The sequence below is a fragment of the Camponotus vicinus genome, unplaced genomic scaffold (genome assembly GCF_025532165.1).
Source record: "Camponotus vicinus isolate PSW18456_S1 unplaced genomic scaffold, iyCamVici1.0 SCAF_1, whole genome shotgun sequence".
Taxonomy (NCBI): domain Eukaryota; kingdom Metazoa; phylum Arthropoda; class Insecta; order Hymenoptera; family Formicidae; genus Camponotus; species Camponotus vicinus.
The window spans coordinates 34,011,532-34,299,889 of record NW_028141945.1 but is presented as its reverse complement, the minus strand read 5'-3'; the positions used below and the strand labels follow the sequence as shown (position 1 = coordinate 34,299,889).

General features: G+C 32.3%; 18 protein-coding genes across 45 annotated transcripts in view; 8 read left to right on the top strand and 10 right to left on the bottom strand.

Annotated features, from left to right (window-relative positions):
• The window catches only part of Syt4 (Synaptotagmin 4), a 9,242-nt gene extending 7,328 nt beyond the window's left edge, over positions 1-1,914 (bottom strand). Inside the window, exons 1-2 of one of the 2 annotated variants that reach the window (XM_083084526.1) lie at positions 1,649-1,914; positions 515-844 (exon numbers count right to left, since the gene is read on the bottom strand). In XM_083084526.1, the coding sequence (XP_082940652.1) occupies positions 515-844; positions 1,649-1,700 (382 nt within the window). In that variant the 5' untranslated portion in view covers positions 1,701-1,914. The remainder of the gene's footprint in view (positions 1-514; positions 845-1,648) is intronic. The other variant, XM_083084537.1, reaches the window with a different exon arrangement.
• Positions 1,915-4,375: 2,461 nt separating this feature from the next.
• Positions 4,376-8,498, top strand: LOC145962990 (arrestin domain-containing protein 17). Its single transcript, XM_083084549.1, has 7 exons — positions 4,376-4,675; positions 5,841-5,996; positions 6,119-6,330; positions 6,637-6,819; positions 6,935-7,146; positions 7,440-7,636; positions 7,817-8,498. The coding sequence occupies exons 1-7, from the start codon at positions 4,561-4,563 to the stop codon at positions 7,948-7,950; spliced, it is 1,209 nt and encodes a 402-aa protein (XP_082940675.1). The 5' UTR covers positions 4,376-4,560; the 3' UTR covers positions 7,951-8,498.
• A 4,864-nt stretch (positions 8,499-13,362) lies between these two features.
• On the top strand, positions 13,363-27,123 carry LOC145962976 (uncharacterized). Its single transcript, XM_083084516.1, has 4 exons — positions 13,363-14,133; positions 21,254-21,604; positions 25,389-25,568; positions 26,954-27,123. The coding sequence occupies exons 2-4, from the start codon at positions 21,511-21,513 to the stop codon at positions 27,121-27,123; spliced, it is 444 nt and encodes a 147-aa protein (XP_082940642.1). The 5' UTR covers positions 13,363-14,133; positions 21,254-21,510.
• A 16,995-nt stretch (positions 27,124-44,118) lies between these two features.
• On the top strand, positions 44,119-84,813 carry Kcnq (KCNQ potassium channel). Of its 6 annotated transcripts, XM_083084467.1 has the most exons (15): positions 44,119-45,120; positions 46,756-47,975; positions 51,678-52,245; positions 60,956-61,046; positions 63,759-63,885; positions 65,156-65,331; positions 65,530-65,670; positions 66,302-66,412; positions 66,986-67,192; positions 71,142-71,162; positions 73,327-73,571; positions 76,139-76,249; positions 80,124-80,280; positions 81,918-82,040; positions 82,690-84,813. In XM_083084467.1, the coding sequence occupies exons 2-15, from the start codon at positions 47,573-47,575 to the stop codon at positions 82,789-82,791; spliced, it is 2,583 nt and encodes an 860-aa protein (XP_082940593.1). In that variant the 5' UTR covers positions 44,119-45,120; positions 46,756-47,572; the 3' UTR covers positions 82,792-84,813. The 6 variants fall into 6 exon arrangements, with proteins under 6 accessions (XP_082940593.1, XP_082940600.1, XP_082940607.1 ...); XM_083084474.1 differs by having other exon boundaries at positions 44,119-47,975; positions 73,342-73,571; XM_083084481.1 differs by having other exon boundaries at positions 44,137-47,975; positions 76,157-76,249.
• Positions 84,814-101,855: 17,042 nt separating this feature from the next.
• On the bottom strand, positions 101,856-126,946 carry LOC145962918 (uncharacterized). Of its 7 annotated transcripts, none has more exons than XR_014436033.1 (5): positions 110,657-111,274; positions 106,830-107,031; positions 106,413-106,535; positions 103,453-105,494; positions 101,856-102,976 (listed from the first exon to the last, which is right to left on the bottom strand). XR_014436033.1 is itself a non-coding variant. In XM_083084414.1 (5 exons), the coding sequence occupies exons 1-4, from the start codon at positions 110,685-110,687 to the stop codon at positions 103,508-103,510; spliced, it is 2,343 nt and encodes a 780-aa protein (XP_082940540.1). In that variant the 5' UTR covers positions 110,688-111,274; the 3' UTR covers positions 101,856-102,976; positions 103,460-103,507. The 7 variants fall into 7 exon arrangements, 6 of the variants coding, with proteins under 6 accessions (XP_082940540.1, XP_082940552.1, XP_082940531.1 ...); XM_083084414.1 differs by having other exon boundaries at positions 103,460-105,494; XM_083084426.1 differs by lacking the exon at positions 110,657-111,274 and adding an exon at positions 126,368-126,946 and having other exon boundaries at positions 101,856-105,494.
• Positions 126,947-129,897: 2,951 nt separating this feature from the next.
• Positions 129,898-140,119, bottom strand: Sip1 (septin interacting protein 1). 2 transcript variants are annotated; one of them, XR_014436026.1, is made up of 11 exons: positions 139,806-140,119; positions 139,431-139,626; positions 139,168-139,342; positions 138,143-139,095; positions 137,760-137,956; positions 137,255-137,683; positions 136,784-136,941; positions 136,439-136,707; positions 133,088-133,278; positions 132,213-132,392; positions 129,898-131,545 (listed from the first exon to the last, which is right to left on the bottom strand). XR_014436026.1 is itself a non-coding variant. In XM_083084367.1 (8 exons), exons 1-8 carry the CDS (start codon positions 139,912-139,914, stop codon positions 136,459-136,461), a joined length of 2,466 nt encoding a protein of 821 aa, XP_082940493.1. In that variant the 5' UTR covers positions 139,915-140,119; the 3' UTR covers positions 136,370-136,458. The 2 variants fall into 2 exon arrangements, 1 of the variants encoding a protein (XP_082940493.1); XM_083084367.1 differs by lacking the exons at positions 129,898-131,545; positions 132,213-132,392; positions 133,088-133,278 and having other exon boundaries at positions 136,370-136,707.
• A 22,490-nt stretch (positions 140,120-162,609) lies between these two features.
• On the bottom strand, positions 162,610-166,817 carry LOC145962909 (glucose dehydrogenase [FAD, quinone]-like). Its single transcript, XM_083084396.1, has 6 exons — positions 166,619-166,817; positions 165,674-166,096; positions 164,569-165,004; positions 163,934-164,333; positions 163,472-163,748; positions 162,610-163,120 (listed from the first exon to the last, which is right to left on the bottom strand). Exons 2-6 carry the CDS (start codon positions 166,073-166,075, stop codon positions 162,758-162,760), a joined length of 1,878 nt encoding a protein of 625 aa, XP_082940522.1. The 5' UTR covers positions 166,076-166,096; positions 166,619-166,817; the 3' UTR covers positions 162,610-162,757.
• A 2,086-nt stretch (positions 166,818-168,903) lies between these two features.
• LOC145969765 (glucose dehydrogenase [FAD, quinone]-like) lies at positions 168,904-179,894 on the bottom strand. Its single transcript, XM_083096030.1, has 11 exons — positions 179,696-179,894; positions 178,751-179,173; positions 177,688-178,123; positions 177,051-177,453; positions 176,563-176,839; positions 174,936-174,957; positions 173,956-174,305; positions 170,666-171,101; positions 170,035-170,437; positions 169,549-169,825; positions 168,904-169,266 (listed from the first exon to the last, which is right to left on the bottom strand). The coding sequence occupies exons 2-11, from the start codon at positions 179,150-179,152 to the stop codon at positions 168,904-168,906; spliced, it is 3,369 nt and encodes a 1,122-aa protein (XP_082952156.1). The 5' UTR covers positions 179,153-179,173; positions 179,696-179,894.
• Positions 179,895-181,903: 2,009 nt separating this feature from the next.
• On the bottom strand, positions 181,904-187,133 carry LOC145962901 (glucose dehydrogenase [FAD, quinone]-like). Its single transcript, XM_083084382.1, has 5 exons — positions 186,729-187,133; positions 183,668-184,103; positions 183,037-183,439; positions 182,549-182,825; positions 181,904-182,266 (listed from the first exon to the last, which is right to left on the bottom strand). Exons 1-5 carry the CDS (start codon positions 187,131-187,133, stop codon positions 181,904-181,906), a joined length of 1,884 nt encoding a protein of 627 aa, XP_082940508.1.
• Positions 187,134-189,141: 2,008 nt separating this feature from the next.
• LOC145976220 (glucose dehydrogenase [FAD, quinone]-like) lies at positions 189,142-191,913 on the bottom strand. The gene is made up of 4 exons (XM_083107267.1): positions 191,493-191,913; positions 190,458-190,893; positions 189,821-190,223; positions 189,142-189,609 (listed from the first exon to the last, which is right to left on the bottom strand). Exons 1-4 carry the CDS (start codon positions 191,895-191,897, stop codon positions 189,327-189,329), a joined length of 1,527 nt encoding a protein of 508 aa, XP_082963393.1. The 5' UTR covers positions 191,898-191,913; the 3' UTR covers positions 189,142-189,326.
• A 2,793-nt stretch (positions 191,914-194,706) lies between these two features.
• Positions 194,707-204,637, bottom strand: LOC145962870 (tetratricopeptide repeat protein 39B). Of its 5 annotated transcripts, none has more exons than XM_083084320.1 (11): positions 204,188-204,637; positions 198,476-198,528; positions 198,345-198,373; positions 198,064-198,244; positions 197,816-197,948; positions 197,187-197,319; positions 197,017-197,116; positions 196,867-196,932; positions 196,071-196,792; positions 195,635-195,868; positions 194,707-195,530 (listed from the first exon to the last, which is right to left on the bottom strand). In XM_083084320.1, exons 2-11 carry the CDS (start codon positions 198,500-198,502, stop codon positions 195,326-195,328), a joined length of 1,830 nt encoding a protein of 609 aa, XP_082940446.1. In that variant the 5' UTR covers positions 198,503-198,528; positions 204,188-204,637; the 3' UTR covers positions 194,707-195,325. The 5 variants fall into 5 exon arrangements, with proteins under 5 accessions (XP_082940446.1, XP_082940403.1, XP_082940436.1 ...); XM_083084277.1 differs by lacking the exon at positions 204,188-204,637 and adding an exon at positions 201,110-201,303; XM_083084310.1 differs by lacking the exon at positions 204,188-204,637 and adding an exon at positions 201,031-201,104.
• On the top strand, positions 204,239-207,910 carry Tbc1d22 (TBC1 domain family member 22). 4 transcript variants are annotated; one of them, XM_083084353.1, is made up of 8 exons: positions 204,239-204,557; positions 205,200-205,378; positions 205,466-206,010; positions 206,088-206,218; positions 206,308-206,562; positions 206,640-206,889; positions 206,972-207,195; positions 207,282-207,910. In XM_083084353.1, exons 2-8 carry the CDS (start codon positions 205,296-205,298, stop codon positions 207,426-207,428), a joined length of 1,635 nt encoding a protein of 544 aa, XP_082940479.1. In that variant the 5' UTR covers positions 204,239-204,557; positions 205,200-205,295; the 3' UTR covers positions 207,429-207,910. The 4 variants fall into 4 exon arrangements, with proteins under 4 accessions (XP_082940479.1, XP_082940473.1, XP_082940467.1 ...); XM_083084347.1 differs by having other exon boundaries at positions 204,239-204,794; XM_083084341.1 differs by having other exon boundaries at positions 204,239-204,851.
• Apoltp (Apolipoprotein lipid transfer particle) lies at positions 207,816-229,749 on the bottom strand. The gene is made up of 27 exons (XM_083084264.1): positions 229,597-229,749; positions 228,188-228,995; positions 227,580-227,624; positions 225,515-226,604; positions 225,031-225,391; positions 224,446-224,755; positions 223,723-224,222; positions 223,142-223,437; positions 222,179-222,689; positions 221,699-221,840; positions 221,445-221,618; positions 220,701-221,246; positions 219,685-220,591; positions 218,380-219,484; positions 217,384-217,671; positions 217,044-217,247; positions 216,684-216,839; positions 215,400-216,536; positions 214,637-214,998; positions 213,071-214,452; positions 212,562-212,746; positions 212,315-212,469; positions 210,969-212,143; positions 210,345-210,556; positions 209,033-210,046; positions 208,495-208,944; positions 207,816-208,320 (listed from the first exon to the last, which is right to left on the bottom strand). The coding sequence occupies exons 2-27, from the start codon at positions 228,243-228,245 to the stop codon at positions 208,234-208,236; spliced, it is 12,852 nt and encodes a 4,283-aa protein (XP_082940390.1). The 5' UTR covers positions 228,246-228,995; positions 229,597-229,749; the 3' UTR covers positions 207,816-208,233.
• A 438-nt stretch (positions 229,750-230,187) lies between these two features.
• Sak (polo like kinase SAK) lies at positions 230,188-234,859 on the top strand. 2 transcript variants are annotated; one of them, XM_083084164.1, is made up of 12 exons: positions 230,188-230,409; positions 230,489-230,584; positions 231,451-231,664; positions 231,747-231,859; positions 231,941-232,033; positions 232,107-232,388; positions 232,487-232,733; positions 232,806-233,023; positions 233,127-233,429; positions 233,684-233,962; positions 234,046-234,225; positions 234,467-234,857. In XM_083084164.1, the coding sequence occupies exons 1-12, from the start codon at positions 230,317-230,319 to the stop codon at positions 234,635-234,637; spliced, it is 2,289 nt and encodes a 762-aa protein (XP_082940290.1). In that variant the 5' UTR covers positions 230,188-230,316; the 3' UTR covers positions 234,638-234,857. The 2 variants fall into 2 exon arrangements, with proteins under 2 accessions (XP_082940290.1, XP_082940282.1); XM_083084156.1 differs by having other exon boundaries at positions 232,487-233,023; positions 234,467-234,859.
• A 751-nt stretch (positions 234,860-235,610) lies between these two features.
• M6 (neuronal membrane glycoprotein M6) lies at positions 235,611-240,037 on the top strand. 2 transcript variants are annotated; one of them, XM_083084224.1, is made up of 6 exons: positions 235,611-235,845; positions 236,117-236,200; positions 237,251-237,387; positions 237,467-237,649; positions 237,731-237,881; positions 238,083-240,037. In XM_083084224.1, exons 2-6 carry the CDS (start codon positions 236,197-236,199, stop codon positions 238,394-238,396), a joined length of 789 nt encoding a protein of 262 aa, XP_082940350.1. In that variant the 5' UTR covers positions 235,611-235,845; positions 236,117-236,196; the 3' UTR covers positions 238,397-240,037. The 2 variants fall into 2 exon arrangements, with proteins under 2 accessions (XP_082940350.1, XP_082940342.1); XM_083084216.1 differs by lacking the exons at positions 235,611-235,845; positions 236,117-236,200 and adding an exon at positions 236,709-236,935.
• Pig-l (phosphatidylinositol glycan anchor biosynthesis class L) lies at positions 239,600-242,089 on the bottom strand. The gene is made up of 5 exons (XM_083084238.1): positions 241,501-242,089; positions 241,311-241,392; positions 240,884-241,080; positions 240,680-240,810; positions 239,600-240,590 (listed from the first exon to the last, which is right to left on the bottom strand). Exons 1-5 carry the CDS (start codon positions 241,814-241,816, stop codon positions 240,450-240,452), a joined length of 867 nt encoding a protein of 288 aa, XP_082940364.1. The 5' UTR covers positions 241,817-242,089; the 3' UTR covers positions 239,600-240,449.
• On the top strand, positions 241,498-243,753 carry LOC145962856 (mitochondrial fission process protein 1). Its single transcript, XM_083084252.1, has 3 exons — positions 241,498-242,360; positions 242,571-242,698; positions 242,776-243,753. The coding sequence occupies exons 1-3, from the start codon at positions 242,306-242,308 to the stop codon at positions 243,088-243,090; spliced, it is 498 nt and encodes a 165-aa protein (XP_082940378.1). The 5' UTR covers positions 241,498-242,305; the 3' UTR covers positions 243,091-243,753.
• On the top strand, positions 243,030-286,307 carry Lim1 (LIM homeobox 1). 6 transcript variants are annotated; one of them, XM_083084194.1, is made up of 8 exons: positions 243,030-243,111; positions 259,366-259,555; positions 273,895-274,127; positions 278,050-278,277; positions 280,765-281,006; positions 282,198-282,483; positions 283,104-283,292; positions 285,122-286,307. In XM_083084194.1, exons 2-8 carry the CDS (start codon positions 259,383-259,385, stop codon positions 285,259-285,261), a joined length of 1,491 nt encoding a protein of 496 aa, XP_082940320.1. In that variant the 5' UTR covers positions 243,030-243,111; positions 259,366-259,382; the 3' UTR covers positions 285,262-286,307. The 6 variants fall into 6 exon arrangements, with proteins under 6 accessions (XP_082940320.1, XP_082940313.1, XP_082940337.1 ...); XM_083084187.1 differs by lacking the exon at positions 243,030-243,111 and adding an exon at positions 245,168-245,867; XM_083084211.1 differs by lacking the exon at positions 243,030-243,111 and adding an exon at positions 250,270-251,636 and having other exon boundaries at positions 278,071-278,277.
• Positions 286,308-288,358: the final 2,051 nt, after the last annotated feature.

Here is a 288,358-nt window from a genome sequence, read left to right as displayed (position 1 = left end):
TAATGATAAGAATGGTCCCATTTTAAGAGCTTTAAAAAGCTTTAAATTAGGGGGTTTTGTATATATTTAAAGAGTCTTCGAGTAGTTAATCTATTATTTCGTCATGATCTTTGTAAGTATGATTTATAATCTAAATATTTATATTACTTGATAGAAAGAGAAAGAGTTGAAAAAAAATCAAAGTAAAAAATAATCTATTATAATACAAAAAAAGATGAAGGTACGATATATTACGTCCAAAAGGATAATCTATTTTTATCATATACAAGAAGATTAAAATAGTACCAGTCATTTTCATAAAACGATCAAGTTTTCCTAGGAAGAGCTCTTATTTTGATTATTAAAGAGAAAAATATTAATATGATTATTAAAGAAAAGAATATTAGTGAAAGATAATTTAGAAAAAAAGGAATAAGAAAACTGTGACACTGGTGTCTACAGAAGCAGATATTCATTTTACAAACGATACTGATTAATTAATTATTTTATTATTATCTTATATTACGGATATTACCTGCGCTCTGCGGTGTTCTGGGTTGAGATGCGGGGTTCGAGGATTGAGAACCGGTCGGACTCGGTGTTTGTCCACCAGAACCGGGCGGACTCTTGGCCGGTCCCGTTGGCGATGGGCTCTTTTTCAAATAGTGGCTCGTGCTACCGGGACTCTTAACCGCCGTCGGCTTCCGGTGCGGCGGTCTGAACGCCAGGGACTTGTCGGAGCTTAGCTTGGTGTGTTCGCGACGTCGTCGGCAGAGCCACCAGGTCATCGCGACGGCGCATAATAAGAAAGCGGCGCCGAGACATAGCGTCACCAGCGTCGCCGTTGAGACTGCAATCACACGCTCTTCGATTTCACCATCGTAATTGCATGAGAGATTTATCACTACAACGCAGCATCACGTGATGTCGCACGAGGACGAGAGAAAGAGAGAGAGAGAGAGAGAGAGAGAGAGAGAGAGAGAGAGAGAGAGAGAGAGAGAGAGAATTACATCAACCATTAATGCGATTATCCTAGAAAAATGAAACCTCGCGACATGATAGAAATATGAAACATTAAAAATTGGAATTCTTTTACATTTTTTAATATCTTTTTCCATGCTACGAGTTTCTTATTAATTTTGCGACATATTATGTAAACGTGTAAAGTATAAAAATGACTAATTATAAATTGCCTGAATGAATCGCGTGACATAACGTGTTAATTACTCCGATTTGTCTCTCCGAATTATATCGGTAATATTATCTCGCGGATTTGTATAGTCGGGTTAGTCGATATTGATAGATATGCGTGCTCCATTAAACATTCTAGCATTTTCCAAACGGAATCATGCATCGAAATCGTCATAATGGATTGGCGAGTATCATAGTCGAAATGCGTCACATTAGATTGCATTGATGTTGGAAAATTATGATTATCGCATGATTCTTCATGAGAAATTACGCAGTTGTAATTAAGGGACAAGAACTAACAGCTGTTGGTGTCCTCCATTCTGAACGATGTCGTTAAATATTGTGTCGCGAATGATGGATGAACAAATTTTAATCAACATTATAGTGATCATGCACGATGAAGAAATGGATGAAACTATCGGATACGATATCGACGAGCGATTCCAGAAGGGATGAAAAACGTTCCGGCGATACTTACCGGACTCGACAGGTCGAATGAGAGGTCCACCCTCCGTCACTCCACTGACCATCTTCGGCCACTACCTGAGCGCTAAAGGGATGCCTTTTCCGCCTTTAGATCTGGTCACAGTGCACCGAACGAATATTTACGGGCGGCGTGCGGCCCGTCGTCCGCGGCACTCTACCTTCCGATCGTCGGCCGAAATGCGCGCGGATCAATAGCCCTTCGGTGGAGCGGAGTTTGCGCGGAGAGGATGACGTGCCGCCACCGACGATGAGGAAACCACCGACAGCGTCACTGGAAGAATGCAACGGTTCGCGAGATGAAATAGAGTGGTCCTGCGGGGGTGATCCGCAGATGCAATCCGAGATTTGACTGATCAATTTACAGATCAATACAAGTAAATACGATTGACCTCTCTCGATCTTCGCTAAATCCCAGTCTCAATTTTGGAAAATTTTTTTCTTTCCTTTATGTTTTATATAGAATATAATCGATCTCGATTTATTATTTCCTCACATACATAATATATATGAGAGTTTTCGTAAAAATACATAGCATATAGGCTGAGTCAATAAGAATTATTACATTTTTCTAAAATATATATTTTATAAAAAATGTTTCAGATAAAGATTAATTCCTAGAAACATTTTTTTATAAAACTTACATTTTAGAATTTATTAATTAAAGTGAAGAATTTATTAATTAAGACTATAATTTTTAATGACTTTGTATATTTTGACACTCTTCAGATATAGAACAAGTTTCAATTTTAAATAAAATATTTGAAAGAAATGATCTTAAAATAGAAAAATTCACTGGAATATTCCTATACTAAAATAAAATATTAGATAAAATATTTCTCTAACAGTTATTAATATCTATGGTTCAATTGCATCAATGTATATTTTGGCTATAGCCAAAAAGTTTAAAAGCGAGACTTAAATATGTGTCTGTCTTTATTTATTTAGAAAGAAAGATAAAGATATATATATATATATATATATATATATATATATATATATATATATACATATTTAAGTCTCGCTTAAATCTAAAATAATGTTGGTGCAACCTAGCCTAGATATGAAATAATATTTTCTTATTAAAAACAAGATTAAAATAATACGTGTTGTGTTAATGTAATATAGATCACAATACAGATAATTTAAAACTGTATTAATAAACCAATATGAAAAAGGAGTTTATTGCTATGTATGAATCTCAAGTAGAACTGCGGAAATATTGACAAATAATATCTAGTGCACTTATAGAGCATAAACTAGTACATTTAGTCATGCTACAGTTTTCTTTTGAATTATCGATTAATAAATATTAAGTCAGAATTTAAAGCAGGAAAAATAAAAAAGGCATTTGTCTACAACGAGAGCATTAAGAATTAATAAGAATCTACATATTTAAATTTTACATTTATAAATCTATATTTAAATGAATAATCATGTGGTTTAAAGAAAAAGATGTAAGAATAAAACAAGAGAATAATACCAATCCTATAGCGAATAAACAAAAAAAATCGTTAAATTATTCTCCAACGAGGCTCTTGTTATTTGTACCATGACATTTTTAGTCTCAGGAGTTCTACATTTTCGATTAGACTCAAAATGATGACATTATAGATGGCATGTATAAATTGTATGTCGATGTGCGACTTAACTTTAAATTTCAACGCGAGCGTATGAACTTTACGACCGACCGAATTGCCATTCTATGATGTTCAATGGTTGGCATGGACGTGACATCGTGTTTTTATCGTGCCACGTTCGCATTTTAGATCCAATTTTGAAAACATGCCGAACGACATATGTGTAATGCTACAATAAATTTCGATGAAATACAATATGAATGTGCCATTTCATGTATCAATATTTCCACGACATTTATGAAATTATGATAATGATCATCTATGACAAATTATCAAGCAATTGCTAACGAATTCGAAATTTAATGGTGAAGTAAATATCCCATTATTATTGTCGATTTATTGGTTTGTCAATAAATTGCGCCGTTTCTGGTAAGAACTAAAAGTGTTTCTCAACAGGCTAATTTCATGCAAATTATAGCAATACATCAATACAAATGAACTAAGAATTTATGAGTAGAAACACCAAGTAAATATATAAATAAAGTACATTTAAATAAAAACTGCGATGCACTAATTAATTTATGTATTGCTAATTAATTTATCTTTTGACATGTAAATTGCGTTGCGTCTAGGTCAATGGCTATCCAATGTTGGCATTGCGCAATATGATCGAAGGAAAATGACGCTTTAAATTTGATTTATAATCAATTTTAATTTAAATTTAAATTAAACGAGACATTATTTTTTGAATCAAATAAAATTTAAAGTTGTTTTTTATTTAACTTTAATTATATTACAGTGAGAGAGCCAATTTGTTCTTCATTGATTAATCTTAGAAATATTTAATGTTAAAAATTGAAATCTTGCGACAAATATTTAGAGAATTCATAGGAAAACATAATCCATTAGATCTGGAATATGCACATAATATGTGAATTAAAATAAATAATAAATTACATTGTATAAACTTACAAATAATTGAAAAATCAAAGCCCAATCAAGGCCTAGTATTCAAGCTTTTAGAGTAGGAAATTAAATTTTGCATTGTCGTCTGGTACCCTGTTAGTTGCCTGCGCGGTTTAGAATAAAGACGGTCCTGTCGACCGCAAAGTTGATGCCGACACGTCACCAATCGCCTGCGCAAAGATGGTATACTAACGTTTCTGACTCCCACGAGTAGCTCAATATAGCGTGAGGGACGCAAGCGGCGTAACAAGGCTGTAGCATCAGTATAATATGTTGAATCATCGGTAAATACGCAACGCAAATGGAGTAATCGGAGGCTTGAAAACAGGAAAGACCGGAAAAGTAAGACAAATCGATCAATATGGGTCTCAAAGACTTTCGGATAATATTTGACAATCAATGGAGTACGTATTATCCTGGACAAACTGTGACAGGTAACATTATCATCGTCCTGGACAAAACAAAGAAAATTCGCGGTGAGTCTGATTTTTATATTATACAGAATGATTATACATTATATAATTCAAAGTAAATTATTAACTTTTAGGATGTAATATTATTATTAATATTGTATTTAGGTAATATTGATTATACAGGAATTGTTTGTTATAAATTTTATTTTTTTTAAACATTTCTGCTAAATCTATTAATTCAGCTTCCGTCGCACTTCTTTTATTTCAATATAATTTATTGCATTTTAAATTGGATTAGATTTTTTTATTTGGTTATTGAAAGGAATAATAAAGAATATTTATAGTTATGTTATTCAAAATATGTGTGTTAAAATATATTATTATTTAATTTATATGATGTGTAATAGGTGCGACTTATGAATTACGAACAGGTGTTTATTGTTGATTAGTTTGTGACTTTCATTTGCCTTTGGAGTTTAGTAGTAAATTCTTTAATATTTTTAATATTTTTAATATCACTAATTTATTAACAAAAATTACATGAATATATGCAATTATGTATAATTATTATATTATAGATCTTATTCTGATATATTATTTATTATTTATGATTTCTATATTATATTAATCGTTAACATTCTAGGGTAATGCAAAAATAATACAAATAGTCGAAAACACAATATAAACATTTCGATTATAATAACTATCATAAACAATCAAATCATGTATTTGTAAAAATTGAAGATTTTTGTTTTATTTTACTAAGATTAACTAAGATTTTTGTTTTTATTAACTTTCACCTTTTAGCATTAAAAAAAGTAATGATTTGAAATATATTATATTACAACATAATACATCTCCTATGTCTATTACATTCCTCGCGCGATCTTTTCTATTCTTGCACATGTGAGAGAATTAATTATAGAACAATCACATATGCACGTACTTTCGCGTTGGTCCGATTCTTTGTCGCCTTCTAGATTGTTTTGTATTGCTAAAATATATTACATCAAATATATGAAGAGATTGAATACTTAAGGACAAGAATTTATGTTTGCATCTTGATTTTTTTATATTAAAAAGGATAAAGCAGAAATTAATAAAATAATTTCATAAAAATTATGTTTTTGGAGCAAACTAATGAAAAAATTAAGAAAAGAAGAAATTAATATGATATGAAGAAATATTCTTTTCTATATTTATAACATTTGTCATCTCTTCCACACAGGTATAAGTGTGAAAATAAAAGGGGAAGCGAATACTCATTGGACGACTGACAATCAAGAGATGGATGAGAAGGGACAATATCGAGATGAAACTCAAACTGTTACGGCGCATGAAGAATATTTTGAAACGAAATATTATTTAATTGGATCGGCCTCGGGTAAGGTTAGATTATTTATCATATACAATCAAAACTTTTTATTCTTAATAAAAATCAAGCAAATAATTTCTCTAATATTCTCCCTTAATTTTTATTCTATTGCCTTTATGTTCTTTTGTTAGGTAGAGAAATTGAAATACAATCAGGAGAACACAAATTTCCATTTACATGTTCTTTACCAACAAACTTACCAACCAGCTTCGAATCTGACTTTGGATACATTCGATATATCGTCAAAGCTACTTTGGATCGGCCTTGGAAATTCGATCAAGACGTTAAGAGTCCTTTTACAGTAATTGAGCCCTTGGATTTAAATCAAGAACCAAGAGCGGCTGTTTGTATCAAATTTTTTTATATTAGATATGTTTAAATTAAATACATAACTATTTCATATTATTTAATATCATGTAATCTATAAGAAATCTCATTCCTTAAAAAAATTTATTGAACTTAGAAAATTTAGGAGAAAAATAATTGTAATCATACGTTATACTTTTATACCTGTATAAGGCTTGTACTATTATAATTACATTTATTTTTAAGAAGAATCTAACTCTCTATCGCACTTGTAAAAAATTAGAATAAATCTCCACTAATATGAATATAGCAACGATCACAGCAAATGTAATCGCATTTTCAGGAATCTGTAAGACAAGAAATGACCAAGACATTTTGTTGCTTATGCTGTGGCACGCCACCTTTAACCGTAAACTTTTCATTACCAGTTCGAGGATATGTGCCTGGCCAATCGATGCCGATAAAAATAAATGTAGAAAATCATTCAAACATTGTTGTAAACAGCATTAAGCTCGTCCTCTGTAAGGTATGTAACAATAATTAAGATTTTGACACACTGGAACTGAACAATATACTTCAATAATGTCTTAAAGTTTAGTGCGTTTTTTTGTTAAGAAGTAATAACATATCATGAAGTTCAGATTGTGACTTTTCGCGCTACTACACCACATACAGACACCAAAAAGGAGGAAATTGTAGTAACAGAAGTCAGCAAAGGACCAGTTGAGGGGGGTGGAATCGCCGATTACGAGCAATATTTGGACATTCCGCCTCTTCCACCATCGAATCTTGCTAATTGCAACATTATCGATCTTGAATATAATTTAAAAGTTACAGCATGTGTCGAAGGATGGTTAGTTTTTTTATCTTTTTCATAAATTTAATTAATTTTTTTTACATTTGCTTTTTACACTCAACAAATTATATAAATGTCATGTCAACATTTTGCATAACTTTAAATAAGGATAACTCTATCAAGAACTGGAAAATTATTTGTGCGAAATTTGGATATGAAATTATCTTGTTGACGAGTGTATATGTGTGAATTATATAATTTATAAAATAATTTTTTATAAAATAATTTTAATTCCTTGTATCTTTTTGTTTTAGATATCTCATACTTTCCGACATTTTTATGCTTTGCAGGTACCATCGAAATTTATCCGCCAATACGCTTATTTTCGTGGGAACAATTCCGCTCGCTACTTACCATACTCCAAGTGCTCCGCCTGTTGAAACGGATGGCGATTATTCAACGAAACCACCTGAAGCTGGTTTCGTAGTACCTTCGGCAAATACTACGCTACCTCCATTGCCAGAATCCAATTTGTATCCAAATTTACGTAAGATCGGCACAATAATTTATATTTTCCGATATAAAAGAAACATTGAATAGTATACAGTGGAATAATAAGATTTAAAGACTGCACGTTTATAAAATACGTTTTTATCATAAAGTTTTGTTTTCTAAGAAATCGCAATTTAATATTCATAAAAATAATTTCTGTTAATTTGTTTTCCAGCTCCACCATCCTATGAGGAGTCATTAATCGGGGCTAAAAATCTTCGCGAACGCGGGGAATCAGAATATGTTTATGGCCTGTCTAATCGTTTCGCACCAAAATATCCAGTATATAATTTTGCTCCCATGCAATAAAGGGAGAAAGAAAGATACTGCTATATTGAGATTAGCTTTTTGCAAAATTCTTGAAATACGTACTTTGCTGCTTTGGTAATAAGTTTTTAAGAACGCACATAAATTACTAAATATTCGTATAGCTTTAAATACTTCTAATCAACGTTTATAAAATATATGAATTATACATATATGTTATTATAAAGTGCGCAACTTTTTGCATCCAATGAACAAACGCACAATGCTTCTCTATAGTCGGCATTTATATTTTTTTACATGTATTGAGAAGAGGATAAACTGTCTAACGGTATATTTATTAATATTAATATATTTATATAAATATACAAATATAAACACGGATGATAAAATACGTACGATTTTATATATAAAAGTATCGATTCTCTCTCATGAAACTAGAATTAATTCGATGATTTCGATAATTATTGCACTAGCAATTTGTAATTGCAACACTTAAAAAGCAATGCTGTATATAAGTACGTTGTGTGTGATTATTCATTATAGTCACATATAGTGACGTAAAGTAAAATAAAAGATCGACTTCACCATGAGTATTGCATTTTATATAATTATAAATGAAAAATATATTTTAAAAATTTTATATCTATATTTTATTTTGATACATATTTACAAGATCGTAAAATAGGAATCTAATGAAACGACTACGTGAAGGCAAGATTTCAAGATCATCGGGATTAGAACATTAATAAATTTTAAAATTTTCAAAATCTTGAAAAAAATTTTTTATCAATCGTGAATTATATATATATATATATATATATATATATATATATATATATATCTGTGTGTGTGAATGTGTTATGTGCTTAAAACAATAATTTTTTACTTGAATATATTTTTAAATTATTATAAATAACAGGAAATAGCCCGTATTGTTCAAGATTAATCATAGTAAGTACGTGATTATATATTATAATGATATGCCATGCCATAATACAATTTTAATATATATTTTTAAATTTTGTATTAACGAATTTAACACTATATGTTCGAATTATGCAATGATTTTGATATAATTTGTTTAATCAATAGCACATCAATCTTTATATGTGATAGCGATTGCATCTAGAAAATTAACGAGGCTCGCTATTTTTTCTCTGTGAAATTAATATTGTTTCCATGTTTCGTAAAGATAACAGTTGCAGCCTTATCGAGGTGAGATCGAATGTATATAGTACATTGTATTTATCTTTTATATCTTAACAACATATCTCGATTTTGTGCTTTATTTTTCTAATTTTACACTGTCACGCGTGGCATTATTTTAATCAAAACACAAATCTCTAGGCATCGTTTGTAGATGTTGTGTAATAAAATTTCCAAAAATTTATTAAATAAGTGAACTTATATTACTGTAAATTCTCTTACATAAAAAAGATTTTTGCAATTTTTCATCAAGATAATACCATTTTATCAATATGTAATATATATATATATATATATATATATATATATATATATATATATGTATATATACTACATTTGATATTTCCTTTTTATTATTTAATTAGATATTTATGATATATAATAATATATGAATAATTATGTAAACGTATTAATAAGAATGCTAATTAAAAAGATACTAAGTAATATAATATCTATTTTTAAAAAAATTTAAATACAATAAGTAATATCTATTACAATTTATAAAATCATCGTAAAAAAATTTATTATTAAAATTTATATTGTTTAAATAATATAAATTGAAGAAAAGAATTTATTAATTATTAAATAAATACTAATAATTATTAAATTACAGCATATCATAATAAGTTTTGTAAAAAAATAATCGTAAATATTACACATTTTTACATTATTTTATTTATATTCAGCCTTATTAGCTTATATGCATATACAGGGTGTTTGAATAAAGATTTGACCAACGTTCGTGAGCGGGTACAGATAAATTGAACAGAAAAGTTCTTTACCATTTTACAATTTTTACAATAATTATTAAAATATTAATTAAAAAGGATTTAAAAGGGCAAATAGCTAGACGTGGTATGTGTGGTCTAGTCGTCTCAATAGCAAATGTCGCGATAACGAAAAGACAAGAGTCGGATAAGACCATAGACGTATATTATACGACTATGGATAAGACATGGCCAAACTTTTCGTTTACATGTGACATTCACCACTAACATACTCTTGATCTATGCGAAACAAGCGTTCATTTGCCAGTCCTTTTTAATTAACATTTCAATAATTATTGTAAAAATTGCAAAATGATAAAGGACTTTTCTATTTCAATTTACTGTGCTTTATCCGTTCACGAACATTCAATTTTTATCAAACACCCTGTATACATAAATACGCATATAAACGAGTGATGATTTCAATGTACATAATTTATATGTGCATAATTCATATGTACATAATATATGTTAATTATATATGAGATTTGCAAATATTATTTGTTTTTCAATTAATGATGCACATGATTCAATGTAGCACAAATATTATCATTTATTGCAAAGTTTCTGCATAATCAAGCATACATTGATATACATTATATTAACAAATATACATTATATAATAAATGAGCACATTTGAAAATTTTAAGTAAAAATATTATAATAAACATATACGTCCAGAAATGTTCTTTATATAGTTATAACTGTTTCACTTTTTTCAAGTCATGTTTTCTTTATTATGATGCATATAATTATTAATAAAAGTTCTGAATTTTGTCGCGAATTTATAAATCGTTTACAATAGACTTGATAAATAATATCTTTTCGGCATATTTTATATTTGATCAACAATAGAACTTATGAAATAATTATGCTTAATTGAAAAATCGCGAAAAAGATATGTAAAGTTTCTTTTAGACAACACCGTAGATCTTGGTTGACAAATATGCTCGGCAAGAAATGTACGACAAAAGTGCATGTTCTTGGTCGATGTAATATCACTGGGCAACCTTTTCGCGGCCTTGAAAGCGCGAAATGAAATATTCGTGAACCTCATGATCTGATTTTTTAGCGGGTGTTCAATCAGCGAAACAAACATGGGACGGAATTTCGCCGATATATTCTTATATCATAATCGAACAAATCGTCGCATGTTATTATTATACGATATTGCATTGTAACGATCCTCCTGCATTTACGATGTTACTACAACGTCATATGCTCATACGTAACGATTTTCTACATTGTTGATGACCTAGCTGATGTTTTGCTCAACGAATTGATTGCAATCGTGTGATTGATCGTAATATTATTACATATAGCGCATTATTGGCAGCATATTTAGATGATTCAGATGAATCATCATCTAAAGCGCACGGTTAATGACAACATTCTACGCATTCACTATACTTTGTAAGCGTATACTTATGTTGTCAATTACGTAAGCAGAGCGACAGTAAACGTAGACCTTTCTGATAAGTAAATTGTAACTTTACTACGAAGTAACTATTGGAGTTTCGACTCTCCAATGTACAATGTTCTTTGCAATAAAATAACGCGGAAAAGTCGCGAGAATTTTAAGTAAAACTTGTAGAACTTTGTTAAAGTTTTAAATAGAATTTTTCCACAAGCTAATTTTCAAATCATCTTTAAAAAAATGTATGTTTTCAAAAATATTGATTCAAGATTTTGATAAGCTTTGAACCAACTCTTTATAACAATTTCTATTTTGTAAAAGTAAGACTTAAGATAATTTTATAATATTATTTTATAATATATTAATTATATAAACTGTACAATTATATGGCGCTACTTAATCTATATTTATTACGTATATATGTATATATCGAATTGATAAAATCGATAAAATTGCTTTGAACATATCGAACGAATGTCTTTACGTCAACTTTCCATCTGATCGAAATTGAGACTGAATCTTGATGGATTAATATATGACCTCACACAACGCCATCATCTATTATTATTCAGTGTTTTTGTGACCCAATTTCGCTCTTATTCAATATTTCAATATAAATTTTCATAGATTCAACGGATTTTATGTTTAAAGTTGAAATTTTTTTATATTAGCAAACAAACTAGACAAAATTAATAAAATTTTATATCTGGAATATCCTTAAAAATACATTTTTTCGTGATATATCGTTCCTCTCTAAAATAATGCTAAAGTATTGTTAATAACAAGATTTTTTTAAATATTTTAATAATTTATAAATAATTTAAATCGACGTATCGATATACAATATTGATATACGCACATATACATATATAATAGATAATAATACTAAAGAAATAAAGTGAATTAACTTGATTATTTTTGAATCTACATTATTGTTTCATTAAAGAAATAAAAATTAAATTCGCGATATCTCTAAAATATCTCATTATATATTATTGATATCTAAAATAATTGGGAATTACAATAACAGTACGATATATGTAAACGAGAGAAGGAGCAGAGATAAATTTATATGCGCAGCTTATATTGTAAATTCATCATCATTACGGCATCAGTACGACATATTTCTCAGTGAATTTTACTTTGAAGCGCCGAGAAATATATAAAGCAACAATTGTATAAGACGGGCGACATTCTCTTGCATAGTCAATCAAGGCTGCGACATAGAATAAACTTTAGTTCGAAACTGTCGAGGTCTCTAGATGGGCTCTATGTCTGCGTTTCGACCTCGTTGACGATCGATAATTCAAACCATATCGATAAGCGGAAGTGTTGCGCGGAATGTAATGGCGGGGTGACGTCACATATTTGCTGTGTACTCTCGTGTTCAAGTAATAAAGTAAAACGGCGTCACACAAAAGCGATCTATAATCAGTGTAACCCGCACATCGGTCAGTTTATTGTCAGACAGGTTGAGCGGTTGCAACCACCTTGCGAGGGTTGGTATTATACCGAATGATTCTGCCATCGTGGAATCATCAAGAAGTTGGCAAGCCTGTCTACATAGATTTAGCATATAACCTCGTACCGTGACCCTCGTTAGGGGTTGAAAGTGCCGTATACATCCCGGGTGTTTGCACGATCGCTATTTTCTCTTCAAAAGAGCAGATTGTTTGCATTTATTGCAAGGCGAGAAGAATAGAAAAAGAATTATGTCGACAATTCGCTTCTGCTCTCCTAATTCTGCAAATGAAATCAATTTTATAATAATCATGTTTTTTATTTTATAATTTTCTCTTTTTTCTTTCTTTTATTTCTCAAGAATTTTCTTCACTTTTTTAAAACATATTATTTCACTTCTTCACAAGGATTCACTTATATAATCTATTACTTGATTACAATATAATTTTACAAGTGTCTGTTTCATTGTTATCCTCCTCTCATTTTACCTCACATTATGATCATTACTATTAATTAAGCCATGTAGTTATAAATGTAATTATACAAATAAATCGTCGATAAAAATGGCATATTTAATAACAAGTTAACGTTGACAGTTGCAGAATCGAGTAGTCGAGTCCCAGTTTGCGCCACCCTTGGTCGTGCTGGGCTGCGTGCCGGTACGTGCGCGGTGCGCCGAGGCGCGCGTGTTACACCTCCTGTCACAGACACGTCCGTCGCGCCGCAGGACAACTTCCCTCCGTGGCCGTGGAAGAAAAGACAGAGCCGATCGGAGCCGCCGCATTTGCCCGGTTCTCCGGTCATCAACGGCCGTCAACATACGACAATCAACGACAATCACCTCTCCACAAATCCCACAATCCCCTTCTCCGACGTACGGCTCCGGAAGACTGTCATCGCGCGAGAATTGCCAGCGGACGGACACACGTGTACGCACGTGTGGAAGGAAGAGGCTCGCCGTCACGAGACGCGTCTTGCCACACACGTGTTGATTTTGCACGCGTGCGAATACGCAACGTGCAAATTATCGCTTCGTCGTTATCGCTCGAGACGACGAGCGAGTCAGGCAGGAAGCGCGGTCTCGGACCGTCGTTCGCACGCGTGCTGTTTTCCGCGCCGATTGTGACGGAGCTGACGTGGAGCCGATCGCCTGTTCGCTAAAACACAACGAGCGAATCGATGCCGCGTTGTGAGTCGGAATCGCGAGCGTCGAGCAGCTAGCACGCGATCTTATCATCGTCCGGAGTTCCCTGCGCCGTCGTGTCCGAGGGACGAGGAGAAACAACGAGGATTAGTCAGCCTCGACAATCTTGAGGACGGATTCTAGGAGCATCGCGCTTGCTGGGACCACCTTGTGGGTTCCTTTTGCAACAGGTACGCCTCGAATATGTACTATTTATCTATATCTCGTAAAGGGGATGATCTTGATTGGCCGTCGTTGATTATCTCGATTAGCGATTAGTAGGGTCGACTGATATATACGAGTTGAGTAATTTGTACTATAATATCCATGAAATATTCGCGACAATCCTGTAAATACTTTGGTCCCTTTAACAGGTCACTTTAAGTCGCGTTTCAAGATCGATTCCGAGTTAATTTATAATATAGTATGTATCACGACTATGATACTAACCGTTTATGTAATGATCGAGCGTAAAAAGATTGAAATATTGTTGTTTCGATCCATTATTCATGGGATTAGCATCGGTTTAGATAAACATAAAGTTGTTCTCCAAATTACTTTTTACGCTTAACGCAAAGATAAGAGAAAGTGCTAAGCATTTTTGCTCATGCGAGAAATATGACTCTTTTAGAAGCTCGGCAATTTTTTGCCGCTTTTATCTTCTTCCGAGACAGAAAAGATTATGAGGAACTCATATGAGAAAACACACGACACGCTGCAGGTGCATAAGTAAAGTGTGAAGATGCCAGGGCTTAGATACTTGGATAAGATAAATTATTCGCGCTTCTATAATATCGACCATCCTAATCTCTAGTGTATGCACATGTATCTCCATATGATTATTAGATTGTGCCGAAACAGCATGATGAAACGTTTTTCCTCGTGACTCACGCCAAGCTGAATCGTTTATAAAAAGAAACAACGTGCGAAGACTGACAATATCTCGCTTCTCTTATTACATTTGCATTGAAGAAGACAATTAATGCTGAATAACTTGTCGAGAGAAAACAATAGCTTTTTGATCGCATCATAGTGTGCATTTTTTGTTTGTGTATTGAAGTAATTCACGTTCTAGCAATATTACTTATTGTTTCTGCATTTCAATCACAGTTATTATCAACCATGATTAATTTTATTAAGCATTAATTATTTAATATTGTTATTATTTAGTTATTGATAGTCCAGCAATCTTTTATAACAAATTAAATAAAAACGTTTTTTAAATTTAAAATTTTGGGTTTTTAATTAACTGGTGATTGTTTTACTAAAGATTGGATGGTACAGTTTATTTTTTATAAATTTGTGGTAAAATTTTATAATTTAAAATTTAATAATCAGCAAATTTTATAAGAATACTTTTTATGGATACTTTTATTTCATATTCGTGTTTACATATTGATATGTCTATCAATTTTATGTGACGAGTGAGTTTACGCAAAGTGAAAAAAATACGAAAGTGACATTAACACTTGGAAAATATTTGGTTGTGCTCGCATGAATAACTTCTCTTTTCAACTTAGTATATTTTCACGCGTTCTCGTTATTTGCCTTCATATATCTGTCACACCCATTTTCGCTTTATGCATCTTAGTAATATTTGCTAATTACGTATCGATTTTTCACCGGATATTTACATTGTTTTCGCTTATAATGAAATAACGAACACTTCATTTTGAACTAATTCTTCATCGGATATCTCTATTTCACGCCGCTGTTTACCAAGTCTTAGTGTTAAAAAAAAGGAAAGAGTGCATCTTCTTTGCATTCACTCGAAATAACGAAGTGATTGCTCTTGTCCTTTTTGTTCTCCGCCTGTTTCATTTTCTTGCCGATTACATTCGCTGTAGTCTAAAATATCAAGCCACGGATTAGCCTACTTTCCGCATTAATTTGGAGCTTTGGTGCTTCACACAAAGAATACGCGAAGTACATAATTGCATGTACGTAATTATTCTCCCCACCGTATAATATGCTCTTGGAAAATATGGTAACGAGCATTGTGCAAACGAATTTTTGCGAAGATAGCTTTAGCTTATAGTAATTTTGCGTCGTTGTTGGAAATTGGAAATCTTTGATTATTTTTATGTTAAAAAAATTTGGCTATCGAATGTGCAATAATAATATATGCAATATATCAATTTTTTATGCAGGTTAATTTAACTCCTAATGCGAAATCTCTTAAAATTTGAATTTTGTTCTTTTATTTTTTTGAACGAAAATTGAATACAAAAATTAAATATATTAATTTTTTTCCTATATTTTTTTGTATAAAAATTCACACAGCCTACATTTAAAAAAAGATTTAAAAAATCTTAAAGAGAAATAATAATTGAGAGATTTGATCTATTGTGTTGATTCTTTTTTAAAAATAAAAATTTTTTCAATTTTATTCAATTAAAAATTAAGTAATTTTCTTGTAAAATCTCCATAAAATCATTGAAAGCATGTTATTTCACGTGAAATAAGAACTAAAACATTAGCAAAATTGCTAATCAAATATCGACATAATTAAATTGATATGAATAACCGTAAAATACTACATGCACGCGATAAAGAGTGTAAAAAAGAGCAGATATCACGCGACAACACGAAAATATGTACATGTATGTATGAGTATGTATATTCGTCTCAGTGGTTCTTGAATATCTATTTTTTTTAATGAATTCATTTCATTTTTAATTATCATAAAATTGAGTAAAAAGAAAATATATCAATATTCTCTTATATCAGTTCAAACTATTATTACAGTAAAGTTCGAAAAATTAGCTGTTAAAATGCCTGATGGAATTATTTATAAACATAGTTATATAGCGATGATTTGAAAAATTTTAGATTACAATGATACAATGATACAATATTAAATGCAATTATACAATATTAAAACAACAGATGTTTAGAGTTAACATCGTTTTCTCCGCTTGTGTAATAGTGATTAAAAATTTTTTTAAACTAACGTTATATGTTCAAATTGATTTTGATACGCTATTTTGATTTTACATTCACTTTTAAGGGCCTTAAAATTAAAATAATCACGATATAACAATTACAAATTAACATTTGTAGAAAAAAATGTATATTCAGCAATAAGAAATAAATATAATAAATTGATTAAAATAAAAACTAATGAATTAAAGAATGATTAAACATAAAAAAAATTTAATATAAATAAAATTAGTTATATTTTCATGTTTATGTTATCTAAAAATTTGCTTTCCGTCTTTTTGAATTTGTATTAATTTTATTTGTATTACACACATATGCATTGATAAATTTTAATGCTTATTTTCCTTAAATGTCGGCCTATCTATTCTCTTTTATTGATGTTGCTTCTTCCTTTTTTATTTATTTGACGTATAATACTCGAACTTTAACATTATTATGTCCGACAAGTTCTCATATTGTATTTCTTAACATCTTATCCACCTTTCGTCAAATTATAAAAAAAAAGAAAACTAAGTGACGCTCCAAGTGAAGGAGAGAGAGAGAGAGAGAGAGAGAGAGAGAGAGAGAGAGGATTAAATTATATATTATTATATTATTCTATATATATTACAATAAATAATAAAAGAATTAAAGTAGAAAAAATTATCTATGTATTTTAAATGATTATTTGATAAATTTATTACGCGTAAGAAGTGTCTCACATCAAATGAAAGTGAGACAAATGTCATTGGAACCTTTTGCTATTGACTAAATTAGTCAAACACAAAACATCATGAATACTGAAAGATAATTTGTAAGTAAATTTTTATCTCGCAAGCTTGGAATTTTCCAGTGACCTAATAAAATAGGTCGAACTTCGAGTTCGAATTTTAAATAGTTTGAATATTTTTAGACGTGGAAGATAATAGTTTAAATTTAAATTTATAGTAAAATAATATAGATAAATTAGGCAATATGTATTATAAAAAGAAAACAAACAAAAATTGATTATTTCCTGATATTATTTTTGCTTAAATTTTTTGAAATCTGAACAGTCGCAGCTTTGGGTATTGTAAAAGTAACAAATAGTTGATTTTATAAATAAATTTATTTATATTTACAAAATCAACGATAAATCGTATAGAATTTAATGCATATTGATTGTATAAAGAACTTAAAAGTTCTTTAAACGAAAAATCGAAAAAATCATTTGTAAAATTGAAAATATCATTATTCTATTATTTTTGTCTCAATCAATTAATTAAGAAACTTAATGTTCAATTTCATTAATGTACACATTTTTCTCAAATAAATAATGGTGCATTTTAAATTGATTTTAAATCCTTTTAATGCTGGATCTTTAGTAAGAAAAGTTCTTTTTTCGCGTTAAATACAATCGATTTTTCTTGAATTAAAACACAGAATCAACGGCTTATGATAAGATTAAAAATATTCGAATAGTCAAAGCTATTGAGTAACGAGTACTATAGGCGACAACTTTTATGCAGTTTGTATTATAATACAACAGCGGATCAATTCATATATTAAAAATTAAATTCTTTCGAAGCACTTGTCAGAAGCAGTTTCTTTATCCATAAAAAGCAATAGAAGTTGCTGACATGTTGCTAACTCAATAAGTCTCTTACATTTAATTTTTCTACAATTATGACAAAATATTTTTTTATCTCTTTAAGTATCTTTTAACACGCAAGTGTTTTTAACACGATGCCCTTTAAAGATATCATCATGTGTCAGACAAATTTTAATTAACGATTTCAATGCTATATATTTCGCATGATGGTTAATTTGCATGTCTATTTCGTTTAATTTTTTATAAAACTATATTATATTTTCTAACATTTTTCTTGCTACGAAATTACATTAGATCCGTGATATGATTAAAAATAGTAGTAAAGATAAAAGAATTTAATAATATTAAAGTCAATAAATCAATTTATTCAAAGTTTTCTTATAGATTAAACTTGATACAAAAAGAGATTCTACTTTGCATTTTGCACCTATAAACATACATGAAGAAATTTATTAGGAATTTTTAAAGAAGGTTAATAAATATAAATTGAAAAAATATATATATATATTTTTTATTATCGCCATTGCGAAGATATGTCTGATAGTATATTTATCGTAACCTTATCGTGTAATTTTACCTACACTTTCATCTAAATTAATGTATATGAGTGGATGATAAATTATTTCTCTCTCTTCCAGAAAACTTTTTTTATGATAGGTATGGATATAGAAGAGGGATATGACTGAGATTAGGGGTTGCAAACGCCACTGTTTCGTTTCCAGAAATTTTCCGAAGGCACTTTGATAAATAGTCTCCGTTGAACAGACAAAGAAAGACCACGCTAAACTACGTTCGCCAAAAGTGATTTATGTAAGCAATGAGTTTCGCATCAATCTACCGTAATTTTTTGATTAATCAGATAATAGAGAGCTACTGTGTGAAGTTCCAATTATTTTCATAATAATTACCATTATAGAAAATATTTTTATATTATTCTATTCAAATATTGCCATTTAGAAATTGGGTAATTATATTATTTCTAAATATTATAAGAAATTTTTATAATAATATGTGTTTTATAATAATAATGTCATAAAAATTTATAATTTTTAATTTAATTAATATTTTAATCTAATTAATATTTTTTATATATCTTTAATATATTCAACACTATAATAATATTCCATAAAATGCAATTTTTTTATAGAATTAAAAAAGTACATCATTTTAAAATAGTGTTTTGATTGCAAAATACAATTCTTAAAAGCCTCCTCCCAGAATTTACATATGAATGATGATAAAAATTAATAGTAACTTTTACATATTTATATCATATAAATGAACTATGTAATTAATTTAGAATTTCAAGTTATTAAAAATTAAAAAGGCTATTAAAAATCCAACTTATTAGAGATTAATAAATGAGAGAGAAAACCGTAATTTGCTTTGAAACGATGATTACTATGACATTGTTCGAATATTTCTCTACTGCATGCTGAACTATTTATATTTTCCACAGTAATCAGTGACTCGTTCACGACGACAGTATAGGAAGAGAAAGTTGCGCAAAAAAGAGGAAAAAAAATAAGTATCACGTATATATGACGTGATAACGTCGCGATTAGAAAACATGAGTCGCGAATCGCATGTCTATATGACAACTATATAATTCTTGCGAACTAGACCCACTAACCGAGACACGTTGGTTATCGATCTATGATAACACACGCACGTATGTGTGCCATAAGCAAATACGGGGTACGCGCGAACTTTAATGCTTACATATGTGTACGTAACGCAGGCAGAGAGCATAAAATATGAAGCTTCTATAACACAGATTTGAGAAACTGCATAATTAATTAGTAAAAGAGAGAGAGAGAGAGAAGAAAGGAGAGAGAGGGATAGAGGGAGAGAGAGAAATTAAAATAATTAAAATAAATTAAAATAGAGGATTTAAATAGCACTAAATCGAAAGATAAACTTTAAACAAAAATTTATACGCTTATTGAGGAGTTTGTTTCTCTTCACACTTTAAATTTAATATTTAATATTTTTTATAAATCAGAAATTGTATTAAAAAGTGAAAAGGTAATATATAATAAAACTATGTAATCACAGTATAGTCTTTTCATCGAAGAGAGATAAGAAAAATTCTAAGTTTATTGTTCTTAATATTCTCTACTATTCGTTACTTTGGCAACAATCCTCGTATACACTACACTGTATTCCGTTATGAACAGGCGGAGTACATCGACCACGAAACTTAAGTACATGTATAAAGCCAGATAAATGACAAACCAGACAATTTAAGCCGAAAGGAGGTTTCTTTGTTCTCTCGCGTTTCATTGTAATGCAGACATGGAAAACTAATTATGATATTTCATTGTTCAGCAACTATTGTTTGAAATTAATTTCTCGATTTTTAAAGCGTGGATACATCGACAATGTCGATCGATTACTACAATATTTCCAACTTAATCGTGGCTATATAAAATGAGATATGAAAAGTTATTATGAATCATTGAATCTTCTTTCTCGTTAAAATTTTAATAGGGACCAAAAATCAAATTTTTACAATCATATAACCTAATAATTATATAAACTATATTAAATTATAAAAAGTGATTTTTATTGTTATTCTTCTTCTTAATAGTGCTGATCGTAATAAAAGTATTATAATTACTGAATGTATTACTTGAAAATTTTACACAATTTTTATTCTAAAGATTCTAAAAAGTCTTAACTTTTCTAAAATTAATATTTTGCAAAATATCAATGTATCATAATTTAAATTTTATTCTATATATTCGTATATTAAGTATATTCCCTTTAATATAACAGATGTTTGTTTGTGACAGGGCAAGAGTAGACGGTAATCGACGAGGCCCTAATGCAAGTTGGCGATTTGTCCGATCTTGGTGATCTGGGCATGGTCTTAATTGCGACGGCGGGGCGATGACGCTCAATCACCGTCCCCCATCATTAGTAGGGGTCCTTCAGGACTCGCTCCTCCTGCATCCGGTTTCGGTCCCGAATTTAATCTCTGATAACGATTGTCGCTATTCAGCGAGGAACGTCGTGAAAACGCGCGCGACTGTTGCAGTCGGGAGGAGGTATGAGAGACCGTTCTCATCATTACCGGGATCATCACGGACACGCCATGCCCCTCGAGGAGGTTCAAGGACTGTTACTTCCACCTTCCAGAACAGGTGAGTCACACTCTTATTCTCGCGATAAAAGCATACAAACAATATTCTCCCTTTTATTTATTAATATGGAAGTAAGAAATAATTATATTTTCAATTGTATTTTCAATTGAAACATAGACTGAGATTTTCATGAAACAATGACCTCCATGTTTGAGTTGAACGTATTTATATTTCGTGTGCAGAATCAAACTTATATTAATGTAAAAAGAAAGAACTAAAACGCTATATTATATAATTATCAACGCACGAATTTCTTACTGCGATAATTTCCCTAATATCATTGGCGTAAAATAATTAGAATATTTCTTGTTTATTTCGCGAAAAATGATTGAAATGTTTTGTTTACATTTATATTCTTGAAAAAATACAAGGTTTACAAAAAAGAGGAAATTCGTGTTAAATGATCGAAACGTCTTCTTTATTTATTTTCATATCCAATAGACATTGTGTGTAAAAAACAATGTAAAAAACAAAACATACATACAGGAATAGTAGGAAGGGTTAGATTAATATAAGATGTGTATAGAAATAATACAAGATTAGTCGTCGATGAGCGAGAGATAGTCATAAGTAAATTTAAAAACTTTTAAGAGAGAGATTAACAAGTCATTATTTTTGTAATATATATTGTTGTAATATTCTAATTAATATTCTTAAATATCTTACTCGCTGATATCATGTTTTTTTTTTAATATTAGTTATAAGACTATTCTCTACTAACTATCGGAAAGATTCATCCATTTTTTCCGAAAATTTATATGAATTTTCTCAACATAATCTAGAAACATTATTCCTTAATATTTATCGCGATGCTATGTTCTATGTGTCGATGTCGTAAAAATCAAGTCGAATACGTTACGTCCATATTTATTTCGCTTGCGTGTCCGATCATTGTTTGTTGATGTGGGTGCGTGTTTTCTGTATCAGAAGAAAATCAAAAAGAGATGGTTCTTTTCATTATTGGACTTATAGTACTACTGGGCATGTCGACTGTTTCTTTTAACAACTGTGGAAATTTTCTTTTGATGGAATTTAGGAATGTAAAGAATTCTACTTCTTTTTTTTCACTGAAATATTTGCTAATTTACTAATATTAGATTTTCTAATTATTTTTATTTTTTACAAACAATGATTTTTACACCTAAGCGCGTAAATATTATATACATATAGAAAAAGAGAGAGAGAAAGATAGTAAGCAAAAATTAAGTATATATATATATATATATATATATATATATATATATATATTAAAAAATACCATTTTTTATATATATCGTAATTCCTGCTTTTATTACTTCAAACTTAAATATATTACGCAAAAGTGTAATCTCAATTCTTTCACCCTAAACTTTATCCTACTTATATTCTCTCCCCTTTTATATTTTTTCTGCCTCCACATTAAAATTCAGATGGCGAATTGTATGATGCTTTACGTAATATTTTGCACTTTACGTAATATCTATTAAAATTGTGTTGGTAAAAAAATCTCAGAATCAAGTAAAATATTAATATGAGTCAAGTAATATATTAATAATACATTTTTTTTCATTCAAAAACAAAATTCGTAACTCAAGTGCACATCGATGCTGATATTACTTATTTTTTCATTTGATGGAAGCTATTTTTTCATTTAGAGACACTGTTTTGCAATTTAAATGGAATTCGATTTCGCATCTATAGCGTTTACTTCTTACGTGTACCATTAAAATGCTATATACGCTTTATTCAGGGAGGACACAAAGGTCAATCTTGTGATCGGTGGAGGATTCTGGACAGATTATGCCAGCCATACATACTCTACATACGTAAACTCCAGTGTACGTTCAATGTTTTGGAATAACTTTCTCTCTCTTTCTTTCTTTCTTTCTCGATTCACCTCTTTTTAAATTTTCATGAAAATTCCGAACGACGAAATCTCGAATTCCGGCGACGGAAAATGCGCATATATATAATTCGTGTGAAAACTCTAGCTTTACGAGCATTGGCCTGTAAATCGTAAAACTTCAACGTTTCTCTTTATTACTGTAACCATACATGCGTAAAGATCGCGGCAGTTTACGATACCCCAGGTGTATGTTCGTCTGAAAGAAGGATACTGAACTTAGTTTTTATGAAGACCCGTTTTAGAGACACAGCGAACAACTTCGCGAAGGTCGCATTCTAAATATTCAAATTTCTTACGCCCCCGGTTTGTTTTCGACTAGATAGAATCGTTTTCTAGGAAAAAATAAAATTTAAAACTTAAAATATTTAAATATCAAGTATAATACATATACAACATGTATACATACACGCACACACATATAATGCAAAATTGCCTTCAAATTAATGAAAACCTGTTATGAAAATTACATCATGATTTTGTAACATTTTTTTTTATATATATGATTTTATATATGTACAGTCTTTCACGCATGCGATAAGAAGCAAAAATGTATCTCGAAAAGATCATACAAAAATCAATTTTGTTTGTCAGAAATTTGACATATTTTTTTGTATAAATTACTTCGATAATAGATTACTACTTTTATAATAATATTATTTTTCCAAGTTTGAGATACATTTAACCTTTAAAATGATAGATGCTACGGTAAATTCAGTGGAATCGTTTATTATCAAATCGATTAATTATACAATAAGGTTCTCGCGATTTAGTTTGACGACATGCTAATATCTTCTTTAAACCGTAAACGAGACACACTGGCCGCAAATTGCGCGAATAAATTTTCTTCAGGATTAAAGCTTGTGCTATGCTTACGTGCCGTAGGGCGAACCGTTATAAATCAATAAACATCGCATCGGCCGATCGTACATCGAATTATCGCACGAACGAATCGCGGCCGACCGAGGAGACGAGTACTTCGTCCGGTTAAATGGATTCAATTTTAACTTGACTCATTTGAGGATGAGGCAAATGACACGGGGGTTAATTACCACTTAGCGACATCCCTGCGAAGTGTTGATCCCTATCCTTCTCCATCACCTTCCCCGGAGACTTCTCAGCTCGGTTATCATTTCTTAATGATAATTTTGTATACCAAGCTGCTGAGGTAGCACGCGATATAATTAATAGAAAATGTAATTAACATAACTAAAGAGTATTGTGTATTCTGGTTAGGCTTTTTATTTTTTATAGATTGTAAATTTTTAATTAAGGATGACAGAATTTAGTCTTTTATAGAAATGCTAATATTGGCATATATATCTAAATGATTATTAACTTCTTTGCTATTGGTCTTACTTTCGAGTTAAAGATAAATCTTCTTATATTCAATTGCAATTAAAGTTATTAATAAAAAATTTCGTAAATTATTTAATTAATTTTAACGCTTCAGTGTATTCACTGCATTTATACCAATATATTGCAATTATTTATTATATAAAACTTGTAAAATACTTGTAAAATAAGTGAGAAAAATTCAATTATAAAATAATGTTTGTCTTTTTATGACTTTAGATTTACGGTTAATGGCTTATTTCGTGATTTTTATTAAATACATTGACAAAAAGCAATCTCTTAATTAAGAGATGCTTTGTGAGCGATTACGAATCGGCGTTTCTATAAAGCTGTGTGGGCGAATTAAGAGAGCGCTTTTATATGATTTTCATTTTCTCGCTAACGAACTCACTGATCCCCTCTCGCCCAATTAGAGTCCGCCCTTCAATTTCGTCATGAAGAAACGACAGAGACTTAATTACATTTTCCCGCGTTCGGTCATTTATTTTTAACGAGCTGGTTCACCATAGTCTCTCTCTCTCTCTTTCTTTTTTTGTTTTACAGCAGGTAACCGGGGACCTCTGAATGTGACGATTGTACAGGTCGGCAGAGGAAATGGAGGCGGTGGAGATGGCGGAAGTGATTTACTGAGATTGGAGCCGCCGTCGGATTTAAGACCGGTTCCGTCACCCCTATCTGACACCAGTACTACCTTGCAGTCTGACAACAATGACACCTTGGCCGGAGGTGAGAAAAGTATATCCCGATACATTCATTTCAAAGATCATTGATACTTGTTTTAACTATATTTAGTTTTAAACTCAGCAAATTTAAGGTACTTATCTCAATGATATTAGATTAGAATGTCAAAAATAAAAATTCGTGCGAATTTTTCTCTTACACAATACGTTGAGATAAATTTATTTTATAAATAGACATCGAATATAAACATACATTTTGATTAGATAACAATATTTTCTTATTGTCTTAAGATTATTTTGTTTAAAAAGATTAATATTTAAAGGAATTTTTGAGAATAAGAAAAGTTTGTATTGATTACTATAATATGAAAAAAGTTAATTTTGCTGCTATACAATAATGAAATTAATTGTAATTGGTATTAATCGCCTATATAAGATAATGAGATTGTCTAAAATTAAACATTATAATTACATAAAATATTTTTGTCGTTCTATAAATTGGATATCTAATTCTAATTACGCATTATATAATGGTACATTAATTGCAATTTCTGAAACTATCAGATATATTTCTTATTGATGATTGAGTTTCGCTCACTTTTAGTGCGCAGTAGCTTGTATGATATCATATCCTGCAACCGGAAGCGTTTTAGCAAGAAGCTTTTTGGTTTCAGTCAGTTTGCCAAGAACTGATGAAAGAAAAAGCCAAAGTGCATCAAAAATAGACATGAGAAAGATGATATTATACGTTAATGTCTTATATTATACATGTTTTGTAATCAATATATATATAAAATTATATTTATTCTATTTTTTTATTTACTTAAATTTATATAAATTTATCAGCGTAACAAATTTTTATTTTTTAGTATTCAAAAGTTTTAATTTAAAGTTTAAGAAATTATAATTTGCACGATTATTCGAAAGAAATATATATTTTTTTTAAATATAAGTTCAAGAGGAAAATGAACTAATGAAAGCAAGAAGCAAAGATGCAGAAAATAAGACGCAAACTATCTTCAAAAAATTCCTTTAATTATTTAGAAAAACGTTTTAGTCTCTTCTCAGATCATCTAGTTACGATTAACATATGCCACACAGAGAAACGTATATTTGGGTAATTAAAGGAATTTTTTTGAATTATTCATGCCCTGTTTTCTGCGCTTGGCTCTCTTTAGCTCGTTTCTTTCTTATTATATAATTAATTGGAGAGTCTCACATTTTATTTTATTTCTATTTTTCTAGTCGCTATTGAATATACACGTAATATTAATTATTTATAAATTTTATCCTATATTTCGTGACGAATAATATAACAAAGTTGATGATAATTAATGTACGTGTGTGTGTATGTATGTACGCGCGTGTACGTTTATGTATTTGTTATTTCATTATGAATTAAATACAATTGCAAAATTAATAAATTTCCAGGTGTCGATCCAAGATTATTGCTAGGAACCGGTGGTGATCGTACCTGGGAAGGTCGCTACCACGTGAAGGAACATCGGCGTGCTGGAAAGGCTACTTTCCAAGGTCAAGTTTACAACTTCCTGGAACGTCCCACCGGCTGGAAGTGCTTCCTGTACCACTTCTCTGTGTAAGTAATGACGATATTCAATATATGCATGCGATTTTGGCACGGTTTTCTAATAGAGCACATAATAATACATTATTCACGTCCTTGAAATATTATGTATCAAGGAACGAAATATTTATAATGAATTCATATCGGCATTCATATCTAGCATTAATATTCTTTATTTTTGGCTTAATAATGAATACGTTATTCGTTTATCGGGTGTCTACAGTTATAACAGGAGATTCAATATAAAAAATAAAGTAAAGAGTTTACGGCATCAAGGCACAAGTTCGTATACCTTATTGATTCGCTTTATCAATCGCTCGCAACGCTCAATACATCAAAACAGAATTAACGCACTTGATGGTTTTCTATAGTATCAATCTTTGTCATTTAAAAACATTATTAATGCTTCAAAAAAGATTGATGGGAGTTCCAAAATTTCTCTTTATCTCGGATCTGATGTACGAGTAGCGATTAATATGTATATGTAACAGATTTTTAAAAAAAGTGGGTACTTAACTAGTCTTTGCTATAATTATTAATAAAAGAATTTCCTCTTTGAACAATAATTTAAATTAAATGAATAAAAGATTACGAGAGATTATTTTTAAAATCGAAAAACTCAATAAAGAAAGAGTATTTGGATAAATATACAATTATTTACGTATTTTCGTGTTCTTATTGCGTAATTTAAGCTCATGAGAAGAAGAAACTGAAAAAAATTATGAAATCGTAACTCAAAATTTGCTGTGATAAGAAATCTATTTCTTTCCGAGTATATTTAATAGTAATATTTTTTTAAATCGCAATTCGTTAACATTATAATGAACGTTATAGAAAACGCAATTGTTTATTAGAAATTTATATGATGGACGGAATATCTGTCTATATACGAAGCGTTTTATGCTTTCCCTGGAGTATATTTTTTTTCAACATTATTGATACAATAAAGATTTATCACGTTATGCATAGACACAATACGATCAGAGTTTATTGTGAAAAATTGAGAAAAGGAATAACGATGCGTGTTTCGTAATAGGATATAAATAATGTAATATGCAGAAATATTTTTTAAATTCTTGAATTCAAAACATTTATAGAATGTGCCTTTCTATTACAATATTATTTTTTATAGTAATATCAGATTTAATACATACGTTTGACATGATAATAGAGATATCTTTCTCTACAAGACATTCATAATTAGAAGAAATGTATATTTTTGAACAATTGACTGCATTACATTTGTTATTGCCCATGGAGAATTAATTAAATGATTAATCAATTATTTTTCAAAATTTCGCAGTTGTTCGCGTCCGAGATATTTTCTAACAATTTTGTGATATAACGAATGTAATTATTTAAAATACTTTTATTATTAATCGATATATTCTTACAAAATATATACATATATGCAAAGAGATAAAGAAATATAATAATCTTTTTTTTATTTTCGAAATATATCCATCAATCGTTGCGCATTTATACAAAATATTCTTATAGCTCACGTAGCTTAAGTTTAAAGCGCATAGATGGCAGACCCCATATTGGTATTAACTACTCGAGGTCTGATCAATATTCTACCATTTATCCTGGGTGAATTTATATCTATATCACTCTAAGTGCAGCTTTTATTATAAATTATTAACATTCTATATTTGACAACACAAAAATCTCTGTGATGTCGAAGTATGCAATTATTATTAGAAATCGCATGCAGAGAATGTTAGAGAATGCTTTTTGAATTATGAAAATTGGGAATGCTTTTTGAATTATAAATACTTTGGCCAATTTAAAATCGATTTTCTTCTCAGTAAATTTAGGTAACTTTTCAATTTTCAACATTATACATTTTTTAATTCCAATTAAAATTCTAAAGTTAAAGTTATCTGAAATTATCTAAATATTGTTTTGTAGCACTTGCTTTTACTTACTTGAAGTTTAATCTCTGGAAAAAATGTTTTATTGTTAATGAATAATTATTCGAGAATTATATTTAGATATCTTTATGTTTTTATTTGAAAAATATTGATTCTAAATTAGTTAAAGTATTTGTAAAAATCGAATTAATTTACTCTGATGGTTTTGGAATATCTTATATTTTCTACTTAATAGAATTTTTGCAACTATATTAGTATAATATACATATAAAGAGTAAACATATTATATTATATTTTATCTGAACTATGACCTATGTGATAGTGAATGTCATGCAGAAAAACGTGCGGAAACGTTGATCAAGACATATTGATGGTTTATGCAATATTCACGCGATATCGCGATGTTTGATTTCATCGCTTAGAGTATTCAAATATAGTGACAAAATGTAGATAGAAGATTTCCGTTATCGCAGAGATACTCGATGTTTTCCTTTTTACATTAGATCTGTAACGATATATCGATAAGGGAAGAGAGGGGAGAAGGGAATGAAAGGTGGTCACTGATATCGGGGGTCCTTTAGAGGGTCGCATTTCCGTTGGCTAAAGGAAATATATGAGGGTTACTATGCCAGGTGATATTCTACCACCAACCCTCAGCATTAAATAACATCTGTAGAATATGCGTGGGACAGGAATAAATTTGACATTACGCATTGGTATCCAGATACTTTGTCAGATCAGCAGATTAACATATGGATTATATCTAAACTTGTCGCTTTATACACCAGAGATATTATTCTTCAGAATTTATTATTATTCTTCAGAATATCATTAATACGAGATTCAAGAGAGATTAGTGCATCTATTCTTTGAGTATTATTATGATTAAACAAATACCGCAGCCAATATATCCTTAGAAATATAATAAATCGATATATATTAATAAATATATTATCATTATAAACTCTGAAATAAATTGGAAATATATAAGGAATCTTAATAAGATATATCATATGTTGTCTTTATTTTAATAAATTACAAGATCAAAGCACGAAAGATTAAAATTTTTATGCTATGATAAGTTTATCAAACAAGATATTTGCAAATATATATGATTATTTATTTCACTTACATTTTTAAATATGTCTCTTGAGAGTCTCTCATATTTTATTAAATTTGTTACAATAGCATTAATGCAAATGTATCGTGTGATTCTTAAGATATTAAATTTTTTAGATTCCTTTCTTTTAAAGATGTGTTCGTGAAATCACTGATATATAACATCAAAATAAACATACATAAATTTGATGAAATTTTATTATTATTAGGAATAAATAAAATTTCTACAATATATATTTGACACGATTATTTAATCGATAATTATATTCAAGAAATATATTTCAAAAATATGTATAAATATTGTGAGAAATAAATAATTTTGTTATACGAGAGATTTTAAGTATTTTTTTTAAAGATTATTTAATGTTAAGTTTGCAGGTTTTTATTACAATATTAGTAAAATTTTGATTTTTTATAATATTATATAAATATAATTTAAAATATATTTTCATTTTCTTAGGTGATATATCTTGTACTAAAATAACTTTTACAAAAGTTGTCAAAACTTTTTAACTCGTTATAAAACACTTTGTATATCAACTATTGACAAAGATAAATTCCCTATGTACAAGTTATCATTGTTAGAACGCACTTTGAAAAATAAAGCTTCGCGTTTGTGAACTCCATAGCAACTGAATTATTGATGTAACGTAGCCTACGTTACACTTGCAGCACGTGCTGCAAATTGAGTGCAAGGAAGGGGGATAACTTCGTGAGAAAAGTGGAATTATTCCTTGCATATGTACACAATAACTATAACGAACTCGAAGCTCGACGTTATTGCTATAATTTCTATGAATAGAATTAAAATAGATACACCGGAGAATTCCGACACAATTCTTTCACGCGCATCCATGTAACTTTCTCTTGAATAGTAAAAGAATAGCTCAAACTTTCACGATCTGAAATCAAGTTAAGAATTTAAAAACTCGATAGTAATTTATGACACAAGTATTCTGTCCTTTATAATAATTTCGCAAGAAAAATAATTAAAACGATAATTCGGCTAGAAAAATATTTAGAAATAATAAGTTCTTGAATTGAGGTAAAAAATGCAATAAGGGAAAAGTAAACTTTACTAAGCAATGCTGAGCTATAGGATTTTAAAATCTTATCTCTGCAAAATGTATGATGAATAAAAATTTAGTTGTTGAAGAAATCGCTTTGAGTCCACAAAAATATGTGAACACAAGTTCTATAAATAATGTTACGTAAATAATGTATATAAATAATATTTTTATCTTTCTAGAAATTGGACTGAAATTTCATGCTTTGTGTTTGTGTGTGCAATAATTACCTCAAAAAATAAAAAATTTTCTTTATCGTATTATTGAATATAAACGGCGTTAAAACGAAAGATGGGAATTGCACAGATTTCTCACGCCATTCTATCACAGCACGCACTTTCTGTGACTTGTAGAATATATCGTTGACCGAAATGTGTCTCACGCGAACACGAAATGTACATGTAGCAATTTCAATAATTCCACCTAATTGTCCCAATCACGAATTTATTCCTTTCCTTTCCTCCTTTATAGCTTTATATCTTGGAAACAAGAACGGAAGAGCTCCTCCGTGGTATATCTTCATATGACTCGCTTATGGCGAATTATGCCACTTGTATTCGGAATCCGAAGCTGGACAAATTTATCGTTATTCTCCGGCAAGAAAAGCTTTCACGTGACATTGAATACGCAGTTAGTAAATAACATAGATTTATGAAGGCAGAAACCGTTCTCACTTCGACACTAAAGATGAGAAAGAAACAAGATCGCTGATGAGTTAGCTACCCCGAGGGACACGCGAGGTGGTAGGCGAGCCTAATATCGATTTTCTCGCTTTTATAATGCCGCACACAGCTATGCATGGAACCTCTATACGAGAATGAGTCCCGTATTATTCGAACGAATCCTTGTACGCTCGCACCCTATACGTCGCAGTACTCGTCCGAATCCAGCCAATGTCTCTTTTTTTGTATGGTAGCGTGACCGTAAAAATAAAAATCTTGCACGGAAAGAACAAGTTTCCATTAGAGACGGTGAAAATGTCCTTTTTTTTTATATAATTCGAGGAAAATGAAACGCCACTTTTATCGATTAATGGTCGTATAGTCGAAATTTAAGAGATGGCAGTTCATTGCGATATATTTCATCTCTCGCTGCAAATTCAAATTTCTCTAATGTTCATAACATACAATGGACCAGATGATAAAGATAAGCAATGTAAACTTAACTAAATGTAGAAATAGCAACTTGTTGGAACGGAATGTGAATGGCGCTAGTAGATGGAGTCTTTCTGCTTTGTGATCGTTCACTGTAACGAATAATTTTAACTACAATCTTTCGTGCACGAAACCCAACGAATTCCGCATTGCAGTGGACGTGGAGTACTATTATATCTCGATGCACAAGTGTCATTAATTGCCACGACCTTTAACATGCAATCATTGTCCTGCTCCTCGATAACTGCGAGAATATATCTAATGATGAAACGACTGGATCCATTTCGGGACGCTGCTTATCATTATTAAACCGATGAAACATAACTATATTCAATTAAACCTTATTAGGATCGAAAATGATTCGTTACTTAAAACGAGATCAGTAATGAATTGTAAAATCAAATAAGGAATTCTCCTTTGTGATTATGTAAGAAAAATTGACTTTTTCTTCCCACTTTCCTATTAATTCTTTTTTTCTTTCAAATAATCTTACCAAATATATCTTTATTTCGCTTTTGTTTTTTTCTTAAATTGCTTTTTTTTAATATAAAGTGGAAATATTAATATTCCGAGATATAAATATTCCGAGATATAAATATTCCGAGAAAAGTAATTTTTATTAATCAAAGTAGTGTGTGTGTTATTAACTTTATTACATTTTTTCTATCTAAAAAAAATTCTTTAATCTCTAATTGAATTTTTAAGAAAAATAATTTACTTTATTTAAAAGAGAACTTAATGGAAAGAGAATTAATATTCTGCGTCACAATTTAGTAAAAAATAAATTTCAAAAATTTTAATAAAATCTCGTTACGGATGTTTAACGCGTCGCTATTTGTTGGCACGATGCGCTCAACCGCCACTTAAGTGTCATTGTCTATCGTCCTGTATACACGACATGTTTGTCGCTGTAAATGCAATAAAGAGGCGAAGGGGCTGTATCGATTAACGTGTTGAATTGCCATGACTGTGCCGATTGGAGAGACGCGACTCGATAAACCAGCAAAATTCCAATATCGTACGTAAAGAATTTGTTCCCCACGCGCCACTTTGGTGGTCCATAAAAAGAAATGTGCTTTCTGCCGAAACCTACCTATCTCTCAAATGTTGCTTGTGTGGCTTTGAAATTCCGCGATCTTTTATTGCATACCTCATTTTATCGGTCAAATATACCACAAGCTTTTAGAGCGCTTCAAGCTGCAGGATAAATAAATTTTTGAAATTTCCACATTTTTATATTTTCGTTATTTCATCGAATGTTTGAGACAATAATTTTTTTTGATGTCGAGCTTTGCATACATTGAAAAATAAATTATAAATTTAATATTTAAAAAAAAATGTAATATGAAATGTAGAAACTCTGAAAAATTCTGTGAAATTGTTTCGAATATTAATGGAACCGTATGTGTATTTGAAACTTTTTTTTTGATCGCCAGAAAAATTATAAAAAATGCGGAAAGTTCAAACTAAATCTAAATATACAAGAGTGTAGTTGACAAGATTAAATGGCATTGAAGGAAGACGAATTTATCTGGCATATCGCTCGATGAAGAAATACAAAATTAATTTTACCAGCTTTGCGCGATGTGTCTTTCGGCGATGAAAAATGGTCAGCTTATCTCGCGATCGAGTGCATCCATTACTCGCAAAGAGGCACGTGTCGATGTATCTACAAGAGAGATAGAACAAGGAAGAAAAAAGAGAGAGAGGGAGAAAGAAGGAGGAGGAAGCATGCAACGGGAAAATTGTCGTGACACCGTCGACACGCCAAGGCTTGGTGACCCGCAAACAGTGGGACGCACTCCATTCTACAAAAGCCGTCCATCAAGCATCAATAATGTAGAAGGGTCGTAGTGTGGCCTTGCCATGAACATATCGACCACTCGCAAATATCGATTACTTCATGCGACGGTGACCCGTAAGATGCTGACTATATGCTATAATTTTTTACCATCGTACGCACGTAGTAAGAGCTATATCGATGGTATGAAAGAACTCATCGAACGAGCAATTCATTCTATAGTCGCCTTATTATGATCACACAAGAAATCCTCTCGAGAAGAGATTTTTTTATCTTATTTTATAAATTTATTTAGCAAGAGAGCTTGTAATGCAAACAATTCTTGATACATTATTCGATTTTATAATTTGAAAACTTCTTAGGATCTGTTCAATAAATTTCAGTGTGTACGCTTTTAAACACATTTGTTTTAAGATTATTATAAATTTATTGATTGAATAAAAAATAATCTTAAAACAAGTGAAAATAGATAATATTATATAATCATATAGTTTATATAAAATAGATATTTTTCTAGGCACTGAGCAATTTTCATATTGTCATTTTTCGATTAGAGATTGCAAAATTTTTACGAGATAATAGGCAGGAATTTTTCAAATTCAACGATATCATTTTTTTTCATAGTGCCGATGTAAAAATATTCTCGAACACACCGAAATATGCAAACAACTTGCTAATGGGCTCTTCTGCGTATATCGACGTATTTGTCACGCCATTGCTTTATTCGATAACAGTTGACGTTTCTGCATAATTTATAAGAATATCGAAGTGGCGTATAATTCTTTATTTATGAAAGAAACAACATATTGATTATGTATCATAATATAAGAGTGTTCCTTTTTTCTTTTTTATTTAAAAGAAACAAATAAATTCATGTAAAATTTAAATCATTCTAGAAAATCAGGTTTCTGTTGGTTTTTATGACATTTAAAATTATTGTAGACTTGAATATAGCTTTCAAATTCTGTCAAAAGCGTTTTGATATATCACAAATCAGAATATAATATCAAGAGAGCACCATTTCATATATGATGACATTTTCTTTTTTATAAATTACTATAAATTATAAAATTTTATAAATTACTATAGAGATTCGAACGTATTAGGGCGTACATATAGATCGTACGAAAAATCGGAAAGCTGCTTACGTCGCCATGCCAGTTCAATTTATATCGCTACTGAAGCGTAAACATTGTTAATTTCGAATGGACCTCCAATCGATTTTTGCGGATACCATATCTGCCGCTCGCTTCGTTGTTTGATATATAGAATATTTTAGAACCATTGAACATGTCCTCACCATCACAGATATGATAAGATAGTGTAAGTAAAGTCTCTTTGTAAATATGACCTTTAAGATAAAAGTCTTTAAGAAAAAAACAAGCTACATGAGGCAAAACTTATATTAAAAATAGAATTTTAAAGAGCCAATATTTTTTTAAAATGCCGATTTTATTAAAAACAATATAACAAGTGCAACATATAAATATAACAAAGTGTAATATATAAAAGGGAACAACTACATATTTCTATTTTTATTATGAATAGAAAATATTATTAAGAATAAAGATGTATTGTTCAAGGAATAATTATGAAAAATAGAAAAATATTCTAATTATATAGTTTTATCAAAAACGGCACAGATATTTATTATTATTTACATTTTATTGGTCTCATTTAGAATATTTAAAACATAATAGATTTAATTTAATGACAGCATTATTTGAAACAGTTTTGTAGAACAATAGATGCAATGTATATGCAATGTACTTATGTGTATAGTTTGTGTGACAGAAAAAAATAGACAGAAAAAATTAAAATAAATGACAAATATCAAGATAATATATAAAATTATAAAAAATGTAAAAAGTAAGATATATATATATATATATATATATATATATATATATATATTTTATAATTGTTACTTTAATTTCAATGATAGATTTTCTGTTGAGAAACGATTCTGTTCCAGTCAATTTTTTTTCTCTTGACGAAAATATAGAAATAATATTGATAGAATTTCTCAATTATGAACGAATTATATAAACTGAAACAAAAGAGCTCTTCGCGCAAATAAATAAATAGGAAAATTATAATTGTTAATTAATATATGTATTTTTAAATATACATAAATTTTTAATTATATATATATATATCATCAATAAAAAATTAGTTAAAAGGCTATAGTAGGCTATAATATATATATATATAAAAGGATATATATATATATATCAATTTGTAATACAAAAATATTGAAAAAAATGATCATTGAATTAATTTATAATGGCCGAATTATTTTTAAGATTTATTAAGATATATATATATATATATATATATATATATATATTCTTTTTACTTTAAGAAAATTTTAGTCAAAAAGGTTTTAATTATAAAAATATATAATCTTAAAAATAATTCGGACATTATAAATTAATTCAATGATCATTTTTTTCAATATTTTTGTATTACAAATTGATCACAGACTCTGTCATTAAAGAGATAAGATCGCATATTATAAAATATTCTTCGTATCTTACTGTCGCTCACGCATAGAAAGGTACTGTGTCAGAAATAAAAAAACGCACTCGTCAGTCTCTGACAGTAATAGTCGGACAAGAAAAAGATCGCCGATTTCAAATCTCAGGAATCAAGTTGTCGAGTAAGCTTGCCAGAAAGATGGTGAATCGAAATTGCCAAGAGCACCAAAGTATAAGAGCAGAACATCTCTCCACTTCCATTTTCTCTCTCGTTTGTCAGTACTTTACTCTTATTCGTTTCTTTCCTTTTATCCTTTTTATACCCTTTCCTCTCTTTTCCTCTCCCTCTTTATTTGTTATTTCTTTTTTTACAGTTCATTCTTTTTCTCAATTTTTCTCTTTTTCCTTATGTTCTCTCTCTCTCTCTCTCTCTTTCTCCCCACTTTTATTCGGTCGCTCGCTCCATTCTATAGCGGGTGTCTATCGATCGTGTCGGCTCTATAAATAGACGCGCGGGACATCGGCGGTATTTAGCATTTCGCAATGAACTACTTGCACCGACTGTGTGTAGCCTGCATATATATGACAAGTGGATGACACGATGTCTCTCATGCTCTTCTGCAGGGAAAAGGTGATGGCCGCGTGGGATATCGTGTAAACGCGATTGATGCCCTCTTATGTGACGTTTGTCGTCCTACGCCGAGAATTTCGTCCCGACAATGCATTTCTTTATGATTGGCATGTTGACGAATGGCAAATGATAACGATGTTATGTTTCAATGCGAAATGTAGATTACGGTTTATCCTACAGTAGACTTCAAACTACAATTCGATGACTATTAGTAACTATAACAACGATAAAATATAAAATTAATGCGTAATGTTGCTTACACTTTCATTCAAGTTTAATGAATAAATCATTAATTAAATTTCTTTTCTTTATTATTTTTGCTCCTAAATAATAATTAAGATTGAATTACAAACAAAAATAATTTCATCTAATTGTATTGATCAAAAATTTTGTTAAAAGTAAAATATTGATTTTTAATTCTATAAATTATTGTTTTCAATTCTATAAATTATTCTTTAGTATCTTGTCGTGTATAGGAATTATATCACAAAAAGATTTCTCAGAAACTTTCAAAAATTGTTAATAAAAAAGTTCTGTTTATAATTTACATGACTTATCTAGTTTAGAAAATAATTGATTAATTTTAGATTGTCAAAAACTTTTCGCTTTTGAATTATGGATTATATTTTGAGAAGACTTTAATATTCATAGAGATGCATAATATTCAAAGAATGATTTTCTTGCATAATTCAACCATCAAATCTTTGCTCGACTATCTTCGCTGTTTGCATCTTGTTTGCGTCCTTCTGTCGTTTCCGTAATTTTCTCCGTAATGGCCGATTTTTTCCAGTTCTTAAAGAGATAGCTACTATGCATCTCTGCTTTCATTTGCCGCGCTACAGATTTCTCTGGATTACTACCTCATTACACCGAGAAATTTAAGTTGTCGCCTTAAGTAAACGATACATTACGATCGTACTAGGGAAAAAACTGCGAATAATCACCGTGTAATTTTTTTATTACACGATTTAATTAAAAATTATCGCGAAATACAACGTTATAAAATATCAACTTAATTGATAATCAAATCAAATAAAAAAAAATTAAAAATAAAAACTGCGTCAATATCGCGCTCATTTTTATCCTGCTGCTGTCATATCCGAGATCTTTCATTCTTTCGTATTCTGACATTCTTATAGTGTGTATCGATTTGTATATTAACATATATTTTTAAGAAGATATAGTAGCAGAATTCAACGGATTTGCGAAAGATGAATCGTTGTAGATATGGATGTCACACGGGTGAAAGTTCGCGCAAACGGAAGTGGAAACAAGACGTGGAAACTTCATAGAGATGCATATGAAGCGTAGGCGACACGATCGAATCGCCGTCGGAATCTTTTTTCGGAAGCACGAGACTGGAAACTTGGCGTTGATACGGTTCGCTCGCGTTCTCCAAAGGACATATTTGATAATGTCAGGCTCGGTTGGCTCTTCGAAATTTGCGGCATTAATTAACGACGACGCAAGTTTCATAGTCCCGTAAGAAAGTTATTTCGCGCGAACTTAGTTGAGATTTATTTTCCACATAACTCGCTTCTTAAACCTAAGATAATTCAGAAATGAAAGGATATAGAATAACATAATATATGTACATCTCGTATATGTATGTTAATATATGTATATCTCGTATATGTATGTACGCTATGTATGTTAAAACAAATGTTTTTTAGATTACAAGATCATTTTGTATTTATAATGCGCAATGTGATATTAGCTTGAGAGATCTAGAAGGATAAAAATATCTAATTTTTTAAATTTTGAATAAAAATAAGATTAATTTTAATTAAATAAATTATTCTGAAATTCCAGATTTAAAAGATTTCAGAAACATAAATATACTGCTACAAAAATTAAAATTCTGTTTTAAAATATATATTCGCGGTTTTGAAATATATTCAACAGACGTAGTTATTTCTTGTATGAGCATTTGCATGTTAAAAGCGATCTTAAATGAATCAGATGTGAAAAAATATTAAATGAATAAATAAATTTTAGGATTCTTTATAGTAATTAATTCAGGTGCATGTCATTAAAAATAAGTATTTAATGATATTTCTTCAAGGATTTGAAAAATTGCGTATATATATACACACACACACACACACACACACAATTAAATAAAATATTTATATTTGCATGCAAGCACGTAAAAACATTTTTCTGAAAATGGACAACTTTTATATTATGCAATATCTGGATGTATCTTTCTAAAAGGTAGAATTTGTTTTACATTCTGTCTCCGATACAATATAATCTCCAGTTGAGCACTTGCGTCCGGCACGTTCGCGCGTATATATTTCTATCCCTCGAGCAAATCGTGACTTGAATATCCGCATTGATATTGGTTTCAAGAGATTCTGCCACTTCACCTTTCATATAAATAATAGACGAATTGATCGCGTGTCATTAATATAGGATGATTCAAATATATAAAATGTAATACAAAAATTAAACATTAAATTGCTTAAAGTGGTGGAACTCCACAAAATATAAAAGAACAATCTAAGAAAACGATCATATCAAGCTTTCATGCACTTTACTGTAATACAATATACTTTACCGTATCATAAGGTGTCGTATAGTAAACTTTCAGTAACATAATATATAATGTTTTGCAAACATGATACATGCATAAACTTTTCTTTTACTTTACATTAGTTAACCCAGTTGTATTTTATTAATCTCTTTATGATTAATAGTCTTAATAATCTTTTTCTATTTATAAATTATATATTTGCTATTTTATATATAATAGTATTCTATATGTAATATTTTTATTCTAAGTTCTACAAGAAAAATCTCGGGTTGCGGATAATTACTTTTGACTAAATCTGACGTCTGCCAGATCTTTTGAAGCTCGATACTCATCAAGAAACTATCTGAGCTAGAAGACACGCGTAATCCTCTTTTCCTATTGATTGGCATACAGCTCGTTGCCGTGGTTACCAAAAGGTTACTACAATCCTTTCATCAGGAACCATTTATTGGATGAACATTACCTTCCTTGAGCTCATAAGCTAGCGATATTAAAAGAATCTGAAAACAGTGCTCTTGTAGTCGCAGACAGCGAGTCGCGATACGAAATGAGTTGCTTGAATAGAAAGAACGAATTTAAAACCTACATTCCACCGAATCCAACATAAGGTTTCACAGTCAATGTATTTTAAACGTGTTTGAACAAATTGCACGTGAACATGCACAGCAATTGAACGAATACGGCATTTGCCGTCAAAATGCATTTATTTACACGCAATTTTGTTACATTTGTTGCATCGACATCACATCACATAATGCATCGTGTTGAATTTAATAGAATGCAAGTTTCATTCTGCCAAACGAAAGCGAGCAATGAAATTCATTCACTTTAGGAAGTTACCCTGTTGTATAGCGGTACAACGGTACGGATACGCGTGCTGGATTTGAAAGTTCAATTATTCCCTAGAGTGTTAGTTATAGTTCGTCAAGAACACAAAGTTGAATACAAAAGTTTTGATCTGTAAATAATGTCGAAAAATTTAATCTTTAATCTCTTATATGTAATAATGAACAGGAACATTTGTTTCCAGTTATCAAGAGCGTTTCAACGAATAATAAAAGTTACTTTCTCTTGACTTCTAAAGAATTTAAATTACATCTTAATCTTTTTTATCTGAACGACTGCAAATATTTACGACATTACGATGAGATTATTACAAATTCCACTCGACAAATGTATGTCTTCTTCGAGTATTTTTGGCAATTTACATTATGTAAGTGTTTTTCTAGAGAACAAGAGATCTGAAAAGCTTCTCAGAATCAGACAAAAGTTTTTATGAAAAGACTATAATTTAGGATGCAATATAAAAAATGAAATCAAGTAATAAAAATTTTAATAAATATATTAAAAAATATTTCCTCTCAAGAAATCATTACTAAAAAATGCTTTTTACGCATAAATTTTTATTCATTTATAATGTGTTTCTTAGTATCATATGTTAAAACAAATTTAATCGCATATAAGAAAAATAACATAACATTTCAATATATAACATAATAATAATATAACATAATATAATATTTCAAAAATATAAAGATGACATCTTATATAATATAATATATGATAGGATATTCATATAATATGATCGAACTTATTATTAGAACAATCCGTCAAAAAATGCATATAATTTATAATAAAAAACAGCACAACAATTCAAAATATACACTCTCTCTGTACAGATCCAATATATTTCTTTTTCTCAATTTTTACAAAAGCATCTCTCTTATCCGGAGAGTCTTATAAATTTCCCATCTTCTTTCCCTAGATATTAATAAATCATACAACTTACAAATTGATGCTTTTTCGTATTGTTGCATTTTATATAAAATTTCAAACGCAGACAATATTTTCTATCAAATATTAATGCCAAGGAAGTGGCTAACACGTTATTGTTGATCGGGTTATGTGCGGTTGAAATGTTTGTGCAGCTCGCTGCAAGTTTGCGCGCAAACATATCCCGCATTGGACGTGGGTACACATAGTAGCGACGTCATGCGTCGGACGAAGTGGGACGTCGAAATCAATCGAACAAGCGAATTATTGTCCGGACAATATGCGTGCATTTACAAACATTACGTTCCGCAAACAATATTATCGTGCAGAAAATCCATTCTTATCTAGATATAAAGAGATTTCTATACTTCACTTTGATACATGTATTCTAATTATAATTTTATTATATTATCATTTTTAACGTAATTTTTTATACATCTTCAATATTATAATTATATTATAATTATATTTCCTCGTACTTCTCGCGTATTTTTTTTCTTTTTTTTATTATAGAACAAATCTATTTGCTAAAGCATGTAAGCTATATTTACATATGCGTAATATATATAGAAAAAAAAAAATGATTACGTTCTCTTTCGCGCGAAAATAAATTTAAGCGGAAATAAATTTATTTATATAAATAAAATATTTTATACTTTCTACGGGTATAAACAGGAAACGCAAATAAATAGAATGTTGAAATCGATATAAGCAATTAAATTGCCTTTTAAATTATTATTTTATAACGCAATTATGTTATGTATATTATTTTATTGAATGTAATATATAATTTAGAAATAAGTATACGTTTAATTATTTTCTATTTTAAATTTTGAAAGGCGATTTGAAAAAATTGATAGAGGCTAGAATATTTTTTGATTAAAAGAGATGATATTAGTAACGCCGTCGAATTAATATTCTCGCAAATCGTAGTATTCTCGTGATAATTAAATAAGTTAAATATAATCGTGTTAGTTTCTGGTATATAGACTAAATTATTCATGGTAACGCGGGGAGCCGCGGATTGCTTCCGAAATTACCTTCAAAGCTGATTTCAAGTTTCAAGCATCTTTTTTATTACGGCTACGAAGATTTCCTTTGAGGAGACAGCCACTGTGGGATCGATATTTGTTTCAAATGTGAAAAACATTCCTGGGGATTTGCATGAGAACTTGAAACTTTCAGTTCAGTTTCAAATGCTTGAGTTATCGCGCATTTTTCAACTAGCTTCTTGTTAGTTTTCCTCAATATTGCCTGAAATTAAAGTGTCTTTTCTCGTTTTATAAGGTAGTATTTTCTCTTAAAAAGTTCATTCGATCAGATTTCAAATAAGCCAACGCAAAAATCATTCATGCCGGCGCGCGCTATTCACATTCTCTCTGTGTTCAACAATTGAGTATTTACGAGGCAATGTGTTAAGCAAGAAAGAATGAAGAAGGAAAGGTAAACGCAAATGCGGGTGGAAATTCAAATAAGGGCGGAATAAATGTGCCGCATGCGGACACGAATAATGGAAATAGCTAGCCAGATTGCGAGTTATTCGTACCGAGTCGTTAAATTTGTATGGAGTTATGTTGCTTCAATAATTAAGCGTTTTGAATTTGCGTTAAACGTCCTCGCGTAATTCATTACGGTGTATGTTATTTTATTCTTAGGAGTTAAACTGTTCAGCAAACTACAGCAGTACTTGCATTACATAATTTATATATGAATCAAGATTATGTATAATTTTAATCCACCTATAAATTACGTAATAATAAGTCAAAATTAAAAAGATAATTTATTTATTGGAAGCCTGTAAAGCTCGTACATTTATTTGCTTACAAAAAAAGTTTCAAACGATAATATTAAAACTGATATAATTTATTAGGAAGCAATATATAAATATTTGTCATAATAAATAATAAATTTTTAAACTTTTTTCATATAGGAAAAGTAAAAATTTTATATATATGTATATATCAATTCTATAATAGTAGATATAATGATACATAGAAAATATACAACATGTGTAGAAAGGACAAAAAGAATTTGTTTTACATGTTCTCCTACGCAATATCTGTTTTGTACCCTTTTTAAAAGAAAAAAAATAATTTACTACTAGACTATACATATATATAATACTAGATATAATGTATTTTACAGTGTATTTATTTCCATTTCTTTTTTCTTTTAAATTTCTCTTTTTAATTTAAAATAATATCGCGCAACACAAAATGTAACAATTTTTTCTACATCGCTTTACATTATTTTATATTCCGCTAATACATTCATAGCATAAAAAAGTAAATAATAAAAAACATCATGTTAGATTCAGAGACAAGAATTTTTGTTAAAAAATAAACTTAACAGAAGAGAATCAACAAACTTGTGACAGCATAACAGATTTAATTATTTCTAAGTAAACTTTGCAAAAATTTTTTATCTACACTGACATTGCTGCGCGTCCATGGAAGAGGTTATTAATTTCTTCAAGCGAGATTATATTCCGACGAGCAGAAGAGGGGAAAAAATTACAGCGGGATTAAAATGGTCCGCCCTTTTGATTTAGGTCTCGCGAGCAGGTGCGGGCACCTGCGAGTATCTCGGAGAAAGAGAGAGAAAGAAATACATTCGCGAAAATAAGAAACAGAGAGAGAGTGAAATACATTTCTGGAGGGAATCCCGTAATCCGTGCAGCCTAAGCGTGTGCAAAAGCGCCAGGCCACCCCTGCTCGGGGTTGCGGTGGGTGGCGGAACTACGAGGTGGTGGCCAAGGAGCCACAGTTGGTTGCGGGCTGTCGCCCTGAGAACAGCGCGCGTGCTTCTGCCTCCCTCACGGCACGCGACCTCGTGATCGCGTGATCGTGGAACAAATCTCGCCAATCGCATCAAACAAATCGTGCTGGTCGAGTTGCTGATCGAGTCGCAATCCATCGGTCACCTCGCCAAGGTCGGCACGCGGACGATGCAACAATGACAAAATGTGCGACGTTGATGTATCCGTCAGCACATCATTTCTAATCTTCAATCAGATTCTAAGTAGCCTCTAGTGTGGGACGCAACAAAAGGGTTTTCATACTTGCGTTTTATGCGCGCGCGGTGTTCGGCGGTGAATCGCCGAGACGATATTGGTGAAATGAATCGTGAGAAACGCGAATTATCGCTACATGTGTGATAATTGATTGTTCTAGATGGGTGTAAATTGAATCGTGCGATTTTGTGCCTCTACTGTACTTTAGTTTGATAATTCATTATCCCGGCGAGAGATTCGGAGCAAGCTCGTCTGCGAAAAGCTTTCGCGGATGACCTCGTATCCGTGGTGGAGTGAATGTACGGGTTCTGATAAATCGTTTGCAAACTTTGATATATTAAGTAATAACTAATTCATATATAGAACCGACACAGACGCGAGAAGGGAGCTAGAAAAACACGAAGCGATGGCGCTTTAGCCATGGTGGAGGATAAGCGAGGTCAAAGGGGTCACTATATCGCGAACGAGACGCGAGGAAAAAAGAATCGCCCCGCGAAACGATCCCTTTGAAATTGAGGAAGAACAAAATTCCCCTTTTTCCAGCTCGTCAGCAAGTTCAGTTAGTATATGTGTATAACAGTTTCTAGATAATCTTGTTGAGCGGATAGAAATAAATCATTCCAGAGTTAATCACTCCTCGACGCCTCGAGTAGCGCGATGCGAGGTGAAGAAAAACGACGGGTCGACATAATTTCGTTATTAATACTCACGCTACAAACGCATGTTAAGCTTTTGCGCGCGTTAAGTTGATCAATTTGGCATAGATACTGAAATAGGAGAGAGGTGAAAAAATTGAAAGCTGAACGCGCGATTAATCCTCGTCGCGAAAGGTCAGAGGGCACTACGACTTTCCTGTTGTTAGGCGAATACGATAATGCATTCCGGCCTACGATTCGACCGACTCATTGTCACTTGTTCGAAACTTTCTAATCGAGGGTACGGTACACACGTGTGCAAAACGTGTTCGCGCGATAGTGTCACGCGACATGTTGGAGTTCGCGTCGAAGTTGTCGGATCTTGTTCGGCAATCTACTTGTCGCCTTCCATTATAACTCACTCTTACGTTAGAGAGGCATAGAAGAAGCGTCGTTGAGCTAAACATTGTTAACACCGTGGCTGTGTAAGTCATGTCAAGTGTTTTATCAAAGGCTTTGGCGGTGTTCAAGAGGGATCAAGGTTCATTTATAGCGCGCAAATCCCTGTGCATACACATTGGTGATTCTCTGTGATTTCAACGTTAACCTCAAGAGCAATAACGAAGCAATCATAAATGTGCATTAAGGAAAACGACATCGTTCCGTAGCAACCGCGAATTATTTCTCTTAGAAAAGATCGATAAGGACCATAAAATTAACATTTTCAAAAATTAATTAATCGTCGAAGGCTTTCTGTTAAGAAAGAAATCGTGAAGATTTTTGACGCGAACAATTACACATAGATTGAGAAAAAGAAAAAAATGAAGATATCGCACACTTACACTCTTTATACTCTTTTCGAATAATTATGAGAGTAGTGCTTGTGTAAGCTTTTCTTAAATGAGAACTTCACAACTACACGGTTCATGAGCGTTTAGCAGAAACGCCAGGAATCGTTACATATACATGATTATTCTAGGAACAATTTAGGAAGACGAGGGACAAAGTCTCTTTGCAACGACGCGAAGTGAGATTAAGAGAGTGACAACGTTGTGTCTCAAGAAATGAGTGACAGGAAGATGAAAGGAAAAGAGCTTTCGTGCAACTACGATATAACGAACCACGAGAAAGATTACCGTCGTGTCGTCGTGAAAATGGCGATAGGCTGAATACATTTTGCGATATCACTTGACATGCGTTTATCTGCATTCAAGCGAAGATAGGAGAGACACTTGCCGAAAGAGAAAAGAGACTCGAGGGAATCGCGCGCGAGCCAGAAATCCATTATCATATTAGTCTGAATAAATACTCGGAGGATTTCCTTGTAGGTAAGATCGATCGCGAGGTCCCAGCAGTCTACTCGACATCCATTTTCCGAAGGACCGAAACTGTGGATATTTCAATTCTCTCACCCTCTGCTGTCTATCTCTTTTCTCTTTCTCTTGCTCTTTTATCGATATTGTCCGCCCCTTTCCCTTCGTCTCTATCGAATATCCATGTTCTCTGGGTCGTCTGAGAAGTTATAGTGGCTAATATCGCAGACATTATACATAACCCAGCTGCTGTCGAATGTCCGCATCTGACATCCGCGATTGTTTCATCTCGCTCGAAGGCAACAGTTCCAATAAACGCGACGAGCAATTCCATCGACCCACGAAATTAAGCGAAATCGGCGGAGAGAAGCGCAGCGAGCAGTGAGATTTGCGAAGAGAGAGAATCAGGCCAGAGAGATGTGAATTCATACGTATTTGTCAGTTGACAGATCGCATGGAATAAGTCAAAATAACGAGATAAGAGCAAACGCGACCCTGAGGACAATCCAATATTCGCTCGAATCTAATGATCGAAAGCTCGAAATACTAAGAAATTTAACTGAAGTATTCAGCAACGACGATTGACAATGTTTAAGGATATAGAAGGATATGTCGCTCTGCATCTTAGACGCGATCAATGGTTTCGGCGACGACGGCCAGGTCGGATAATCTTATCGATAATACCCGTCCCGTGAAAGATTTAACAAGAAAAAATACAAGATCAAACTACACGAATTGATCACTCTCTTTTTCTCGTTGGCAACGAAAATTCTGATATAATCGCGGATTAATTCGATGGAAGAATAATCCTGCTATTGTCACAATCAAGATGAACCTTAACGATCCACAAGGGAGCGACGTAACGGACTATTAATCGTCAAATAGCGTAGCGCAACTTGGTGTTTACTCGCTCGAGTTCGCATCCAGAACAAAGAACATTGTCGTTGTGTGAACGCGGATTTCGGTGATTCGTGATCAGGACCATGGACAAGCCGCGTAATCGGGCGATTGTCCGGCAGACAAGGAGCCGTTCACCGACCGTTATCGAGAAGATAGAGTCGGAATGCTGCACGCTGTTATGCTAGGTAGCGGTCCAGGACGGGGGAGACGCGAGTGGTATCCAGGATTTTACCTTCAACGTCGTCGTATTGGCTGTAGAATGAACCGTGGTGAGCAGGAAACGCTCTTCCGGCAGAGTCGACAGATCACGCGGATTGTACCCTCCCGCGAGGATCTTGTCCTGAGCGTTCTCAAGTCGCCGATTAATCAACAGCAGCAGCAGCAGCAGCAACATCAACAACAGCAGCAGCAACATCAACAACAGCAGCAGCAACATCAACAGCAACAGCAGCAGCAGCAGCAGCAGCAACAACAACGGCAGCAGTATCGACACCCGCATCAATCACAAAGCCAGAGTCACTTTAATTGCCCAAGTCATCCAAATAATAAGAAGTGCAATCCTTCAGGTATACGAGATTAAAATCCTTAATTTGTGCTCATTCACACATTACGAATCCCGAGTGATTTCGCGACCAAACGTGATGACGTGAAGCGCGCGCGTACTTTTAATCGAAAAGAAATGTAGCGTGGAGAATTGTTACACTAGGTCACGTTGCATTTGTTGCATGTATCACGGAATATTTATACCGTGATCCGTCGTTTTACTGATATAGATTAGCCATCGATGTTGTGATTAACCGATGATTTCTCTCTCTCTCTCTCTATATATATATATATATATTTTTTTTTTTTTCTTTGTTTAGACTCCAGTTTCTTAATTTTATATTTCGAAAAGAAGATCAATTTAGAGAAAATCAGTTATATTTAAAGTTCGACATTGTTGAAATTGGCAAGTTATACAATATCGAATTGCGAAGTTATACAATAAAATATATAAATATTGGAGCTCTGACATATATATATATATATATATATATATATATTTTTTTTTTCTTTTTTAATTCTTTAAAAGAAACTAAAAATATAAGTTTATCATGTATTCAATAATTTTGTTTGATGCATATTTTTATGTACGAAACAATACTATATATACACACACATATATATATAATATTATTATATGATTAAAAACATTTTTTTCCTAGTATAATGTTCGTTCATATTTCGTGTCTTTTGTAATTTAAAAGCATATTTAAAAATATTTCTTATCAAAGGGAATTCATATGCATTCTCTGCAATGTACGTTTATGCATTCTCTTCATTTAGAGTTAGAACGTAGCGATACGACATTTCTTGCATTTTTTACACATTGCCTTTCGTGCAATATGGAAAAGAAAGGCGGCTACTAACACGGCATTGCATATCTTTTTGCGCGCGACGGACGAATATTAAATATACATATATTTCTTCCAGTCGGAAGCGAGGCGATTTGCATAGTTCGCGAATTTGCGCAACCAGCTTAATGAGGAGGCAGATTTGAAGAAGCCTAATTTCTGCAGAGAAAGAGAGAGAAAGAGAGAGAGAGAGGGAGGGAGGGAGAGAGAGAGAGAGAGAAATATTACTGCGCTCGATACTCGAGGCTCGATTCGCGATGCGGTTGGATCCGTTATGAGTTTTATAATGTCCCATCGCCTGAAAGATAGAGACAGAGAAAGAGAGAGGAAGAGAAGTGGTTGCTTTTATAAATAGAACTCCGTCGACAATTCATTCGCGTTAATGCACAAACGCGCAAATCAGATTTGTGGTTTCCATTGTTCCGGTATTCTCGATAATTCCATGTTTATGTTCTGTGTGTGTTGTGTGTGTAGGATAAATATTATAACACTACATTAACAATATTTTACATGTAATTATCATTAATTGCTTATTAACGCGCTGAAAATTTTAGCGATTTTTACGAAGACCTTAAAAATAGCAAAAGATATTTTAAATTAAATCTGGCGCGAACAAACTCGTGATTGATCTTTTTTTTTACGGAAGCTAAAATTAGCATTTTACTCGAGACTAAAAATAAATTGAAATTACGAACCTTTTTTGAATCGAGGCAAGTTAATATTTGTCACATTGATTACAATACGCTTATGACCTTTGCATAAGAGGTACTTATAAAATCTTTGATATTTCAATCGTAAATAAAAGACATGAGAAAAGCGTATGTGTGCAACATGAACGTTTCATTACTCTTTTATAGCTAATAACATTAATCTCGGCTTTTCCTTAATACTAAATGCAGTTCTTCTATTTTTTTTATAAGAAGCGCATAAACCACATATTCACAAATAACATTCGCGTCTTCATCAATTCAAGACAATCTATTCGGTTTTCTGACGATTTTTTCGATTTTTCTCCGTTGCTCTTGGAGATTAAATGTACTTCCACGTCGAATCATCCGTTTTAAAAAAGCTGAAGGAAGAACTTGTAGGTGCGGTAATCGCATCTGTCGTTATGGCGCCTCATTTCTTTAGAGCGCATCTTTTTCCGATTACTGCACGTTAAAGCTTACAAATAGTTACAGATTTGATAGGATTATTATTACTCTGAAGAACGGTATAAAATTTGTTCAATAAAAGAGAAAGAAATATTTTTCTAGTTACGCATAAACGTAAGCATAATGTTTAATTTTATACATATATTTTATATATATATTTTATATATAAAGTTCGCACAAAAAAGATTAATTACTTTCTGGAAAAAATATAAATAAGAATAAAAATATAATTATTTTGTATGTAAATTACCTTAAAATATTCATCTGAAACAATCTAACATACTTTTTATGTAATAATAAATGTTTGCATTAATTTAAACATTATGAATTGCTATAATTTTTAGATATATTAGAGAGAATAATTCTGAGTAATCTTTACTTTAAATCACGTGAAAGTCGAATTTTAATTTCCTAAATATATGTTATTTTCGTAGCTTTTTAATAGATTGATTAAATTTTATACATGACAGAAAGAAAATACCATTCTTGTGTAAAATGTCATATTGAAATATGATAATATTTATTAAATTTTATAAAAGTAATCATGTATTTGCTTTTAACTACAATTATTTATTTAAAATTTTATCCATTGCACACACACATTTCACGTTATATATAAAATTCAAGAAGATCATCTAATAGTATATTAGAAATAAATGTTAATTATTTAATACTGTTTATTGAATCAATTTATTATGCTGGCAATTTCTTTCACATTTTGTTCCTTTGAGTATCACGTCAAATAATTTGAGAAGCGAAAATATGCACTTTCCCGATAAAAAAATATTATTGAAACATCGATAATGTTCTATAAGTGCCAAATCGATCGACAAACAACAATGTAATGAGAGACAAGTTGATTTTCTAACATTCTTTAAAGTCGGTAAATATTCCACTAAATTCGTTTACGGGTATGTGCAAACTTTTTTGTAAATGTCACGTACGCGCTTACGTCAACTTTTTCACTTTTTATTATAATGTTACAGATTTAATCCTACATTTTTAATTTACTTTTAATGGAACAAAATACATTTTTCGTAAGCATGTCAGGACGCAAAATTGCATATAATTATTCAAAAAGAAAGCTTCAATCACAATTAATTAATTAATGCAAATGCATAATTAAAGAATTTTTAAATCCTGTTTAATTTTTCTTATCGTTAATTTCCATGTTATTCTTTAAACTTTTTAATTCATAAAAGTATTATATTATATTTAACAGTAGTTATTATCGATTTTATTTCGTATAAATAAGCTTCTATTTCATAAATAAATTTCTCGATCGCATGAGAGTATTCACGCGCGCATTATGCGGTGAGATATTATTCCGCGGTTCTCCACTGGTTAGAATTGCAAATGCTTCACTCTGACCACATCAAATATTTGAATAATCTTCGCTCGACAATTGATCTATCTATTTACTGTCGACGATCATCCGGGATTCATCAATTGAATTCTATCATTAATAATCATTTCAAAAATGTAAAATTAAATTCCTCGCTATTGCGATACATGATACGATTACCATCATCAGATCGTAATTAAAGAAGGACGTGAGAATATTTAACGAGCAATCTATTACAATATCTAAAGGACTTGCTGATGTTTCTTGTCTCATTCTATCGCGAGCCTCGAGGATCAAGCGTGTCGAGCAAGCGCGACAAAGCATAGCCATCCTGGCGCGATCTCCGGTCCGAATGTAAATCCTGGAAATGCCCAGGTGACGCGTACAACAACGAGAGTCTTCCACGAAGCAAGGACCAATGCTCTAGGCACGTGGAAAAGCGGTGCAGCGTCACGACCGCCTACGCTGCCCTCCAAGGCAGCGAGGACGAACTCGTGGCCGAGCAAGGCCTCGATACGGAGGACACTGCGTTGAAGACGCCTGGCAGTGAGACCGAAGACACCGAGGATAACGGCGCGAACGCGGAGGACGCGCCGTCGCCGGCGCGCCGTTTCACCTTCCTACGTCGCTTCCGTTCGCCACGCTTTGGCGAAGCACACCACAAGCGGGTGCCGACGCCCATGAAGCGGAAGTATCGGCGGAAAAAGAGTAAGGAGGACATCATCGAGAATGACGTGGCCGGCGCCGAGGAGGGGGAACCGCTCCCGAGTCCCGATCAGACCGGCGTGCCCGATCCGTATTATCCGATTTACCTGCCGATCGATCAGGCCTTCAAGGCCAAGTACGTGTTCCATCATAAGAGGGGCAAGACTTTTCAGGAGCGGCTTTACGTGTTTCTCGAGCATCCCGGCGGCTGGCTGTGTTTCATCTACCATTTCGCTGTGTGAGTATCCGTTTTGCGCGCTATGTCGAGAATGAGCTCTGTTATCCCTTTGTGAATATTTCCACTGGTATTCGTTATAAACGATCGGGAAACGTATTTGAATGCACCAAAATGGGAATTGCGTTTATTTCAGGATGTTGTAGTGCATGTGCGCGTTGATGTAACGCGTTAACAGTTAACCGTTAATTGTTAAGAGACGTGAATTTGAAGTACCGCGTCACAGAAGTACCTCTTGTTTCCGTTCTGCGCAGACATCGATTTCGGCATTTGGCCTTTGACACCTAGCCGTGCCCTAAATCCTCGACATCGTCGAGGATTCCTCCCGTCTCTGCAATCAAACACTCGCTCGAATCACTCTGTCTTTACCCGTGCGCGCATCAAGTTCTCGATTTGATTGGAGAACATATAACTCACACAGGATTTTATTGCTCATCATCGGTCTGATTTGATAAACGATAATGAAGCGTCGGCAATCGAATGTCTGAAAATATCTGTCAGGAACGTCGATAAAAGAGTCTCCTTGCGAGATAGTGAGATTCTTTTCATCATTTTATTCGGTACAAAGAATTCGCAAATGCATGATATACAATTTGATGTATCAAATTTGCATGTGTGTAGAATATTTTCATTTATTATCCACATCCTCCATTTATTACATATATCGATATAAAAAAAATAAATGTACTATAATGTTTCTTATTTTATAATATCTCTAAAATAAATTATATATATATATATATATATATATATATATATATATATATATATATATATAAGAAACAGAGGGAAATCTGAATATTAGTACTCTTTATTTTCTTTACAAAGAAATCTTTAATTTCTTGCATACTAATTTAGCGAAGAACAACAAGAAATATAAAAATCACGTTTAAAAATAATAAAGAAATAAAATATATTTTATATAAAAAAATGAAAAATCTCAAATTATTTCATAAAATATTTCATATAGAAGAATTTCATATAAAATTGAGTGAGTTTATTGGAACATTTTTTCAAAATAATATTTATTAAAAGTTATGACAAGATGAAATATCATATATATTTGGAAAACATATTCTCAGTGCTTAAGAGAAAAAGCTACCATAAGTACTTAAATTTTGAGACCGTAGAAGACATTTATCTCTTATTACTTCAGAATTAATGCTTATATAGCATTTTTAAATTTATATATATATTTTATGCTATTATATAAACTATTTCTAATTGAATTTAATTATATCACAAAAGTGCTAATTTTATTCTGTACGGTTAGATACTGCGACAACTTTTATATAGATCATAATACTTGATAAATTAGTTTGCTTTTATCAAATTTCTTCAGTCCTATCTTTTATTATGATTTGGATAAAATAGGTTTATCAAGGTACACATATCTATATACTTTTATAAATTTAGCTTCACATACGACACTTGTATTAAAAAAAGATGGACACATAAGAATTTGCTTCGCATTTTAACGCGGAACAAGCAGACAGAATAATTCTTCTGTCTGCTATTTTTGCGGTTGAATGTTAGAAAAGAAAACGTCTATATGTGAGTAATTTCATAACGGGAATAAACATTCGTAGCCGTACGCGAAAATGTGTTTTCGTTATAGCGCTGCGATCGCGACGATAAAACCGATTAAACTTGTTAGGAAATGTGCTCTGAAAGATTAATATTTGCGCTTTAACTTCTACGAGTTAAGAATATTTGCGACACTCTGTGATAACATCTTTATTAATTATCGTTGTAAAAGTTTTTTTCCTGTCATCATCATCTGAAAAGCATGACTTTAATTATTGAGTTCATATTATTGTTATATTTTAGAGAAATTGAAAAAGTTCTTCGATATAAAATCTGGAATACAAGAAAAGCTAATAAAGAAGAAGGCTAATCTATTATGATTCATACATCCATAGTCATTTTTATTGGTGTTATTTTTAAAATATTAATAATAAACAGCATTACATATATACGTCCATTATGTTTGTGACCTGTATACGTTGATCGGCGAAGTATATTTATCTTTATATGCCCTGGCGAACACAATCCATTGAAAAACTTCATGGATTCGTGAATTATTCAACACGGGCTGTTTTTCATTTCTTCCAAACTGTCGTCAAGCACCGCAGCCTTTTAAATAATTCATTATTAAGACAAAACGTGGCGAAGTATCCGCGAAACAGATCGATTCTCGTAAATATAGGTAAGGTTTTTACGTTTTTCTCATCTCGTCGACTTACGTCGTTTTGCTCGGTTCGATTCTAATGTGCGGTCGTTAAGTAAGAAGTTGAAGCCATTAAGTTTTTCTTATTTTGTTTCTCATATAGGGATATTTCACTTCTTGTGCATTATTTTCTGAAATAGAATATTTGACGTTAAATTCTTTGATAAAGTTAGGAGAAAAGATTTTTTTTATGAGCAAAAATATCAAAGCACTTGAAGAAATAACGTACAAGAAATGGAACATGTTATATGCTTGTAATTAAACTAGAAAATTGTTTATCAAACCTACCATATTTCTTATGTATCTGAAATTAAATCCGAAATATCTCCACATTGCAGACAAATCGCACGAGTAATAAATAAGGAGATAAATCTATTTAAAGTAGGTTAATATTGCAAACTTGCACACACAGTTTTCTTGAAATTAATCGAGTTATCTGAAATTTTAATGTAGAGAAAAAACCGTTATAAAATAATCCGTAATATTATTTCATTTCCCCATTTTATCTAAAAGTTCAAAATAAAAATTTATATCCATAGATGTTTACTGAATATTTATTATAAAGTAGAAAAATGAAAGGAATAAATCTTGTAGAAAACAAAAGGTATGTGTGTTCTTGTGTGTAGAAAGATCTCGATGATCTCATAATATAAAAAATTAATTGCAATAACGGGTATGCAGTTAAAATAATTTTTCTCGCATAATACGAATTTGGATCCTATCAGGTGTCATAAGTGAAACTAACGTCGCTATTAAATTTATTATTTGAAATAAAAGGAATAATATGAATATTATCGTTATTTATCGAGTATCTCTGTATATTTATCTCTGTATATTTAAAATGTTTGAGATTTTCTACGATAGTTAAAAAATATTTGACAACTATTTGTCACAGAACATGCGCATACGTACTCTTATCTTACATGTTACCGTACTACGTGGGATACTTGATAATAAATCGCGCTATCGAACTTTAGACGAAACGAAAGTCGAAACGTTACAGTCGGAAATTGCTACGGAAGTGTCTTTCATTTTGTGCGCCCGATGGTACTGTCGTCATGTCGCGCACGCCATTCATTTCCGGAAACATATATCTATTTTTCCTGCATACTGAAAATATATAGGCTATATCCACATAATCCGTTTCTGTAATTATTTCTCGAAACAATGTCTATTTTGCTAATGTTCTATTTTTTGCGCTTGCTTCGCATTTTTAAATCTTAATTTTAAGAACAAAAATGTCTCATGTAAAGAAATATTAGAATTGTTAATTAATTATTATTACAATATTTACAAAGATTTAATCTTTTCGCGCGCACTCAGATGATTTAATTCTTTTATATCTAATATTTTTTTGCTACAGTAAAAAGCGTGCACATCTATTATAAGTACGTATAAATTCTATTTACATTTAAAACAGGAGCATGTAAGATTTTTTAATGCATTTTTACATTTCCGTACAAAATATTAAATTTATAACATTTGTTATAATTGGAAAAATTGGTCAGTATACAAATAAATTTTTCATAAATTCTTTAATTACACATGATCATAATCTTGGCGACTAAATATGTGGCCTCCGTGTGGCTTTAATACTGCGTCGTTTACAATAGTTAGACAGCCGACTAATGAAGTCGCGCTGCACGAAACGCTACTGTAAATATTTAATTGTCCGAGTGATCGTATTGATCGGCGCTATAGTACCCGTTATCATCTATTATTGTACTATTACTATCCCGCCAAAGTGATCGAGGAGTGGGAGGAGTAAGTGGAATAAGAGTCATTTAATCCGGATTTCACAGAGAATGGTATTGCCTCCGTTTGTATTATTGTTTGTAATTGCACACTCAACTGGAATATATGGCGAATGTAATTCTTAATCATTGACAACAATTTATTTTTTTATTTCAATTTTCTCTCTATTTATTTCAATCATTAAGAATAAAATATCAAAATTCCAGAAATTAATTCAAGACAAGAAATAAATCCTCTCATTAAAATTAAATCATACTTGAAAGAAGTTAGAAAAAAGACAGAGATTTAAATTTCACATTAATCACAAAAATGTCAGACTAACAAGTGATTTTTTTCGAAAAACTCGAATCATAAATAACTCAATTTATCCATCACTTTGAAAATGCCAGTTAAGTTTAAAGCATATCGTCTCACATGCATTGTTATTGCATTAGATAAAAGAAATTTCCTTAACAGAAGTAATTTTAATTCGACCGGCCTACTTTCAAGCGGACATAAATAGCAGCGTGTTATTAGGCCCAATGCATATGCAAGCTATTTGCGTGCGGCCTATTATTTTTAGATGAAAATCGCGCGCGCTGATGTACTGATATCGTGATACATAATGACACCCGTGGAGATTACATATCACGCCGTAAAAAATCGTTACTAAATTTTTAAGTAATTTAAACGCGATCGGACAAGCGCGAGTCCGAAGACAATTAATCGATTGAAAATCACGATCGAATTCTATATATCTAATTCTATATCTTACATACGTATAGAATAATAAAAAATATTCAAGTAATGCTTGGAATTTGTTACTTGGAAATAATATGGAATAATGCGATTTCACAAAATTGCATACATTTCTATCGCACATTAATATTACTTTTTAATTAATTGAATTTATTCAGTTGATTTTACTTCAGCAGAATATGCCTCACTGACCTTTTAATTTTTCCAATTTGTTTGAAGCAATAGGGATTATATTCACATCGATCGCATCGATATAATATTATATGCATTAATTACTCCCTTTGTCAATTAATTCGTTTTATTTAAGGGTGTAACAACCCCACATGCACATATTCAAATGCAATTTTCGAGGAAATGATTATAAAATGTAGACATGTTTATTTATATATATCGAATCAGATCGCGATCGGAGAAGTTTATGTTATTCCAAACTCTCGAATCCATTTGTAATTAAACTGTGATGAGTATGAATAAACGACGCGATATGGGGTATGACATTATTGCCGTAGGAACCGCACACGCACGCTCTATCTCTCCCCGTATCGCATGTAGGTTAATTGATATGCAGGAGATGCACAATATACGGGTGTACACGTTCAATCATTTTATACATCTTTAGCCGTAAGCAACATATCGCGTCGCTCCACGATGCGCGCAAACGCTAATATCGTTAATTAAATTTCGGTCTATCAAACAGCTCGATTATAATTCATCCTTTCTGTGTAAAGACAAAGAAAAACATTTTTATAGAATTTATATCGAAATTTATGTCGAAATATTATCTTCTCTTTAAATAAATAAATAAAATGCTCAAAATCATCGAATTCTGTTTCAACTTTCACATTCAACAGCAAAATTTGAAAGACAAGTCTTAGAATAAATTGACTCGGCGATGCTCGAATTATTATATTTGCATTTTATTATATATTATGCTGACATTTTCACAACCAAATAAAAAGCGTATTATTCACGAATAGCAAGATATCTGTCCGACACCCGGCAGAAGATGGATGAGTTCCGAGCGATGCTCGAGGAAAAAAGGAGGAGTATGTTAGACAATTATCATAGTAGGTCGATGAAGGTGACTCGTGCAGCCGTGGAGCACTGTACATACATAACATCGGAATGATAGGCCCTCGGCACGCTATCTTAAAGAGTACTACGCGGCAATCGTCTGCTCACCTTCGTTAATGCCGCGCGCTCGTCCCGTTGCTTAACGAGGCAACACGCTCAATAATAAATTACAACGAATATAAACAGCAAGAGCGTGCTGGATCGATCGCTAGATCGTAGCAATTACCGGTCCCGTTCAGACCACAGATACGCAAAGTTTGTCTTGCTGTCTCGCCTTGTTTTTTCTTTTTTTTTTACGTCCTCGGTTCGCACACAATGTGTCGATTAGGTGACGATTAGGATTCGCGATAAAAAGCGAGGCATTTTTAAAAATTAGTTGAATCCTAGGGAAAAGAATTTATGCGCACGAAATACTAGAGTGCAAATAAATCTGTATATATCGAGATTCCTCTTACATTTGTTAAGCTGCTTTGGAACCTACATTAGGATCGATTGCAATCCTACATTATGCATGACTATAAATTCAGTTGTATAGGAATTATATTGGATTGGAATTTTGTATAGGAATTATCTCTTTTTTAACACATTAAAAACATGTACATTTCAAAAATTAGATTTGTGCATATTCAGGAAAATATATTGTTAGGGAACTAAAATTAGTATTTATGTACGGCTCTATCTACTTTTATATAATTAATCTTCACGAACTCTATCAAATTTATTACATTTATGGAAAACATCCATCTAGATATTTTATATTTTAACACCAATACATGCATAAGAAATAAAATATTTTTTTGATATAGATACTTTATGTTTAATAAAAGCTTTTTTTCATATACATAATATATCCCGTAGAATATACCATAATAAACATAATTATTTAATTTTGTGTAATATGAAAGAATTACATTTTTTATAAGCATAGTATTTATACTTGTCGTTATTCGCAGTTATTAAATATTTTTAAATGCAAAATAATCTATCTACTTTTATATAATTAATCTTCACGAACTCTATCAAATTTATTACATTTATGGAAAACATCCATCTAGATATTTTATATTTTAACACCAATACATGCATAAGAAATAAAATATTTTTTTGATATAGATACTTTATGTTTAATAAAAGCTACTTTACTTACTAATACTTTATGTTTAATAAAAATAATATGAAAGAATTACATTTTTTATAAGCATAGTATTTATACTTGTCGTTATTCGCAGTTATTAAATATTTTTAAATGCAAAATAGTTTAAAACAAATATTTTAATATCTCTATACCTTAAATATGCATAATAATGATTTTCAATACAAATAGTTCATAAAATGAATATTTTGTCAAGTTAAAATTTAACTCTTATAATTGAGATAATTATTATGCCTTTCTTCTGTGTATAGTTGATATAACATATTTTAATTTAAACATTTTATTTTATATTAATTAATCTGTCATAATAAAATGTTATAAATAAATAACAAGTAAAATAAATAAATAAAAAAGTTAATTTATGTACAAAGATCGATTTTGCTAAATGTGTGATAAATTCAACATCATTTCTCTAAATGATTAATATTTAATATATAATTAATTTATATTAAATTTCTCTATTGAAAACTGGAAATATAATGTAAAGAAAATATCAGAAAATCTCGGACGTAGTTTGCAGAAAATTAAATATTAAATTTCTTATCGATTTCATCATATTTTTCTGAAAATGGTGTCTCGTGAATTTTTTATGAAATGTAAAGTAACAAAATAGTTATCACAAATGTCCTCTATGAATATTTTTATACTAAATCGATGCGAGACATATGTAATCTTGATCGATAAATATCACGAACGCTTAGACATATATATTTTGATAATATTCTTGTACAAGTTTGTTTAAGTATAAAGTTACGCTTCGCAACGTTGGCAATCAGTAACATAGCTGTCTAGTGTATCACGCCTCCGTAGTTTGTCGAGTAATTTATCAGTTTGACTAAACTCAAATGACATATAGTAGTACGACGAATAACTTGCCACTTCGTGGCGAGAAAAACAGGTAAGCTTAAGAGTTCCTTCTATTATTCCGAGAATAAAGACAAAGTTCTAGATGACGTACAAGCTGGCACGCAATACAATGCATAGTCATAATTTATATCACATTTCATTTATGAGGCATTTTTTGACGAATAATATTTATTGTTTATGTCGTATAAATTATTCAAGTATTACATTTGTGTATATCACATATATGTATTATATCAAATTTGATATGCGATCTAGATTATCGTTAATGTAGACTTATATCAAATTTTACCACATGATGCGTTTCAAAACTATGATGCTTCCTTTCTTGTTTATTTCGACATTATCTTCAATCTTATATATCAACTGTAATTACATTTCTCATTATCTATTCGCGCAAGAAAACAGATTCCATTATCTTGTAAGAATCTCTAGCTAAAGGAAAGTATAATAGTTCCAAGACATTCTATACTAAGTTTGTTCTTCGGCGATTACCATAAGCGCATCACGAAATGTCCGAAAGTTCGGTATATTCTTTTTAGTGGTGCAAGAATGGTTAAGTTTGAAGCTCTTTAAAAGGAGAGAATAACGGGCGAGCATTTGATGAAGAATCTAAAGTCGCTTTAAATATAAATCTGACTTTAATGTATGACGTTCTACTCTTTCAATTAATCAAGTTGTTCATCTAGATGAAATTTTGTAATAGAATAAAGTTTCGTTCAGTTCGCCATTTAATGCGGAGTGCGATGAAGAATCTAAAGTTGCTTTAGATATTAATCTGATTTTATGACGTCCTATGCTTCTAATTACTCAAGCTGCTCGTCTGGACGCAAGTTTACGATAGAACTAAACTGCGATCAATTTATCTTGTATACATTGCAAAATGTTTTTCTTTGCAGGTTCATGTTGGTATTGGTGTGCCTCATATTTAGCGTTTTGTCAACGATAGACCAATACAGTAATTTCGCAAACGAAACTCTGTTTTGGATGGTGAGTAATCCATGTTTGTTATTAAATATAATATAGGATATAGAATGTGTAATTAAGACTAAACACAAGGTATTAAAAGTACTACTACTCGTATAATGTACATCATATTGTTAAAAGACTGGAATTATAAAATTAAGAATACATTCTATCACATTCGCATCGATATATATATATATAAACGAAAAAAACATACATTCGATCTGAGACCCTTTTATTTATAACTTTTTTTGATTAATTTTAAATCGATCATTTTTAGTATGGAAAGAGAGGATCATTATTCTGTTAAAATGTTTCAATATTATATGTACTTGTATTTTAATATTACATTACATCCTTGTAATTAATATATCTCTTTCTTTGAATTGAAAAAAATCTATTTCAAAGTCTATTTAAAATTAAACTAAGAAAATATAAAAAAAAATTTTATTATTTATATTTATAGAGATATGAATAATGATTATATAAAATATAAAATAGTATAATACATACATGTAATAAATTGTATAAAGAGAGTTAAATTCCGAGATTTGGTTCCAAAATAGTCCTTTAACTTCAATAATTTTTATTTTAAAATTGGAAAATCATATTTCAATATTTTCCTTTAGATAAGATTGTCTGAGTGAATTCAAAGTGATCAAAGTGATTTTTTTTATATATACAAAATCCAAACTCATTGTTTTATCTCGAGGAAAAGTTAATATAAATATTGTAGGTTATATACAAAGAAATGATTTGCAAAGTGCAAGCAATAAATAATGATTAGAGTTTCATAGACAAGGATTTCGAAATAAAGAGATATAAGACAAACTTTATTTAATTAATCCTTGAAAAGAAAAGTTTACATTTGTTAGCCCACCCGAGAATAGACTTTATAGCAGAGTTCCTAACGGAACTTCTTTTCCTTCTGTCGTTGTTCGAGGCTGCACAAATAAAATTAATTCTTCCTCTTTTATATTAGAAAAGGAAAAAGTCAAACCTTTTTTGTAAAAGTTTTATACAATCTATTCTATAAAAATTAAACAAATCAGTTTTAATGGCAATGCGAGTCAAGTGTCGATCTTATAACACAGTTATTTATTATACAAAACAAATAAGTATGAAACAATAAATACAAATGCGAAAAGTTTGCGAACGTTTCAACCCTATTTTTGAGCCATTTTGACAATCAGATTGACCAGATTGATAATCATCACACTTGCACTGAATGGCCCAAAAATAGGATCGAAACGTTCGCAAACTTTTCACATTTGTATTTATTGTTTCATACTTATTTGTTTTATATAATAAATAACTGTGTTATAAGATCGACACTTGACTCACATTGCCATTAAAACTGATTTGTTTAATTTTAATATTTTCGAGTCTAATATTTTTAATAATTCTATTCTATAAAGTTATACAAATTGTATAAAATTATTGATACGAAAAATTGCATTGTTCGCAAATCAATATTTCGCGTTATAAAAAATTAGGCGATATTTTCAACTTTCTGTAACGCAAGTAAATACACATAAAACACAAAGCTCGGTTGAGTTCTGAGTTATAAAAGAGAGATATACATATAGTAAGGCAGTTCTCAAGGATCTCTTCCGCTTCGTTGCGATTCTAACGTCGATGTCCTCGTCTTTCTAGGGCGTCCTGTTAATACAACAGCACTAGTACAATCGATACAATAATCACCTGAATTCATATGCCAACCGTGTTCATAACATATTCATTTTAACGATATGATTAACCAACATTTATATTAATCGCAATTTTTTTCCTATTAATATTGGATGATTAAACTAAATTGTCTATCACATTATCGAATGTTTGATCATTTTCACTTGAATGTCACATGTTGATAGCTAATAATATTTCTTTGATCACTATAGTTATATACGTATATCAGTTAATTGAATCGCGTATACTTGCGTATATTAAACTTGTATAGAATCAATATATTTTTTAATAATTTTGTTTTCATCAATAACAATAGTAATAAAATAATAGTGATAAATGATAAGCTACTTATATCTTACATAATTTTAAAAAGAGAAAAGGAAAAAGAAATATATATATATATATGTTATAGAAAGATACAATAGAAAAAAAACTTCTTTAAACTACATTTCTTTCCTTGCTCTTGTTGCTTCTACAAAGCGTAAAGAGATAGACATCTTATCTTAAATATAATCTTATTTTAAGTATAATTTAACTTGTATTTTTTGTAAGCCTTGAGAACGCTAAGTTTGTTACATTTTTTATAATAATGCATCTTTTAGAGATAAATCTAAGAAAGAAGAAAAAGGAAGCATGAGAAGTAAATTATACAACTTTTATTACATAAATATTATATATAAATTATAATTTTAAAACACTTGGAAAATCTGACTATGAAATTTTATATATATGCAAGAAATATAAGTAGCGAGAGATATAATGGTAACATAAATATAACTAAAATAGATAGGTATGATTCGCTTTTCGATAATATATTGAAGTACAAAAATTCTCTCTTTTCTTACATTTATCTCTTTTATTCGGTAGACAATATTTTTGCGTCTCGGTAACAGTGCGTGTATCGGGCAATTGATTTAATCAGGCCGCGCAAATATATTTAGCCGGAATCAAAATATATAACAAAGATGTGCGCTAATGTGAGATATCTGATGATTATGATGTCCGAATGAACATGACATCTGAGTTTAATACTTCATTACTGTTCAGGAAATATGTCTCGTGGTATTCTTCGGAGTCGAGTACATGGTTCGATTATGGAGCGCGGGTTGCAGATCGAAGTACATGGGTTGCTGCGGGCGGCTACGATTCATACGGAAACCGATTTGTATCATAGGTGAGTTGTGCGGGTGTCCTCGTCCCATAATGGCAAGCCACGTTGCGGCTCGAAACGCGATATGGCCGAAATTAATTCGATATTCGCATTGTCGGATCGACGGTAAAATTGGATCGTGAGAATCATCCCTTTGTATTCGTATCGCTTGTAGAACCGTTTGCGCAACCAACTTTGCGAGATTAGGCCCTGGCCCTAATATCGAATCCATTTCGCTAAAATCAAGATTGCGAGCGCTTTGTGTATCGCGGCTGTTCGTTTTGCCGGACGCGTTTCACGAATGAAACACGCGAACAAAATTCCTCTCTTAATTGCAAACCCAGTTAAAAATTCATTATTTGTCCTCTGTTTTGAATTTTACTTTGCAATTACGTTGATGATGAAAATATATTGTCGAAATCGTAAATACAAGCAAAAATATGCACGTTTATCAAATATTGTGAAAAATAAAAGGAAAAAATTTCTTTATATTAAATATATCAATTAATTTAGATTATTAATTGCTTCAATTTACTTGATTTATAAATTTATAATCCATGCATTATTATAACTTGCCAAAGGCAAAACCGAGAAATGATATGCTCGAGCAAAATTCTCCAATCATGCGTACTCACAATTGATGAAAATCAGTGTGTATCCGAATTAATCATATTTTTTTATTTTCGTACATCACGTTTACTGCACAGTAACAAACAGTTCTATGCACGTGTAATAAAAGTTACTGTTACAGACATTTTTATTCGATTATATATCTATTATATAGAAATTTTAATTCCACTATATATGGTAAATTAATCGCGTTCCTCGATTAATGTGCATATATTTCTCAAATAATTAAAAGTATGCACTTTTATCTTGTTTCATTTCACCTATAAGCACCAAAGTATGGAATGGTAATCGTAGAAAATAGATTATTATTATTAATATGCCGGTTGCAAAAAGGTGATCGGAATCCCACGTGTTTTACCGCAATTTCATAGCGCGAATGTGTGGCAAGAGAATTATTATTTTCAATCGGCAAATGAATTTTGCAGATAAATGATAACGTCAGATTAAACATTAATAATCGGATTAGATGCGTGGTGAAATTATCGATTATACAGCCGATTATACATCAATATTCTATACATGATCGAAAATATTTATCGTATTCTAATGGATGTGTGCATCAATATTGTGCACGGTCTATAATTATATAAATGTATTACGTATACGAATTTATTCGATTATTTCTTTATATTGTACCTCACATATATTTCTTGTCTGTTTTTAGATTTAATCGTTGTGGTAGCGTCCATGGTGGTTCTATCAGTGGGAAGCAACGGTCAAGTATTCGCCACTTCCGCCATCAGGGGTATTCGATTTTTGCAAATTCTTCGAATGCTTCATGTCGATCGTCAGGGCGGCACGTGGCGGCTTTTAGGTTCCGTGGTTTTCATACATCGTCAGGTATACATCGCCACGAAAAGTTTCTAATTTTAATACATCAACATCCGAAATTTTAATTATTTTAATTATCTATAGAAAATTAAGAACGTGTGTGTATGTGTAAATATGCGCAAAATATATATATTTCATATATTTTTATAAAATACAAAATATTTATATTATTACTTGAAAAATAATTGTATTTTCTTTATATTACAGGAATTAATCACAACGCTGTACATTGGGTTCCTAGGCCTCATTTTCAGCAGCTATTTCGTGTATCTCGCCGAAAAAGATGCACTCGGACCCGACGGCAAAACAGACTTCTCCAGTTACGCCGATGCGCTTTGGTGGGGAGTGGTGAGTATATCTCTCATTACGAATTTTTCTATCAGACATCTCTTATATCAGCATGTAATTTTGCGACAATCTATTGTTGGAACAAAAAAAATCTTTTAATTACTGAAATACATTCAAAGAGAATAGAGAGTTCAATTGAAAAGAAAAGAAAACTGTCTCTTCAGTGGAAATAAAATACAATAAAGAATTAAATCAATAAAATTTTATAAATTCTATAAATCATTAAATCGATGAAATTTTATGAAGGATATATGCTTGAAGAAAAACAATGACATATGAATAGTTAATTAGTGACGAAAAATTGCGAAGAGATCGACGAATGATAGTAATCGCGGAAACAATCGAATCGCAATTGCATCAATGATCATATGCAGATAATTGAAATCAACACTTATATAGAGTGCATGCGATATATGTAGAGTACTTATCAGAGTGCTAATATGCGCTAATTAATAGGATTAACTGACTGGATTTCATGGGTTAACAAACATGTTGACAAACTAAACGTCAACTGTTTGCGTAACGAAAACCCCTCAGGCTTAAACCTGCAGAGATATTGTATCACACATGATAATTTTACCTGTGTTAACAATGAGACATAATGAGAATTTAATACTTTTCGGTATTGCAGATCACAGTAACGACAATAGGTTACGGTGATACGGTTCCGCAAACATGGATGGGAAAAATTGTGGCTTCATGTTTCAGCGTGTTTGCTATATCCTTTTTCGCACTTCCAGCTGTGAGTACATATTTGTTTTATTTCAAAAATTTCGTTTATTATTTATAGATTTTTCATTCCGACCAAAATTAAAATCGATCTTTTTTCTGAAATAATTACAAAGATAATTCATAATTTTTTGTTGCTATTTTAATTTGTAGTATATATATTATAATATTATAAATTAAAATATTTTAATTTATAATATTATATAATACATAATTTTAATTACGTCTGAAATTCAACTCTACTTTTTTAATTAGATTAATTCAATTCAATTCAAAGAAATTCTATCAAAAAATTCTATTTTTTAAATTAAACAATTATTATTCTATTATTCATTTCTCTAGAGCTTTCTCAATTTCCAAAAAATCTTTATTCTGGATTGTTTATAATTTAAAAACTATAAATATCTCGATATTATCATACAGAAGTAATCAATTTGAAATTAATCGAGAAAAAAAGTTTAAATATATATATTTACAAGTATTTCTGTCCATCTGATCATTCTGACCATTTGTTTCCACGCTAGTCCACGCAATAAAGCGCAAGTAGATCATTATCGCGAATGGGTGTTTTTCGCATTTCTTTTAGGGTATCCTAGGTTCCGGCTTCGCGTTGAAGGTACAGCAGAAGCAACGGCAGAAGCATTTTAATCGACAAATACCGGCTGCCGCGATGTTGATACAATGCCTATGGAGGTGTTACGCTTCCGACAAGGCCATCAACAGCGTCGCCACGTGGAACATCTACATCAAGGACCCGGCGCCAACTGGGCAGCCTTCGACACCCCTTGGCAAGGTAACGTTTCTTCGTTTGCGAATATAGCGAAGAGCGGGAGAGGTAGCCGTATTAGTTGTTGACTGTTGATGTTCTTAGCTGCTTATATAATGTTCCTTGACGTGTTCTAACTGATCGTGCCGCGAACGATTACCGTGTCACAAGCGAGACGGATCTAATCCGAATCTCGTAATCACCCCGTTGAGGCTCGCGGAAAACCGCAGCTCCTTTTCCCCTTTGTCGAGCACGCTAATGGATTTGAAATTACCCCCATTGTACTTCGCCCAATCCGCATATCGTATATCTCCGAGCTAATTGCTAAGGTCTCCCGACTTTTATCACGATTATATACGTCCCACCGCGCGATCGGATTATCGACTAATACCGGGTCGTGGAGTAGCCCGCCGTTTGTACTCGCTTCGTATATTCCCTTAAGCGGATTTCGAGAAATCAAATTTGTTCTATGTCGTCGATCTGTGCCGCGCGAGTAAGCAGCTTGAAAGAATGATATACACGAAATATAGAACAATAATCGTACATTTTTCGGAAGCAATAGCTAAATAATTAGATTTTTAATTAAAACGAATAGATTTTTCGCTTTTTGAAATAAAATTTATATTCAAAATTTAGTTCAAGCGAATCTCGATGTAACAGACACCTTTTATACATCCTCGGCCAAAAATACGAAATATTTTTAATTGGCGATCAATAAATCAAACTAATCAAGCATTCAATTACCATGTCATGCTAAATATATCGAAATAAGGTTCATACAAAAGGTGTTCGTCATGTTTATTAAATAAAATTGAGAAACGAAAAAATAGACTAGTGAAATTTGTCACTGACTTTAATACACTTTTTTATTTTTTATTTAGTGAAAAGGTTTTTAACTTTTTCAAAAAACATTCTGGATTTTTAATACATTTCTTAATATAAAACTTAATAGAGAAACAAATATTTTACACATATCAAATTATTGTACAAAGTATAAAAAATGTGTCGTAATCCTAAATTCGAACATTGATTATTGATTTAATTTATCACTAATAGATTTATTCTTAATCTAATAGATTTACTCTTTATATTTATAACGATAAAACTATAAATGTCATTAGATTTCGCGCCTCTCATTTTACAAATTTTGCAAATGTATTTGAAATGTAGTAACGATGTAATATCGAAGCTGTACAATTTTATCGAATATTCAGCATATGCATATATGAGACTGCTGTTAAAAATTTCTATAACAAAATTTTCCACGCGACCGTGTTCTACGCATAATGATGAGAGGGAATTCGCGAGGGAATCCGTCGTCTAATATTATTCGTCGCTATAATCGTATAACAACAATGACGGTCGTGTATTTTTATTTGTCCGACGATAATTTGGCAGTGGATGGATGCAAGCGGAGAATGCGAATTTTGCTCGATGTTCTCAATGTGCCGTTATCAGGGTTGGGAAGTAACGCGTTACTTGTAACGCCGTTACCGTTATAGTTACTTTTTTTTGGTAACGGATTGGTAACGGCGTTACATTTTTTTTCTGTAACTGTAACGATAACGTAGTTACATTTTTTTAGTAACGATAACGAACTTAACAGTTACTTTTACCGTTACTTTTCATATTTTGAAAATAACTTATGACATCGTATTTCTGTCATATTCAATTTTTAGTCATCGATCGACATTCATATAAAATTCGATAATATTTCGGATGAAATTTATTGCTCTGAGAGGTGTCTGTGAAGCTAACACGACAATCTACGAATTTCAAAAAAATACTAAGAGTTCTGATAGCACTTTTCATAGTTCTACAGTTTCTGATAAAAATTAAAGAGTTCCTTCTATTAAAAAGTCGAAATCGAAAAAATGTCGTGCTAACTTTGCGAATCTAGCACGACACTCTTCCCTCTAAAGAACCAAAACGCGTTGAATATTATTATTTTTAGCAAGAGTTCCCAATAATTCTGCTATAGTTCAGCCTATATATGCAATTTCAGACCGATATTTCAATAATTAATAATTTTTTATGAATTTTTAATGTCCTCGACCAGCACGACACTTAGTAAAAATGTGTCATGCTGATGATTTTCCGTAGTTTTAACGGCAGTTCTGGACAGTTCTATAAAAGTTCTATTCTTTAGAAACATTTTTCAAGCAGAGAGATTTTTTTAAATAATTATTTATAAAATAGTAAACGGTCGGAATGATCTAAATGTCATGCTGGTCTAAATGTCATACTGGTCAAGAACATTAAAATTCGTAGATTGTCGTGCCAGCTTCACAGCCACCTCTGGAGCGATTAATGACATCATTGGTCAATCACAGTTATTTCATTCGTCTGAGGAATGGATGTGATTGGCCAGCTTTTAAGTTTGACGTAATATCGGACGAGAGCACAAAAAGAATGCAAATTTAGCTGTATTTATAAATTTAATGAAAATTAAAATTTTTTTATTTACATGTGAAGTTACATGTTAAGTGCTTTAAAATCTATATCTCTTTAAATTTTTTATGGTTTTGTAAATTTAAAATAAAGAATTTGTTGCTTTTATATTAATATTTTAATAAAAAATATTACCAAAGTAAATTTTTTATTTAATTCTATCTTGTTTTAATATTAAAAGTAACGGGAAAAGTAACGAATCGTTACTTTTGAAGTAACGGTAACGGTAACGAGTTACATTTTTTACTCGATAACGAGTAACGGTAACGAGTTACTTTTAAAAAGTAACTTTCCCATCCCTGGCCGTTATTTATCGCCGAAATTCGAGACAATTTTGTTTTTCCTTCATGTTGTGCTAGTCACATACGTGTGTTTATGCAGTTAAAGATGCGCTTAGAAGCTTTTGTACATTATCTCCCCTTTACGTATCAAGTAACGAGCATTGCGCTTTGGTTTTTATATTCGTTCGTTTTGTTTTCGTTTACAGAGTGCATAATGCGGACGATTTGCCCCCTTTTTTAATGGACTAATTTTTATCTTTTCAATATATGTCCTTATGGTTTTAAATTTAACATATTATTTATTAGTTGAAATACTGAGCACATGAGATATATGTGTATATCGGAATATTTTCTAAAATATTATATAACAAATATTATAGATTTGTTTTTTTTACGTGAAAATGGTTTAAATTGTACAACCTTGTGAAACTCCAATCAGCAAAATTTATTGCTTACGCATGAATAGTTTTATTTTTTTATATGTAAATTTATACCTGTAATCTAATATAAGTAAAATTGCAAAGGTATTTTTATACGGTTCTTTAACTGTGATTCTGTCATATTGCGTAAATATAATGTCCATAAGAAATTAATTTGTTAACCTATCATCATCTATGGGTTCCTTTTCTTTTATGGGTATGTTTTTTTATGGGTAGAGTATTGTCTTTTTTTAAATGAATTTGTACTTCACATTATCGATTGAAGAATAGCTTCAATAGTTGTCATCCTCAAATAAATTGCTTTTTGAATATACGAGTCAAATAACGAACGCGATATTTTTAGAACGACACTTGGTTTTTCAATACGGCTGCGTTTGATTTCCATTTTCGATTATTATCGTCGAAATAACTATTATATTTTTGTATTTGTATTCCGCAACGTGTCCAAACATCGTAAAATTACTCGAACAATGGAAAATGCAGATGCGAGCGATGTGTCCAAAATCAACGGCATTTAAGGCTATTACAGCATTATACAATAAATTTATGACGGGAAAATTTGAAAAACTACCAGACTTCAATTAGCCTATCGGCACATTTTGCATACGCTCGATTATGGAGCGATTGTACTAATAATATTGTCTCCATTTTGCATCTGCTGCCAAAGTTCTCGAACCCCGTGTCAAAAACGCGCATATATATCGAGAGAAAGTGCCGTGTTTCTGCGATACATTATTTAAAATAGTAAACAATGCTCAGTGATGATTTAACGATGATAAAATATACCTAATATATATATTTCAGTTGATTTGTGTAAAGAAGATGGTATGTAAATGGTTTATATTTATTTCTATTCTTATCTATCTTTTGCATGTTTATTTTTTCCCAACTTTTTATCACATTTCTTTACACATTTCTGTTACACCATGAAACGTCTATCTTTTATATTCTGTAAGAGGGGTCACTGTATTCTCACTGTGTCAGCTGAATGTAGAGAATATATGCATATTGAAAGATTTATAATGACAAAATACTATACTTTCGCCGCATACTTATTTTTAACGAAGGTACTCTACCTGAACTTTTACGTAAATACGTCATTATATGTAGTCACATTTAATATTATTTTAGAAGGTAATATTGATATGTTTGTAAACCATCATTCAAATAACAAATATGCATTTCTTTAAACTTAAATTTTTTATCTTAATTTTTTGAATTTTTTCTCTTATTCTATTTTTATTTAAAAATATATTTTTCTTTTTAATTTTATCTTATTTTTTATTCAATACATATTTTCGGATAGTTTAAGAAAAAAATAAAAATATTGACCAATTTTTTGCTATAATAAAAGCTGGAAAGATTAATATAGCTGCAATTTATTAAATTGTTATTCTTTTAGACTATGAAAGAAATCACATTACGTTCAAAGAATTAAAAGTGCGACGAAAGTATAGATCGAAATATTTATCATCACAGAGAGAATAAAACCGTAAAAATCTTTCCTACGAAAGATAAAGCAATGGCAATTACATCGCTTTTTAGCTTTAGTGTAGATAATTTTTAGATAATTCTTTTTATCTATTTATATCGAGAGACGTTTCTTCTGCTTGATTGGAATTTTTTTATTTATTCTCGAAGCTACAAATGTCAACGAAAACAGACCAGATACACACAGCCATTAACTTTCTTCTTTTTTTTTCGACAAAACAAAATGATTCGCTAGCGATTGAACAAGCTACTTCTTCTTGGACGAGTGAGGCTTTGCATAAGCTCCTTAAAGCTTGCCGACGAAGGAACAATAATCATTTGTTTGATCGTATTTGTGCTTCTATATACTTCTGGCTTACGTATTTTTCTTGGCGCACCATTACGCTGCTTTCTTGGATAACCATCGGTATCATGTAATATATAAAAGTGACTTTATCTTATATTTAGCGATATTTTAACATGCACGAGCTTGAATAATACATAACATTTGTAGCTATATATGTATGTTTGTGTGTAATGTATGTGTGTGCGCGCGCTTACTTCTTGCCTCTGCAATCTGTAAAGCGAAAAGACTGGAATCTCGCTCAAACGCAGAAATGTGTGGGATTTTACGCCGGTCTTGCGGCTTGACAAGTCTCTGCATGAAAAATACGAGTATTAAGAAAATAGAAAATGTCGGAAAATCGGAAGACGTTTTATATACGAAAGATTTAAATGTCGATGACGAGCAGAATGTTTTTAAGATTTTTTTTGCTTTGTCAAATTTTGCCAGCCTATTTTATGACAAAGTTTTGCTGTATAAATAAAATTAAATTTAAAAAGAGGGAAAATATAAATGACAAATCTGAAAATAAACTTTTTTTATAGTTATTATTATCACATATTATTTATTCGATTTCCCATTATAATATTTTACATTTTTGTAATCATAATGATCCCTCCGATGAAATATGATTAACAAATTTTTGATATAATATGATCGCGTTTCTCATATAAAATGTATTACTTTTCTAAAACACGTCTATGTTTGTATAAAATTTCCTCATCAGGACGGTTAATAGAATACGCTGGTACAAACGAAACATTTTAGCAACATTTTGCGCTTACAATGTAAAATTTCGAGAATAATGGAAGAAGAGAGCACGCGCTTTAATGCGTGTACAATGCACTCGATATCGATAGTACGCCCCGGGGACTGTTCCGGTTCCGGAGTGCGGTTACATCGAGCCGTTTCGTGCTGAAAGGACATAAACGACATCGGTTCGCGACCGGCGTAATTTCCCGCAAACGTTCCGGACGTCCCGCGGGAGAGATCGTCGCTTTTGCACGATATACTCCAGATGATGATAATGATGATAATGATAATAATGATGATGACGATGACGACGACGATTACCTCGTCGTGCTAGGAGAGAGAGTGGTCAAACACATTCGGCCAGTAGGGATAGTGCATGTTGTGTTTGATGTGTGTTGTAATGGGAGGGCACCGGGGGTTCAGTCTCTGATGATCCAGGTGGCAAAGAAGGCGAGCGTGCTGAAGAGGCGGAAGTCGCGGAATCGGATGGATGGCCAGCAGCAGCAACAGCAATCGTCCCTGCCGCCCGTCACGATATCCGGCGGCATATCAGCCGGCGCCGGAACCGGCCAGAACGACAATCAACGCCTCGAGAACGAGGGGGACGTGGTTTTTTACATGGAGGAACCTAAAGCGGGCACGCCGAATCGCGCCAGACGCGACAATCGGTGAGTGATTGAATTCCTATAGAATCAAGAGAGAAATTTCCGTTGGGTTTGTTTCATAACTGATTCTATGCGTGTGTACAAATAACCGGATATACGTATTTGGATCCATTATACATTAATAATACAATCAAAAGATGTAAATAATTTGTTTATGTAAAAAATAATTTACGTACACACGAAAGATTTCTTTCTCAATTTCGTTTTAAATATTGTCGGGGAAAGAAATTAGAATATATGTATATTAAAATAATAGAGAAAATTATTTTGACTTTCTAATCAATATTATTCGTTAGTATCATATACTGCAATTCGAGTTTAAATTTGGTAACAGTGCGATAAATTTCACGTCGTCATCTTTAATGGACGGATTTCTGTCCATTTCTTCGAGCGGAAGAGTCGCTCGGAAGCTTCGTTTACAGCTCAGTAAAGCAACGGAGATGAAGGTGATACCATGAAATTGGCGAGCTTCTTTCTGAATGTTCGTTGCCTTCATCGTCGAGTAGGTTCGAATGAAAAGTGTATTTCGAGTGAGGTGTTTCGATAACTCCCAGGTAATTGCTCGTTGATTCTCAAGGGCGAAGATTCGTTTGCAGGAACACGTATAAGCGCGTTTATCGTCAAGAATCTTTTACAATTAATCTCGAGCGAAATTTCTTGAGTAACACTTCACTTTAATAAAACAGCATATTAATCAATTTGCTTGCTTGCCTTTTTATTTTAAAAAATATTTAAAAAAATAATGGATTTTTCGCTGAAGCTGAAATTTCCTTTGAATACTAATTTGACAAATGTGTCAAAAATTTAATAATATAGTTATATCTGGCAAAATTAATTTTTTCTCAATAACGAAGTGCCGTATGAAAAAATTTCATTCTATATTTTTAGCTTATTTCATTCTATATTTTTAGCTTATTTATGAAGAATCATCTCCTTTTCAGTTGTATTATGTTTTCTCCAATTCACTTTATATTATCATATCACGTTTGCACATTAATTCGATGTGTTCAAGAAATTGATTAAAGATATTAAATAATACTTATGCGTAATTCAATAAAAAATTGCAAGGTTTCTATTTACAAATAATAATAACAATAATAGGAAGAATAATTTAATTGAAACACATTTATCGATATATTATACATAAATGTCATTTGATATCTTCCATCAGCTTTCAAACATATTAGTTAACGATGTTTTTGAAAGTTGATGACGGATATGATATGATATTTATACGTAATTTGTCTCTAAAGAATCGTGAATTTTCAATGAGTAGTAAATTTGCCGCATTATTAAATGGATTATTTGGATTATGATATTAATATCAAATAAATATTATAATTAATAAGATACATAAAGATTTATTATTATAATTAATAAGACTTATAAAGATAATATCTTTCCTAACGTATTAAGTTTTATCATAAAGATAACTAGAAAGAATCTCTGAGCGCGTATAAAAATTCTGACAAATCGTAGCATTACATTGCAATATTTTGTTTTTGATTGATGCGAGTTTAGAATTCACATCTGCGATATCATCACAGTACAATATTTCAAAACAAAGTGTAAACTCTCGTTTAATTATCTGTTATTTGTACCGGCATAGTATCTGTTAAAGTATCTCCCAACGGTATTTCTCTCCATTGTCAAGGGATGCAATCCAACAAATTGCTCTGGAGAAAGACTCTCGGAAGTTGTGTGATGAAAGTGGAATAACGATGCAGTATCAGGTGCATTAGGCGACCAAAAGATATCTTAACATTTACTAAATACGTGTTTAATGACACTTTCAGAAAGAAATCTTCACGTAAAATATTGTGACAAAAGAAATTAGAGAAAGATTCGCTAAGAAACATATCAATTTTAAATTAATTCTAAGAATCTGTGATTAATAAGACAGCAATCAATATGAAAATATATTGATAGCAATATGAAAATTTATCGATCCATAGTAAATGTCAAAATATTATCAGATAAATACTGACGATTATAATGTATAATAGAATTATTAATGTTTTCTATTTCTAGAAGACATTTTCGAATTGATGAATGTAACATGTTTTTGAAAAGTTATACTTTTATGAATGAATTTAATTATAACATAATATTCTAATTTGTGAGATTTATTTTTTAATTATACATATACTTAATTTCTCATATTTTTCAAATATTTAAAGATATCAAATTCTTAGATTAACTTTAAGCATTTTATGATACATAAAGATTTAAACCCCATGTGATTTAAAAATGTTTAATTCAGAGATGAGAGACATTGATAACGTTCACTGTTTGACGTATCTGTCCAAGATACTAATTTCGGAAAATTGAAATATTACAAACGCGGCGAACGCTACTAATTGAGATAATGGGACTTTGCCAAAGTTCACGATTTATAAAATATGCGACCAATGTCGTCGGAATAATTCTTGCTGAATTGTACGACGGCAAGCAGCGGTTTGCGAAACTTTTCGCGACAGGTACACGTCGACCCCGTCCAAAGAGCGCTTTCTCTAGAGCAATTCCGTGACGTCAAAAGAACTGACTCGCAAGCCCGTTAGTTTGAGTAGCGTGTTTCCGATTGGCAGGGGAAGCCTCTTCACTTCGCAGACGAGCTCGGTGACGGAGGCAACTAGCGATGAAATTGACATCGACATCGAGGAACCGCAAAGAGTCACCACGTGAGTACACATTCGTCTTTGATCTTTTAGTAAAGATAAATCTGTGTCGCAATATTATGCGCTTTTATGACAAAAAATAATATATACAGAATATATGTAAAAAGAGAAAATTACTGTGAGAAATTTTAGAAAAAAATATGCAATATTCATCAAAACAAATCTAAAAGGATTAATAAACATGAGTTTGAAAACAGTTTGTTTATAAATTATGTTTATTATAATTTATAAATTAGGAGAAAGAGTGTTTCTAACTAAATTAATTTATTAAATTTGTTAAACCAATTGTATTTGCCATGTATCTGCCATTTGTTTCAATATACATTTGAATATGCTTCGTATATTTCCTCAGAGAAAATGTCATACATATTTAAAGGTCTCATAGAGGCGTTTAGAGACCTATTTAGAGAGCGTGTATATACGATGTTGGAAGAGCAAATTTAAAATTGAATCTCAAACTGCTGCTAAAAGAAAACAACGAATTCGGAAACGAATAATTTTGGGATGCATGTTTATTAAATTTTCATCATTTAAATCATTAAATACCATTTATTTCTGACGTTTGATAGCAACTTTTTTCCGCATCTTTTTTGCACGAGTACGTATTGCTTAACCGGAGAGAACGTAGAAGTTTACGATCCGTTCGATAACTTCTAAAGCGAACTTTCAAGCCATTGCCATCGTGGTCGATCGTCGAGTTATTAAACGCCCATTTCGCGTGTGTATACCGAGTTAGATCGCGCCGACCGAAATCAGAGTATAGGAAGCCGAGAAACGTACATATATCTCCATGCAAATTACTTCCACTTTGTATGCGAAATCGATAGCGCCGCGAAATTTTCATGTACTTCTACCTACCTCGTGCACATCATAATATTCCAACAAATATCGCGCAGATCGTTATGTGCGAATTCTACAAGATGAAGGGAACTTCTTTACACAAGAATAGAGCTTTTCTCTACTTTGGCGAAATTTAATTTTGCGAAAATCATGTAGCTTCCTTCGTGCATCTGAGCTACTCGAGCTACTAAGCTTTGAATTCTAGCCCTTTGAAAGTAGAACCGAATAGCTCAGAGAATTCGATCTCTAATATTACACCGGAGAAATGTCTCGCAGCTTGGTAATCGTGTAATCTACCAGACGTCGTTTTCGTCGTCATGCTTTGCATTTGCATTTTTCAATTTTCCATCATCTATCTCTTTTTCACCAAGTACTTCCAGTCAAAAAGTTTTAATTTCATTTCCAATTAAATCTAGTCGAGAGAGATGAAAGAATGAGTTATGTATATTAAATTGTTATTGTACATGTGAAACATAAATATCTTTTTTTACGTTTTATACGATGAGATATTATCGAACATAAATATTCACTCGAATTTAAATTACAATTTATTTTAAAATCGATTGCATTTATTATATCGATTACATTTTATTTTATTTTCGTACAAGTCTTTACAAGAGGATTGTAACTAACGCCTCAAATAGATTTCCTTTGAAACTCTTGTTAAGCAAATATCCTTCTATCTTAAATTCTTATATATATGGTTCTTCTATTAATATTATTTCAAGCGTTTCAAACAGCAGCTTGTATATTTAACATACCCTTGGACTTTTAATTTAGCATTCACCTGGCTATTATATCTTATTCAAATCTGTCAGTTTCGGTGCCACGAGGCATCATTTTTCGGGATAAAAATCCGTGTCCCCGGCTTCCGCTCATTAAGAATTAACCACGTTCGCGAGACGATTAGACGCGACGATTATCGACACTTGTCCCGCCGAAAATACACATATCTCGCCGAGAATGATATTCATAGAGAAGGCGGGCAGAAGGGCGGACAACCTTTTCGTGGCTTTCCGCGCCATTGACATTTCGAAAAAAGTCGATTCTGCGGACGCGAATGGAACGCACGGTATTTCGCACAAAAGGCTTTTTTCAAACCCTCCCACAGATACGTAAGTGCTTTTTTTCACCGCACCATTACTTTACGCCGGTGCAAATGACCTAGTTTTCGCGACGTCGAGCCCGTTCGTGCACACTCGAACTTGTATTATACGTAAAGATACTCGCCAGATTTTCCCCCTTCTACCCCTTTTTCGCTCTCACAGTTCACCTACTTCCGCCTGAAGCTTTCTTATAAAGCTTGCCAACCAGGGAGAACCTTGTTCAGGTATCTTTCAATGTTTTATCGTGCCTCGTCCGGCTGTATCCACGCGCGTCGATCTCATTTTAAAACATCATTCTACGTAAAAGCAGCCCATTTACTCGCCTTCAAACACATATACATACATATACACTATCTTACCCTTTTTACCTGGTCTGTTGTATTTTTTTCCATTTTATCAATCTTTTTTATCAATCATCTTATTCTGAGTTACATGCTTTTCTGTAACATTCGATAATTTTAACGATTTTTTTTCTACAAAACTCTTCTATTCATAATTTAATGCAATAATAAAGGAATATTTATGTCCGAGGAGAAAGTAATTGTCGAATAGTTTTTTTATTCTCAGCAGACACTATATCCTTCTTAGACTCTACCTTATTAAAAACTATAATTATATTTGCGGTATAAAATTATAATAATAAAATGCGAAAAGTAAAAACTTTATATTCTTGAAGTAGTACGATTAAAATTTTTCAAGTTTAATGAAGTTTTCTAAATGGGATTATTCGTATCTCATAATAATGAAAATTTAACAAAATTTATAATACACGCTAATTTATAATTTTCCTAGATATTTTTATATTAATTCTATTTGTTGTTTGTGTACATCGTTATTTATTTTTATATTATATACTCTCATATGTTTCTGCAGATTTTATATTAAATTTATAGTAATTATCTCATGCGTGCATTTTTATTTCATAAAAATCCATCTATCCGTCTATCATTACTAAATTTCCTGGATAGTAACGATCGACATTTTCCATTATGACATTTCATAGAAATTTCTTACAACGTGTTGTCATTATATAAAGTATTTTATCTCGCACATTTACACCCACGACAGAAGCATCTGCCGACGAGCTAAGCATTCTCGAGAACGCAAACACCCGAGGAATGGGCGCTCTTCTCGAACATATTCCCCACTCTTCGGATAAGCGTCAAGAAGTCGAGAAGCAGCGGATGATGATTAATATAAAGTTGAGAGAGAAAAGAAGCTCAATATTTTTGACGGCTATATATGACAGTAATCCAAGATGAATATTGACATGTACAACATTGCATTTAGCACAAATCAATTTTCTCGTATAACAATTATCTCGTGAAATTACAAGAAACGGGTAGCATTTTTGACATTTTTATCGTTATTCTATCTCGAAATAATATTATAAATTTTATTTATATTTATTGTAATTATATTCTATTAAGATTCGTAATTATATTCTATTATAGCGTATTAATGGTTTGGTTTGGAAATACCTTTAAACGTGGGATACTTTATGCAATTTACATTATCGAGATTTAATATTACACTTTATCAGTTATTTCTTGGCCATAGCACGCGATGAAAGGGAAACGAGCTGTATCTAGTTGCATCTTACCGCCATCGTCTAGGAAAATTAAGTTAGCGAAGATCGCAGTTCTCTCCCTCTCTCGAAGAGGTGTCAATTTCTCTTTTAAACTGAATCAAAAGCGAATCTGAAACTACCATCGTAATAAAGTGATTCGCGATCGAATATCGTTTCGATAATGCGATATTTCAATTAAATGACTAACATTTTTGCGCGATAGCATATATTTTTATTCTCTTTTACATTCTTAATGATTTCGTGTTCTCTTCATTTTGATGTAACAAAAATAAAAAAGAAGAGATAAGTAACGCTTCTTTTCGTAATGTTGATTTAAACTTGGATTTTCACCATTTTCTAGGCTGACAGAAGCACACCGAAATGCTATCCGAGCAATCAGGAAGATCAAGTACTTCGTGGCTCGCAGAAAGTTTCAACAGGCTCGGAAACCATACGATGTGCGTGACGTCATTGAACAATATAGCCAAGGTCATTTGAACATGATGGTGCGGATTAAGGTGAGTTCCTCGATAATGATTCTTTTCCTTTGCTATTATCTTCCACTTTCGAATGGTCGCTATTCAGAATAGAGATAACAATCAATTATTTTAAAAACGCCCGTCTCTCGATAAATTGCTCCAAATCATTCATCGCGTTAATGATGTGTATTAATGATGGATGAACTCGTAATAAGCTATAATTGCGTTTATTTGACGGATTACTGAACGATCGCCAATTACTCGCCTCGTTCAATCAATCGTGCGCGATCCCTGTGTACGATTAGCTCGATAAGATCGAAGCGTACAACGCGAGCTACATGTCGATTTACAGAAGACAATGGAGTCGTGGATACGCGGCGTGAAACAGCTGACAGTTAATCAAAGAATCGTTACGGTTTGTATCTCTACGCTGGACACCAAAGATCGATCACATTGAATGTCAGAAATACCGCAGCATTCACCAGTTGTATTTTCGCGAGACATTTTTGGCACATGTCTACACAGAAAAAAAATCATAGTAAAATTATTGCTGTTCGATGCGGGAGCGATCAAATTTTGTTACAGTTTATTTTGATATCGTAATCGATATTATAATCTAATTATTTAATTTATAGCAAAATTTGTTTTGTTGATAAAATAGGAAAATTTTGCTCAAGTAAATTTGCTCGTAGAAACGCTTAAAATTTACTGCTGAAAAGGAAATCCAATTTACTGCTAAGACAACATAGTCTTACAATTAGCGAATGTATTGTTGCAGTGAAATCATCGTTGGTTTAATGATATAACAAGACTCAGTTTATCGAATGGAAATAATTTATTTAAATACAATAAAATTATTTTTAATATAACAAGAATCTTTTTTTTGTCAATATAATGATTAAGATTTTCTGTAATATTTTTTTTTTGGATTATTTGAAATTATATAATAAATTATCTTTTATATAATAAATTAATGTAAAATTTCAAATTAAATACATTCATAATTTTAAACAGCAATATATTGTAATAAAACTATAATTTTACCCGTTTATAATGAGATTTGCCTATCATTGATACTAAATTAATCGTGCTATATCATATTCATCGATAATACTAATCTGGATTCGAAGGATAAAGTCATTATTATTCAATTGCCGCAGGGCGGATGACAATTAAAAAGAGGAATGATGAGAGACAAAGCATCAATCACGAATAACTCCACTTTTGCGAGCACATTGCCTTTTGTTCTTCGTCAAAGAAGTTTCAGTATTTCACAATAGCGAAAAGGGCTTTATTTTGTATTGAGAAATTGAATCGACAGTTCTCGAAGTGTCACAGCATGCAAACGAAATTTCTGCCTTAAGCGCCTACATTAATTTTAATTCCAGATCGAAAATTTGATTTTTTATCGTTTTTCTGTTTTTCGAGAGTCGCGATAGAGTTACGATACATCTGCGAATTTACTTTGCTATTTCAACGACGTTTCGCAAAAATTGCATTAGACCGCAAAAAGACCGAAAAAGAAGCAAAAAGAAATAAAGCGATATTAATTACAATATAATTAATAGCGGATAACGATTTTTGTATTCGTCGCCCTGCATTTTTTGGTATAATCTGTATGATATACATAGATTCACGGAATTCATATTAAATGCATTTGTGCCATTTGTCCGCAGGAGTTACAGAGGAGATTGGATCAGACCCTGGGTAAACCGGGGAGCTACCTGGCGGGAATCGACCGAGCAGGCAATGTAAAACCCATGACGATTGGTGCGCGCTTATACAGAGTGGAGCAGCAAGTGCGTTTTCCTTCTTCTCTTTTACTTTAACATTACTATAATTTTATCATAATTATCTAATTTTTAAGCAAAATTTTAACATGAGGTTTACCTCCATCTTTGATATTGATATATATAATTGAAGAGATCATTTCTAAGCCGTTTTATATTCACATGTAACGATATCATCTTTATTTTTTTATTAAATATGAATTCAGGAAAGATTGCTAATGAGTTTTCTCAATTTGCGAGAGAATTATGATAGAATTATACTGATATTTGCGAGATCTCTCGAACAATTTTTCCAGTGGTTTTTATCATTAGGGAAAATTTTGGATATAATATCGATTCTCCTCCATCAATTATTCTTTCGACTCACGGATTTCCGCGATTCGAAACACGCGGAATAGCGAAACATACGATGGTATTACATTTGACGCTGTTAATTATTCCGCGAGAGAAACTGATAATAGAATTAATTACGTAGAACTCGTCCTATTTAAAGTCGACCTTAGGAATAATATGCGACACTTTCGACTATCGTTAAAAATTCTCACACATATAATTTATCAAGCAAAATCTTTAATATCGAAGTGTATATTCTGTTTCTCGAGAGGAAAGATTTACAATTGCAGACTCGAATGCATCGAGACGATCTTTCTACTTTCAGCTGTCGGTGATGGACAAGAAGTTGGACCAGTTGATGTATGTACTAAACGCGGTAGCTCAGAAACAACAGATACCTCTGCGTAGTATAGAGGACGATGTGTAACAGAGAGCCCCCGGCGAACTCGTGCAATCCGTTTTGCTATCACCCGCAGTTCCACGAGCCCTGCCACGCGTTACTATAACTACGGTGACGCCGAATATGCTCAGTGAGAGCTTTTAACGTGAGAGATAGCACGCGTACGATAGTATTGTTATAGCTACTTGGCTCTATTCGCATCGAGAGAATCCACGATGTGAGGAGATCGCAGGGATAATCTCGACTTTTGTAAATTCCACTGAGATCATACAGGTCCATGCTTGCATATCTTTGTAATTTAATGGAATGGACTTAGTAATCGATCGTAAAAGCGCCGTTATATGACTATACTTGTATATCTCGGCAGGAGATATAATAAGAGCAATTGTGACAGAGGCATGTGTCGATTGCGAGAGGAGTCTTTGAGCGTAAACGTTTTGACGACAAAGTCAAACGCACAGGATGATGCATAATCAATGAGGCGCGGAATCGGGAGACAGAAGTTGCGGCGCAATTCTCCCCGCAATTGCGTCACGTGAACGACGCTTTGTAGAATTGAAGACGGAGGCATGCGAGATACCGTACGCGTAGCTATCAAAGGAAGGGCGCGAAAGAAATACATTATTCATCGAGGGGTGATCTCGGCCTTATCATGGAGAAGAAAAAAAAGGGGCTATACAACGCTGTTCCATATTTTCAGTTCGCCGAAAGAATGGGTAAACGCCAACAAGGGAACATCATATATTTCGGGCCAACTAGAAATAATAAAGAGGAACAATAACCGAACTTCCTAGATTTTCAAACTTGTCGATTAAAATCATAGACTGCTGATCTCGGTTGAACGTTTCATCGTGAACCGTCATCAGGTATTAAAGGAGATTTCAAAGCGGTTCTCGATATATAGCATTTTACGGTTTCGAATCCATGGTCCGGTTGTGCTTCAACATGGGCCTTGACATATATATGGGTTCCATAAAACCATGATGGAATTAATTCGAGATCGTTGCCCGCGAATTCAGCTTCGATTTTGGGCTTGATCTCTCGCGGTTTATCCCAAATTTACTTTACCTTCGGCCTAGCACAAATGTAGATACTTCGAAGTATAACCCGCTTCATAAAGCTGCGCATACGATTCTTTTCCATCTTCTTTTTTTATGGCTACGATCACACTTGCCTACAGCGCTGAAAAGCAATATGTCTACGTAGATTATAGGTGCTGTGCTATGTGAAAAAAGAAATTCTTGATACGATACATGTTCCCTCGTATATGTATCGTATCTGTAACATTAGTCTTCGATACACGCGTGAGTCTTGAGGAAGGTCTTGAGGAAGGTCTTAAGAGACTTAAATGATATGCTTTCTGTACGAAAAATGTATATATCGCGATTCTCGTATAGAAGCGTATAAAAATACAATTTATATTTTGTACGTAGATTATATTTACAGAAAAACACATTAAGTGACCGGATATGTGCACCGCGATCTTGAATCCCGCGCACGACTTTCGTAGCGTTTGGTCCATACGCGAAGCACTCTTATTTATTGCTAAAATCGAAGCCACGAACTGCGATGTCAGCGAATTTCTGAGGAATACAATCTAGCAGATTTTTTTTTATTATAATGTAGATTAAAGGACGTTCCAACGAATTGGAGAGGCATCGATATATTAGAAAACGGATGCGGATGGTTGCAGTTCTTATGATTTCTCGACTGCCAAGATAGTTTTAATGAAACGAGCAATATATATAAGCGATGATAAGTTCAGATAAGTCGTTAACGATAAGCGGATTCGCGTTGTCTCGCAATTCGTGGCGTCGATTGCTTAACGATCAGTCCTTCGCAGGCGGAAGATTGTTCTTTATCAAGCGAATCTGTCGCACTTTATATATCTATCACATCTGATATATATAACATATACATATTATTATTGTACATACATACATACATACATATACATATATATACATATATATATGTATGTATAGTGAAAGTAGTTTTAGTGATTTTCTTAAATCGAATGGCTTCTAAGAATATTTTTAATCACAAAAAGAGAGACATATGTATATGTACATAAATATATGTATATATATATATATATATATATATATATATATATATGTACATAAATATATGTATGTATGTATATATATATATATATGTATGTATATGATACAAATATAGGTGTAGGGTCCAAAATATACATTTTACAAGACTTTCTCGTGAACCAAAACACCATGCTTTACTGCTGCAGCGGACGTGCTTGATTTGAGCTGAGCAGTTAGTTGCAACAGCATGTTACGTTGCCGATTTACTTCTCTTTATTTTACGTAAACAAGTGATAATCCACTTATGCATATTTATATACCATAATACATACTTTTTTGCGTCGTTTTTCTCGCGTTTTGCGAATGCTAAATGCGAGAATGGCATAAAATAATTTATTTTTTATATATTGAGTCTTTTCTTTTATATATTGAATGCATATTTATTCTTGAATCAAACACAATCTTTATCAATTATAATAAAGTGATGGTCAAGGTAATATCTTTGAAGAAATAAAATTTATAATATTCATAATTCCTCGGGAACAAGGATATCTCACGCGATAAAATTAAATATTATTGTTAAATCTTCTCTTCTTTTCATTAAATCCATCGCTGGTTTATATAGATGTAATAAACTTTCGAAAAATTCTCCGATTTTGATAACATTGTTGAACAATCGATACACTTTTGACGATTTTACACAACGCTCTGTGTAGTCTAATCATTTTATACTAGATCTCTCATAACGCTTGACTATCAATTTATTATAAATGTGTATTTCATCGAAATATACATATATGTGAAGAAAGTGCACAGGAAGACGTAAGTAAAATACTCTGTAAAACACGCTTTAGCCTGTATGTGCGTACGAGCACATTCTACGGTGCCTCTCACACTTATTTCACTTTAATATGCGATCGACTAATAAAACTAATTACGATTACGTGTAGATCATGAACGAGATTATATATTACGACGATTATACATATATATATATACAGCATTCTCTCACAGAGGTTCTCTTACGAATAGTAATATTGTAACGCGATGAAGAATTTTTCATTCATCTAATTATTATACATTGAAAGTCAATTTTGTTTTTTCTAAAAATTAAAATCTTAAACATTTTTAATTTTTGATTTCATCTTTCTTCAAATCTATTTTTTTCTAAACAATTGTAGTAATCAATGAAAAATTCTTTGCACAACGCATGCATAAAGAGATTTCGAGCATCGGGACGAAAATGGATGAATTCGCGATGAACAAAATTTAGATACTGTATACAATCATAGATGTGACGTTCGTTATCATTAATAGAAGTAGAGACAATCAATAAACATCGTCATTAACGTGACGCTGTGTGAGAATCAAATTTTTTTTTCGCTATCTATTTGAGTAGCACATTATCGATTTAGTCAACGAAATAAATAAAATAAGTTGTGTGTGTGTGTGTGTGTGTGTGTGTGTGTGCATGTGTGTGTGTGAATTTTGTTTATAGATACATAGATCAGTGATATTTAATGGCCTTGCGTTCTCTAAGCGCACCATTATTTCATTACAAGTCATTACATTGAATGATTTATTTTTAGTAATATAACCGATAAGAAAAAGGTGATTTTTTTTATATATAAAAGTAAATCAAAAAGTGTAAAATGACATTTTATATAGAACTTTGTCTATATTTCACACTTCCAATTTATTTTTACATATTGAATCACCTTCTTCATTGTCAGCATCAATAACAATACACATTAATAACGAATTTTATATACATATCCTGTATAAGATATTTTCGTCAAAGAATCTCAAGTACAATATATTTTAGTCGAGAATTTTATATTTTTTATTTTACTAAGAAAATATTTTTATTTATAAAATCACAATCTCTCTATGATTTATTTATATAGGTTTAAAATATAATAGCGATTAAAGAGACAAAAGATCGTTTTAATATATTAATCATGTTCCTTTTTAAGAAATCGAACGTCAAAAGAGAGTTTCCGCGAATAAAAAGATTTAATGTAGGGATACAAATAAATACTTAATATTATATCACAAAATACTCTTGTAAAAGATCTCAAAATGCAAGTAGTGTTCGTGAATCGGCCGAAAAAGTATAACATAATCTTTATCACATTAAAAAAAAACGCATATATAAATATATTAAATAATATACACGCGAAACGCGCATGCACGCAATCGGATTATTAGAGATATATATACTTAGACATTTGTAAGATGATATAACAGAGTTATATTATATCGCTCTCTTTTTCTGCGACGATAAATGATTATGCGTATATCAATATTGAAGCACTAGTAACAAAATTAGGAAATCAAATGATCAAATTAAACGAGAAATTTGCTACTCTCTCGCAACTTAGTATGTGATAACAATCTTATCTACTTTAGAAATTAGAAAAATTAGAAAACCGCATCTAAAGAATCACGCGTGATCACCTCTCTCTCTCTCTCCCTCTCTTTTCTTCTTTTTTTTCTATCTATCTATCTATCTATCTATCTATCTATCTATCTATCTATCTATCTATCTATCTATCTACCTACCTACCTACCTACCTACCTATCTACCTACCTACCTACCTACCTACCTACCTACCTACCTACCTACCTACCTACCTATCTATCTGTCATAAAACTTCAGATGCCTCTGCTCTAGTTTAGACTGATACGCTCGAAACGTCGTTGTATACGCTCTCTCTTATCGTCGATGTCCAACGGACTAATTTAATTTAGTCGACATATTGCGTTAATGATATAGAGTCGCAAATCTCTTGTAAATCTCGTCTAGCTCTGATCACAGTGAATTCGAACTCTATTGATTGTGTGAGTAAACGCGCGCGCATTTTCACAGATCATGTGCCTACGTACTAGCGATAGTATGTCTAGTACAGCCTATATATACTATTGATGGAAATGATTTAGGAGATACAAGCCAATTTTCTGTTTTCCTTATATCTTATTTTCTTTTTAACAAACAAAAGGTTTGCATGGACCTTCCTTCTCTTCACATCATGCTGATCAGTGCTGGACATCTATGTATATTTTTCTACGTGTAAAATATCTATCCTATATGGACTCTCTTCGCTATAATCGCGAGAAACTGGCACACGTTTGAAACTGCACCAATTTTTGGCTATTACATTAACTATCCTATCGATTATAAATATAAGCGAGTGAAGAATAGAAAATATAGTGGTTGTTTTTTTCATATCATTTTTCAACTTCAGGTCACTATAAAACGCATATAAGACGTAGTCGGATAATGAAAGCGATTTAAATATTCTATATATATATATATATATATATATATATATATATAGAATATTTAAATATATATATATATATATATATATATATGCGTAGATTTTATTGTAAATATAATATCTCTACAGAAACTTTCGCGTCGAGCCTAACGCGATACTAATCCGTGTAAAAAGTGGGACCGTACATCTCGAGTTTGTTTCTATCTATTAAATAGTTTTCTATACTGTACTTATATAAAATTCTAGCTCGGTCGTAATATACGACGGTATTAAGTATACATATATAAGATAAATGAACAATGATAATCCGTAGCTTGATCCGTAGAACGCGATCATGCTTTCGACAATTAGAGAGTTTTCGTGTGCTCACCACATATAGAGCCTAACGATTTAAATGCAAATTAAAGGTGAATCGTACATTCTCTTGAACGTAGGGCGATTCTCATCTACGACAGACGTGTCGCTGTTAGAAAATTTTTGCCGCAATCTTATCAAGATGAAATTTGTTTTATCTTTCTGTGATTTTCAAATGCATGATGACATACAGATAAATAGTTATAGTTATAATTCGGATGTAATATATAAGATATCACTAATTATTATTATATCTCTTAAGATTTAGTAAGATTTTTTCGCGCTTAGAATATTTGCTATTTTCGGAATGACACGGAAAATTATGATACTCTATGCCGTAAATATACATATTTCGTCGAACAAATTGTGAGAGAGAAAAGATACTTCAAAGTATGTACGTTTCTTTTGCGAAATCACGTATATCGTTTATCAGAATTTCGTTTCTCTTGAATTTAAAATTTCTTAAAGTCTCTTAAAGTTTTACAACGAGGTAATAAAAACGCGTTACTTACTCACTTTTGCGCGTATTTTTTCTGTTACTCTTTGCATAAAAACGATCAAAGTTATTTCCATTATTAATGAATTATTTGATTAAGTTGGAACGGTATTCGTAACATTCGTGATTTACATCGTAATGGATTCTTAGGTTCCCTGCGCATGTGGAAAAGAATGTGCTGCTAAAAAAATAATCATTCCTTAGCAAATACATTTTACTATCACAGCAAAATCGTTACTATTTTGTAATGGATTAAGAGAATCACTTTCTCATCGCAGTGAAAAATAAAATTCGTAGATTCTTTATTTATAATAAAAGTATAAGATTAAAAAATTTTGTATATACAAGCCTCTTCGGTGTATAATAACTAACAAAATTTGTTATTTAAAAAGTATACTGCTCGAGAAAAAGCAAGCTTTTCTTCTCTGTGCGTTTATACGCTCATATGTAGTTCCTAAAATTTTAAGATTGATTTTTATTTATTATTGAAACAGTAATTAATTTAAATAATTAAATACTAAACATTTTTATGAAATATTATTAAGCATATATATTTTAATTAATATTGTATGTAGATATTATATGTCGTATATGTAAATAATTGTATAAAAGAGTTAAATGGAATGCATTAATCGAATCTCGATTAATGCATTCCATTGTATGCATTAATCGAATCTCGAATCTTTTCTCTTCTCGCTGGGAATCTAAAGATCAAAAACTAATTTGGATATAAAGAGCAGGCTTCCTATATTAGAATGTTGATAGTAATAGTCCATGAGACATGTCGCTTATGTAGAAAACTCGCGGAATACAAGCAAGACCAAAGTAACAGCTATTCTTTATGCAACAATCAATTTTTACAATCTGTACATAAATGAAAAGCGAAAATATAAAGTACCCTAATATACAAGCGGGCCACCTCTTATTTATGAATTTTTCGACCAATTTAGAGTCGATTTTTCTTTATTTAAAATATCGATCACAATAATTTTTCCCTTTACAAATGAAAGACTAACAATCATATAATCGGATCAAAGATAAACTTCAGAACTACAGAATTAAAAATGAAGAGAGAAGAAAAATCGCAAGTTAACAGTTTGCGATAATATCAAGATTGATTTATGAAGTAAAATCGAATTGTTTGCGAAAAGATACGATTTAACTTCAGAAATCTAGATAAGTTTATCGGGATATATTTTATCCTATTTATATCTTCAGATACATCTCTTTAAAATGACAGGAACAAAGATTTTTTTATATTTTTGCAAATATTTTTGAGGAATCGGAATTTTGCTGTAAGTTTCCACAAATTAAAATTATTCAGCGATCATTTACATATATATATGCCATATATATATATATATATATATATATATATATATATATATATATATATATGAAAGTTCTTTTACTATCATGTAATGTGTTGGAAGAAATCTTGTAATTTTTATTACATTTTCTACACTTGCAACTCAAAAATCGCTCAATATTTTTCTTCTTTCATCATAAACTTATTAGAGTTATTATACATTGAAACAATTAAACGGACATGAAGGAAACCAAAGAATATCTATTATTTTGATGTGATTTTGAGGATAAGAAATAGAACATTATCGTGATTCAATCTTAATCACCGTAGTTGCCTATATTCTATCTCTATATCTCGATGATAAAAGTAATCATATTTTTCCGATCTTGGAAAGTCTCAAAAAGGCAGATTTACGAAATCATCGCCTTTTCTTCCTACTGTCAATAATCAATCAGCATTAATTAACCAGAGAAGCTACAAGTTATGACAAAGATAACAATTTGTGTTACTATATAGAATAAGTTAATCTATAATATCATCGCGATAATTGATAATTTTCGTTTGTCCGGCTGGTGGAAGAACTTTGTAAATAAGCACGCGAACCAAAATACGTCTGTAATTATCACATTTAACATCGGGTGAAATAAGTTATATAAAGTTATATAAGAAATATTGCAATCACATATAATGCATTAATTTGCTTCTAAGATTCTATTTACGTCAAATATGTCACAAAATAGTGGAACGGCGTTTGACACTAAATATATAATAAAAATGTAAACAACTCTATTGTTTTTACTTTTTACAATTATAAGCGCATCTCATTTTCTCTGTACATACGATTTAATGCATTAATTAATACAAATTACCGTTATTATTACCACAATCGCCGATAATATAACGAGAGACTATTCTCCAAAAATAACCAGTTTAATCGCAATACAAATAAATGAAAATGTTGTTGAATATTTTGCTTTCTTCAATGCCAGGTATTTTTTTAAGATTGCGGATTGTAGCGTGTACCACTTAATTTGCTCGCGTCTGTTTCTGTCTTTGATAAATCGCGCGAACTAAAAGATGTGTTCCTGGAGAAAAATATCACTGTTTGTATGTAACGAGAATTGGCGGTTTGACTTGCACTCCATATTACGCAAAACATAAAATACTTCTTAATTATTCTTAACTAATTAAAACGTATATTTTTTTTAAATTAGTATTGGCGCGAAATGCATATTATGATTATATTGAATATCAAAAGCGAAAAAACAAATATATATATATATATATATATATATATATATATATATATATGTTTTCTCTATTTTTTTTACATTAAACATGTTTGATATATTTAGTAATAACTTTTGTAATAGCACTGTAGAGATGTCTAAAGATTAAGCGAAGAATATTATGTCAATCGCCAGTGATTTTAATCTTCATCTGGCAAATAATTTAATAATATAGGTGTCACGGGATAAAAATGAGTTAATTTTGAACCAATACACTTTTTACGTCTTTCAATCTGCAAAAAAAACTTTGATAAAATTTATTTTTTTTATCGATTGAAAGATAATTTAATAAAAATAAAAAAGACAGGGATTTGAACAAATTCCGAATATCAAGGTACATATTCATCTAATTTTAAAAAAATACATGTCAGGAAGTTTTGTCCTTAATAAAGGAAAGATTTGATAAAAAAATGTATCTTGTTAATATATATTAGAGAGATTATTATAGAAGTTTGCGAGATTTCGAATGCGCAATGCATTTTCTTGCTAATTACTTTCTCTTCGACATACAATTTGTAATATTGTATTCTCTCTAATTCATTTTTTCGTTTAATAATATCAAAAAAAAATTAGGTATTTCAAAATGTTATACAAAACGCAATTGCAGCGCGACGCAACGACGAACAATTGTAATACACGTATACAACTTTCTGTGGCAAAGATGTTTTGCAAGTGTCCTTCCAATTATGAACGTCGATCTATGACATTTTCAGATCTAGGCGAGCTTACAACTGTATATTTCGAGCTTTGGTCCATCCACAAGCTGTAGAATCGATAAATGCAATCGAGTCATAATATGTACGATATAATGAATACACATGTTGAAATGCAATGAAATGATTGATATAATGAACGCATGATACGAAGATATAGATGGACCAGACGCCTCACCACTGTATTGTACACGTGCGTAATGTACATATACATGCATGAACGTATATACATTTATATGAATATATATATATATATATATATATATATATATATATATATATATATAAATGCACAGATAGAGACGCATACCTGCGCATATAGATAAGTGCTGATAATATTTTCGAGGATCGATATCCAATCTGTCAAATATTGTACATTTGCGGCGGCATTACCTATGTAATTATAAAAATATAAATATACATATATATATAATTATTATTATTATTATTATCGAATATTAGTAAAAGTTGAATATATCATATCTACTATTCTCTTGAAATTCTTTCGTTCTTATCACGCCCTGTTTCCCATTCTTTCACAGGTGCTTCTCTCATTCAATCTACGTAATAATCTATGTAAAGAATATTGAAAAAAAACTAACATTTTTAATTACAGAATGAAATAATGAAATAATGATATACACATATAAATAAACATTGCGAAAGAGATTTTATTATTCTCACAATAATGCCATCTCACACAATATTAAGATATACTTTGATACTGAATTTTACAATAGTAATCTGCAGTACATTATATATTTTATTCTAATTATATAATTATATATTCGAATTATAATTTTTCAACTATTTACTGCGCTATGTATTGTTTCCATCGGCAAATTGCTTTAAAATTTGCTTAAAGCTATTAAACCGCCACCACCTCCATAGTAACCTGCGCCGCCAACGCCGCCACCGCCACTGTTGCCGCCACCGCCACCGCCGCCGCCAATGCCGCCACCGCCGCCACCGCCGCCGCCGCCGCCAACGCGGCCACCGCCACCGCCGCCGCCAACGCCACCGCCGCCGCCGCCGCCAACGCGGCCACCGCCACCGCCAACGCCGCCGCCACCGCCGCCGCCAACGCCGCCGCCACCGCCACCGCCGCCGCCAACGCCGCCGCCACCGCCACCGTTGCCGCCACCGCCACCGCCACCGTTGCCGCCACCGCCACCGTTGCCGCCACCGCCACCGTTGCCGCCACCGCCACCGTTGCCGCCGCCGCCACCGTTGCCGCCGCCGCCGGCGCCGCCACCGCCACCACCCTTTTTAAAGGAGCCACCGAAGAAATCACCTAATCCGCCAAATACTTCACCCATTCCACCCTAAAGTGTTACAAAAGGGAAATTTTTTTCGTTTTATTTTAATTGACATCAAGAATTTATCAATTAATAATGACTTTATTATTTATAACATTGGAACCATTTCAGAAACATAAGAAGCAGTTAAAATTATAACACAATCAAGAAAGAAATGATTCCTTGTAAATATAATATTGAGAATGTATAATTCATATAATATTTTTACTTTTTTAATAATAGATTATAATCTTTTAAATAAATATCTCTATCTTTTTAATTATTGAAAAATAGTTTCTGAATATCAATGTACAGTGAGCATAAATTTTGAACTTTTAGTTAGAAATTAGTACTAGATAGTCAATTAGACTTGGTGTCCTATATGTATCTTTTAAAATCATTAATATGTATTTAATGAAAAATATTATATTTTTCAGTTCAGAGCATTTTTTTCGAAATAAAGTTTTAAAATTTATTTTATTTTATTGTAATTTATTCTGTATTATAAAATTCTATAATATAATAAAATTTATTCTATATTATTGTAATTTATTTTTGTACGAGAAATCATATTCTTTGTTAATTATATCGCAATTTTGATCGCATATATTGAGATTTCTTGAGAGAATAAATACAAATTTGTTTTCCAAGTATTCTAAGAGAGAGCAACATTTTTATTTAATAAATGATTACTTACCAAAAAACCGCCGCCTCCCTTGCCATCTGGAAAGCAAGAAACGCAACACAAAAGGGCTAAAAGAAGGGTGAAGATAGGAATTATCTTCATATTGTTCGGATATTTTCCGTTCTCTATTGGAGAACAATTTTTCCAAACTGATGCAGAATACTAGCCAACGTTACCTTATAAAGACCATCTATCATTTGTAAAAACATTTTGTAAAAATAATCTTTCTCTTGTGCAATATTTATACAGAAAATCACAAACTGAAAAAAGCGCTGTTAAGAAAAACACCTGAAAATTTCAATAATGTCTTGTAGAATCATTAAAAAGATAAATTTTTTGTTCATGCACCATATGTATGAAATTATACGATTTATTTTGGATAGGTTATTTGAATTCAAAGAATTTTTTTATCTCAACAAACACTGAGTTTGATTGTAAATTCTTAGAGATAAATTATTCAGAAATGTATATATTTTCAGAAAGATATTATTAGAATTATATTAGAATTTATTATATTAGAAAAAAAAGCTTTATATATAAGAATATATTTCAATAATATAAAACAGAAATAGGAAAAAAAAAATATATATATATATATATACAGGGTGAGTCAAAAGTATGTTTTAAAAATTTGTGAGCGTGTTCCTGGATAAAAAGGAAGAACAAATGTTCATATGAACATATGGTCGCAAATGCTTTGTTGTCGAGATAAAAAACAAAAAAAAACAAAAAAAAAACAAACAACAATAACAAAATTGTAAACGTTCAAATAAAGCATTATTTGATACTGCTGATTTATGTCCATTATCTCGACAACAAAGCATTTGCGACCATATGTTCATATGAACATTTGTTCTTCCTTTTTATCCAGGAACACGCTCACAAATTTTTAAAACATACTTTTGACTCACCCTGTATAATTAAAATGTATACATATATATTATTAAATGATAATCATTATTTATTAAACAATATTGTAAAAATAAATTCTTCTTATTTTATATTTAAACATACAGTGTATTTGGGAAAAATTTTGTGTTTAATTGTTTATTTAATATTTTATTAAAATATGTTCTTATCAAGTTTTATTTATATATCATATTATATTTATATATCTATATCTATATATATATATATATATATATATATATATATATATATATATACACATATGTAATTTACTGATACATATACATATATGAAATTATAAATCTCTCTCTCTCTCTCTCTCTCTCTCTCTCTCTCTCTCTCTTTCTTTCAAGTAATTTTCAACTTAAAAGATAGCATTGTGGCATAGATTGCATTGTAATAGATTGCTATTTTATCAGGTAATAAAAACTCTATCATTGAAAATTATAGATACTCTCTGTAATCAATAAAATTGTAATTCATATCTCTTGAAAAATTTTAGTTCAAATGTAAAATAATACATTGCATATTTCACATTATATAAAATTAATAGCTAGAGATTAAAAATTGGGAATTAAAATAATTGTAATTTATCCTATAAAATTATGTCATTGCTTTTTTAAATAAAATTGTTCCTCTTTTCTCTATTCACATATCTGTCTTTTTTTTATTAGATACATTATGATAAAAAAATTTATTCCTTAAGTTTATTGGACGAAAGCAACATTATGTTTATGATGTTATGATGCAGCTGTTATAATAAGCGTATAGTAGTAATTTACTGATACACAATACAAATGCATTGAATTGAACATAATGTATCCGAAGACATTTTAATAATCTGGCGTTACCTTTACGACAATAACAAATAAAATTGTTATTAAGGCATTATTAATTGTTATTATTTTTTATCACAATAAAAAAAAGGAAAGAATTTTAAATAAATTTAAAATCTGGTTAAATTTCTTTATTTTAAAATCGATATCAAGCATTTCTTCGAAAACATCGTACGCGTGCAAGCATGCAATCAATTCAGAGTGGGAAAACGAGTGAAAGACATAAGATATTATGCATGTCTATATAATCATATAATAAATGTGAACAGTACAAGAAAAGAATTTAAAAAAACGATAAAATTTGACTATATTTGAATTGGCTAATCAGCAATTTATTTCAAGTTGTAATTGTGACATAAATAAAATGCAAGTATAATAAAAGAAAAATATTATATGACATCTTATTTGCATGTATATCATTTAACAATATAATGATATAATATAGTGTACATATCGAGTGTTCCATCATTACTGTGCAAACTTTTCACAAGCTATTTCAGTGATTTCCCAGTGTAAGATTTTCCAAAAGCAATCGAGATAGAAATGAAATTTATCCATAATTTTAGTTCTGTGAGACATCTGTGATTTCATTTAACGAGCCTCATGTTCTTTTTTCTCATTATTTTCTTTTACGTAAAGAAACTCGAAGATCATTCGCGCCTGAAGATAAGGTAGAAATCGCCAAAAAATATATAAACAATTATAAGTATAAAAGATATAAAAAATAGATATAAAAAAATCAACTATAAAAAAATGTATAAGATTAAAATTGAAAAATGTAGATATTTTATCAGGAACATAAAAATATAGATTTAGCGTTATGAGAAAAACGTTTACTTGTTGCTATGAGACTGTTAGAATGTACAAGTATCCATACGTTTGCATAATATGTGTTTTATAAATTATTGAGTAGGATAATTATATTAAAATATATTTTTTTTTATTTTTATTTATAATTATCTCTTTAGAATTTTTTAGATCTACTAATTAATATTCTTGTAAATCATTTCGCCGTTTTGTTGCAGACAATATTTTGACTTCGTTGAAATCTAAAGAAGAAATTTCTTCAAGGGATCGTTGACGCGCGTATGCGACTTTTAAGTGCGATTGACAAACGCATCGGCAGAGCGAGAAAAAACGTTCGCGAGATAGTTGTGCGTTTCTTGTGTCTAACATCCGGTTAGTCACTCGTCCAACTCGCGATCTCTCTTCTTTCTGTTCTCTTTTCTTTATTTTTCATCCTTCCGCCCAACGAATCGCTCTTCTGCTCTCAGGGTTCTTGCACTCTCGCCCATTCCGAATCGGATTTTTCGTTTTCGTCGCAGCTGTCGACGATGGACAAGAAGTCTGGACCAGCTGGTGTACGTGCCGAGTGGGAGCAAGTTACATACGTATTCCGAATGATGAGATTCGCGATATCGGATTAATATCAAATATTTTCAAGATTCGAGTCTCGTTGGTGGAAAGTCTATTGACTTTTAGGTATTTTTCTTGTCCACACTTTTTATCTTCTAATATTAGATTTAGATCTTGCTGCGATAAATTATGAACGCAAGAGAATTTTCAAAAAACTTTCAGAAAGAGAAACTTCAATATTTTATTATTTTCCATGTATGTGTGTGCGCATTGTACATACATATACATATGCATATCGCGAAATTGCCAAACATTATTTTAATATTTTTATTATATCTATTTAATATTTATTTAATATTTTTATTATATATCTATTTAATATATTTTTATTATATATCTATTTAATATTTTTATTTTATATCTATTTAATATTTTTATTATATATTATTATTATATTTTCTTTGATAAGAAACATATTTTCAAACCGATTGAAGAACATTGATTTTTGCATCTCATCTCTCTGTTACAATTTATGTACATAATTAATTATTATATGTTTTATATTATATATTAATTACTAAAAATTCCATATATTTTAGTAGTGAAATTATAAATATTTTAAGAAATAGGAATTTTCATTGAAGGAAAATCAATACTAAAGAATCTGTAATAAGAGAGAGAAAAGGATATTTTAAAAGTATTTTAGAAGATTTCGGTAATTAAACGCGTACATGTATTAAGACACTCGACAAATGCCGCAGACTTTCTGGTTTATCTCGTCGTCAGTCCGCGTACGCGAAGGCAACCGGTTCTCCTTTGATTAGAACTTCTCTGCCGAGAATGATGATTTCCGGTGGCGTCTCTTTTTTTATCTCTTACACTGGAACGATCGCGGGCTGCCTAGAAACAATCGGGTATTCCGTCTGCATTGTGCATCAAGGTGGATCGTAGCGAGACGAGAAAGAAGGAGAACGTGATTTTGCGCGAACGTGATCGCGTCGCGGTTCATTCATGAAGCCGTTCTTGCGCAAAATCATGTCTGATGAACGAACGGGCTGCACTTAACCCGCATCGCACGAAAGGCAACGAACGAACAGGAATGTCGTTAAGGGGGTTTAATTGTACCAATTGCGTAATCGCTCGTATCAATTGGACGGCTCTTTTATACTAATTAGCAAGCTAAACATTAATTATTCACCATTTCGCGTGTAACATAATTCTCGCTGCTTGCATAAGTTTCATTATCCACATAATAAAATAGATTCCGACAAGCAAATACATGCGAGATAAATTGAATTTTTCGCCAACGAATTTATTCGTAGATCACCGCGTCTTCCTTCGCTTCCTTCGAAGATTTCTCTGAGAACGATGAAGATTGCCCGATCATATTTTCATTTCACGTCATGCGAGATAGATATATTGATTGATATACATTCTTTATTGAAATTTATAAATAGAATTTTGATTTCATCTTCTTTCAATCTGAATCATTTCGATCGATAAAATTGATAAAACTTTCGATCACAAATAAATTGATAACATTTTCAGATAAAAAGAGAGTATGATATTTTCAGATATTAAGAGTATGATATTTTCAGATTTAAAATAAGATGAAGAAAATTACAAGAAAAACCTATGTACGGACTTATGTCGTGACGTTAATAGAAATCATATATCATGGCACTATTTAAAAAAGGTCATACCACATATACACAATAAATATAAATTCTATTTTTCTCCTGAAAATATCGGAAATTTCTTTTTTTCAAATACTATAATTAAATTATCAATGTATGAGAAAGTTTCTGACTTCTTTTACGAGAGCACTGTATTTAAATAAATTTGCTTCTCTTAAGATTATTAGCGTCTTCTCTGAAGAGCGTCTTCGCGATTTTAGCATTACACACGTAGTTCTCCTGTCTTTTCCGGATTCGAGATGGCAACCAGTTTGCCGGGCACTCGATGGTTAACAACATCGTCTTTTTTCATCGAAGCATATGCCGAGCCTATATTAGGAAACTTGCAGTCACGTGTAAGAGGAGATAGCGCGTAGGCGCACGGAGCGAAAAATCGGAAATTTGACACGAATCTCCCGATTTTAATTGCATCGTCATTGAAGCAGTACACTTGCTCGATATAATTATTTTCCTTCGAAAACGAGCGATGACACCCGACTATAAAATCTTTACTCTTTGCATCACACATTGTATTTCATCTCTCTTAGCATTTTATTGTATTTGACGATAACTATAAATTTATTTAAAGCAGATGTGAGAATAAAAATGGATACATAAATTATTTCGAATAAATACTTAATGAATAAAAAATGTAGAGATCGTTCACGTTGCGTCAGAAGATATTTTACGTGGAATAATATCAAGAAATACTTATGACATCAGAAATATTCATTAGGGGATTAAAAAGACTTAATATTCTTATGAATCTCTACTTGTGACGATGTCATCTCTTTACACATAGTTTTCCTTTTTTTCTCTCGTAAAAATGCGAAGTATAAAACGTAAATTACGTTCCTGGATCCTCTCTCTTTTTCTTTCTCTCTCTACAACGGTTTCTCTCTAGATTTTCATAAACGCGAACAGGTTACTACGGTGCCCACAAAAACAGGAGGTGTCCTATCGTTTCCTACCGTTCATCGAGATAGAAAACGGTTGTCTTAACGATAACAACAGCAAGACGTATGCTTTGGTTATATGCGATTATTAAATTTTTGCACTAAGAGAGAAAGAGAACATTCTAACGCGCACCGTTCCTTCTCAGACTTCTTCGTGCTTGCCAAAATTCCTTCTTTTTTGACATGTATCGCGCTCTGCCCGTATTAGGAAACTTGCAGCCATTGTATCCGGTTTGCCCAAACGACCAACGACGAATAACGATGACGAAGACAACAACGATTGCTCTTTTGTCTCTCCTTCTATTCTTTCCTCTCTTCCGTCATTTTTCATCCTTCCTCATTGATGACAATTGCAAAAAGTTCACGAAAGTGATGAAACGATAAGAGAGATTTTAATCACACACACACATACGAATCTTCTTTAAATATATCTTTCTCCTTTAAAGTTTAAAATCAGAGATCTTTAAAAAATAGTTGAAGAAAATAAATTTATACAACTTGTAAATTTTTAACTTGCAAATCAGATAATCGTTTTGGCGAGTAATTTTTCTTTTTCGCACGCACAATGAGTATGCGTATCTACAAATGTGTGTATGCCCGTGTGCACTGCACAAATACATACGATCGATGATAAAAAGCTTTCAAGGTGAGCCGGGCCGCAATATATGAATGGCCGTATGCATGAATGGGTGGCTGTACGCACTCTGGAGACCAATCGGTGGGATGCGGTGCACGCACGCAGACTCTGCCGATTGCGCGTACGTATCTGGCTAGTGCGTATATACAAGGTGTCTCACAATTGCTTACAGTTCGTATTCTACAAGAAAATTGTAACAGTTATCTAATTATCCAAAATCTGTGCAAAAGTTAAATTATCGTTAACTATACTTTATAAAATTCTTTTATTAGTTCGATTAATAAATATGTAAGCCCTTCTTGATATTATATTTTGGCTAAAAAAATTTTTGAAGAAGAAATTGATATATAGAAAACTATTAACATGAAAGTATTAGAAACAATTTTCTTAAAAATATATAAAAAAATTAAAGGTTGAAAACCAAAAAAGATCGAATAGATCTAGCGGTATACTTTTAGTGTAATAATTATAATATAATAATAATTATTATTATAATTATAGTAATAATTGTGATGGCCAATTGTGCGACACCTTATGTATATATACGAATGTGTGGTCTACGTGCGTCTCCGTGTATAGTCAACTCGCAGACGTGATTCGCGATCGCAAACATCCCACTGCTAACACCCATCAATGAAGTCAATATGTTAAAAGATACCTCGAAGAGATACAAGTTTAATTAATATTCCTCGTAAAAGCTTCTTTTAAAAAAATGCAAATTCGGCAAACAATCGCGAATATAATATTCACATAGAACTCGTTAACGAATACTTTGGTACACGAATTGAGATCGCTCATAAATTCATCTTATATTGGATATCCATTAGATAGACATTTTGATTGCACGCCTAATGCGCTCTTTAGAAGCGCGATTCAATAGACCTACGATCTTCTACAGTACTGATTAGGAAAGGAAAAAAATTAGAGGATAGAAAAATCAGTCGATCAGTCGATTGCATCAATGAAAAAAGTATTGCAACCGCATGAATGTAACTTTACGGAAGATCTATTGATACAATTCTTTCTTTTCATATGTAAATTTGTAGAAATCAAATTAAGTTAGTAACATATTAACCCATATAAATTATAGGCGCAAACATTTTTATCTTTCTGAAAAAATAAATTTTATTTATGCAATTCCGACGAAAAAGTCTGTTCTAGAACATTTTTATCAAAATGCAGTTACAACATTTTTTAATGATCAAAGTCGACAGTGAGGGATTATTAATGAATCCACTGTGCGCCATATCGATAACAATTCGTTTCATTATTATAGGCTATAAGGCTTTATCTCGTTACAATGAGCATAAGTATAAAATAATTTTACATGTCGCCATATGAAAAAAGGCAACGATAGCATGATGTAGGACGGTTTTCGACTCATAGTTACCCTGCTTATAATAAGAGATTCGGTTCTACAATAGATTCGCGTCTTTCCGCACTTTGGGCCGAGAATAGAATATTCGTATGAACGATTAAAAGATTGGAAAAAATTTAAATAAGTTTAAATTTTAATGCATAAACATGCGAAAATAATTTCTATATTTGTAACAATTCATGGAATTATTACAATTGATATAAAAACTATTTTTCACATCAATAGGAAACAAAACTCGTCAAAATTATATCAGTCCCTTTAAACGAATCTAGTACATGTAAGCGTAATAATCGTGTCTATAACAGAATATCATCGAACAAACGTCAATTAATCTATTGAAGAAAATATTTCAGAATCTTGCAGTATATCCTTACCATCTCGTACACTTTTAATATACAAGCACTTTGCATTTGTAAATAGCTGCTCAAATATTTGTTCCAAAACGTGTGACGAATCGACGAAACGAATCAATTGCGCCTATTGTCTCGACGCTGTCATGTATATAAGCTCGCCCGTTTCCTTTTTGTACCTGCAGTATATTACATTGTAATAACGCTGATACGCGCATAGCGTTATTATAACGTAATATAAATATCCGTCCCATGTAAAAACGAGAAAATATGTTTACAATTTTATAACAAGAGTATATAAATAAGACTAGATTTATCGTTAGACGATTCGCTTAGAAAAATATGACGTGGCGACGGTATCGATGCAAGTCTCTGATTTTCATCCGATACCACCCCAAATGCATCGCAGTTCGATATTAGTCTAAACACGAATTATCTCCGCGTATCTCCGATCCCATATAGATATGGCGAGCACAAAATTTCACTCTTTGGTTAACCCGTTCTCTATCGCGGACATATGCGGGTATAATTTAGACCGGAATATATATACATACACATAGTCCAGTCTCTCTCATCTTTGGCACAAAGCTGAAATCCAGTTTGTTTCCCTATCTTCGTGACGCGCATCATGACACGATACTCTGTTGATTAAATTTTACTTTCATCATGTACAAATAATGTGTATATATGTATGCGATATCTTCACTTTATATTATTATGCACGCGGATATTTATTTAACTTTCGAATTTTAAATATACTATTATATAATAACACATATACGATTGAAAGTTCACTTTCAAATCATTTTAAATTCAAATTCAAAAAAGTGATTATCAAAATTCTCATAATTTTTTCACTTTTTGACTTTTAATACATAATTTCCATCTTTCAGTATTAAAAAAAAAATGCAATATATATTATAAAGTAATTTATAGATCCATAAATCTGAAGAATATTTTAATAATAATAATTTTCCTTTTCAAAAATATAGATTTAGAAAGCAATTAGGGAGGATCTTTAATTTTACGATTATATATGTAACTAAAAAAAAAACAGATTTCCACAAAGTAAAGAAACAAAAAGAAAAAGAGATTCAACGATAAAAGAGTAACGTACGTCGTACCATGTCATGACTTCCGTTCATCAGCTGACACGTCGCGAATGTCAAATCTCACGTGAGGGGCAAAGTCTGAGGATCCTCCACAAAGTTATTTGGCACTTCCAATAGATTGCCACGAGGAAGCGGAGAATGAACGAGAGCGGCGTCCCCCTCGACGTCAAGATCGGTCGCATCGCCGTTTATCGCGGTGGCACCGCTGCCGTTGCCGGTCAGTTCGCGCACATTACCGGGCAAATAGTCTTTCCAGCTTCTAAACAGATATCTGGTGAATTTCCTGAGCTGCCGGAATTTGCAGTACGTGGCACCCTCCGCGGACTCTAGTTGCTGTGTTTGAATGAGAAAGCCCTTCTCTTTGAAGGTCTGCTCCAGCTTCTCGCGCTGCAGGGACTTCCTAGTTTTTCTCTTTCGTCGTCCGTCGTCCTGGCCGATGGGGTTTCTCTGGCATGTAATCGGGGATTGGATTCTCTCGCCGGCGGCGCTGAGGAAAGCTCCGGCGGCGGAAGTCGTCCCGGACTGGCTCGCCGGCTGTTGAAGGGCTTCTCTAGGAAAGAACTCGTAACCGCGCATACTCTTGTCACCTGTGCCACTGTAATAGCGGAAATTGCCGCCCGAATCCACGGAGAGACTCTTCTTTTCCTGCAGACTAGGCTTGGCGCCGCCGGTGAATTTGAACTTGCATATACTCACTTCCGTCGCCGGATTGTTGTTGTTTTCCGTCGGTATCGGTGGTATAAATATGGCGGAACGCTTTCGCTTAGTCGGCTGATTCTGCGGCTGATTTAGAGGAGCGTTCCTCTTCGGTCTAGGTGACGGTGGTGCAGCGATCGGCGTCGGCGTCGGCGTCGGCGTCGCCTGAGACACAGGCAGCGCAGACACTTGAGGTATGCTTTTCGTCTCCATCATCGAATATATCGACTTGGGCACGATTTTCTGCTCCCTCGGCGGTTGATCCGTCGGCCGCGGCGAGCACTTGTCACCTTGAGCAACCTTCTGATAATACAGCAATTGAGACTGCAGGGCCATCGGATGGATGAATACGCCGGTGTTCGGCCAATACACGAAGCCAGAGTTATGGCCGATCATCGGATCGATCACGTTATTATTATGATTGACGAGACTGTTGTTTGAACGATGGACCATCGAGTCCGAGTAGTTGATCGGTTCCGATAAAAAAGCGCTTCCAAGACATTCCACTTCTTCGCCGTCACTGGATGTCTCGCTCTTCATCTGACCGGATTCATAAACGTTCCCATGCTTCCGCAGTAGTCGAATCTTCAACTGATTGAGATCTCTGATGCAGAGATTCAACGGTTCATCCTGCTCCCGCGCGCTCTCAGAGAGCGCGACAAAACTCCGTCTAGTCTCCTGTGTCAGCCGCTTCTCCAACAGACTACTTATTCTGTTTTGCACATCCGTCTTCTGAAAAGGCAGATGTGGCGATACGCGGTCCTGAGAATCCTGTTTGTCCCGAGGCGACAGTCTTCTTTCCTCGTGACCGGGCGTACCCGGCAGTATAGTGCCATAATTCTTGTAAATTAAATGGCAGATATCAGCCTTCTTCGGCTTTCGGCCGCGTCTAGGCTTGCTATTATCGAGGGTGATCTCGCCCATGTAGGGAAGATCGGAATACTTCATTGGCGGTCTGCTAGACGTCTGCGATTGCTGAGCATGATGATTGGGATATGGTGCGTTGGAGTAGGCCTGCGAGGACGCGGACGTGATAACGGATCTCCTGGTACTGGTGACTTGATTGTCATGGCCAGGAGTCGAATTCTGAGGTACATTCGCGACGTGTGGACAGAGCTCCTGCTGCATCGCCGCGATCCGTTGTAACCAGCCGTGGGTGTCGGCGATAGGACTTGGAGTGGACGTCGAGCTCGTCGGCGCCGGGCTTGGTGCCGCCGGTTCGATGACGGTTCGCGGCGGCGACGAACTCAGGTTTTCCTGAGCCAACGAAGCCTCGTAGTGATCCAAGTATTCCGGCGGAAGCGCCTGATGATGAAACTTGAGCTTCCATCGCGATTTTCTGCGACCACGGCTACAACATTAAAATATATAAGTTTTATAGTTTAATTTAATATATTCATACATAGGGGTGTAAATCGCCATGTATTCTTGTTTATTTAAAAGTGATTTTTTATTTCAATATTAATTAAAAAAAATTAGAGAAGAAAATATTTTTCAACGAGAAAATTATTTATTAAAGTCGGAAAAATATTTTTGAGAGTTACTTTGGGTAATAGTCCCACCGAGGGCAACATTATATTTTAATATCACATAGAAGGAAACCATATTTAAATCAACGCTCACAGCAGCTTATATCGTTTCTTCATTAACGCCAGTGACTGCATTCCGGACCACACCTTAATACACGGCGCTTTATGCAGAGAACGTATTCGATTACGTTTCCTCTGCTCTTGCCGCTCTGCTCGGGCCGTTTAATGAAATTCAATAATAACGGTGATCTCTCTCGCCGGCGCGTCTCGTTGACGTATATCCGCGAATCCTTTTTCCGCGCGTTCGCGCGCGTCTCTTTAGAAGACTTGCTCGAACCAGTTTCCTGGCGCCTGTCTTTCTTGCGAACGACGCCAGCGATGATCGTTTAAAGCACTTTCCTGGCTACAAGAGCGGCCGGTTCTACGTTAAAGACGTCGTTAGTGACATGGCGAAGGAAAGATACGAGATAGTCGTTGCCGCGGATCGCGCTACGTGACAATGTAAGCCGTCGCGAGACACGTTTCCCCAACGCAATGTGAAATTTGTCTAGAAGGGTGGAAATATTTCATCTGTTGCATATATATATGCAAACGTAATATTTAATTCAATGTATTAATTTTAGGATGATTGAAAGCAAATTTTATATTATTGATATCAAGCGTGATTATTTTATCTTACTACTAGTTTAATTATACTGATAAAATATTGTGTAAAAATTGTATTGAGAAAAATAAATCACCTGGATCGTCCTCGGTTGTTAGCATCTGGAACTAGCGTTGGATTGTCCTCCAGTCCTTGAATTTGATGATGGCCAACTTGCTTGTCCACCGAACCCGCGACGTTGATCGCATCCACTTGCGGACTATCAAAATCAGAAGAGATTCTCGTTCACGACGTGCTTAAATTGTTATTTTACATTAAATTATTGTCATCAAATTATTCTTAATTTTCCGCGAAAAAAGGTGTGAAACGTCAACAAGATTGTAATATACGACTTAAAAACAGGAAAACAATACAAAAAAATATCCTCTAATATCCTCTAATATATGTCGTGTATTACTTATTTAGCATGTAATTTGTCATCTGGAGAGTTAAAACCGATCGATATATATGCGACGTATGTCATGCCAGACACGAAAAGAGATTCATAACTCACCTCAACGTGCTCGCATCGCGACTTCGCTCTTCCTCCTCCTGAGGCTCTTGCTTAACGGCCATGTGGATCACGGGTGGTAACGGACAACGTAAATGCGACGAGTGATGCAAATGATGCTGCAGACCAACGTCGTCGGTCAGACTACTATCTATGCCAACAGACTGTGCACGCGGCACGACTTCCTCAGTCTGCATAGTGCCCCCTGAAAATTCAAACAAGCGAATCGCTATTAGAGTTTATCCCATTTCGCACGAGTACATATAGAATTCTTCTTTAGATTTAAAACGAGAGAGTCCCACACGAAAATAATTTGCTCATGTATACTTTGGCAAATAGCTTCCAAAACATACTTCCCGATTTCAAGTATACTTGGACGTTCAATTTCAAAAGTTTGTTTTAAATGTCAGAATTTCTAAAACACTGAATCGGCTTCAATTTTCGAGGACGAGATAGCGTATATGTTGATGTAGCTTATATTGTAAAGTGAATGTAAAAAAATCTTCCTCTCTTCAACGTCTTCTGCATCTCATACATATGCAAGTATTTTCAATAGCGAGATCATAGCTGAGAAATTGTATGCGCTGACGAAAGAAAAAAATGATTCGTTATAGATTGACTTGAAGCGACATTTCCAAACCGAGTGCTCGACTTCATTAATTATTAATGAAGTCGTAATGTGCTCTCTTAATTTTGACAGAACGAAAAACGGGGTCGGAAGTAGCCGCCGTGCGAACAGCTTCCACTTTCTTATTTCGGCATGCGAGAACCACGCGAAAGGTTGTGCGTAGGCCGGCGTCGAAGCCGGAGATCGTTGCCGGTGTGCGAGCGGATTGCGGAATATTCATAACCACTGTATTAATGAGCGTTGGATTAATGCCGCGGCGAATTGCGTGTTGCATAGATTTGACGGGCGTGAGAAATGGCGTAGAGGCTAAACAAATGCTTCACGTAGAAATGGATAAACGATAAAACGCACGATATGGCCGTCGTTGCACCATCGAGAGCGAATCGCGTAGGCGACCGTGTGTTCGTCCAAGGCTTCGAAATCGCACAACAGCAAAGCCGCGAACGCTTACGCGAGAAAGATCCGCTTTGGAACCGCTTCTCGTGAAACAGCTCGTCTCATTCGACACCTGTTGCATCCCGTTGAGTAATTCATTATCAAATTCTGAAACTCTCTGTTCATATAATATAATAATTTGTACGATCATAATTGTAACTCGCATTAATTCGTAACATTTCGCAAACATTCGCGATATCATATGCGCAGGATATTTCTAAGATTCTCATACGACTACTTATAATTGTTACACATCATTTGATTTATATATAAAAAAGACAGTCTATATATTATATAAAAAAATCTTAAATATTAAATTAAAAAATATATTTGTTGTATCTATCATCTGTTATTAAATAATACATATATATAAAGAATTGTTTAAATTCTATATAATATGTAAAAATTATTTTTCTATATATTTTTTATATATCAATATAATGAATATACAGCAGTTTTTTATTCACATATAATATTTATAATAATTCAATAATAATATTTATGAGAAATAAAAAAAAGAGAAAGAGAAATATGATATATTTTATATTTTAGCGTATAATATAAATGCTAAAAGTTTCTCATACATTTTTTTTCAAATATTGCAAATGCTTCACAAATATTATATAATGTTAATAACACGATATGAAAATTCGCGTAATCAAGGGTCAACGAAACAAAGACATGATTAATTGGCACGCCAAAAGACGTAGGGAAACAATGCGTAAGAAATTAAAAGAGAGAAAGAGGAAAACGCAGAGAAGACGAAGAAGTGTATTATACATACGACTTCGCAGCACATCGTCGGATAAAAATATTCCCGCGCACAAATAGAAGCGGACACACACTCCGGTACTGCCCACCCAACACCCGCAATTTCTGAACCATATTTGGTCTTAATCGATCAGGTTTCATGTCTCACGATTATACATTTTTATATATTACAATTTATTTCAAAATAAGATTTCAATACAAAGTTAAACTATATGTCTCGAATCAATTAAAAATATTATTTCATATTCGCATAAAAATAAATGTGTCAATTCGATTGCATTTTAAAATAATGTCACGAAAGTATTTTTTAGTGAAAATCTAGATCCATCATTTAAATATGACTTATAAGAGATCGAGAAAGAAAATATTTTTTCACATCCAGGCCAACGCAAGTAATAATTACATGGTCGAATTGTGACTAGAAATTAAATAATCATAATAAGTAATGTAAAGATTTACATCAAGAAAGACATCTATAGATCCGTAATTTTATTTTTAAAAATAAATATGATTTAAATATAGCAAAACTTTTAAAAAGTAAGGTTTCAAAATTTTAAAAAATTAACGTATTAAGCATAATTTCGAAAATTTAAGCTTTTTAAATTTTTAGATTTTAAATTAAGGAGAAAAGGAAGAAATAAATACATACATATATTATTTAAAGATCTAAATCTCTCCAAATTTTAAATCATAAAGACTTTATATAGTGTAAGTTGCAAAATTGTTAAAATACGAAAATTCTCTGAAATTTTTAAAATATCGCGACTTCAATCTTTAATAATTTTCAAAACGCAAAAAGTTTCGCAGAAATAAACGCCAAAAGGCGAGACTAGTGGAAGATATTAATATCGATATGTGCGGGAGGTGGCTCGTTTTCATTGAAGACCAGTTATAGAATGATGCAGGCGAACGCGTAACTACAATTTATTTTTTGGCTATTTTTAGCAGTTGGCGTACCGCCACTATTTTCGGTTCTCTCAAATTTCTCACTCCATATTTAGGATTATGGTTGATGGTATCGTGCCGTACTTTTGCTGTTATGATTGCTGAAGCGCATTCGTCGTACACGCTTACACATATAATCATACATAGCTTCGACTATATTATCCAGAATTAATTTAAAACATCGGTAAAAAGAAAATTTTCTTTTCGGAAAAATTTGTAAACATAAATCATACGTAAAAAATGTTCTGTCATATCCCGATTTACAACCTAATATATTCGTGATAAAAATGCAAAAATATTTGCAATGCTCTCTTAATCAAAATGATTATTATTCCTTTTCTTTCTTATCTTTCCAGTAGTATTGCGTCAAATTTTAGTATTCACACAGGTAACAAGTGGACGAATTGGAACGCATATTTGCTTCGCGGGAAAGCATGTGCTCTCGCGTTCTATTGGCAAAGGCGCAACTAGGTTAAAAACGGAAAGTCAGTCGTGATAGTCGAGAATGTGTCAAGGTGATGTAATGTCTGAAGAAAAATTCTTTGGAAAAAATTCTTTTCTCTGGAAAAAAATATACGAAGAAAGATAAATATGCTGAAATATTCTCGATCTCATCATTATTCAATTTTATAAGTTTATTGATTGCTCATACATAAACATGTCATATAAATCGACCTGCTTATATATTACAATGCATCGATGGATCGTGATCCACTGGCCTGATTATGATTTGCCGCTATAGATCCATAATTACATGTCAACATCCGTGCGAGCCGCGCGACGTAATGATAGTGTCCCACGTGGACAGCAGGGACCTATCGTGAAATTATTCGTAAAAGTTTTTTGATCGAAACGAATTTACTTCTCGTGCCTTTTCGCGATCGTAAGAAACGATCAAGGATTTTCCGAGATTTCACGAGCAAACGCAAAGACGATTTTTCAAGGTTGTAAGCTTCACTAAGTGATTAAAGAAAATCGTAATCACAAGACAAAAAATTCATCATTGTATATATATTGTTATCGAAAAATACAATGATTCGCTGTCGATTACCTGTGACGGGAAAGTTGCTTTCCGGCAACATGAACGTATCGTTCTCGGAGAGTCTTCTTTCTGAGAGAACCACGCGTTCGGCGATCGGCACCGCGCGTTGCGAGCGTCTTCTACTCCGATGCGATTTTCGCGCACGATCGATTCACCATCGAACCGAATGACACGACAATCATTGTCGAGCACAATCACAAGACTTCGATTAATTACTATCGCTCGATCGGCTCGTTCAATGCTTCGCGATCGCCCACGCGATCGATTCTACTCGCGTGGTTTCTTGGCAGACGTATCGAGAGATACTTCAAATGGAATCGAAGATAGAAAAAGAGGAGGAGGACGAGGAATGCCGAGCACGTGGATAAAATTCCTTCCAGATGAAGAGAGGAACTTGAAGAAACTTTGCGAGGAAAATGAGAAGTGGCGAGTAAATGAAGAGCGATGAGGGAGGGAGGGAAGAAATGGGACCGATAGAACGAAGCGAAGCGTTTTGAGACACTTTTGGCACTGTTACGAGCGAGAGTAAAGTGGACAAGAGCGACAACTCCAAGAGCGACGTCTACACCTCCGTCGAGGGAACCGGAGGAAACGTCGGCGACGACAACGACGACGAAGAAGACGACAACGACCAGCCCTCCACAAGAGGAGCAAGCGGAGGCGCGGGCGTGTATATTCTCGATTTGGGCGGATGGAAATCTGAGATTGCTCCATATTGGGCTGTGAGTCGCGGCTACGGAGGTGCTCTGTAATAGCAGAGCTCGACTTCTTCCCTCTCTTTTTCGCCAATTCTATCTTTCTCTCTCTTCGTTCTCGCTTCGACGAGCGCACATATGTTTGTATGCGCATACATATACGTGTCTCTAGCTTTTTCATTCTATTTTCTCTTTCTTTCTCTCTCTCTGTTTCTCTCTTCCCTCTCTCGATCTACCACAGTTCTCTGTATATGATGCGACCAACGAGGGTATATTTAACCCCGCGAACCACCAACGAGGAATCGAGCCGCGCGCGCAAGCCACTTCTCGTACTTGGTCCTCCTCTTCTTCTTCTTCTTCTTCGACGCTCGTTACATCCCGCGACTACTTGCGAAACGAGTTAAACCTCTTTCACTGTTTCGTAGATTTATTTTTCCCTTTGATTAATGGATTTAAGAAATTATGATACAAAAGAGGAAGCAATCCAACCAATTGTTCCATCCAATGAAAAGCTCTTTATTCGACATGTTTTGGCTGACGAATTTTTTCAAAACTCAATTATATTAAATTTCATTTAAATTAAGAGAAGTGATGCTAAATCTAAGATTCGCTATAATTTTACTCTTATAAAGTAACGAACCTATTAATAAGATATACTAAAAATTACTAATTACTATAATATAAAAGAACGTTACGCATTCCACGGAATACACTGTCCTCTTGATTTCTGAAAAAAAAAACTTGAAATAAACAACTCCATTAACCGACTCGAATCCGAGAGGAATCGTTCCAAGGGATTTTGCGATATCAATCGAATCTCATACGTGTGCGTGCATTCTGGACCTCTAACAGAGCCTCGGGCAGAGTTGAGTACATCGAATGCACCAACATCCACGTAACCGGCCGCACACCAACGAACCGCAATAAGTACGCTAACGAAGAGACAGCGTAATCCGGCATAACGCGCTATCTCTGGAGTTAATGAGCCTTGAAGGCTGCTCCGTCGGAGAAGGAGACTTCAGGTTTCCCACAGTGGCCTACCGGATGACGCGCAATGCCGAAGCCGAGTCCATCTCGGCGTAATGTACGCAATTTATCGCTCGCCCGCGTTACACAAAGTGGCGAACGTACATATCGGTTGGATCGTGTATAAATGCACGCTGCATATATAAATACGCGTCTTCGTGCATTTCCACTTAACGCGATTCGAAAAAAATAGATCGCCGTCCAGAGATTGACAGCGCGCAGCAAAACACCTGGAAAGATATGGGCTGAACTAATAAGATTATTTAAAAAATTTACTAAAAAGTTGTTACGAAACTATTCGGTACTTTCCCGAAACTGTTTATACTTCTCTCTCTCCTTATCGTTTTACATCTTCAAAAACTATATCGAAAAAAATTATAATTATTCCGGAAAATAAACGAAAATAAATAAATAGAATATCTCGATTTTCTCATAATTAAAATTAAATGACATATGTCTTGATTAATTTGAAATAGAGTAGAGAAGAAGAATTTTGAATGTGAGGTAGTTTCGAATATCAATACAAATTTTTAAAAAAACTGTGTGAGAAGAGCTATACATCATAAATGAAAAATGATACGCTATACTTGTAATAATAATTTTTATTTGAAAAATAACAATTTTATGTAATCGAAGGAAAAATATTATTCCAAGAACTCTCTGTCTTTCCATCAATTTTCTTAGAATACCTTCCTCTTTCCATTGTTGCATTTATTTAACGATAGCCAAGAAATGATCATCATTTACTTACAATGTTACATTATTCGAAGAATCAAATATATTATTGAAAATGTCACATATTACCGTACTGTAAAAATGACATGGTGTCAGTGAGCGAATGCGGTCCTATCGCCAGGGATATAAAACGCCATTCTACGAACGTGCTGGATTAAAACGCAGAGCTGGCAGAATGCGAAGTTGAAAGTAGTTGTTGACATATCGTTGCCAGGTATTGGAACACGTCGGGCAAGTAGGCGGGTTGGTTTAACCTATACGGGATATAATATGCGCCTCCGCAAGAGGCGGACGCGCCAGAGACGGCAGTCGCGTAAAATATCAACGCATCGTCTACCGCAAAGAGAATAGCGTGGCATAATGGGCACGATATGTTCATCGTCGGTACCGACCAGCCGACTATTTGTTACTTAGAACTTCACATTTGTATACCGTTTTTTAATGATCAACAATGCAAATGTCAGTCACGCGACCTAGATACGCCTCAGACATGCCGTATTCCTGAACGTTCCGGGAGCGGAAGTACGCCTCGACGACGCTGATGAAACTGCGCGTGTGGGTGACAATTTTAGCGTTGACGATTAGTTACCATAGACATCGATATCGGGGATAAGCTTCACCGGTTCTCGATAGACCGTAACGAATGCGAAAAACATTCTCGTCGAACGATGGTGCAAGCATGAAGAAAACACGTTTGTATATCTCGGGAATAAATAACGAAAGAGGCTTAGTTCTTATCGTATGTCCTACGATTAATATTAATGAGATGATAAAATGAACAATATTCTTGATCGAGAGAGCTAATTTATTATCAGCGATTTAACAAATTTGAGGAAAGAAGTGTCGGAGTCAATGGCAATTTGATCGAACACTCGAAGCTCGAATGTCCCACGATAATGACTTTCCCAATTTATCCCGAACTTCGTGCACGCGAGTTGGAAATTCATCTTTAAATAATCACCGTCGTTAACATCGTTGCTTTTATAGGGTCGTTAATCACTGTCGTTGCCCATAGTAGGCGATAAATAATTATAAAATATGCAATTTGCTCTCGCAGCATAATGCGAGAACACTGACATATGTGAGAGCCCTCGACGGAGCGTACACACGTTGCTCGCTTTCGAAATGTGACGCGAAGTAAATGTGATTCAGCTAAAAACTTAGGACTTAGTGCAGTCTTCGTGGTATCTGGAGAAGAGAAAACGAGAAAGATTTCTCAAGGCGATGATGGGCCACCTTACAGCTAGTCCAATTGAATCGCCCACGCGGTAAAAATCTGAAAGGAATATATAAGACTACCCACTAATATCGTTAAATTGCCCGGTGCGCCTTTTCCCTTTACGAATTATTCAATTATACATCTCTCTTAATTTGGCAATGACGCAACTCATAAGCACCTCTGTAGGCGTTTTTCATCGAGAAAGGAATAGCGCGTTAAGCCCATTCCCGAACATCTTTTGCTCGTTGCTGCCTCTTACATTGATTAAAAACGAATGTAGAATCGTATATGTATGTAGTATAGGGAATTATATATAAATAAATATATAATTCTATATTTAATATTTCTATATTTAATATTTCTATATTTAATATTTCTATATTTAATGTGTCTATAAAATGATAAATGATAATGTGTCTATAAAAAAATGATTTAATGTGTCTATAAAATGATAAATGATAGTATTGAAAATTATGGCATCAACACGGAAACATTACCTGTGATTTAATAATTGTTGTTAGACTGCATATTATGTATAGTTTCCAAGAAAGATAATATTCTTTCATTTTCTAAAAAATCAAAAATAAAATAAAACATTGTTATACGTTATTAATTATCATATTTCTATACTTATATTGTAAAATGATTCTGAGACATTCTGCATAAATTGAAATTTTCTATAACATCCTCAGCAATTGCATTTTGTTATACCATTTATATGCAGCATGTGCATATGAGTAAAAGAAATTCTCTCTCAGCGAGATGCTATGCAACTGCAAGCATATATAATGGAGAGCATGGCGCCTTTCACTATATACATTTTTTTAATTTTGCAAATCTTGAAAACGAACAAAAAAAAAAAAATTTCTAATTAAAAGCGAATCGACGCCCCGATAACAATCTCGCCCGAAGAGATAGCTGCAAGAAACGATTCGGTAAACACGAGTTGAACTTTGATTGGTCGATCGATAGCCGACCAGTTGTAAAATTGATGCGAAAACGACTAGCGTGCTTTAGAGAACGAATGGAGAACGTTCGCCCGCTATTCCGTACCCTTTCTTCTATCGCCATCGCTACAGCATCCGTCAATCGTGATTGGCAGTGCACGTTACCACTAAGAGATGTGGACATTCTATCTTATTACGCAATGTTATCTATCTAGATAATTAAATTCGTAGCTGAAGAACGCTCGACAGAAGAAAATGTCCTACGTTGTACGCCATATAAATTGAATAAAGAGATTCACTTGAAAAAAATTTTAATTGATCAATATATTTAAATTCAAATGCTGAGTCTTATCAATGGATATCGCGAAAAAATAAGTAAAAATTATTATAAATGTTATATATATATATAAAATATCAAGCATGCTAAAAATAACGTATCTGTTCTAAAAAAATTCACTAAAAAATCACAGAAATCTCTTACTAAAATTAATATTTATAATTATATATGCATATATATTTCCATGTGCACATTATTTATTAATTTTCCATATAATATGTAAAACACTATAGCTTCTTTCATATAATATCTATGTATATATCATTCTATAAATAAATCCTCTGCTCGTTGTTATTTCGTAATGCAATTTAATCATGTGCATCTACGATTTAATCGCTCCCATGATTGCACTCGCAAGTAATGTATCGTGATCGTGATTGGCAGTTGTACCGATGTGAAAATTCTCCCACTCGGTGATGAAGCTCTCCTCCCCTTCATTTTCTCACGTGCGTGACGATTCCCCTTCTTCCTCCTTTACACCGATCTGCACCGATCGCGATCGACATCGCGATCACAAAACCCTCCTCCAATTGCCATATTCGTTAATTCGAGAAAATATGGCTGTCTGGATCGTTAGCCGATTCGATCATGGCTACCGCACTGCAATGACTGACTGATAAATGACAGCGATATCGATCGATCATCCTATCGGTATTTAATTAATTCTCTCAAATGGACAAAAGATCTCTTGATGAAGCACGCGTTTGATAAAAATATCCTTCCCTTCTCGATCATCGCTAAAGTCATTAGTTCGATTATTACTATTATAGTAGCTGCATATCGTATCGGCCAACTGACGCGTAACAAATTACAGGCAAGCGCGCGCGCTAGATTTTATATTTAGGATGGTACCATAGGATGTAACTCTAGAACTACTGAATTAGGCTAGAACGAAAATATCTTGCACCCACGCCGATGACGCTCTCTCTCTCTCTTTTTCTCTCTCCAGGGTCTCCGTGTTTTATATATTTATTTATTGCCAAGTTTTTTCTCTTATTCGCGCCTCAACGTTTGCACTCGTGGTGGAAACGTTACATAAGAGAATCCAAATTCAAATCGCGTGTTTGCAAGACTTCGATGAAAAGTATATACAATTTGGCTCGTCTTGTCATCATATCATAAATAATTACAAAAACAATCTAAGCTCAGATCGTTTTTACGGAACGCAAACCTCTAAATTCGTTCGAATATAAAAAGAGAGAGAGAGATTAATGACTTGCCAACGTAATTACGAATTCCATGTCCCGGTAAGACGCCTGAACGATAAGCAAATAAGCTCGGCACTCTTAATTAAAAATGATGAAGCGGGGGCTTAAAGACAAGCGCACGGATAAGCGTGCACCGATGTCATCGATCATCGGATCTGTAAACGACTTTCGACGCTCTCGCCGTATCTCATTATTTTGTACCCGAAGCGAGACGAGCTGACTCGGGAAGAACAGTCGCAATTAGCGACGATATTGCAGACAAGAAGAGAGAATCGGCCCGTATGTCATTAATCAAAACAAGAGGCAGAAACAATCTGGACGGATAACCGTCGCGAGCACTTACCAAATTATTAACCGAATTATTATCAATCAATCGCGTCGCTTGCGCAAAACCGCGCATCAATTAACGCATCGCGGGCGGATATGACGGTACCGACGATCGCCGGGATTGATAAAGTAATTGTTACGATCATACGATCGGGCTTTTTTCCTGCGCGAAACCGTCGTTAAATCGGCCGAAATGACGTTTACGTAATATAACGGGGCGAGTCGACTTACGTTCTCTCTCGATGAGACATTGGGAAAGATACGTATCCCTCTCCTGATTTCCGATTCGACCAACTGATTTTTTTTCTCTCGCGATGACTAATGAATCGATGTAACGTGCTCGCCCACCCGCAGTCGATACACCGTCGTTCGATTTTTCAAGTCACATTGTGAAGATATCGAGTAACATACATACTTTTCGATCTTATACGTATTTTCAAGTGTCCCCTCCTCTCCTCCGTAAAGTTTATTTTGGTTGAATCATTATTCCGATTAAAAGGTATCGATTTATATGAAGCGCGTCTATTTAAAATATTCTGCTGATACATTTATATGTATCGCGCTATATATATATTTCGAAATTATAAGGTTTAATTAAGACATATTGCATCGGAGATATCAGTTTCCAGGATTTATGTAAAACATAGATAGTATTCTTGACCGCTATAAAATGAGTTTCATCGTGCATATTAATCCAATGATATAAAGTTACATGTCGAGTGCTCGCATTCCACTTGGCTCAAAGTTTTCCATGGAACTGTCGGATATGATGAAATCGCAAGGCGTTGTCTCACGCCAATGTGCGAACTTGCTTATTCTATTTCCAAGTTGACCACACCTGTTTTTAGCTTTATTTTCGGGAGCTTCGAGCTGAAGAACGTATATTCCAACTACGTAGAGATGTAACGAGATGCCGTTGCGTTCACAAAGCGAAAAATCAATCTATATTCCTGGACAAAATTAACGCATAATTTTTTTCACTTTTTCTTTTAAAGCTGATATTTAAATTTTAATGAAAAATTTTAAAGAAAAAGTGAAAAAAAATTATGCGTTAATTTTGTCCAGGAGTATATTATTTTCCGATTCAAAAAAATTATTAATTCAGACGATTAAAATACTAAAAAAGAAAAGAACGAGAAAGAGAGAGAAAGAGTATACAAAATATATACATGAAAAATATATTTTTTTTCAAAGGCGCCACTTTTTTGAATAAAATTGTTTTGTTGATTTAAAGTCATATATATATAAAATATATTATACAATATATTTCTAATTAATGAGATTGTGATGAGGCAATAACAGTTTCTTTCATCGATCCCGTTGCTTTATTTTTTTCGATATATTCCAGATTTTGTCGGATATATATTTTGATGTTATTAATTCGAAAATTCGCGTCAGAGATTTGAAAAAAAATTACTTATATCACATTTTGCACATAACTCCTTTTATATTATTTATTTATATATATTTCTATTTATATATTAATTATATAATTAATGTAATTTTCTATACGATTTCTATAATTTTTTATACATTTTTTTATACATTGAAATATTTTCTGAATTTTATTGTTATACACTGCCTCATTTGCAAGCTCATTTTCGATACTCACCGTCTTCGACAGATTACAGAGCGCTAGTGGCGGGATTACACTTGGACAGTGGAGAAGAACGAATTGATACGAGTGGTCGAGCCTGTTGCTAGTCCATATACGGATCAGAGTGCTAAAATGAATTACCCGAGCCGATACGAGACCCGCCTTCAAAGACACTGGATGAACTGGTCCCATTGAAAGGAAGCCATTTCTCGTTCTGCCTCGCTCTGGTCTCTTGTTTTTTTTTACGCGTTCATTCATCACAGACGTTAGGTGAAGCCGAATACTCTTTCTTTGTTTCTCTTTCTTGCTCTCTTTAAGAGATTTTGTAATTAAAACGTATTAAAACATTGCTAATTTAATCCTATATTAAAAAATTAAAGCATTAGATTATCCAGAAAGTTTACGCCACAAGAGATTCTTAATAAGTAACATTATAACATATCTTAATATAAAATATAACGCACGACTTGTTGTATAAACATAATGAAAACGTATCGTTTTTAAAAGGAACAGTAACAAACAGATTGGAATATGAATTACCATCATTAAAAGAAATAACGATTCGCAACAATTTTTTTTTGCTCCACTTAAGTCACATCCGATGGCTTTCTCTTCTTTATGTTAAATTTAAACGGGCATTTAATTTCCTCTCCCACGATTTCTTAATTTCGCGCCAACATGTCGATATGTATCTTTCTCTTAATCTTCTCCGGTTATCTCGAAATAAGTTACTTTTCTGACTGAACAAGCAAATCTGAACAGTGAAATATAGCACAATTTTTCTTATCTGCGATGCAACACTCGCGACTTTTTATCTCTTAGATTTATGATCAATGTAAGTCTCGATCGATTGGACATCCGGTTAAACAAACGATCGAGCGATCTCCCGATCGGTTTCGAGAATTTTATAAACGGGATTTATTTAAGTCCGAACATTACTTTCCATCTTGAGAGGAACGCGAAGTGAGGAAGAGAGAAAGAGGAGGGAGAAAATGAATCATAAACCATAGATTGCGCTGATTTCCTGTACCGCATGATCGAGAAATCGACGCGGCAAATCGCCCATAATTCCACCCACGTGTCTATGTCGCACGAGCTATTCATCAAACCGATCCGGTACTTACGTCTCGTTCAACGACCAGTCGCGGTTGAGATAAACGTAGAAGACGAGCCGATATGAATACTTGCGTTATATGTGCCGGCGTATATAAGCGGCCCTTACTCCTTATAAAGATGCGCCTTCAGCGAAGAGTAACGATCGAACGGACGGATCGAGATTCGATATAAAGTCGAGCCTGCGATCGCGAGTATTTATGCTCTACGTTTCGCGCGGTATATCTTGGCTATCGCGCAAGAAGAAAGACCACAATGATCTTTTCTGCCGTATCGATCGCCGCCCGACTTAATGGAGAGCGCAATTTACACGGAATTCTAAACGATGCAAGAAAAAAAGATATAGAAAAATAATTAAAAACTAGAGAAGACTAGAGTATTAAGACTAAAATATTAAGTTAGTATTATAGAACTTTTAAAACATTCTCTTAAAATATTTTATCTATCTCATAAAATATAAAAAATATATATTTTTTTAAATAATAAATAATAAATAATAAATTTAAAAATAAATTTAAAAATAAATTACAAAATAAATATTTAAAAAATTTTAATAGAATTGTTAAATAGAATTGTTATCGAATAGAGAAGAAATGTCAAATATTTATTTCTTTATAAAATACGGATGGAAGAGAATGAAACGCGATCAATGGCGCAGCTGATTGCGAGTTACGATAGATCGTGGACCAATTATCCGATCGTGTCGAACCTTTTTAAAGACCGGCCCATTGTTCTCGCCGAATACATCGTAAGACGGGATAGGATAAAGTCGGAGAGGTACGCGCCGCGCGGTCACGTGAATGAAGCTCCCATTCATGCGAGCTCCCTTCAGCTTACGCCTCGCCACCGATGTCCGAGCGACAAGGGACTATGCGCGCACGCACTCACGCACACGATGCACGTTATCGTGTCGTTCAGTACCGCCGCACACGTGATCACCATTGTCGATCGTCGCGAGGATGCGGACGCTACCGCGTATTATTCTCCGTCTTTTTTGCGCCGCTCGTCACGTCGATCGGCCGCGATACTAGACACGCGTATTTCCAGGAATTGCGCGCACGCGACTGCTCTCATTCATCCGCTTCGTGAATTCAAAAGTGCGTCAAGCCACTTGTTCATTATGAATTAGGATAAGCTGTGTTGCATATAAGTATCTCGATAAATTTTTCTAGAAAGGTTTTCGGAATAAAAGTTTTAACTTAATTTTAGCTTTCTTTTCTCTTTCTCTTTTATTCCCGAGACGTCCACAAATTAAAATAAAAAATGCAATTAATTTCGAATATTATGCAATGTATAGATATATATATTTCGTAAATGCTTCGAAAACATCTTATTTTAAAAATTATATTTGAAAGTATATAACTTATATCATTTTTTGATGTACTCAAAACAATTACATTGTGTTTAAATATTTGTGCGATTTCGCATGTTAAAGTATTTACATGCTATATCTAAATAACATCGATATATCATTAATGATGAATCTTAAAATTTTCTCAAAGTAAGAAACTATATGCTATTAATATCAATATGTATACTGTATTATTATGACACAATTATAATATAATATACAATTTTATAATATATAATTCCTCCCCAAAAAATATAATGAAGTTAACGATTAACCAGAAAAAAAACAATCATTGATGATGAATCTTTTATTATAATTCTATCACGCGTGATAGATTTAAGATCGTCAAAGAATCTCAAGTATTCAAAAAAAAGTTAGGAATGAAAGTATTAAACATTTAAACCGGGAACGATAAAAATATTCATTCGCAGGAAGAATAACGCTAGCGAAGCGATGTCGTTGCAAATGAAATTATCGTGCTTTGCTATGTTTCTCCCATCACAAGTTTACTATTATTAGATATTATTATATGTCAAAAATAATTTTTAATTATATTATGTAAAAAATATCTGTATGTACCAGATATAAATCATAACAATCGATAAAAAATTAAAATTCTATGAAACTTATTTTTTAAAAACAAACCAATTTACTACTGTTTACTGACGTATGATTCTGTAAGATAATTTTTTTTAGCAGTTAGAGGTAATTTTAATATAATTTATAAAATATAATCGCGCAAATATAAAATCGCGTTACGATAAAAACACGACAAACTCGTTATGCGACCAACACCCTTATATCTCGAAATGCGCAGCTTATGATTCGCGGCTTAATTAAGTACGCACTTTGTACGTGCTTGCCTTGGTGTTAAAGTTCATAAATTAACAGGTTCACGCGCATGATTGCACGAGCAATCACGGGAGATAGAGTCTGATATATCAGTGCCAATTATCCCACAGCTGTTTCTCTGTCTTGCTTTTGAAACACTGCACTTTCTAAAACGATCAATATTCCACTGTCCGTCCATGAGAATCATGCGATTTATGGATTATTCCGTGCACATTACATCGCGCAAATTGCACTGATCACTCCTTCTCATTAGCTCATACTTATTTGCGGAATGCCTAAATTGATTGCAAAGATAATTCGATGTAAAGTTGCACACGCCTCCAAAATAGAAGGCGAATAGAAGACAAAGATTATGAATTTCTCGTTTATAAAATTCACATTTTTTATTATTATTTTATCGCAAAAATAAAAAGAGATTATTTGTGTAATTTCTGAATTTTCTATATAATAGTTGAGAAAGTTCATGTAATTTTAGATATGTATTATGTAAAGTTTTTAGGAATTAATAATTAATATGCGTAGCACTTATTAAGAATATGTATCCGATCGATTACAATGCAAAAATATCACGAGCATCTTAAACTTTATTAATATACCTTTTCTTCGCAATGCACCAAAAATATATATTTAAATAATAATAAATTAAAATATAAATATATATATCATATTAAAATTTTTAATACATATATTTTTCAAATATATTAAATTATCTGACGCTATGCATGTGATATCTTTATTGCAGAATATTCTTATAGTGCAATGTACGCATAATATATAGTGATTTTCCGTCATTCAGGTATTTTCGTTCATTACGAAGCTACATCAAATAATACTTTAAGCCTCGTTACACCGGCATCCACTTGTCATTTTGATCGTCGTAAATCTCCTGGCGTTGCGATATCGTGGTGTTTGTACTTATATAATCTTTAGGGGACCATCTACGCGTCGTAGGACGGAATCGAGACCGGCAATCAGCGCGCATCGGCTTAAACAGCCTCGTTGCTTTTTCAGATATTTACGCACGCGTGCGCCAGACCATAATCAATTCTCATTTATGCGCACGCTTCAGAGTATATTCGAGGGATCACCGTTTTAAGAAAGTTATCATAAATTATTCTGGATCTCGAATGTGTCCTATATGTGCCGTAAGTCGTAAGTTTTCCCTTCCACAAATGAATCATGTTTTCGAGAAACATAGAGCGACAAATGAAGATGCAACGATAATCGGCCACCCACGCGTTGAAATTAAAATATATTCACGTTAAATTATGAAAGAATCGCACGTATATATAAAATTGCGCTATTAAACTGCTACGTCAAGAGAAAGGATACTCGATATCTGTCTTGAATCATATTTTAATAATCTTGAATTATGTTAAAAATTGAAAATGAATTAAGAGCGTGCATTGAAAATTTGGACAAATGAGAATAAAACGGGTAAATATTGTGAAATTATAAACTGAAGAAAAACTTCTCATAGAGATTAATTGCATTTTTTCGCATCTTTAATAGCTATACATATTGATTGCGACTCTTTAGCACAGGATGGAAAAGATGAGATATTTATAGAAAAAATTCGAAGAATGTTTTAATGTTTTGCAAAGTGCTAATAATCTATAAGACAACAAAATCTTAGAAATTATGATAAATAAAAATTGAAGAAAAGAAAATAGAACATTATACGAAACATTATAAGACATTAATCGCAACTGTAGGTCGCATTGTACGACTCACATCAGATTGAATCCTTCAATCCTACAATCTTCAATTTTTAATGCGATCTTAATCTCAATCTTTAATTGTATAGTCGAACCTTACAATCATCACCATATACGCACGTACATACATGTGCAAGTTCGAGTCATATCGGATGTGCGCATAATGACAACAATGTGCATTGACATTAAAAAAAAGAAGCGCACGATTTCGCCGGGGCACCATTTCTCCCCTACTCGTAATGACTTCATCCGCGATTCCAAGGACTTTGCCGCGAGGAAGAAGCAAAAACCAGGTAGTAATCGCGGAGAGGAATGCGCGGTAAGGTCGAAATAATAGTCGGCGCGTCGCTGAAGACGACAAGACCGGTGATGGTGCACGTTTAATGCGAATGTAACGTATGTAACTGCAGAGAGCCGACCGATACTCCGGCGCAAGGCGCAAGTGAATTCTCTCTCGAGGAGACGAACGCGCGCGTTAAGAGATTATGCTAATGCCCCACGGTCGAGAGATCGCTATCCCCGATACTTAACCCAAAGACCTCATCGTCGAGTCCGAGACTGCAGTCCCGCGGCGCGAGTGGCGCGCGTTAAATTCCTGCGGGTTATTTCTGCGCGGTTATGAGCTCTCCGTCCGCGGATGTTACGAAGGCCCCGGCGATTAATTGCGCCGTAGCGCGAGCGCGAGTTTCCATTTTCGAAGTGAATAAGCCCGATCTTGACCTTCCCTACTCGTCTCCACGATTATTCCTTTGTTAGAGGCTGGAGACTGTCGTCATTAGGGCGAATGTATGTGCACGAGATAATCTATACATTGTGCATAGTGATAAAAATCATTCAGAATTTTTCCATTGAGAACGCATCTTCCGTTCTTCTTTCATTCTTAATACAAAAAAATGCAATAAATATTGCTGTCAAATATTGCTGTAAAATACATCGAATATATCTTTAAATGATTATATATTTATACTAACAATAAGCTATATATATCGACGTCAATTTCCGATAATTTCAATCATTTGCGATGCTTAATAATTTTGCTTTTAATTTTATCTTTGCCAAAAAAATAATAATCGGAAAAGAATATCAATGTTATAATTTTCTGACTAGACTTGATTTCTCTCTTTGAGTAAATTTATAATTTGAACAATCATAAGATTTCTCCAACCCTAGAATTCGAATTTTTATTACTTAAATAGAAAGATATTAATTTTATTTTATTTTATTTTAAAATAAAATAATTATATAAGTAATTATAAATAATAATAACTATAAATCATTTAAAATATTACTTTTTCTAACAAATTAATAAAAAAAATAATAAGGAATATGAGAGATATCTATCACCTTCAATTATATCGAATTTTCTCAACCAATTACAGATTAATTACAAAGATACTTAGAAAATTGAAAACTCGAAGATACGTGCTATGATTCTTTATTAACATTTTTCCTCGTTCTTTTAACTCCTCGAATTTGCAGATTTTTCGATATTTTTCGAAACGTCGTGATATATTACCAACAATAAATTTGCCAGTGTGGTCGATCTAACTTACGTCTTTTATTTTATTTACTGGCGACATTGAAGAATTTAACATTATTTCGATATTTTTGTTTCGCATTTTCTCACACCTCAATTCAACGATTAATGAACAGCGCTCTCGCATTAATTGGAGGGTCGCCAATTTTTCGCGACCCAAACTGTTTTTGCATAGCATCGGATTAATCGCGACAAACGACGCACAAACCCGCTGATCATAATGATCTTTTCCAAGGATCGTAAATAACGACGGCCATTCTCATTCCGTTCGCGGTTATGAGAGTACGAGCCAGAAATATGCGCCGGTCGATACTTACGCGTCCATTGTGCGTATTAGTCTTGATGACATAATAACGTCTGCAGGCTCGATCGAATTCTTGCTCGCGATAATGACAAATGTCTTCATCGCTAGCTTATGAAACGATCGATATCCACATATTTCGCGCGCTTTTTAGATACAGCAAAGTATGTAATTCAAAATTTACACGCCAATTTATTTATCTCTTTTTCTTTTTAATAATGTCTTGAAATAATTGAGTTATTTATTATCGTTAGATAGTAATTTGTAGTAGTATATTTTTAGAGATTAATTAAAATTAATTCAAAATTAAAATATACTATATTTTTAGAGATTAATATATATTATGATATAATAATTATAATATATATGTATATGAGATTAATACACATGTATATATGCTATCGTGCAACGAATAATAATTTGAAAAGTAACCTGTCCCAAGTAAAGTGAATTTAGGAGAGAGACGCGTTTCTTTCGGCGTTTACGCGACACACGATGCCGGATACGATCGAATTTCACGGAACACGTCGCACAATCGAGATATGACTCACAATCAGTGATTTCAACGACTCGCTTCACCGAGTTAATATGCAAAGCGAGGGAATTAATATCTCCTTATGTAGAATATTGCGATTCTTGCAAAACAATCTTCCATTTAATCACGTTGATAAGTATTAAAGTAGGAAGAGTAATTGTTGTCGGAGAGTAATGATAATAGGAAGAATAATTATAATAAATCTGATAATAGATCGCTCACCATCGGGTGGGAATCCATAACGAGCCTCGTCAAGGTGTCGCCCGTCTGCGAATGGAGGCCGCTTCCTCCGTATCTCGCTATTCCCGAGCTGATCGGCTGACGGCGCGTGCACTCTTTCCAAGGATGCTACGCTCGGTCCATCCGACGCCTCGAGCACGATGTGTCGCGCTCGATCGCGTGTCGTTCACCCTCTTCGGTAGGTGTCAATATACTCGGAATTCGATAGAGCGCGTCGTCCGAGAATCATGCACACTTTGCACTTTCGCGCGACACTTGTCTCCGTTTTCCTCCAAATGATATCCCCTCGAGGACGACGAGATCTCACTGCGACGCGGGGAGCGCGCGTATTTTTAAAAACGCGCTCAAGCACGACGAATCTCGACGAGGCGCGACAGGCTCGCGGGCGCCTCTTTTCGAAAACGCGCTCGATCGCGGGATAAAGACCGCGGCCGGATATACGCGGGGAGGAGAGAGAGAATGGGTGTATTTCCGATTCGGAGATGCCAAGATCTCTCGACGCGACGACGTATCTCGATGCGCGTGCCAGAGCGAGAGGAGAACGCAGGTTAAACGCGCGGCCGATCCGTCGCGCGAGCGCGTTTCGAGCAGACTACTCGTGCGCCTCCGCCGACGCTCGGGGATACTCGGTCGCGTCGCGCCGCGTCTCGTTCGGTCCAGTGCGCGGGCGGATGCGGCCGACCGCAAATCGGGGAGAGATGAGTTTTCGTCGAAGGAGCCGAGTCCAGCGCGTACGAGACGATCGATGTCGATCTCTTTATTCTTACGCTATCCTTTTGCAACTTGTTATAATATGTGCACACGCGAAATTTTTGGCGCTCGCTTATCACATATATAATTGTCCACATTTATCATATAATAAAATAATTGAAAACTTCTCTATGCTCGTAGTATTTTTTTTTCTTCTTTTGTGCGAGTGCGATTTATGTTTTATAAATTAAATTTATATCTCTCTTCATTCTACATGTGTATATTCTTTTATATTCACATGGTCTGCTAAACATGAACACATTTTTCGCGAATTATATAAGTAATACGCTTAGTAATAAAAATAATACATTTAATAATACACTTAGTAATAAGATAATAATAACTGCTTAATAATAAGATAATAATAAGCTTAATAATAAGATAATAATAACGCTTTGAATGAACATAGCTTTATAATGTATACATTTTTTTTAAATTCGGGTTTAGATATTTCGTTCGGGGAGAACTAACTCTTCAAATAAATCGAAAGAATTATATACTTTGTTCGGTTTGTAAGAACTGTTACTAAGATATAAGCTGCAGCACATTTTACGCAACTTTTTGCGGGCTATTAGCGGCCGTTGCATTCGTCCGGTTCTCCGGACGCGTTTCGCAAAGCTGTCCGATAATGAGTCAATCGGCGTGCCGCTGGTCGTCGTCGGTTATCCGTGGATCGTTCAATACGCAGCATAAATCAGCAAAGCCGCAATTATATCATTCGTATGTAGCAACAACGCATAACAGCCACCGCTTATATTGTGGCTTCCTAACACACAACCTACTTTCGATTCACAGATAATATAGTCAAATGTATGATTGATTGCAACAGAATTATTATGCACCGCGCCCAGTCCAGTTGTCAAACTGTTTCACCTGTCTAATCTCATTCTCCTTCCCTGAGACATTAAAGATTTCTCGTAAAGAGATCTCTTGTAAAGAATCATTCGATATGAGCAATAATCAGAGCAGGAGAATTAATTATGTTTTATACAAACTATAAATAAACTGTTTGTTTACAGAAAAAAAAGATAACATATTGTCAAATTTTATTAATTATCATACGAGAGAAAGATTTGTAAAAAATTCTAATTACATATGCTAGAAATAATTTTGTTGAATCCTGATAATCAATAATTTTCTTTAAACCACTTCATAGAAAATTAATTTTCATTCTAAACTAAAATAGAACGATATCGTTACAACAAACTATGTTTGCAAGAGATATATTTTTAGCAAAATCCCTGTAAAATTTCTGGTTAAATTTTTTGTGAGAGAGAGTCTCTCTTAATTTATTTCAGAAATTCTATATATTTTATCTCTATAATATTTGCATTCATTTCTTCTTTCACTCTCGCTCTTCCCATATACATATATATATGTCAAATCTGTATAAAATTAAAATAACTTTCCGCAGAACGATAATCTTCGTTTTTTATTACGAATTGCCGATTACAGAGAAATCTGCGGAGCATTTCCGGACACATTAATGTCGGTCGGAGACCGACGCGTAATTATGTAAACCGGATAGTGTCCAGCAGTCACGGTTTACGATAGTGAAACTCGTCGATCGCTTACGACGAAACGATCGACTTAAGATAGAATAAGTGCGGAGTGCAATTCCGTTCGAGGAGGAAATGCGCCCACGTAGTCGCACCAAAGAAGGCCACAAGTTGAAGCTACAATTTTGTCCCGTCTGCGGAATCTTAGAACGCTCAGTTTGCACGCCCGCGTACGTGCCTGGATTAAACGCAGTGCACGCATACGGAGGGTCGGCTGACGCAGCGTATTTTATACCATCGTAGCAAAAATAAAGCGTCGATGAGCGGTTTGCAAAGTTCCTCCTCTCCCGGTTACTAATTACAATTTTACGGTCGATGAGCCGGTTCTCGCTGTCGCGAAAATTGCAAGTAAGATCCGCGACGAAACACGTCGAAATACCTATAGAATGAATGATAGACTCCACGAGAGCGAGCACACGTGTAATTTGCAATCCTAGACATGGACATGTGATAGCAATCGAGCATTCGCAAAACCAGAGACAAATTTTGATCGTTGCTGAAAGTCTACACTGGCAAATCTACACGTACGCGCTATTAGATTGTTACACAATGATCTCATTTCTGTAAGTAGACGATGTTGGACGTCCTAATAGAGTCTATCGTTCCCTTAGAAGGCGCATTCTCATTTTAGGAAAACGATCATAGCGTACGTTCGCTACGATATTATATTTCGTATGCAATTACGATTCAGATGTCAGTGACAAAACTCGCGGCGTGTAATGCACTCGCTCGTTTCTCTATGATTGTAAAATATATGTATGCTTATACCATATTAAGTGAACGCTGTAACGCAAGCGTATCGCAAACGCGACATGCACGCGTCTCTTGTGCCACGGTATGACATAAATTTATAATTTTATTGTACACAGCAATCCACTTTCGTGTTGTTATCGTTATGCAATCTATCGCTCCCGCACTTGTTGCATTAACAGTAAATGACGTTTCTATATTTTTGAGGAACATAAAGAATATATTTTCGATTTAGCACGAAGGATCTTCAAATTATTTAACTTTATTTCATTCATTGCAATATTCCTAATATTAGAATGACTTCTTGATTAGAAAAAATTATTTTTATCAGAAATTATAATAATCAATAAAATGATAAACATACTAAATCTTTGATGCAATAATGTAATTCATCATCAATAATATGTATAGTATAATTTTAATTTTAAAAGTTAAAATAGAAATATTCGACCATATTTAATCATAAAAATATGCACATGTTAAAAATCGAAATGACATAATGACTTTCCTTGACACATTTTAGGGAAAGATTATCTCAAATTTTATTAAAGAAGTTGCGGTTAAGAGGATCATTCTATATGAGAGATTCTGAGACATTCTGTCATATCTTTCGGAATTATCATTTTCGGAATCTTGTGATTCCGGTGAATCCTCGTGAATCGTCGAGACTCGCTTGACAAAAGCCGATGCTGATCATTTTAAATCGAGTGTACGCGAATGCTTAAGCGTGCAGAAACGAGTCGAAGGTCTATATGTGCAGTCTGGTGCAGCCGTGCACCAGGAGGAGATCGCGTGGGACCTGTTGGCCCCGCCCTTTGCCGACCAGATGTCATTACTCATTACGCACGCTGCGTCGCCACGCATTCCTCCTTCTCTCGATTAAAGGGCCGCAGAAAATCACCCGCAACTAGACGACTTCGACTCGCCCTTTCTTTCCCTCCTCCCTTCTACGCGGCAATTTCTCGCGAATGCAACGGAATGAGAAAATAAACGTTTTAAATAAACTTTTTTTAAAGGAATGTATTCCACGCGGTCGTTCTTGAGATAGAAAAAAAATTACGAGTGTAACGTATTGCGATGATAAAAAATTATTCCATCAAGCGGGTTTTAAATTCGCGAAGAATTTCGAGAGAAAATTATGGAAATGGCGAACGCGCTCGTCAAGTCGAAAGCGAATTCTTGCTTAGAAAGGATTTTATACTTGACTAGAGTAGAAAAGCAAATAACGGTACGATTCCGATAACTTCGACGTTGCGGTTTAGTAATTGTTTCTATAACTATACCTTCGGAGGAAGATAAAATATAAAGAAAAAAGATCTCAAATTGTGGTAAATTTTCATCTTTGTTTTGAATGAAATTACTAATATCGAGAACATATCCTCGATAATTATATCTCGTATCTCATCGATATAGGTATAGTAAAAATCTGTCAATAACAGTTGGCGAACGAGAACAAGTAGAGGCACGTTGGAGATGTGATAGTGCGAGGATCAATTTCTCTAGTTACCATCAACGTCGGTTAACGGTAAGCATAGTTAAACTAAACGTTCGTCGTGTCGCGACGCGAGAAATTCCATCAAGATCTAGGAGAAGTTTCCTACGCATAGATGCGATATCTCCGATGTGAAATCTACGAAAGTTCGTAAAGCGTGTGAGATGAAATAATAATACGCAAGCGACACAATAATTCATTACGTTTCTCTCTTTTTCTTATCACTCTCATACTGACGTACATCCAGGACGGACATATACACCTGCCAGCTCAGAGCGAGTCAGATTATTCGCATAAGTACCGCACATATACACGAGTCACACCTGTTATGCGCTTCAATACACCGGGTGCTCTCTTCGTTCGCGCTCGTTCTGATGACTTCTTTTCATGTGTCTGCATAAAAGCATCGTGATATTATCAATTGAAGTGATTGCCGTTGGAAATGCGATCTAGACGCGATGCGTTTAGGGCTCGTTGCAGCTTGAGGAAGCAGGAAGAGAAGGTACATCGTTGATAACGTGTTTGGAGAGCAGTTTAGAACACGACGCGTGGGCGAGAGAAGAAGCCATTTCATTCAGTCGTTCAAAGATTTGACACGCTTAAGAGGATCTGGAGAAAGCGACGAAAACATATTTAAAAGGACCTGACATAAAAATAAATTATAAGTGGTCGAAAGGAAAAGTTTCACTCTAATAAGCAGATTGCTTTTCTCTAAAACATTATATGTATATGTGTGTTGTGGAGAGATATTATATAATATTACTATTTTACTATTTTAATATTATTATTTTAGAAAATACTATATTGCTTCTATGAAAAAAAGATATGCGAGAGAGAAAGAGCATCTTTTTTTATTCTCTTGTTTTATGTGGATGGAATATTTTTTTGTTCATCAAGACATTTGTAAGACTTCATAATCTATTACTAGTCTTCATGCTAGCGTGATACGGAACAGTTGCATTTGTATCTTACGGATACAAATCACGACCCATTCCGACTATCCCGAGCGATTCGCGCATAAGCGCGCGCCCGTGCAACGATATAAGTTCCATGCATTACGGCTGCACTTGCAACTTGGGAGGCCCTCCAGATAATGCGAAAAGAGAGTCAAAGGAGGTAGATAGAGGTAGAGATAGGTAACGATCGCGTGGTGGAAGCAAGCTTGGATATCGCGTGCATTGCATTTTAGCCGCGTTAGATTTCTTACCAGTCTACAAACAGAGACATATATCCCTTTTCATCCGTGATAATAATCTTGATTTTTCTTCTAAATTACCTGTTAACTTTCTCGGATAGTGATACTTGGTTTCTGAGACCGAAAAGTAATTTCCGTACCTCTTCGTGGTGTTTTTTTGTTCTTGTTCTCTGTTCTTGTTCTCTTTGTTTTATGCGTGATGATTTCTGTGTATTTTTTTTCTTTCATTCTTTTCCTTAATTGCATTTGTTTCTTCTTCTTCTAAAATTATTTTTTAAATTAAATTTATCTTCATGAACATAATAAAAACGAGAATAAAAAAATTTAACTTGCGAAATCAGCAATAGTATAGCTCTAATCACGTCATTATTAGACATTTTAAACGAATCGATTCACGCCATTTCAAAATAGATGAATAAGAATAATCGTTCGTTATGAAAGATTGAAATGTAGACGAAAACGTGTCAGGATTCTCTAATGTAACGATGACGATTGAACATAACGAATAAGTTACAACTTATCTTATTAAAAATGGACAACGGTCGATTCATAATGAATAAAGAAGTAACATATCCATTGTTAATATTTCTATTTAATCAATTTAAGTATATTTAATCTTAATTTTAATTTTGATTTTAATCTTCTTTTCAAATTTTTTTTCCTTCTCTCTTTACCTCTTTAGACATAGTTTTATAAGATAATGATATTCATAATCCGAAAACATTGAAAATTATTATTGTCTAAAACTGTTCACGTTATTACTTTTTCAGAAATTTTTCGGAAACAATTGTTAAATCCCAGTGTTAAAATTAATGAAATCGCTTCGCTTTAATTTCCTGTGATATAAATAAATAGTTTAGATAATAATTTAACCAGATTTTCTATGAGAAATAAAATCGACGTTAAGAGCGCAAACAAATGGAAATAACTTGTCTGTTTAAAAATGTGACACATACCTGTCACGAGGCTGATCATTTATAAATAGCACATAGCGGTACCACACTCGCATATTAACATTCTTTTGTATCTCCTTACAATGTAGCGTAAACGTAAATCTCTTGCGTCTTAAGAGAATCTTTATTCGACGCCCACGTGAATGCCGGCAATGAGTTAAGCCATGGGCATGTATTCCTTGGAATATCTAATCCTGTAAATCACACATCGAATTTGTTCGACTCTTGCGCAAATTTAATCAGTCATTTCGCACTTTAAAAAATACAGAGATTGTAAATTGCGTAAGCGCTACAAATTGAACCAATACTAACGATTTAGATACTTCGATTCGAATGTAACATGGAAGTACAATCTCCTCGCTCTTTTACAGATTAGATACCGGTAGATCTGATGAATAATTTTGCAAATATTTAGAGTAAAAACTAAAACTACTATAATCCGCGATATAAACTGAAATGAAATTCTATGCATAATCTAGTTGTGGTGATGTAACTCAAAATTGTAACACTTTGAGTATCTGATTAGATTTGACGTGTATAGAAGATTACGCATAATATGAACAATATAATTTGTATAATATTAAATTAAATATTGCTAATAAAAAATACAGTTTTCATTTTTTTAATAAATAGTTATGAAACACGAATATCTAAATATGTTCTAAATATATGCAATTGTAGATATTACAATATTCCTGGTGACAAGTATATACAGCCAAGAATTTTGGAGGAATATCGTAAAAAGTAATGCATGTATCGATTTGCACATCACAACGTTAAAACTATCGACGCGTTCTCACCAATACTTGGCGTTTTATGCGTGGACTTAGAGACGGCGATTCGCGTGGGATTGGAATGCCTATGGGGCTCGATCGCGTTTTAATACGAGTGTGCGTTGTATATTGTGGTTCCTTTGAAGCATCGATTTTTAAAGAATAATTTACGAAAATTACAATCCCATACTTTTAAGCTTTTAAACTTTTATTTTGCGAATTATTGTAATTAAAATGACGTAGAAAAATACAACACAACGACGCATTCCGCGAGTTATTCTCGATGCTAGAAATGCAATTATGTATATATAGTCTATGTTCGTTATTTGATACCATAATCATATATGGTAATAATTTAAAAAAATCGAAAATTAAACGAATTGTCTCGCCGATAAAAGTTGCTGCTGCTAAAAGCTACAAACCAATTGTCAAATGTCATTAACAGACATAAACTAATAATAATCTTTTTTTTTCCTTTCTCTTTCTCTCTAACGAGAGTTAGAACAAGAATTTATATATATATATTAGATTAATTATATTATTTTATATCGATTTATATTCATGATATATAATTAAATTTGAATGCGCTGCAATTATCAGCATCATTTTTGGATAATAATTCCGTATATAATAATTATTATATAAGTTTAAATTTCAACAAAGAGGAGAGACCTAGTAAAAGCTAGATAGCAATGCGTCAGTTTCAAGGAAAATTAAAATTTTTTATTAAACCTGATATGTGCATAAATTTTTCTTGTTATGATACCAAGTAATAAAGTTGTAATTAAATAATCTCAACTTGAGATTTTTTTATAATAAACTTCTCTGAATTGTTATATTAATTGCAATTGTTATGTAAAATAATTAATAATTTTTTGAAATAAAAATAAAATATATGTTGTCTATATAGAAATATTTCCTATTTATATTATTTTTATAAAAAATGCACACTTTGTTCTTAAAAAAAAAGAAGATATTAATTTAATAAAAATAATTTCTCTAAAATAAATATTATATATATATAATATTTATATGCAACATCTTGATGTTGATCGGTGTGTCGTGACACCTTGGACCAGCATTCGCATATTCACGAGAGTGCAAGGACCGTTCGGATGCAATTGCAACCGCACGTTTACTAGGCAGGGACACTTCGATCTGATGCAAATGCGTTCTCGACACCCGACGGGATCTGCTAGGCGTGTAGGCGAGAGAGATGTCTAGCCTCTTTTGCAGGACCACTTTGAACAGCTAAGGAATAGTGTCGCGTCGGTGTCCTCATATCCATAGGCGTCGCGAATTCCTCTTTCCAATATTGTTTAAAAAGCCGAATGGTATTAAAAGAAAAAAATAATATAAATATATAATATAAATTATGTTTTTGATTCACGATTATTAAATTATTTATCAAGCCGGATAAATTTTATATACTTTATAATTTTATAAACTTTCTTTTTCTTGTATGTATTCCGGCTTTTATGTTATATATGTATACATATATAAATCACTAGTCGATAAAAAATAAATGTATTTTTCGATTTATATGTCACACTGTATTTTTAAACGATAAGATATGTGATAATTTATATTATTAATAATTTATATTATTTTTTATTGCATACATATAATTTATAGCTAAAGTATATTTTTAAAAAATTATATAAAAAGAAGTACATGACATCAAATTGTAATTTATGTTTAGAATTAGATGTTCACAATAAAGTTTGATAAATTACATAAAAACAAATATTTTTTAGATAAATATCCAACCACTAAACTAATTAATAAGAATATAGTTTTGATTGTAATAAGAATATAGTTTTGATAATAGTGTAGTTTTTTGATAATAGTATTTGATGAAATTGTGTACATGCATTGAATGTATTTGTACAAATTTTTATCGATATCTCTTTAATTAGGATTGTTCAAAACTTGTATGACTTTAATTAAATTTATAATGAAAGCTACTCGGGGAAAAGATTTCGCAAATCAAGAATAAATATTTCAAGCGTTTTTAAATTTTATCAAACGTACGACCATTTCTCATATATACTTTTCGGCCTACCCTATATATTCCGCGGGAGTTACTTGCAACTTTCCATATTGAGAAGTTTCAAAGCTACGCTTCAGTAGTGAAATAAACAGGGACGCCTACATGTATGACTCTTTGAACAGAAATCGATAAAATGTATACATGAAAAAAAATTATGAATTATTAATTGATGAAATTAAATATTGAAGTATATGTCACGATTTCATATAAAGTAGTTCTACAAGTAAATTCTACAAAAACGGTGAAAAAAATATATATACTATATATATATATATATATATATATATATATATATATATGCGAAAATATTGTATAATCTTATAATTACTATGTTATAGTAGTATGTTATAGTAGTAGCTTATTATACTATATTATAGTAGTACTTTGAACAGCACACTAAAATAAGATGTTAATTGCAGCGCATTTAGACTTAAATATACATCATGAATCAATATATAATAACAGTCAATTTTTAAAATATATTTACAATATAAATATAATAGTTATACACATTGAATATTTTGTTACCTTGAATAAAATCTATTATCTTAAAGTTCGGACATATCTAGCAAGGTATTTAAATGCATTGGCATCCAATTTGTACCATTGTGACATACAAACAGAACGTTGCTGTCGATATACGCTTGAACTTTGCCCACTTTGTATACTTGCTTGCTTTCTTTATATTTGTTCGGGATTGGCATAAATAATATACCACGCTCTTCACATTTCTTTTGCACAAGATCTTTAAAACCATGCGGAATTTGTGAAGCTGTACGCACTGCTTCTGCAAGTCTCTGTGAAAAATGAAATACACGTAATATTTAAGAATAATTCTGAGCAATTTAATCACAAAACGTGTATGTTTCGTACCTCCATTCTTGGCTGTACGATTGATGTCATTTGCGACATTGTCGCTTGGGTTCTTTCTAGACTCGTTAAATACGAAACGTGTTCCATTGCGCCAGGTTGATGATTTTGTGACTCACTGACGGCCCTATTCATCATGTTCAACGCTTTTTTGAAATGCTCTGTAAATTATATTTATATTTCATGATATACTTTAATGAATAGTAATTGCAATAAACAAAAATAATTTAAATTTGATATTAAAATGCACACACATTTACAAAAGAAAGATGTAGAACAAGGAAGAAGGAGCAACACATTTACAAAAACTTACAAAACTTTACAAATTACATTGATTTTCATCTATAAAATTAATAGATTAATTATGTGCATTCTAAATTATGTGGCAGTTATTTTCGATTTCAGAGTTTATAAGTAGAAAATCAAAGTGAGATCTATGAGATGTAAGTTTTAAATAGATAATTGCCATCATACCTTTTATCACTGGTTCTCTCAATAACTTATCACTTAACATACTTTTCCAACCCGTATACCAATTTGTAACTTGATCGTAATTGGGTGAATGATTGAGCCAAAGTGCCAAAACTTGCAACCACTTTGGAAAAAAGAATTTGTCGAGAAGTTCTGCCATAATATGAACAGGGATCAATTCCTCCCACTCGTGCACCCAATTCCACAGATCTATATGTTGTTGATGTGGATTTATGACAAATTCAGATAATGTTAATTGCAATTTTGGTATAATATTTTTGACTAAAAACGCTTCCATATCCCCCTTAGCAAATACTTCTGCCCAAGGTTGCAACATTAATCTAGCAGATCTATCCGATGGATGCCAGCCTCCTAATGCAGATCCTAATTTTCTGCGTATTATTGGATAAATTAAAATATCCAAACGATTTGCTAGTTTACATAAGATACGATTATTATTTACTTTTATAGTTGTATGTGTAAAAAATGTAAATCAATATATGCTTACATAATAATGGTAACCAAGGATGAATCCATGTATGGATGGGTATAGTGTCTGTAAGAGGATTCCATTCTTCCACCTCCAATGTCAATTTTGGCAAAATTAATAAATCTAATATATTTTCTAAGATCCAGTTGGGCAATAATGGCATCCAATGTTCTATTAATTCAATGAGAGGATCAGGTTGCCTACACGTCCATTGCCTAATTTGTTTATAAAGGATATTTAATAAGAGTTTATGAAAAGAATCATTTTTGTTTGTATATTTAAATATATTTCAAATAGACTTCAAGAGAATGATAAAAAATTTAGGGTATGTATTCACAAAAATTTTTAATTTTTTCTTTTATATTACTATATAATTAAAATTCATTATGTGAATAACTTACTGTATGGCTCCTCTAATTGATGGCATCCATGCATTCCATACTAATTGATCGTATGGATGCATAGTCTGTGTTTGGAATGTGATATTACTAGTTCCACTTTCTAAAACACATTTCCACTGTTCAAATAATTTGATTGGTTGTTTCGGTTGCAAGAGTGGATTCCAACTAAGCAAACAATCTTTTATTTTTGGCGCCACAAAACTACTGGCTAATTCGCCGAGTTCGTACATTTTATATTCCTCGTAATAATTGTCTTGCAAATTTTTAAAAGCTTCTGCAGTTTCTTGCAGAGACAATTCATTTGTTTCATTTATTAACTTGTCCACAATCATAAGGACATTCTCTAAAGTATCAATAAGTTGCTCATGTTGATTCACAACTTTTGATAAGTTCTTCTTTTCTGTTTCTAAAGCAACCATTATGTCATTTAAATGTCTCATTCGTCGATGATTTTGTATAATATCTTGTTCGCACATATCCACAAGTAAATTTAAATTATGCTGTAATTCAGGCAAAGCAAAATTCATCTTAGATTTTTTATCAGACATAGTCACAATTTCATCAGGATATTGCTGACCCCCAGCTATCGCATGATATCCACTGAGAATTCTTTGCTCTGGCCCTGTCATATCAATAACTTTAACTCTGCTCATATCATTGGACATTGAAAACTTTCTATTTAATTTTCCATCTTCCAAAACTTGATCGACACTTTTATAACAGTATCTAACTTTCTTTTTATTGCTATTATCATCCTTATACCATTGAGATACTTTGGATTTAAGTTCTTTTATGTCTTCTCCATCATTATTTTTTATTTTTTCTGGCATTTTTGGTACCTTTTCTGGACCATACGCACCAATTGCACCTCTTCCCTTTCTGAAATGTATTTTCACTGGGGCACTTATTCCTTGTAATTGTTTACCTAAACCTTTGCCAGGTTCAAATCCCATCTAAATAAAAAAATTTTTATTACTATCCTGTGTTTTGCTGGAATTTATATAAGATCATTATGTAAAAAATACCTGTAATAACAATTTAGCACCTATACCCTTTGTATGTATTTCCCAACTACCTATTCCATCTTTCATTAATAGTGAATTTATTTGATTGCGTTTTTTACACAGACCTGCAATATCACTGTCTAAATTCAAAGAGAAATGACCTGATATAGAATTGTTTGGTCTTTCATCTTCTGAGCTAAAAAATAAAATATAAATTTATTTTGTAAATAAAAAGTAGAAGAAAAATATACATGCTAGAAATGCTGTTAAATATTAAATCTCACCTAGAATCACTGTGATATTTTGATTGAAATTTCTGTGTCTCCTCTTTATCTTCCTTATTTTTTGATTTCCCTGCTTGTTGGATACCACCAGCAACAAAACTGACTGGTGCTGTATAATTTTTAGGACCCTTGTTAAAAGTCTTAAAAGATGGTCTAACAGATAATTCATCTTCATCGCTATCATCTGCCCAAATACCTATGTTCAAATTGGAAAAGGTTGTTGCTATAAATTTATATATATATATATATATATATATATATATATATATATATATATATATATATATATATATACAAGCATATAATTTTCATACTGTCATTCAATTCTCGATTTATTTAATTCTCCTTTTTAATAACATTTCCGATATATTATACCTAGCATTTGTTGTTTCTTCGAAAGTTTGCATTGAGGACGACTTATATTAAATTCGTTATCTAAATCATAATTAGTAATTTCAAAGCTTTCTACTTCGTCTTCAGACATCTTGTCTTATAATTTAATTATTTTGTTACACAATATTGTTTTATTATTTTATATAGTGATATAACTTCAAAAAGTTCACGTACTACAATGATCTTCTATCAGACTTGATCGAATCATATTACAAAACATTAAAAAAGAAAACCTGAATCCAACCACTCTAATCAACTCTGATTGCGAAGCATGTGAAGTCAGAGAGAAGACAGAGATGTCATGGCCTGCTTTTAGGTGATCCCTGAAAGCGATACTCCCTCTATGGACATTGAAAACATGTGGACATGAACTACAAAGCTAATGTCCATGAATGTTCTCAGAGGGTAATATATAATGTGCACAATTTCTGGTTTTGTTCCGTGCTATGTGCACGAAATGCCGATAGCACCAGTGCTGTATAACAAGATACTTATGTAAATTGATAGTAAATAAATTATTCAATCGCGAAAGATACTGTAATATTCAAAGATGAAATAAATATTTTTTCTATATTCATTGTCATATTTATATCTTTTTATTTACAAAACACAAAATGCCTGCTGTGGGATAAAAACATTTTTAACCGTATTTCTATCAATCTTTTTAATTAGCAGTAAACTGATCTTTGATATTTATCAGTCATTTTTTTAATTATTTAAAAATTTAATTATCAATACATGTATAGAATTTGTCAAATTAATCACTGATTCTTCTAAAGTCTTTATAATTAAGACTCGAAAAATATAGATGTTGCAAAATATTTTAAGTCTCTTCCTTTATATAAAATATAAAGAATTTATATGTTCCATTTTAATATAAAATATACGTATAATATATATAAAATTTACTAAAAATTTTTACATAGTCCAGACGAGACTGATCAGCGAAGATTAATTACGCGACATTTATTATTAAAGGTTTTCTTAAATTATCTTAATATCGCTAGTAGAATAATCAAAGGATCATTAAAAAATATATATAATCGACCAAAACTAGCCAAAATTCTTGTTTATTTGTTAAAAGTTACGATGTTTCGACCATATGGTTATGGTCCTTTTCAAGTATACAGGTTCAGATAAAAGAGTATAACAATGTAAATCTTAATTTTGTAAACTCTACATATCACAATTACAAGATCATTAACGTCTTGTCAAATTTGAAAAAGAGAGATAAAACGTTATGTCAGTGTGAGACTTCGTCAAAAACTGAGTTTTGGCTAGTTTTGGTCGATTATATATATTTTTTAATGATCTTTTGATTTATTATTAATAATAGATATGCAATAATAGAATTCAATAAGTTTTATATAACGTAAATAATCGTGATCAAAAGAGTCATTAATAAAATTATTGATCGTTTCTTCGATCGTAAAAGAAAGTATTTGCATTACTGACGCATTTCGTATTATAGATTATCAAAGGAAATATTCAAAATGAAAAAATAGAATAAACTTCGAAATCAACAATTAAATTACTAAATAAATCGCGATTTAAAATTCGCGAGAAAACACGACGAATAAATAAATCGACAATAATCGGAATATTCAATTGCGAGATACGCATAATTTTTATAATATGATAATCGAAACCATCAATAGACACGCGTGCGATATAATTATTATCACATAAATGATGACAGACGAAGATATTTTGGCAAACATTTGTGATCCGTATTGTTTATGAACATAAAATTCACTGTCCGATTTATTTGCGATTAATACGCGACTTTGAATATGAATTTCACGATTGAGAATAAAATACATATCCTATTTCGCGCATGATTAGCTGAATAAGATGAAATGAGCTCTATAAGCTTTAAAATATAATTAAAAATCGCGTTGTGGCTAGGTAAAATAGAATATAACGGAACGAATTATTTTCAAAGTCCTTCTAATAATCGATGTAATTGTAGTTTAATAAGATTTAAATAATGTAAAGAATCACGTTTAAAACAGTCATTAATAAAGTTATCGATCGTCTCTTAAATTACAGAAGAAAATATTTGCACCACCAGCATTTTGCACGAACTATTACAAATAATATTCAAAGACGTGGAAAGATAAACAAAGCTTCAATGTATAAGTCAACGATTAAATTATAAGATAAATCGCGACTCGAATTCACGAGAAAACGCGACGAATAAATAAGTCCATAATATGCGGAATATTTGATCGCGATATGTATAATTTTTATAATATAATAATCGAAGCGCCCTTAATGGACACACGCGCGATATAATTATTATCACACAAAGGCGAAGATATTTCGATAGACAATTTGAGGTCTGTAATGTTTGCGAATATATAATTCATCGACTGATTTATGTGCGAATTTTTATAAGATAAAACGCAACGAATAAATAAATCTATAATATTCAAAATAATCGATTGCGCATAAATTTTATAATATAATTCGACGCCATTTGATACGCGGATGACATACCGGTAATATCCGATAAAAAGAGGAGTGACCTTAAAAATAAAGAACGATATTAACATCTTGTTTCTACATCAGATTTCGCAAGATCAATCTGCGAAGAAAAGTTAAGTGATCCATTGAACGTCGGGAACTTCACTGTAGGAAGGAACAAATCCTGGATCTTCCGGACTATTCCCGATAGCAATGATTTTAGTAATAAATCAACGACAATTATCCCTCGTCATTATCTTCAATTCACGAAATTGATATGCACATCAAAAAACATGTTCTTCCATTATTAAGAGATATATTTCTTTATTGAAAATTAAATGGATATAACGACCTTTTTTATTGAAATGTGATTACGAACGATTATATTTATAAATAATAAAATACATGTATTGGAGTTTGTGTTAAATGTGCGAACACATAATTTGGGGTACCGTTCGCGCGCGCGAGACAAATCGAACACGGTATCAGCAAGATTTAAAAAATTTCAATTCAAACTGTGTAAAATAAAATAAATCAAATAATTTTAAACAATTAATTCTGGATTAATTCTCTAGATTCTTATTCTTATAACGTTTAAATTAGTAATTTCTTTTCTTTTAATCAATATCTTACTGATATAGGAGTACCCATTCGATTCGTCTCTAAATTTTTAAGTATTTGCACATTTTATGTAACATTCATATATAATTTCGCGTATATATAATATATCATATTAATAAAAATTATAAAAATATTTTGGATACGTTAATTTGTGCATGTATTTTATTATACATATATATAAAATGGTATATATCTAAAAATTAATATTCTAAAATGGCGATGAATGTCCAATACCTGCAAATAGTTTCTTAAAAGAAACTAAAAACTAATATTAATATCCCCAGTACCTAGAAATAATTTTTCAAATGAGATAATTAATTAATAATTAATAAAATATATTCGTTCGTAATCATTTTTATCCAAAAGGTTAATAAAAACTAATTATAATATGAAATTACTTGAAAAATAGAAATTTATACACAACGCTATATCCATATTTAATCTACTATTAAATATTTCTGGCATTAGGCAATAATAATTCCAATCCTAATAATGACAGAACATATTTAACGAAGAAAGGAATAGATGCATTTATCTCACATCTAAATATATATTATTTAAATTAATTCGACTTTAAAGAAGCGTATGGCGTTCGTCGTTGAATGACTACCGAAATCATTGCTGTCGGAAATTGCCAGGAAAACCTGGGATTATTATTTACAATAAAAATTCCCAATTTTCAACAGGCCACCGAACTAGACGTCGCGAATGGATCTTATAAGAACCGGTGAGAAATAATTCTCCATGATGAAAATCGTTTCGACTCTTCGGTGGTATGAGCCACGCAACTTTCATTAAAGTTTATTTAACGGAAGGAACAATGATAACTAATAAAATAACTCTTCAAAAATAACTCTTTCATTAAAACGACAATCTCGTCTAAGAACGCGAAAAAGAACGCGAGAAAAACGCGGTGTTTTCGCAACGGTAATTTATTAATTTATGAATATTTTTGGATACGAAAAAAAAAATTCGTAAATACAAATATAACTGAAAAAACAAATTATTAAATTCATGATAATTAACTCGCGATTCTATAATATCGAAGGTGATCGTTAAATTTTATGAAGCTAATATTTAATCGTTGATTTATCACATCGAATCTTTACTCTCTTATTCGACATTTCTTTATATTTAATTAGCAATATTTAGGAATATTATCTAGGAATATTATCTTAAGACGAGAAGGACAGTGATAAAATTCTTCTGTTAAAATGATAATCTTGTATAAGGACGCGAAGAGAACGCGGAAAGAACACGGTATTTTCGCAATCATAATTTAATAATTTATTTTAAGAATATTCAGTTCCGTACGATATGGAATTCATAAATAAATAAAGCTAATGGAAAGCATATCATTAAATTTATAATAATTGACTCGCGATTCTGTAACAAAGGCGTCCGTCAAATTTTATAACGCTTATATTTAATCATTAATTTAGCATCGAATTTTTACATTTTATATAAAAATTTTCCGAATTTATTAATGACTCTTTGACATGAAAATACAAACAGTTACTCTTTTATGAATATTCCAAAAATATATACTACAGAAACATATACTTTAATTTAATGAATTACTGTTATGTTAATTACTATTATGTAATCATTATACGTATACTTTCGATAATTTTTCGTGTAATTTACATAAGAATTTACAATCGTAAATACAATTTCATATAATATAATTATAGTCATAATTGTATTGTATTTTACAATTAAAATATCAATGTTAGATTATAATTAAAATACAATTATAACTATTAATAATTTACAATTTACAATTTACAAATTTATGATGCTATCAATATCAAATAATAAAATTCGATTTATTCAAATATTTAATAACATCGATATAATAATTTGATATTGATAGCATTAACATTTGGATTAAATATTATATTTGATTTAATACACATATATTTTTAAGTTTTAAAATAAAATATAACATGTTAAGATTTCTTAAACGTTAATAATTATGCAATTTCTTTAATATTTCTGAAGCTAATTTTGATAATTTAAATTTCACTTTTAAAACATTTTTATTTTTAAAACATGTTATATTTATTTTCACAACGTTTTTAAAAATAAATTCAACTTAATTAAAATAATTTTAATTTACCCCTAGGATTATTGGAATATTAAAAGAAAGAATGAATCTTCCTTAATAGCCCTAACAACCCTACTATTAAAAAATTCTAATAATTTTAATAGCTCTAACAATCCTACTATTACAGAATTTTAATGATCTTAAGAGCCCTAACAACCCTAATATTAATAGAAGAATTCTAATCGTTTTTCTTAATAGCCTTAACAACCCTACTTCCTGATTAACTAAAATTATTCGAGATTTGAGGAACCTATTTCTAATCATCACCTTACCTAATCATGTATATATTTTAGTCACGTGCCCTAACCGCGTGCCCTAACCGCGTGCCCTAACCATACTCTTCAGGCCAGTTGAACCTACCTTTCGTTGATCCTGGCCACTTTCTTTCTCGATCTCTAATCAGAGATCGAAGAAGGAGATAATTACTCCTTCTTTTGCCAGATAATTACCGGCAAAAGAGCGTGAAATATTTACGCTCATTTAGTAACGAACGTTCGATTTCACGATCGTTCGTTAAATATTGAATATAACTTTATTTTAACTGAAATAAAGCCAAATTACTACAAATTTCTATAAATTTTTTTTTAATAAAATATAAAATTAATATGTGTATTTATCATATTACAAATTATTAAATTAATTAATCATTTGGCTTTATATTCAGTTAAAGTAAAGTTTAAAAACAATATCTACAAACAAATTCTACGATGGATGAGCTATGAGCAATTAGAAGATAAGTGCGTATTATAAGAATAAATTAGTATCAAAAATTGATAAAATTGATAATTGTTAATGCGTGTCCTTTATTTAATAAATTAGACAAAATCTTTACAAAAAAATCTTTTCTTGATCTCTTCTTTTTTTAATTAATATTTCAAAATATTTTCGCAATAGATGCAAAGCATAAGTTCGAAAGAATTTATTAAAATTATTTTATTTAATTTAATTAATTTAATTAAATTATTTAATTTAATTTATTTAATTTAATCCATCCTAGCTCATCCATTTTAAGGCAACGGATTTATCTACAATCTACAATCTACATCTACATCTGCAATCTCTACGAATCCGTTACCTTAAAGTTAAATAAAAGTTTTTTTCACTCACCGGCATTGATGCGCAACAGCGGAGTTGTTGTTATCGAAGCTAGATGTCTGTAACATACAAATATAAAATTAATTTATAATAATGCTCACAAAATGCAATTAATATTTAAACAAATTTTTATCGCGCGGAATTTTATATCCGATGTGTAAAATAATAAGCAGATAAACACGTATGGAAAAATTTTATAAATTTTTGAAACTGTTTTTTAAATAGAAAATTTTATATGATTTTTATAAAAATCTTTCTCTTTAATTCATTTAAATAATAAGATCGAATTATTGTTTGTTTATAACAAGTTAACGATTTATAACGATTAATATATAAATAATAGATATTCACCATCAGGTTGCTCCGCCGATGCAAGATGCCTCTCCCAGGCCTCTTCCTCCTCTCATGTTGTTGACGCGCGATACTATTAACGGCACTCCCGCACTCACGAGCGATATTTTTATATCGCTATTTCCGCTATTTTACGCGCGATACTAAACGGCACTCCCGCACTAATTCGGTACGATTAAAAATTTGATCGCGCGATGTATATATTTAATATATATATACTTTGTACGACACTCCCGGTTTCGGTACGAGCGAAAATCCCATTTTACTTATGAGAATCAGCTTCGAGCCAATAGGTCGGGAACGCAACGATACAACGAGCAAGGATTAAGTCCAAACCGAAAAGAAGACGAAACGATTGACGGAAATAGAGGAAAATGAAGTTCACCAACTCTTTTTCGCGCATAATTATCCTATCTCGTATCGAACCTGGACCCGCTAAGCACGATTTCAGGTGCTCCGCCCGGACATATTATGCCTCTCGCGGTTGCTATATGCTACACCAGGCTAGTAGACGGCAAAAGAAGAGGATACCCACATTTTTTAAATGCTAACATTCAGCAATTTAGAAAATGGGGAGGCAACCCCTTTTACCGAGCGAAAATCGTGCCTAGGGGAATCCACTCGACTCCTCGACAGGGTTAACACACGCAGTGCATGTGGCTGTAGACGAGCAAAGAGAAGGGACCCATTGACGACCATTCCGAGCAATCGATCGAGTTCTAATCAATTCGGGTCGAATCACTTGACGAAGCACGAAGCGCGAGTGTACGTTACAGAGCAACGTGTGCAAACTCGAACATCCCAGTTAATTGGCATCGGAAGTAGAGACTCGTGATAATAAATGAAATTGGGATTTTATATGAAAAAGTTCAAAAGTTCCGCGAAAACGCGACGCCGCGAGAATACTACAACGCGAAAATGCGATAACGAAGCGCTTGCCGTCCGCGGCACGTTGACGGCATCGACGACGCGAAAGGGTACTTAGCTTCCCATTCAAGCACCTTAAGATTTATCATAAATAGAAAAATTTAAGATAAACCTCATGGCACCATCCAGGTACTAAGCCCTCCCACCGCGACAAGGTGTACCCCATGGGAGGGTTATATATAATTTTATATATAATATAATATATAATTTATTTTGTAATATACTATATAAATTTTAATTTGCAAATATAAACGATAAATAAAAATATAAATGATAAGAGAAAATCTATTATATAAAGCAATGTTCAAAATAATTTATTTTGAAATTAATTATTGCGCGCAATTAATTTTTACTTTTAAATAGATATATTTTAATGTTATAAATCGCGTAATTACAAAATAATTTATATTTCTTATAGATATAAACTTTTAAAAATGATAAATAAAAAATTTTTGTTTTTATATGAAATATTTATTTTATATGAAATTTTTAAATAAATATATTAATATGAAATGTTTTATAAAATATAAGAAGTATCTGAAAATATTAATTAATAAAAAATTTTATAAATGTTTTAATTATTTTAAAATAAAACGGAATATTTTTTATAAGTATATGTATTATATATGTTACAATTTAAAATCACTATTGAATCACTATCAAAGAAATAAAACAAAACGTGAAATATGTATATTTTGAATATATACTAATGATAAATAATTTATATATTATTGCGTCCGCGGAACAATATATATCGAATGCGCGCGACACAATCGGCATACGCTGACGTTCGTGCACTCGTAAATAATAACGCGATTTAAGGTGCACAAGAATTTTAACAAACCGCGTGTAACATACAAGAATTCAGAATAATCGTAAAATGGATCACAAATAGACGCGCGTTCGCACAACTTGACAGCTAGGCTCAGACTCTTTGACAGTCGTTGTTTATAACAACATCTTGACAACGCGCGCGGAAACGATCTTCTTCGAAAGAATTCAACGGGTGACGAATACATTCAGCGGGACGGGACGCAACAATATAATAAATAATGAATGTGATAAATAATTTATATTAATGACTTACATCATATCTCTCTCATTGGTCCATCCATTTCCAAAACCTCCTTTTTTCTTTTGATTTTTTCGCTTTTTCCTCGTGGCACTTCAATCCTCGTTGCACGCATTTGAATTCCTCGTTGCACTTACACTCATTCACGAAAAGTTCCTCGTTGCACTTGCAATTGTGTTCAGAGAAAGAATTTGATAATATATGATACGTCTCACATCACTACTTCACTGCTCAAGAGCCACTGAGCGAATGATCGTAAGTCAGAAACATTACTGCGGTACTGTTTATATCGCCAAGGTTGACTATGTAAAGAAAGAATTTGATAATATGTGAAACGTCTCTCACGTCACTACTCAAGGCCGCTGTGTGAATGATAATAAAGCCGTGTAACATATTAACAATAGCGCGATACTGTTTACCAAGGTCGAACACGGTGTTATTGATAATTCTCTCGTTGCCGAAATATTTTCTGTAATATGAAATATTCGCTCGCGGAATATTAAATTATAGAAGTATTTTAATTTATTGATTAAGATTAATTGATTATTTATTAAACTATTTATCATGAAGTCTTTCGTTATGCTAATTATTTGTATCTATAATTCGATTGTTTTACTTCGTATTCTCTCACAATCCCCCCCCCCAAATTATATTTAGATTATCAAGTAGAATGATAAAGTAACACGGATGGAATATATTTGTGACTCTAAATATTAAAATAATAATTATTGTCCGTAAAGATTGCAAACATCGATGTGATTATTTAATATGTTGGATTCCTATCACATTAAATCGATTCTCGATTAAATTGTATATTGTTTAATTAACCAGGATTGAGAAAATTTAAAGCATTGGTCGAAATATATTTAATTCTAATATTGTTAAGGAAATATCATTATAATAAGCATCAATATAATTGAAAGGTCATAACATAATTAATTCTCTTATGCCCTTTTTTGGTATCCCCTGTTTCAATTTTTATTCGCAGTTACGAATGAATGCGATTCGATAAAGATTTATCGTTGCGATACAGTTTTATGTCGTTAATTAATTTTTAATTAATTAATACTTATTAATATTTATAGTAAATTATGTTTCGATACTAATCGTAATCGTGTTTAGTACAAAAATTACAATATACGAAGCGTTTCTCATTACTACTTTATTACTCGAGAGTCACCGTGCGAATGATGACAAAGCCGTAATGTAGCGCGCTACTGTTTATATTTTATATTGCCAAAGTCGAACACCGTGTTACTGATAATTCGTTGCCAAAATATTTTATATATTATAAAATATACATGAACGCTAAATATTAAATAACAGAAGTATTTTAATTTATGGATTAATTAATCGATTATTTATTAAACAATTAACGAAAGACTTCATGAGTGATGAATAGTTTAATAAATAATCAATTAATACTCTTTAATATTATATATATATATATATATATATATATATATATATATTATATTAATATTATATATATTAATATAATTTAATATTCCTCGCGCAAATATTTTATATTACAGAAAATATTTCGGCAACGAGAGAATTAACGTATTAACAATAGCACGATACTGTTTATCGAGGTCGAACACGGTGTTATTGATAATTCTCTCGTTGCCGAAATATTTTCTGTAATATAAAATATTTGCGCGAGGAATATTAAATTATAGAATAATTTATTGATTAAGATTAATTGATTATTTATTAAACTATTCATCACTCATGAAGTCTTTCGTTATGCTAATTATTTCCATCTATAATTCGATTATTTTACTTCGTGTTCTCTCACAATCCAAATTATATTGAGATTGTCAAGTAGAAAAATCAAAGTGATAGAAATCTAAGGATAATTATGCATAAAAAGGGCCCACCTTCGCACAAATGTGTTATTGACGTATGTTGTGAAGATGTTATCCCTGATTAACATTCTGAAGGTTTTAGCCGGCGGTCGTTCTTTATTCAAAAGTTATTAACAAATAAATGTGAGAAATATTGACATAAAGATTCTACTTTATTTGTTCACCGATTTGCTTTATTTTTAAATATGTTATAGGGAAGATTTTCCCGAGTAATTTCGTATATATATATAAGGGTCGGACTCAAATAGTTTTGGAGATATAGGCTGAAAAAGGATAAAAATAATAAATACAAAAATAAGGTAAACCTTCGGAAAACCTACTTATATGAAATAATGGGTAAGAATACCCAATTTCTACGTATTTTTAACTCCTGAATACGAATATGAAACTTAAAAATAGCGGTCGAACTCGCAAGTCGAAGAAAAACACATAAAAAAGTAAATTAAAGGTAAATAAAAAAAAGGTAAACAATTTAAATTTACAGTGACTCGCATTAATATTCGGACACTATGATGTGCGAGATATTATTACTGTTATATTTGCTTACAATAATGTTAACGAGGTAATTGTGGTATCATGTATTAAAGTGAACATCGTAGTTGGAAAAAACATACATTATTTATTTAATATACATATGTTTGTAAATAACAAAGTATAAGTGAAATAATATTATTAGTAAATTTTATAACTCTTTGCAAGAGCTGTCTTTTTATATGTCTAATCATTATGCGTCTTTGTCCAATGTATCTTTTTGTTAGAGTCTTCGGATTGTTATGAACTGTCGCACTGCCTCGTCCTAAAAACTGTAGAAACGCTTCTTCTTCTTGTGATGTCCATCGGAATTCTGTGGCCATTTGTTGTCTTCAGGCATTTTTAACAAATATTCAAATTGCTGAAGTCTATTTTTCTTTATTCTTTCGATTATTGTCTCTTTTGCTTCATTTTACTCAAAAATATTAATAATTCATTTTATTCAAAAATATTAATATAATAATATAATAAATATTATTATATATTAATTAATATGTATTAATTAATATATTAATATAATAAATAATTAATATGAATAAATAATATAATAATTTTGGTATCTCTCTTAGTCTGACTCTTCCTCTTCGACCTGTCCTGGGTGTCCCTGCCGGTAACGACGGCCAGTATTCATAATTCACTCTTATATTTAAGATCGTCTTAAGTAAGTTGGAAAATGTTATATAACTATTTATTATATAACTTATTATATAACTTATTTTACTAACTAAACAGAATCTTAAGAAGCAATCTAAGATACTTAAGATTATTTTAAATATAAGAATAGTCTATATGAATATCGGCGTGTGTTACCGCCGGCATAGCTCTTAGGTTCATTAGAGTACTCAAACCTCCTCACCTGGCAAATGCCTTCGTTAAGGTAGAGATATATCGAGGAGGAAAAATTTTTTTTATTTTTTATTTTTTTTCAATACAGGGTTTAATAGTTAAAAAAGTTAATGTAAAATATAATTTGAAATTTAACACAAAATAATTTATTACATGGAATAATTTATTACACGAAATGAAATTTAATACAAAATAATTTATTACATGGAATAATTTATTACACGAAAATGTCCAAAATATACGTATAATATAAAATTTACTAAACATTTTTACATAGTCCAGACGAGAATGATTAGCGATGATTAATTACGCGACACTTATTATTAATAATAGATATGCAATAACAGAATTTAATGTAACGTAATTATATGTAACGTAAATAATCGTGATCAAAAGAGTCATTAATAAAATTATTGATCATTTCTACGATTGTAGAAGAAAGTATTTGCATTACTGGCGCATTTTGCGCGGACTTATTAAAGACAATATTCAAAGACATGGAAAGAGAGACAAATTGTAATGTTTGCAAATATATAATTCATCGACTGATTTACGTGCGAATTTTTATAAGATAAATCGCGATTTAAAATTCGCGATAAAACGCAACGAATAAATAAATCTACAATATTCAAAATAATCGATTGCTCATAAATTTTATAATATAATTCGACACCATTCGACACCATACGCGGATGATATACCGGTAATATCCGATAAAAAGAGGAGCGATCTTAAAAATGGAGAACGATATTAACATCTTGTTTCTACATCAGATTTCGCAAGATCAATTTGCGAAGAAAAGTTAAGTGATCCATTGAACGTCGGAAACTTCACTGTAGGAGGGAACGAATCCCGGATCTTCCGGACTATTCCCAATAGCAATGATTTCAGTAATAAATCAACGACAATTATCCCTCGTCATTATGTTCAATTCACGAAATTGATATGCACGTCAGAAAACATGTTCTTCCATTACTAAGAAATATATTTCTTCATTGAAAATTAAATGGATATAACGATTTTTTTTATAGAAATGTGATTACGAACGATTATATTTATAAATAGTAAAATACATGCATCATTGGAGTTTGTGTTAAATGTGCGAACACATAATTTGGGGTACCGTTTGCGCGCGCGAGACGAATCGAACCCGATAACAGCAAGATTTAAAAAATTTCAATTCGACTAGTGTGCAAAATAAAATAAATGAAATAATTATAAATATATAATTAATTCTAGATTAATTCTCTAGATTCTTATTCTTATAATGTTTAAATTAATAATTTTTTTCTTTTAATCAATATCTTACTGATATAGGGGTACCCATTCGATTCGTCTCTAAATTTTTAAGTATTCGCACATTTTATGTAACATTCATATATAATTTCGCGTATATATAATATATCATATTAATAAAAATTATAAAAATATTTTGGATACGTTAATTTGTGCATGTATTTTATTATACATATATATAAAATGGTATATATCTAAAAACTAATATTCTAAAATGGCGATGGATGTCCAATACCTGCAAATAGTTTCTTAAAAGAAACTAAAAACTAATATTAATATCCCCAGTACCTAAAAATAATTTTTCAAATGAGATAATTAATTAATAATTAATAAAATATATTCGTTCGTAATCATTTTTATCCAAAAGGTTAATAAAAACTAATTATAATATGAAATTACTTGAAAAATAGAAATTTATACACAACGCTATATCCATATTTAATCTACTATTAAATATTTCTGGCATTAGGCAATAATAATTCCAATCCTAATAATGACAGAACATATTTAACGAAGAAAGGAATAGATGCATTTATCTCACATCTAAATATATATTATTTAAATTAATTCGACTTTAAAGAAGCGTATGGCGTTCGTCGTTGAATGACTACCGAAATCATTGCTGTCGGAAATTGCCAGGAAAACCTGGGATTATTATTTACAATAAAAATTCCCAATTTTCAACAGGCCACCGAACTAGACGTCGCGAATGGATCTTATAAGAACCGGTGAGAAATAATTCTCCATGATGAAAATCGTTTCGACTCTTCGGTGGTATGAGCCACGCAACTTTCATTAAAGTTTATTTAACGGAAGGAACAATGATAACTAATAAAATAACTCTTCAAAAATAACTCTTTCATTAAAACGACAATCTCGTCTAAGAACGCGAAAAAGAACGCGAGAAAAACGCGGTGTTTTCGCAACGGTAATTTATTAATTTATGAATATTTTTGGATACGAAAAAAAAAATTCGTAAATACAAATATAACTGAAAAAACAAATTATTAAATTCATAATAATTAACTCGCGATTCTATAATATCGAAGGTGATCGTTAAATTTTATGAAGCTAATATTTAATCGTTGATTTATCACATCGAATCTTTACTCTCTTATTCGACATTTCTTTATATTTAATTAGCAATATTTAGGAATATTATCTAGGAATATTATCTTAAGACGAGAAGGACAGTGATAAAATTCTTCTGTTAAAATGATAATCTTGTATAAGGACGCGAAGAGAACGCGGAAAGAACACGGTATTTTCGCAATCATAATTTAATAATTTATTTTAAGAATATTCAGTTCCGTACGATATGGAATTCATAAATAAATAAAGCTAATGGAAAGCATATCATTAAATTTATAATAATTGACTCGCGATTCTGTAACAAAGGCGTCCGTCAAATTTTATAACGCTTATATTTAATCATTAATTTAGCATCGAATTTTTACATTTTATATAAAAATTTTCCGAATTTATTAATGACTCTTTGACATGAAAATACAAACAGTTACTCTTTTATGAATATTCCAAAAATATATACTACAGAAACATATACTTTAATTTAATGAATTACTGTTATGTTAATTACTATTATGTAATCATTATACGTATACTTTCGATAATTTTTCGTGTAATTTACATAAGAATTTACAATCGTAAATACAATTTCATATAATATAATTATAGTCATAATTGTATTGTATTTTACAATTAAAATATCAATGTTAGATTATAATTAAAATACAATTATAACTATTAATAATTTACAATTTACAATTTACAAATTTATGATGCTATCAATATCAAATAATAAAATTCGATTTATTCAAATATTTAATAACATCGATATAATAATTTGATATTGATAGCATTAACATTTGGATTAAATATTATATTTGATTTAATACACATATATTTTTAAGTTTTAAAATAAAATATAACATGTTAAGATTTCTTAAACGTTAATAATTATGCAATTTCTTTAATATTTCTGAAGCTAATTTTGATAATTTAAATTTCACTTTTAAAACATTTTTATTTTTAAAACATGTTATATTTATTTTCACAACGTTTTTAAAAATAAATTCAACTTAATTAAAATAATTTTAATTTACCCCTAGGATTATTGGAATATTAAAAGAAAGAATGAATCTTCCTTAATAGCCCTAACAACCCTACTATTAAAAAATTCTAATAATTTTAATAGCTCTAACAATCCTACTATTACAGAATTTTAATGATCTTAAGAGCCCTAACAACCCTAATATTAATAGAAGAATTCTAATCGTTTTTCTTAATAGCCTTAACAACCCTACTTCCTGATTAACTAAAATTATTCGAGATTTGAGGAACCTATTTCTAATCATCACCTTACCTAATCATGTATATATTTTAGTCACGTGCCCTAACCGCGTGCCCTAACCGCGTGCCCTAACCGTACTCTTCAGGCCAGTTGAACCTACCTTTCGTTGATCCTGGCCACTTTCTTTCTCGATCTCTAATCAGAGATCGAAGAAGGAGATAATTACTCCTTCTTTTGCCAGATAATTACCGGCAAAAGAGCGTGAAATATTTACGCTCATTTAGTAACGAACGTTCGATTTCACGATCGTTCGTTAAATATTGAATATAACTTTATTTTAACTGAAATAAAGCCAAATTACTACAAATTTCTATAAATTTTTTTTTAATAAAATATAAAATTAATATGTGTATTTATCATATTACAAATTATTAAATTAATTAATCATTTGGCTTTATATTCAGTTAAAGTAAAGTTTAAAAACAATATCTACAAACAAATTCTACGATGGATGAGCTATGAGCAATTAGAAGATAAGTGCGTATTATAAGAATAAATTAGTATCAAAAATTGATAAAATTGATAATTGTTAATGCGTGTCCTTTATTTAATAAATTAGACAAAATCTTTACAAAAAAATCTTTTCTTGATCTCTTCTTTTTTTAATTAATATTTCAAAATATTTTCGCAATAGATGCAAAGCATAAGTTCGAAAGAATTTATTAAAATTATTTTATTTAATTTAATTAATTTAATTAAATTATTTAATTTAATTTATTTAATTTAATCCATCCTAGCTCATCCATTTTAAGGCAACGGATTTATCTACAATCTACAATCTACATCTACATCTGCAATCTCTACGAATCCGTTACCTTAAAGTTAAATAAAAGTTTTTTTCACTCACCGGCACTGATGCGCAACAGCGGAGTTGTTGTTATCGAAGCTAGATGTCTGTAACATACAAATATAAAATTAATTTATAATAATGCTCACAAAATGCAATTAATATTTAAACAAATTTTTATCGCGCGGAATTTTATATCCGATGTGTAAAATAATAAGCAGATAAACACGTATGGAAAAATTTTATAAATTTTTGAAACTGTTTTTTAAATAGAAAATTTTATATGATTTTTATAAAAATCTTTCTCTTTAATTCATTTAAATAATAAGATCGAATTATTGTTTGTTTATAACAAGTTAACGATTTATAACGATTAATATATAAATAATAGATATTCACCATCAGGTTGCTCCGCCGATGCAAGATGCCTCTCCCAGGCCTCTTCCTCCTCTCATGTTGTTGACGCGCGATACTATTAACGGCACTCCCGCACTCACGAGCGATATTTTTATATCGCTATTTCCGCTATTTTACGCGCGATACTAAACGGCACTCCCGCACTAATTCGGTACGATTAAAAATTTGATCGCGCGATGTATATATTTAATATATATATACTTTGTACGACACTCCCGGTTTCGGTACGAGCGAAAATCCCATTTTACTTATGAGAATCAGCTTCGAGCCAATAGGTCGGGAACGCAACGATACAACGAGCAAGGATTAAGTCCAAACCGGAAAGAAGACGAAACGATTGACGGAAATAGAGGAAAATGAAGTTCACCAACTCTTTTTCGCGCATAATTATCCTATCTCGTATCGAACCTGGACCCGCTAAGCACGATTTCAGGTGCTCCGCCCGGACATATTATGCCTCTCGCGGTTGCTATATGCTACACCAGGCTAGTAGACGGCAAAAGAAGAGGATACCCACATTTTTTAAATGCTAACATTCAGCAATTTAGATAATGGGGAGGCAACCCCTTTTACCGAGCGAAAATCGTGCCTAGGGGAATCCACTCGACTCCTCGACAGGGTTAACACACGCAGTGCATGTGGCTGTAGACGAGCAAAGAGAAGGGACCCATTGACGACCATTCCGAGCAATCGATCGAGTTCTAATCAATTCAGGTCGAATCACTTGACGAAGCACGAAGCGCGAGTGTACGTTACAGAGCAACGTGTGCAAACTCGAACATCCCAGTTAATTGGCATCGGAAGTAGAGACTCGTGATAATAAATGAAATTGGGATTTTATATGAAAAAGTCCAAAAGTTCCGCGAAAACGCGACGCCGCGAGAATACTACAACGCGAAAATGCGATAACGAAGCGCTTGCCGTCCGCGGCACGTTGACGGCATCGACGACGCGAAAGGGTACTTAGCTTCCCATTCAGGCACCTTAAGATTTATCATAAATAGAAAAATTTAAGATAAACCTCATGGCACCATCCAGGTACTAAGCCCTCCCACCGCGACAAGGTGTACCTCATGGGAGGGTTATATATAATTTTATATATAATATAATATATAATTTATTTTGTAATATACTATATAAATTTTAATTTGCAAATATAAACGATAAATAAAAATATAAATGATAAGAGAAAATCTATTATATAAAGCAATGTTCAAAATAATTTATTTTGAAATTAATTATTGCGCGCAATTAATTTTTACTTTTAAATAGATATATTTTAATGTTATAAATCGCGTAATTACAAAATAATTTATATTTCTTATAGATATAAACTTTTAAAAATGATAAATAAAAAATTTTTGTTTTTATATGAAATATTTATTTTATATGAAATTTTTAAATAAATATATTAATATGAAATGTTTTATAAAATATAAGAAGTATCTGAAAATATTAATTAATAAAAAATTTTATAAATGTTTTAATTATTTTAAAATAAAACGGAATATTTTTTATAAGTATATGTATTATATATGTTACAATTTAAAATCACTATTGAATCACTATCAAAGAAATAAAACAAAACGTGAAATATGTATATTTTGAATATATACTAATGATAAATAATTTATATATTATTGCGTCCGCGGAACAATATATATCGAATGCGCGCGACACAATCGGCATACGCTGACGTTCGTGCACTCGTAAATAATAACGCGATTTAAGGTGCACAAGAATTTTAACAAACCGCGTGTAACATACAAGAATTCAGAATAATCGTAAAATGGATCACAAATAGACGCGCGTTCGCACAACTTGACAGCTAGGCTCAGACTCTTTGACAGTCGTTGTTTATAACAACATCTTGACAACGCGCGCGGAAACGATCTTCTTCGAAAGAATTCAACGGGTGACGAATACATTCAGCGGGACGGGACGCAACAATATAATAAATAATGAATGTGATAAATAATTTATATTAATGACTTACATCATATCTCTCTCATTGGTCCATCCATTTCCAAAACCTCCTTTTTTCTTTTGATTTTTTCGCTTTTTCCTCGTGGCACTTCAATCCTCGTTGCACGCATTTGAATTCCTCGTTGCACTTACACTCATTCACGAAAAGTTCCTCGTTGCACTTGCAATTGTGTTCAGAGAAAGAATTTGATAATATATGATACGTCTCACATCACTACTTCACTGCTCAAGAGCCACTGAGCGAATGATCGTAAGTCAGAAACATTACTGCGGTACTGTTTATATCGCCAAGGTTGACTATGTAAAGAAAGAATTTGATAATATGTGAAACGTCTCTCACGTCACTACTCAAGGCCGCTGTGTGAATGATAATAAAGCCGTGTAACATATTAACAATAGCGCGATACTGTTTACCAAGGTCGAACACGGTGTTATTGATAATTCTCTCGTTGCCGAAATATTTTCTGTAATATGAAATATTCGCTCGCGGAATATTAAATTATAGAAGTATTTTAATTTATTGATTAAGATTAATTGATTATTTATTAAACTATTTATCATGAAGTCTTTCGTTATGCTAATTATTTGTATCTATAATTCGATTGTGTTACTTCGTATTCTCTCACAATCCCCCCCCCAAATTATATTTAGATTATCAAGTAGAATGATAAAGTAACACGGATGGAATATATTTGTGACTCTAAATATTAAAATAATAATTATTGTCCGTAAAGATTGCAAACATCGATGTGATTATTTAATATGTTGGATTCCTATCACATTAAATCGATTCTCGATTAAATTGTATATTGTTTAATTAACCAGGATTGAGAAAATTTAAAGCATTGGTCGAAATATATTTAATTCTAATATTGTTAAGGAAATATCATTATAATAAGCATCAATATGATTGAAAGGTCATAACATAATTAATTCTCTTATGCCCTTTTTTGGTATCCCCTGTTTCAATTTTTATTCGCAGTTACGAATGAATGCGATTCGATAAAGATTTATCGTTGCGATACAGTTTTATGTCGTTAATTAATTTTTAATTAATTAATACTTATTAATATTTATAGTAAATTATGTTTCGATACTAATCGTAATCGTGTTTAGTACAAAAATTACAATATACGAAGCGTTTCTCATTACTACTTTATTACTCGAGAGTCACCGTGCGAATGATGACAAAGCCGTAATGTAGCGCGCTCCTGTTTATATTTTATATTGCCAAAGTCGAACACCGTGTTATCGATAATTTGTTGCCGAAATATTTTATATATTATAAAATATGCATTAACGCGGAATATTAAATTATACAATTATTTTAATTTATTGAGTAAAATTGATTATTTATTAAACAATTTATCACGGAGCCTTTCGTTATTCTAATTATTTGCATCTATAATTCGATTGTTTTACTTCGTGTTCTCTCATAATCCAAATTATATTTATATTGTCAAGTAGAACGATAAAGTAACACGGATGAAATATATTTGTGACTCTAAGCATTAAAATAATAATTATTGTCCGTAAAGGTTGCAACGAAATGATTATTTATTATCTTAGATTTCTATCATTTTCATTTTTGATTAAATTGTAAACATCGTTAAATATGCATTTTAAGATCAATCGTCGCGACACAATTTTGCGTATTATTTAGCATATATAAAATTAAGTAATAATCATATCAAATTATTTCTTAATATATTCTTCTCAAATCAATCGCGTTTAGAAAAGGAATTTGATGAAGCTTCTCGCATCACTATTTTGTTGAATTTTTGTTCGAATTCATTTCGCGAATGATAATATAACTAAAATATGTAAATGTTAATGCGTTATATGTTGCAAAGATCGGACGCGGTATTATTATTAATTTGTTGCAAAAATATTTTATATATAACATACATATACGCGCGAAATATTAAATTAATTTAGAGAAGTATTTTAAACTATTGATTAATTTACTATACGATTGATGTATCACGAATCTTTATATTAATCTCGACTTTGCGATTTGACTGTCAGACTGAAAACAATAAGGAAATAAGCATATTTAGTCAAGTTAATATTTTTTTTTGTATAATATCTACATATATGTTATGATTATTATATAAATAAGACATCTAAATAATTTTCTTTTCTTAAAAAAGAGAAAGAGAGAAAGAGGAAAATGACTCGCAGTAATATTAATTACAATTTCAAGAATTTCCTCTGATTATTTGTTATAAATATAAACACCAAGCACAAATTAAGCATGCAAACAAACAGTACTTTTACAGATCCCTTTTATATAAAGCAAAGTGTCTACATTAAACTCTCTACATTAAAAACGTAGACATGAACTACGAAGTGACCATGAATACTTAGAGGGTAACATATAATGTGCATAATTTCTGGTTCTGTTCCGTGCTATGTGTACGAAATGCACCAGTACTGTATAACAAGACGCTTATGTATATAAATAAATTTTTAATATAAATATGAGTTTTGTGGTCCTCTCTCTCTCTCTCTCTCTCTGCTTTTCTATATATATGTATATATATTGTTATATATATGTATATATATGTATATACATACATATATATATATATATATATATATATATATATATATATATATGTATATACAGGGTGAGCCATTTTAATTAACGCACGCAATTATTTCGGAAACAAAGGATTTTAGAGAAAAATGTTTCAGACAAAAGTTTTATGGTTTCGAGGGGGCCATAAGATGGTATCATTGGTTTGACACTGAAGAGTCATTTGAAGGTCACGTGAAGGTCACTTCAATTTTTTTAAATGGAACACCCTATATGTTTTTGCACACACTTGTAGCTTATCTCGAGAGCTTTCCAAAACACTATAATTAAGTACCTTTTCGTTAAGTACTTTTTGAGTTATGAGGCTTGAAATAATTTCTTAATTTTACATAAACCGTAAAATATCTTGTAAAATATTCATTTTTCGATTATCTTACCTTAATACTTTTACGTACAAAATAATGAGAGGAATCAATTGGTGTAAAGAAAACACATAGTTGTTTTGAAGAAAAAATATGGAATTGTTAATTGCAAATTACATATTTTTTCTTCAAAACAACTATGTGTTTTCTTTAGACCAATTGATTCCTCTCATTATTTTGTACGTAAAAGTATTAAGGTAAGATAATCGAAAAATGAATATTTTACAAGATATTTTACGGTTTATGTAAAATTAAGAAATTATTTCAAGCCTCATAACTCAAAAAGTACTTAACGAAAAGGTACTTAATTATAGTGTTTTGGAAAGCTCTCGAGATAAGCTACAAGAGTGTGCAAAAATATATAGGGTGTTCCATTTAAAAAAATTGAAGTGACCTTCACGTGACCTTCAAATGACTCTTCAGTGTCAAACCAATGATACCATCTTATGGCCCCCTCGAAACCATAAAACTTTTGTCTGAAACATTTTTCTCTAAAATGCTTTGTTTCCGAAATAATTGCGTGCGTTAATTAAAATGGCTCACCCTGTATATGTAATGAGATGTGCAATTTGGCAATAATTTTATATCATTAATATATCTAAGCAGGTCTATTTTGTATATTTTAACGCAGGTGTTATAATAAATAATGATAATACATAATAATAATAAAATAATAATGACATAAATATAATAATTCATAACTATATGTAAAAATGCATTATAGTTATAACGCATGTGTTAAAAAATGGCAGAATAGAACTGCAGATATTAAAAAAAGATATTACCCAGAAAAATGACAGATTAAGGATTTTAATTTAATGGCAGCCCAGACAGCACAAAAAGGCCAAAGGATGTCTTAAAGACGTCTAGAGGACTTTAAGACGTCTTTAAGTCGTCTTTTAGATGTCTTTTGTGTGCTGTCTGAGAAACTAAGGATATTAATGATAAGTTTTCATGCATATATATATATACTATTATTATTATTTTATTTTACATATGTGTACACAAATAATTATATATATATATATATGTGTGTGTGTGTGTGTGTGTGTGTGTGTGTGTGTGTTTTCCATCCAACACGATTTTCAGCGTTAATTAAAAATTCACAACTAATCACTCTTTGATTTCAAATGTTTAGTTAATGCTAAAAATCGTATTCGATGCAGAACAAAGATATACACATATACGATACAATTTGACATTTAGCATTAACTAAATATTCATAGCCAATCTTGTTTTATCATATCAGCACCTTTCTCTGCTATCATGATTGTCGGCGCATTCGTGTTTCCCGAAATTATGTGCGGCATGATCGACGCATCAATTACACGCAAATTCGCAACTCCGTGGACTCTTAATCTATCGTCGACGACAGCATGGCTGTCATTGATGGGACCCATCTTACAGGTAGAAACTGGATGATTAATTGTCAATGTGAAATAACGCGCGTAGCAAGCCCAATATTCGTCCGATGAAATATCAAATTGCGAACATTTTGGTATCGTGTTGGGATTAAGCCGTGCATTTAATTTTTGCATGAGACGAGTGCGAACCATTTTCCGCAAGAATCTCATGCTCTCCACCTAAAAAATCATTATAACTTATTAAATTCTTATCAATAACAAATTAACATTTCTTAACAAATTTCACCTTTCATTGTATTTCTTTAATATTTAGATAATTCTTGAAAATAACAAACTCAAGCATTCTAAAATAAATAAATCAATATATGGAAATTTTTTACGCAAAATTGAGATTTTCAATTCATTATGTTCTTTTATTATTATATTCTAATGTCTCTTTTCTTGCAGTATTAAATGAGAATAGAGGATTTTCTCTTATCTTCTATTTATCTAACAAAGCTAGCAAACAATTATGAATGGTTATACCAATAAATATATAAGCATGAATATATACAAGTGAATGTATCATACTAAAACTTGAAGATCATGAGGATCCTCGAAATAATTTGGAACTATGGTAGGAGCTTCTTTCGGATCGCTCGATTTTAACTTGATAAAGCCTCTGCTGCGTGGTCTCAGAATACATGGCAAAATTCCGAAAGCTTGAATATTTTTTGTAATATTTTTGTACATAGAAGTGGTAGTTTTTATATTAATTTCATATGAATTTGCTATGGAAGGTCCATAGTCGGAAGCTCCCGAGAAAAATAGTTGTACGTCCGGATAATCGATCATTTTGTCTGCATATCTGCATAGTATAATTGAATAGATTAATAATGATTATAAAAACATTACACATACACACATGTATAATTTTCTCATATAATTATATCGAATTAAATTTTATGTCACTGTAACAATTAATGATTAATGAAATAATTCATAAAATTAAAATGATTAATAAAATAAAATTATACGAAGTATATCGCTTACTTGGTTTTGATAAACGCCATTCCTCCGCTTATCATATGCGAATAGAGTGGGCCAGAACTATTCTGTATCAATTCTTGAATGCTTTCTAAATTACCGATCCTAGAAAGATTTCTGGTGAATCTGTTCCGTTCGGAGCGAGTCATTTTGTGGGGAGGATCGACAATGTAAGTTATTCCTGCCATGCCCACCTGATCTTGAAGATTCTGTCCTACACCAGGTGCATGATGTACCACAGGTATATTCATCTCTTCAAGATGATCTTTTGGCCCAATTCCCGAAAGCATCAGTAGTTTTGGCGACTGTATCGCACCAGCAGAAAGAATTACTTCCCGTTTGGCCTCGATTACTCTCCTCCTACCCTTACGAAACTGTATTCCGTAAGCTATCTTCGACGTGCCATCTACAAATGGATCGATTGTTAATTTTTATATACAACATTGAAACTATCACGTTTTTAATTTATTATTTATAACCGCTTAATAATCTTAAATATGTTACTAGAAATGAATATTTCTCTTTTCCGTACAGATAATCACAATTGAATATATAATGCGTTTCTCGCATAACTATCAGTAACTTATTAATAACAGAGACAGATAGAAAGAAATATTAAGAAATAATATGATTATTCGAACCTTCTTCCACTAATATTTTTTCCACGAAGGATTTTAAGCTGATGTGCAGATTCTTTCTCTTCGAAACAGGTCGCAGGAAAGCTTTGGCAGTGCTGCACCGTAATCCATCTCTTAAAGTACCATAAGCATATGTGAAACCAGTCTGATTTTCGCCGTTTACATCGTGCACTTTGTATCCCAGTTCTTCGCCGGAGTGAATAATATAATCGTCGATTGGCGATTTGTATCTGAAACGCTCTATCGTCAGGTATCCACCCTCCTGATGATAAGGTGAATCGACGAGTTCCTCGGCTCTAGCATCCTCGGATTTTTTAAAATACGGCAAGATACTCTTATAATCCCATCCCGCATTACCTAGAGCCGCCCAAGAATCGTAATCCCTTCTATTACCACGTATGTAATACATTGCATTTAGAACGCTGCTACCACCTAGTACCTGAAAAGTGGGTCATTATATTTTAATGGACTTTTATATTATCTTTTATTATATCGCTCAATATAAGACTATAGTTGAACTAATAAGAATCAGTCTCTGTTTTATTCTATTAGCCTCTTTCAGAAAATTCAACTCAATAGTTTGATATATGCAATAATTTTACATATATTTATACTTTTTATTATATACTTGAAATATATCATAAAAACTATTTTAGAATGTTAATTTAGAAATATTTAAAAACATCTCATTACTAACAAGCGATATCTAAAAAATTAAATTATTAGATTAAATTAATATTTAGATAAATATCGGTATATATATATATATATATATATATATATATATACACGCATGTATATAGTATATAGTATTCTTTATAGTATATAGTATTCTTTATACAGTATATAGTATTCTTTATAGTATATAGTATTCTTTATACAGTACGAAATAGAGTATAGATCATAATAGAGTTAAGAAAATTGTTACGATAATAAAGTGCGTGTACAGACGAAATAAAAATAGGTAAGCGTATAAATAAAATAAAGATCCAGAGAAAAACGGAAAAGTTTTTTTAACGAAATTTAGCGAAATTAATATACGAGACATGAATTTAGATCAAAGAGTATTGGTTCTCAATTATCTGTCACATGCTGTTATTTAAAATACCTTCCCAAGTGGCCAATTGCACTGATGGTTATTCATGGCCAAGCAATAATTAGACGACGATTCTGTTTTAAAATTCCAATCGGAAGCTGTGTTAAAGAAAATTCCAAAATTATTTGGCACATCGGATAAGACTTCCTCGTCATCTCCGGCTTCGAGTAAAAGTACGGTACGATCCTTATCCTCCGACAATCGATTAGCTAGCACAGCACCGGCAGATCCTCCGCCAATTATCACATAATCGTATTCAGCTAACAGTTGTATCGTCGGTACAGATTGCACACGATTCTCCTTGTCTACTATATCCGGACGCTTGGTAATAATGAGTAATCCCAGTGTTGTAAGAAATACTTTTGCAGATGCAGATTTGGCTACTATATCTATTGTCGCGTCCAAACCAAGCATTATGCTGATAATAGCTCAATTCTAGTTTTTTATAACAATAATTATTACTATTTTAATGTAATATAAAATATATTTGTTCATATATAATTAATTTTATATAGTTATATGTACGAGATATATGTTATAACAAAAATAACAAAAAGCGCTTACGATACTTACAAATCTATTCATTATATTTATAATAGATAAAATGTTAATTATGATTTACATAATTAACGTTTTGACGCATATTATAAATAAGTTAAAATAGATAAAATCTCATTTACGACTTTATCATAATGTACGTCAAAACGTATATAATACGTATATAAAATATAGAGTAATTAATAGAAGACGCTTAATGACAAAACAATCTTCATGTATTGTAAAAGTAAAAATATTTTTTATATTATTATTGTTTTAACCTGCGCGTATATATAATTTGCAAGTTATATATCATAAAATTAAATAAATATTAATTAAATATTTTCATTATTTTCCCTAAAAATTATAAATTATAATTAAATTATAAATTATAAATCTTTCTTTTATGTCGGTTCTTACTTTTACTAAAGAATTCTTGCCTTCACTCACGCAAAAATTTGCAATCGTCTTTTAAAAATTAAACAATATACGAAGCGTCAGATCACTACTTTACTCCTCGAGTATCGCTGTACGAATGACAATGAGAGGCTGTAGCATGTAAACAATTGTTTACGCCGCCGCAACCGAACGTGATGTTAATGATAATTCGTTTCTGAAAGATTTTACGTACTTGATGTTATTGATAATTCGTTTCCGAAATATTTTACTAACATATATACGCGGAATATTAAATTACAAAAGTATTTTAATTAAAATATTAAACGATTAATTAAATGGTTTCATTAGATAATTAAATATATATCGGAGCCCTTTGTTATGTTAATTACTTGGATAATACGATTTGATTGTTTGATTGCGCTTTTTCAATTATATAATATATATATATATATATATATATATATATATATATATTTGTTTAGTTTTATAAATATATTTTTAATTGTGCATTTAAAATATCGACTTCTAAGTTAAATAAATTTGATTTATGTTGAATAAAAATAGATAAAACATGATGTTGATAATGTAAATGTTAATAATAATGTAAATGTTAATAATATATATCACATATAATGTATATAATGTAATGTATATGACATGTTAATTATTCTGACTCTTACGATAAGTAAAATTCTTTACATGCAATATAACGAACAAAAATATTTTGCAAATATTATAATGTTTACTTCAAAAAAGTCATTAACGAGTTTAGATAATTATAATTGCCTTATTTTAGAAATGTTTGATTTTAATAAATTTTCTGGCCAGATTCTGTTGAATATTATAATAAAATCGAAGAAAATACTATTACAAGTATTTTTGTAATTCCGAGAGAGAATAATATATTAAAATAACGTTAAATGCTCTATTTTATATAATCAATTATACTTAGCAATAAATTGATTCTTAATATTAAAATTTCATATTAAAAAATATTATAACTAATATAATATATAATTCTTGTATATCTCTTACAATGAAAGGACGTGTCTCCCTTCGATTTTCATGAGCTTTTAATACGTTGTTTTCTGTAGACAAAAATAAGGGATATTTTTTTATACGTATCCATACGCATGTCTGAGGGAGGGGGGAGAATAAAACACCCCTTTGAAAAAAATCGGTTTTTTTCTTTCGAGACAAATATCTCCGAAACTATAAGAGATAAAAAAGAATTTTTCAAATTAAAAGTCAAATAGTTTCAAGAGTACTTTACACAACAATAAAAAAATTTTTTACTTTTTTAATTTCTTAAAATAGCCCCTCAACTAAACATTTTGTTTTTAATTTTGAAATTTTTTTATCACTAAATGAAAAATTATTTTTTTTACGAATCCAATCATATGTGATTAAGTTATGTTTCGAAAAACCACTTTCCAGAATTAATTATAAACCTGTCTGTGTAAATACGCTATTCGTGTTCATCCAAGCGCTCGATTCTTTGCGCAATACATCCTGTTTTTCCGTAATAGAAGATAACTGACAGATACATTTGAAAGACATATTCTATGTAATTATTGGAAGTTTTTATCGTGCTAAATATATATTTATAACCCTAAACACAACATTTAAATATATAATAAATATCATCAAGATATAAAAATTAAATCTCTTGACTATATTATTTTGCATATGTGTATATATATATACATATATACATATATATATATACACTGCAATTTACATTAATGTATATGTTCTTAAACATTTGTTGCAATATAACTTGTACAATACCTTCATTTATTCATTGAAAATTAACAAGATGCATTAATGTATTCCCTAAATATGTATATAAGTACACTTATTATTTAAAAAAGAGATAAAAAGAAGGCGTTAAAGAACGTGCGCCATATATTACATCTTTATAAAAAGGAATGATAATCTCTAAAAACTTACCTCTTTAAAAAAGATAGAAAAAAGGGGCCAAGTACACGCGCCACGCATAAAATAGTATTATTTTCAAACATATACATTATTACATATACATGATTATATATTATATATATATATATATATATATATATATATATATATAATATATATAATCATATATAATAATGTATATGTATACGTATATATCTGTTTTCCACCAAACATGATTTTCTGCGTTAACTAAATATTCATAATCACTTTTGGTTGCAATCATTTAGTTAATACTAAAAATCGTATTCGAAAGCAACAAGAATACCAAAGATGTACATATACATGACATATATGATATAATTTGATTTTTAGCATTAACTAAATATTCATAACCAATCTTCCTTTATCATATCAGCACCTTTCTCTGCTATCATGATTGTCGGCGCGTTCGTATTTCCCGAAATTATGTGCGGCATGATCGACGCATCAATTACACGCAAATTCGCAACTCCGTGGACTCTTAATCTATCGTCGACGACAGCATGGCTGTCATTGATGGGACCCATCTTACAGGTGGAAACTGGATGAAAAATCGTCGATGTGAAATGACGCGCGTAGCAAGCCCAATATTCGTCCGATGAAATGTCAAAATGCGAACATTCTGATATCGTGTTGGGATTAAGCCGTGCATTTAATTTTCGCATGAGATCAGTACGAACCATTTTCTGCAAGAATCTCATGCTCTCCACCTAAAAAATCATTATAACTTATTAAATTCTTATAACAAATTTCACCTTTCAATGTATTTCTTTAATATTTAGATAATTCTTGAAAATAACAAAGTCAAACATTCTAAAATAAATAAATAAATATATGGAAATTTTTTTACAAAATTAATTTTTTAACAAAAGAGAGCAAAGAACATTTTTTCTTATCTTCTACTTATCTAATGAAACTAGCAAACAATTATGAATGGTTCTTATATCAATAAATATGTAAGTAGTGAATGTATATAAGTGAATATATCATACTAAAACTTGAAGATCATGAAGATCCTTGAAGTAATTAGGAACTATGATAGGAGCTTCTTTCGGATCGCTCGATTTTAACTTGATAAAGCCTCTGCTGCGTGGTCTCAGAATACATGGGAAAATTCCGAAAGCTTGAATATTTTTTGTAATATTTTTGTACATAGAAGTGGTAGTTTTTATATTAATTTCATATGAATTTGCTATGGAAGGTCCATAGTCGGAAGCTCCCGAGAAAAATAGTTGTACGTCCGGATAATCGATCATTTTGTCTGCATATCTGCATAGTATAATTGAATAAATTAATTATGATTATAAAAACACATTACATACATACATACACACAAAAATTCTCTCTAATTATATTAAAATAAATTTTGTCACTATAACAATTATTGATTAATGAAATAATTCATAAAATTAAATGATTAAAAAAATGAAATGATTGATAAAATTAAATTATACGAATAATTAAATTATATCGCTTACTTGGTTTTGATAAACGCCATTCCTGCGCTTAGTATATGCGAATAGAGTGGGCCAGAATTATTCTGTATGAATTCTTGAATACTTTTCAAATTACCGATCCTAGAAAGATTTCTGGTGAATCTGTTCCGCTCATAAGGAGTCATTTCGCAGGGAGGATCGACAATATAAGTTATTCCCGCCATGCCCACGTGATCTTGAAGATTCTGTCCTACACCCGGTGCATGATGCACCACAGGTATATTCATCTCTTCCAGATGATCTTTTGGTCCAATTCCCGAAAGCATCAATAGTTTTGGCGACTGTATCGCACCAGCAGAAAGAATTACTTCCCGTTTCGCCTTGATTACGAAACGTTTCCAACCCTTACGAAATAGCACTCCGTACGCTATCTTTGACGTGCCATCTACAAATCGATCGGTTGTTAATCTTTATATACGATATTGAAACTATCACGTATTTGATTTATTATAACCGTTTAATAATCCTAAATATGTTATCAGAAATGAATATTTCTCTTTTCAGTACAGATAATCACAGTTGAATATATAATGCATTTTCTGCATATCGATAACTTATCAATAACAGAGACACATAGAAAGAAAAATTAAAAAGTAATATGAATGATTCGAACTTTTTTTCACCAATATGTTTTCTACGAAAGATTGTAAGCTGACGAGCAGATTTTTTCTCTTCGAAGCAGGTCGCAGGAAAGCTTTGGCAGTGCTGCACCGTAATCCATCTCTTAAAGTACCATAAGCATATGTGAAACCAGTCTGATTTTCGCCGTTTACATCGTGCACTTTGTATCCTAGCTCTTCGCCGGAGTGAATAATATAATCATCGATTGGCGATTTGTATCTGAAACGCTCTATCGTCAGATATCCACCCCTCTGATGATAAGGTGATTCGGCGAGTTCCTCGGCTCTAGCATCTTCGGATTTTTTAAAATACGGCAAGACACTCTTATAATCCCATCCCACATTACCAAGAGCTGCCCAAGAATCGTAGTCCCTTTTGTTACCACGTATATAAAGCATTCCATTTATAATGCTGCTACCACCTAGTATCTGAAAAATGGATTATTATAATCGACTTTTATATTATTATATTTTATCATATCGCTCACTATAAGACTATAATTGATTAACAAGAATTGATCTCTGTTTTATTCTATTAGCCTCTTTCAGAAAATTCAACTCAATAACTTTATGTATATATATGTATATAACTTTATATATATATATATATATATATATATATATATATATATAAGATGTTTTTAAATATTCTTTAATTAATATTCTAAAATAATCTTTAGGATATATTTCAAATATATAATAAAAAATGAATATATATATATATATATATATATATATATATATATATATATATATATATTCATTTTTTATTATATATTTGAAATATATCCTAAAGATTATTTTAGAATATTAATTAAAGAATATTTAAAAACATCTTATATATATATATATATATATATATATATATATATATATATATAAAGTTATATACATATATATACATAAAGTTATATATATATATATATATATTCATTTTCTATTATATATTTGAAATATATTATAAAGATTATTTTAGAATATTAATTAAAGAATATTTAAAAACATCTTGTTAATAATAAATAATATCTATTAATTTAATCTAATAATTTAATCTGTTTTAAACAGATTAAATTATTAGATTAAATTAATAGATATTATTTATTAGTAACAAGATGTTTTTAAATATTCTTTAATTAATATTCTAAAATAATTTTTATAATATATTTCAAATATATAATAAAAAATGAAAATATAATTAAAATTTTATATATATATATACATATATATATATATATATATATATATATATATATATATATATATACATACATATATATATATATATATATATATATATATATATATATATATATATACAGGGTGTTCCTGAGCATGAGCTCACGCACTTGTGAGGAGGTAGAGCGCAGTAAATTAAATAAAGAAATCCCATTCCATGTAACAATTTTTGTAATAATAATAGAAATATTAATTATTGAAAGTTCATCACAGTTTCTTTCAAGGTCAATTTTAAGATTGACAGAGGCACTTTCAGAAAAAACGTTTGATACAAAAGTTTCTTATTTTTTTACGTACAATTCGAATCTGTAATAAAAAGTATTATGTTCCCCTAAAAAAATTCAACTTCCGATCCGGATGGCGTATTTCCGGTCGGAATCAAAAGTTGAAAATATCACCATTTGATAGAGCGTACCCGATTTACTTAAAAATTGTTCGCAATTTTTGACAAAAGCCATTTATTTTTATTTTAAAAGAGGTTAGGTGGTCTGGGACACCCTGTATATATGTATACAGGGTGTAACTGAAAAAGCGCCCACGGAGCAAATAGCGTTATACCTGATTAAAAATCGAGTCGAAAAGTTCTGAATCATTTTTTTCTATAATGCTTAATAAAGCGGTAATTATTGAGTAAAGTTCCGCCAATAAGTGCTTTAGACGGGCGCACGTCAGTGAGCCGCGCGCCTGGTAGTGTGCGTAAGCGCTCCGCCGCTACGGCGCTATGTCATGCTGCTATTGTGCAATATTCTTATGCGTCGTAATAATGCAAAAAACTTTATTTTGCATTAAAAATCATATTTCTTTCGTTAAAAGTATTTCCTTAAAGAAAATTTCGACAAGGAAGCTAAAGGTCGATGCTTATTGGCGCAACTTTATTCAATAATTACCGCTTTATTAAGCATTATAGAAAAAAATGGTTCAGGACTTTTCGACTTGATTTTTAATTAGGAATAACGCTGTTTGCTCCGTGGGCGCTTTTTCAGTTACACCCTGTATATATATTGTATATATACAGGATGTCCCATTTTAACTTGGACAGTAAAATATCTCAAAAACTAAGCCCAGCAAACAAAAATGTTTCAGACAAAAGTTGTATGGTTTCGAGGGAGCCATAAGATGGTACCATTGGTTTGACCTTGAAGAGTTATTTGAAGGTCACATGAAAGTCACTTTCAATTTCTTAAATGGAACCTACTATTTGTCATTGCATATTCTTGTAGCTTATCTCGAGAGCTTTCCAAAACACTATAATTAAGTACCTTTTCGTTAAGTATTTTTTGAGTTATGAGGCTTGAAATAATTCTTAATTTTACATAAACCGTAAAATATCTTGTAAAATATTCATTTTTCGATTATCTTACCTTAATACTTTTACGTACAAAATAATGAGAGGAATCAATTGGTGTAAAGAAAACACATAGTTGTTTTGAAGAAAAAATATGTAATTTGCAATTAACAATTCCATATTATTTCTTAAAAACAACTATGTGTTTTCTTTACACCAATTGCTTCCTCTCATTATTTTGTACATAAAAGTATTAAGGTAAGATAATCGAAAAATGAATATTTTACCAGATATTTTATGGTTTATGTAAAATTAAGAAATTATTTCAAGCCTCATAACTCAAAAAGTACTTAACGTAAAAGGTACTTAATTATAGTGTTTTGGAAAGCTCTCGAGATAAGCTACAAGAATGTGCAAAAATATATAGGATGTTCCGTTTAAAAAAATTGAAGTGACCTTCACGTGACCTTCAAATGACTCTTCAAGGTCAAACCAATGGTACCATCTTATGGCCCCCTCGAAACCATACAACTTTTGTCTGAAACATTTTTGTTTGCTGGTCTTAGTTTTTAAGATATTTTACTGTCCAAGTTAAAATGGGACACCCTGTATATGTCTGTATGTGTGTGTGTACAGATATTTTATATATAATATGTAATACAGAGTAAAGAATATATGATAAGTTAAAAAAATTATTACGAAAAAGAATTAAGAGTGTATAGATAAAATAAAAATCCAAAAAAAATAGAAAAGATTTTTTACCTTCCCACGTGGCCAATAGCACTGATGATTATTCATGGACAAGCAATAATTAGACGACGGTTCTGTTTTAAAATCCCAATCAAAAGATGAATGAGGCAAAATTCCCATATTATTTGGCACGTCCGACAGAATTTCCTCGTTATCTCCGGCTTCGAGTAGGAGTACGGTGCGATCCTTATCCTCCGACAATCGGTTAGCTAGCACAGAACCGGCAGATCCTCCGCCAATTATCACATAATCGTATTCAGCTAACAGTTGTTGCGTCGGTATCGATTGCACACGATTCTTCTTGTCTACTATATCCGGGCGCTTGATAATAATAAGTAACCCCAGTATTACAAGAAATATTTCTGTAGACAGAGATTTGGCGACCATATGTATTGTCGCAATCAAACCAAGCATCATGCTGAATTTCAATTATAGGTCAATCCTATATTTTATAACAATAATTATTACTAACAATAATTTTTAATGTAATATAAAAGTATATTTGTTCATATATATGACTTTCATAATTAATATTTTATCTATTATAAATATAATATAAGAATAGTTTTGTACATATTATATAAGCTTTTGTTATAACATTATATCATATAAGTACATAAAATTGTTCATATATGAATTCACGTTTAACGAATAATTAACATTTTGGGTATATTATAAATAAGTCAGAATAAATAAAAGCTCATTTACGACTTCATTATAATATATGTCAAAACGTATATAATACGTATGTATAAAATATAAAGTAATTAATAGGGGATGCTTAATGACAAAACAATTTTCATGTATATTGTAAAAGTAAAAATATTTTTTATATTATTATTGTTTTAACCTGCGCGTATATATAATTTGCAAGTTATATATCATAAAATTAAATAAATATTAATTAAATATTTTCATTATTTTCCCTAACTTATAAATGTTGCTTTTATGTCAGTTCTTACTTTTACTAAAAAATTCTTGCCTTCACTCACCCAAAAACTTGCAATCGTCTTTAAAATAAAAATTCAATAATATATGAAGCGTATCAGATCACTATTTTACTCCTCGAGTGTCTCCATACGAATGACAATGAGGCTATAACATTTAAACAATAATTATTTCTGTCGTCAAGGTCGAACATGATGTTATTGATAATTCATTTCCGAAATATTTTGTGTACGTGATATTGTGATCATTTTCGTTGCCGAAATATTTTACTAATAAATATACGCGGAATCTTAAATTGTAAAAGTATTTTAATTTAATTAAATCATTAATTAAATGATTAATTAAATTATTTAATTAATCGTATAATTAATAATTGAATTAAATTAAGGTACATTTGTAATTTAATATATTCTGCGATTTCATTTAATAATTAAATATATCACAGAGCTTTTTGTTATGCTGATTACTTGGACAATACGATTTGATTGTTATTGTGCTTTTCCAATTGTATAATATATATATATATAAAGATTGAAATATATAAAATTTTCCAAATTCCCTATATAATGACTCTTTGGTATGAAACATAAGTGGTTAAACTTATGAATATTTTTCAAATATATATGTTTAAAATATTTATTTTATAAATACATTAATTTGAGTTTCCATTATTTTGTCACGATACGTGTTCTTTTGGTAATTTTTCGCGTAATTAACAAAATAATACATTTCACTATTATATCCCAATTATAACTATAATTCTAAGGTAATATAATTATAATACAATATAATAATTTTTACATAATATGTATAATTATATATACATATAAAATATAATTGTAATACAATTCATACAAATTAATGATGCTATCAGTATCAAATAAATAAACCCGATTTATTCAAATATTTAATAATGCGAATAATTTGATATTGGCAACATTAACACTTGGACTTAATGTATTATAAAATCTATAGTTTTTATCTGTCACTCTCTATCTGTCACTTCATCTGTCTCTTTCTGGCAATATATATATACAGTGATGGGAAAAAGTTCCGGAACAGTTAAATAACTTTTGAACGGTTCAAGATAAAGGGCTAAAATTTATATGAGTTCAATGGGACTATAATATCGATCGTTTAACGACAAAACTCCTCATCCAGCCCCCAATGGGGGGCAGGGGGCGACGGGGGGGCGAATTTTTGTAATGGCACGGGGGGTCGAGTGACGGCTCATTTGAAAGAGTTTTTCAAGACGAATACAACGGATTTTGGAAAAGTTCGCTACGATTTTTTTTCGCGGACTTATGATGATTTAAAAGTAGTCAGTTTGAGCACTTAATACATTAAACACAACACATACGCAGAAGCACACACATCAGAGGGGGTTTGGACTCAATAAATACCATATTTAGATAATTCTTGAAAATAACAAAGTCAAACATTCTAAAATAAATAAATAAGTATATGGAAATTTTTTTACATAACAAAATTGAAATTTTTAATTAATGTTGTTATTCTATTATATTTCTAATTTTCTTGCGATATTAAATGAAAGCAGAGAACATTTTTTCTTATCTTCTACTTATCTAATGAAACTAGCAAACAATTATGAATGGTTCTTATATCAATAAATATGTAAGTAGTGAATGTATATAAGTGAATATATCATACTAAAACTTGAAAATCATGAAGATCCTTGAAGTAATTAGGAACTATGGTAGGAGTTTCTTTCGGATCGCTCGATTTTAACTTGATAAAGCCTCTGCTGCGTGGTCTCAGAATACATGGGAAAATTCCGAAAGCTTGAACATTTTGTGTGATATTTTTGTACAAAGTAGTGGCAGTCTTTGAGTTAACCACGTTCATATTTGCTACGAGAGGTCCGTAGTCGGAAGCGCCCGAAAAATACAGTTGTATATCTGGATAATCGATCATTTTGTCTGCATATCTGCATAGTATATAATTGAATAAATTAATTATGATTATAAAAATACATTACATACATACATACACACAAAAATTTTCTCTAATTATATTAAAATAAATTTTGTCACTATAACAATTATTGATTAATGAAATAATTCATAAAATTAAATGATTAAAAAAATGAAATGATTGATAAAATTAAATTATACGAATAATTAAATTATATCGCTTACTTGGTTTTGATAAACGTCATTCCTGCGCTTAGTATATGCGAATAGAGTGGGCCAGTATTATTATGTATGAATTCTTGAATACTTTTCAAAATACCGATTCTAAGAAGATTTCTGGTGAATCTGTTCCACTCATAAGGAGTCATTTCGCAGGGAGGATCGACAATGTAAGTTATTCCCGCCATGCCCACGTGATCTTGAAGATTCTGTCCTACACCCGGTGCATGATACACCACAGGTATATTCATCTCTTCCAGATGATCTTTTGGTCCAATTCCCGAAAGCATCAATAGTTTCGGCGAGTGTATCGCACCAGCAGAAAGAATTACTTCCCGTTTCGCCTTGATTACGAAACGTTTCCAACCCTTACGAAATAGCACTCCGTACGCTATCTTTGACGTGCCATCTACAAATCGATCGATTGTTAAACTTTATATACGATATATTGTAAACTATCACGTATTTGATTTATTATAACCGCTTAATAATCCTAAATATGTTATCAGAAATGAATATTTCTCTTTTCCGTACAGATAATCACAGTTGAATATATAATGCGTTTCTCGCATAACTATCAGTAACTTATTAATAACAGAGACAGATAGAAAGAAATATTAAGAAATAATATGATTATTCGAACCTTCTTCCACTAATATTTTTTCCACGAAGGATTTTAAGCTGATGTGCAGATTCTTTCTCTTCGAAACAGGTCGCAGGAAAGCTTTGGCAGTGCTGCACCGTAATCCATCTCTTAAAGTACCATAAGCATATGTGAAACCAGTCTGATTTTCGCCGTTTACATCGTGCACTTTGTATCCCAGTTCTTCGCCGGAGTGAATAATATAATCGTCGATTGGCGATTTGTATCTGAAATGCTCTATCGTCAGGTATCCATCCTTCTGATGATAAGGTGATTCGGCGAGTTCCTCGGCTCTAGCATCTTCGGATTTTTTAAAATACGGCAAGACACTCTTATAATCCCATCCCACATTACCAAGAGCTGCCCAAGAATCGTAGTCCCTTTTGTTACCACGTATATAAAGCATTCCATTTATAATGCTGCTACCACCTAGTACCTGAAGAATGGGTCATTATAATCAATCGGAATTTTTTATACTATTATACTTTATTATATATCACTCATTAAGACTACAGTTGACTAAAAAGAACCAATCTCTGCTTTTATTATATTAATCTCTTTAGGAAAATTTAACTCAATGATTTAATATATGCGGTAGAAAAATACATTTACATATATTTATTTTTTATTATATACTTCTAATATATCATAAAAACTATTTTGGTTAATTTAAGAATTTAAAAAACATTTTATTACTAACAAGCGATATCTATTAATTTAATCTAACAATTTAATTTTTTTAGATAAATATCGATATCGATATATATATATATATATATATATATATATATATATATATATACACGCATATATATAGTATATAGTATTCTTTATACAGTACGAAATAGAGTATAGATCATAATAGAGTTAAAAAAATTGTTACGATAATAAAGTGCGTGTACAGACGAAATAAAAATAGGTAAGCGTATAAATAAAATAAAGATCCAGAGAAAAACGAAAAAGTTTTTTTAACGAAATTTAGCGAAATTAATATACGAGACATGAATTTAGATCAAAGAGTATTGGTTCTCAATTATCTGTCACATGCTGTTATTTAAAATACCTTCCCAAGTGGCCAATTGCACTGATGGTTATTCATGACCAAGCAATAATTAGACGACGATTCTGTTTTAAAATTCCAATCGGAAGCTGTGTTAAAGAAAATTCCAAAATTATTTGGCACATCGGATAAGACTTCCTCGTCATCTCCGGCTTCGAGTAAAAGTACGGTACGATCCTTATCCTCCGACAATCGATTAGCTAGCACAGCACCGGCAGATCCTCCGCCAATTATCACATAATCGTATTCAGCTAACAGTTGTATCGTCGGTACAGATTGCACACGATTCTCCTTGTCTACTATATCCGGACGCTTGGTAATAATGAGTAATCCCAGTGTTGTAAGAAATACTTTTGCAGATGCAGATTTGGCTACTATATCTATTGTCGCGTCCAAACCAAGCATTATGCTGATAATAGCTCAATTCTAGTTTTTTATAACAATAATTATTACTATTTTAATGTAATATAAAATATATTTGTTCATATATAATTAATTTTATATAGTTATATGTACGAGATATATGTTATAACAAAAATAACAAAAAGCGCTTACGATACTTACAAATCTATTCATTATATTTATAATAGATAAAATGTTAATTATGATTTACATAATTAACGTTTTGACGCATATTATAAATAAGTTAAAATAGATAAAATCTCATTTACGACTTTATCATAATGTACGTCAAAACGTATATAATACGTATATAAAATATAGAGTAATTAATAGAAGACGCTTAATGACAAAACAATCTTCATGTATTGTAAAAGTAAAAATATTTTTTATATTATTATTGTTTTAACCTGCGCGTATATATAATTTGCAAGTTATATATCATAAAATTAAATAAATATTAATTAAATATTTTCATTATTTTCCCTAAAAATTATAAATTATAATTAAATTATAAATTATAAATCTTTCTTTTATGTCGGTTCTTACTTTTACTAAAGAATTCTTGCCTTCACTCACGCAAAAATTTGCAATCGTCTTTTAAAAATTAAACAATATACGAAGCGTCAGATCACTACTTTACTCCTCGAGTATCGCTGTACGAATGACAATGAGAGGCTGTAGCATGTAAACAATTGTTTACGCCGCCGCAACCGAACGTGATGTTAATGATAATTCGTTTCTGAAAGATTTTACGTACTTGATGTTATTGATAATTCGTTTCCGAAATATTTTACTAACATATATACGCGGAATATTAAATTACAAAAGTATTTTAATTAAAATATTAAACGATTAATTAAATGGTTTCATTAGATAATTAAATATATATCGGAGCCCTTTGTTATGCTAATTACTTGGATAATACGATTTGATTGTTTGATTGCGCTTTTTCAATTATATAATATATATATATATATATATATATATTTGTTTAGTTTTATAAATATATTTTTAATTGTGCATTTAAAATATCGACTTCTAAGTTAAATAAATTTGATTTATGTTGAATAAAAATAGATAAAACATGATGTTGATAATGTAAATGTTAATAATAATGTAAATGTTAATAATATATATCACATATAATGTATATAATGTAATGTATATGACATGTTAATTATTCTGACTCTTACGATAAGTAAAATTCTTTAAAAGTCATTAACGAGTTTAGATAATTATAATTGCCTTATTTTAGAAATGTTTGATTTTAATAAATTTTCTGGCCAGATTCTGTTGAATATTATAATAAAATCGAAGAAAATACTATTACAAGTATTTTTGTAATTCCGAGAAAGAATAATATATTAAAATAACGTTAAATGCTCTATTTTATATAATCAATTATACTTAGCAATAAATTGATTCTTAATATTAAAATTTCATATTAAAAAATATTATAACTAATATAATATATAATTCTTGTATATCTCTTACAATGAAAGGACGTGTCTCCCTTCGATTTTCATGAGCTTTTAATACGTTGTTTTCTGTAGACAAAAATAAGGGATATTTTTTTATACGTATCCATACGCATGTCTGAGGGAGGGGGGAGAATAAAACACCCCTTTGAAAAAAATCGGTTTTTTTCTTTCGAGACAAATATCTCCGAAACTATAAGAGATAAAAAAGAATTTTTCAAATTAAAAGTCAAATAGTTTCAAGAGTACTTTACACAACAATAAAAAAATTTTTTACTTTTTTAATTTCTTAAAATAGCCCCTCAACTAAACATTTTGTTTTTAATTTTGAAATTTTTTATCACTAAATGAAAAATTATTTTTTTTACGAATCCAATCATATGTGATTAAGTTATGTTTCGAAAAACCACTTTCCAGAATTAATTATAAACCTGTCTGTGTAAATACGCTATTCGTGTTCATCCAAGCGCTCGATTCTTTGCGCAATACATCCTGTTTTTCCGTAATAGAAGATAACTGACAGATACATTTGAAAGACATATTCTATGTAATTATTGGAAGTTTTTATCGTGCTAAATATATATTTATAACCCTAAACACAACATTTAAATATATAATAAATATCATCAAGATATAAAAATTAAATCTCTTGACTATATTATTTTGCATATGTGTATATATATATACATATATACATATATATATATACACTGCAATTTACATTAATGTATATGTTCTTAAACATTTGTTGCAATATAACTTGTACAATACCTTCATTTATTCATTGAAAATTAACAAGATGCATTAATGTATTCCCTAAATATGTATATAAGTACACTTATTATTTAAAAAAGAGATAAAAAGAAGGCGTTAAAGAACGTGCGCCATATATTACATCTTTATAAAAAGGAATGATAATCTCTAAAAACTTACCTCTTTAAAAAAGATAGAAAAAAGGGGCCAAGTACACGCGCCACGCATAAAATAGTATTATTTTCAAACATATACATTATTACATATACATGATTATATATTATATATATATATATATATATATATATAATATATATAATCATATATAATAATGTATATGTATACGTATATATCTGTTTTCCACCAAACATGATTTTCTGTGTTAACTAAATATTCATAATCACTTTTGGTTGCAATCATTTAGTTAATACTAAAAATCGTATTCGAAAGCAACAAGAATACCAAAGATGTACATATACATGACATATATGATATAATTTGATTTTTAGCATTAACTAAATATTCATAACCAATCTTCCTTTATCATATCAGCACCTTTCTCTGCTATCATGATTGTCGGCGCGTTCGTATTTCCCGAAATTATGTGCGGCATGATCGACGCATCAATTACACGCAAATTCGCAACTCCGTGGACTCTTAATCTATCGTCGACGACAGCATGGCTGTCATTGATGGGACCCATCTTACAGGTGGAAACTGGATGAAAAATCGTCGATGTGAAATGACGCGCGTAGCAAGCCCAATATTCGTCCGATGAAATGTCAAAATGCGAACATTCTGATATCGTGTTGGGATTAAGCCGTGCATTTAATTTTCGCATGAGATCAGTACGAACCATTTTCTGCAAGAATCTCATGCTCTCCACCTAAAAAATCATTATAACTTATTAAATTCTTATAACAAATTTCACCTTTCAATGTATTTCTTTAATATTTAGATAATTCTTGAAAATAACAAAGTCAAACATTCTAAAATAAATAAATAAATATATGGAAATTTTTTTACAAAATTAATTTTTTAACAAAAGAGAGCAAAGAACATTTTTTCTTATCTTCTACTTATCTAATGAAACTAGCAAACAATTATGAATGGTTCTTATATCAATAAATATGTAAGTAGTGAATGTATATAAGTGAATATATCATACTAAAACTTGAAGATCATGAAGATCCTTGAAGTAATTAGGAACTATGATAGGAGCTTCTTTCGGATCGCTCGATTTTAACTTGATAAAGCCTCTGCTGCGTGGTCTCAGAATACATGGGAAAATTCCGAAAGCTTGAACATTTTGTGTGATATTTTTGTACAAAGTAGTGGCAGTCTTTGAGTTAACCACGTTCATATTTGCTACGAGAGGTCCGTAGTCGGAAGCGCCCGAAAAATACAGTTGTATATCTGGATAATCGATCATTTTGTCTGCATATCTGCATAGTATATAATTGAATAAATTAATTATGATTATAAAAACACATTACATACATACATACACACAAAAATTCTCTCTAATTATATTAAAATAAATTTTGTCACTATAACAATTATTGATTAATGAAATAATTCATAAAATTAAATGATTAAAAAAATGAAATGATTGATAAAATTAAATTATACGAATAATTAAATTATATCGCTTACTTGGTTTTGATAAACGCCATTCCTGCGCTTAGTATATGCGAATAGAGTGGGCCAGAATTATTCTGTATGAATTCTTGAATACTTTTCAAATTACCGATCCTAGAAAGATTTCTGGTGAATCTGTTCCGCTCATAAGGAGTCATTTCGCAGGGAGGATCGACAATATAAGTTATTCCCGCCATGCCCACGTGATCTTGAAGATTCTGTCCTACACCCGGTGCATGATGCACCACAGGTATATTCATCTCTTCCAGATGATCTTTTGGTCCAATTCCCGAAAGCATCAATAGTTTTGGCGACTGTATCGCACCAGCAGAAAGAATTACTTCCCGTTTCGCCTTGATTACGAAACGTTTCCAACCCTTACGAAATAGCACTCCGTACGCTATCTTTGACGTGCCATCTACAAATCGATCGGTTGTTAATCTTTATATACGATATTGAAACTATCACGTATTTGATTTATTATAACCGTTTAATAATCCTAAATATGTTATCAGAAATGAATATTTCTCTTTTCAGTACAGATAATCACAGTTGAATATATAATGCATTTTCTGCATATCGATAACTTATCAATAACAGAGACACATAGAAAGAAAAATTAAAAAGTAATATGAATGATTCGAACTTTTTTTCACCAATATGTTTTCTACGAAAGATTGTAAGCTGACGAGCAGATTTTTTCTCTTCGAAGCAGGTCGCAGGAAAGCTTTGGCAGTGCTGCACCGTAATCCATCTCTTAAAGTACCATAAGCATATGTGAAACCAGTCTGATTTTCGCCGTTTACATCGTGCACTTTGTATCCTAGCTCTTCGCCGGAGTGAATAATATAATCATCGATTGGCGATTTGTATCTGAAACGCTCTATCGTCAGATATCCACCCCTCTGATGATAAGGTGATTCGGCGAGTTCCTCGGCTCTAGCATCTTCGGATTTTTTAAAATACGGCAAGACACTCTTATAATCCCATCCCACATTACCAAGAGCTGCCCAAGAATCGTAGTCCCTTTTGTTACCACGTATATAAAGCATTCCATTTATAATGCTGCTACCACCTAGTATCTGAAAAATGGATTATTATAATCGACTTTTATATTATTATATTTTATCATATCGCTCACTATAAGACTATAATTGATTAACAAGAATTGATCTCTGTTTTATTCTATTAGCCTCTTTCAGAAAATTCAACTCAATAACTTTATGTATATATATGTATATAACTTTATATATATATATATATATATATATATATATATATATATAAGATGTTTTTAAATATTCTTTAATTAATATTCTAAAATAATCTTTAGGATATATTTCAAATATATAATAAAAAATGAATATATATATATATATATATATATATATATATATATATTCATTTTCTATTATATATTTGAAGTATATTATAAAGATTATTTTAGAATATTAATTAAAGAATATTTAAAAACATCTTGTTAATAATAAATAATATCTATTAATTTAATCTAATAATTTAATCTGTTTTAAACAGATTAAATTATTAGATTAAATTAATAGATATTATTTATTAGTAACAAGATGTTTTTAAATATTCTTTAATTAATATTCTAAAATAATTTTTATAATATATTTCAAATATATAATAAAAAATGAAAATATAATTAAAATTTTATATATATATATACATATATATATATATATATATATATATATATATATATATATATATATATATACAGGGTGTTCCTGAGCATGAGCTCACGCACTTGTGAGGAGGTAGAGCGCAGTAAATTAAATAAAGAAATCCCATTCCATGTAACAATTTTTGTAATAATAATAGAAATATTAATTATTGAAAGTTCATCACAGTTTCTTTCAAGGTCAATTTTAAGATTGACAGAGGCACTTTCAGAAAAAACGTTTGATACAAAAGTTTCTTATTTTTTTACGTACAATTCGAATCTGTAATAAAAAGTATTATGTTCCCCTAAAAAAATTCAACTTCCGATCCGGATGGCGTATTTCCGGTCGGAATCAAAAGTTGAAAATATCACCATTTGATAGAGCGTACCCGATTTACTTAAAAATTGTTCGCAATTTTTGACAAAAGCCATTTATTTTTATTTTAAAAGAGGTTAGGTGGTCTGGGACACCCTGTATATATGTATACAGGGTGTAACTGAAAAAGCGCCCACGGAGCAAATAGCGTTATACCTGATTAAAAATCGAGTCGAAAAGTTCTGAATCATTTTTTTCTATAATGCTTAATAAAGCGGTAATTATTGAGTAAAGTTCCGCCAATAAGTGCTTTAGACGGGCGCACGTCAGTGAGCCGCGCGCCTGGTAGTGTGCGTAAGCGCTCCGCCGCTACGGCGCTATGTCATGCTGCTATTGTGCAATATTCTTATGCGTCGTAATAATGCAAAAAACTTTATTTTGCATTAAAAATCATATTTCTTCCGTTAAAAGTATTTCCTTAAAGAAAATTTCGACAAGGAAGCTAAAGGTCGATGCTTATTGGCGCAACTTTATTCAATAATTACCGCTTTATTAAGCATTATAGAAAAAAATGGTTCAGGACTTTTCGACTTGATTTTTAATTAGGAATAACGCTGTTTGCTCCGTGGGCGCTTTTTCAGTTACACCCTGTATATATATTGTATATATACAGGATGTCCCATTTTAACTTGGACAGTAAAATATCTCAAAAACTAAGCCCAGCAAACAAAAATGTTTCAGACAAAAGTTGTATGGTTTCGAGGGAGCCATAAGATGGTACCATTGGTTTGACCTTGAAGAGTTATTTGAAGGTCACATGAAAGTCACCTTCAATTTCTTAAATGGAACCTACTATTTGTCATTGCATATTCTTGTAGCTTATCTCGAGAGCTTTCCAAAACACTATAATTAAGTACCTTTTCGTTAAGTATTTTTTGAGTTATGAGGCTTGAAATAATTCTTAATTTTACATAAACCGTAAAATATCTTGTAAAATATTCATTTTTCGATTATCTTACCTTAATACTTTTACGTACAAAATAATGAGAGGAATCAATTGGTGTAAAGAAAACACATAGTTGTTTTGAAGAAAAAATATGTAATTTGCAATTAACAATTCCATATTATTTCTTAAAAACAACTATGTGTTTTCTTTACACCAATTGCTTCCTCTCATTATTTTGTACATAAAAGTATTAAGGTAAGATAATCGAAAAATGAATATTTTACAAGATATTTTATGGTTTATGTAAAATTAAGAAATTATTTCAAGCCTCATAACTCAAAAAGTACTTAACGAAAAGGTACTTAATTATAGTGTTTTGGAAAGCTCTCGAGATAAGCTACAAGAATGTGCAAAAATATATAGGATGTTCCGTTTAAAAAAATTGAAGTGACCTTCACGTGACCTTCAAATGACTCTTCAAGGTCAAACCAATGGTACCATCTTATGGCCCCCTCGAAACCATACAACTTTTGTCTGAAACATTTTTGTTTGCTGGTCTTAGTTTTTAAGATATTTTACTGTCCAAGTTAAAATGGGACACCCTGTATATGTCTGTATGTGTGTGTGTACAGATATTTTATATATAATATGTAATACAGAGTAAAGAATATATGATAAGTTAAAAAAATTATTACGAAAAAGAATTAAGAGTGTATAGATAAAATAAAGATCCAAAAAAAATAGAAAAGATTTTTTACCTTCCCACGTGGCCAATAGCACTGATGATTATTCATGGACAAGCAATAATTAGACGACGGTTCTGTTTTAAAATCCCAATCAAAAGATGAATGATGCAAAATTCCCATATTATTTGGCACGTCCGACAGAATTTCCTCGTTATCTCCGGCTTCGAGTAGGAGTACGGTGCGATCCTTATCCTCCGACAATCGGTTAGCTAGCACAGAACCGGCAGATCCTCCGCCAATTATCACATAATCGTATTCAGCTAACAGTTGTTGCGTCGGTATCGATTGCACACGATTCTTCTTGTCTACTATATCCGGGCGCTTGATAATAATAAGTAACCCCAGTATTACAAGAAATATTTCTGTAGACAGAGATTTGGCGACCATATGTATTGTCGCAATCACACCAAGCATCATGCTGAATTTCAATTATAGGTCAATCCTATATTTTATAACAATAATTATTACTAACAATAATTTTTAATGTAATATAAAAGTATATTTGTTCATATATATGACTTTCATAATTAATATTTTATCTATTATAAATATAATATAAGAATAGTTTTGTACATTTATAAGCTTTTGTTATAACATTATATCATATAAGTACATAAAATTGTTCATATATGAATTCACGTTTAACGAATAATTAACATTTTGGGTATATTATAAATAAGTCAGAATAAATAAAAGCTCATTTACGACTTCATTATAATATATGTCAAAACGTATATAATACGTATGTATAAAATATAAAGTAATTAATAGGGGATGCTTAATGACAAAACAATTTTCATGTATATTGTAAAAGTAAAAATATTTTTTATATTATTATTGTTTTAACCTGCGCGTATATATAATTTGCAAGTTATATATCATAAAATTAAATAAATATTAATTAAATATTTTCATTATTTTCCCTAACTTATAAATGTTGCTTTTATGTCAGTTCTTACTTTTACTAAAAAATTCTTGCCTTCACTCACCCAAAAACTTGCAATCGTCTTTAAAATAAAAATTCAATAATATATGAAGCGTATCAGATCACTATTTTACTCCTCGAGTGTCTCCATACGAATGACAATGAGGCTATAACATTTAAACAATAATTATTTCTGTCGTCAAGGTCGAACATGATGTTATTGATAATTCATTTCCGAAATATTTTGTGTACGTGATATTGTGATCATTTTCGTTGCCGAAATATTTTACTAATAAATATACGCGGAATCTTAAATTGTAAAAGTATTTTAATTTAATTAAATCATTAATTAAATGATTAATTAAATTATTTAATTAATCGTATAATTAATAATTGAATTAAATTAAGGTACATTTGTAATTTAATATATTCTGCGATTTCATTTAATAATTAAATATATCACAGAGCTTTTTGTTATGCTGATTACTTGGACAATACGATTTGATTGTTATTGTGCTTTTCCAATTGTATAATATATATATATATAAAGATTGAAATATATAAAATTTTCCAAATTCCCTATATAATGACTCTTTGGTATGAAACATAAGTGGTTAAACTTATGAATATTTTTCAAATATATATGTTTAAAATATTTATTTTATAAATACATTAATTTGAGTTTCCATTATTTTGTCACGATACGTGTTCTTTTGGTAATTTTTCGCGTAATTAACAAAATAATACATTTCACTATTATATCCCAATTATAACTATAATTCTAAGGTAATATAATTATAATACAATATAATAATTTTTACATAATATGTATAATTATATATACATATAAAATATAATTGTAATACAATTCATACAAATTAATGATGCTATCAGTATCAAATAAATAAACCCGATTTATTCAAATATTTAATAATGCGAATAATTTGATATTGGCAACATTAACACTTGGATTTAATGTATTATAAAATCTATAGTTTTTATCTGTCACTCTCTATCTGTCACTTCATCTGTCTCTTTCTGGCAATATATATATACAGTGATGGGAAAAAGTTCCGGAACAGTTAAATAACTTTTGAACGGTTCAAGATAAAGGGCTAAAATTTATATGAGTTCAATGGGACTATAATATCGATCGTTTAACGACAAAACTCCTCATCCAGCCCCCAATGGGGGGCAGGGGGCGACGGGGGGGCGAATTTTTGTAATGGCACGGGGGGTCGAGTGACGGCTCATTTGAAAGAGTTTTTCAAGACGAATACAACGGATTTTGGAAAAGTTCGCTACGATTTTTTTTCGCGGACTTATGATGATTTAAAAGTAGTCAGTTTGAGCACTTAATACATTAAACACAACACATACGCAGAAGCACACACATCAGAGGGGGTTTGGACTCAATAAATACCATATTTAGATAATTCTTGAAAATAACAAAGTCAAACATTCTAAAATAAATAAATAAGTATATGGAAATTTTTTTACATAACAAAATTGAAATTTTTAATTAATGTTGTTATTCTATTATATTTCTAATTTTCTTGCGATATTAAATGAAAGCAGAGAACATTTTTTCTTATCTTCTACTTATCTAATGAAACTAGCAAACAATTATGAATGGTTCTTATATCAATAAATATGTAAGTAGTGAATGTATATAAGTGAATATATCATACTAAAACTTGAAAATCATGAAGATCCTTGAAGTAATTAGGAACTATGGTAGGAGTTTCTTTCGGATCGCTCGATTTTAACTTGATAAAGCCTCTGCTGCGTGGTCTCAGAATACATGGGAAAATTCCGAAAGCTTGAACATTTTGTGTGATATTTTTGTACAAAGTAGTGGCAGTCTTTGAGTTAACCACGTTCATATTTGCTACGAGAGGTCCGTAGTCGGAAGCGCCCGAAAAATACAGTTGTATATCTGGATAATCGATCATTTTGTCTGCATATCTGCATAGTATATAATTGAATAAATTAATTATGATTATAAAAATACATTACATACATACATACACACAAAAATTTTCTCTAATTATATTAAAATAAATTTTGTCACTATAACAATTATTGATTAATGAAATAATTCATAAAATTAAATGATTAAAAAAATGAAATGATTGATAAAATTAAATTATACGAATAATTAAATTATATCGCTTACTTGGTTTTGATAAACGTCATTCCTGCGCTTAGTATATGCGAATAGAGTGGGCCAGTATTATTATGTATGAATTCTTGAATACTTTTCAAAATACCGATTCTAAGAAGATTTCTGGTGAATCTGTTCCACTCATAAGGAGTCATTTCGCAGGGAGGATCGACAATGTAAGTTATTCCCGCCATGCCCACGTGATCTTGAAGATTCTGTCCTACACCCGGTGCATGATGCACCACAGGTATATTCATCTCTTCCAGATGATCTTTTGGTCCAATTCCCGAAAGCATCAATAGTTTCGGCGAGTGTATCGCACCAGCAGAAAGAATTACTTCCCGTTTCGCCTTGATTACGAAACGTTTCCAACCCTTACGAAATAGCACTCCGTACGCTATCTTTGACGTGCCATCTACAAATCGATCGGTTGTTAAACTTTATATACGATATATTGTAAACTATCACGTATTTGATTTATTATAACCGCTTAATAATCCTAAATATGTTATCAGAAATGAATATTTCTCTTTTCCGTACAGATAATCACAGTTGAATATATAATGCGTTTTTCGCATAACTATCAGTAACTTATTAATAACAGAGACAGATAGAAAGAAATATTAAGAAATAATATGATTATTCGAACCTTCTTCCACTAATATTTTTTCCACGAAGGATTTTAAGCTGATGTGCAGATTCTTTCTCTTCGAAACAGGTCGCAGGAAAGCTTTGGCAGTGCTGCACCGTAATCCATCTCTTAAAGTACCATAAGCATATGTGAAACCAGTCTGATTTTCGCCGTTTACATCGTGCACTTTGTATCCCAGTTCTTCGCCGGAGTGAATAATATAATCGTCGATTGGCGATTTGTATCTGAAATGCTCTATCGTCAGGTATCCATCCTTCTGATGATAAGGTGATTCGGCGAGTTCCTCGGCTCTAGCATCTTCGGATTTTTTAAAATACGGCAAGACACTCTTATAATCCCATCCCACATTACCAAGAGCTGCCCAAGAATCGTAGTCCCTTTTGTTACCACGTATATAAAGCATTCCATTTATAATGCTGCTACCACCTAGTACCTGAAGAATGGGTCATTATAATCAATCGGAACTTTTTATACTATTATACTTTATTATATATCACTCACTAAGACTACAGTTGACTAAAAAGAACCAATCTCTGCTTTTATTATATTAATCTCTTTAGGAAAATTTAACTCAATGATTTAATATATGCGGTAGAAAAATACATTTACATATATTTATTTTTTATTATATACTTCTAATATATCATAAAAACTATTTTGGTTAATTTAAGAATTTAAAAAACATTTTATTACTAACAAGCGATATCTATTAATTTAATCTAACAATTTAATTTTTTTAGATAAATATCGATATATATATATATATATATACACGCATATATATAGTATATAGTATTCTTTATACAGTACGAAATAGAGTATAGATCATAATAGAGTTAAAAAAATTGTTACGATAATAAAGTGCGTGTACAGACGAAATAAAAATAGGTAAGCGTATAAATAAAATAAAGATCCAGAGAAAAACGGAAAAGTTTTTTTAACGAAATTTAGCGAAATTAATATACGAGACATGAATTTAGATCAAAGAGTATTGGTTCTCAATTATCTGTCACATGCTGTTATTTAAAATACCTTCCCAAGTGGCCAATTGCACTGATGGTTATTCATGGCCAAGCAATAATTAGACGACGATTCTGTTTTAAAATTCCAATCGGAAGCTGTGTTAAAGAAAATTCCAAAATTATTTGGCACATCGGATAAGACTTCCTCGTCATCTCCGGCTTCGAGTAAAAGTACGGTACGATCCTTATCCTCCGACAATCGATTAGCTAGCACAGCACCGGCAGATCCTCCGCCAATTATCACATAATCGTATTTAGCTAACAGTTGTTGCGTCGGTATCGATTGCACACGATTCTCCTTGTCTACTATATCCGGACGCTTGGTAATAATGAGTAACCACAGTATTACAAGAAATATTTCTGTAGACAGAGGTTTGTCTACCATACGTATTGTCGCAGTCAAGCCAAGCATCATGTTGAATTTCGACAACAGCTCAATCCTAATTTAACAATAATTACTATATTTTTGTCCATATATGAATAATTTTTTATATCTATATACTAGATATACTTAGATATATGTCGTAACATATGTTATAATAGAGCGCTACGATAAGTACAAGACTATTTATTATATTTATAAAATATAAATAAAATGTTAATTATGACTTTTATAATGACATTTTATCTATTATCTATTATTATTGATATTTTATCTATTATAATTTTATTTATTATAATTTTATCTATTACAATTTTATCTATTATAATTTATCTATTATAATAATCTTTATAATTATATCTATTATAATTTTATCTATTATAATTTATCTATTATAATTTATCTATTATAATTTTAACTATTATAATTGACTATTGTAAATGATATTTTATTAAGATGCAAAACAATGTCTTTCTTTCTACAATATACATGAAAGTGTTAAAGACTACTTATCATTAAAAGTGTCCCCTGTTAATTACCCTGTATTCTATACGTACATATTATGTATGTTTTGATGTATATATTATACATAAGTCAAAATAAATAAAATGTCAATTATGACTTTATTATAATGTACGTTAAAACGTATATAATATGTATATTCTATAATATATATAGAATGACAAAGTAATTTTGATACTTCCATGTGTATATTGTATAAAAATATTGCTTCGCATTAATCTTTAATCTGCGCATATACAATTTTCGAGTTCTTATATAATAAAATGAAATAAATATTAATTAAATATTTTCATTATTTTCCGTAAATTGTAAATACAATTATAAATCTCGTTTTTATATCAATTTTTATTTTTACTGTAAAATACTCAAGCAGTTGAATTTTTATTAAAGAATTCTCAGGTAGTTTATTAAACAAGTTGAATTTTTACTTGTTAAAAACTTTTTAATAAACAAGAGTGGTAGCTTTAGTGGTAGCTAGTCTTTCGTACATTACTTAGAATATAACTTTAATAACATGTGTCAAAATCTAACTTGTTAAGAAGGAGAGAAATGTCTTATAATGAATTTAAGCATACATATGTATGAGAATATATTTTTGATGTTTACTAATCAATTTATTATTTTACTAAAGTCATCACTCATTGGAACTATTTGTTTTATTTTTTACTAAAAGAATAATTAAAAGAATAATTAAAAACGTTTTCTAGATTATCGCGAAATTCGTCAGAATTCTATTTTTACATTGTATATTAATGCACGCATTCGCATATTTATTCTTAAATTTTATCAAATACAACAATATTTCCCCGACTGCTACTACAAGACTCTACAGCTTCAGAAAACTGTTGTTATCAACGGATGTGTTAATCGATATATCTGGAAAAAAATTAAAACTGGCTTGTTTTACATTTCACATGCACATTTATAAAGAGATATCCGCTTATGTGGCAATACAATTAATAAACTCAAATATTGAATACTTGTATATATAAAAATTAATTATAACATTATGACAAAGAAATAAAACATAAACGAGCATGCATATAGCAACTCACAAAGCACGTTCGTTTAAATTACTTCATTTATTGATCATAATATTATGATTAATTTTGACGCACACTTATATACGTAAAGAAAGAGAGAGAGAGAGAGAGAGAGAGAGAGAGAGAGAGAGAGAGAGACATTTAAAATAATATATACATTTATATATATATATTCAAGAAAGTAATAAATAAAAGATTAATAATGGAGCCCAAACAGCAGATGCAATGTAGATGCAAAAAATAAAAAATTAAAAAATATTAAAAAATCAATAAATAAATTAATCCAAACGATCCCTGCTTTGGAATCTTCCACAGTAGAATATATATATAGCGAATATTAGTTGTATTACATTAAATACCCCAGAGATTAAAAACATATAATGTTAGCTAAAAATTATTGAAATTTAAAACTAGTAGATTTTGTAAAGAATTTATTTTGTCTGGAACATCAAAATTATTATTAATGCATTAAATTAAAGATTCTCGATAAAAATTTTAAAATATATTTTTCATGATTTTGCATGAATAGATTACATACGTTACATATCCAATGTATATATTAAAATGCATATGAGGAATATATTATAAAGAATATAAATAAATATATACAGGGTGTCCCAGACCACCCGTACACTCCTTTTAAAATGAAAATAAATGGCTTTTGTCAAAAATCGCGAACAATTTTTAAGTAAATCGGGTACGCTCTATCAAATGGTGATATTTTCAACTTTTGATTCCGATAAATAGAAACTTTTATTGACAATATAATAGAATTGGCAAATAATTGCACAAACCTAATGTTTTTTTAGATTATGTCCTATAATATATATTTGTTATTTAGATTATATCCAATATTATGTATTTGTTTTCGAACTTTTATGATATATTTTAATATCTACACTATATGTCTCTTGTTTCATATATTGTATTTTAATATAAATCTAAATTATATTGTCTTAGTGTATGTATTTTATAAATCTAAATTATATTAATATGCCCCAAATGCTAATTTTAATTTTGACGACAAATTTAAGAATTTTTAGAGAGATTTATAATGTCAATACTTGCAGTTAATCTATTTATATAGGTATATATATATATATATATATATATATATATATATAAAATATATATATATATAAAAATTCATATTTATGATATATATATATATATATATATATATATCATAAATATGAATTTTTTAATATCAAATTTGATTTAATTATTATTTCAAGAAATACGTGGCATGCAATTGAAAAAAATTTCAAAAGATAATATTATTCTTGATTCATTTTATTAAGTTGTTTACATAATCTTTAGTTTGCAGTTTATATTTTCTCGTAATATTTTATTATAATCATATCTTTCACCATACAATTATACTATAGAACGATCACAGATTATACTCTAATCAATCTTCTAAAGAAAATAATTTATATATAATATATTCTATATAATATTAATTACGCTACAAAATATATCCTCGCTTGAAATTCTGTGAGAATGTTATATAGTATACCTTATTCCTTTTATTTTCCTCATATAAGATATAATTTATTAATATTTTATATATATAATTACTACAAAATATTACTTTATCATTTTCCTTGGAAGAAAATAATTCATATATCGGGCGTAATACATAATGTATTCAATTCTCGAATAAGTATGGAAACTTCTAGATTGAATAAATACATAACGAAACCAGATGTTAGTTACGCAGAGGCCTTTTGATATTAGGAAATCATTGGTCCATCTTCACGAAGGAATCCTTTTATACGTACAATATATACAATATATATGTCGTCTAAGAAAGTACGTAAAGGAACATTATTTTTATTTAAAAATAAATAGATTTTCGGTTGCGTATATGTTTTCTTTTTTTATACAACACTCCTATAATTTAATCTCGATAGAATCGTCAGCGCTTGGACCCGCGATAATAACACTATTATTGGCAGTAATATTCGTTTGCAATCGTTGATGGTTTTGATGCTTCTTCATCGAGTAATTGTTAGTTTTCTTGCCAGTTAACATCATTAAATCCGAATGTATTCTGAAGTGTAATCTAGACTCTAATAAATAGCCCGTATAATTTTTCCTAGAAAAATTTAAATGCAATTTTTAATTCATTTAATTTCTCGTAAAAATTGAAATCATACTGACAAAATTATATCATACAATAACATAATAGGAGAAACTTACTTAGCGTCTTCCAAAAAACCTATAGCCAATTGAGTATCGCCTTGATCTTGTGCCAATAAAGCTAATTCTACAGTAGCATAAGGAAATAAGTACGTATCTTCCTTAACAGATTTCTCCAATTGTAAAACACGTCGCAAACACTCTTCCGACTGCAAAGGATGCTGCATTTGTCGCAGACAAGCGCCCTTCAACAACAATAGAAGCGCTTCGTTGTCCGCGTGAAATTCATTTTTCCTGCGCACACAAAATGTTATATGTAAAAAAAATGTAATTAACAAACCTTTTCATCATATTTTTTTGCATTTTTATTTAAGATCGTAAAGTGATCAAATTTATTTAAAATAATCGCTTTTATCTCTATCATTTTTTATTTCAAGCCACTTACGCTCATATATTAATATGTAAAATAAAGATTAAAATTGTTTAAAAAACTCACGAAGCTGTTTTGAGTTCTCTCTCCGTCTCCTCTATCCTTTTGAATATATTCAATATCAAGTCTTGCCGTTTGCCAATTATCCTAAACAGATTCCATACGTACATAAGTTCAAATATAGGCAAGACTAGATTTTTCTTTTGTGCGAAGTAACGCTCCGTTCTTTTGATCACAAACTTCTCCATCGGCAGTGATTTGCCGGCAATGCGCTGCTTGTAGGTTGGCACCTGCATCATCAGACTGTCGATCAGTTGTTTCTCCTCGCTCCCGGTCGGCGGTTTCTGCATGACCAAAATCGCAGCCTTTTGGTACAAATAAATAGTGCGCGACCAGTTGGACTCGTTCGACAACATTGTAGCATACATGATCGCCTTATTCCATTGTTGCATCGAGCAGTGCGCCCACATTAATTCCCAATAACAAAGATGATGAAATTGCGACCATACATTTTGACTTTTCCATGATTTGATATACCAGTCTATGCATTCTTCGAAATTGCCCCGCGTGAGCTCTAATCTTCCTTTGAAGAACAGAAACCATACGCCATTCGGATAAAGACTTAGTTCCTGTTGCAACACTTGGTCACACCATTCTAAATCGCCGTCCGAGTGACTCAATACAAAAGTGACGATCAAATTGTAAGACAACAAAGTCATAACGCATAAAATTTGTCGCAGACCTCTCTTCTCATTATAGCCTGCTTTTAATTCTGCTAAACCATACACCTGTCAATAATGACAATCGAGTTAATAAATAAAATATTACGCGCCACATATCATTTATAAATGTTTCTAATCACCTTATCACCGGAGAATCCGATAAATTCTAATAATTTAATAATTCGCGCCGGTAACAACGAGATCATCTGAAATAGAATTTTATATATATAAAACTGTATATTTGCAGCAATATTTACTTATAGTACAAATAAAACTGTACACATATGTACCAAATTAAATGTACCAATACCCATACGAACGCCGCTTTCGAAATGCACTTTGTGAATATCATTTCCCCATTTGCGATTGTTCAGGATCGTCATACATTCTCTGCACATAAAGAAATAATCATAAAAAATACCAAAGAAATCAAGTGTCAAGTGCGGTGTAACTTATTTACTTGTATGACAGAAAACAGGTACGAATTTTCAATCCCGCCTTGACAAAGCTGACCAGTGTCTCATCTTCTACAAACGTGAGCATCGATTTTAGGAGAAGCGACTCGGCATAACAGAGTTCCGCATGCACTTCCTCTGTAAAATTAACTCTCGATCAAATACACATTCCTTTCATGCACTATTATGTTTTAGATACACAAAAGCCATTTGATATAATTATGTCCGAATTAATTTACAGAATCATATCTCTTAAAGTTAATATTAATTCTTCATTAATTTCTAGTTAATAATTAAAAATTTCTAATTAATTTTTACAATACGCAATCAATTTTAATATCATTATTATGTAACAATATGACTATTGGTACAAAAAATTCATAGTAGCAGCAATTATATTAACATTTTAAATGCAAATTATTCTCATGATTAAAATGCTAACTAATCGCATGTTATCAGCTATAAAGTGTACTATAAAATTCTTGTTATTGAAATCTTTGTTTAAACGAGTTTGTTTTTTGCTATTGGTTATATCAATAAAGTTAGTCTATTATATTCTTGATATTCATTAGTCATGATAAAAAGTAATCAAAAGATTTGCGTATGCTGCATTATATACACACAAATACATTACCATTCGTATAAACATCGTAGTTAATCTTCTTCACTATTTTCCCAATATTCTGCGTGATAGTGGTGTGTTTCCGGTGTTTGGAACATACGCTCATGCATTGCTTCAATATCTCTGACGCCTTCTCGATGTGTCTCTACGTATTGCACACGATATATTATTAAAGAAAGAGATTTCCCGCGATTCTCTAAATCGGACAAATAAAAAAATGCTCAAAATGTAATGAAAGGAACGTAATGAATAATCAGTACTTGTTCAAACGTAAGAATTGCTTCTAAAAATGCGAATACGCTAGTCCCCAGAGAGTGATACATGCTGCTGTCCGCCCATGGCTCTAAAATTTTCTTTGCCTGATCGAAGTCATTGTTGAAAAAACAATGTATCGCCTTTTTTGCCTCCATTATCGCTGTATCCAAATCCATAGAAGTGAGTCTGAAACAAGAAATGCATTTAAGTAATAAAAAATCTCTATAGTACAAAAAAATGCATTTACATAAAATAATAAAACGCAAATGTGTGTATATATACGCACTGTGGTAATGATTCCTGAGCGTCTTGAAACTGAAAAAAACACAATACACACATAATCAATACGATACAAAAAGATAAAAACAATTACGTAAAGAGCAAATGTTAAAATATATTACATATATTTCAACTTACCTCATCATCACCTTCAATGTCTGACATTTTCGATTTGTGTTAGGAAACTGGCTCTGTAAAAACAATATAAATAATTTTATTTAAAAAAGTAATTTATATTATATATAATATATATATATATATATATATATATATATATATATATATATATATAATCACTATATATTAAATTACGTATTAAAGATTGAGTTGAGAAATAAAATTTCCAATTGGCTGGACTTGAGCTTAGATGTCGCAATTTTATTGATAATAAATGTTTAAAGATATTAAATTTGTTTACAAATAATATAAGCAAATTTTTTACAAAGATACTTCCGCGAACGTAGCGCTTTTATATAACGTTTTTTTTAATTACTTTGACGTAATGGATTATTTTGACATTTGAATGACTGATACAAACAAGTTATATCCGATAATTGGTGAATAATAACTGTATACAATAACACAGTAATCAGCTTTTAAAAGAGTCAAAGAAATCAAACTTTTATTTTAATTCCAACATGAACGTGGAATAATGGAATAAATAGTTTAACTTTCTTATTTTCTGCTGTCTCTCTTCAATTTTATTCATTAATGGCTAGACGAGTTGAGAAGCCTTTCAATGCTAGGGAGTAAAAAAATTCATAACGAAACACGACTAAATGTAACAGAGGAAGAGAAGATATAGTTATCTTTTAAATAATTATTCTTATAAAACCCGTACGTATCGAAATCACAATTTTTCGAAAACAGTAAAATAAACTTTTTATAAACAAAGATGTTCCGTAATAAATCATTTTATATATTCTATCTTTATTCGAAAAATATGTGTGTGATTTTTTTGTTGTTAATAGATAGCTTTTCCACATAAAAACGTACAATTTATGGAACAATCCCGATTTCGCCTGTTTGTTTACAGGCAGAAAGTCTCGTAAATAAACACATATACGACCACGAAATATCGTCGTGATATAAAAGTCACAATGTTATCATATTATCGCACACAAGAAATAATATTGTGAATTTTAAATTGAACTTATTGAAATTGCAATTTTTCGAAAACAGTAAAATAAACTTTTTATAAACAAAAATATTCCGTAATAAATCATTTTATATATTTTCTCTATCTCTATTCGAAAAATATGTGTGTGAATTTTTTTTGTTAATAGATAGCTTTTCCACATAAAAGCGTACAATTTACGGAACAATCCCGATTTTGTTTACAGGCAGGAAGTCTCGTAAGTAAACACATATACGACCACGAAATATCGTCGTGATATAAAATTCACAATATTATCATATTATCGCACACAGGAAACAATATTGTGAATTTTAAATTGAACTTATCGAAATCGGAATATTTTTTTTCGCTCGAAAAGCCAATAAGCTGCAAGAGAGACGGACCGTGACACACAAATTGAAAAGCACGACGGGCAGTGATTTCAGTGCCGCACGAGGAAAGTAGACTGCCACGAAGAAAGTATAAAAGACTAGGAGAGACCTACATTTCCTAAATCCGCAGCCGGAGGGGAATGGAGAAAGCGCGCGCATGCTCGCGAAATATTTTCGCGCAATTCTGCGCGATGTGCCGTTGTTTGCACCGATTATATTTGCAAATGTATTTGTGAAAACAAACTGGCTTTTATCTGCGATTTCTAAAGTAGACTTTGCGATACGATTAGGACGATTACTTCCTCAACCTTTAATGTGATAAGATTGCAACAAATGCACTTTCTTAAAGCGTATTATACGAGATGAAAAATAGATCGCGCAATTAATAATATATTTTGGGGAAAATCTGATTCTTAAATGTACTTATGTAACAATAATTTTCATTTTTGTATTAAAATAATTATAAATTAAAATATAAAATATATATTCGAGATTTAATAGAAAAGGTTTAAAAATAAGTCTTTTTTAATTTTATATGCAACATGCATGGCAAGAAATGACAATTTGATCGATTACACAGACTCTCTTATAAAGGATATAGCAAAAATATAAGGAAGACTTTAAAAATTTGAATGTTAATCTCTTAGAAGATTAGAAAGCAATTTTTCATAATAAATTTTTACAATTCTTTTAATCCTATTTTTACTTCTCTCTCGTGTAAAGTACTTTATTATTGCAATTAGCCTTGGAAAAAATGTCGACACGTAATTATGTTTTATCATGTAAGTATCATAATAAGAAGATATTTAAAATCGATAAATGAAACAACTATTTCCATGTACGGTTCAAATAAAATAGGTATGTATAGCAAAAAATATATTATTTCAGGCAATGTTATTTTTGAGCAACAAATATTAAATCGCTAATAAAAAATTTAGCGACAATACATTGATCAATTTTTATCAAAGGATTGCGGTATCACAAGATATAACACAGGTTAAGCATTGTATAGCTAACATAACAATAATAACAATCTCTCGCATATTCTTCGATATTTTTTTTAAATATTCAACAATCATATAACGCGATTTTATTTCTCGACGAGAAAGTACGTATAGAAGCGCGCGTAATCACGGCAAATCAATTTTCATCAATAATTCATTTGTAAATAGCGCAATGCGTGCCTCGTTAAAACACTGGGAGAGACGCGCGCGTTAGATGCAGGTGGACGCGTCTACGATCGATCGTCGTCGTAGAACGTACCAGGCAATGTATACTGGTAGTAAATCCTTTCGTTCCGCGATCCTGCGTGGTAAATGTCATCAAAGGCACGCGATGTATACGCACTGCGTTCTCGATCGAACACGAGGCTATCGGAAATATCGCGAAGACGCATAAAAGATTCGACGATCTACGCCGAAACCCGCACGCGAGGAAGCTCGGCGTGAACTGACGTAAACGGCGGACGCGATTCCATGCTCACCCTTAACTATCCGCGTGAAGCCGGGCGATTACCGAGTAGCGCCGAAAAATGCCGAGCAGCGACGAGCACGCTGACCGACCGCGAAACCGGAGCAGACTCTCGTCGATGACACGTGGTTCGCATTTTCGTGAATAGCACAATGTGCGAACGGAGGATCGTGTAACAATATTAAGGAGATTTCACAATGTCATTAGAACACAGAAAAAAGGGCATTCTTGTTTTGAAAATATATTTAATTTTAACATGGAAATCTTGAAGTGAGATTATATTGCGTTAATTAAAGAAAAAGATAATTGCTTGAATAATTGCTTACTTGAATGAAGCCATTTTATATAGTTCAATCAAGAAAAATATATTCTTATGATTTCAGATTTAATTTTCTTAAATGGAAAAGAAACAATGTTAGATAGAAAGTAACATTTTTAAATCAAAGATTATAATTTTCTTAAAGTAGAATTAGTTAATTGAATATTCTTGAGATGACAATTACAATATTAAAATAAGACAATATTGAAATTTAAAATTATTAAATTCTTCTAAGAAGATTATAAATTGTTGCGTAACAATGAATACGAAATAATGAACGCATTAGTTTAAGTATATAAGTTTTGATTTGACACTTATTTTTTTCTGTGATTCGATTAGGGTTATATGGGAAATTAGAAAAATATTTTTTTCCAATTTTTTTCTCGCCTAAAATATTTTTTTAAATATATAAAAGACCTTCATCGAACGTACATAGAAATTAAAACCGTGCATTAAAAACTTGTTTTTAATAAGCTTCTGATTTAGCATATTTTCATTGTCAGCGATATAATTTTTTTCAAATCTGCAGAATATCTGTAATCAATGTAAATTAATCGTTGCAAAATACATGCATATTAAAAGTGAACAGAGAAAGAACTAGAGAGAAAGAGTTTTCATAAAAGCTTCTTTCATAAAAGTATCATATCTGAAGAAGTGATATCGATAACGTTTAATATAAAAAAAAAAAGAAAATTTGCATTTTCTTGAAAAAGATTTCATCGTATAACATATTTTTTCGCAAAGTTAATAATTTTCAACGATGAACATTTCAGGGAAAAAAGAAAGAATCACAAACTAATCGAATAAAAATAAAATGTTCAATTTTTCAAAATATCTCAAATATATGAGACATAAAATATAATGATAGATCAAAATGTGATCTATCTTTTATTTATAATCATATTGTTTTATTAAGATACGGATGTTTCCACTATTTATCTTCTTTTTATCAATAACAAGTATTTTTTCCTCAATAGATTATCTTGCAAATTACCTTACGTACAGATTGAATTGATATATGTATACATAATCATTTCAAGTATAAAAAACTAAGACTAATTGTAAGATAATAATAAGAAATCATTCGAAAAGTAATTTTCCGTCATTAAGCCAACAATGTTAAGATGACACAATTCATAATAACCGATGATTCTCAGAAAAACACAAAGTACTTCAAAGTATTTCAAATAATATTTAAATATAATATTTAAATATTATAATTATATGCTAAAACATATTTACTTTAAATTAGCAATGAATTTATTATTAACATTAAAATCGTAGCTTCAAAGACATTCTTTATATAAATAAAAAGACTAATGTCACAATGCATCTTGACTTTCCTACTATACTTTTATGTAATGATAAAGTTTCATGTTATACAATGATTTATAATTCTAAATAAAAAAATTTAAGACATATTGATTATTTATTACAATTCTTTCTGCTGCCAAAAAGATAAAACAGGATTCCAATAAAAATCCCAGCGCCTATGAAGTATATTGATCTAATAAATGAGACTATAAAATGTTATATAAATAAACATTAAGTTTTTACTAAGAATAATGTATAAAGCTTATGCAATAATTAATGTTAAAAAATTCACTAAAATTTGCAATCGGTTTATATTGAGAGAACATATGATTTTGACTGGACGAGATTGAATTATGTAACATGGTACATAATCTGTTTCGTATTACATAATTAAATTTAAATGCATAAATTTATTGAAAGACGTACAATGCATACATTTACAAAAGATTTATAATTGCAGTTTGGATAACGCAATTTTTAACATGCGAATGTTATAATTATTGTTTGGCTTCTTTAATGCTTGGTTGTTTTTATTTTTTTAAATATTTGTCAGATCATACAGTATATGAACTTTTATATAATTTTTATGAAATTTTCTCTCTCTTGAACAAATTAAAAATTAAGATAAATGATCTTTTATTATATAGTTATTTTATTTAATTAATATATTATCAAATTATAGTAGAAGTTTCTTTATCGAATCGCTATATTTATCGAGAATTTCAAAATCGACTCTGACCTTGGCCTTGAATAAAAATGGAATTCTCACGTATAATTTTATATACATATATATAGTAGTATAATTATTGCTGGACACGTATATACGTGCTGCGTTTTAATCTGCATTTTAATTTCCGCATAAGAATATATTGACGAGAAACGTAATACTGAATAAACTACAAAATACAAAATATTACATCATATGTATATAAATATCTCTTAATTATTGAAAAAAACACAAATTGATTGAAAACACAAATCTTGAATCTCATCAGACTGAGATCACTTCTATATTTAATCGTAATCATAATACAATGCCAGAAGGAAACAAAAGGCAAGATCTAAAAGAACCGATGCACAGGCTCTTTTTACTGCATCTTCCATATTTTTTCTTTTTCACAATAGCTCCTTTTATCTTTCCTCCTTCTCTCTTTCCAGCTTTCTAAAATATATACCTATTCAATCTTACATAAAAAGTACAAAAGAGATGTGTTGCAATTATGCAAAAGAATGAAGACCTGAGACTAGAGGTAGCAGCGCTCGTGATAGCAGCGCTCGCGTCAGATGATCATACGTCAAAGCCGTATGTAATCGCTTGGCCGACGCGACGAGCAGAGTCACCGATCGTGACTTCGAAGGGCGTTTTCGGAGCGTCCTCTAAAGACGCGCGCGAGAGAGAGAATGCGTCAAAATCGCGATCTATCGTGACGACGAAAAAAAAAACCACTCCGACGACGACGTCATCGTCGTGAGGTCGCGGCCGCGGTAGAAGATACTCGGACTGACACATTCGGAGGCCCGATTAGACCGTAAACTAGGCTCGCTTTGACTCGTTTTCGCGGGAGATCGAGATTCAATCATCTCGCCGTCCGTCGTTCAGCGAAAGATGTAGGCGAAGCGTGTCTCGTCTCCGCATCCTCTTCTCGTCCTCTTTTTGATCACAGCTTCTCTCGCACCATCGACCGACGCAACTTACGCAACATAACCTTCTCAGCTGTAAAAACAGTCAACGACAGATTTCCACTGCGTAGACGTGTATTTCTGTCGGCCCGCAAAGTGCGTTTGTGTAATTTAATTATAGGAATACAGCGCTATGGCACGTCAGAGCTTTGTCGGGTTGAAATTGTAGGATATTATTGTCGTGCATCGAGTTCCCGAGGAAATCATATGTTACGATTATACGTTTGTTATTTTGTAGAATCCGCAGTTTTTCCATCACATTCTCCCTTGTTCGACCTTTTATTTCTTTTCTAGACATCGTTTGTGATGTTTGTGCCATTATCAATCATACCCAATCTAAAAAGAATATGTATTCTATACTTGATAATTCTTATATTCTATAAAAGATATGAAATCTATAGATTTTATACTTTTGCTGGAATGCTAATTGTTACACAGTTTATGACATAATTTTCTACTATCTTTCTTGATCATACATCTCTTTGTTATGCATATCATGTCATGCACATATACATACACAATGTTGATTATAATATTGCAAAGAAAAAGACAAATTTTTGGTTCTTACAGATTTTCAGTGCTTGTGCTTGAGGGGCATGAAGAACTACTCATACTGTAGTAACTGTATTGAAAAATTATCTGGTGCTAGTTAACTTGATTTTCATTATGGAAAATCAAGGCTACCATCATCAAACCCTTTCAACCCATCAGTCTTTCTGGAAGAAGAACACACGCGCTGTGCCAGGAAGGTATATATTGTCTAAGATTTTATTTTCTGTGTATTCGAAGAATTGCTTACAATGTACTTATTAAGTCATTGATTAATTTATTTGAAGGCCAAGTCTGAAGCAGGACATTAGACACAATAAATTTAATTCCACGGCAATTGGATCTAGCAATCTGACTAATATTGCTAATAGTAGTGGTAGTACAGGTGGAAGTGGAGGCTCCACTTCTTTTCAAGATTTTCAGGAGAGCGTAGATGATGCATGGGATTCGGGGGATGATGAATTTTGCACAGTTTCGGATGTGAAGATTTCGAAGAAAGTCAGCCAATCAGCAGCTCTTAGTGTTATCAACAATCATAGATCTAGCAATAAGTGTTCGCAATTGCTACAGGCAAATGCCAAAGTAGTTCAACAAGAAATTATTCCAGAAGAAAAAAAGGCGGAGGCTCTTCAAAGATTAGCAGTACAGCCATTACATTTACGCAATGTAAATCTGAATTTCCAAGTGAATAATAGCCAACATCCCAGTGAAAATGTAGATGTGAAGTATGGTGTATCACCTCAGCACAAACCAACACAATTTCCTGGTAGACCCCAACCATTAAGACAAACAAATGCTCCCAATAAATTTTTTATACCTTCAAAGGAGCAAGGTGTGAATCTATTTGTCGCATATTCAGCAGCAATCCTTAAGACACGGGATTTAAGAATCGTTTATGAATCTGTTTAGATGGTGAAAGTAAAGTGGACAAGTTTCAATTACTTTTGGAAGCGTCCGTTCTGAATTTGGACGAATTAAGACACTTGTCATGGTCGGGTGTGCCTGCGAAATTACGTTCTGTCACTTGGAGGTTGTTGTCTGTAAGTAGCGAAGGTAAACAATTTGTACATTATCGAGCACGACGACTGCTACGGCGAAGCAATAAGCGACCATGGTCGTAATATTGTAGGAATACTTGCCAGCTAATCTAGAACGTAGACAACACGCATTGGAGCGCAAACGACTAGACTATTGGAATTTGGTCAAGCAATATTATGATGTCGAACGAGATGAAGGCTTTCAAGATACATATCGTCAAATTCACATCGATATCCCTAGAATGTCACCACTCATCTCGCTATTTCAGCAAACGACAGTGCAACTGATATTCGAAAGAATATTGTACATTTGGGCGATCAGGCATCCCGCATCTGGTTATGTTCAGGTGTTTATTATTAAACCATCTACTGTATTATACTATAAAAAATTAAAATTGATTTGATATATCGATCATTATTATAGGGTATGAATGATCTTGTGACGCCCTTCTTCTTAGTCTTCTTGCAAGAAGCGGTACCAGTGCAAGCTTGGCAGGATCTAGAAAATTATGACGTAGCGTCGCTGTCGAAGGATCAGCGCGACATCATCGAAGCAGATAGCTTCTGGTGTCTGTCAAAATTCTTGGATGGTATACAGGACAACTATATTTTTGCTCAATTGGGAATTCAGCACAAAGTAAATCAATTGAAGGAACTGATACAAAGAATCGATGGTGAATATCTCGATAAAAACAAATTATATACATACTAAATGTTTGCATTTTTTTCTTCTAATGCAACTGTCATTCCACTCAGCACCATTGCATCAACATTTACATCAGCACGGGGTGGATTATCTACAATTCTCCTTTCGATGGATGAACAATTTACTGACCAGAGAAATCCCGCTTCACTGTACCATTCGATTGTGGGATACTTATCTGGCAGAGTCTGATAGATTCGCATCGTTTCAGCTCTATGTATGCGCGGCCTTTCTTCTACTTTGGAGACGACATTTACTTCTGCAACCTGATTTTCAAGTAATTTATCTCTCAATTCACTTCACTACTGTAATTTTAAATTTAAAACTCGATCTTTGCTTAATTGACTTAATTTTAATATGCAGGGGCTAATGTTAATGCTACAAAACCTGCCCACGCAAAACTGGACGGATTCAGAGATCGGTATGCTGGTAGCCGAAGCATACAAATTAAAATACGCATTCGCCGACGCGCCAAATCACCTGCAAGCTTATGATACTACGGCTAGGTGACCATGTTCAGTTAACGAATTTGGGTTAATGTTATTATGAATATAGTGGCCAAACTGTGAGGGGCTGGTAGTATTGTGTTAACGCGCCGGCTCTCTTCTTCCGTCTGTATCGTCGCTATGTATAATGTGACGTTCAATCTATCACGGCCATATTGAAAGTTTCCGAAATACGCGAAACGTTTTTATGTTTTGTTTCCGCGTTGATCATTAAGTTTATTCGATTTACTTTGTACGTTATAAGGTTTATTTCTTTGTTACATTGGGAGAATTTCGCGAAGAGACAGATATTCGAATATATTCGCCATGTTCCACTTTGGAATAAGATATAAATGCGATTTAAGATGCGTGCACGTGTGCGCATAAAGAGTGTAACGCGAATCAATTGCCATTTCCCGGTTTGCATTACATTTTTATATATATATAAGTCTCAGACACATTATATACAGATAATATATATATAGACAAGAAAGTTTTATATATCGACCTTGTGTTTTGTGCTTTTACATAATGATCATACCACACTTCCTCTCCCTCATAGCCTTATAATTATATTTCAACAATAGTCATGAGTTTGTTTTTAAATGATAATTATTAATACTTGAATGATCGTGATATAACTTTATTAATGTAATTATATGATTTTAATATATATTTTATATTACTTCCAATATAAGACAAATTTTGAATTGGAAGTAGGAAAGGGAAGTAGGTATTTATCTTATATTACAAAGAATATTGTAAATAAATATGATTAATACCGGCGAGTCATCTAACATCTAATCATCATTTAACTATGTTTTATACTTTCAATCGTCCTCTATATCGATTTGGCCATAATCAATACTATCTAATGGCGGCATCATCAAAAGTGATTCGTTGAGATTAAAAGTTTCCTGTAACATAATATAAGGAAAATAATAATTTCATTAGATGTACAATATCTGAGAAAAATATTGTAAAAATGTTTAGAATGCTTTTTTATAAATTTTTCAGATATTTTTTTAAATATTTTTCGTTATTTAAGACTTCTTGACTTTTGAGAATTTTTGTGAAATTTGCGTACGTACACTCACGTAATCCACATGCATAGGCATCGGGTATACACAGGGCATGCATTCCATTTGTGTAACACCGTTATTATCAGCGGTGCATTCGCACAGTTGACATTTGTTTGGCTCAGCTGTAAAAGCGACTCTCTTTGCGAAAACGCTCGCAAATTTTTTAATTAAAGCCAACTTTTCACGACGCAGTTTATCGCCGCTGAATATCGTGCCGTTCGTCTCCAAGGCCAGTGGTGTGCAGTAACCTAGCACGTTCTTGGAAAGTTTGACCTGTCTCCGTAGATCTATGTCGCCGGTTAGTATTCGAGAGTCTTTCTTAGTGTACGACTTGGTCGCGTCCAAGCCATAGAAGATCTTGCCAATCTTCTCCTTCTCAAATTGGAAATCGCCATCCATGAGTATGTGAAGAGTAATATCATGTTCCAACAATACTTGGTGTAATACAGAGTACTCCAACTGAAGAAAAAAAAGGTGAATTAGATTATAGAATTCCAATTTAAAAATTATCAAATTTCACGAAATACATTTTAAAAATAAAATTTACCGTTTGATTCTCCGGTTCGCAATGCGAGCATGGCATTAATATGAAGGTTTTTGACACACCAGCCCTGAAAACGAGCCCCGAAGCAAATCCAATCGCAGCGAAAATGTCTTGACTGCCGCTGCCTACTGGTACATAGCTTAAATAATCGACGAAGCGTGCCACGTTCTTCGTGAAAATCTGTCCGTCGAGAATGATGCTTCTGGGTTCATCGTGCACTTTGTCACCGCCGAATGTTACCAAGGACCATCGATTTCCCGTAAGACCTCGGTCATTCAGCTCCTTGTCGAGCTGTGTAATTAACAATTCCATGCTGCTATTCAACTTCGTATCGCGATTGCAGCTCTTTGCCTCGACAATAAACACCACATCGGCCGATCGGGGCACTTTGTCTTCCTCCAGTCGTTTGAAACGGCCTTCGGCTACTTGGCTACCGTCCACCATGGTGCACGTGGTGCACTTATCGGGTATTCTCAGGTAAGTGTCGCGGAACATACATATCTGCATGTATGATATCGCCACTGTACATGCCTCGGCTTCGGTGAAACTGTTCAGGCACATATTAGCGTATACAAGTGGATCGATCACGCCGAAACAGATGCCAAACTCCGAGCTCTTATTCATGAACAGCTCATCACAGAACTTTAATATTACGTTATCGTGATGTTGGATCTTGTTGGCGTGATTCATCGTATCAGCACAATTTTCGTCGATAGACCAGCTGTGAGCGAAACTACCGGTATCCTTTAAAAATAGCTTGTTCGATCCCAGGATGTCATCGAACTGTTCATTGCTCATTGTGCCAAAAAGACCAGCAGTTTTCCCATAATACCAGCCAGACAGTTCCAAAGTGCACAAATTAAACTTGAGATTACACTCTAGCCGGAATTGGTTGTGCTTACGTTCTACCGTTACCACGTTCTCCTCTTGGTAAACATACGTCGTGCCGTGATCCAATTCTATCGGCAGCTGCAGATTCGTCGTAGTACCGGATGATTGGGAGATCAGCTTCATTGTCTGAAAAATACATCGTATTTTATATTAAAACATCAATTAAGTTTATTCTGCATCATTAAAAATATTAGTTTATCTTATAATGAAAATGCGATAAAAAATATGATTTTCTTTGATAAATTTTTTATCTTTCGAAGCACAGATATGTTTTATGTAAAATAATATATAATATAATATGTGCTGCGTACATGCACAATTATTAAATATTAAATATATAATTATTATAAATATTTCTTCTTAGGTGAAATTGATTGAAATTTTAATTTAATTCTTGTTATGAAATAATAAATTTTATACTAACATCGTTGAAGAGATCCAGTTCGATAGCGTTGTTTCCAATCAACACTATGATCTGATGAGTGATTCCTTCGGCTTGTATATTATATTTCACCAAAATCGCGAAAGTATTGTGCACAAAATCCTTTGCTAATAAATAGGTACAATTTCCGGCAAAATCAAAATAATGTCCATCAAAAGTAATATAATGATGAGAGCCGATAATCATGGCTTGCGCTGAAAGAATGAAATATTATTTAAATATTATGAAATATTATTATACTTACTAAAAATAAAATTAGTTTTCCGATTTATTTATTAAAATTTTAGTCAATCTAATCAAGACCTAATCAAGACAAATATGTATTTAACTAAATTTAAAATAATCATGGAAATAAGAGAATCTTTTATATCAATTACTTTCGGATTTTCTAGTAACTATTGTTTTTTTTTGCTTTCCTACGAGAGCAAACAAATGAAAGACAGAAAATATGTTAGATATTTATCTTTCATTTGTATTTTCACTTTACACGATCACATAATGGCACAAATATAAAGCAAGATAAGCATATAAGAGAAAAAGCTAAAAACAATCAGGAAATAATTAATATTATTAATTTCTATTATAATTTAATTTTGTTAATTAAACCTTTGAATGGCGGTAACCAGTTTGACAGCTCCGAGTATGGTTTATACTGATAATAAAGACTCCAAAAAGTAGTGTTCGAGGTAACGAAGTATTTTTTGATGTCCGTAATTGCTCTGATTTCTGGTATCTCCTGGAATTCAGGCGTCTGATTGAAGGCGTGCCAAGACATGGGTAATTTCTGCTCCAAGCACATAAGACCCTGATTAGGATCGAAGATGAACATGGTCTTAGCTTCCCTGTAGCGATTTTCTGCTTGTAACGCTGTCTGGCTGATGTCCATAATCTTGGAGTGCACCAGCCGGATAAAACTTTCTATCTTAGCTTTGACTTCGAAGTACTCACAGAAGTAGCCGATTCTATCGTACATCTGCTCGAATTTCTCCAAAGCGTAGTTGACCGACGGTAGTTTTCGAAGCTCCTTTACTTCTGACATGATTTCATCTATGACATCTTTAAGTTCTTCACCGAATGGTACAAAGACAAAGTAGCGTTCTTTTATGAACTGTATCATTAGACTCGAATATTTGTACACGTTGATCACTATATCATTCGCTTTGATGTCGCGATAGATCTTGTCGATATCTTGCGTAAAGTTGGTAAAACGATCGAAATACGGCGATGTAATGATTTCTTTTTTACGATCGTACAAGAAGTCGAGCATTTCCTTGCTCGCTTTCCAGACGACTGTCTCAAGATAATGAATGAGACGGATAAATAAAGGTTCCATTAACTTCAAGATGCGATACCATTGTTCCGAGATGGACGAAAAAATTGTGTTCCAAAGATTTTCAACGTACTTAATGAAAGATACATGCAGATCTTTGATGAACATGTCGTATTTCTCAATCAGTTTCTCTATTATATTCGCCACTTGTGATACCGAGTCACCTCTTAACACAACAATGATAATCTCGGATATTTTGTGATAAGCATTTTTGATGGTTTCGATTAGCCAGAGCAATGAATTTCGCAAGACTTCGCCAGAATCGCCCATTATTCCCCAGATCTCGTTGATAATATTAGGAAGAGACTGAATATGACTTCGCAAGGACAATTCATCGATGACATATAACCCGAGACCAACGACATCTTTGATGTAAAAGTGATTGGCATTATAGGACTTGTTCAAATATACCTTGAGATCTTCGAAGTCATGCTCGAGATTCTTTAGATCACTAAACAAATATAATATAAAGATATAATAATATATAATTACAGAAATTAAATTTTGTTTTAATTTGTTTTTATTTTATTGTTTCATTTTTATTATTTATCTAAATTTCTTGTAATAAATATCTACTTTAATAGATTATAGTTATTTAATATTTACTTTTTTAAATACTTACTACCAATCGTCAAGAAAACCTGAAATATCTTGCTGAGCGTCTTCCCACACATCTGTAATGGAATTTAATACTTCACTTTTTATATATTGTTTCCAATAATCGATATCATTGTTTATGTTTTCACACATTTCATTAAAAGTCGTTTTTATAGCAATCTGCAAGTAATCATAATCCCATATTATATTGCATTAAATAAATATATTAAATAATTATATTGCATTAAATTAATATAGTATATTTAACTTACAATAATATCACTCTTGAGTTCGGGCCGCCATCGCAAAGTTGAAGTAACAAGTCTTGAATGATTTAATTTCAAGTAGAATGAAACGTCCGAAATTGTTAAATCATCATCATAGGTTCTCCAAATGTTAAATATGGCATTTCGAGCATCCGGAATATTGCCATGCATTCTTAAACTCACTTGTGCATCTATAGAACATTGTAGAATGTTAAAAAAAACGAGTAAAGAATTCAAAAAGAATTGTTTCAATTTTAGTTTTAAAATATGTATTTGAAAAGAAAATAAAAACAACGAAAAATTTATTTAAAATATTTGTAAAAAATTTCAAAAGTTTTCTATAAAATAAAATAAAATAGATACATTTTTATTTCTAAAAATTTTAAATAAGACTGTTTATAATATCTTATTTTTTATTTAAAATCTTGTTTAATTTAATTTAATATATACTTTCTTATTTCGATATATATAAATTATTAATTCTTTTAAAAATTCCTAACTTTTCATAAACTCACCGGGCGTGTAATTAACCATCGACCAGATAAGATTCTCACTAGGATCCAAAAAGAAAATGCCGGTAGCATTGAGTTCTGGTGTGTTGATAGCGCTACCATTCATGACGTAACGAGAAGATGAAGGATAATAACCGATCGCGAAATACTTAATCGCATCATTATTTACTCGTCGGAAAAATATCTCTTTCGATTTTCGATCGATTCGACCGATCAATTCTCCAGTTTCACTCGATATATAGCCGCGCATGTATCGAGCGTGATTTACCGTTTCGAGCAACATATATCCTTGTCTGCGAACGAATCCTTCGATATCGAGGTCTAATCTAATATTAACATGCTTGCCGGTTATTTTATAGAGATACTTCCTGCTTGATGCATCACTTTCGTCTCTCAACAGGGCGGACAATGTTAACAACTTGTTCTCGTTGGTAGAATAATCCACGACGAAGACGGCGTTTAATAAATCCCTATGGTCTCTTTTCATTAGTATGCCCTTTAACGTGACATTCTTTTCGAAAGTCGGATGTCGGAAACTCAATACGACTTGCTGTTGATTCTCTACGGATGTGATATTGTCATTCGTCCAATTAAAGGCGGCACCAACGATCCTCGACTTCTCATCGTCATGTTCCCATTGTAAGTTTGCTTCGCAGCTTACCTCGTCGCTGGTAATCTTATACGAGCCATCTATAGTGAAATTTCGTAAGGGATAAGATAAACTAAGGATGAGGAATTGATTATCCATATCTTCGGTGGTTTTATTCAGGATGTTTATATGATAAGACACCCAGGCATCCTCGGCTAAACTTAACCACGTATTCTGATCGAACTCGCCGGGCAATACCTGATAATCTGTCTTTAACTGGATCGTCTTGTTCAAATGTATCGCTTTCAAATGGATGTCCTGGCCGGTATGAGTAGTTCGAATCCTGGACTCACCGGTGATGTTAAAGATCGAGCTGTTGTCTAATCGATAAATATTTACTTGTTTGAATTCGATGGTGGGATAGTTAGTTCCCTCGTTTCCACCACTATATTCATATTGGTTCACGTAGACGATACCTATGGGTCTATAAACGTTCTGCACAGTAATTTGAATACGATCTTTATCGAAACCAGCCCGCGATTCACTCTTTGAATTATATTGACCATATAGCACCTGCAGATCGTTATACGTCAAGACTGAATGGCCTGTGGTGACCTGTGGACGTTTCTTATAACCGTAAGTTAGATGACCGATATGACGAGCAGTCAGAGGAATTTCTACGTGCAAAATACCCTCTAGATTCGAATCTAATCGCTCGCTATAATAAGTGTAATCGGAGTTGAGCAAAGCCGTATTATTAGGCCAAAAGCACTCGATGAATCTCTTATTCTGCTTCCTGTAAGAGAAACAATAATTAGAGAAAATTAAAAAAAATAATAAAATAATTAATTATTAAGTTATTTAATTTACTTATTAATTATTTGTAGAAAAAAGTTTTGATTTTTAAACAACATTATATTGTGATTCAATGAATTATTATACATATATTTCTTTTTCTATAATATAATAGATTTACTTACAAAGTGGTAAGTACAATAAAATCGCATCCGATGAAAAATAAATTCTGCGTAGATATCGAAGCATTAATGGTTCCATTAACGTTGATTAAACTTTCATAAAATATTCTTGCAGTTCCAATCTGCTGTCGTGAAGGATAAAAGAGATCAGCATTAATTAAAGTTCGTTCATCGGAATTAGCGTCGTAACTAAAGAGGAATACAAGCGTTTCTTCTTGTAGAAATTTTGGTGTATACAGAGAATACTTGAGTTCAATTTCCTTTTTATCGAAAGTGATATTAAAGAGATTGTTCACAGATTGCGTTGGTAGTAAACCCCATGTCAATCGCAAGTGCCCATTAATATCACGCGTAGCCATATGAATCTAAAATTTTACATCATTATTACTTGAGAAAAATAAAATATTTTTGTTTTAATTTAATTATGCATATAAATATACAAGGAAGAGATAACAAAAAAGAAAATATAATTTAAATGGGAAAATTATTTTATTTTAAAATTTTCCAAAAATATTTTTGTACTAATACGTTTCTTTTTAAAAATTTGTAGTTTTTCTTAAAAGAGAATTAAATATATATATATATATATATATATATATATATATATTTTAGAGAGTTTTATATTTCTCTTTCTCTCTCTCTCTCTCTCTCTCTCTCTCTCTCTCTCTCAGTCCATATAAATACTTTTAATAAAGTAAAAGCTATTTAAATATATATTATTTAGATTAATTTTACTATTATTTATTAATATTAAAAGAATACAAACCGATCCATCCGAAGCATAATTACTCTTCGCTTGAATAGCATTGTAGCCCAGTACATAAGAAATATCCTGCATTTCCTTGTTAGTATGGTAACTGATCAAGAATCGATGGTCATCATTATCCGGAGGTGGCAATTTCACAACGAACACCGCGTCCATGTTTTGCATATTGCGAAAACTTATGGTTGCATTCGTTTCGAACTCCCACATTTTTCGATCAATGTCTAAATCCAAACTTATATCGATATTTCTATACAACCGATCAAGATTCTTGAAGAACATATGAGTCGACAGCTCCTTCTTGCCTAGACTTGCGGTGTCATATCCTGCGATCAATTTCAATAACATGTCTTCCATGTAGATTAGTTTCCATTGAATAGCTGCATGGCATTTATCGTCATTCAATCGATGATTTAGCTGAACGTCACCGCTCGTGTTGCTCAACATCATATTGCCGTTTACCGTCATAATTCTGCTATCATTCCAAGGTGTCTCGGCTTGAATGTATAGAGTGGCGTTGCCATTTACTTGCACGTTCATGAAAGTATTCAACTGATAAGTATCTATTTTATTAACTTTTTTGATATCCGTGTGAACTCTCACATCCCAATTTAGACTGTTGAGGATATTTGCGTCGACGGTACCATTAAACGACCCACCGTCGACATCTAACAAAAGACCGTATGTCTTCCTCTTCAATCTCAAAATGATTCGATTGGTGTTTGCGCTTTTCGGCTCAGCTCTCACATCTATCGAAGCCAAAGTGTCGTTCTGTACGAAGATGACAGAGCTGACATCATAAGATTTTACTTGCAGCTGGTCCTTTAATTCTCCTCTAACATCGTACAATGATTCATTAATCTGTCTTAAATCTCCATGGAACTGGAAATGAGGTTTTTGCGACAGCGGCGTATGTAGATCGGCATCGATCTTACCATTATTTAGATTTCCAGCTAGCTGATATTCTTGATTGCCGAGATGCATTACGCGTATGTTCAATTTAGCGGTATTATTTACACGAATCGCATTGCTATATAGAATGTCAGTTTCCAGTGATTCTAAAACCTTTATCCAACTTTCTAGTTTCGCAGAAGCTTTCATAAGATGTTCGTCTACTTGCCAGGCAGACTCGAAGGATGTCTGAAAAAAATTATGATTTGAATTTTAATTTAATTTTATTTAGATAATAATAATATTTAATTTTTATGTGAAACTTACACCTAACATTAATCGCGAATAACAAATTAATTATTAACTTATGACCTAATTACAAATATTAATACTTACATATTTTGATACAGGCTCTTCGATTCTTGCATTGAATTTAAGTTGCTTTTTATTTCCGGTAAAATTCTTTATCGCGGCGATTGTAGTTTTCGGTATTTTCATAAGGGGTGAATCGATTGCACCAGAAATCATCATATCAAACAAAGCTTTCTCTATCTATATAAAAATTAAAATTTATAATACATACAAATATAAAACTAACTAAATATATATATATAAAATAAATAAATATATATATATATATATATATATATATATATATATATATATATATAATTTAATATAAAATTTTGTTTTATATTTTCATATTTGCAAATATTTTTACTCGTAAATATTTTAAGAATCGTGCAAAAAATTTACCTTTATATTTCCAAATAAATCCAAGATTAATTGATTCCCACGAATTGTAACTGTACTTTTATATAGATTCCCTTCGATTTCGAGAATTGCGTTACTACGAAAGTCCTTAAGAAATTCTAAAGGTGTTTTTATATTTAATCTCACGAAATGCGCCTTCTTATCATTCATGTCGCCTTGATATGTATAATTGCCATGAAATCCGGTCTATATAATAATAAAATTTTATTATTGTATGTATTTGGTACATTTTCTTTACTTATATGTATACATTGACTTGTTCATTTAATTATATAAAAGTATAAAAAAATGTTTTTTTTTTAATTTTACATCAAAATATTACCTCGATCCATGTAGTATTTTTTCTAACGTTCACACTCATTTCCATAAGATAAGTCGGTTTTTCAAGATCAATTAAAAATGTATAAAATGATGTGATCTCTCTGATACTGCTAAACATTAAATCAATATGTAGATCATTCTTTATATGAAAAACATCTTCCATGGAAAAGCTATCGTCAATGATAATTTTGCCGGGTGGCAATTGTATTGTGCTTAGAATCTTATAAGTATCACCTTCAGTATCGATATCTAGCTCTCCCGATATATCTGGGATTATTACAAGCCATATCTATAAATGAATGAAATATATGTATAAATGAATAAACGAATATAATATTAGTAATACTAAATTAATAATTCTATTCTCTTATTAGGAGAATAAATATGCCTCAATTTTAAATTAATTTAAATTAATTTTTTATTATATATATATACAGGGTGTCCCGAAACTACCACTTGATATTTTAAAGGCAGATTCTCTGGCCAATTTAAAAACGATTTTTCCTCAGCGAAAATGTCGAGAGAGATCATTATTTTTTGCATATTCCCAATTTTTGTCATCATGTTTCTTTCTAACTAAGCCTTAAATTAAAATTCTATTAAAGTAAACTCTACCTAAAATTAACTAAAGAATGTGACTTTATTAATATTTTATTCCCATAAGCCTTAGTTTGCGAAAAACCCTTTATTTTCAATCGTTTATAACTCGAAAACTATTAGTGCCGCGACATTTTCGCTGAGGAAAAATCGTTTTTAAATTGGCCAGAGAATCTGCCTTTTTTTTTGGACGGAAGATACCTGGGACATCCTGTATATATATATATATATATATATATATATATATATATATATATATATATATATTTATATCATAGCTATAATTTTTAATATCCGAGAAAAGAGAAAAAGAGAAAAATGTTCAATTAATATTATGTATAAATTAGATTTCAAATTTAACATAAAAATTTGAATTTTATCTTATCTGAATTAAAATTACCTGCAGTTCTCCTCGCCAATAGAGGCCATCCTCATCTTCTTCCTCTTCTTCTTCTTCTTCTTCTTCCAATTCATCGATATCAGAATCATCTGTCGGGGATATAATTCCCGGCTTCAGTGGAATCTTAACAGGCGGAGGTTTTGGTCCGCCCTTAGCTTTGACACCAAGTTTATTGTTTGCCAGTCTTAATGAGAATTCTGTGTCTACGTCTAGCATACCTTCGAGTTCCGTATATACCACAATCAATTTGGTGATCACCCCGCATTCGTGCAGACCTTCTAATGGCGTGAGTACTATGTAACTATAATCAAAATTGGTGATATTGTGATAGTGCCAAGTACCGAGAAAGCCTGCCGTAATGTTGTTGTAACCAATCCTGAAATCGGCTTCGCGCCTATTTAGTTTGGCCACTATGAGTGCCTTTTGTAGCACTTCAATGGGCGTCGCTAGCATGAATTTGACATTGAAGTCGTAAGCAACGGTGAAGATTTGACACAGGGCCTCGACGCCCAGCGGACCATTCGGCGTGATAATTTCTGCTACTGCATGCCGATTGCTTTCCGACAGACCGAATCTACCACGAACAAAGGCGAGCTTTTCCAACGGCGTGGTGACATTGAACTCCACTTTAGATTCCTTCCAGCGTACGAGATCGCCGATCAAGCAGCCAGTGTATTTGCGTTTATCTAGCTCGAGATTAGCTGCGCCGAAGAACATCCAATTAGTCATAAGACGCAGCTGACACTTGAGTTCGTTCTTCCGGTAGTTTGCCAAAGGCGAGTATAAGTGTAGATTGCCGGTAAGATTAAACACATTGTCCGACTCCTTATCTAAGTGCCAAATGCTACGCGCGTCAATCGTTTTGTCAGGATTATACTTGATCAGCACATGTGTATCAGCCGTTTCCGAGCGTAATATCTTATGAGTGATGTTCACAGTTACCCACGAATTGGACTGTAGAGTGCTGTTCAATGCATAATTTGCTAGCCATTCTTTTAAGTCGTCATACTCGCTTGTGCTAGCATAGAATTCCGTTATCACGTGCTGAGAATCCTTCCAGTAAGCACTGATACTAGCTAGAACGCTATCTGACAATTGTAGATATCTGCGAACAATAATAGAATTAAAATAATAAAACAGTTAAAAAGTTATTTTTCTATAATTAAAATTTTGGAAATTAAATAGTTCGCCAAAAAGAAGTAAGAATAAAATTCGAGTTTACATTTTGTAAAACAAGATAAAAATAACAGTATTTTATATATTTTTTTATCGCATAAATAAAACAATTCAAAATCGAATGCATGCCTCATGTTTAAAGAAATCTTTTTCCATTGTTCAAAAGGCATTAACAATTGTGATTCCAATTTGACAAATGTTACTTCTGGTTGCACATCATAGTCCGCGCCGATTGACATCTTGATTGCGTTTTCTGGACTCCAATTCACAGTAACGTCTATCAAATAATTATGCGGATTACGTATAATCAAGTCACAAGAACCAGTTATTAGGCGACCTGGATAAGTTAAAGTTATTATTGCATTTCGCTTGATCCCCGATGAAACTGCATCCATTAGGAACACTTTATTTAATTGTAATATTGTGGCGAGTTTCAAAGCGGGATCTCTGTTGGCGTCCCATTTGATTTCCGCTGCCAATTCTTGTCGGTTTTCTTCGTTGATGCCACTTAAGGTCAAATGTATGTCCCGCCATTTGTCTAAATGCAGTTCTAAACGAATTTCTCGCGTGATATCGATATTCGTCATCGCTGAATACACATTACCGCGATATCTAGCTTCTATATACGACATTATACTGGTGGTCGACAACATTGTATGATTCAATACAAAGGCATACTTATCATAGTCTAATTGTTCGGCATATAGACTGACTCTGAGGTCACTGTGATTCTGATACAAGTGGCAGTTAAGCAGAATTGGAGCGACGAAACTCGGCGATTTGAAGATCATTTTCAAGTGATGATTGATGATAACAGCTGACGATCGATCGGAATAAGTTCCGCGCGCGGTAATGTTGTGGCCACTGAACCATGTACCGGAGAAATCCAACTCGTATTCATGTCTCGATCGCTCGTTGATACGTGCATCGATCAACATTGAATTGAAATTCGGAATTGTCAGGTTCGCGTGGCTCTCTATGGAGAATAACAGATTGCGCGGCATAATAATGTTGATGATCAGACTAATCTCCTTGCCTGTAAATGGAAAAGATTTATTGAATATTTTTATAATCAAATAAAACTTTAATATATATTATATATTATATGTATTTATATATATTTAATAATAAAGTTTGCATCTTACCCGGTGCATATCCTATGAGCAAATTGGTCTTAGATTCGGTGCCAAGGGCGTAATGATTGATGCCCATCTTGAGATCCAAATTCTGAATAGGTTTGGTGATGGCTATCAACGCGCTCACTTTCGTGCCCTGATTTTGAAAATACATTTTCGAATAAGAGATAATAAGCTGCGCCGTGAGTTTATGCCGGTCATCCTTGAGATGCGGATTCGAATTGACCTCGGCGTGCAGCTCTAAGTGCCCGAAAGCTTGTTGATACCAGGCGCTTATTACGGTATTGAGTTGCGGGTAAGCGGTGGATTGTAGTTTCAGTTCGGCAGTCTTGTACGTGAGTGTCTTTGATGAGCGGTTAGATAGCGAGACTTCCAAATGAAGAGTCTCCCTCTTCGGCATATGTTGCAACTGATAATCTAGCTGAAAATCGCCGGCTAAACTGATGTTTCGTTGAACGATGTAGCCGATTAGTTTACTCCAGACTCGCTTTGTTTGAAAAGTCAAGTCTATATCAAATTGAGAAACGTTGTTTTTTTGCGCGTTTCTTATCGCACCTGATATGATTAAAAAAATCTTTTTAGTATTACTTGTATATATTATCATAATATAATTATATAATGTAACATATATATTTATGATAAAATTAATTATAATATCAACTTTATATACATTGAAAAGAAAAATTTATTAATTTATTCATAATATATCAAATTGAAACTAACATTTGAAAAGATGACAAATTTTTATCTTACCTGAAATGGCAGCGACGCGTTCATTATTGATAGTTAGATAGACTTTAGGATGATAAGTGTAACCATTAGTGAACTTTTTCCTCGTATAACCCACGCTAGCATCCAAGTGCTTGGTACCATTGATATCAAAACCGATATCTATGAAAGTCTCATCTTCAGAACGTTTATATGTGCCTAGAATTTTAAAGACATTATTTTAATACTTTCATTAATTACATAATTCGAAGAAAAAAATATATTGAAAAAATACTAACCTTTAGCAATCAAAGAATTACCAGCCGAATGAATTAAAGCGGTAACGTTATTATTTATTATATCAAAATCTACAATAGCGCTTATTTTTCTATTCACCTGCGAGCCAGGTGTATCGAACATTACCTTAAACGTGTTATGTTTCTAAAATAATATTAATACAAATTATAAGAAATATCTTTTGCTTTAATATTTAAAAAAACGAGATGCATTATAATCTTCATTATCTCATTATTAATATCATTTAATTATTGAAAAATTATAAAAAATTATAAATTTATAAAAAAATTCGTACAAATTACACAAAATTTCCTAATATGTTATAACTGCCCAGTGAGAAATGACAAGTCGGATAGACGTTTGTTAGACGTCTAAGATGTCTAATAAACGTCTATTGGACATCTATTAAACGTCTTAGACGTCTATTCAACTTATCATTTCTCACTGGGTGAATGAGAAATTATATATAACTTTTACCTTACCTGAGTCTTATTCCAGCTATACTCCAATACATAATTCTTAGCAGTTGGATCAGCTTTAATCAACGAGATCTTGAAGAGTGTGAGCCCATTTAAGATAAAATAAGGTGCTTTAGTGTCTTTGGTCACATTTGTGAATTGATAATCGGTGCACATTTTCAAACCTATCAGTCTGTTTAAGGCGGCCCAACTACAGGTAGTGTTGTGGACGATATTTTTAGGTATAACTACAGGATATCGCGAATTCTTTTGATCTTCATTGACTACTAAGATGCCCAATGACTTTTCTTCAATTTCGGCACCTTTAATTTTGATAAAAGCAACGTCGGAAAACAACGAGAGCACATCTACTTTGCGATTTGGTAAACCTAGGCTCACGCGAACTAAACGGGTATCATTTAAGTTCAAATGAAGTTGCATAATTCCGGAAGAGTAAATGTTTGTTCGTAATTTGAGCCCGGCAGATTTGTAGAAAGCATCAACAGTCATTGTGCCTACCATATCGATACTTACGCTGCAAGAACATAATAGAATAAAATAGAACAAAAAATATTGTAGAAAATAGCAATATAGAACAAAACATATAAACAAATTAACAAATAAATTATTCTCTTGAAAGAGACATGCACAGAGATATTATTTATTAAATAAAATCCAATCAAATATAGAAGTTATACAAAGAGAATTTTAATTATTAAAGAATATTATAAATATTACTGATTAAAAATGACTGACTAAAAGAAAAATAGAAAATATATATTATTAATATAAAATGTGATTTTTTCTCGCATAATAAATATAATACATTCAGAAATTGTTATTCATATTTTTTATAATTGCATTTATATTTATTATTTATTATAAAATAATTTTTGAGATTTATAGTATATCAAAAATGTACTATACACACATATACAAAGACATGTATACATCCTACCCCTCAACACATATAAAGAATAAACAAACCTGGAAGTGATATTGGCTGTGAGTTGGAATTCTCTATCAGATAATCGAGCATCATTGAGTATCTTTGAGATTTTGAAATTGCAAGCCGCGGAACCAGCAACATCCAAACGAATCGGCAGACCGGATCCTGTTGGTACGACGTAAGAAGAATCTAAGAACATTCCGGTCTTTTCATAAAGGATTTCTTGCATGGCTAAAAATTCTTTCATTTTTTGCCAAGGATTGAAATTCGCTAGTGCGGACATCACTTGCTTGTCGCCGTCCAATATCGTAAACTTCAACTCATTTCCGAATATCTTTTGTAACAAACAAATAATATTATTATAATTAGCATGTACGATATATAAAAACATGTATAAAAATTATGCCTTATACAATTTGTACAGTTTATAAAAATACACGATATATTATTTTATTGATGAATTTATTTTATTATTGTTTTATATATATATATATATATATATATATAAATTTATTATTGTTATGTATAATATATATTTTAGCAAATTCAATTTAATCTTAAAATATATTGAGCTAAATATATATTTTTATATTATTTACTTTCATATGTATATATATACCTTATAAGCAAGAGTAATTTTCGGATGATCGAAATTATTATCAATAACATTAGGTAGCCGTTTCACATCATTCCAATAATTTTCTTTTTCCGGTGCCGATCTAAAATATCTGAGAAAATTCCGAAGATGATTCGAAATTTTTTCGTTGCTGTAAATACCATTTGGACCGAAGAGATTTTCTGCATAATATTCCAGGCCCTCCATTCGTGCAGTAATTTCAAATAAATTTATGGATTGGCCGAGGAGGTCAGTACTAACGTTGAAATTAAACGATCGTGGTAGATATGATTTTGGCGAGAAAATTAAATTTGTTTGATAATTTGCGCCGATGTTAAACTCCTCGGAAAAGAAAGAGTTTTCATAGTTACGCGAAAACTTTCTAATATCGCTGTTGAATTTATTATCAAGGTCTCGATCTGTTAACAAACTTTGAATTTCGATTCTGGTAGGTGAGGCAGAGTTGTAGAGATTCATTAAATGACTCCATACAAAAGAACCGACTGAAAATAATTTTAAACAAATTATAAAAAACATTTTTTCTAAAAATTAGAAACAAAAATGACGTAAATTAATATCTTTATTTAAATTAATCTAAACCAATTAAAATTATTCAAAAACAAATCAAAAATAAAAATCCAGAATCGTGTTAATATTTTCTTGTTATATTATAATAGAAATTTACGATAAGTGCTTATAAATTCTTTAATATTTTGATATACAAACCTTGATTGACTTCTTCCATTTTAAGAGTATGCTTAATGGTTTTAATAACATTGTAATCAGGACAATGCATTACTTGTAAGTAAGAGGCGATACGAATTTCTGTATCTAATGTCGTATTACGATAATAATCAAGGAAAAATTGATCTCTTGTTTCTTCACAGGACGGCAACCTACGATGAGCATCAATGGCGGCAACGCGAATTTCCATGGGTAAAAATCCGCCAGTATCATCTATACATTTCTTCAGGTTTCTTTGCAAACTCTTTGTTTCAAGCCCCATGTTACCGATTGCCTTCAAAGCTTCCAATGTCTGCAATTATATTCAATTATTAATTATTATATTAAATCCATTTAATAATTAATTATTTATTAAAAATTGTATTATATTTATATTTAAAAATCTGTTATCGTCTCATAACATAATTATTCTTATTATGATTTGAATAAAACGAAAATTATTTTTATAAAAATTTATGTGTGTGTGTGTGACCGTGCACGCTTTATTCTTGTTGAAAGTATAAAACGTGCTTTATTCGCATTTCATGACTAGAATTTGCTACAAATGACAAGAAATAAATATTTTACCTCTTTCGTCACGAGAGGAGAGTGAAGACGAGGCTCGCAACCTCGTGAGATTTTCTGCTGAAGATGCGATAAGAACGTATCCACTTCTTCCAAATCGATACAATTATCATTGTTTCTGCAATATGTGTGAATAATAGTAGAGTAGCTAAGAATAAACTGGACATCAGGAATTTGATGCTGAAAGTCCAATAGCTGTGAAAGAGCTTTGATGATCTCGTGATCCGGTCGCGGAAACAAAGCAAAAGTAATGATCCAATCATTAATAGTTGCTTGATTAACATATCTCTTCATTATTAAATCCTTCATCACATTCACCGCGGCATTGCTGTTTAGATATGGCAGTGCAGCAACGACGTGCTTCCTGTTGAATAACAGAAGATATCAAGCAAAATAAATTTATCATAATTCTTATTGGCTTTTTTAATTATTTGTAAACTTAAATGCTTTTTAGTTGAAAAACATTATATTTTTAGTAATTACGTACTTTCCAATTTTGCAAATGTTATTAGCTCTCGAGAACAGTTGCGACAACAGAGGATAATCTAGAAAACGAGCCGAATGAATGAACTTGGTAAACATTTCAGAGAATCTCTGCTGCAACTCATCGGTATTCGCTGTAAGTCTGCACATGCTTTTCAGTAAGTCTCTGGAGGTTCTTAACTCGCCGTGCATGGTCTTCAACGTCTTCGCATGGTCATATAGTAACGTGGTTCTCTTCGTGAGAGATACACCTTGAATAAAATTATCTTCATCTTTTTCTTCATCATTGTCTTCATTCTCTTCGAATTCCTCGAAGAAATTCGTCTCCTTTGTTTCTTGAATCAGTTGAAGAACCATCCGGGAGTCGGTTCTGGCACCAGCTTTATCGCCATTGGAGAGTGGTTGTAACAATCGCATCTCGTCACAGACTACTCTTTCGTAGACGTTATGGTCAATCGTAATCTCGCAATCGCTTCGTGATTTGAATAATCCATATTGGCCATGTAGCTTTCGCGGACTTCTGTAAGGATTTGACTGCACTACGGAGAAGTACTTGGGACCGTTTTCACAATCGGCCAGATTTTTGCTTTTCTTTACAATCAAACTGGTTCGCTTGGCCTCGTACAGATGATACTCAGTATCGCAGGCACCGTGAACGTCCACTTCGTTAACATTGTGGTCTATGTCAAAGCGTCGCATGCTGTTTTGCAGCATCGATAGTATGCCCCTTTTTAAGTTCAACGTCCATACTGGCTCGCGCCGATCTGGACACAACTCGTGTATTATCCCATCGTCGAATGTAAATTTTAGTGTAAAACGCTCAAGACTGGTCTTAAATTCATAGCCGGCATGATCGGGGAACTCGGCGTTATACGTGCTACGATCATGGCTAATGCTGGCGTTTAGGATTTTAAGGGTGCCCTCGCAGGGGCTGCTAAAATGCACGGATAAAGTAGCATCGATATGCAAGGCTGAATCATTTCCGAGATAATGAGGTAATGTCTGACGATAACCCAGATTTGTGCTTACGTCCACAGAGTATGTATACACATAATGAATATCCTCTTGATATTTGAATTTTCTTTCCAATGGGACTGAAAAGAAATAGATACATGATATATTATCATACATGCAATATTAATATTATATAATTTACATAATTATATATATTTTTCTTCTACGTTTTAATGTATAAAAAATATCACCTAAGAAAACCTACATAATATTTTACTTTAGAATACATATCTAGACAACTTTCTCTCTATTTAATAGATTTTTTAATACTTAAGATATAAAATAGAATACATGGGACAAAGAAAAAGAAATTTTATTTTTTTTAACTAGTTTAGTTAATATTTGTGACAACGTTGTCAGTAAATTTATCGTTTAAAGATATTTTTTATGATCGTATCTAGTATAATTTGTTTCTTGAGATAATTTTCATTTCCTCGTAATCTGTTATCTATACAAATACGCATTTGTTTAGAAAAATAAAGATCAGAGTTCTTCACCTCGATAGACGCACATACATAACTGTGACGCCACAATTATTTCACATTTAAGCAATGTAAAAAAAACAGAAATAAAAATATGAGAAAGAAAGTAAAAGTATTATAAATTGATTAATTTAATATATTAAAATTATCAAGTTACTACTTAATTAGAATTTGCTTATATGTATGCAACAAACAATATAAGGAAACATTCTACAAATTTATTTATATATATAAAAATTATTTATGTATACAAATTGATTATCTTTCGGATTGCAAAATAATTTTTCTTTAAAATTAATCACATTTAAGAAAAGAAAGAGATTTCAATGTTAAAAAGATGCAATGCTAGAAATTCTTGCTAGAAAAATATGAGACTAAATTATATCAGCAGAAATAGAATCTTCGTTTCTTCTTTCAATAATATGCTAACGTGGTATGGAATAAGCGATAAATTTCTGAAAATTATAAAATCAAAGTCGGAAATATAAAAATAGAAACTGTATTATGTGCTAGTATAATATGTGTGTGTGTGTATGTATGTACACATATATATAGAATATATAAAAATATTACCCTTGCATTTAATTCGACCACATGGCACAGAATCCGTACTAATCTCTGGAAACAAAAATTTAAAAAATATTATGTAACATACAATATTAGCATATTCACTATATTAATAATTTCTAATGTTTTATATTGTTATATATTAATTATTTCGATTTTATTTGAAAAATAATATTGCTAATTGTATTAAAAATGGACAATTTAAATTTAAAAACTTTTTGTAGTTGTGCAAAAAAAAATTTTAATAAATAAATTTGTATATATAATTAAATTTTTTTATAAGGATTAAATTATACATTTAAATGAATATATTATTAACTCTGTTACATATTTGCTATATCAATTTTTAAATTACAATATAATTTCACATTTAAATTGCTTTCACAAGTATTAGTTTAAAAGACATGTACATTTAAACAAACATTCTACATAAGGTTTTATATAATGCAGTTGATATTATTAAGAATATATAATACAAAAAAATATATAATATAGACATTTTTGTGTTATTTTGTTATACTTTAAGACATCCGTGTCACTGGATAACGACTAACAAACAAATTAATGAGATACCGGACGTTGTAATAAATACACCGGAAATTGCCGATAATTACCTCCTCGCACGGCAGTTAATACCGCACATGTGAACGCAAAAAGCAGTATTGCCCTCATGATTTCCGGTACCAATTCTCAAATCTTATATCGTTTCCGGAATCTTCGAGAGGTCCTTCAAGATCGGCACCTTCTTACCCAAGTCCTCATCCCTCGATGTTGGATATCAGTCTTTCGGAATGCGTTGCTATCTAACTGATCGATTAATATTAATCGATGAACACTGCCAGAAAGAGAAATTTTGCGATAAATGATTTTTGCACACTGGTATACTTTTATTCTCCTTCTCTCTTTCTGTCTCTTTTCAGTTTTTCTTCGCCACTTTCACATTACGTCAGGTTTTCACTTGGATCTATGGGAATTTGAAATTTTGCGAAGATATCGACAAAAGTCTGTCGTTATTCACGGCAGCTGAGCTCTTTCTCCCATGCAACAAAAATATCCGCGATAACCACCCGAGAGATAAACCAGGGTGCGGATTGGCGACTTGATTGAAGATGAAAACGGAGGTAGAGAGAATGTATGTGGCATCCACACCACGTGCGGCTAAATAAGTGTTTCCGTTGCTGGCTAGTCGGCGAATGGCCGAATGACGAGGGAGAGGATCAGATGTTAAAGGTCTCCCAATGCTTTTTGTGTTTACAGAGGTCAGAGGTCTTCTCCGGCTTTGATAAGATAGCGGCTCACAACGAGATCCTGGAGAGACTCGTCTTTGTACGAATGAGATATTAAGAACGCAGCATAAGGAATACACATGGACTCCATATGGTGTCCACATGGAATCGGTTTCAAATTATTTCGCTGGCTAAGCTAAAAGAAAGAGGAAATATTTGTCTCTATTTAGAAAGGAACGAAGAGATATTTGATACAGTTTAAATTACTATATAATCGTCCGCTTTCGTTATTTGTAGAATTTGGACAGAACGAAGAAAAAATTATTTTCTAATGACGAGAGAAGAAAATTGCGAGAAATTATAATAAACGCAGCTAAATAGACGGATTTATTAATAATATCGCAAACTCATATAATCGAAATAAATATAAAATTATAAAAATATACGAGAAAAAAACAGAGAGAAAGGAATATAAAATAAAAATATATTCAAAAATTTAATTCGATATACAAATATATTTTGTTCTCTCTCTCTATTCTCTCGCGGAATAGCCTAAATTTATAATTTTATATCATATGAAATTCATACATAACATGTTTATTATAATTAATGTTTATTGCATATAATAACGCGGTTTTCTATACTCGATTGCGGATATAAATAAATGAGAGAAAAGACAGTTAAATATTAAAAGATTCGACAAATTTTTGTCAGATTATTAGCATTGATGAAACAGACGTCTATCACGACTATAAATGACAATGAAATATAATTTTTAGCGAATTATACAATCTTACCTTTTAACAGGGAGGGAGGGGCAAATGATAAAAAATAAATTTAAATAAGGACAAACACAAACACACCACCTCAAATCCGCTCCCGTATCCGTATACGGCCGGAAGCCGATTGTTCAATGAAAATGATTAGTTATGAATATGTATGTTGCCAACCTAATTTCAGAGGAAAAGATTTCTTTACCCTGATCAAGTAAAGCTACTTTACTCCACGGATAGGATTTCCGAACGTACCCTCTCTCTCCGCTCTCCTACTTATCAGTGTTTTCAGAGACGCTTTTTCTCGCGCATGCGCAGCGTAATGGCAGTTAAATTCAGGAATGTTTAGCAGCGAATAAGCGCGAAAATTTTAATAAGTTTAATTCCATTGATATATGTAATGTGGAAAGCGACACGTATCGCAAATCTGAGGAAATATTTGCAAGTATCTAATTATACAATTTAAAATCTATATTTATTTCGACAAGATTTCCAAATTGTTTCTAAGAGCGTCCTTTTTCTTGGTACTTGAATGAGATCACGTTCAATGCGCATGCGTGAGGGAAAGCGTTCCCGAGACCGACACCAATCCTCATTACGCATGCGTGAGAGTGAGCGTCAAGTCTGTATATGGCGAGCGGCGCCATGCCGTTTGTATTTACGGTTTTCCGAGAAAAATCTCGTCCTTACATGTTATCGCCGGGTAATCTCGCGTAAGGAAAGGGTTGTCGTCGCGCGGGACCAATGGTTATCGATGATCGACGACGTCCGGTCGAGCGCGATATGCGGCATCATGTCATGCCGGCGCTCTCGGCCGGCTTCGGCGAACACATTGAGGTTGGTTTTTTGAATTTGCACTGTTTGCGCCGTCGCCGTCTTCGTCGTGGCAACGCTCTTCCCGTCTTTCTTGTTCCAGGAGTACGAAGTGCTGAATCTGCTGGGCAAGGGCGGCTACGGGAGCGTTTATCGAGCGAAATGCCTCCGCAGCGGCATGGAAGTCGCGATCAAAATGGTGATTTACTCCTCTCTCTCGATCCTCCTTCAAATCGAGGATAAGATTCCTCCTCTTGTATCACCTAAAAACACGTGTTGCTCCAATTTCGTCGGGCTATGAGCCTGCGTATCGAGCACGTGGTTTCGAATTTATGCGACTGATGCAACAGTTTTGCAATGCATGGATCATTTATCAGTCTTGGCAAAACTTTTGAAACATATATTATAAATATTGGATAAATTTTAACTTAGACCAATATTTTTGTTTAAATCATGATATTTAACTGAGACATGATTTAACTGAATCAGCAAATTATACAGCAAAAGCAATTATACAGAAAGAAGATTTATCATGAAATTTTTATGTATTGTTTCAATATAAACAATTATCTATATATATATAAACTTTATTCACTTCAACTTTACAGTCAAGAAGCGGGACTTGGTTTACAATGTTATCTTAGCCTCATTCATACATACATATTTTGTATCCACATTCACTCTCTATCTCGTGCACTTATACATTTATCCTATAGTCTAAATATTCTATCTAGTCACAGCCTGTATTCAGTCTTTTTCGACACAATCAAAAACAATAACATAAACATATACAAAAACTTTAACTTTAACTTTAAAACTTTAAAACCTTAAACTTTAAACATTTCCTCCTCCAAAATCTACCTAGCTCCCCTCTCCTATTTCCTTTCTCTCCTTCATTTTCATTGCCTTTTCATTCCAGAGTTTACACAATATATCCCTTTTAACATCATCTAAAGCCTCATTCCTTATTCTCTGTATCCTACTCTCCTCTGTCATTCCTAACAACAATTATCTATATATAATATGTATCTATGTTGCTTTTTTTTCACTTACCTATCTCTATAGATCGACAAGAAAATGATGCAGGCTGCTGGGATGGTGGGTAGAGTAAGGCAAGAAGTGGAGATACATTCACGATTAAAACATCCAGCTATCTTGGAGTTGTACACATGTTTTGAAAATGCAAACTATGTGTATTTAATTTTAGAATTATGTCATAATGGGGAACTTCAACGCTTCCTCAAAGCGCAGGGTACCAAAACTTTACCCGAAGAAAATGGTACACAAATATATATTTATATGTGTGAGACGATATGTTGTATAAATCCTCAATTACAATTACAAAATCTCTACTATTTTAGCTGCCCACATAATTAGACAAGTTGTACAAGGTTTACTTTACCTCCATTCCCATCAAATACTTCACAGAGATATGTCATTGTCTAATCTACTTTTGACCAGAGATATGCAAGTGGTATATAAATATATATTTAAATATATTTTTAATTTCTTGGAGTAAAAAGATTTTTTTTTACTTGGTTTTGTATGCTCACAGAAAATAGCAGATTTTGGGTTAGCTACACAATTAACTAAACCAGATGAAAAACATGTGACTATGTGCGGCACACCAAACTACATTTCTCCTGAAGTATGTACTAGTGTATTTTAGCATTGCTAGATTGCAAGATCATGCTAGATTGTGATGTTATAAAAATTTCTAGGTTGCTACAAGATCCTCACATGGACCAGAGGCGGATGTATGGAGTTTGGGATGTATGTTGTATACTTTATTGGTGGGTAAACCACCATTCGACACTGATGCAGTTAAGAGTACTTTAACGCGAGTAGTAATGGCTGATTACATAATGCCGTCTTATTTGTCGGATAATGCAAAAGATTTAATAGAAAAATTACTGAAAAAAAATCCAAAAGAGAGGATACGTCTAAGGGATATTCACAAACATCCATTTATAACAAATATAGAAAGAAATAGGCTATATAATGTAAGTAATAATGCATTAATAAAATAGTTAACATATCAAACATGTAATATATTAATATATAATTTAAATATATTAATAACAACCGTTTTTATTTTTAGGAAAAAAATGACATGGGAGGTAAAGATTTATTAACTAATGGCATGATAGATTCTGGGCTAGGTAGGACACTATCCTCATACGGTCGGTCGAAAGTGCGATCTCGGTCGGAGGAAAGAACGTCCACAACGCCGATAATGCCTATGATTAGTATGAGAAGCGAGGCATTATCCGAACCTGTTGCAAAGATACAGTCAAATTACAGAGCGAGATACGGGAATTACGCGAAAGAAGACTCTGTGCTGCTAGGTATTCCATCATTTCGCAGGGTGTTCTCGCAAAACGAGCAGTACAACAATTACAATGAATATGATCATTTAGAGAAGCAGAAAATGATGGTAAGGAACAATAAACTAAAAAAGGAAAAGAGCGCGGAAAATCATAATGTGGAAGGAACTGAGGAGAGCGTAAAGTTACAAGTACCTCCTTTAAATACCAATAGATTACAACCCACTAGACACAGAACGAACACCGCGATTCTTACGCTTCTAGACAATGGAGAAGTGTGCACTGAGTTTGTTAAACGTAAAAATGGCAGGGTGTGTATAAAAGAGTAATATAAAAATCGTTATATAGATGAAATTTTGGCTCACTATAATAAATTTGTATATTTATATGTAATTATTAATATTGATATTTTAGGAAAAAATCAGCGATGTGTGCAGAATATCAGGCGATGGTCTACGTGTCGTTCTTTACAAACCAGTAACTACAGAAGTTGGCTCGCAACCGCCACCATTGCCTAGTCGAGGTGCTGATAGTATTTATTCCTATGAAAATTTACCAGCATGTCATCATCGAAAATACATGTACGCATACCGTTTCGTGCAATTAGTTCAGGCGAAAACTCCAAAATTAACGCTGTACACCCAGCGTTCAAAGTGTGTCTTCATGGAGAATGGTCCACAGCCTGACTGCGAAGTGCATTTTTACAATGGAGTGCAGGTACGCACAGCTATCAATTCATTGATTTTTATTTATCATATATGTATCTTCATTCATTTTTATGTATTATGTATGTATATTCATTCATTGATTTTTATATACTATATATATATATCTTTTATCATACTATATGTATATTGTCATAAAAGAATATAAAAAAAGACAATGATTAATATTATAATTTTAATATTATGTAATTCAATAATTTAATTTTTTTTATTTTTCTCTCACTTTTATTTCTCTATATAATCCAGATCATTAGAGTAAATGGTGTCATAAAGATCACCGATCACAATGGTGATACATTTGTTGAGGGTGAATTTCCATCGCATCTCGAAAGCTATTGCGAACATTACTCGGAGTGCTATAAACGATGTTTACTACTGGAATCCACTTTGACATCTTTGGAGGCGGCCACTGGGCATCCTTGTTTTCCTGTGATAATTGGACGAAGGCCTAGCACGGTCCTGAATGATGTTCCCTATCTACAGGGAAAAGAAAATATATCGCATATTAGAAATGTTTCTCCCGTTGTAAGTAGGAATTTCTAAATTTTTTTCAGTATCTCAATAATTGATTTCTTTGTTCTATTGAAGTAATGTTGAATCTCATTTAGTTGCCGTCATTCAATGGTAGCTGCTCCGTCGTTTCGACGATGACTTCTAGATCGCGCAAGATGAATTCTACGCATAGTTTGAATAATGCAAATAAAGTAGCGGTGCCAGGAGTTGGTTTCGCTACAAGATTATCGTCCGGCGATATCCGAGTTGACTACAAAGACGGGTCCGCTTTAACTGTAAGTTGTCTTACTGATTTACTAAATAATCTTATACTCTAATTTTATAATTATATCCAATTCATTTTAGCGACATTATTATTTTGTGATAGTTTATTATACATTTTGTATATATATATATCAAACAATTAATAATAAACCATCACAAAATAATAATGTCACTAAAATGAATTGGATATAATTATAAAACTAGAGAGTAAGATTATTATATATTGTCATTTCAATAATCATCTTATTATAGGTAAGTCCGCAAAATCAAGATAGCATCACATACGAAAGTAATGATGGTGATATTGTACGATATAATAAGCATCACCAGCAAAATTTGGAAGTGCCGGTTCAAGAGAAACTTCGTCAATTGCCAATGGTTATCCAATATCTCATGGAACCAAGGCACATATGTATTCGGTAGCTTCAATTGAAAATATTGAATATTTTGTACAATATGACTGAAAAATCACTGTCGAATGGACTGTAAGCTTATTATAGATTCACAGGTTATACAATATAGATTTATATAAATAATTTATACAAATCTAAACATAGATTAATGAATATTTTTAAGTATACAATAATAAAGAATCACTTATTTTATCTATAATGGTTTTTACTTTGAGCTTCATTCGAGCATTGTGCACACAAAAATATTTTAAAATATTTTAATATTCATTTTTCTATTTAAAAAATCAATAAGACAGATAAGAAAAAGAGAGAGTTAAGGAAGAGTTAAAGAAATATATTTTTTAAAAGATTAATGTTTATTTTTTGTAGATAGCGGAGAAGAGAAATATGTAAATAGTACTATTAATTTAAGAGTAATTATTACAAATGTGGGACTTAAATGAAAATTTTTCAAATATACAAAGGAAAATTCTACAGAATAACATTTGATATCTGTTGCTACTCAAAGTAACAAACTATACAGGTATATTTACTATTGTTTCTATATATATTTTAAAATTATTCTCTTTGCTTAATATATCATCAAATGGTAATGAGAAATAAATTCGCAATAAATCATAAAGTAATAAACAAATATACAAAAAAGAAAGATAAGTGTCAATTTTCACCAATTAACACTTATTGTAGATTTTTCATCAGCTGTGTTTCCCATATATATTTGTCTAATAATTTTTTTCTCATTTTTACGCACATATTTAAAATTTAAACATTCTTATCTCGTGAAAGTCGAATTTTAGAATTGTACGAAAAACAAATCATTCACTTTCCCGGAATCGATTAAAGGCTCTACGGCTCCGTTCCCCGTAACATCTCAATCGAATCGGGGTTATAGTTGGTCATTATCATTCCCGTCAACCCCACTCCATTGAAGGGAATTGGCTTTTATGAACGTTTACTACGGCGCGCCCTACAATCTCTCGCGAGGCCAACGATCCCATTCATCATTTGCTTCTCGGGTGGACCACCATCATATGCGCGTTTCTGACGCCATATTGAACGCCGTTTCTGATCGATACCCCGTGGAAGTTGTACTGTTCATTGTTCCCCGTAATATTCCCGAAATCCAACATTATCGTACGCGCGCGCGCGCGCGCGATAAGATCGATAGGATCATCGTGCGCGAGAAATTGTCCGTGGAGCCGGAAGCTGTGCTCACAGGTGGTTGATTACGTCAGGGTGCTATTTCGGAGTGTTTCTGACAGATAGTAAACAAACGAATGTGACGTCGCATATGATAATTTTCCTAGAGAAATTAAAATTTCGACAAATTTATCGAATCCTCTTAATTTAAATTATCGATCTTTCCGTGTCGTGTTTTTTTTTTCTTTCTGTTTTTACAATTAGCGATTGAGATCGCGATGTCCTTCGCTATCACGGCTGAGGGACGCGTAATTGCCGAGATAATTAACGAGAAACTGTAATCTCGTAGATTCCACGAACGGGCGCTGCCCATTCTTCGTTCAAGCGTTCCTAACCTTAAACAGAGTGAACTAGACGCGAACTGCGAATATGGGTAAGTTTAATTTTTTGGGTCGCGATAATTCGACGAAAAATTTTTTTCCTCGTTTTCTCATTATAAATTAATGTAATCGTCCGCCATAAACCGATTGTGAAATTTGAATAGCGAATATATATGGGTATAATACTAATTATCATACTGATAACAGTTCCATACGGTTGTAAACATTACTAAGATTAAGCTTAGATAATCTCGTTAAACAACTGCTAAAACTGCTAATTTGATATGGTATAAATTATAATTGACTTGACAAAAATTCAAGGAGAGTTTATTAGACCCTATATTAAGAATAAAGAGAGTGGCTATCACTGATGAAATAATTATGGACGTCAACAATAATAAACGTCACGCGTCAATTATTTCCGTTCAAGATATTAATACGTTAATGAAGCGTTTACGCTCGAGTTTATGAATGAAGTAAGCTCATACGTATGTACATGTACATCTCGCGTGTTATCTGACGAGCTTGTAGATAAGTGATGATTAGTCATCATCTCATCATTATAGTCGGCTTAGTCATTGGTCGAACGTTCGTGTTTTGCTGCGTGTTCTTTATTTATTCAGTCATTTATTGTGATTCGTATAACAATATTAAAATGGTGAGATTGCATGAGTTACATCAGGTCAGAGAGAGTTTACCATTGCGTAGTCGGTTTGCGAGTAATATAAGCGTAGATAGATTTTCTGAGCGTAGTCTCCATGATATTGACTCAAACGAACGAACATGTAGTAAGTATCTGAAAATACCACTCAAATGTGAAGCTAAATAATACAAATATCATAGATAATCATCGTATTTTGCTGTAGGAAATATTAACACCAGGAAAATTACATTATTTTTCATTATAATGCATTTTTATACGATGTTATTTCAATATGTAATTTATATATCTATATGTATATAATTTATATTTACTTATAAAAAAGTTGTGATATTGCAATTATGTGCTTTTATACAGTTATATTATAATTTACTTCAATTACACACATATAGATAATTTCTTGTAACAGAATAAATATAGGAAATCAAATTTCTTTGTTTAGGGAACATGTGCAACGATTGTATGGCTAGAGTGCCATACGCAACTCTTATAGCAACTATAATGTGTTGCTTAGGAGTTGGAATCTTCTGTGGTACTATGTACAGAGGTGCAACATTGTGTGCTCTTATGATGGATCAGGTAAATCACTTGGCTTATCATAGTATTCTTAGAAATGTTTTAAAGATTCTATATATCAAGAATTATGAAATTGATTTAGGTGTTTCATCTTCATCTTGGATGGCTGGAAGCAGTGCAGTTGGTGTTTGCATCGATTGGAGCTTGCATGGCAGCTCTAGGATTTATGATTTTGTGCGTCGGTTGTCTTGCAACTGGTGCTACAAGGCACAAAGTCTATCGAGCATGGAGATCTAGAGTAGGTGGACGTATCTCCTGTGCTGTTGTATGTATCTAAAATATAAAAATCTTTGACAACTAGAAGTTATTTCACGTTATCTTAATATAAAAATTTTTACTTTTTCAGTTTATGACTATCATTTATATCTTGCAAATAGCTTGGCTTCTGATATTTGCATTTCTTGCTATCATTACGCTGGTATTCACTATATTCTGGGGCCTGTGCAACAATCCACGTGTTCAATCTCTTGATGATTGTATTGATTTTACTCAATTCAGTAGGTTTTTTAAATCATACATAGACGATACATACATTAATTAATCAATATATAGATAAATTGAAACTAGAAAATATTTCTTTTCTCTTATTTAAAAATTGTAAAATTAAATTGGATTGCTCTAATTCAAATATATCTATATTAGATACTTATTATTTATGACAGAATTGATAAATACCAAACAATTTTATACGATTTTAGATTTCCTTTTTCCAAACAATACACGGCTGCAGGATATGCAAGTGTGTGGACCTCAGGAAGTCAAACTATTCTGCAAGGACTTTGTGGAAAAGGCTGAAGTGATGTTCATCCTGGCGACTGCAGCGTCCATACTGGTTATCCTAAGCCTAATACACTACCTGATGTGCTTATCCGCTAACTATGCGCACATTCGGGATCACGAGAAGTTCCAAGAGTTGCAGGAAATACAATATCTGCAGGATGCAATCGATACGGATTCCCCTCAACCGGGAATGGGTACTCTGGGTTCTCATCGTGGCAAAGACAGGTTCTAGGACACGGCCCGCGAGATCTTCGTCATGAATCCTTTGTAAGGATTCCTAAAGGATTATTGTTCACTGGGACATGTAGGAAATCCTTACGCCCGATTGGAAATCTCTTCCAGGTATCACTTCCTCCTCTCTATGTACCTAAATTCGGTATTCTGCTCATTGCGGTGAATCTATCGCCGTTACGGTAGTTTACTGATCTGAAGATCTTGCGGGAACCAATTCTATGCCGTCCATTTTATCTGTCGTATATAAACATTTACTTCGTTTTATAAAAAGAAGATGTTTATTAGAATACGTACCAATAGTACGTAATATTTTCGTCTTTAGCTCGATTCAAATCGGGCTCACTCGCAGAGTTTCGATCTAAGGTGTAAATTATATGTTTACGACGATATCAATTCGTAAACTTATACTTATAGGAAAAAGTATTTGAAATATGGCCTGTGCGTTAAACGCACATGATTACAGCACATAGAGATTGTTTTTTTCTTCGATTATATTATATTTTGTTTCGATATATGCACACGTATGTTGCGTATAATTTGTCTAATAGTATCATGTTAGGTTGATATTAAATTCATATGATAAAATGTCGAACATATCGATTGAATATCAGATAGAGGATTTTTAGATAGAAATTTTCTTGATGAAGAAAATTGTGAAATGAAATTCTTGATAGAAACTTTCTTTATTCGATAGTTGCTACGTTCGACAAACTCGTTATATGATAAATATAATATCATCCTTGGAAAAGTATTTACGATTTCAAATAATTGTCGGTCTATTTTCGGCATTAGAATTAATCGTTCTCGGACTGTCGCGCGTATTCTTTTTATTACTGAGATTTTTTTACGAAAGGAGATTTCTTTTTTATATACATATATACATTTATATAGTAAGTAACTAAACATGTATTTTCGTTACATTCCAGGTTTAAAGCATGTTAGAAAAATTCTAACTAACAGAATAATGATAAAAAAGATAACTTTCTTATCTTTATATTAGAAATATAACCAAGAGTTGTTGAAAGAATCTTTTTCAGTCGAAAATTATAAAATAATAATGATTGCATATATTGCAATTACTCTAAATGATTACTGATTAAACTTTCAGTGAATATTTTTCCAACATGCTTGTTGAGGTATATTTACTTTGTGGAATTTACATTGTGGAAAAAGAGAATTTTTGTTTTTCATATTAAGTAGCTTTTCATGGAAGTTAAATGTTAAAGAAATGTAAGTAATATTGCATATGTGTGAAAGAATATCTATATTCATAGAGAATATCTCTATTTCTTGTATACATCTATGATATTGTTGTGAAAAGAGTAATATATTTTTCCCAAATTTTGAAAAAATGTCCATTATCAAACATTAGAACAAAAGAAAGTTGAATTCTCTCTCCTATGTACATTATTTGTGCCAAAAAGAAAAAGAATTTTGGCTAAAAAATCTGTGACTTATATAACTATTGTTGAAACAACTAAAAATATGTACAACCGCGAGTTTAACTCGTTATATATTAACTTGCTCAAATTTTTTAAATAACGTTTTTTAAAATAACGTTAATTTTCATAAAATGTATGCAATTACTTGATAAGAAACCTTGTGTTCTACAAACTGAATTAAACGATTTTTTTATCTATGATACGATTACTTTATTATATACAACTAATAAATAAAATTGTACATATCAAATGACAATTTTGCATTTGGAACTGTGAAAGATTATATACAAAAAAATAAGATTAAAGATAAAGATAAAACGGCATATAGAACGTATTTTTTTCTTTTTTACGAGAAAAGCCGATTTATTATTATACCAAAAAAGCTAGGTGCCGTTTCCTCGTTCAGAATTAACTATGTATGTTCTTATTATTATTATTAATGAATAAAAATATATTTCATGCTTATAAAATGTTGCATGAATTTTAAAATTGTAGCTTTGGTATATAACTTTCATTTTATGTAATTTACAATAATGTAATTCATTGGTAGACAAAGTATGTACAATGATAATTACATATTTTGTACATTCTTCCTTCTTTGCTTAATGTTCAATCCTCATCAAATTGGAGATCCAGCTCCAGATCGAGAGCACTGACTTCTTGGAGGGTATTGATGAACGTATATCGTGAAAAAATCATGTATAACTTTCGAAACCAAACATACTGGGACTTGTGTGCAGCCATAGCACTCTATGAGAAAAAGATATTGCAAAAAAATTATATAAAGATATAAAAAAATTAATAATTTTTCTCCAACAAATTAGAATGTTCAAACTTACTTTGATTATTTGTTTTTGTTCATATGTCACCAGATACCAATATGAGGCTGAGAGTAGACTGATAGGTAAATCTAAGAGTTGAACATACTTCCTGATTATATTAACTGACTCTAACACATACAGTTTACAATCTGAAATACAGGATTAAATTTATTAGTTGATATTTGTATATTAATTGAGCAAACTGAGCAAATTGATACTAACATAGAGGTACTTTTTTCTGTATGCATAACGTGGCGATTGCAAAGTATAACGAGATATGATTCTTATGTCGGCTGACTCCGTATTTATCAAATGTCACAACAGCATTGATTTTGTATATTTCTATATATTGTAAGATACTCTCGGCAACTGTATCTACTGGCCATTGTACACTTTGATCATCTGGTAACTCGCTACTCCTGTACATTTATTTATTGGACTGTTATTTTCACAAGATAGACATCTCTATTTTTCATTTATTCACTGTGCATATTTAATGCTAAATAAAATTGGTCAAATTTAAGAAAACTAGACAAGTATATGTAGCATTAAATATGCAATTAAAGATTTTACAATATTCTTTTAACGAAAGAAATATATAAATACATTTTTAAGTTTTTTTGCAAGTGATTTCGTGAAACACACTCACATAATTATTGTTACATTAGCCTCTGGGATACCCAACACCTTTGTACATTCCCACAACTCTTCTATCCTTCTTTTGTCTCCACCTGTAAGCACACTGGTAAACATCAATAGACATTTGCTTGACACTTAGACTGATTATTTCTGTCAAAATCGTCGTTCGCGATCTTAAATAGACCACCAATGACATGTACCCATGGATAAGCACAACAGATAGATCTCGCTGGCCTTGGAGCGCGCCAGCCAGTAGACCAGTGGTCCGAAGAACATCACCTCGTCGTCTGGATGAGCCGTGACCAGAAGGAGTCTACCAGGTGGACCCGGTAGCTGCCAGGCAGCATGGCCCACTCTCTTGAGGACCGCATAGAGGAAGATGCAGACGCAGAGATACGCTAGCAGGGCGATCAGCAGCTGCCACGAGATCTCCCTGATGTAATACCACCACCAACAGACCGCCTCGTTGATCTGCAGGCTAAGATACCGCCGCGCGTAATCCAGGTCGACCATCATCCTGATAATGGTCGACACGTGCTCGTCGACGCGTATTTACGATTTATCACGGATCCGCCATATCCTCCGTAAATTATCGCCCACAAACGAGAACGCGTGTTTCCGTCATCGCGATCGAGTTTGAGGTTACGTAGCTCCTGTATACATATGTCTTATATCGAACTAGGGCCGCAAACTTATCGACTTCTCGAAATTGTTTAGGCTATATTTTTTTGCATTGTTTATAATTTCAAAACAGTGTTTTGTTGTTTGACTTTTCGCTCTCGTGTCTAAGTCGTATACGTTACATTTCTAAAAATTTCTTTAAATATTTAATAATAGAAGAAGAGATACTTTTTCACGAATATCACAATTTTCATTTTTGGTATATCTACGCCAATGTATCGAAAATTGCTTTAGCAATGAACATCGTGTTATTATCGAGACAAGCTCTGCCGTAGGTTATGTTATTGTGCGAAAGATAATTGGAAAATTGAAAATTCTGGGACGATGAATAATCAAGAAGAGGTGGATCTGTATCGGGACACATATGTGAGATATTTAGGTTAGCAATAAGTAAATTATTAAGTGATGTTATTGAAATTTTCTGTCATGTTTTCCTTACTTTCTTCTCTAATTCTATCAAACATTACTGTAAATATATTTTAATAAAATGTGATGGTAGCAGCAATAACTATAGTGAAGTAATTAGATAATATGTGCAGTTTAAAAAGGTCGATTACATAAGTTAATAGAATAATTTTCTCTCCTTCAGGTTATGCAAATGAAGTTGGAGAGGCATTTAGAAGCCTAGTACCAAAATCTATCGTGTGGTTTAGCTATGCATTATCAAGTGGATATGTTCTTGCTGATACAGTGCACAAGGGTGCAAAAGTCTACCAAGTATGATATAAATTTTAAAAGTTTAATTATAAGTTAATAATAATTATTAACATAATTAATAATGAATAATGTTACAGGCAAATGCTACTTCACAAAGAACTAAGAATGTTCTATTGTCCACATCGGATACTTTGATATGGCAGACTTTTGCATCTATAATAGTTCCTGGTTTTACTATAAATAGAATTTGCGCAGCAGTTCAGTTTGCGCAAAGAAAAAGTACAAGAACAGCTTTTAAAAAGCCTTGGATTTCAACACTTGTTGGCTTGGTATCTATATCTTTCATAATACATCCAATAGACCACGCTGTAGAAGGAGCAATGGATGTTACATACAGGAAATGGACAGGGTACCATCCAAAAGTGCCCCTATGTGGAATAAAACATGAATAACGAAAATGTAGTCAATTAAAGGTATAGTATATTATTATTAATCTGAAAGGGGTCATGCTTAAATCAATCTTAAATTTTAATGGATATATTGAAGAATATTTCATGTTTAATACAACATTTTTAAAAAGCCTTGTATTAATAATGATGGACAAATTATTATTTTTCACAATTTTTGATAATGATATCAAAGAATAATATACAATAATCGCAAATTTCTCTGAAAATTTTATTAAAATTATTGATTACAATTTTTTATGATACATAAAAAAATTATATAAATATAAAATAAGCTTTCAAATATAAGCTATCACAAAAAAAGTAAGACGTCAAATTTACAAAATAAAAAAGTTTTATTAACTGAAAGTTTATTAAGATAAAAATCTATTACATCATTTTCCAAAGAAATATAAAACTAAAAATGTAAGGCTAAATCTGAATTATCGCGACCTCTCGATATATAGATACAGTAAAATATTACTGCCTATTATATCTAAGATAGTACAACAATGCAATTAGAATATTTTATTAATTGCTTAAAAAATGTTAAATATTTTTGTTATGATGTACATATTACACAGCTATATGTGCATTACTGTGAGCGCGCTGGTTTACGTGCTACAATTGTTAAGCTGTTGAATAAAATTATTAATTCTACATTCCCTACATATCCTGGAATCATTATTTTGACTGTATATGATCATGTTTTATTTTATTATATATGTGTATAATCAAATCAAATTATACTTATATCTTCTTTTCAATTAATATTTTCAAAATGCATATTAATTTTTTTTAATATCTTTTATTAAATTAAATATAGATTTTTTAAATTAATTTGAAATATAAAGATTTTAAAATATAATAGTATATCTTTCGATAGAAAATCGATAAATTAGTAAAAAAGAAAAATTATTGCGATATTGAAGGAATTTAGACAGTTCCGTGAAATAAAAATAGTTTCGCAAGTCAGATACGGCGAAAGGTCTATATAGCTTTCAACAGTTAATAACAGTGTGATGTGGATACATTCGTTTGATGAAAATGTTAATGTAAAAATTGATATCACGTTGTGGCGGCGTTATAATTATACGCAAGTAGCGTCGATTACGAGATCTTATCTTTCTGTACTTATTACACATTTTCCTTGCTATCGCGACTAAATCTGAAATCGTTCATGATAAATAAGATTATAATCGATATACATTTTTAATCGAGCAAGTTCCGCATTAAAACATCAATAAAGCCGACTAGGTGTTTCCGTAGAATGCAATTTTCGATCAAAGATAACGTCATGAATTTTTCGTAAAAAAATAAACGATTTAAGAACACGTATTGGCATGTATATCTATTCTAAATTAAAATTCTAATTGAAATGGAATTAAGGATCATATCTAGAAATCTATAGATTTCTTTGTTTTCTTATATCCGCAATATTTTAATTTTAATTTTTTTTAATCTTTTTTACAGAATAAATTTCATTCAAATATATTATACCATTTCTTACGGAATTTTTTAAAATCCTTTTTTCTAACAGAGATAAATTACATTACTACGTAATAATATTCATAATTTTAATAGCAAATTTTAATCACACATACAAATTATTTAACTTTTTAAATGGAAATTTAAATAATATTGATTAATTATTCCAGAAAAAAGTTATTAAATTATTTGAAAAATAAAGTTCACCTTTATTTTGATTAGGAAAATGTATTTATGGAAATTAATTTGTTAATAATAATAATAATATTGTAATAAAATTAATAATTATATTATTCAGTTAAATTTTATTCTTTAAATATGTAATATGAGTTATTCTTTTTAAAAACATAATACGATTATATTTACTATATAATAATATAAGTTAATATATAAATCCACGGTTTGATAATATTGTTACAATAATAGTAGAAAGTTATTGTATATATAGATCTAATTGTATTTCGAAAAATAATACAAAGCGCTTCGCGATTTTTTGTTCAAGTCTTGTTTAACAACATTACCGTGCGCGCCGAATTTTTGTGACGTAGCGCGTTGTTTACATGTGGCAGTGTTGTCAGTTGTCATTCGAGCGGCGAGACTCGAACGGTTAGGTAGTGACGTGGGCGCTCTGTGTGTCGCATTATCTTTCGAAGTACGATCACAAATGTTAACGTTAAACGCGATCATTTCCTACAAACGATTAATATTAAGACCGCGTAACTCTTGTGATTAACGAATCGCGAGCGAAACGAGGCTTTAAGCGAGGCTGGAAGCAGGTATTTCACATCATAATATTATGAATCCTCGTCTATTAACGAAATATGCGACATTCGGATTTATCTTATCGCGCGAGCAATCGGTAAGACGATATTTCTGATACTTTTGTGTTATAATACGAGATAATGCGATATACGCAGTCGCCTAAAAATGCGATTGTATATTAAAGTGCGGAAAATATTACAGAAAGTGCAATGTATCGCGTTGAAGTTACTTGGGCATTTTTCTTTTTCATTTTTCTTTTTTCCATTAAAGATTCGCGTTAATTTGCCATACGTCATACAGTACTGTAACGAAGTAGTGCGTAATTATGCGCGGTCGTAGTTTTTTCTTCCGTTACAATGTAATAAAATTCGAGTAAGATTGTGCTGTGCCATGCCGTGGAGTGACGTGATCGCGATATTTTGATAATGTAAACGCGTACGATTGTTATTAATTATGTTTTCGCGAGTGCTTCGACGAACAGCGAGGAAGCGACCATGCTTGCCAAACACCTTCGAGTCTCGAGTAAGATTTACGTAAGTTTTTTATATTTATATTAATAAAAATTGTTTCTTTCTTGTCTTTAAATAAAACGACGTATAAGCATACGAGTATTACAGTAATATAGGTTATATGAATACGAAAAACGACGTAGCACATGGACGTTACATGCGAATAGTATAGGTTATATATATGTAAACAATTATTTCCCTCGATTATTCTCGTTGTCTATAATTCAAGATACACTCTCTAAAAGTGAATCAGTGTATTATCACTGTATCAGTACTGTAATCAGTGCTGTACTTATAACTGCTTGTAATCAGTGAGTATTTACTGTTTTTCAGTGATAATACACTGACACAGTATATCCAGACTGAATATTCACTGCCAGTACTGAAAATCTATAGTGTACGTCACGTAAACTATAGATTTTCAGTACTGGCAGTGAATATTGGAACGCAGCCCCAGTAACGCGACTCTCTGTCGACACCTTTGATGTCTGTGAAGTCTAAAATGGAGTGCGCATGCGCGAAGTAAGCGAGTAAATCCAGTAACGCCATCTGGACTTTTTTCTCACTCTTTCTCCTTCGCTTCATTTTCTTTCTTTTTTCAACATATTACTAAATGTAAAAGAAGTAAATTTTAGTAAAAATTATATATAATAACAATGTAATACATAAAGATAAATGAAAGAAAAAAGATACAAAATTTATAAAATTATATATAACATAATAAACAATATATGTATAACATAAGTACATTAATAAATAATGAAATATATCATATATAAAACATTAATATAAAAAACATTAATATGTAACTATTAAATAAAGACATATTAAAAACATTTTTAATATTAAGTATAAATGTACTTATTAATAAATATGCATTTTTTATAATGAATATAATTTATTTCACACATACATACATATATGCATATATGTAATATAATTAAAAAGTAAAAAATAAGTACATTTTAAATAAGTACATTATTTTATAATGAATAATTTATTTGACACATATATGCCAAAGTTAGTATTTCTATTAGCCAAATATGTGAAAATAAATTTTTATAAAATTCTTATTTGTTTAAAATTTATATAATCAAATATTAAAATAAAATTATAATTCCAACAGTTGATCCACTTTTTCATTAAAAAAATTACATACATACAAATTATTTAATATAAATTATAATACTAATAACAAAACCTTTAAATGCAGAGAGAGCGAGAGAGAGTGACCGTAAACAATGAAGGAGAAAGTGAGAGGAAAGTTCAGATGGCGGTACTGTGTTTACTCGCTAACTTCGCGCATGCGCACTCCATTTTGGACTTCACAAATTTTAGGGAGTTGCGCTACTGGGTATACTGTGACACTGATTCACGCTAGTGAAAGTAGTATATTATCACTGAAAACCAGTAAATACTAACTGATTACAAGCAGTTATAAATACAGCACTGATTACAGTGATAATACACTGATTCACTTTTAGAGAGCACTGTCAAGATTCAAAAGCTAAAGAAATGTAGAAAAATAATATATTTATGTTGAATTTTTATATAATTTTTGAAAGCTTCGAGAAGAGAGCGGGGGAGGAGGGGGAGAAAATATTTCGCGCGTATTTCATAATAAATACAAACAGCGCGATTCTTGAATGCGATGCCTCCGAGTCGCACGTGCGATCGAGGTACTTGTTTAGCTCTTAACGATATATCGCACGTGCTCGATAATTAATAATAATAAATCCTCTTTGCTTTTTTCCTCTCCCACGTTCGCGCGAAATTATACGCGGGGCGCGCGTTTGAAGAAATTCAATGGTTATCGGCGATAATATATATCGGCCTGTAATCGTATAATTCTAACTACGCGATTACGGGCTCCGCTCGGCCGTAAATGAGGCAGCCAGCTCTAGCCGTAAAGTTTTAACCGCGCTAATAACGCTGCCCTTACTATAAATACCCGCGCCGCGCGCGACTAAACTATAATACCCTCCGGGCGTGCAATTGCAATGAAGTCGTTCGTCCGTTCTCGCGAACACGGCGATCGTAAATATCGCCGAATAGACGGAAGCCCACGATAATCCTCGCAATAAATAGTCAGTTATGGCCCCGTCTTAGAAGCGACCACGGTCACGTTTTCCGGACAGTTTTCCGAAAATGCATCCGTTGCACTCATCTTTTCTTCTTTCGGAAGCATATCGATTGTTCGGTTAGATTGTATTAATTTATTTATCATTTATTCATTGATTATTTAATCATTTGATTATTGATGTGATGAACGAATTGCATAAAAATGACCATGTGCAGCGCGAAAAAATTGCAAAGATATTTCCTTACAAATACATTACGTGTTGTTGCAGTCAATGTTATGTCACGTAAGACTTTTATATTGTTTTTGAAACATTACTGTATTACTGAATTTGCTCTATTAAATATCGCTATATTAATTTTCGGAAAATAATTTAATAAAACTTTAGACAGTGAATTTTTAATTATGATATAATTTTAATCACCTTGGTTACTATAAAATTGAATCGATTGCGACATTAAGATTCTTGAATTAAGTCTTGAAATCCGTCAGATCGTCTGAAGCGTGACACATTTATTATACACGTACATATACATATTCTTGAGCCTGACAACATGACTTCCGGTCAAACAAAAATGACAACATGATAATCAGTGATGATGTTTATGTTTTATTATTACGAATTGGCACGTTTAACCGATGGGCGATTTTTTTATGGCAGCCTGTAATAATCTCAATTAACTTCTCGATAATTTGTCAACCTTTGTAACAAGCTTACCAAGTGCAACAATATAATTTATAGAAGTCACTTCTTTACGACTAATTATGACGAACTACGATCGTACGAAAGAGAGCCCATTAAATCGTGCTGGTCCTCATTAAGAGGAGACGAAACGCGCAAGGGAGCGAAGACGATATATCGACTTATCTCCGATTCGTGTGGCCCTATCTCGCGTGAAATATCTTCCGGATATACCACTTTATATTACGAATATATCTCCTGATGCTTATCTTAATCACATACATTTGCGATCTGATTTTTAAATCCTGTTAAATTTTTTTTAATGATTAAATTTTTTATTCTCGAAATTAATAAAACAGCAAATAAATAGTATAAGAAATAAATAAGTAATAATAAATAAAAATTTTGATATATTGATAATTGAACTTTATCAATAGAACAAAAATTAAATTTTTATTTGCAGAGAAAATAAAACAAATATATAAACTTTAATCTATTTAACAAAGTATAGATTTTAAAGTTTCGTTGAATAATTGATTAATAAATACAATAAAAATTCCTAAGGAAAATAAATACTTCTACTCATAGTTTGACTATCGATTCGTGATTCGTCTCGTGAAAGGAGGCTGTCACACCAAACAACAGCATTCGGCCACTCGGTTAATGGCACGTGGAGTCCTTTAATCGATAGAAAGGAGCGCGTATTCTGCGATAACGCACCGTATTTCAGCAGCCAAAACGTTTGCACCGGCGCGTATGAGTAATAAGAGGAACAGATAGGAAAGGAAAAAAGAAGACAGAGAAATATCGAATATAAATACGTAAAAGATAGAATAAGTTTAAGATAGGTAAAAAACACGGTTGAAAAAAGAGGAAGAAAGAATGACAGAGTAATAAGAGAAAAGGACAAAAGTCAACGTAAAAGGAAGATGAAAGAGTGAAGGAAGTAGGAAGAAACACACGTGCGATAAAGTAATTAAAAAAAGAGAATTAACTAGAAAGAGACGAAGAAGTATTACTGGGGTTGATGCAGAAAATAGAAGAAAGAAGATAAAAATAATGACGTCGACGAAATCGAGTTATCGACAATGACAAGCAAACGAAGAAAAATATGCTCGCTGCGTTCATAAATGAAAGGATGATATCGCGTCAACGAGAGAAAAACAGAAGTATTTCACGGCCTAAAATGTAGGCGATGTAGGATGATAGACTAGATATAGAAATCAAAAAGAAGAGAATTATCAGCGACGAGGAGAAGAGAACTAGTTGTAGATACGTGAAGAAGCTATATCGGTCTGATGGAGAAAGATAATAAATGGTACCTATATAAATGAAGAGCAGAAAAGTAGATAGATGCAGAAAAGCTGATAGAACAGCAAGGTAGAAACGACACGGCGCCGCGATAGGCGATGAACGAGTGAAACGAGTGGAGGAAAGGGTGAAACACACTTCGCGGACGCGAAAGGTAAAGATTCCCTGAAACCTGTGGCATTTCGCGAGGCAGTCTACTCTCTCGTCTCCCGCGACGCCGTGGGATCGATAGCGTGTCAGATGAAGAGAAGCAGGCGGCTGCGGTGGTGGCGTCGGCGACGGCGGCAGTGGCGGCGGCATCACCAGCCTATTTCCAGCAACAACAGCAGCAACCAGCCAGCCAGCCAGCGGCAGTAACGCCGGCAGAAGCAGCAGTAGCAACGACAGAAGCGCCTCTCCACAAGCAAACGCTGTTCCGCAGCCATTCCACGGCCATATCTGGCGGCGCTCTGGCTTGGCTACGCCTGTTTTTAGCATCACCGACCAATCCGACATTGGCGTACTGTGTATACCGCGTATGGTCGTGTCCAATGGGCGTAGCTGGTTCTCGTCGGCTTGCGCGAGTCCTGGACCAAACTCTAAGGGAGAAGGGGACGCTTGCTGATGCCGCAGGTGCAGCCAGTTGGCTGACGAACTCGAGGCGAGTGCGCTCGCATCATCGTCGTGTTCGCTTCGCCGCTGCCGTAACGTGACGTATCGCGCCGTGCGCCGGCATCTCCGGTCCCCACTCACACATAGATAGAGAAAGAGAAAAAGAGAAAGAGAGAGAACGTCATTGGCCAGCGGTTCGCGTGTCGTTCAGAAGTTGTTACGACAAACACTCGAGATCACGCCGGGAGTGCACGAAACTAACGCGACGTCGCTATTCTTTCATTTTCAGAATCAATCCGCCGACGTGGTAGATGAGAAGATCTATCGGGAAATCAAGTGAGAGGAGAGATCGCGAGAACCAAGTTCCGAGTTTTTTTTCATATCGAAATATCTTGAACAAAGAAGCAATTTTAAAGAATCCTGAGAGATCCTTGAGAATCTTTCGTTAAATAGACGCGTTTAGGACTATCGCTCGCAATTGACAAGCATCATGATCGTGTGTAAGGTGCACGCACCTCGGTCAAGATTGTGAACGAACGGGTGTTATACTTGGTGCTTCAGAAGAGAAACGTCGAAGATAGACTTGCGAAAACAAATAGATCGCAATGAGGACGATAGGGCGTTCTCAGGACGATAGTTGAGAGAAGACGCACTCTGTTCGAGGGTGCAGCTTCGTCTTCAGTGACGACAGAAGGAGATTACTCGAGTTCAGGAGTTGTGCCGCGCCGAAGGGTGCAAAAAAGCGCGAGACAAACACGGCGGGAGTTTTGCAGTGAGTGCCGAAGAAAGTTAAAGGAAACGCTGGCATTACTGGCATTGGGGGGGAAAGTGTGAGAAGTGCGATTTAACGGTCGTTGGGATAACAACGCAGTAAAAGTGGGTGCACTGGGGCCCTCGGGACCGTTCGGCCGATACGGGCCCGTTGAAGGTGGGCCTGGTGGTGGTCCCGGGCCCGGCGAGGGAGTGGGGGCAGGGGTGGCCGCAGTCGCGGCTGGGGAGGTGGAGGGCTACGGGGGCGCCGGGGGCGGGGGAGGGGGCCCCGGGGGGGTTAGTACCCCCCGAATAAGGGTCACGGCCCTCGGCGGGCGTTGCTGCGCACCCCTGCCCGTCACCCAGGCTTGTAATATAGGTAAGAAGCATGGGAACATCGTTTATGTAGTAATTGTTATACCTCTTTGGGCCTTAAATCTTCGCTACATACAATATACATTTAACATCTATGTTATATTTGTTTAAAGATTAATCGCAATTGGATTTAAAAGTTAGAAAATTGCAAATGTATGTTAGATATTAATTCATAGTTATTGATAAAATATTATTGAAATGTGTTGTTGCTCCAATATTTCGAAAATTTCATACAGATTTTAGTGTTATCCGAGTATTTGCATATAAAAATATTTAATGATACAAAAATTGAGATTATTAAAAATTAAATATACTTTATATAATAATATAGTAAATTTTACGGCACATATACTTTCGCGAATATTAACCAGGTAAAAACTATGTGTACTACCCAAATATTTCACCATTTAAAATCACCAATGAATACACATATTCCGATGTGTATATTATATATTTTTCAATAAAAAATAATATTGTATGAATATGAATTATGAAATGTCTTGAGTATATATATATGTCTGTATATGTATATGTAATTAACGACGATTTGAAATATTAGAATATTCGGATAGTAAGTGCAATTTTTAACATTCGAGGTAATCTAAATATAGAAATGTAGAGAGATAATCCGAATCTTATCTTGATTTTTTTTCTATTGTTTTCTATTGCAGAGAATTAATAGTTAGATATTAATAATGCTAATCCAAGCAAATAGTTGATTTTGACAATATCAATTGTTAAAGTATTAGCAACATATATTTCCAAAATACGATAGTCTGAAAAAATCGACGATTATTTGTACAATACTCGTCTATCTTTTAAAGATCTATATTGAATATTTTAAAAAAATCATATGAAATAAAGAAGCAGATAATTTTTTAAAATATAATCATTATAAAGTGTTGAGAAAGAAAAACAATTGCATATTTATTTATCTGTTAAATTTCACAATACAAATCCAACAAAAATTCATGTATATTTTAAAGGAAAATGAGTGAAACATGAAAAACCTACTATAATCGATACTTTAAATACGTATATTCCATTGTATTTTCGATTCTTTATGCGAATATATGCAATTTTTCGTATAAGGAAAATACGTCTCGTATAAAATAAAATAAAATAAATTTCGAAGCAATCACGTCTAGCGTAACTTTGAATGGAATATCATACCGAATGCATCAGAAAACCATGTAGAATACGCGACGCATGAGACAGAATCCACTTCGTGATATCAAAGTGATACATAACATCTATATTGATGACATTGACATCTTTATAATTTCCCATAGTTTTTCTTCTAAAAAAATTAGCAATATGGTGATTAAAAGAATAATATCTTGTTTCTTTATTTTTTTTATTTTTTAATATTTATATAATTTTACTTTGTTTATATATTTTTATATTATTGCATTGTTAGATATCATTAAAACTCGCATAACTTGAATGAAAAAGAAGCTTAATTTAAATTTGAATAATTCTTAAATCCAGTAGCTCGACCGCAATTTTTATAGATAACGCTCTATTAAGCATTATCTTTTACGTAAATGTCTCTGATGAGATTCTTCACGAAAGTTCTTGGTAAGATGCGTTGTTACAAAGTACCTGTTGCTGTATGCGAAACTTTGCGCACGATTTTTCCGCTCATTTTCGCGCAGTGTCGCGCTCGCGAGATCGCCGTGCCATTTCGGTCAATCTCGACACGATGGGCGTGAATCTCTCTTTCTCACTTTCTCTCATTCTCTCCGTCTCTGTGAGAGACGTCACGCGTGAGAAGTTGCACGCACGAACAGATCAAAAGTCAATGAACCGCTCAATAGAGAATGCAGTCCTGCGATGTTATGCATGCAAATCTATGCTGCACGATCGAAGGAGCGACGCATTTTTTTCTAGCTCATTACGTCGCAATTGCGCGAATCGAAATAATGGGGAGAAGTATCTTTTAACGTTTACGTCGCGATAGGCGTGTGCGAAAGTTATTCGTAAGATGTCGGGAAGTCTGGAAACTTTTTGAAGTATGTTAATGTATTTAAATCTTACTTTGTGTGTATGTGTGCATGAAGTTATATACGCGAAAGCGAAAAGTATAGTTTTATATATCGTACAAAGTAATTTTTAGAGAGATGCTTGGATTACGATAGATAGAAATCTAGTAGTAAAAGTGAATATATGATCAGACGTGATTAGTTTTAAACTGTAAGCAACAGGAAATATGCTTGTTACAGAAAATGTATTTAATTAATTGCTTTTGTTACGAGATATTTGACATAATTATATAAATAACAATATTCGTAATATTTATAGCAACATTTCATAATTATAATAATAGTAAAAATATAGGAGATATGTGATCATTCTTCTTCCTCGGCTTTTATTTACGTAAAAATATTTTTTTTATATAATCTTTATCTTGAGGCACTCTTTCATAATTATTATAAGAAATTCTCTTGAAACATAAAGTTGAAAAAGATCAACTCATCAATTTAAACAATCTTATTAATTGATAAATAATTATAATTAAATATATCAAGAAAAGAGGTAGTAGAATTTTCTTATATATTTTTAGTTTTCACACAAATATCTTGTTTTCTTTTATGCTATCAAATAATAATTACAAATTTTTAACTCTTGTTTAATGCATTAATTCATCATCTATTAAAAATTAATGATTCATTGTAGTTTAGGACAATTTATCGAAATTGCAGCAAAGATTCTTTACGCAGCTTCTTCTCCAAAAAAAACCGTGGAAAAAGTATAATATTATTTATAATTCTAAGAAATTAAATGAAATTAACGCGATAATTTGTGGAGTTTTATTTTTTAGATTTTAGAAATATTTCATTTCTTTTTTTCTTCGCCAAAATGGCCACCGATCCTTTAATTTATCAAAGTCGGCAAATCGATTCGCCGCCGGTGCATGGTTCTCGTACCATAGAAAATAGTAATTTTGCTACGAGGTAGTTTACCAAATCTAGATGCACCTGACGTAGGCGATCTTAGACTGATTAAGGTAATTCGTTGAAAATCGTTTTCCTACTTCATCCCCTCCAAGTCGCGTTGTGGGGGTGAGAATGCGCATGTCGGAATACGCGAGAGTGATGCTACGTTTGTATATATTCATAGCATGCATACATACATACATCTCCCTCTTTCAACACATATGTATGTATGTATGTACATATATGTATACATGTGAAAATAAATATAGATTCATACTTCGTCAAACGATTGTGAGAATTTACGCTCGCGGAACAATTTCGATCTGTTTTAACTTTAGTCGGATCTAATAAAATAGTAAAAATATTATATTATTCGCTTATGTCAAGAGATTTAATTCGATTTTAGTAAATTATAATTGTTTTGAAATTGTAATTTAGGTGTGTGCGAATTACAGAGCAGAAAGAAAGATTTTACAGACAATGCTTTTTCTTAATTTTTATTCTATGCGATATTTATTAATGTTAGATTAATGTTAATTGATTGCTATCAAGTTCCATTGTTTCATATCTAAGTAAATGTGATATAACGTAAAATTTTATACATGTATATATATTTTTTATTTGAATAGAAATATTCTTATAACGTTCTTTGATATTATATTGATAAATTTTCTAATAAATAATAATTATTTATATTGAGAATACATTATCCTGCCGTCATTACTTTGGCACGTATAATAGAGACATCTCGATAATGTTTCGTCCGACGGAACAAGACAGATCCGGCATGACGCGAGCAATGACGTTTAACCGGAAAAAAATCGGATTAAGCACCCGATGTTACTGGATCAACAGGGTTTTCGTCTCACGTCTAGCTAATCCTAATCTCGTTTATGCGATTTAGTTAACTAGGTCTTTCTTGTTTCGCTTTTTCCAGAATAAAAGAATAATAAGATAGAAACAATTTTCTAGTTGAAATAAGAGATTGCATATATGAACATTTTGATATTTATATAGTGAATGAAGAAATATTTTCATAGAGCTGTAAATAATCTTATCAATTCCATTTTTCATTACTTGATCATGTGAAATAAAAATGAGCGATAAAATATCATGATTATTAGCAAAGATTTTTTTCTCGTTTTAAGATGACATATATATGTATGAAATTAATATACCAATTTTTGGTATTATATATCACAAAAAGAAATTATCAATGATGTAGTTAAATATTTTTTAATATTTCTGCTGAGAGAAGATAGTTACTTTTAAGCAATTTATTTTAATCGGCGTTAATCAATATACATATACGAAGATTCTATGTATATGCTTTACATTTGTTAAGACAGTTATTCGAGCATTTAAGTCGATACATAATATAGTATCGCTGGAATTTCATATAGTAACACTTATACGCGAAATTAGTTTCTAAATGTGTTTTAATTTATATTATAAATTTTGAGATTAATTAACAATGCTAACAATGCTAACAATGCAATTTGCTGCTAGAACATTAATATCTTTTTGTAAAAAAAACAGTTCTTGAATGTCTATAATTGTTATTATCATTTATAAAATCAATTTTAGTTTTCTACTAAATGTATGTCATTAACTTGAAAACGTATTTAATTGTAGTACTAAAACTTTTTTTATCTAATCGCGTGTTTAATCGAATCCGCTATTGTTTAATTTTCTTTATATAGCATCTGTATGTGTGTGTGTGTGTATGATGCGTATAATAATATAATTTTTAATACAAGCAGCTAAAAAATGTAACTCAGATATTATTTAGAAAAAAAGAATTTATAATCATATGAAATTAATTTTTAATATCAAATATGTTATAAATTTGCAAAAAAAATTATTCCAAATATTTTAATTGGACGTACATATAGATTATCAATAGTTTCGTTTCATAGCTTTGTCTTTATGTTAGAATTAATAATTACTATTTTCTGGATGATATAGAATAATTTGAAAATAATAAATTTCAAGAAAGTGATGATTGTAAGAATACTCTATTATTAAAATCTAAATGAATATAATTTCTTTATGGGGATATCAAGATTTATACCATATCAACTTGTTTTTGTTATATCAGTTAAAGGTTAACCTCAGTACTTTAGCTAGAAAGAGAGAGATAGAGCATACTAATCGATACACGGAATAGTTTAGAACTTCAAAGTTAACTTGCAAACGATCGCGGGTTACGTCGATGCCGTGCTACCCTCGCCTTTCTCGCCCTTCCGCGAGAGGGATGAGATGCGCAAGGTCAGATCTTAAGGGTGGGAGGAGGGTTGCTAGGTTGACAACCCTGCCAGCTAGGCAGAGGGACTCCGCCCATTGGCGGAAACCGCGGAAGAAAAAAAAATGTAGAGGAGGGTGAAGTCTGTGGATCTCAATGATGGCGATAAAAACGGCAAGAGGGCGAACGGAAGCAAGAAAAGGAAAAGGGATAAGGGAAGAGTGAGAGGGAAAAAGAGGAAAATGTAGAAAGCGATAGAGGAAACAAACCGCGAAGGGACAATCTCGCTCGCAAATGTTAATTAATAACGAATTATAATTATTCGCTGTAGATTCAGTCGCGAAAGACAAGCAAAAAAGCGGCCGTGAAATTAGCCAGGTAAAAGATTAACGCCGAAACACGATCGTTAAATTCGTCGATGCAATATGCGATTTTTTGTTCAAGCCGCAGGATTTATAACTGCGATACACTATTGCAACGTTTGAAATTCTTTCCTTTGTTTCGAATTAGAGGGAATACCGTTCGTTAAGTGATCGCGACATTGTATAGACAATAAATTTTTGACTAACTATTCGACGATTGTAACGCAAACATTTTAATTACAATATTTTACATCGTTTAAATTATCGTGTTTAAATTATTTAACGATCGCAGGTAGTAATTGAAACTCTAATTAGCGCATAATTTTTTATGTGTTTAATCGTTACCATTATATTAGCGATATAATGAATGGTATATTTAAAGGTGTGTAAACATACAAAGAGAAAATGTGTGTTTTGCTATAATTTTGATGGATTTAAAGATTCGTTTAACGAAATTTTTATTGATAGCTATCATTGGAAATGTCAAATTTCAATAAATATCGATTTAATGATAATTTAAAACTAAAAATATATATTTATGGAGTAATTATTTATGGAATTAATCTTCATATATATATATATATAAGTTATATATTATATATATATATAAGTTATATAATGTATTGACAAAAAAATCAAGAGTCAATATTTGATATCATTTTTGTTAATATATAATAATATCTGTAATAATAATATATATAAAATTAATATTATATATATAAAATTAGGTAGAAACACAAACATGCATGCTTGGCAAATGTCTGCGAAGTCGAATACTAAAAATTACTTTGTACTAATACAAGAATTGTATTTCTAATTTCCTAGATTCGAAAGTTTATGATTTCGCAGTTTATGTTTAATCAATATTTACACAATTTTGCTTAAAAAGGATACGAAGAGTAATAAGAATTGAAGTGTGATATCAACTTGCTATTGTACGAACATTGTCAGCCGATTTGATTTGATATATATCTTGATTAAAAATTACAAGCTTCAACTTAGATTTTGAGTAAAATTTTAATTAATTTTAATATATTATAATACCTAACAAATATAATTATATAGAACTAATATAATTTGTGGAATGCATGATATATATTATTAAATTTTTTTTTAAGATATATCGTCTTCAGATACATGCAAGAGAATGAAACACGCGACTCTTTTCATATTAATCTTCTTATCTTATTATTAAAAATACAATTTTTTTTGTGAATCGAATTAATTGCTTACTTTATGTGATCAACACAGCGATTATGTTGCATCGTTTTTTTTATACACTTGATTGTGTCAACTAGATCGTATGGCGATTTAACTGCTGAGATAAAAAAAGTCCAACACGATGCACGCCTCGTTATGCACGCGTGCTCTTATAACGAAAACGTTTAATCTTTTTTTTTAAATAAATCATGCGCGATACGCACGAAAGACTTCTGAATATTTCGATCTGTTCGCAATATGGTTAATAAGCCATTTTAATTTTTTTTTTTTTAACAAATCATTGCCAGGCTTATTTTGCGGCTGCATATGAGTTTAATTCAATTTATTGCAGATAATTTCATGTGTAATTCCAATTGAGTTTCCACTGTTACAATTACTCGACGCATGTTTCGAATGATTCGCAGAATTAATATTTACAAATGAATATGTCGCGGTGAAAAAAGATTTAATGTGAGCACCACGATATATATTTACCTTTTAACATTTTTTAACATTATTTTCCAGTTTTAGGAAACAATAGAATTAAATTATCCAAAAAAAGAAAATATATGTATATTGATGAATATATATAAATTGAAATATTCATCGTTTTGAATCGCACGATACATTTGCGATTATATTTAAATTGTGTAAAACCGATGCTATGTTGTGGCGATACGCATATTCACAACGAAATATCGAACATTGCATGTAGAACCAATATTAATTCAAGCTTTGCCCGGAACTAATGATGTAACGTTTATATCCGCTGTCCACATTAATAACCATGCATTAATATTTCATTAAATTTCGATTGAAATTTTCGAGTTGAATCAGATCGAATCGTTTGACGATGCGAAAAGACTTATGTTTCTCATCTTTCAAAAAAAGAAACAAAAAAAAATATTGTCAGAACTGAACGTCATGTTATAAAATCGAAACCAAAATGACGGAGATATGTAATGTGTTCTCTTTTAATTTCAACAGGGAGACGCGGTCTGGCGATGCTCCTGTCATGTGCAGGATGCGAGAAACCGATAATGGATCAGTACCTGCTGAACGTTTTGGATCGTGCATGGCACGTCGAGTGCGTGCGCTGTTTCGACTGCAGAGCCGCGCTACAGGACAAGTGCTTCTCCAGGGAAGCGAAGCTCTTCTGCAGGAACGACTTCTTCAGGTACGTGTCCATGTATATGTACGCTTTCAATCTTTACATGAAAAGAAATTTTTCTCTCATTTCTTTTAATAAAATACTCAGATAATTAGTTTAGTGAAGTAAAACTTTGTAGTAATTAATATCGTAAAAAAATTAATAGAAACAGCAAAAATAAGTAGTTTATTATTAAATCTTTTAATAAAATTATTTATTGACATATAATAAATACTTGTATATTTTCTGATACAGATGAATGAGAATTAACAAGTAAAGATTGATTGATGCTCAACATAATTTTTTGTTATATATATATAAAATTTGATACTCTTTTCCTAAAAATCTCATAAATTGTTTGCGATAGTTATATGAGACGATTGTCTTGATTAATTATTATTGAAAATAGTACAAATTATTATCATTGAGCGGTATTACTATATACCGCACGTGTAATTGGAGTTCCTATTCTAATATCTTTCATAATCTGCATGCATATGTATATGAATGAATATGGATATGCCAACTGTGTAACTCGTATCTCTCACTGTGTTATGACCAGGAATATATCTTAAAAAATCGATTTGTGCACTGCTTGTATTATATGACATATTTACATAATATTATATATATTTATATATATCTTGTAATTATATATACACTCTCACGTGAAAAATATTCTAAGAAACTCAGAAAATGTGTTTTTTCCGTTTCAAACTTTTGCGAAAGTTTGCTTGATCGACCGGTTGATGTTGCAACTTCCTCATCTCTTCGCGAAGTACCTTTCCGAATTTAATCGTCATCCCGTTTACAATTCATCGGCGATGAATTACGCAGAATCGATCGGTGTTTTTACGTGATTGGCGCAATTTGAAAAAAGATCAAATCTCACGATTGATGGAATATAAGCCTTGACATTTTCTCGTTGAACGAAACAGACGTTGTTTAATTCGATTTGATTTTAAAAATCAGTCACCCGTAGGCTTGAGAATAATGCATGTCACGTGCGATTGTAAACAAGGGAGCGTCTAAAACTTGTAAACTTGCAAAGCAACGCGCATATTCATGTATTTTAATAAGACACGAGGACACTGATAAATTTTAAACGTGCTTTATTGAGACATGAGACCGAGTAACTATTCAAAACGCGTTGGTTACTGTATTCTCTTATCCTAATTCAGAAATCAAATTAAACTCCGGAGATTCTTGAGCTTTTTTTGCGTTGTTGGAAGAGAAGAAAAATACTTCATCTTAGTAATTTTAATTAATCACCGTCGCGTATAGAAGCGATTTAAACAATTCGCAATATGATTGGTGAAAAATTCAGATATTTGTCAAATAAATTATGTTCGACAGGGTTTTTGGCGGTTATTTTATTCTTATACACTATTTATTCTTATGTCTAAAATTAGCGCGAAGAAACAATCACTCGATATACCATAATTCATATCAAACCGCTACTATTGACAAATATATTCTTACGATATAAATTTATAATTTATAAATATTTATAATTTATAATTTACAAATATCCGTAATAGGAATGTAACATTTGCTAAACAAACATTATCATGAATTATTATTATACTATTATTAATATAATTATTAATATTATTATTTATTATTAATATTATTTATACTTCCCATTTTCAATTATTAATAATTATCAGCATCATTATTATTAATATTTTACTATTGCTATTATTACGAATGGCATAATTTATTTTGTTTAAATTAATTTTAAATTAAAGTAATTTTGTCAAACTAATTAAAATACGTAGTGATCCATAAATCATAGCGTATTAAAAATCGCAATAAAATATAATACTTTTCTTAGCCAGCTTAAAATCGAAAAAATTGATATGTCTATTATTCGTGATGCAATATCTCCATTGACTTCGTATTCTACGGTCCTTGTCGTCCCACGTAGATGGCAAACTATACAATATCAGCATATCGATCAGTCAAGACGAAAAATGGCGAGTTCGCCACAACACTGTGGCGAATTCAATTTCGCGGCGGCATTTTTCTGCGGAAGCCGGGCGCGTAGATCGTTTGCAAACAAAATCGCCGTGTTCTTGGGCGGCTTCGAGTAGAGGTTACTTGCTTCTTTCGTTACTTCTGGAAGTGATGAACGATCGCCTTTGTAACCGGAGGAACCGTGCCGGAGCGGAATGGCGCAGGGACAAGGGAGAGGGGAAACGCCTTTGATAGGAATGGACGAACGTACGAATGTATAACGAACGTGTTGTATATTTTACGAGGCAACTACTTTGCATCTCGACGCGATGAAAAATTCATTAGTTGTCGATGCCGGTTGCAGTGAAAAAAATGTCGCGATATAATATACACGATTCGCATCTATTCGCTAATTCGTTAATCATTCATTGGTACGATCATCCACCATTATACGAAGTTCAATATACAAATTAGAATTGGATAATTGTGGCGTATGAATATACATAATCGTGTATTTAGAATTAAATTATATGATGTAATAACGATTTAGGACGTTATTGAATCGACAGGCGCGATATTTAATTAAAATAAGAGCAGAGAGATTCGTTTCACGAATTTGTAACATGCGAAAATGTCATTTAATTGAGATCTTGACTAAATTTCCCTCCTCTCTGTCTCTGCCACACACGAGTTTCTGATTCAGGCGAACCATTGAATCTGATTTATTTAATGAAGACTGTCAGGTAAAAGGGGGTTGCCCAAGGACGCTAACGTTGACGAAGCACGGAAAAATATGTTCGGCTGTCCTGGCCAAAAGCGCGCTCGAATCCTATAACACCTCCGGGAGGTCTTCGTCGGTTATATGTGCGGTTATGGTAACCGGTCTCTACGAGTCGCAGCAAGGTCCTTAAAGGTCGATAATGGCCCGTGGCGCGACCGTCGACAGGGCCCTTCGGGCCCGATCAAAAGGACCGATGTCCCCGTTTCGACGCCGCGCGCCAGGCCATCGACCGCGGCGAAAATTATTGCCTTAAAATACGGTTCGCCATCCCGTACAGCCGAAATGATGATGAAAACATTAACGGCGAGCCCGCGCTGTGTCACCCGTGCGGTCGCAATAATCCGAGGACAGGGACGACGCGATAGTGTCGCTGCTCGGTGGTTCACCGATTTCTTGGCGCGGACAGCTCCCGAAAATTAATGAATGAATAATTCATGATCGACGACAAGGTTGCGCAAGCCGCCGGCGATTCCACGCCGCTATCGATTCGTAATTGGCGATACTCGCGGAAAGTCTCCGGCCGGCTGTTTATGAAAGCGCGAAATTACGTTGGTCGTGCTTTTTCTGTCTTTCGATAACAGATTTATCACCATACTTCGTTAACGGTGTCCTTTTCAGTTGTTTAATCGTTGGGTCGTTTATTAGTGTAAAGTTACAAAGTCGCGGAGTCTGATGTGAATTATTACATAATGTACTTGAGAAGGTAATATAGTATACATCCCCCTTTCAGATTACCACTATATCTTGTTATGTAATCTTACGCTTGATTTTTTCTTTAATTCTTTTTTAATTCTTTAAATAAAACGAGATGATTGGTATTATATCAGTATATTATTTAAATTTATCTTATATTAATTTATACTATAATTATTTAAATCAGTATTATATTTAAATTTAAAACATATCGGTGAGATTTTATCTTTCTAATGACTTTTTAATTATTTTTCTGAGTAGGTTTTTAATTAGTGTTTTAATTTTTAAATTCTCTAGCATTTTTAGAGTTAATTACATAAATTAATTTTTGTTAACACTGAGAATTAAAATATAAATAATACTATTATGATTTCTTTTTTCATTTTTTTATTACTTGTTTTTCGAATGCTGCGTTCAAATATATTCGCTTTACCGACTAGCGAGTCTTTTTAACGTAAAGATTGTTGATCCGATTTAGATGATATCGTACAGATAGTAGAGTTGAAGCTTTTACGACAAAAATAAATAGAGAATCGCGATAAGCCGACGATCTACGACGCCATCCCAGCATATGTCAATGATTGTCTTGATCGTTACATGGATCGGTACATGCGTTACAATGTTAACGTAATGCGCGATGTAGTTAATATATTTTTTTTTCTCCTTAACGAAGCAATGCGTGCGTGTCGATTGAATGAAAAGTTGACTCGTAGGTCCAGTTTGCCTCGGGGACGCGATGTTACTTTACGTAACGGCGTTGGTAACCGATGGAAATATTGCGCAGGCGGGATTAGTGTTTTACGAGAGTGCTAAATAACGCGCAGTGGGATGCAACTTACAGCACTTGCGAATCTTTTTTCTTCTCGCTGGCCGTGGTACAAATTGTCGCGATTTCGCAGTGCTGTCTAGTAGAATGCAATGAATGCAACGAGTAACGAGATTCTTTCAACCCTTGAGTATTATTTTTCCTCGTGATGAAAAAATGGGTTAAAAAAATTTTATTAATTATTTCTCAATTTTTAATTGTCCATATTTTATTGATTAAAAATCCGGTTATAAACTAGTTGGTTAAGCCTCAATTTATAAAAAATTACTTTGTACGGAACTTTTATTTCTAAGAATATATATATATCGATATTTATTATTTTTTATAAAAATTGCCAAAAACATTATACCAAAAATAAAAGAATCGGATATCAGTTTCCTTATTTTTTTTTTATTTGTAAAAATTACCAAATAATTTTTTAATACATCTTTTGTCAGTATTAAATGTTGTCCATATATCGATATTTTCTCGGATAATTGAAGGATCATATAATCGAGCGAGATTTTTCGGGGCAAAGGGCGCCGACGTGGCAGGCCCATTGTCCTGCCGCTCGATTCTCAGCCCCGCAGGAGTGGACCCATCGAAACTCAAACGTGGAAACATTATAAATGCGGCGTGACGCCTGTTACGAGTCGTAGGAGAAGTTTGTTGGGCGTGACGGAGCCGGCGCGATCGCAGAGTGGACGAACATCATGGACAGGAGGGTGAGGAAGGAAAGGTGGAAGGGAAGGTGCAGCTCTCTCGGGTCCCGTTTCCCTTCCAGGAAGGCCCGGCATCGCGATGCGTATACGTTTATGCATGCGCTCGTTTTTGCTAACTACCAACTCTTGCGTCACACCGGGCCCTTCTTACTCGCGATTAGCATGAATCGCTCGTGCTTATTCATAAACAGCTGAGAGAATGATTAGTCACTCGTATGAATAAGATTAGGTTGTTCCTGGTATTGTCTCTCCGTCGCGGTGCTTTGAAATATTTAAGGAACTATATGTGGCAACAAAAGAGAAACATTGTTAGATTCTTGCGGGAAAAACTAATGTATATAATAGTAGATCTAGCAACAAGGTCCAAAGTTGCAAAAATTATAGTGGTTTACAGCTGTAAAGTGTGTCGCGTTGGTGAATGCTGGCCTGATTGGGCCAACCGCATTTTTGCAAGGAAAAAAAGTTTGAATCCAGTCGGAATATCCCGGAATAACGCGAATCCAAATAATGTTTAAGCAATACCATATAATCGTCGGTAACAAACTTGACAATGTGCGGCGAAATAAAGTCACGGTGAAGATAGATAAAGACAGAGGAAGAGTGAGAGGAGACGAAAGAAAATGGAACGATTCGAATCCATTTACTATGCTCTGATAACGAGCCGGTTGAAAAAAAACGATGGAATAATGATATATAATTGACAGGACTATAATAAAGCTAAATGCAATCCGTTATCGCGATTATATCTCGAAAAAGATGCGGCGGTAAAGAGCAAAAAAAAAGGGAAAAAGCGATTATACGAAGGCGGGAAGGCACGAACGAGAAATGGCCTAAATTCGAAGAGATCCTTTATCGCCTCTGCCTCTGGAATTTTATGCAGAGGTCCTCTTTTTTTTTTTTTCTTTTTTTTTACCGCGTTACGCGCCCCGTTAAAACGAGACACATGAGCCACATTTCGCTGTAACATGGCATGGAGAGATTATGAATGCGAGGCCTCTTTATGCGCGTAAACAGATGAAGAATTCGAATTATTTCCGGTAAGAATTTTAAGAATGTTATTTTAAATGAGTGATTGTCTCATAAATGTTTATATCGTTAATTTTTATAAGCATCTCTCTACTCTCTTTTTATTATATAACCGATACAATTTATTTAGAAAGTATTTAATTTAAAAAAATATTTAAAAGGAAAAAAGATTAAGATTAAATATTGTATATTTATAATATTATATTATATCTCTACAGAGAGAGAGATTAATATTGCTTTGTTCTTAAATAAACGAATTTTGCATCGAGCTATGAAAATACAATATTTCATAACATTTTGCCGAGCAGAGATTTTATTATAATTGAACTTTGTGTTGTTATTTCTTGAAAGTTGTAACAATTGAATATACTTTTCCGCAACTTTCGTCACGTCGAAACTTTTCACACCGTTTGAGTGACATTATCTTTGTTCCGAAGTAAGAAGCCATTCTTATGTGTGAAAACTAGAACAGGCATAATACATTTTTATTTTATATTCCATTTCATCTAAATATATCCATTGTGTATTGTGATCATTGTATAAGTTCGTTGATACGCGTGGTCACGGTTCAATCGTTGCAATCGTCGATATTTCACGGATTAATATTCGCCAGCGATAAGCAGGCACGCGAAGTATCTCGCGAATTCAGCTGGCGAAAATACAACGACGAGTTATGAGTCTTTACGATGAAACCCGTCCTATGATAACGGGGAAATGCTTTCCCGAAGAAAACGCAGTGCTGCGGAAGAGCATTGTGCGCTAATTGGATTCCGTTAATTAGGCTCCAATCGTGCTGCGAATAAGCTTTCGCGTCGCGAGATTTCGATGCGGGATCATGATAGAAAATCGGGAACGCGAGGAACGAGAGGAATATCGGGTTGATTCTTTGTGTTGACAATTTTAATACAGAATTACATAATTTTATTTTATGTGTACATATATATATATAAATATTTCATTATTAGAACTGTGAAAGATAAGTTTTATCAAAAATTAAATTTTTGTTTTTTAAACTAGAATGATTTAATCAATAATGTTTAATGGAAAATATAACTATATATAATTATAAATATTATTTATATGTACACACACAAACATACACAACATTGAGGAAGAAAATAATAATTATAATAAAAGAATAAAATAATGTTTTTTCATTTATCTATGTCTTCTATGTTATATTCACCATAGATTTCAAAAATGAGAATTTTACAGATTACGCAGTAATGAACGGATTAATTGAATGAATAGAACGTAAGCATAGAAGATAATGAGATATAAATAGATAGAGAGATTTATTCCATTTTAGGATTAAATCTGTATTAAGGCGGATTAGAGATTATGCACAAAGTAAATACAACATAGCTGACAACTTGATATAATTGTAGGCATATAACTTTGTCTCTTTCTCTCTCTCTTAAAGCTAAATTCAAGACAATAATTCACGAATTTATTAAAAAATTTGATGAAGGTTCATAAGATTCATATTTATCTAAGTCACGTTACTAAAGAGCAGACAAGACAAACAGTTTATGAAAAAAGGATATATGAAATATTTTATTGATATCATCTCTCATAAAAAATATTGAAAGATAATTTAGAAACACATACATATATTATAATAAAAATTATGGAGAAAAAGGAGAGAGAGAGTAAAGAGATCTTACTTAATATGTAGCAGGGTTACTTGTCTGTTCCGCATTGTCGAGCAAATTTATATCGTGCTGTCCCTCCCGGTGATCCCTCTTTCCCGTTGCTGCTGTCGTATGTTAGATAGCGTACGCCAAAGGGAGATTAAAGAGGAGGGAAAAAGGGAAAAGAAGAGAAAAAAATAGAGGGAGAAATATCGTATCTTGAAATATCGGTGCCCGCGGCGCAGCCAGAGACCGATGAAATGTCTCGTGTTATGTATGCATCGCGCGCGCGAACGCGCTTTTATTTCTCCGCGCGTTATATTTGCGGAAGATTATCCGCGTTGCTTCGCGCACGCTGCGCGTTTATTTTCGGTTTCGCGTTGCGTCGAATCGCCAGCTAAAGCCGGCTTGTCCTCGGCAAAGCTAATCTTCGAGCTAATCTTCGAACGATTGTATAAAAAAAGAGATGCTTTAAGACACGAGAAACATCATGTTTTAAACGTGGAGATTTGCTGGACGATTCGTTTTTAGACGATATTCTTTAGCGCAGAGAAGTTTCAAAATTCAAATTTGATTATTGAGAAGATTTAAAATTATTTCTGTGTCAGTATTATATATAATATAGGAGAAATTATTATGATATAAATAGTTAATAGTATACAAAAACTCTTAGTATAATAAATATGATTTATCGATATTTATATATTTAACATTTATATCGATTATTTTTATATTTAACATTTATGTTTTAGACATGAGAATCGTATATCAAAAGTATAAAAAATTAAAAAATTAAATTATTTTAAATTAAATTAAGAAATTATCTCTTGATAAAAATTAAAAGAATGTATTATATACATCACATATAAAAACATTTGTGTCTAAAATTAACTATAAATAATAAATGAAATCATATTTTTTGAATATCGTTCCTCTTTCTCGAGAATCTAGGAATGCGAATATATCTATCTAATAATTATTAGACATCCCTATCATGACTCGCACGATCAAAATAATTCTCTGTATCGCGAGAGAAACGAATAACAAGGAGCCTTCTCTCGAATGTCCGTCTTAGAACTGTCCATAGTGTATCCATGGGACTCGCACCGTCTGTCCATCTGTCCGTCCGTCCGTCCATCACGGTATCACACGGACGCGCGTACACGCGTTTCGTCGGGTCCGTGGCAAATCGCGCCCCGGGCACACCCCTTTTCTTTTTTCCCATGCGCCTGTCCTATATTTCTTGCTCCATGCCGGAATTCCAACTCGGACTCTTTACGCTCTCCTTTTTAAGGGAGTCTCCCAGTTTCTCCTTGCCACTCTTTCCCGCCCCTAGGAGTTTCGTTCCTCTTTCTCTTTCCTCTTCCCCTTCACACATACGCATGGGACTACGTAAGCCTTTCTATTAATGATTTTTACGGCCTGCCTTCTTTTTTGGGGTTTCTCTTTTTTCCTCTCGACGAGGACGAACCTGTCTTCTCCTGGAAGAGAAAAAAAGGGATGGGGAACAAAGATTCAGCATAGGAAGAAGTGCATCGCCAAGCGCATCGCCAAGCTGCACCTGCAGAAGTCGGTTCGGTCGCGGGTAATTACTATGATCAATTAAATAATTCCTCTAATTAGACCGAGCTGCGGAACGTAATGACAGCCGTCGTTGTCCTTGTCGTTCTCTCTCATTTTCGTCCACGTCGTCGTCGAGAGTCGCTCGTGATCATCTCTCGCGCAGCTTCCGCGATGATAGTTTCGTTGTTCGGATCGCGAGCGTTAATTCGGACAGCTTGATGGATAGTTCGGTGAGAAAGAGTGCGCCGGGGTCGGCTGATTACAGGACGCTCCCGCCGAGCCGCATCTCGTAATCACGCGATCCGTCGTCCGTGTTGATCGATAAGGGGCGATACACCCTTCACCTCTGCGTGGAAAACTGCCCGTTCTTGTTATCAATCCGAGCGGGATCGCTATCGATCAGCGTTCGGTAAATTCAAAGATTTTTCGAGATAATCTATCAGAGACGAGATAGGCGTAGGAATTTTTTATTCCTACAAAAAATATATTTTTTTCTCGCAAAATTTAATTCTTGAAAATAGAAGTTTGCTTAATTTTTAAAGTTAACAGAGAAAAATTTAAGACCAATGTCTGATGTTACTTTCTTCAATTAGTTTCTTAACTATTCTTACGATTGAAGTATCGATAAAAATATTCACATCAGTATCAAAGTATTCTAAACATTTTTGATCGAGTGACGTTTTACTGATGATCGATGCTTATCGATATCGCGATGACTGGTCCGAGCCGGGAATGCGGTTTGTGAAATGTTTGACACGAAAATAATTATGCAACGACGATAATAATTAACGATTCTTTGCATACTGTTGTTTTCTACAGAACGATGTGAGCCGTACGACACTTGCGTTGCAAAGTGGCACGCCGATAACAGTAATCACCGTATCCGGTTTTTATTTTTTTTTTTTATTTTTTTTTGGTTATCATAATTTGATGCGATTTTAACCCATTCAGACCCTATGTACATAATTATGCACAAAAACTTTAAAATCATGTGAAATAGTTATTTTTTAGAATTAGTTTCCCTGCGATCTCTCGGTGGACTAAATAATAATAAAAATAATAATAATAAAATAATAATAATAATAATAATAATAATAATATATAATTTTTTACATTACCAGAAAAAATTCAGGTCTGAATGGGTTAAGATATTTTTTTCTACATTTTACAAGAAATAAATTTCAAGAATATTTCTATCTACATTTCTTGATTAATATATCGATTCAATATTTTTAATATTTTTTTTTTTAAAGAAATTTAAAATATTAATCAAAATGAGGCATTTTTCACATATCGCATTTATATATTTATTTGTTCATATATGTACACATGTATGTGTATAAATTTTTATAAAAAGTAATTTCGATTTGCGTTGGGAGGTGTTCATTTTTATGAGAGATCACGGTCCACGAGGAGAGAGTTGGAGAGTTTAAGCACGCGATGGACGATGAAACCCCGACGTGGGCAATTCGCGGCGCAATACGCGAATACAATGTAGCAGACACGTGCAGCACAACCTTTGATATTCACCGACGGTGTGCGAGCGACCGGGCTCCACCTAGACAGGAGAAAGAGAGAGCTGCCTCTTTGAGATACACGACGCGTTTTCCGTCTACAACTTTCTCTCTCTCTCTTTCTCTTTTTTCTCTTTTTCTCTTTTTCTCTTTCTCCTTTTTCGCGAGTGCACATCAACCGCGGAACGTAAAATATTTCAGAGGTGGTAAAGGCTGCGGTGGGAAACGCTCTCGCGGTATGCAAAACGGGTACGTAGGCCAGAAAGAAGCTGCGCGTTGCGTTAGTTCTTTAGGGTGCGACGAAAGTGATGAATAATTATTGATCCATCAATGGCGTCACGCGTGCTTGAGATCTATCCATCTGTTAAATGACGACGGTGTCGAATTACCGGTTGCGCGAGACGCGGCGGCGCGATGATAATTAATATTAAAACGAATCGCGAGAAAATTCATTAAGATCGAATGAGCGTTTTCCGCGAAAAAAAAGATACGCATGCGATCAAACGTATTTATTTAACTATCACAATCATCGCTCGCGGAACGTTCTAATAATTAATTCGATTAGCCCGCATTTTAATTCGTCATTTGCGTCATTTTCCCGTCTATTGGCTAAATTATTTAACTTCCATTAAAGGTAAATCAGTCATCCAATGTCACGTATATACGATTTTACTAAAATTTTTATCATATACTCCATACTTGTCAAATTAATTCGCACAATATAAAAACCCTCTTGTTGATTTAAATTACGTTGTACGTAATATTGGCGAAAATTGAACAGTACATCCGAGAATTAACGGTGCGTTAAACGGTTAACAATTACGGCGGTTTACAGAGATTTAACAATTCATGCGATTCATGAATTTGTTAATATTGATTAAAACGATAGCGCCGTTAAATGTGGAGCCGTGCGAGATTTCATCGTCGCGTATATTTTTGCTTTGACGGCGGCGAGACACCTTGCATTCCCGTCGGCGTCCACGGTAATAAAGTCGCCGGTGAATTGGGTCGCTTGATACGATGTACGACAAACAGTCAATAGAAAAAGATTCCGCGGGGATTTATTGTGCGTTAAAACGCACGTCGATACGCACGCATACGCACACCATCAGGTACACCGAGAACAATTAGGCTAACAATGACTCTCAAGTAGCGTTCGAATCACGGTTTGTCGACATGTGTTTTCTATTGCCATTGCTTTATGAGTGCTCTGTACTTTTTGTGATTGATTGCGCGATAGTAATACATTACTGAAACAATGACGCATTACTAAAAATAAGATCTAAGCTTTATTTTTAGAAGTGATAAATAGATATTATCTTTAAACAAAAATAATTAAAAAATATTGGTATGAGAGTTGATATATATATAATATATTGATGTATCTCAGATATTTAAAAAATAGTCTTACAAATATTTTTAAATATTCTTTTCAATGCATTTTTGAAACGACAGAATGCAAAAAATGCGCTGAAAATAATTGGTACTTTTGAAATTTAATTATTTGTTCAAAGCTCACAAAAGATTATTCGAATCAAGATATCGAATAATAATAAAAGAAATTTATTTTTTAATCAAATAATAAGATATATATCAATATTAGAATATAACACGACAAAGAAATAAATTGTGGCAATAATAAATCGAGAAAAAAATGTTTAATATTTATAATAGGTTTTCGCGATTTTTTTATATTAAAAAAATAATATACTTGTTTCTTATGCTGCTTAAAATTTTTATCGATGTAAATTATAAAGTATCAAAAACTGCAAGTCGATAAATATCGCCCTACCGAATTGCTAATAAGCGACCGATTTCGTGATCTCTCCGATCTGCCATCTCCATTTAACTTGTTTATTATTGGCGAAACGATGTCGGGAAAGGGATCGATTGAGACATTCGTTCTTCGGAACACGCCAGTCCTAAGGGTCTTGGCTAATTGCTATAATTAATTGCGTGATTGCTATAGTTAGATCGATCTGGATTGCCAGTTAGAAGAGTGTAGCTTCTGCCATCGTAATGATACAGTTACAGAGATGTATTGGCTTGACGATTGTTCCGGCTTGATTCACGAACTATCACGCGCCACCCGGAAGAGAATTGCCTATGTTCCTTTCTTTATTAATTTAATTTTATCATATTACGTTCTAATCTTACAATTAAATTTTATATAATTTTGAACTTTCAAGAGATTCAATGATCGTATATAATCACATATTATATATAACTTCATACAATATAATTTCACAATTTTAGAACATATATTTCCAGTAGTATTTTATAAAATTATTTGATTTTATTACTTATTAGAATACTTTTCCGATTTAATTCTATAATTTCGCAATATATTTCCTCACTTTATAATATAATTTCGTAATCCTCTCCTTATATATAAAGCTCTTTTTTTTTGTAGTTGCGGTTGTAATACCTTTACGATTTAAGTTCGCGATATGACGCAACGGCACAATAACGGCGAAATAGAAGAAACGTTTAACGAGAGATCAGCGAGACGTCTGAAAAAAAAGCAAGGCGCTTAACGATTCAACGAGGAAGAAAAAAGATCGGACGAACCCGCGGTGCGTTTTTTACGACACGGTAGGGCCTTCGACTCTCTTTATGCCGGATCGGAGCATTAAACCGCCATCTCTTTAAAAGCGCCGTATTTCTTTCATCGGCGTTTGCGGTCCGACAGAGTCACAAATAGAACTTGTAACTTTCACATTCGATGAGTATTGCTGCTCTAATATTAACTCCGATAGTCAGGAGGTTCATTGAATGCGTTGTGGGCATCAATTATTTTCGTAGATGAGAATAACTTTGATATATCGCTTCGGAATTTCGCGGATTAAATTAAGAAAGGACGCGTTGTACCATTTTTCGAAGAAAGTCTGTTATCGAGCTGCGAAATATGATCCATGGCATCCATCCTCAGGAAAAAGTCGAGAACTGCGTCGTACGTGTGATAATAACACAGTGTGTGGCGATACTTGCGGTTTAATGATTAAGGGTTCGCGTTAACGTGCCACGATGAAATTACAACGTCGCACGATGTAATACGCCTTCGCGAAAAAAATGTGAAAAATCACGAAATCAGGTATATTTAATGATCAACCTCTCATGGTACCTTCTACATTTAATATCAACTTTCCCTGGCAATTTTATTGAAGTTTCGCTAAAACTTTGATAAGTCTCTCTCAAAGAAATTGGAAAATTAAATAGGATTATAGTCTAGCTAGTTTAAAATTTGCTTCACGGAAATTCCGTTGTAATGTGAACTCACAGCTAATGACATCGATGACAAGCGATGTTTCGATCTCACTATTAATTATGAAATTTTGTAAGCACGCCTATTCTTGTTAACATAGCTAGTAAATTAAAATTTGCAATTTAATTAACTCGTTAATATTCATAATATTGTTGTTGATGTAATAATTTATTTTTTAGATGTGTATTCTTGCTTACGAGATTTTATCTACATTTTCGTATTTTATATTTTTGGTATATTTTTGGTATATGATATTTATATCTCTTATTAGAATTTTTAAAATGATTGCTCAAGAGAAAAATTTACACCTCTTTGTAGTGCAAGAACGAGCACTTTAGACACCCACGCGCTCATTATATTCCTTTTCATCGGCTCGCCAACGATAAATCTGAATTATGTTCTAGGCGATACGGTACCAAGTGCGGCGGTTGCCTTCAAGGGATAAACCCGCAGGACCTCGTGAGGAAAGCGAGAGACAAAGTTTTCCACCTGAATTGCTTCACCTGCCTAGTGTGTCGGAAACAGATGAGCACCGGCGAGGAGCTCTATGTCCTGGACGACAACAAGTTTGTCTGCAAGCAGGACTACCTGTCGGGCAAACCGCTGCCGGACACGCATCACGTGCACGGTCATCACGGTGAGTCGCTTAAACCACCCTCTTTCGATATTTTTTCCGATTACCTCGCGTAATAAAATCAGCTCGATTCATTGTTATCTTATTTATTTATAAATATCGCGATAAGATACAATTAAAATTTTAAATTTATATTACGAGTGTTAAGAGATTAAATTAAAATATGTATAATTAAGTTTATTTTTTTATTAATAATAATAAAGTTAATAATTAACTCTGCAATCGAAATATAAAAAGTAAAATAAATTCACGAAGAAGAGGTAAAACTTAAAAGTATCACGGTTCATTTGTACACATTCTCCACTTTATTTACAAATCGATTTGTCGCGGGATTTAAATTCAAAAGAAACTTATTACATCCAGAGAATTTCCATGCAATCTCTCTGTGTTTATCTTTTCTGTTGCCAATCGATATCGAGACTAGTCGGTGCTGTTTCTGATCGCCAATCATCAATGACACGATTGTAATATTCGAGAAATATTTAGCTTGTTTATGATTATACACAAATAAATAATTTCTGAATTTCTTGTCGGAGACGTGGACATTTAATCTATATTTTAATATAAAACTTAATATATTTTCACAAAGATTGTGATAGTTAAAAAGACTATAAAAAATTGTAAAAGCCATGATTAATTTATTATAATTGATGCCGAATTTATTGTGTAAATTAATAAAATTTCTTTTTTCCTCCGTTAATAGAATATGATTAAAATATATAAAATTGAGATATTATAAAAAAGCCGAGTCTCTCTCCCCCTCTCTCTCTCTAAATTAATCTTTTGATTATATTTATGGGTTAAGTTTCGGTCTTTCAAACGGGTCGGCCTGAATACGTTGCGCGAGTTGCTACGCCACGATTTCGACGTGGCACGTGGCTGTCAGCGGCACGCGGCCGATCGATCGCGGCACGAAAATTCGCGCGAAATCGCATTTAGCACACGCTCGGTTCGGCTCGGCGCGCAAACAAAGTCAACGCACAATCGCCTTCCATTATATCGATCTTCGCGCGGCTGTCACCGGAACGCGGCGCCGTTGCTGTCCAGAGAAAACGAGGAGAAGGGCGTATTATCGCGACAGCACCTCGCACGCCCCCCTCGGGGTCTCTCGCGTTCGATCTCGGGCGCATTTTACGATCACCTCTGTCGTTTCCGTTCCCGCTGCCGATAAATAATTTTATCCATCGCGAGAAAGAGAGGGGTCATCATAAATTATCGCGCTAGCCGCCGCTCGCCGATGTCAAAGTCCCGAAGAAGCAGCCTATCTCGATTTCGATGCTCTTTGACCGGGGAATCAAAAGGCTGCCGATGCTCTCACGACGTTTCCATGCCGTTGAAACAAAAGGAACATTGGCGTTAAAAATATATATTCATGTTAAAACACTTGTTTTAAGTGAAAAAAGTGCGCAAATCAAAATTATTAAAAATATCGATATTTCCGTTACTTGTGATATTAAAATGAAAAAGTTCAATATTCCATTAAATTCATGCATTCTTACGAACAAAGGCAAGATCCGATGTGCTTGAAAATTTCGGGATTTATTTTTTCGAGCGGCGAGGTCGAGGGGGTCACAGTTCAACGCGCACGCCGCCACAGATTTCACGGAGTCAGGATCAGTCTAAAAAAAAAGAGGACCGGTGGATCGGTGGATAGAGGGGAGCGGGCAGGTTTTCACGGGGGTTTCTACCCTGAGAGAGAAAGAGAGCGAGGGAGAGAAAGCGGCAAGCTGTGAAAACAGCCAGGCGCGTATGCCACCGTCAACCACCGGTCGAAAAGAGAGAAGGAGCGAGAGAGACGGCGGGCCGGCTCGGTTTCACGAGGGCCTCACTCGTATATAAGCCGTGAAACGAAAACCGAAAGGTCGTTAGGCAGGGGGCGAACCTTTTGTCGCTCCGTTGCCGACGCCGAAACCGCAAAACGCCCCGACAACCCGTTTCTTCTCTCTCCTCGCTCGATCGCCTTTTTCTCTCGGGGCCTCGATGCGCCGCGTTGTGTTCGCCGTACGTGAGACAATGTCGTGGGACAGCCGACGCGAGCGCGAGAGAGCGCCACGAAAATGATTTACGCCTCGGCCGCGGCCGATTTGGCCCGCCGACTCGTCGTCGATGAGTTTCGCGTTGCGTACCGTCGTCATCGTCGTCGATGTGTTGGCGTCGGGGGGCGTAAGGGGCCCTGGGGCGCATACCTGCGGATCCAGGAGCGGATCCGTAAGCCGCGTCAAGTGTCACCTCGAAACGATGCCTTCGCCGAAGGATTTCATGATTTTCTGACGGGAACGACATGGAGAGATTTCACGGAAAGGGATTAGCTATTATAACAAAATAACAAAAAGATGAAACAAAATGAACTAGCATGTAATCAAACATAAATAATATAAAATAAAATAAGAATAAAGTAGCACGCGCGATATCATAATTGACGGAAGAGTGACAAGAAAGATCATACAAACAAAATAACGTAAAAATTTAGAATGATAAAAAAATAATCGGTATTTAAAAAACATGGTAAACATAATTAATATAGTAAAAGACAATAGAGAATAGATACGAATAGAAAGAGAAAATTTTATTTTATTTTAGCTATGCGGATTTTTAGTTAGAGCCAGGAATTGCACAAATTCATTTCGTATCTATTTTCTATTGTCTTTTTCTTCTATATTAATTATTTTTTACTAGCATGTTTTTTAAATACTGATTATGAATAACTGGAGGGAACAATGAAAGCAAGTATGAGGTACCGCTCGAAATCTTTATCGCGTGGAGAACGAATTTGATGCGCAACTGGGGGCAGAATGTTGACGCGAGCTTTCAGAATGATTTCGGGCCGATGATTAAACGACATGACCGACTTGATGCTCGACACTTTTTCAACATTAATCTCTGCCATCCGCTCGGCCATTTGTCGGTTGTCGAATCCGCGGCCATCCTTCTCTCTCTCGGCGGCGCGAGCCCTGAGAGCACGATAATTATGTTCGTAAAGACGATTAATATCCGGAGACACCTATCGCCATTTTTTCGGCGGTTCCCATCGTAAAATATATTGCGCTTGAAAACATTTCGAGCGAAACACCGCTATTAAATGCGAAAGGTACCAGTAGCCGATTCTTAAAAACACTACTGGTCGCTCGCAGATATATTTTACAATTAAAGTAACTATATACATCAATTAAACCTAATGCTAAGAAAATGGAATTGTTTATGCATTTAAAGTTTTCGAATATTGTTTTCAGTTATTATAATAATCATATATTTTTCTCTTGAGAACAAAAACAATATTGATAAATTGTAAAATAATTGCATTAATATTTATTTATTTTTAGAAGAAAAATTTTTTATTTCTAATTATGCTACTTATAAATGTCAACATCGATTACATATCGAAGGAAAATCGATTCTTCTTTATATATATCTCGTATAGTAGAGTCCCTGCCGTCGGCAAACGTAATCTCTCTTCTTTTAAGCGAAAAAATATAATTGAACGCCAATTAAAAACTGCGAATTGAGCTGTTTTTACATTAAAACATCGCTATAATACTTATATATACAACGACTAATCTATATTTGCATGTTTACTGAAAAATGGAATCGCTGATTTTGAAAAGAATAACCCCTTCGCAATTACACAGAAACGGAAATAACTTTTCGATTATTAAGTAAAATTGCAAATAAAATTTCTTTTATTCATGTCACGAAAAAAAATTAGTTTCCAATTTTGTTAATTTGAGATTATAATAATAATTAGATATATTTTCAATCGTTATTATTGCACAAGATACTTTATCGACGAGGTTTCCGTTTCGCTTCTGTGCAAAAGCGAATAGCGATAATTTGTGCATATGGAATCGATCGCGGTTGTTTCCAAAAATCGGCGATTCGTTCGTCAATGTTATTAAAAAGGTCGGTGTCTCGCGTCGTTCACGAGCAGAACCGTCCAACCTGTCGGCAGGAGGAGACTCGCTGATGGGCTCAGGATCGGAAGACGAGGACGAGGACGGTAGTGCTCATCATCATCATCACGAGCCGGCCGTTCGCGGCGCTCATCTGGGACCCCATAACATTGGCCCAGGTGGTCCCGGCGACCAGACCGTCGGCCATGGTGGTGAACTACCTCTCGGAAGCGATCCCTGCAAGCAGGAGGATTCCGAGGATCAAGGTAAGTTCTGACTTGTTTGCAAAAGATATCATAATTACGATGATGAGACAAAACAATCTGTGCGGTTTTTTAAAAAGAAATATTTATTGAAAGTTATTTTTTGACGTAAAAATACTAGTTTTATAACCTTTGCGTGAAGAAAATTTAGTATCGTGCTAAATTAAATCATTCCTAATTAAAAAAATTATTCATCTAAATTAAACTCATTATCTCTTACAAGTGAAACTTGTTTGAAAAAAATTTGTATTAAATATTGTGTTTTTTTTTTAAATGCACGGATTTTTAGATATAATAAAGATTTTTTTTTCAATAGTTTGGAAAATTGTCTTTAATCCTTTTAATCGCTTTTGTATAAACGATATATAAACATAATATTTTAACATTAAGATAGATATTTTTTTATGATAATTTTATGCAGCAACTGCCTTTGAACAGAATAAAAAACATCTTTGTTATCTAAAACGTAAAGGTTGAGAGATAAATGTCATAAAAGAGTAACACAAAGGATTATGAAAGTCAATATCAAATAGTCAAACGTGAAGGACACACGCGTGAAATATCTAACATAAGCTGTCATCTCGACATTTCACGTGTACATCGCACACACATATGTATACATATCGGCAAGTGAACTAAAACTCGTAAGTTTTTCCGCAAGTCCTCGAAACTCGATCAAGAGCAATCGACTCAATCGAACCACCCTCGGAGCCACGCATTACCACGTCACCCCACAATCTCGCGGGTACGAATTCGCGGCGTCGCGATGTCATCAGGGACGACGCAGGAGAAGCCATCGAGCTATTATATGGCTCCTGCTCTTTTATCGCGCATATAACAATCGGTCCTAGCTATATACATCGCCTAGGCTAACCCTCCTCGCGTGGGTCTCGTATACATTATACGCGCACACAAACATCTCGTTTCAAAGAGGGAGGGAGCGGGTGTCTTCACGAGGGGTGGCCTCTCGTTGTGCAGTGTGACACTGTCCAAACATTTTCTTTGTCCCGTGGTTAAGACCTACCTACTCGGTATATATACATCATATATACGTGTGTATAGATTACTATGGAGAGTCGAGATACTTATATATGCATGTGCGTGTGTGCACGCGTATGCGGGGTACGGCTTTCAGCGCGCGCGGCAGCAGCCACGATAATCCGATGGGGGTTTCGCATCGCTTCCGGGGGATTGGCTTCGATTGTTGTTACCTCGATCCGGCCGATGAAGATACCGGGATACACGGGGTGTCCCAGACCTACCGCGCTCTCAGCCTCTCAGCTGTGATCACTTCAGTGAATTTACCAAACGATTGTCCCTCAACGTTTAACGGAAATTACTCGCAATTTGTTAAAATTTCCGTTATTTCCTCTAGGTATTTAATGATTTTAATTTTTAATTTACATTGATACAAATTAAATAAATTGAGAAATTATATGTGAGATAAAATTTACAGGAAAAGTTAACGGTGATATTTCGTTACTAAATTTTAATACCTTTCAACGTCAAAATTTGCTACCTTGATATTGAAACATTGCCATCATTTTTTGACCGTTTACATTCGCGTAACAAAGACACCCGGTGTATGCGCTTATATACACGATAAATTTCCTGATCGAAAATGCGTTTTTTTGAAATAGCTTCAGTATTGCTGTACGGGCAATCGCAACTTGACGGGCGTTACTTAGAAACTCCCGTAATGTAATGATGACTCGTGGCTCAGGATGACAAGTTATTTCTGGATTACCGACGAGTCACGCGTCAGCGGATACGCATAGTTTAGGATTAAGAAACCGACTATCCCATCGCTATAGACCGAGTATAACGAATGCGGTGTAACGTTGAAAATATTGTGTCAACCTTTTTTCCCATCAGAGGCCGACATGTTTTTATCACTGTAAATTGTGTAAATTATATAAATAGCTTGGCAGCTATTCAGCTAGGATTTAGGAATATAGAAAAAAACGATTTCTTTAAATTTAGCAAAGCTTTAATATTTTATTTCTACTTAAGATTATTTCGCAAAAATAAAATTCTATATATATGACAAGCGTACAAATATTAAGATCAAGTTGCGCCAACTTTCTAATAAAAAAATCAGTTTTGTTGCTTTATCTATGTTTAATGTATAATTAAAATATTATAATCTAGAAAACAAATTGCCATGTTTCATATTTATAAATTCTAGTTAATGTATACATGTGTGTGTGTAATATGCAACTGGGTTCAAGAGTTTCACGAAACAGAAAGCGAACAGAGTTACTCTCAGAAATGTTATATCTTCATCTCTTTGAGAATTACCATTGTGTTTAAAATCGATAGGCATGTCTGCGAAACTCGCTATCGCGACAGATACAAGCTTTTCTCGCAATGGGGCTAACTTTGCTGGCGCTTGTCGTAGCAATTCGGCGAATTTTATAAGTCTCAGGTGGTGACGATGACGGTGATTATACGATAGTGATGCGGCAGCTCGGCTTTGATCGGTTGAAGGTTCCCTGGATGGCGATCCCGAGACGAGGGACAGCCAAACAGAGAACAAGAGCCCGGACGGCGGCGCCGGCGGTGGCAGCGGCGACGGCGGGGCCGGCTCGAAGCGACGTGGCCCGCGGACCACCATAAAGGCGAAACAATTGGAGATCCTGAAGACGGCCTTCTCGTCGACTCCGAAGCCCACCAGACACATCAGGGAACAGTTGGCGAAGGAGACCGGTCTGCCCATGAGAGTCATACAGGTAAGAGAAAGTTTCTCTCTCGCATCACGTTCGTGATTTGTGCGGTGAAAAAGTCGGTTGCTTCTCTTTAAGTCATCATTTTTGCTCTAAATTTTATATATATAATGATTGCAGTAAATTTTAACTAAATTTCGTGGTACTAAGTTTCGAGTGAAAATTTTGTTGAAATTTCGCTAGAATTAATTTGAGAATAAGAATATAAATGATAATTCGTGCTCTTCTCTCTTCTCAATTTATTTTCTATTTGTTATTAAATATTTAAGTGCATCGTTTGTACAATTTTCAATTTTTTTATTTTTATAGAAAAAATCAATATTGAAACAAATACTTTTAAAAAAGAACAATGGTTTTATTATCCTCAGAATATATATAAGAGACTTTAAAAATTTTCAATCAAATTTTGGAATTAGTATTAATTAATAATAATTTATATTGTTTATTATTAAATATTTTGTTGTGTTACTGTTTGTATGATTCTTAATTTGTTATTTTTGTAAATACTATATTTGTATAAATACTTAATTTGTTATTTTTATAAATACTATAGTATTTATCTTTATAATATTTATCATTACTAATATCGAAACGGAAAATCTGATATTAAAAAATATTTATTATGATGATTTTTATTATCAGCACGAAGAAAATATGATGCTTTTATGCAGCCGTCGTCTAAATTACGTTTAAAAGCGAAGCTATGCTAAAAAATGTTATCCGCTATCAACAAGAAAAAAAAATGCGTCGACAAATCATTTGCCAGAGAATAATTTGCTTGGCATAGTGACATCATATTATTTACCGCGAAATAATTTCGCGACAATGCCACCGGTAAAATTGCAGTTTATCGCCGATAAAAAATTATTTGTCATGGTTTTTTTGTGGGTCCTGGAATACAAAGAAAAGAATAAAATAGAGTAGTTTAAAATATACTGGGTATCTACAATATAATCGAAAAGAGAATATTTATAGTTTATATAGCAGTAACAATACGGAAAGAAGAAAAAGAGAATGAATACTTTAAAATTTTAAGAAAATGTGTGTAGTATTTTAATATCTATTTGAGCAAGATTCATAATTACAAGATAAATATGCGAAAATTGAAAGATGACGGGGAAAAGAGAAGAGATCGACCGTCGTTAAATAATTCAGCGATTAAATTCGGCGGCCGGTCTGTCCGCTTGTTGCTTCTAGGTCTGGTTCCAGAACAAGAGAAGTAAGGAGCGTAGGCTGAAGCAGCTGACGTCGATGGGCAGGAACCCCTTCTTCGGAGGTTCGCGCAAGATGCGTGGCTTCCCGCTGAACCTAAATCCGGGTGCTCTCGGCGGCGAGGATGGCCCGCCGCCAGGTTTTCCGTACTTCGGCCCGGACAAATTTGAATTCGGTTATGGCGGTCCGGTGGCCTTTCATCACGAGTTCTTCGGCGCTCATCCGCCCCCGCATCCGCACGGACCGCATTTCGCCGGAACGGGAAATCCAGGTAAGTCTCTCTTTTCCCTTGATTTATTTACATCACGGAAGAATAATATAAGTCCTACTCTGAATGTAACTTGCGAGAATAGCACGGAATCAACCTATGTCTATCGATTAACAGGCGATCGTTTTAGCCACAGAACAACTCGACTTTTCACTATTAGTCTTGTTAGCATATTTTCTTTTTATTATACTTAAGAATAAATTCGAATAAATCCCTTTTGCACTTGAAATAAATAAAAAATCGCGAGAGCTCCGAAAATATTTAATACGGTATAAGATAACGATGTCAAACAAATGTTTCAAACAAAAACCACCAGTGATTTTGATCTTATTTTTTATTTCCTCTTCTTTATATCATGTCATGCATTAAAATTTTTTCTAGAATCTTATTGCTTTTTATTTTGATATTACAAAAAATTGCGAGAAACCGCCCTCCGTTTGCCTCGAAAGATCCACTTGGAGCAAAAACGGCCGATCTACGCCGAAAACCGGAGCCCGAGAGTCTAGTCCCAGAAAATCTCGCGTAATTATAATAAACCCCGAATCAAGTAGGTAGGCCCCCGCGATAATTATGACAGCCGGTTTCGGAGATGGCCGGGCGGATACGATCCTCTCTGAGAGCAGTACGTAATCTGTTTCTGACAGGCCTGGACCCGGCCAGTTTAGCGGGCATGGCAGCGGCAGTGGCGGTGGCAGGGGAGTATCCACCTCCGGGCGCGGGGGGCGGCCCTCCGGAATTTCTCACGGGGCCCCCCGGACAGGGGCCCCCTGCACCCACCGGCGGCAGTCCCGGAGAGTTCCTGGCACCTTCAGGTAAGAGAGGGAAATATCCCCGCCAAAGCCATTACCACCGAAAAACCGACCGAATCGTGATCGCCGATCTACCTCAATCGTGCCGAGCCTGCCCGCGAGCGAACTTTATGTTTGCGCTCTCGCACCGATATATTAGCGTTATTTTCGTGATGCCGGATGGCGATGCGGCCATTAATTCGCAAATCGCTTTAAGAAAATTGAAATATTCTTACAGACTAATATTCTGCAAGTGTCTATTTTTAAATGTTAATCGTAATTTTTCTAAATATAATATATATATATTTGCTCTTTCTATATACAATTTTTATGTTAACATTCGTTTTAATTATTTTTCTCAACACCGAACAACCTAATTTTTTGTAATTTTGAACAAATTCATTGTCGGAAAAGAAAGATTGTATAATATTCGCAACGCCATTTCGTGACGATTATTCGTGACGATTTATTATGCACATCTTTGTTAGATCGAACATGCCGTGTCGTGTTAATTAGAAACGCTTTAGTCTCGCGGTATCGAATCGAAACTGTTTCACGCCATTCAACGTTTCACGTTGAAACGAAAATTACACGTTGCTGTTAACCTTTCGCACACGGTATCATTTTTATTATATTGCATCGCGCTATTATTCACACAGTCGCGATGTTATTTCGTGCACGAAGGATACGCGTGCGAGGGACTTCTATCTAAGTAGAATTTTCTGCAACAAAGTACGGCAGTGTGAATGTCATTTCCTTCGAAACCCGTCATACGGATAATTGAGATCTGACAATCACAGCGTGACCTTTTGCGATATATCCAATTTTAAAACTATATTTTCCAACTTGCGTCAGATCTTCTACATACATGCCTTATCCGCTGTCACTGACGTATCAATCAAATCATATATATCATTAAATAATGTTGAAGAAAATATAGTTAGCGCGATAATGGCATTAATAACTATCATATTTATAAGGCGAGATGTTTAGCGTTTAACGTGGCTTCTGTGAGCTCAAATTCGAGTTTGGAAAGTTTTTAGTTTAAAGGATAGAGATATTTTTACAGTATTTCTTATTCATAAAAATGTAGCATTAAATATTTTAATGAGTAAAATATACATAGATACACATGAGTACATGATGAAGGTTTTATCAAAGGAGCGTAATCCAAAATCGCAACTTTATAATGAGAAAAAGTTTTAAAATTCAAATTTTATATATAGGAATACAATTCCCATCTATTTTGGATAAAAAGGCAGAAATGCAGGTATATTTCTAGATTTGCAAAATATTAATTCCTGATTTTGATATTGTAATTTGTATTGAAATTGAGAATATGCCTCTCTATAATGAATTTTTCGACATATATATATATATATTTAATGCTACATTTTATAAGCAAAAAATATATAGTATTTATAATAATACACATAACATATACACATACATGTATTAGTTTACAAAAATAATGATATTATATGTGTATGTGTATGTGAAACTCGAAGATAGTGAAACTCGAATTTTATGGCTGACCAAGTTTTTCCGTTTTCACTGTCCTTTGTACGAGAAATATTACAAATTTGCAATAAATAAGGTCGAAAAAGAGAGTCGAGCAATTATGTTGTCAGAAAAGTGGTTGAATTTATGTAAGAAATATTAAACGTAACACATTTTTATCGCGCGCGAGATCGTATATTAATATTTATAAACCGCCGGCGGCGGATTGTCTCGCCGACTTTCGCGGGACTTCCGGCCGTTGGGCTGACCCGTTGGGTCGCATCGCATCGCGTCGCGTTGTGGGATTTAAATCTTAATTGGCATCGACGCCGTATGCGTTCGCTTGTTCCCAGGTGGTGCGCAGGGTAATCCGAGCGGCGGCGGGAACGGCAGCGGCGGGCCAGGAGGCGGCGGCGGCGGCGGTGGTGGCGGGGTCGCGGCCGGCGGATTCCTGGAGCCGCACCAGATGCAAAGCGAAGGGCTGGCCTGGTAGTACGAGTTTTAATTAACGTGTCCCTTATAATAATAATAATAATAATTCCGCCCGCACGCCTAAAAAAGCGAATGGAATCGTGAGATCGCCGCTGAGAGAGCGGGGAGCGCGAGAGGGGGCGACGGCGGCGGCGGCGGCGAAACGCGATTTCGCGTCCGAGGGCGACGGAAGGCTCGGCGCTCCGCTGCTTTTCCTTTCTTTCTATTCTTTTTTTTTTCTTTCTGTCGTCTTCTTTGTCTCCTCTTTCTCTTTTACGATTGACTCGATCGAGACACTATCGATCTTTCTCACTCGTCGACTCTTTCTCTCTGTAAGATACAGACACGCGCGCGAAGCGTTTGTCCGAGCGCCTTGATTCACGGTTATTGTGCAGTCAACGCTATTATCTTTATTATTACGCATCTCGGCGCCGCAACGTCGATGTTACTCTATTTTTATTATTATTAATATTATTATTATTATTATTATTATTATTATTATTATTATTATTAATTATTATTATTAATTATTATATTATTATTGTGTATAAAATTCGAAGGTCCCTATCGTGTAATATTGTACCCTCCCTGTTGATTATTTTTTTTGACGTTATTTTGAAAACACCCTGTAGATAACTGCTGTTGTACACCTGATAAAAACGTGAATCGCTAGACACACATATGACATGCAACGTCACACGCGCTCGCGTATACACAGACATACACAGACATTTGGAACACTGCTGTACTAATATTATCATTAAAGTATAAATATAAATAGGAAACGTGTAATTTTTTTTGTATCTGTTAAGGCGGCGAGATTGATGTAAATACACACGCAAGAAAAAAAACACACACAGAAACACTCTCTGTCCTCTCTCTTTGCTGAAATGCGCGCGAGCCGATTTGCGCTGGACTTACTCATTAAACGACACACCGGAAATAAATATATGTGTATCGTGACACAACACACAATACACCGAGTAAGGCAGATCGAGAAAGAGATGCGCCGCCGCGACGCATAACGATTATAAATATTATTATAATAAACCACCTCGTATTTCCGTATGCGGAGCTGTGCATTTCACTTCCTTCTGACCACCGTATGATGTTTCTCTTCAACTGGATGAATGATGTCGCAATGTCAAAAAAATAGAATAGAATAGAATAGTTACATATTTGATTTTTTTAATGAAAATGTAACATATCGTCATTTTTCTAAAGACTACCCATCGAATTAAATTAAAATCTTAAATTGAATTACACATTTAAATTTAAAAAATTAAGTTTTTAAATTACAAGTTTAATTTCGTACTATTTTTGTAAGTAATTGGTGATTGATCCTTACAAAAATATCTTACAAATTCTTGATAATTGACTAAATTATTTGCAAGATTAAGTGAAATCGATCTTTTCTACTTAGAATCCATCGCGTCAGCAATGGTTATCTTCGTCGTAGTTAATCGATCAAGATTTGCAACATTATCGATGCGACAAATCCTTCGCTTTATGTTAATGAGAAATACGTGTGTAACTATTATCGGATAGAGATAGCGATCGGCCGCAAGTGTACCCTTGACGACGAAAGTTAATGAGGTAAGTAACTATTTACGTTTTTATTACGTGTCACGCTGTCTTCGATTTCCGTACTTATTGCCGTCGACAGACGTCGTTCAACTTGTCACTGTCATCACGTCGATTTCAGTGACATTATCCTAATGAGCAGCGATACTTGACCACGAATTCGATACAGTGGCATGGTTATATGCCTAGGGATCGAGAAAGTTGTCGGAGACAGTCTGATATACTTGCTAGTAGCGCATAAATTAAGTCGTTTCTTTAACTGAATGAAAAAAAAGATACTGGTTGTCACAACGAGATGATCAAAGATATTAAATAACAAACATGTGTTTTATTTTTATGAAATCGATGCTACAAAATATATTTGCATGATAGAGAGATCCAAAAAAATTTTTGTGCGCTTGTCATAATTCAATAATTTTAAACTAAAATCAATTTTCTGTAATTTTCGAGATAGGTTTATAAATTATGTCAGATTTCTTGTATATTTTTGCATACGCTTTGGGCAGCTTTCGTATGCAGTTGTCGCGTTTATATGCCGCCAATCAAGTGTGCCACATTACGTTACACCACGTTACGCTATGTTAAATGTATACGCTGCGTGTCTGCCAGTTCGCAACGGGCGCTTTTTTCGCGCGTCAAAAAGCGCGTTGGACTTATTCAAAAGGCAATCTGGCTAAATACTGAAATGACGTGCGCGGAAAAATTTAAAGCGAAAAGCAGGTACACACTCGCCGCGTATGATGACGTAACAGAATTACAAATAACAATGCCAACGTTCGTCTGCAAATCCATCGTTGAAATTTTGCTGAAAATTCGTTAAATGTGCGTGGCATTCACAACGTTTCTTATTTTCTTGTTGATTTACAAGTAATTTCCACAGCAATCGTTATCTTGATAAAAATTATATTGATATTGAATCGATAAAATTACAAAATATTGTGTAATCAAATTTTTAAATTTAAATCCTTTTTCTAAAATCACTATATATGTATTTATTATGTATATAATAAATATGTATTTAAAATTATTTTAGAAAATTATATAAATAATATGTAATATTTCTAAAGCAATTTTAAGAGAGAAATGATTAAAATATATCAAAAACATCTTTCGTGCGCAGTAATATTTAAAATTATTTCTATATTTGATTGAAATATAATCCTCGCAATTATTCCATCAAAAATTTTTCAATTAAAATAACAATTACATTGATAATTAGATAAATTATTATTTTGACTATCAGCTTCTCGGTTATTTCTATCTGTTTATCTTTTTTTTATTCTTTTCCTTGTAAGAGAAATGTTCTTGATGAAAGAGGGCGAGCTCAGGTGGCGAGCCAAATCCTTTTCCTTCCCAAATCGCGGGCCGTAAACACATCTGCGACCGGCGTCGCCCTGACGTCGTTAGCGGATCCTGGCGTCGTTGTCCTGAGGAAAGGAAAAGAGGAGGGTGCGCCTCGTCGTATCGGCCTGGACATCTGGTGAATTCGATTTTGATGTGTTTCTGCGCCCCCGGGGGTCCAGCGAACGTCCTTC

Coding starts and splice junctions, on each gene's coding strand:
- LOC145962990 (XM_083084549.1), top strand. CDS start 4,561: ATGGGTCTCAAAGACTTTCGGATAATATTTGACAATCAATGGAGTACG. Junction 6,331..6,636: donor ATCAAGAACCAAGAGCGGCT/GTTTGTATCAAA, acceptor TCGCATTTTCAG/GAATCTGTAAGACAAGAAAT. Junction 6,820..6,934: donor TTAAGCTCGTCCTCTGTAAG/GTATGTAACAAT, acceptor CATGAAGTTCAG/ATTGTGACTTTTCGCGCTAC.
- LOC145962976 (XM_083084516.1), top strand. CDS start 21,511: ATGAGAGACCGTTCTCATCATTACCGGGATCATCACGGACACGCCATG. Junction 21,605..25,388: donor ACTTCCACCTTCCAGAACAG/GTGAGTCACACT, acceptor GTTTTACAGCAG/GTAACCGGGGACCTCTGAAT. Junction 25,569..26,953: donor CAATGACACCTTGGCCGGAG/GTGAGAAAAGTA, acceptor ATAAATTTCCAG/GTGTCGATCCAAGATTATTG.
- Kcnq (XM_083084467.1), top strand. CDS start 47,573: ATGCTGCACGCTGTTATGCTAGGTAGCGGTCCAGGACGGGGGAGACGC. Junction 61,047..63,758: donor ACGAAACTCTGTTTTGGATG/GTGAGTAATCCA, acceptor ATTACTGTTCAG/GAAATATGTCTCGTGGTATT. Junction 80,281..81,917: donor ACATGATGGTGCGGATTAAG/GTGAGTTCCTCG, acceptor ATTTGTCCGCAG/GAGTTACAGAGGAGATTGGA.
- LOC145962918 (XM_083084405.1), bottom strand. CDS start 110,687: ATGTTGCCGGAAAGCAACTTTCCCGTCACAG. Junction 107,032..110,656: donor AAGCAACTTTCCCGTCACAG/GTAATCGACAGC, acceptor TTGAATTTTCAG/GGGGCACTATGCAGACTGAG. Junction 105,495..106,412: donor AACAACCGAGGACGATCCAG/GTGATTTATTTT, acceptor TTAATGTTGTAG/CCGTGGTCGCAGAAAATCGC.
- Sip1 (XM_083084367.1), bottom strand. CDS start 139,914: ATGTCTGAAGACGAAGTAGAAAGCTTTGAAATTACTAATTATGATTTA. Junction 139,627..139,805: donor GAAGAAACAACAAATGCTAG/GTATAATATATC, acceptor ATTTGAACATAG/GTATTTGGGCAGATGATAGC. Junction 136,942..137,254: donor GAGAGAACCAGTGATAAAAG/GTATGATGGCAA, acceptor TATAATTTACAG/AGCATTTCAAAAAAGCGTTG.
- LOC145962909 (XM_083084396.1), bottom strand. CDS start 166,075: ATGCTTGGTTTGGACGCGACAATAGATATAGTAGCCAAATCTGCATCT. Junction 164,334..164,568: donor AAAAATATTAGTGGAAGAAG/GTTCGAATAATC, acceptor ATCCATTTGTAG/ATGGCACGTCGAAGATAGCT. Junction 163,749..163,933: donor ATGGCGTTTATCAAAACCAA/GTAAGCGATATA, acceptor TATACTATGCAG/ATATGCAGACAAAATGATCG.
- LOC145969765 (XM_083096030.1), bottom strand. CDS start 179,152: ATGCTTGGTTTGGACGCGACAATAGATATAGTAGCCAAATCTGCATCT. Junction 174,306..174,935: donor AGACGATTGCAAGTTTTTGG/GTGAGTGAAGGC, acceptor CTCTGTCTACAG/AAATATTTCTTGTAATACTG. Junction 169,267..169,548: donor TTCATGATCTTCAAGTTTTA/GTATGATATATT, acceptor ATGATTTTTTAG/GTGGAGAGCATGAGATTCTT.
- LOC145962901 (XM_083084382.1), bottom strand. CDS start 187,133: ATGATGCTTGGTGTGATTGCGACAATACATATGGTCGCCAAATCTCTG. Junction 184,104..186,728: donor GCTATTGGCCACGTGGGAAG/GTAAAAAATCTT, acceptor TCCATTTTTCAG/ATACTAGGTGGTAGCAGCAT. Junction 182,826..183,036: donor ATGGCGTTTATCAAAACCAA/GTAAGCGATATA, acceptor TATACTATGCAG/ATATGCAGACAAAATGATCG.
- LOC145976220 (XM_083107267.1), bottom strand. CDS start 191,897: ATGATGCTTGGCTTGACTGCGACAATACGTATGGTAGACAAACCTCTG. Junction 190,894..191,492: donor GCAATTGGCCACTTGGGAAG/GTATTTTAAATA, acceptor CCCATTCTTCAG/GTACTAGGTGGTAGCAGCAT. Junction 189,610..189,820: donor ATGACGTTTATCAAAACCAA/GTAAGCGATATA, acceptor TATACTATGCAG/ATATGCAGACAAAATGATCG.
- LOC145962870 (XM_083084320.1), bottom strand. CDS start 198,502: ATGTCAGACATTGAAGGTGATGATGAG. Junction 197,949..198,063: donor CAATTCTTACGTTTGAACAA/GTACTGATTATT, acceptor TGCAATACGTAG/AGACACATCGAGAAGGCGTC. Junction 195,869..196,070: donor AGAGAACTCAAAACAGCTTC/GTGAGTTTTTTA, acceptor TTGTGTGCGCAG/GAAAAATGAATTTCACGCGG.
- Tbc1d22 (XM_083084353.1), top strand. CDS start 205,296: ATGGAAAATCAAGGCTACCATCATCAAACCCTTTCAACCCATCAGTCT. Junction 206,011..206,087: donor TATACCTTCAAAGGAGCAAG/GTGTGAATCTAT, acceptor GAATCTGTTTAG/ATGGTGAAAGTAAAGTGGAC. Junction 206,890..206,971: donor ACTGATACAAAGAATCGATG/GTGAATATCTCG, acceptor CATTCCACTCAG/CACCATTGCATCAACATTTA.
- Apoltp (XM_083084264.1), bottom strand. CDS start 228,245: ATGAGGGCAATACTGCTTTTTGCGTTCACATGTGCGGTATTAACTGCC. Junction 221,841..222,178: donor ATAGCTGGAATAAGACTCAG/GTAAGGTAAAAG, acceptor ATATTATTTTAG/AAACATAACACGTTTAAGGT. Junction 217,248..217,383: donor AAAATACTACATGGATCGAG/GTAATATTTTGA, acceptor ATTATTATATAG/ACCGGATTTCATGGCAATTA.
- Sak (XM_083084156.1), top strand. CDS start 230,317: ATGGTTATCGATGATCGACGACGTCCGGTCGAGCGCGATATGCGGCAT. Junction 232,389..232,486: donor AAAGAAATAGGCTATATAAT/GTAAGTAATAAT, acceptor TTTTATTTTTAG/GAAAAAAATGACATGGGAGG. Junction 233,430..233,683: donor ATTTTTACAATGGAGTGCAG/GTACGCACAGCT, acceptor TATATAATCCAG/ATCATTAGAGTAAATGGTGT.
- M6 (XM_083084216.1), top strand. CDS start 236,803: ATGGTGAGATTGCATGAGTTACATCAGGTCAGAGAGAGTTTACCATTG. Junction 237,388..237,466: donor GTGCTCTTATGATGGATCAG/GTAAATCACTTG, acceptor AAATTGATTTAG/GTGTTTCATCTTCATCTTGG. Junction 237,882..238,082: donor TATTGATTTTACTCAATTCA/GTAGGTTTTTTA, acceptor ATACGATTTTAG/ATTTCCTTTTTCCAAACAAT.
- Pig-l (XM_083084238.1), bottom strand. CDS start 241,816: ATGATGGTCGACCTGGATTACGCGCGGCGGTATCTTAGCCTGCAGATC. Junction 240,811..240,883: donor ACAGAAAAAAGTACCTCTAT/GTTAGTATCAAT, acceptor CCTGTATTTCAG/ATTGTAAACTGTATGTGTTA. Junction 240,591..240,679: donor AACAAAAACAAATAATCAAA/GTAAGTTTGAAC, acceptor TTTTTCTCATAG/AGTGCTATGGCTGCACACAA.
- LOC145962856 (XM_083084252.1), top strand. CDS start 242,306: ATGAATAATCAAGAAGAGGTGGATCTGTATCGGGACACATATGTGAGA. Junction 242,361..242,570: donor CACATATGTGAGATATTTAG/GTTAGCAATAAG, acceptor TCTCTCCTTCAG/GTTATGCAAATGAAGTTGGA. Junction 242,699..242,775: donor AGGGTGCAAAAGTCTACCAA/GTATGATATAAA, acceptor ATAATGTTACAG/GCAAATGCTACTTCACAAAG.
- Lim1 (XM_083084175.1), top strand. CDS start 259,341: ATGTGTTCTCTTTTAATTTCAACAGGGAGACGCGGTCTGGCGATGCTC. Junction 259,556..273,894: donor TGCAGGAACGACTTCTTCAG/GTACGTGTCCAT, acceptor ATTATGTTCTAG/GCGATACGGTACCAAGTGCG. Junction 274,128..278,049: donor TCACGTGCACGGTCATCACG/GTGAGTCGCTTA, acceptor GTTCACGAGCAG/AACCGTCCAACCTGTCGGCA.